The 287,735-nt window shown below is 52.1% G+C and overlaps 2 protein-coding genes and 1 non-coding gene across 8 annotated transcripts; 1 reads left to right on the plus strand and 2 right to left on the minus strand.

The window, feature by feature from the left end:
• Positions 1–27,113: 27,113 nt before the first annotated feature.
• Positions 27,114–222,359, minus strand: Rxra (retinoid X receptor alpha). 4 transcript variants are annotated; one of them, XM_052723429.1, is made up of 10 exons: positions 222,243–222,359; positions 53,285–53,550; positions 49,622–49,772; positions 48,859–49,038; positions 41,429–41,598; positions 37,787–37,916; positions 35,891–36,023; positions 33,917–34,008; positions 32,399–32,504; positions 27,114–30,589 (listed from the first exon to the last, which is right to left on the minus strand). In XM_052723429.1, exons 2-10 carry the CDS (start codon positions 53,492–53,494, stop codon positions 30,442–30,444), a joined length of 1,320 nt encoding a protein of 439 aa, XP_052579389.1. In that variant the 5' UTR covers positions 53,495–53,550; positions 222,243–222,359; the 3' UTR covers positions 27,114–30,441. The 4 variants fall into 4 exon arrangements, with proteins under 4 accessions (XP_052579389.1, XP_052579388.1, XP_052579390.1 ...); XM_052723428.1 differs by lacking the exon at positions 222,243–222,359 and adding an exon at positions 118,215–118,320; XM_052723430.1 differs by lacking the exons at positions 53,285–53,550; positions 222,243–222,359 and adding an exon at positions 50,607–50,735.
• Positions 222,360–256,038: 33,679 nt separating this feature from the next.
• Positions 256,039–256,164, plus strand: LOC128102774 (U6atac minor spliceosomal RNA). The gene has a single exon (XR_008215534.1). It is a non-coding gene; the product is annotated as a U6atac minor spliceosomal RNA (small nuclear RNA).
• A 4,295-nt stretch (positions 256,165–260,459) lies between these two features.
• Positions 260,460–283,658, minus strand: Wdr5 (WD repeat domain 5). 3 transcript variants are annotated; one of them, XM_052723068.1, is made up of 14 exons: positions 283,550–283,658; positions 280,030–280,114; positions 279,378–279,486; positions 279,001–279,074; positions 278,429–278,518; positions 278,193–278,282; positions 277,946–278,029; positions 272,640–272,695; positions 268,483–268,529; positions 265,050–265,125; positions 264,178–264,211; positions 263,775–263,849; positions 263,153–263,240; positions 260,460–262,225 (listed from the first exon to the last, which is right to left on the minus strand). In XM_052723068.1, exons 2-14 carry the CDS (start codon positions 280,108–280,110, stop codon positions 262,125–262,127), a joined length of 1,005 nt encoding a protein of 334 aa, XP_052579028.1. In that variant the 5' UTR covers positions 280,111–280,114; positions 283,550–283,658; the 3' UTR covers positions 260,460–262,124. The 3 variants fall into 3 exon arrangements, with proteins under 3 accessions (XP_052579028.1, XP_052579027.1, XP_052579029.1); XM_052723067.1 differs by having other exon boundaries at positions 280,030–280,198; positions 283,550–283,652; XM_052723069.1 differs by lacking the exon at positions 263,775–263,849 and having other exon boundaries at positions 280,030–280,198; positions 283,550–283,652.
• Between the last annotated feature and the right edge of the window lie 4,077 nt (positions 283,659–287,735).

Consider the following 287,735-nt stretch of genomic DNA (forward strand, 5'->3'; position numbering starts at 1 on the left):
TTCCCAGCACCCGCATTGGGTGATGGCTCACAACTATCCAAGAGTTCAGTTCCAGAGAATTTGACACCCTCTTCTGACCTCCGTAGGCATCTACACACATGTCATTCACACACACACACACACACACACACACACACACACACACACACACACACACTAATGGTGATTTTCAAGTGTCTTGAAATCCAGCTACAAATGTATAGGAAACACTAGACCACTGCTAATACCTGCTAGACTAACTATCACTCCACCCAAAGTCTGTTGTCTAACTATCCCCCACACATACACACCCAAACTAAAAGTTCAGATATAAAATTACTGCCACCAAGCTTGCCTAAGGACCTAAAGACATGACAAGGTCACACACCTGACAAGCTTTACAATAACGAGGATGTAAAATGTAGATGTAGAGGAACTCACACATGGTCTTTGGTTTTTGTTTTGTTTTGTATAATATTTTTATTTTCTGTCCATGGGATTTGCCTGTGTGCATGTCTATGCACCACTTGCAATCTTGATGTCCAAAAGGCCAGAAGAGGGTGTTGGATCCCCTGAATCTGAAGTTACAGATGCTTGTGACCTGCCATATGAGAGCTGGGAATTGAACCCAGGTCATCTGGAAGAGCAGCCTGTGCTCCTAACTGCTGAGCCATCTCTCCAGACCTTGAAATGGTCTTTCTTTGTTAAGAAACAGACAAACATGAGCAACAGAGGGAAAGAGAAAATCTAGATGATATGTAAGGTTGTGCCCTCCTGATTACTCAGCTAATGAGGAAGAGGAGGATGGACCTGCATTCATGGTTACAAAACTATTCTCTGCGCTCAGCCAGTGCCTTCCGTTCTGGGGTGACACCAGGCTTTGCAAAGCCATAAAACACATGAAACTCACTTCCACTGCGCTGAGTCTCCAGGACTCTCATGACAGAAAGCAAGTCTTCGTTCTCACAGTTAAGAAGCAGAGGGATGAATACTGGTGCTCAGCTCACCGTCTCCTTTTTTTATGCCGTCCAGGACCTCAGCACTGAATGATTTGAATGATGCCATCCACATGTAAGGAGGGTCTTCCCATCTCAGCTAAACTAGATAATTCTTTGCAGACACATGGGCGTAGTGGGGAACTGTCTTCTAGGTGATTCTAGATCTAGTCCAGTTGGCAGTCAATATTAACCCGCACAAGACTAGGCAGCTCTATCTGACCTGTTAGCTGTCAGTCCAAAGTGAAGTTGCGCCAGACCAAGCCAGAACAGCACAATCTCGTGCTTCCCTGGGGAATGTGGCAGGATCCTGTAAGATTTCCCTACATCTCCTGACACCCAGAGTCTAACTTTCCACTCGGCCTCACACAAAGAACAACACCCAGGGCAACAAGCAGGTGGGAACAGAAGTTCTACCTCCCTCACCGGCAGGCCACAGGAGCATGCTCCTTGTCCCCCCCTTCTGCATCAACCACAGGCTCTTCACAACTCTGCCAGTGATATCCAGCCCGAGGTCTGCAAGCCAAGTGACCTCTGCTGCCCTCATCCTCTCTCTGGGCCTCAGTATTTCTTCCCATGGGAGGAAAAATGGGCCTCTGGAATCTCCAAATGATTTATTTGATCCTCAGTGCATCTACTTGAGGATACCAGAGAGCTAGCAGGTAGAGGCTCCCAGGACCAAACCCAGCACTTAAAGGTCACATTGGCTAGATCCAGGGACAATCTAGGATCCGGATCTAGTCAGGAGCCCCTGGACCGTTACATAGAGAGGATTGTTCCTCAGGGCCCTCCAAGTGATGTAACCGCCCATCCTTGAGACAGATCACCAGATCCCGGGACCCTGCAGAGTCCCAAAGCTAAGAGACACCTGCTGCCATGTCCTGCCTGTGACTAAGGCTAAGTCACACCATGGCTGGTGAGAAAGAGGTAGCTGAACCCCAAAGCAGTGGGGGGACCTACATGACAGGGATAGTGGGTAACGGGGAGTCCACCTGGGTTGGGGCTGCAGTGTGCTGGGACCAGGGGGCTGGTCCTAACATTGTACAGGCTGAGCACGACTTAGGTCCACTTTCTTAGGCCACAGAACTTACGCCTGTCCAGAGAAGTGTCCAAGCCCCTTGGGAGAACCACATGAGGCCTCCTTGCCTTGCTGGTGTGCCACCCGCAGCAACGGTTGTATGGCTGAGCAAAGCAGCTCTGCAGAATGAGAGCCTGGCTAAGGGACTCCAGGCATCGAGGCCAGGGTCAGACACCCTTGCCACAATCCCTCACAGTGTGTGGTACCCCCTAGCTCCTGCATGGAGGTAGGGTGAACAGGACACAGGACAAGGCAGCTGCATGAGAAGATGCTCACCCCTCTGCGCTACTGAAGCCCACTCCTGGGTTCAGTGGGGGCCCACTCTCTGATGGACGGGGTCCCTCCAAGCTGGGCACTGTGTGGCTGGGCTTATCTGCAGGCATAGTTGAAAGTAAGCAGCATGGGCCCTCTGGGTGTACATGGGAGAGGCCTTGATTGACACCGCAGAAAAGTGGTCGCTAACCCTTGGACCCTGAGCCTCCAAGGAGGAGGATCTAGGTCCCATCTGCTCCCCCATCTTCTTTCAGAGAAGCTCGGGGAAGAGCCCAGAACTCTCCCAGACCTTGTCCTAGGGCCCCACCTTCCACTTTCCTTAAGCTCTGTCACCAAGGACTATGTTTCGCTTCCCTGGAAAGGAGCCCACAGAACTGCATTCAAAGCATTTTTAATGCACGTAGCAACCACCATAAAACCTACACGCAGCTAATTTTGTCTGCCTGGTTTATGTATTTCCTAAATAAATCTTCCCAGAGACCTAGAATTTTTTCCCATTCCTAAGTGAGCTCCAGAGCACATTTACCAGGGCGGAGTGAGTCAAACAGTGCCAGAGGGTGGAGGGGACAAGAGAGACCCAGAACAAGAACATGTGTCTGCCTCCAAGAGGAGGGGCCAGCCTGAAGAGCAAACTATTTCATCAGCTGCTCCTGCCCCAGATTCTGGGCTCCAGGACACCCAGACAACGCCAGGAGTGGGTGGGGTGGCTCTTCAGGCCCCAGTAGAGAAACTGCCCAGCCATCTTCCCCCAGCTGAGTCAGAGACATCCAGGCCACAGCTAGCCCTTTGGTGGCCAGGCTGGCAAGCATAGCCTACCTCAGGGCAACACCCAAGAAGGTGCATGGATGGCAGTGGGATGTGAGGGGGCATCTTTATCCATCCCCCTCCTTTGAGGAGCCCATGAGCATAAGTCCTCTGCCTGGCACCATACTCTGCCTATGGGGTGAGGGCTAGTACATTCTAAACAGGACCAGGGTGGACAGGACAGCAGCCACCAGCCCTTGAACATCTAACACAAGAAAGGCATGAGATTCCCTCTGTTCATGCAGGGAAACTGAAGCCCCAAGAGAAGAGTCACTTGCCTGAGGCTGGGAGCCAGGCCTCTGTGTGTCATCCACCAAGGCCTGTGCTCTGCCTTCACCTGCAGTCAGCCATCTCAGGACCATCTTGCTCACCACAGACAGACATTCGGGCCATCAAAGCACACACACACACACACACACACACACACACACACACACACACACACACACCGCTGCTCCCAGCCCTGCTCCTGCACACGGTGGGCCAAGTACTCTGCACCACAGATGCTCCCCCAAGGCACCCCAGTTCCAACCCATAGCAAACCCACACATGGTCTGGTTTGGGGGACAGCAGAGTAAGAGGACTGCCTGGCAAGGCTGGAGTCCAGTGGAGGACGGGGACGGGGGGGGGGGATGAGACAGGGAAGACACTCTGCCGAGCGACTTTCCACCAGTGTTGGCTATTCACACAGTTACAGCCTCCCCAGCAGCTGCCCAGGAAGAGGGAAACTCACCCAGAAAAAAAGGAGGAGGCGCCTTCCAGATGTGGCGTTTTTCATACCCTTCACCTTCTGCCCAGTGGCGATCCTAAGTGGATGGGCAAGACCTTCTTTATCTAACCTTCCTCTCGCCTTTCCCTCCTGCCATTCTGGACTTCGCCCTACTCCTGAAATAGAAAAAGGTGACAAGAGAGGATAGCTCCTCAGGTCCTTGATCCACAAAAATCTCTTGTCCTCATAGGCAAGAGTCTCTCTCCCCGTTAATTATGATGGATGGGTCTGGCCCTACTCCCTCACCTGACCACAAGGGACAAGCCTGCCAGGCACAACATAAAGCCAAGAGGTCTCCTGGGACAAACTGGCTTGCCATAGGATGTGGCACTAGTCTTCATCCACATATTATTAAAACCATAAAGAAAAGATACCTAAAAATAGCTACCATCCTGATATACCTATTCCAGGTTGGGTTTGCAGCTCATTCAAAGGGCTAAGGTAGGAGGATCATGAATTGGAAGCTAGCCTGGGATATGGAGTGGGTTCCAGGCTTCTGCCTGAGAGTCCACACTCGGTTTTTATCTCTACAATCAGGGTGAGTTCCAACCCCTCCCATATAATGTTTTTAAGGGGGAGGATGGGCACCTGGTGGCATGAGAATGAAGGGTATTTGTGAGGTACCATCAGAGAAGGGCCTACCCAAAGTGAACCTGAGGGCAAGGGTGGAGGTCTGGAGTACACTCTCAATGGAGGGTCTCCCTGAGCCCAGTACAAGGGACCAGGTCAGAGTAATACAGACCCCATCCAGGGCCTGACCCCTTGGATCTCCCTCCGCCTCCTATTCTGTGAGGGCCAAGAGAGCCTCGAGCTCACACAGGACTGCCAAGTGCCAGGGTAGAATGTCCTTTTGTCCGTGTGTCCTCTGAGTACACCAGTGGGAAGGCTTGATTCAGCAGACTAACGGTCTCAGTGGGGACAAATGAACCTGCCAAAGCCTCCTCCAGGGCATCTAGCAGGGAGAGATGAGAGATCACCAGACTTCCTTCTGAAGACTCACCAGGGCAGACTCAGGGGCCCTCCCCAGTGAGGCCACATCTCCAGCCGCCCAGCTTTGTTGCCAGGAGTGTGAAAGACAACAGTGTGGTGGTTAACCTTCATCATCAACTTAGTTGCATGTAGAATCACCCCAGAAATACATCTTCAGATGTGCCTAAGAGGACAGAGAAGTTCAGCTGAAGAGAGAAGATCCACACTGAATGTGGGCAGTACCGCCCTGTGGGCTGGGGTCCCGGACTGAATAAAAAGAAGAACATGCGCTGAGCACCAGCATCCATTTCCCTTTCTTCCTGACTGCAGATGCCACCTGACCAACCCATTCCCTGCCATAAAGACTTCTCCGTCATGATGGATCGTATACCCTCCAACTGTCGATCAAAATAAGCCCCTCCTTCCTTAAATTGCTCTTGTCAAGTATTTTGTCTCATCGATGGGACAATGTGGCCTTCAATAAATGGCTCTGCATGTCACATGTCATGATGGATCGTGTACCCTCCAACTGTCGATCAAAATAAGCCCCTCCTTCCTTAAATTGCTCTTGTCAAGTATTTTGTCTCATCGATGGGACAATGTGGCCTTCAATAAATGGCTCTGCATGTCACAGAATGTGTCTCTGCCCTGTCTGGCTCCCCTGCAGTTAGAGTGAGGTACACTCTGGGAAGCCGCATGACAGAGACCAGGAGGCAAGCCTCAAGGGACACTGGAGCATCTGACTGGGGCCTCCTACACCATGGTATCTGCAGATGCCTCCATGCAAGGCTGGCGGGCAGGCTCAGTTAGGGACTGGGCATGCAGGATGCTGTGGTTTGAGTGTGAAATGCTCCCTATCGGACTGTGCGTTTGGATACTTGGCCCTCAGCTACGGGCTCTGTTTGGAAGGTTGTGACTTCTAGGAGGCGGAGTCTCCCTGGAGGAAGTGGATCACTGGAGGTGGGCTTTCAGGATTTATGGCCTGGCTGCACTTCCTGTCTACTCTCTGCTTTCTGATGGCAGATGCAATGTGACCAACTGCCTCACGCTCCTGCCGCCATGTCTGCCCTGCCATGATGGACTACTGTACCCTCGTAAATCATGACCCAGAATCGGTCCCTCATCCTGTTTTTATTACAGCAACAAGGAAAGTAACTAAGACCTGGGGCCAATGGCAGTCCACGGAGTCAGTAGCTGCAAAGGAGGTGCCCTCTGCATCCCCGAGGACAGTGAGGACCTCCAGTGGCCACCTCAGGACAAGGCAGGGCAAAGAAAGCAGCCTCTCACTGGTCCCTGGTTCTCCTCCCGTACGCTCAGTGGTCACACTGGCCTGCTTGCTCGTTGCCCAAAATAAATTCAAACACGGTGGCTTCATTCGAGGGGTTGGCTTAGGCACCCAGCATCCTATGAGCGTGAAGTCACATCTCCAGAGAGATAGATACTCACCTTCAGGACCCTGCCTATCCCTCCCATCCAGGTATGAGCATGACTGACCCTCACACTTCCATTATGCCCTGCACTCAGAGTGAGCCACGTGGGCCCCTGGGGCTCCAAGAGGAAGACCACAGTGGGCCTATCCTGGGGCTCCACCCCACAGCCACCAGCTCCATAACCCACATCTCCCACAGGACAGAGTGTGTAGGCAGGGGCCAGGGCATCAGTGTGGCCACTGTCAGAGCAGGCTTATGGAACAGGTGTAGGTGCACCTCCAGTTGAGAAAGGAAAATGGATATAAAGAGGAGGAACATTGATTGCTCTGTGTGTCTGGGGCACATCGCCCAGTCTGCTCTGCCTCCTAACTGCCCTGCCAGCTTACTTGTGCTGCCCACCCAGTGGCTTCCCACAGACCCACAGACCCCACCAATCACCACCAAGACGAGACAATTATGCAACCAGAGCCATGAGGACTCAGGACAGACAGTACTCCCAGGTAAAAACATGACTCAGTTCTAGATCTAACATAAAGTTGGACCTCCTAACCAGGGAGATTGATGAGCAGCAGCAGCCCATGAGACTGCACCAGCCAATAGGAGCTTATTTCACTGGGGAGACTCAGGGCACACGGGGAGCCAGAACCCTGAGGCCATGAGGGTCTAATGCTCCCTCCATCATGGCCATTTAGACCCTCCACGATCTGTTTCCCTCCTGGCTGGGATGGTTGGCTTGTTCCCCACACAACCTCTCAGGAGGAACGCGAAAGCCAGAGTCCATACCCAAATGGTCCCTTCTTATGCCACTGAGGGTAGGACCTGACTTCAGGGGCCATGCCCAGAGAGGTTAGGTATATCTCAGCCAAGGGGGATAAAAGACAGACACAGAGTAAACATGAGACTCGGGGCCTATGAATACACAGTGGGCATCAGTCACTGTTGAAATGGACCTGAAAAATCACAGCCGTGGCCCTGACACAGTTCACACACTCAACCAGGGAAGTCCACAGACCTACGGCCACTCCTGCTTATAAGAAAGGCCAAAAAAGATGTGGGGCACACAGGGAAGGACCAGGTCCCCACAGCTGAGACTCCAGCTGCAGACGCTGGATGCGGTTTTATTCTGCGTTGAGTCCCTGAGCTATGGGCCCAGGACCTCCCTGAGCTGTAGATGATTGTTTGGTAGCAGCAGTTCGTGGATGGAACACCCATCGGAACATTGGAATAGGCTTACCCAGGACACCTCACTCCAAACAAGCTCCAGGCTCGACTCCACAACACTCAGGGGACTCACCATGGCTCAGATCTAGCCTAGCTCCTTCCCCAGGGATGGCCAGGCAAAAGAGAACCCGGGATGCAGTACACACACATATTCCCAGGCTGAGAGCTGGGCACAGTCATAGCCTTGGGGCTCATTGGCAGCCCCAACAGTATCGAAGACCATGCACAGGACAGTGGGCTCAGGAAGTGCAGGGGGCACTGAAACCTCAGCCTGTGAGCTTCACTGACCCTTAAGTGCTGTTTAGAAGACCTGTGCTTGGGCTCTATGCTCTGAGTGGCCTTTTCAGTGTTCTTGGTGAATTTTCCTTGGATTTGGGACCTGCATTTTAACTTTTTGCTGGGTTCCCCAAATTCCTCAGTGGGTCCAGCTCCCACCCTGGAGATGAGAACTATCCACTTCCCTGCCTCTGACCTTAGCTGCCTATCTGGGAAGTGGAATGGGGCCCTATTCCCAGGACACTAGGGGTGGGGTAGGGTCAGGGGGAGACAAAACCAGTGCTCCCAAGTCCTGGAAAGGTGGTAGGGCCCAGCAAAGAGGGGCAGAAGACAGGACAGGTTCACAATGGATCCTAGGCCTCCTCATCTTCCTAGACCCTCACCTCCCACAACAAGCCAGAACTGGGCCCGAATCTCATGGAAAATAGCACCGCACATTCTTTGGGATGTTTTCAGCCTTGTTTTGGCAAGGCTGCCTCTGCTCCATGGCTCAAGCCGTCCTGACACAAGACGAGCCTGACCCAGAGTCTTGGTCCCCAGCCTGCGGGCTGGCCAGCAGCCAGGGCCTCACCCCACCTACTAGCCAGCCCGTTCCCCCAACTGCCACCCACTCATTACCTCCCAGACTCACTGTCCCCCAGACGCAGGACACAGAGACAGACAGGCGAGACCAGTCACCCCTGTCAGTGGCTTTAGGAGCCTCCACAGCTGCTCGGCACCATCATATCATCCTGCACATGACAAGATGCCCAGGTTGATGACTTCATTCTCCAGTGATGTCGTGAGTCAGGAGAGGGCCCAGTCCAGTCGGTGAAGACTTTTCATCGTGCTGGGGAGAATTAAGTCCAGAGAGAACTTTCCAGGGTCAAGAAGTGACCAGCTGGAGGCAGCCTAACCATGATGACTCCAGCAAGCAGGTCACACTTGGGCAGCCTGGCACCCAGAATCCGTGTCACCTTTGCTTTTGTCCCTTTGTGTTAACCCCACGCTGAGAAGGCAATGTCACCTCATTTCACAGATTACAAGCTGAGGCTTGAGGAGGAGTCCTAGGTAGAGCTGGGATTCCATGGCATTGGTGTCAGGGCCAATCAAGCTGGACCTTGTGAGCAATCCCAGCAACTAATAGGCAGGCAGGCGGATGCGAGCAGGCACAACCTCAGCCTGTGGGGACGGGGGCCCGAGATGAGCATGAACAACCTGGCCTTAAATCCTGACGGGCAACTTGTTTTATTCCCTGGAGCCTTACCTGCCCAATACATAAATGAGAATATCAAACATTAACTTCATTTTCCGGTCCAGGACCCAATATACAGGGCAGCCCCAAACAGCAGCATGTTCTGAAAATGAGGTAGGGATGATGAAGTGCTTGGGTGAGCAGGAATATGTCAGGCTGACCAGCCAGAGGAGGGAACCCAAGGCCCTGGTATACAGGGAGGGAGGCCCCATCTGAGCAGGAAATGACAGTCTGAGGACAGGCTGAGGCCACTCTTGTCTTCACTCAGGGCTCCAAGCAGTGGCCTGTCCCTGCAGACTAGCCTGGGAAGGAGGGTGATAACAGAGGCGTGGTGGCCAGAAGGGAGACACGGGCAGTGCTGCCACCCGTGCTACTGCTGCTTCCTAGAGACTTTGGGGGAGGTGATCTTCAGGACAGACAGGAATGAGAGGTCTCAGGCAGTCTCACACATCCCTGTCAGAGGTCACGGGGCTTCGTCCTGAAGTCCAAGCTGAGCCTTCTTGCCTTTCTTTAAGTTTTTTTGTTTTTTGTTTTTTGTTTTTGTTTTTAATCTTAATGAAAAGAAGCCTTGAGTGGCGGGGTGTGTGAGTCCCTGCTATGGAGAGGTCAGGAGCAGGGACTTGTAGTCCACACTAACACAGACCCTTCTGGAAGGTGTGGCCTGCCACCAGGTGGCCCTGGGTGACCAGGGCCTGCCTTGTTTCATCATGCTATCTCTGTGGCCTCCTGACTACGGACACTATGTTGGTTTGTTTGTTTTTTTTTTTTTTTTTTAAATGGCTAAGTTGCTATAAAGGTTTATTTTTACCTTGCTCCAACAAAACTGATGTCCCAGCTCTTTTTCCTTAGGCAGAAAAAAAAAAGATGCAGCATGAAAACGTCTTGACTGTATAAGGGGACAGGAGTAACGAGCCAGAAGTGGCAGCGGGGGCCATCAGCTCCTCTGCCCTCCTCCCTCCCTTGGGTTCTCTCCAATACAAGGACATGGCTCTCCAAAGGCTGAGGCCAGAGCACAGATGTGCCACCGTCTGGCTGCTGGAATTATAAGGACCACACTGCGGGTGTTCTTGGCCAGATGTCCTTCTGATACCACATAGCTCTGGCGTCCGTGGCAGCTTCTGTCGCCCTGCTCAGCTTACAGATGAGGAGGCTGAGGACACTCAGCCAGGGTTGGGACATGCATCCCTCTTCTTGGGTATTCCTCAAGCCACAACATGTCCTGCAAAGGACCTTCAGGCCCACCTAGCTCTATGGCCCTGGATGGAAGGCACGTGGGAAGCCTGGGCTTCAAGCCAACTCAAACACACCTGGCTCTTCCTGCCAAAGAGGGGATCCAGGCACTCATTACATGGACCACATCCACAAAAGCCACCTTGGAGATGCCACTGCTGTGGCCTGGTTGAGCTCAAGAAGGAAATCTGAGGGGTCAGGTGACCACCAGAACCCTTTGGGATGACAGTGTATGACTTTCAAGGCTGACTCCTCAATGTCAGGAAGATCTATCTGCCTTGGATAGATGGTGGTCTTGAGCCAGGAAGGGTAACACCATATTGTGGGGACACATAAGCTGCTCCATGCATCTGTGGGAGGAGGAAGTGACTCCCAGGCACATGGTGACCACTTTGGAAGTATCCTGGTTACCTTCAGATGATGCAGGCCTGGTGGCATCTGGCTGCCGCCTTCTGGAAAGTCAGAAACCAGGCCCACCTGCCAACCACACTGCTCCTGAAACCTAGGGTGTGGAAGGGGCCCTATGTCATGTATAGGATAAGTGCTGGAACATTCTGGAAATATTGAACATAAAGCTTCAGAAAGGCTGGCTTTTAAGGACTCAGCTCCAGAAGGCTCCTTCTACACACATGCACACACACACACACACACACACACACACACACACACACGCTACACACACAACACACCTCTCTCTCTCTCTCTCTAAGAATCCAGAGGGACATCTGAGTTAGAGTCAAGATTCTGCCACCAACCAGCTGTGTGGCCCCCCAGCTGGCACCCCCTTCCATGGGCCTCTGCACCTCATGTGTTACTCAACAGGTCTATCAGATAGAACCCTGGGAGGTTCAGCGTGCACCCTCTTCTACTTCAGGAGTCATAGCTAATGCTTCTGAGATGGAGCTCATGACCTTCATGAAGAGCAAACAGGATCAGAGAGGCCAGAGATGGACAGACATCTGGCCCTCTTGCTCCTGGGGACCAAAATTAGGCTCTGAGTTCAGACTTGATTCTGATCTATGCCCCACTTTCTGAAGGATGTCCTCAAAAATGAGGTGAGTAGTGAGCCCCAAACCACTGCCAGAGACCCAAAGTGATGGTCAGAACTTCGAGGTCCACAGTGCACAGAGGGGCAGAACTCCATCCAGTGGGTGGTGCCAGGCACAGGGAACCTGTGTTAACAGGACACAGATGTCAGACCCAGGGGCCCATGTACTGAATTCGGCAGAATCCTGCAAAGGAGGAAGTTGGGCCTGACAGGGACAGCCTGGGTGGGCTTCCTGGAGGAGGGCTAGCCTTGGCAATAGCTGCAGAGCCCAACTCCCCTTAAAGTTTTCCTCTCCTGTGGCCATGGCTTCCATGGAGTACCTGAAGCCTGGAACAACCTCTTAGCTCACTCTTCCCTATAAGCCTTAGGAGTCACAATGGGGTGGGAATGTCTCTCAGTCCTCCTGCTGACACCTGGCCTTTGCAGGCCCCTGCCACAGACTCAGTGTCACTCAAAGTGAATCTGCAGGGCTGGGGAAGCACAGTCAGCTCTGGGAGATACCAATGCCTTCCAGAGCACCTTGGAGGCTCTGACTGGCCATTCAGGGCCTCCAGCAGAGAGCTGGTGGGGACACAAGCCAGTCAGGTGCCTCCCACAGCAACTGGCAACCAGGGCAAGGACTCCATTGGGAAGTTTCCAGAGCAGCTGCTCCCCTGTCCAGCAGTCATAGCATTAGGCAGCAGACATCGCTTCACAGCCTCAGAAGAACAAACACAATTGTCTAAGGCCTACTGGCTCTCCTCTGCTTGAGCAGGCCACAAGGGTCACCTTCAGCCAGGCTAATCCTCTTATAGGCCTGTCTAAGATGGCCACTGTGCTGCCTGCCCAGGAGCCTCCATCAGACAGGGACCAAAAAAGAGGCTTCAAGGAGAGGTCCTTGCTGAGGCATGACTAGGCCCAAGTCCAGCTGTCTGCCACCCACCTGGTGCTCTGGCTTCAACTCAGGGCGACTGAAAGGCCAACAAAGGTGATCAGCCCCACTAATGGTAAAGAGCAGCATAGCTCAACACCAGCCCCACCCCTGCCCCCAAGGCTGTGGGAGGGGTCAAGATCTCAGGAGCCCACAGCTATTTCCACAGGAAAAAATGCCTTCAGGCCTCCCAGGAGCTCCCGTCCCAGCTGTGACTCAGGGATCTCTGTGGCCAGATGGCTTCTTGTCAGACTTCTTGGGCCCTGGCTCCCGTAATAGCTGGGCTGCTCCAGGCAGGGCCCTGAGGTCAGCTCCACAGCCCCTCGGGCCTAAGCCCTTCATCCTGTCTGAGGCAGTAAGAAGTCAGTGGGACCCAGATAGTTTAAGACCTGTGACAAATGACTTGGCCACAGGGACTTCAGCTCCCCACCTATAAAATGCACCGTCAAGTTGTGCAGTGGCTCACAGGATCCTAATGATCCACAGGCTAGCTCAGCCCAGTGGAGCTATAGGGCCTGAACCCTGCAGGTCTAGGTCCACAGGCAAAGCCCTCAGCAAATACTCACTCTTGCTCTGTGCAGTGGGCATCTCCATCAGATTTAATTTTAGGCCACATTTTCAAGACCACTGTGGGGGAAGATGAGGCTGCACGTTAGGACCTTGTCTGTACCGTGCATGAGATGCAGCACCTGTGTCCCATGCATCCTCACCAGTGGCAGGCCTTTCCACTCTGTCGGAGCTTGGCTCTAATGGCAGAGGTTGAGGGGGCCTACAAGAACGGTTGTGGGCCCTTCCTGGAGGGCTGGGCCCTGTGGGATGTGCCAGTGTCCCTGGAAGGCCCTGGGATCTTAGCGATATCTCCTCACCACACCAACAAGGGCACCTGGCTCTCAGGCCTGTTCCGATCAGGAACCTCATTCCTCCCCATAGGACACAATGGCCAAGATCTGAGGACATCACGAGAGGCACTGACACTCAGCCCTATGAAACCACAGGACACCATGGAAAAGGTGGGGGAACTGAAGGACACGAAAGGACACCCTGAGGGCCACATGCCTTGGCAGGTCCTGGGGATGATGGAGGGATGGACAGAGCTTGCTGGATAAAGGACAGGATGCTTCTGTGCCCAGAACTAGCAGTGTGAAGATGGGGGTGAAGTAATGCACTCAGTCTCCTGTCACACGGAAGGCATGGATGAGAGAACCCAGTCGGTCCCTAGAGACAGACCCTGGACTCTCCACTTCCGGGGAAGCCCATCAGCCATCCCACCCCAAGCAAGGCTAGGAGAACTTGGGATGTAGTTCATGTTGTGTGTCACCAAACCATGGCGAGCTTCATATTTTCCCACTGACGTCAGCGGCGTGGTCTGAAGCGGCTGCAAAAGCCTCGGCAGCATAATTGCAGCTGTCTCCGCAAAGCGAAGTCAGATGGTTTTTCCGACCTCCAGCCCCCGCTCCTCCCCCAGGCCTCCTCTCCTTTTTATTATGTTCCTTGGGCCCTATCCAGATGTTCCCTGCAACAACAACCCTCCAAAAATTTACAAAAAGGGAGCGAGAGCGCGCAGCTTCCTGCCGGCTAGGGTGGAAGTGGCGACGTGGCGGGGTGGGGGCAGCCACGTCTGCAGGCCTGGCGGGGGAGCGGCCACATTCAAAGAATCAGACACCCTTTAAAGTCCATGTCTTCTCCACCCCATGCCTTGGGTCCAGGGGACATGCTGAGGAGCCTCAGGACACACAAACAGCCTCTGACCCAGATGGGGAGGCCCTGGCCAGGCTGTGGCTGAACAGAGACCAGGGCACTATGGCCAAGACCAGACCCTAGATTCAGAATGACCTGGGACCATGCCAGCTCCATATATAGATAGGGTCTCCATACTGCGGAGGTGGTGGCTGGAGCTTTAACTGAGATCGGTCTTCATCCTGAACTGGCATCAGGGATCATCTCCCCTGGACTAGAGCACCTGGAGGCAATCATAGTCCCTGACCAGGTGCTGGAGTGGAACAGAGCACTCCACAGCTCTGGGGGACAACACCTGAACCCCCAAGGCAGGTGAGGGCCACACAGAGGCATGCAGGAGCAGACCTTCCATATAGAAGAGGCAGCTGTCCCCAAGGCTCAGGGCTGGACCTGCAACTGCTAGGCCACAGGCATTTTGGGAGAGCTGTCCACAGGGTCACATGCTATGTCCCACCATTCTTGGATGCCAGTGAAGTCTTGTTGAGTGAAGTGGCCAATCTCTACTGTTCCCCAAAACAGAAAGCCCCAGTGCTGTCTTAGGGGACTCCGGCCCTACCCAGCACAACCTGTCCTAGAAGGCAGAGTGGAAAGAGGTAACTGAGGCCAGACAAGGGGTCAGCAAATGTCAACGGGTTTGAAAACTGTAAATGCAGGGCCTGTGAAACCCAGGCTATGATAGAATGGCCCTGTGACACCTCTCCTGCCTTCCCAACAAGTCACAGAAATGCTAGTCCTGGAGCTTGGAATCTCCAAGACTGCCTTAGACCCAGGAATATGCCGAGGGCCTTGGACCACCCAGAAGTTCCCATAATGGGAGCTTGGGGCTTGCTTAGAGACAGGATACATGTAAGCACCATCAGAGAGGGCAGGCAGCTCAGAGCCCGGGGACACCAGACCTGCTCTCTCACATATTCCCTTTATTGTGTGAGGAAGGCAGGTCAGCCTTTGTAGCCTCCATACCGGGGGTTTTTTTGTTTTTTTTTTTTTTTGCTTTTTTTATTTATTCATTATGTATACAGCATATATAACCGCAGGCCGGAAGAGGGAACCAGATCTCATTACAGATGGTTGTGAGCCACCATGTGGTTGCTGGGAATTGAACTCTGGACCTCTGGAAAGGCAGTCAGTGCTCTTAACCTCTGAGCCATCTCTCCAGCCCCATACCGGGGTTTTTATTGAAAGGGGGCTGCACTAACATGCCTGACCACCGTGTAGAACAGCAGTCTCAGGTCCACTGAGATCATGTGACATAGCATGACTCAGGCCCCACCATAAATCACCGCTGTCAGCATGGACCACTGAGGTGACCCGAGACCGCCAGACAAACACAGACACTCTATCAGGCCAGACTCTCCAAGTGGGTTGAGGTCAGAGGTCACCTACCAGGAGTTGGGTCAGAGCCATGCCTTCAGGGACTGGGCAGGGTGTGGCCAAACCAAGCCTACCAAGTTAACCCTTGTCTAGATAGTGACCACAACCCCGAGGCAAGGTGGGCAGGGAGGCCATCAGCTCTGCTCCTGTGAGCACTGTGGGGGCATCGGGAGAGGAAGGTGGTAAAGCCTGGAGAAAATCAGCAGTGCTACTAGAGGCAGGTGGGGTGTCCAGGGTCCGAGGCCACCTATGACAGAACCTAGATCTAACTGATCTCCCACTGCACACTCCTCCCACCCCTCAGCAGCCTCTGGAGCAGGGAGCAGCCACCTGGATCCAAGGCTCGTATGGCTGCAGGAGGTGTGGCCCCTCCCAAGAAGGACCCCAATTTCTTTCCTTCACTTAAGATGGACTTTGAACTTGAATATTAGTGTTACCACACCCACGGGGTCCCACTCATTCCCTCCCAGGACCCCCAGGCAGATGGAGATGGACCAGGAGACACAGTCAGTGAGCCAGCCAGAAGCCCGCTGCTCTTTCCAACATCCAGAAAGAAAGAGCTAGATCTGCCTCGTCAACCACATTGGGCAACTGGCTCTGTGGGGTCTCAAGGGCACCACCTGCAGGAGAGAGTGGAGTGAGTTTCTGCTTCACCCAGATGGCAGGGGCATGGGCAGAGGCAGCCAGGGACAGGTCATCGGGTCTCCCAGCACCAGCCAGGAGAGGTGGTTGAGCAGGGTCTCCTGGCTCCGTGCCCCACAGTGTGGGCACAGTGCTTGGCTAGGGCAGAGGACTGCACTTCATGGCTCCTTCACAGCATGGTTCCTTTCCCTGGTGGAAAAGTAACTGAACACTCCTGATTCCCTCAGGCTCTTGGTGATCTTCTTGAGACCTAACCAGAAATGACATTGGGAGGGTTTCTTTTGCCTGTTTTGTACTTGAAGAACTCCTATTCATCCTTCTGTACCAACCTCAAATTGGCATCTCAACTGGGAAGACTTGCCAGTCTCCTTACCCACCGGTGGGATCATTTCATTGTGATGGCCCATTCAGTCGGTACCTGTTTCCAGCAGGCAGATGTGAGCACACTGCAGATACTCATCAGACAATAGAGTGGGTCTTGGGAGCTTGAACTGTGGCAGGACCCAATGGAGATGTGCTGGCATGGTAAAGTATACACCAGGTCATGAGGCCTTGATACCAAAACATGAGTTTTTTAAAATAGCCTTATTTGGCCGGGCGGTGGTGGCGCACGCCTTTAATCCCAGCACTCGGGAGACAGAGGCAGGCGGATCTCTGTGAGTTCGAGGCCAGCCTGGTCTACGGCGCGAGATCCAGGAAAGGCGCAAAGCTACACAGAGAAACCCTGTCTCGAAAAACCAAAAAAAAAAAAAAAAAGCCTTATTTGTGTGTGACTCATATTGCATGTGGAAATGGGAAATGTTTCATATATCAGGTTAAATAAAATACAAAGTTCATTTCACCTGGTTTTAATGTGGCTAGCAGGAAGTTTTCCATTTTTAATTGCATATTCGGTTCCTGTGAGTTTTCTGCTGAATAAAAACCTGGCTCTCTCCTGGAATCACATACATGGCCTGGCTACATGGCTCCAACAGCATTTGCTGTGTGAATAAATGGGTGAGTGGATGAGCAGATGGAAGATGGATGAGTGGATGGATGGATGGGATGGATGGATGGATGCAGGAATGAGATGGGATGGATGGACGGGATGGATGCAGGGATGGGATGGGATGGATGGAGGGATGGGATGGGATGGAGGGATGGATGGATGGAGGGATGAGATGGGATGGAGGGATGGATGGATGCAGGGGTGAGATGGGATAAATGGATGGGATGGATGGATAGATGCAGGGATGAGATGGGATGGATGGAGGGATGGGATGAATGGAGAGATGGGATGAATGGAGGGATGGGATGAATGGAGAGATGGGATGGATGGAGGGATGGGATGAATGGAGAGATGGGATGGATGGAGGGATGGGATGAATGGAGGGATGGGATTGGATGGAGGGATGGATGGATGGATGGAAGATAGGTGGATATGTGAATGGGTGGGTGGGTGAGTGGGATATGGATGGGTGGAGAGCTAGATGAATAGATGGAGGATTTGGTAGAGGATGAGTGGATGGACTGATATACACTAGATGGATAGATAGATGGTTGAGTAAATGAGTGAATGAGTGGATGGGCAGATGCTTGAATGGGTGGGTGGGCAGATGGAAGTATGCATGGATGTATAGGTGGGCAAATAGCTGGATATACAGACAAATGGTGCCTGGAGTCACATGTCTCCCATTTCCTGAGGCCCTGACTAACTGCAACACAACTATGCCCTGGCCAAGAACAGACATCTAGTCAAGCCACTGGGCAGCAAGGGGCTATCAATGTTTGCAAGCACATTTCCAACCATGCTGAAGGACTGGTGCTCTGGGACACAGGGATAGAAAGTCTGCTAATGCCATCTTGCCCTGCATCCCTGCCTCTCCCACCTTCAGCCCCCTGTACAGCACCAAGGGGGCAGGCAGGGGCTCTGCTGGCCCTGAAGGCCTTCCCAGTCAGGGTCTTGCCCACCCACCCCTGTGCCTGGGGCAGCATAGGTGTTTTGTACTCAGCTGGACCTTGAAAGCAGGAGGGGCTGGGGGTGATTACTAGAAGATATGGGGCTGTGATTGATCCCCCACTTAGTGAGGTGATGCTGCCCTCTGGTGGTGGGTAAGGGTGCTGACAGCTGGTTTACAGCTGGTTCTTCAGGTTGCTAGTCCGTGGTTCCCAGGTGTATTTAAAAATACTCAGCTCACAAGGGACTCTCTGGGAGAGAAGCTGAGTAGATTAGGGTTGTGGTGAGTCTAGGAAGCATTCCGCCCCTAGTGACATCGAGGGAAAAAGCTGGTTTCAGGAGATAAAGGGTTTGTGAAGTCCTTCTTCAATTCAAAATGATTCCATTCAATGCAACCATCCACAGAAGTCTCCCCTTAAAAGCAGTCTTCAGTCCAGCTTGGCCTGAAAGACAGCGCAACCTGCTGTTGACTCCAAGAAATGCACCCCAGCTTGACAGGCTGTTAAAATTCTGGGGACAGAAAAGCCAGTCTCTGCCCTGGGAAAGGGCAGGGTAAGGACTTTGGAGTTTCTAGAGCTCCGCAATGGGCTGATATGACCAATAGGAAGCGGCTGCCTGAGCCAGGGTCGTGGAAGAGTCACATCTGAAACCTGGAATGTTTAGGCACTGCTCTCGGCTACGCTCATGTCTGCACTCAATCCTTGGACAGCGGCTGCTGGTTGGACTTGTTGGCTGCCAGATGCCCTCCACACTCCTGAAGTCATCTGCCTTCCATCTCCTGTGCCCAGGCAGGGTCTCTGATTGTCCTTCCCAACATGATGGCCACGGCTGCAGGCTGAAGCAGTGGACATTTGCCCTTTGCTCGCTTACTGTAGGAGGTCTCCGTTTGCTAACTGGAATGTCATGTGTGTGGCATTCAAAGCTCACCTGACTTGCGTTTACTGTCAGAATGTTTTTTGTTTGTTGGTTTTTTGTTTTTTGGGTTTTGGGGGGTGGTTTCTTTTTTGTTTGGTTTGGTTTGGTTTTGGTTTTGGTTTTGGTTTTTCGAGACAGGGTTTCTCTGTGTAGTTTTGGAGCCTGTCCTGGAACTCGCTCTGTAGACCAGGCTGGCCTTGAACTCACAGAGATCCACCTGCCTCTGCCTCCCGAGTGCTGGGATTAAAGGCATGAGCCACCACCGCCCGGCTTACGGTCAGAATCTTGATCCTTTCCTGCTGATTTGTCCCCATCCAGAGCCCCTGGCGGGTCATAGTCCTCCATGATAACCTGAACATCACCCCCCTAAGAAGCCACCACCTGCTTACCCCGGTACCCCTGAGCCCAGAGAGATGACTCCCACTCCACCTCCATCCTGTGCTGTTCTGCTCTGCAGTCCAGTATGCCCCGGACCCTGGACACCTCCTGGCCCCCTGCCACAGGACTTTGATTCCCAACACCCTCAGGTTCGTAATGGGTTCTGCATGTACCAACAATGTACCTAGAGAAAGGACGGAGTTATCAGGTGATGGGATGCCCCGCCCCCTGTTGCCACCTGCAAGCCAGCAGTCACTTTATAAAGCAGCTGCTGTCCCAGCACACCTGAGCAAAGGAGAGGCTGAGCAGAAGGGAAAGGAGAGCAGGGGTGAGCTACCCCAGGAAACTTACTCTTTTCTCACCACACCACAGGGTGTATGCTCTTGTCCCTTCCCTCCTCATGTCCCTCTTGGATAGGAACAAAGCCACGGGTACTCTTAGAAAACCCATGTTCTTACTTATAAGCCAAGGTATCTCACAGAAGGTCTCTGTCAACAGACTGTTCTTCGTAAGGAAATATCCAGACAGCAATTTATCTGGAACTCACCATGGAGACCGGGCTGGCCACAAACCCACAGAGCTCTGCCTGTCTGTGTCTCCCGAGTTCTGGAATTAACACTGTGTGCCACCACACCTGGCTGTAACCCATTATTATATAGAATTAATATGTGCTAATAAAAACATGAAATAAAAAACACCTGGCCTAGTGTGCACCCCAGTTTCCCTGTGGCTCCAACAGGGCGTGAAGTAGGTGTTATATAATGACCACACCCCATCGTGCATTTTTAAACTTTAGAATGCTTTTAAGTTTGCTGAGGAGTCACAGACAGCAAAGATTCTGCAGTTCCATAGCTTCCTTTTACCTGCCCTCCTTCTCTCCCTCCCTCCCCCAGTCTGCCCTTCCATCTTTTTGTTGTTGTTGTTGTTTTGTTTTTCAAGACAGGGTTTCTCTGTGTAGTTTTGGTGCCTGTCCTGGAACTCGCTCTGTAGAGCAGGCTGGCCCCGAACTCACAGAGATCCGCCTGGCTCTGCCTCCCGAGTGCTGGGATTAAAAGTATGCGCCACCGACACCTGACTTCTCTTCCATCTTTATCACATCCCTTGAGATAATCCTGATAGTTCATGATCATGTCACAGTGCTACATTTAGTCACACCTCCTTGGGCTTCCCCAGACCTCCCTTTTGATGGCCTTAAGGTGTCTGGAATGCCCTATGTGGGTGTCATCCAGTGTATTCCTCATGGTCAGTTTCTGCTGCGCCACTGCATGCTGGAAGCATCTTGTTTCCTTTCTGATTCCACAGGGGCCTATACTGAGGGAGCCTTGGGTTTTTTGTTTGTTTGTTTGTTTGTTTGTTTGTTTTGCTTTGCTTTTTTAAGAAAGCGTCTTGGAATATACAGCTCAGCCTATCCTCAAAATTGTGATGCTCCTGCCTCAGCCTTCTGAATGCTGGAATTCCAGGAGTAGTCCATCATGCCCATCTTGTACATGAACTTTTGAGCAACGCTGGACCTCTTCAGACTTCCAAGACTCGTAGAAATGGACTTACATGAGCCTTTGAGTGGAATGCTTTAGCTTATATATAAAGTATATCCCCCAAAAGCTCCTGTGTTAAAGGTTTGGTCCTCAGCTAGTAACACTACCAAGGAGTGACTGGATACTGAGGCCACTAACTTTGTGACTGGATTAACTCACTAGATGGGCAGTCGGGAGCTGGTGGCTGGCTGGAGCAAGTAGCTCACAGGGGACCTGAAGTGAAGGGCATGGCTTGCCCTGGACCATTTCTCTCCCACTCTCTGCTTCCCAGCTGACATGAGCTATGCAGCTCTGCCCCACAGCATGCTCTGCCCCACCTACCCCCACCCCTGTGATGTGTTACCCCGAGAGAACCCAGAAACAGCTCAGCCCAGGGACGATGACTGCAAACGTCAAAAAGTGAGTCCTCTCTCCGCGCTTCTCCAGGCACTGGTCAAGCGAGAAAGGCTAATACATAGGTAAGGGTGGATGTGAGGTCACAGCGTGGCCCTTGGTGACTGTCACTTTACTCTCCCTTGCACACCAGGCTCCTCCAGGGAAATCACTGTGCTGAGCCCACACTCAGGCACGAACGGAAGCTTCCACTCCATATCTGCTGAGAGCGGCAAAGTTTGTTTGGAATTCCCCTTCCTCTTCCCGACTCTTTGTTTATTTACTCAATCATTTATTTACATGAGCACAGCCTTGTGGATTTCAAACTTTTAGCTACAATCCAATTACTGCATTATTCATGCTGTCCCAGCTGGCACTGCTCCTGCTCTGGACACCGGGGACTCTTGGTGGGCTCCTGCATCCCTTTGATACATACTTGGTTTTTGGTCGTCTTTTAGCCTTTAATGTCTTTAATGGTTTTTTACTTTTATCTCCATCCCTGCAAAATACTCCAGGTTCAGCTTGTGCAGCCCCTGCTCCACTCCTAGACCCAGCTGTTTCTCCCAGAACCCCCAGACCTGGAGAACAGAACGAGTGCCAGACACCTGGGTGCAGGGACCCATTGCTCCTAGGACATTCTGGTTGCTACAGGTGTCTCTCAGCTGACAGTGAGAACGTGGGGTGTCATCTAGCCTGTGTGTGCACAAGTCTAATGCCCTGAGCTCGCACTCACATCTCCACTGAACCAGCACTACATCAGTGGCTCTGTTTCCCCTCGTTTGTCCCTCCATGGTGTGGTTTGAATGTGAACTGTCCCCCACAAGCTCACGGGTTTGAACATGTGGTCTCCAGCTGATGATGCTGTGTGAGGGGAGGGTAGAGCCTTTGGGTAGTGGGGGATGGTTGATGGAGATGCGTTGCTGGGGGCAGAACTTGGAGGTTATACCCCTTCCTGCTTCCAGCCTTCTGGCTATGATGAGAGGGAGAGCTGAAGGACACACTCCAGCCACCATGGAGCCACCATACTGCTTCAGCATAGCTCGGTTGACTTCTACTGGTTCAGCATCCACTGCTGCGGAGCCACCAGGCAGCTCTGCCCTGTCCTTCAGAGAAGGGCCCTACTCCTGTGACACGGCTAACCATGTCATCCTTCCACCCTGCATGCTGGGAGTCCCTGAACTCCTGTGTGCATAAGACTGTCTCATGTGCTAGAAAGCTCTGAGGTTCTGACAAGTGACCTCTGACCCTGGATGGCCCAGAATAACTTTACTACCCTCTAAAAGGCTCCTGGTTCCCCAACTCGTTTGCCTTCCTCCCAGTAGAGCTCCAAGCACACAAATGGAGTTACTCAATGGAGGCTGATCTTCTCATCATGTGATGCACTTAGGACATTTCCATGTATGTCCATAGGTAGCCCCCTGTACCCCCCCCCCCCACGTATCCATCCATTTATTGCTGAGCAGCATGCCAATGGTATGGGGGCATAATCAAAGGACATCTTGGTCACTTCCAGCTTGGAGTGATTAGAGGAAAGGTGTTACTAATGTTCCCTTACAGGTTTTGGGTGGATGTAAGTTTTCAGACCTGTAGGGGCGCATGCCTTGGACAGTGATTGCTGAACCATCTTCAATCCTTTTCAAAACCTGCTTGCTGATAGCTGCCCTTAGGCCTGCAGCCAGTGGGACTATGGGAAACCTCTGGATACAGCAGCCTCTCTTCTTTCTGAACCCTCAGATGGCATCTTGGGAATCTAGAGTGTGTAACACACACACACACACACACACACACACACACACACACACACACACACACACACCCCAGACCTGCAGCAACAGAAGGAAGGTGAGACCCACCCAAGGGCCTTTCAGCTGGCCCTCCTCACCCATCCTGAGGCCTCCAGCCCTCCTTCCTCCACATTTTACTGAGCAGAAGGCTGCAGGCCCTGACTGTGTAGCTCCGCCCCCCCACAGCTGTGAGGTCCTCCAAGACAGGCCTGCTCTCATCCCAGAGCACTGACCTGGGAGCAGAGGCCTGCTCAGCTGACCCAGAGTAGTGACCTTCTCTCCTGGACAATTTCTAGTCTGAGCTGTGAGCTAACCATCCTTGTAAGGATGTCATCCCACTCTTCGGTAATAGTTCATGCTGTGTGACCCTCCTGAGCCTTCAGGACACAATAACCATGGCAGTTCTAACACTACCCACACATGGGAGGCTGGAGCCAGGAAACAACATTGTCTGCTTTCTCTGAGCTGGACTTGAGCCCCACACCTGGCTTCCAGACCCCCACTGCCCCCAAGACAAGCTGGACCACACACTGACAGCAGGAAGATAGGTGATACCACCAGCCAGCCGCCCCAGAGGACAAAGCTCCCTCATCTCTCAGCACGTAGGATGTTGGAGTGGCTTTGAAGTGTGGGTCTCAGAGGGCACACAGCATCAGTGGCACCACTGGTGGGTGACAGGGCCAGGAAGAAAGGAGCCTACGGTCTCAGGGATTCAGGCCTGTGATGCTTTCCTAACCTGGAGGAACAAGACTAATGCTCCCCCAGAACAGGACCTGGGCCTAAGAAATGTCAGATGGATAGATGGAAAGATGGTTGGACAGATGTGTGGATCACTGAGTGAACATATGGAAGCGTAGAAGGATAGATGGGTAGATGGTGCGTGAATGGTTGTATAAACAGGATAGATGGATCGGAAAGTGGCAGAAGAATGCATGAAATGAACGAAAGAAGGAAGAAAAGATAGGGAAGGAGATGGGGAGATGGGGATAAGGAGGGAGGGGAGGGGAGTGAGAGATAGAAGGAGGGATAGAAGGGAAAGGCAAGGGGGAGGGGAAAGAGGGGGAGGAATGGATAGAGAGGGGAGCTACTAAGCTTCTCCACAGTCCCCAAGCTTCCTCTCACTTGACCTCCTCAGGCAGCTCTGATCTGTCCTTAGATTGCCAAGACTCACTGTTCACCTTCAAGAGTGCCATGGTGCCTCATTTGCATGATCCTTCTCCTGGTAGGGAAGAGCAATGGTGCCCTTTCCTGGGACCTGGGCCCATAGCCCCTAATTTTCTCCAAGGGGGAATCTCAAAGCTGGTATCTGAGTCCAAACTGTCCCAACTCCAGTGCCAACTTCAGAGCTCTTCTTTACACCAGCAGAAGAGCAAGTGGTCCCTGAAGACCATCTCCCAGGTGACTAGGACCCCTGTTACCAGGGCCCTGGGCATGGGGGACCCTGTCCTTATCAGAGATAACAGGCCCATGGTGGGCCCTGCGGCCAATCAAGCATCGATGGTACGATGAGCCCAGCCTTGCACACAGTCCACTCACCAGAGCCCTGTTGAACATTGCAGAGGCTACACCCCTGCGCAGCCCTGCTCTCACCAGTATGGTGAACTGCCTCAGGACTGGCCAGCACCCAGAGTACTCTAATAATGGGGGTGGAGTGCATTTCGTTGCACAAGGCCCTGGGGGACCAGAGAACCCAGGAGAGAATCAGCCTTGTCCAGACATTTTTCCAGCAGGGGGCAGTGCCACCTCACATTTGGGAACTAGCTGTGAAGCTGTCGGTCCTGAGCCACCCATCAGATCCTCCACAGCCTGGGCTTCTAACCCACCTTGGCATAGGCTCCAGGCAACCTCTTTGCCCTCAGGGGCTCTCAAAGAACTGGCAAGCTGGGCTCTCAGCTGTGACCCTCAGAGCCTCTCCTGGCATTTCTCCAGGCCTCTGTATCAGATGACCATCCACTCCTTCATTCTAAACTGAAGTGATAGTCAGCCAGCATGCACTTCCCTCTGGGAATCACCACATGTCCCCTGACTCCCTTCTCTGCCTTGACCCCTACCTTCCCAACTTTCCTGACATGCATTAGCATTGCATGGCACTGCTGTCCTCAGGCCCTGGAGGACAGGGCTAGCCCCATTTGATCCAAGATGCCTCCTCCTCCTCCTCCTCCTCCCTCCTCCTCCTCCTCCTCCTCCTCCTCCTCCTCCTCCTCCTCCTCCACCCCTCTTTTTACCATTATTTCTTGCTGATGGGAAAGTCTGTTCTTTCCTGTCCCTCAGCTCCTGGTTCTAGGCATAGGACCCGAGAAAGAAAATGGGGGTTTGGTGATATCCCAGCCAAACATCATGTGTCCCCAGACCTGAGACCCTGCCCCCACCCTGGCCTCTCATGTTACACAGCCCTAGAGGCTGGCTCAGCCTGCCACTGCCTGATTCTGCTGCTGATAAACTTATCAAGCCCAGCATCTCTGGTCCAGAGGGACTGCCCTGAGCAAGCATTGCCATGGCAACCAGAGGCAGCAAGGAGGCCTTAGACCAGGTTGCCAAGTGATGCCGGCAGGCAGCCTGGGTCTGCTCGGCTGGTAGGGCATTCTGTAGTACTATGTCCCTGGAGGTGGTCAGTCCCATGTACCACCCCAGGGGAGACCGGAGCTAGGGCCAGCCCTGCCCGGCCTGGACTCACTTGCCTTAGTCCCCTCTAATCCCGTCACCTGTGGGTCACTATAAACCAGCACCAAGGGCCCCGAGAACCTTCCTTTCTGCATTTGTGTTTCCTTTCCTAGTTGTCACCTCGCTCCCTGCCCCAACCTGAAGTCTCTTGCAGGGTCCCTTGTCCTCTCTGAGGACAGGCTTCTGTGGACGGGTACAGACCAACAGAAAACTGACCCAGCTTCTAATCCGTGGCGAGGTCAGACCAGAGAGCCTAAGGAGGCTGAGACAAGTCCCCCACTTCTCTCAGAGGTGACCCTCTTTCCAGACCAAGGAACGGACCAGCATGATCCTTGGGCAAAAGAATGTATCAGAAGACCAGAGTGGCCGGGCGGTGGTGGCGCACGCCTTTAATCCCAGCACTCGGGAGGCAGAGCCAGGCGGATCTCTGTGAGTTCGAGGCCAGCCTGGGCTACCAAGTGAGTTCCAGGAAAGGCGCAAAGCTACACAGAGAAACCCTGTCTCGAAAAAAAAAAAAAAAAAGAAGACCAGAGTGGGCTGGCAGATAGGGCTATACTCACCCCAAGGCATCAGGCTGCCAGTTCAGTGATTCAGGGACCCTCCAGGTCCCTTACCTCTGAACTGCCAGAGGTTCACGTTGATCCTGGGGGAATGGTACTGGCTCTAACCAGAAGACCTGGCTCAGGACAAAGTCCCTCTAGTCAGCAGCACCTCTTAGTCAAGAGGGGGAAGTGCATCTTACAAGGTCTCACTGACAATTAGGGACTTGGGGGAGGCTATTTCAGGGGCAGCAGTTTTTTTTTTTTGCAGGTCTAAGGAAGTGGGAAGGTCCCAAATCCCAATGTGTTGGGCCCAGCTTCCCACTGCCCTCCACGGCCAAGCGGGGGAACATTCGGGGTGTTGCAGCACGCGTGAATGAAAGTACACATGTGATGGTGTGCTCCTAGGAAGGAACTTCAAGGAGCCTGGATCTGCAGGCCAACAGCCAGCAGCTAGAGACAGGTGTCCAACATCACAAGGCCCCTCAGGTCCTGCTCCAAGCCTATAGGTACCCAGTGCCTCCCAGGAGTAAACTTATCTGGACAGAGGGGCATGAGATGACAGGGCAGTGTCACCAAACTTGGGGGCAGATGCAGCCCAACCTGCAGACAGCACGGAGACAAAGGGCATTTATCACATGAGATGGCACAGATGGGGGACTGTTAACCTGTAATTAATTGGGCAGTTAGATGACATCATGTATCTGGGGCCCTCCGTGTGAACCTCCTGCCCACTCCAGCCAGCAGAGGTAGGTGCAGGAAGGCCAGGGCTGGGCAGGCATCAACACACGGTCCTTGCAGGTGTCCACAAGCTGGTGCTCATGGATTGGGAAGAGGGCTTTGTAGAGGCCTCTGGCAGGCCCCAGGTCCCAGGGGAGAGCATCATAGCAGAGCAGACATTGGAAGAGAAGAACCCATCCAGAGGGTGTAGGCAGAAAGTTGGGGAATGGAGCTGACCACATGCCCTCCCACTCGCTGCCCCACGTGTCTGCAACTCCCAAGAGAGGACACCCCAACACAGGACAGATGAGAACCGAATGGAGATATATTTTGAAACGCTCATATTTGTCTCTCCTCTCAATGTTTTTCTGTTTCTTTTCTACAATCCTGAGACTGCTGTTCATCAACCCCCAGCGTCTGCGCCACAATGTCCCAGAGAGCAGTTACGCAGGGAAGTCATTTCACAGTCAGGCGAGTTGCAGCGAGGCCGGCAGGCAGGCACCGAGGAGAGAGCAAGGTTGTTCAAATCGCCAAGAAGGGGAAGGAAACCCTGCTGGTTGTGGCCCTCCCTCCCATCAAAGGAAGTGTCTGTCTAGGCTGTTCTCACGATGTTCAGCCTCCTTGTAAGGGCCTCCTCTGCTATCTCAGCGTCCAGGTGTCCCAACGCTTCTCGACACTCAAAGCAGAAACAAAACAGGTCCCCCGCCATGCCATCCAGTTTACATGAGGGATAAAATTACATTTGTACAAAAATAGATTCATTTACCCTTCCCGGTGCGTTAAACATTCCTCCATCTTTACTCCCTGCGGACGCGGCATCCTCCCCACAGTGGCCGCACATCCCAGCTAAGGCATGGCTAGAGATCAGGGCACTCCAGCCCTGCAGCATCTGAAAATAGATGCATCCCCTGCCTCCAGAGTCACCAGAGCCTGACTGCCCCGACAGAAGGGGACCTCAGGTCCTTGCTCACAAGAAGCAAATGTACAGGAAAACAGGAAAGTCTTGATTTAAGAGAACATAAAACATCGGTAACTGTGCCGTATCTCCTGTCACTGGTGTGCAATTTCTGCAGTCTCTGTACAGCACATCCGTGTTCACAACACACCTGTGTGTGTGGGGACCAGGTCACAAGCCCCAATCCTGTGATGGTGACAGCAACTGATTAGTCACTGGTTGCCTGCTCCGGCCAGGTCTTCTGGGGTCCCAGGGGAGGGGGCTCAGGTGTCCCTTGGCATTGTCACCAAACAGCCTAGCCTAGTATCCTCGGGGATGCTGGAATTTGGAAAACTGAGGGTGTGGGGGCCAAATCCCCTCAGTGACTGCGGTTTCCGGGTGACACAGGCCAGAGCGGCCACCGGCTCTGTGCTCATACTGCCTGCAGAGCCATAGGAGGCCAAATGAATCTCCAAGCAGGGAGGTGACAGATGAGGACGATGGCCCAGAAGCAGCAGTATGGATATCATATGACCACCGGTGGCAGCTGTTATCCAACCAGGCTGAGGTGGGGATGGGTGCGGGGTGGCCAATGAGCTGACATTAGTGCTATCTTTAGAAAATTAAAGATTGTCCCACCAAAATAATAACAACAATAATAATTACAATCACCTTAATTGAGCCAGATTGGTAACACAACTAAAGGTCTAGTTAAATGAACCCAATTCTCTCCTTAGTGACATCACGTCCACACCTCCCCTGCAAACAAACAGCACTGTACACACCATGATGGTGACAATGAGGCTAAAGGAACAGGAAGCCTGCCAGGGAGTCTACGATGACAAGCAGTGGCAGGTAAGGCTATGTGGGCCAGCGGGGCTAGGGGCCATGGCCCCAAGTGCCTGAGAGCCAGCCAAGCCCAGACATGGCAGCATTCCAGAGTCAGCCCCAGGACTTTCTCCACCGGAGCCACTGACCATCCTCAGTGGCACAGAACACAGAGCACAGCGTATAACGAGGCCGGCATGAACAATGGGAGCAGTGGTCTGCAGAAGGCACGGTGCTAGGTGTGGACAGGGGAATCTATACCCCTCTGCCTGGTTCTGCCATTCCCCAAAGGCTGCATAGCGTTTCTAGGAAAGCCTAGGAGAAGGGGCAGCTGGCTGGTCCTGGGAACTGCAAGACCTCCGGTGCACATCTCTCAGGCCACCACATGGAGAGAGGGGGTACAGGGAAGATGTTTCTGGAATCTTTTACAGGCGCCTCAGCTGGCTATGGTTGGGGACTTTGAAAAGGTCCTTCCTCATAGAGCCTATGAAACTGGCTCCTCCCATCCATTACCTCCAGGCCCAACCCCCTAGATGGCTGGTTCCATGAGGGCCTTCCCCTTCCACCGCTCTGCACCAATGGGAGACCAGCTGTTGGGGAGGCAATGTGGTCATCCCCACTAAGGCACCTGCTCCTGACAAACCTGGGTTCCTGGGTCTCAGACTAGATCATGAAGACTGGGACCCAGAGAGGCTCTAGGCTGTTCAATTGGAGAGGCACACTCAGAGCCTGAGGTGAGCCACATGGACAGAGCAGAAGCCTAAGTCCACAGCCTGCCACCTGAGCAGGTGTGACAGAGCCCTTGGGTAAGATTCTGGACACTGTCCACAGACAACACCATACCAAGAGGAGTCCCAGAAAGGCCTATCAGCATTCCTAACACAAGTGGCCAGGCCAAGAAGGGGCCCATGCGAGAATTCCACTCAGAGCCTGGCATGTCAACTACACCAGGACACAGTCACCTTTCATGTCTGCACCCCCAAGTCCCTCTGGCCCTCTTTCAGGAAACTAGACTACAACACTCCTCCCTTCCCTGAGCCTCAGGATGCCCAGTGTCCTACAAGAGGCCAGCAAAAGGATAGATTGCCCACATGTTGCCCATAGGACCACTGAGTTGGAAACCCCATTCTACTTGAGCCAAGGGTAGCCCTCCAGGATGATCCTTGGCAGACCACAAAGGAAGATCTGGAATAGGGGAAAAGCCAGGCCACCACAGTCGGATAACCTGGGTTGATGAGACATATGGTGGGGGACAGTGAGACAAGAAGGAACTGGGCGGACACAACAGGGGACCTCCAGCCCATGTAGCCTTGAGGTGGTCCCAGAATCCTGCACAGTGGCTGTGGTGACATCTCAGGATATCTTTGGAAACAGGCTTTACAGGTTAGCTATGACCCAGGGGGGTAGGACCTGCCCCTACCTGTTCCTTCTTGACCCTAGGTGTCTTCCCACCCTACCTAGGTACTAGGACTCTGAACAGGCAAAGATGGGCCACTCCAAGCAGAGGTGCCACATGGGCATGTCGAGAACCAGCGACAGCAAACAGCAACTAGAACAAGACCTTCTCCCAGCTCTTGTGGCTCTAGGTGACAAAGATCCCCAGAAGCACCCCAAGCCCCTCAGGGTGACAGCAGGGTAGCCTAAGAGCATGTTGTGGGGAAGGGGGCTGGCTCGGTCTCAACCAGCTCTGGCCATGGCCCTGGGCCAAAGGCAAGCAGTAATAAAGATGACGAGGATGGTGATGCATCTTTTGAGACCACAGGACACTGCACCCCAAAGGTCCACGTGGGCCAGCAGAAAGGGCAGGGGCAGGGCTGGAGCTGAGCAGCTGTGTCCAGGCAGGGCGCAGGACCGGCGCACGGGTGGCAGGGGCCTAGGTGGTTTGATGCGGGGCCTCCAGCATCTCCATGAGGAAGGTGTCAATGGGCGTGTCCCCGATGAGCTTGAAGAAGAACAGGTGCTCCAGGCACTTGAGCCCGATGGAGCGCAGTGCAGGCAGGCGGAGCAGCAGCTTGGCGAACCTGCAGGGTGGTAGAGAATAAGGACTGGCAAGGAGACCTGGCGGTGCTTCCCCCTTCTAGTGACCTGTAGCTTCCCTAGAGACCAGCTGAGTCCAGTGGCCTGGGACCTGAATCGGGTCTGCCGAGGAAGCCGCCCGAGGTGACCCTTGGGGAAGAAGATGGAGTGAGGTACTAGAGAAAGGAGGCTCCTTCGAGACAAAAGAGCACAGGAGCAGGGGTGGGGGAGGGGGAGGTGCATCAAGATGCACGGGGCCCTGGAATGAAAGGAGCCAGTGGGAAGACTCCTGTTGGCCCGGACGGGCCTGACGGGGTTTGGGAGAGAGGTTACAAGTGTGGGCTTGCTCCATGGGCGATGGGGAGCCATAGCAAAAACGTAAACAGGCAAGAGCATGAATGGAATTGTGCACCAGAGGGGCCTCTGCAGGAACAGCTGTCTTCTGGAAGCAGTGGGGCCTTCTTCCTGGGAGGAGGCAACAGAAGGATCTGTGGGCAGCCTCACGGGGAACACGATGGTACTCCGTGGGTGACTGAAAAAGCCACAAGGTGGGGACCTCCAGTGGAGGTGGGACCAGTAGTGAGCTGGGGGATTCTCTGCTCCAGCAGGAATGCCAGCCTCCCACGAGCATCCCCAGCATGGTGTGCAGGTCCCATCCCCCACCCCCACCCCACCCCCGATTCTGATGGGCTCCTAGGCCCTGGGGAGGCCCTTGGGTCCCTCTACTCCTGGAGTATCTCCCAGGCAAAAGACGGATAGGTACGGGAAAGGAGTCTAACAGCTCATGGAAGATGGACATCCAGGCCAACTGGCCATTGCAGACAGGAGAGGACAGTGTGGGGTGGGGACAGGACCTGGGGTACCGCATGTGACCTCTGTGTCTGCTCGGGGGTCCCCCTATACACTGGAAGGGGCTCTGGGCCTCATTAATTATTAACCATGTCTTTCACTTCCAGGGAGGAAGCCTTGTGGCTGGCTGCCCCACCATCCTCAGTTTAAAGGCACAAGCATAACTTGGAGGCTGGAGGGGAGCCAGAGAACAGGCTGTTTTCTGCTGAGCTGGCGAGATGGGCTAAGGCAGGAAGCCAGGAAAAACAAGCCGTTGCCACCCTCCTGTCCTCCTCCGGGAAGTTTCACTTTAAACCAAACCAGATGAGGGCTAAGCAGCAGTGTGGACAGTTAACTATGTGTGTGCCAGGCATCAGGATGGGTTAGTGTGCCCGTCTGCCCAGTCTTCCCACCCCCTCACACCCAGTCTGCAGGCTGGGAGGCTGCAAGATGCCCTACAAGGGAAGGAGCAGAATGAAACATCAGACTGAATCCTGGGAACGCACCATTGCTCCTGGACACCTACTGTGTGCCTAGCACTAGACTGCACAGCCAGCACTGTGGACCTGACCATGACCGTAGTTGCCAGTCCGCTTTAGGCACACTGAGAAAAGGTGTGTTCCAGCTTCAGCCATCTCCTCTGCACAATCGTAAAGCACCTACATTGTGCCAGTATTTCCAGGCCTCTTAACAGGTTCATTTAATGGGTGAAGAACAGAAGGCTTTGTATTCATGAACAGTGACAAGCACCTACTCTGCACCAGGAATTAGACCAGTTCTCTCAATGGGGTACAGGGGAAGGTGTGTTGTCCTCAGAGCCTGTGAGCCAGAGGGTGGCCTAGCTCCTGCTCAGAGCCTACAAAGCATCCCAAGCTGGACTTGTGGAGGACTCCACTGTCTTGTGGCACACAAAGGGCTTCAGAAACGGGTGTTTGAACCCAGGGGTGGAGGCAGGGGCCTGTCTGGGGTGGAGAGGCGCAGCTCACCTGCCGGGCTGCTCCGGATACTTGTGTTTGCAATATGCCTCTAGTGATGCGTACACCTTCTCCCTCAGCGCCTCCACCTCGGCAGGGTTTGAAAGCCCCTTGGAGTCTGCGGAGAGAAGTGGCCTCAGGTCAGAGCCCCCAGGCTGTCTCCTAGCCACATGTAAATACAGCGGAGAGTATGTGGCACACAGCCAGGTATGGCTGCCCTGCAGACTCGCAGCTCACAGCCCAGGGGGGGTGGACACTTTGGAGTCATGCCTCTGCTCTGCCACTTGAAAGCCAAGTGACCTCAAACCAGTGCCTTGACTTTTAGGGACTCAGTTTCCCTATTTTTTTCCAGGTGGCCATGAGAGATAACCAATGTTTTCACTGCCCTCGGGCCCCACCCCACTGACAAGAAGAAAGCTGTAAGCCCATCACTGAACCACACCCCATAAGCAGATGCCCTGGAAGCCCCTCTTCAGAGCCTAGACACTGGCCACAATCCAGGCTGCAGAAATGCCACAGTCATCAACATCATCAGGGCACAGTGTTCCAGTGCAAATACTGAGGGTGGCCTGGGTCTGGGGACTCCTTGGACTTTGTCAGGTTCCTCCAATTGACCTAGCTCCTGACAAGTCAATTCTCTGCCCCACAGCCCCAGGCCTAGATCTTTCTGGTTCCCCATGCCTCCAGCCAGGCCACACAGACTTAACCTGGGATCTATGAGGCTGGAATTACAGCCTGGTGAGCTATCATGGGTAGAAGCCTGTGTCCCTGCCCTACACACCTTCTATCCACCATGGGCAGGGTGGATGAGCCCCATCTGCCAAGCCTTAGCCCATATACCACCCCCTCTCCAGCAGACAAGGATGAACTTTCAAACCCAAAAGCCCATGCATACCCTGCTGTACCAAGGGCCCCAGTCTCAGCAGCTCCCTCCCTAAGGTCTAGTCAGATCCACCCCCAACCCTGTAGGCCATCCCCTGAATTCCTGAATCTCTTCCCAAGGATCCCACATTCTCAGCTATACTATGCGTCCATCACCAGGTAGAGTGGCCACTGGTGGCATCTGTCACCACCCAGAGCTGTGAGCACAGGCCTGGCCTACTGCATGGCACCGCACAGAAGACACTGTCTCAGCTGTGACAGAAACAGCTTGGAGGCCTTGAGTACTGTGGCTCCAGAACCACAGAAAGGACTTACTGCACTTAGGCGGCTGCTCTGTCCCAAACACCCTGGAAGCCAAGGCTCGAGACAGTATTGGCTGCCCTAAGGACACCTAACAGGATGGACTGATCACCAGCCCCATCCTGGGAGCTCACTGTGACAGAAGATCACTGTGGATAGCAGAGCCCACAAGGCTCAGCCGGAGACCAGGAATGCCAAGTGAGTGCCACCTGAGCCTCTCAGTTAAGTCTCGAGAGAAGTGGAGGCACAGGATTGCTGTCGTGACAGGAACATGGGGCCCTGAAGGTCAAAGCATGAACTGGGAAGATGCGGGTGCCCTTGGTCACACAGGAGGCAGGAGGGCCATACCGGGGTTGAAGAGGACGATGGCACGCAGGCAGCCCAGCTCCGTCTTGTCCATCTGCATGTCACGCATCTTAGACACCAGCTCTGTTAGCACCCTGCAGGAAAAAGCGGGTGCCAAGGTCCACATTAGACACATCCTTACCAGGGCTCCACCAAGGGAGACCCACAGCACTCCTATGATGCCTGGCGTACACAAGGGTAGCTGGAGGCACTGGGCCGGTCAGGGCCATAGGAAAGAATCATCACCATGAGCCCATGGTTCTTTGGAGGGTGGGGTCCTCCATCACCCCAGGGCTGTCTGGGAATCTGAGCCCGGAGGAGGCACCCCAAGATTGCTGAGCCAAGAAGTGCTGTGACGAGATCTCCTGCTCTGTGGCCATCCATGGTCACCCTGCATTCACAGCTGTTTCCCTTAGCTTCAGGTTAGACTTTCCTCTGAGACAAACCCTCTTGGTAGGAGTCACTTCTCATCACCAGACACCACACAGCCTCCCCAGCAAGACGGGGACCCCCTCCCAAGGGCCTTCAAGTGTCCTTAGTCCACTCGACACACATGGAGTCTGGAGGGATCCTAGGCCCCAGTCCCATGTCAGCCACCCTGAGCAAGAGTCTCTCTGACCTCATAGCAAGGAGGAGCCCTGCCACCAAGGGTCAGACTCCACACTCCACGCACTTTGACTGAAGATGAGCTAGGACCTCTCCAACCACCACCTGGGATCCCCAGAAAATACAAGCTTAAGCCCCCAGCACCGTCACTCCAGTGCTAGCTGGGCATGTGGCTAGGGCTACATTTCCCAAAACCAGACTCAAGAGGGCGAAAGGCCCAATACCTTCTTCCCCTGTGGAACGGCCACAGAGGTAAGCTTGTCAAAGGCCCTAGGAAGGTCTGCAGCACAGAGGCTGGCACTGAGCTGAGGTTAGCAGCTGCCCCATATGTGGTCATAAACCTTTCAATACTAATACACTCTGTCTGTGTGTTCTAATCGGCCTTTTCCTGGCAAGAGCTCCGTCTGTGTACTATCCCCTCTGCCCCAAAGAACGCTAGTGGGTGGCTTTGCTCACCTCCAACTTCAGGGCTCTAAAGCTCAGGGTTCACCTGCCCCACCCCCACCCTTCTCACTCCTATGGGCTTGCTCATTCCTACTCACTGTCCTATGTCCCCTGTGTCATCCTCAGCTTCTAAACTTCAGCTGACAGAAATTGACATCCAGGTCCCCAAAACACTGAAGTCTGGCATGGGCCCTCAACTTGTACATAAGGGCTGGCCATCCAGACAAAAGGGCAAGCAGCCGTAGACCCTCACCGGGTGGGCATAAGCAAGATAGGCATTTCAGGAGAGACACTGGGTAGAGCCAGGTGGCCCTCGGACGTGGCTGCACTCCAGCCAGCCTGCTCCTTTGAGCGTGCTTCTGAGAAGCAGTTAAGGCACTTTCAGAGGCATGCATCCATATCCTCTGGGGGTGTGAGGGGCAGCAGATCTGAAACACCAGTCACTCAGTGATAGTTCAGGGCACAGTTCACCCTGGGGCTACAACAGCACCACTGCTTACGGCTGAGACGTGCCAAATGTTGACACTTATAAAACCGTACCGGCAGCATAATCTGTTTTTGTTAACCAGGTGCAGCTGTCCTTGCAGATACGCGGATCACAAAGAAGGAAGGCTGCCTGTGGCCTCAACTCCCCTGACACTGGACTCCACAGACGGCAGTCCCCATATGTCTGGCCTGCATTTTCCACACTAATGTCTTTCCTAAGCAGAGGCTGAAGATGGCCCAACTACTGAAGAGGGCACCCACCCCACCTACCTGTGGAATACAATGCATACTTAGCCAACTGGTCAAAGATGGTCCCCAACCCATCTACCCATCAAAGATGATGCTACACCACTCATATGATGAAGATGGCATCCACTCCACCTACTTATCAAAGACGGTACCTACCCTGCCCACCTATCAAAGACAGTGCCACCCACCCACCTGTCAAAGATGGCGCCCACCCCAGCACTGTGAGCACTGTTCCGATGTACGTGCAGGCCAGTGGCAAGGAGGATCCCGTCTTTCACAGCTATGGAGCGGTGGGAGAAGGAGGCAATAAGCAACTCGTTCCAGCCTGCGGGGAGAAGACATATGGTCACTCTGCTGCTTCCATGACCCCCATCACTGTCCTTTCCCCTCACCTCTGGAAGCAGCATGTTCCAGACCCATCTCTCTCCACACCCACGTCAAGGCTTCCAAAGTGAGACCCCAGTAAGTGTTACCTAGAGAAAGGCTCCCAAGCACCTACGTCTGAGCAATGCCTCTTCCTTCTACCCAGTACACGGGCAATGTGTCAGCCCCAAAAAGTCCTGTACCAGGCACACCCTCTAACAAATTCAGGGCATGGAAGCTTGTGTCTCAGAGGAGTTGGGAGAACTCCCAAAGACTTCCCTTGGGATGGAAAACTCCCAAAGACTTCCCTTGGGATGGCTATGAAATGACGCTGCCAGTCTGGGCCATGTGGAATGCCACAAGAGCTGAGTACTGAGAAGGAAAGTCACCTTGGAGCCATGTATCCCAGGCTCCAGTGCTGACCAGCCAGAGCTGTTGTGTAAAACACTACAAAGGGGCCTGGGGGAGAGAGATAAGGAGAAGACTCCACACAAACAGCCGGGACTCCTTGACAGGGCAGCACACGAGCCTTCTCAACACTAGCTTTTCCAGAAAGTGCCTGTGTCCTGAGATCCCAGGCCCCGCAGTTCCCATCTCATGTCTGCAAGCTGATATGGACACACTGACCCATTTTACAAGGGGGAAACTGAGGCAGTCAGCACTTGAGAGGGGGTGTGATAAGCCTCTCGCCAAAGGTTCAACCAACTTGGATCCTGGAGATCACTCCCAGAAACATGACCTCAGGAACCCCACAAGAGCACATGGGGCAAAGTCTGTCCATCTCATATCTAGGCATCTGAGTCCTACACTGACCAGGTCACCTGAGGCCCCAACCTAGGGCTGTCCCTTCTACGTGGGTTAGCATGCCTCAGTGGCTAGGGCAAAGACCTGGACAGTTGTGTCCCTGCTGGACAGAATGCTTCCCATAGCCTCAGAGGAGCCTGTGTTCACAAAGTGGGTCACACACCTCATCCCGAAGGGAACAGGCCCACCCAGGCAGAGGCAAACATGGCAGGATCCATATTGCTCATCTCAGCAACCCATGCCCACCAACAGATCTTTACAGGGGGAAGGCAGGAAGGTTGGGGCCTGTGTGAGCCTCACCCTAAGCAAGCAGCTTCCAAAACACTCCGTGATGTACAGGGACTCATCTATGGCTCATTTTATCTACTGGGGTGGGCTGAGAGCCCTTGGTACAAGCAGAAAAAAAAAATCAAAGCAGTTAGGGTGCTCAGGCCCCTCAAGACAGCATGGTCTCCAGGGCCCTTCACGAGAGGTGAGGCAGGTGTCAACTGTCACCACAGCTCTGCAGAGAGCAAGAGCCACAGACGCCATTCCAAACATATCCCCATCTCTCCACAGGCAGGAACCTGAGCTAAGGATCCTAACCTTGGCACCCCTACTGGTCACTTGGTGGAATCTAAGCAACAGTCACCAATGCCCCTTTAACAAATAAGGAAGAATCGGGACAGCCTGCACAGCTAGCCCCATCCCAAGTTCCAAGGCTACACACTCCTACCCGGCAGAGTCCCCTTTGCTGAGTATGAGAGACAATGCTTATGCTCCATACACTTGCATCAAGACCTCTGCTCAGAAAAGGACCTGCAGCTCCCAAGGTGGCAAGGCCGCAGAGGTGACACAGACCTGGTGGACTCTCAGCAGGAGTGATGCTCACCCCACCACTTGTGGCCTCCCCTTCCAGCCTCACCCGGCCTGGCCACTCACCCGCCCGTAGCAGGATGACCTGGTCGTCCAGAGGCAGCTCAGAGAAGTGCGGGATCCTCTTGGCCCACTCCACAAGAGTGAAGAGCTGCTTGTCTGCCGCTTGACAGATGTTGGTAACAGGGTCATTTGGCTAGAGTGGAGGAAGGACACCAATCAAGCCTCATGCCACTGGTATACTGAAAGAACAACCCTGCCTGCCCCCAAACACCCATGGGGCGGAGTCCCAGAATCCATAATCCACATCCCAACCCCTGGCATCTGAGACCTGGCACAATGAAAAGATTCTGAAGAAGAGACCCGATTATAATACCAGAGCTGGACTAGTAACATGCCAGAGGTCATCAGAGGTAGGGGGCTCAGAGCCTGAAGGGAAGAAAAGCAGATTAGGGGACATGGCTGACCAGAAGCTGGCAGGAGTCCAAGCCAGGGAGCTAGAGACCTCCAAATGCAGGAAAGGCAGGAAGAGTCAGTCCTGCCAATGCCCTAACTGGTCCCCACCAGGACAATACAGGGTCCCAGAGCTCAATGGCTGAAGATAACAGACTGTACCCCAGAAGCCACTGGGTTTGTGGCAATTTGTTGGAGCAGCCCATACCCCTGAAGAAGAGAAACAGATGTGGGAAAGGGACCGTGTGACAGGCAGGTGAGGGAGCTGAGGTAGGGCCAGACTCCATCTCTCAAGGTAACAGTAGCCCACCCAGGAGGGACGTTTTAACAGATGTGCAAGTGGAAGCTTGGGGCCAGTCCATGCTTGGTCCAGATTCCAAGTCACAGGCAGAGGAGGCATGTCACTAGAAGCCTTCCGAAAGTTCTGCCCAGAAGAGGAGAACCCAGTCCTTCTGGGTGAGGAGGCTCAGCTGGGCCTTACAGTAGGCTGGGAAGCCTATCCCAGTACCTGGCAGGTGGGCTATGGTCATGGCTCTCTGATCTCCAAAGTGTGGTAGGTAATAGTACCCAAGAACAGGGTACAGGATCCCTGGCTTTGAAAACAGAAGAGGCGAGCATCAGAAGAGAGAATCGCCTGCCTCTGAAGGGCTTCAGCTGACAGAAACCATCTGGTCGGCAGTGACGTTCAGTCTAAACACCCAGCCCCGTGTGAAGGGCCTGTAGAGGGCTCAGTGAAGGAAGGGCAATGACAAATCGGTTTCCCACTACTGGCCTGGCAGGACTGGCTGCAGAGGATGTCAGTACAGGATCCCCAGGACAGGGTCAAAAGGGATGGGAGACATCGCCCAGCCACACGACCCTCAGCAAACCTCAGAGGCCATAGTGCCCCAGGACGACAGGCACTAGGCACTCTGCTTAGCACTCAGGCTGTCCACAGCCTGGCTCTGTCTGTCAGCCACAGGCGGGTTGCTCCACGGGTGTCTTCTTTGCCTGCCACCTGCCAGGAAGCAGCCCCAAAGTGGGAGACAGAAAGTGCAGGGCCCTAGGCCAGCTGTGGGAACACATGGACCAGACGACGACAAGCCTCACACTCAAGCTCTGTGATCTCTGCCTTGCCCCAGGAAACAGTTCTCCGGCTGCCCTCTTGAATCCTAGATGTTCACAACGCCACTGGGAAAAGGAGCTCAAAGCTCTGCCTGGGTTGACTGTGCCATCTGTCAGGACTGGACACAAGACGGGAGCAAAGGACCAGAGAGGGAAGGAGGGAGGCACTACACAGGTGGGAGGGCCCAAGTGGAGCAGGAGCTGACTGGAGGGCTGCCTGGGAGGGGGGGGCTGGGTGGGCCCTGGCTCTGCCCTGTTCTACCCTACTGCATAGCTTCACTCCTTTGAGCTGACTCCACAGCAGACATTTAATGAGCTACTGCCTGCCAGGGAGGTGTGGTCACAAGACCACCCAGGCAGGGCCCAGAGGAGCCAGCAGCCCATCTGCGAGGCTTAGGTGCTGCCTATGCAGCCTCCTTAGATTGCGTCTATGTACGGATCAGCTCGAGGCCAGGCACAGGTGGCTAGGAGGACAGTGACCTTCCACTGTGTGGCTCTGAAGCCCTGAACCCTACGGGAGGAGGGCAAAGGCAATGTCAGAGGACATCACCAAAGACAGCCTTACTTGACAAAAGAAAACCGTAGTCACCCTTCCCAGCCCAGACAACCACCCCTCAGATCCCATTCCACAAGGCAGAGTCCTGAGGCTGCCCTCCCCTCCCTTCCAGGATTGGTAAGAGGACTTAGGGGCAGGACCCCAACCAGGATACTGGGCAGGTTCAAGTAGGCAATGTTTTCTGTGGTCTTCATGGGGGAGCTGTCATAACATAGCCATGGTTGGGTCCCCAAAAGAAGACTACCTGCAAGACCCTACACCTTCTCCCCAGTAAGGCAGCCCTGGGCCTTAGACACAAGAGAAGTGGGTAATGGGGGTTGGGGGGTGAGGCGGTGATCCTGTCACGGGGCCTCATAAGTACACAAGAGGGGATCTCCACTCACAGACTACAGAGGGAAGAGACATGTCTGAGCCCCTGGGATAGCTCAGACACCACCCCACTGACTCCTGGGATAGCCCACTATGGCACTGCCCTGTGCCCACCTCACAGCAACAGGCTAAGGCTAGGCACTAAGGAGCAAGAGAAGACCAACATAACCCCGACTGAGAGAAACTGATGGGGCCGTCCTTGAGGTCTACCTGGACTGGGCGTCTGGTCCCAGCCCAGAGGCCCACACAAAGGTCCAGGTAGAGTCTGGACACGGGGCAGACGGGCCAAGAGCTTGAGACAACGTGAGGCCTGTGGGTTTGTCCAAGGTTCTGTTCTTGGATTTACACAAGAAATACTCCAATCCGGGACATGGCTGCAGCCACCTCCTCACTGGGACCTTGGGCAAATGGAGTCTCCCACCCAAATGAGCCTATCTAGACCAATGGCCCTTGAAGTGATGGCAGGGGTCGGGGCAAGGAGGGCCAGGGGGAGGCGTTCAGGTGAGAGTCCAAGAACAGGCATGGAAGCCAGAAAGTTCTGGAACCGAGACCCTGTAGGCAGCCCAGGCAGGGAGCTAGTGGGAACCATGGCCCTTCTGGTTTTGTCGGAGGCCTGCAGCAGCTAAAGGTGGCAGATGGTACAGGAAGACTGGGGAAGGTGGCTGTTGAGGCCATGTCTACAGGTGGCCAGTTCCAGGGTGACCAGCTGGAGGGCCAAAAGACACTTCTGCTTCAACAGCCGTCATGGCAGCTGCCACCCATAAGCACCTCCCTGCTGGCTCCTCACAGCAGTAGGTAAGGACAGAGAGGCTCCGGGAAGTCATCCTGTGGCCACACACCGGTGAGAGAGCCAGCCCGGAGCCTAGCAGCTGCCAGAGAGCTTTCTGCCCAGGCTCAGCTCCCTACACCTTCCCTGAAGGGTTCCCTTGCCCTGAGGTCAAGCCTTACCACTTGGCACATGAGCCAAGACCTCACAGTGACAGCTGGCCCTGGCCCTGACCCTGCTGAGTATTTGGATGGGGCGGTCAAAGCAAGGCCAGCACCGCAGGTAGGGAGGGCCAGTATATCCAGGCAGAGTAAGGGTCGCCCAGCAGGACGGAAGTCCCACTGTCGGGGACAAGAGACCACAGCAGCCACAGGACTCTGGTTCACTGGCTGTTCAAGCAGAGGGTAAGCAAGTAAGCAACCAGGGGGAAACTAAGGCAGGCAGACATCTTGAGACTCACTGAGCTGGGGTTCAGGCCCATGTTTGCCTCCACGTATGTCTCAGTCTTGGGCTCAACAGCAAGCTCGGCTTCCAGAATCTTCTCCACGGGCATGTCCTCATTGGCACTGCTGGTGGACTCCACCTCATTCTCATTCCGGTCCTTGCCTCTCTGCCGCTCCTCCTGCACAGCTATATACAGGAGACAGTCACCTGGGCTAGCCAGGCCCTCAGTTCCTGGAACATCCCCCCATGTTCAGGGCCAGGTAGGGCTAGCTCCACAACCCTGGAGTCCTCTCCAGGGCCTGCTGAGGGAGACATACTCAAAGCCCAGCCCCATACCTGCCTGTGCCCAGCCACTGAGTGGCTGTACACCCTGAACGCACTCAGTATTTGTACCAGGAGCCCATCTGAGGTCAAGCAGATGGCCTTTCCTGGAGCTGATGGGTCACTAATGTGGGTGTGAAAGGCTTTGGTGGGCTGAGGATGTAGAGAAACCCAGGAAGGCTTCCTGGAAGAAGTGGGAATGGGCCTGAAGTGGGAAGGAAATTGAGGAAACTAATTCGGCAGAAGAAATAAAAAGGCCCAGAGGAGTGCAGGGCATGCTCCTGATGAGGAACAGGAAGTGATGACAGAGATGAACAGGTGACCACTGAAGTGATAAGCCAGAGCAAGGGACAATCACATACTGGGCAAGTGTGAAGGCATGCATCCACTGCTCCCACGCTCTTCATGCTGGGCTCTACCGACGGGAGAGGCATCCCAGCCTCACACAGCCCGCACAGCTTTGCCTCCCTCCTCCAAGATGCCACAGGCCTTGGGACCGCCCACCCTGCTTCACACTAACCACACACCAGACAAAGGCTCCCGGACAGCTGTGAGCAGACCAACTTTCGGGGATGGTGGGAGGCAGCATGGAAAGAAAGAAGTTTGGTGGCATGGGCGGCTGACTCCAACAGCTGCCTGGCCTGCAACACCTCTGGAGAACAGGTCCAGTGAAGAGGCTCAGGCAGGAGCTGAAGAGTGAGCTTTTCCTCTACCTCTAATGGTTCCCCTGGACCTGCTCTACTCTGTGCCCGCCCCTGTTCAGACACCAGCAGGATTCTAACCCCTCCTTCCATTCTGTGTTCCTGCAGCAGACTGGGTAGAGACCCGATTGTCTCTTCTGCAGAGTGATGCCTACGACAGTGCCTTTCTAAGGGCCCAAGGATGTGGCCCAGGGGATCTTTCCGGGGCTGCCATCTCAGGACCTTGGTCAGAGCTCATCCAAACCTGTCTCCTGTTCCCTGGGTGACAGAGCACAGGTTGGCAGCATCAGGATCTCAAGGGCAGGGCGGCAGCAGCCTCCTCCTCAACAGTCAGACCCCTACCTCCTGACCCCAGGCTCTCTGGCCCACAGCCCCCTTAAACGGCTTTGGAAATAAAACACAAGGGTCAACAGGAGGGATGAAGACGGAAGGGGTTCTCATACTGCAGGGGGCCTCTTGGCCCACCACCCGGGGAACAGCCTTCTCTCGTGCCCACCTCCCCTCACTCCTCCAGGGCTCCCACTGTAATGCTCAGCTCTGTGACAGTCCTGGGTGACCATTTTTTAATCCCCTGGCTACTGCTCCTTGCTGGGCCCACCAACACCATTCGGTTGAGGTTCAGACTGAACCAATACATAGCTCTCCCACGTTGGGGCCATGCTCCCCAAGACTCAGTGGCCTGGCTGTAGCACAGACTCTCTAGCCACGAAAGAGCCAAGGATGGGAGGCTGGGACGGTGTCTGCAGAACACACCAGCTGGGCCGAGGGGCTGGGCAGAGGCCGGTGTTTTGCAAGCTTGGCTCTTTTGGAAAATCTGACAGCAGGTCGGGGCTGGTGTAGAGTTGAGCACTACGGGCAGATGGCGTCCAGCCTATAGGGGCTGCAGAAGGTTGCCAGGCTCCATCCCTCCCCAGCTGGGCTTCTAGGGCCCTCCATGTGGCGGCCGCGCATCTGGGTTAGGGTCACTCCACAAGTCACAGAGGACTCTGGCACAGGGCCTGGAGAAATCAGCCCACCAATACTAAGCAGTCCACTGACAAATATCTGAACAGGCCAATCACAGCAGAGCCAGAGCCAGGCAGTCCACATCCCAAGGCCAGAAGACAGAACTCTTCAGACTTGGGCTAGGACAATGTCAACTCAACCACCTCCCCTTCCCAGATGGACGAACAGACTCAGAGAGCCAAGTACCACAGCAAACTATGGGCTCTAGAAGGAGGTGGTCTACCTCGAGCAGCTGGGATGCTTCGGGCAACTCCTTTAGCATCTCTGTACCCCACTTCCTGTAAAATGTCAACGCAGAGCTTGCCTTCCAGAAGACCCTAAAGGAAACACCTGAGCAGGCTGGCCCCACCCTGCTCGCCCAATTTCACTCCCCAGGAAGAGACTTCTTGCTCTCAGAGACAATCTTGGAATGTGGGAAGCCCAGAGGAAGGCAACCCAGAGTGCAGGCCTTCACAGCAGCCAGCTATCCCTGAGAGCTTGGCCCTGGGTGGGTGAGGGGCTCCTCACACCTGCCTCCTCCTGTGCGGGGGCAGCTGAGAATTAATTAGCAAATGTTTTGTGAAGCACTTTGAAGCCTCCAAGGGCCCCAGCAGCTCAGGGCGGCATCGTTATAAATATTATCGTTTTATTTATAGACAGCGGAGGGGGCAGAGGGAGCGGGGGATTTATGTTTTGCCAGCTCAATCACCTTTTAGACGCACTCATGTTTGACTTATGCTCCACTGGCGCCGGGAAGCCTCGGGCGGGAGGCGTCTGTAAATACAGAGCCTGGTTATCCTTCCAAGCCTGCGCAGGCCTTGCGGGGGAGGTGGCTGCCTCAGAGACTAAGGTTCCCTCGCCTGCCTGTGGTGCCTGCGGCCTGTGGTTCAGTCCTCCCAAGATCCAGAAGCAGGCTGAGCAGAGGATGACCTTCCTCCAGCACACCTGGGTCCACTCGTGGGACACGCAATCAGAGTGGGGTGTTTTGAGACTGCTCCGAAACTGGGCCCAAGTAGAACTGAGGGGCTTCAGGGGGGTATGGTGTTCAGGAACAAAGACCCTAATGCCTCCCCTGTTTGGGGGTCTGCCAGAAACTGAGACCTTTTCTGCCCCTCAACAGCCCAGGCTGGGCCTGAGACAGGCAGGATCAGGTTCTACCAACATGTACTGGCCCAACTGCCCCTTCTTAAGACAGGCAGTGGAGGTCCAGAGTGGGAGGCTTCTTCCCAGAGGCCACACAGTGCATCTAGGTCCTTGCAGCTCAGGGGACAGCCTTCCCTCCCTCAAGAACAAGTCTGGGACAAGTCACAAGAAAACTGAAGACATGGACGGCCATGCCTACATGCACAAACCCAGACAAAAGCACAAAAACACACTGTGGCCACCATGCTCCAACCCCACTATCAGCTGGACTTGAGCTGTCATGTGCTCTGTTCCACCAACAAGCCTCAGTCAGGGGGCCTTGCTGAATCTCCACAGTTCAGATGGGGACACTAGGCTCAGAGAGGCAAAGTCATAAACCTGGAGAAACAACTAAGCCAGGGCCATTTCCCTACAGCGGAAATGGTGGGCTCATCATTGTCTGTGCACATGCATGTGCACGCATGCGCGCACGCGCACACACACACACACACACACACACACGGAGCAGAAATTGCCATTTCCGTACGCAAGTGCTCCCGAGCCGGAGGACAGGGTGCAGGAAGCTAAGAGAGTCAGGAAGGAAACGCAAAGAGGCCTCAGGGGAAGGGAGCTGAGGATGGGGTGTGCAGTGTGCAGCCTCTCCAGCCTGCAGATCAACGCACCTGCAGGCCCCCCAGCCCTACCACCACCTGCCCCAGCCAGCAGGCCCAGGCTCAGCCTGTGAAGGGCACTGCCCACCCCCAGCTGGGGAATGCTGCCAAACAAGTCCCCGTGGCTGCTTGCACATGCAGGCCTCTGCTATTGCCCAACATAGATGCTATCAGCCTGCAGTATCCTTCATCAGCCTGAAGCCAGGGTGCCTCTCCCAGGGTAGGGCCACCCTACAGGGAAACATAGCTTTCTTGTGGTCAGCTCCTTCCTCACAGCACTTCTGCTCAAGCCTCAGTTTCCAGGGCTACGTGTGATGAAGCCTGGAAGAGGGAGATCTTGAGATTCAGACTCCAGAGCTTATTAGCCGCAGGGTGGGTACTTTGGGGGCTGAGCCAGCATTGGAGCCAATGGTGTACCTCCTGCATTGTCAGGGCCAAAGGCCCTGGGTTGGCAACCTGGCCTCACAGCTTCTCCAAAGACTGTCAGGCCATCCAGCTCATGCAGCCAACAGCCCCACCCACTACTCACAGAACTCTCCTCCTAGAGGTTAGCCCAGGAGAGCAGAGGGAATCGAATATGAGTTAGTTCTGGGGACTGGTCCAGACCCCAGAATGGAGAGGGGGGCAGCGTCTACTACCTAAATAAATGCAAGTAGAGGTAGGGACAGGCCCTTTGGGATCCTCCCAGAGATCCCTGAAGGGTAGGCTCTCGGGCTATTCTAGGACCAACCACCTCAACAGTGAGGCTCTGGGACTAAGGGCCACAAGCCCTGGGAAATACAACAGGTCTCAAGCGGCCAAGCCAAAGTCCCTTTCCCCCACTCACGACCAGCCATTGGGTGGCAGGCCTGAGGGCCTCCAGACATCTTAGAGCTGCTACACAGATACTCTGTGCAGTCCAAGGGGCCAAGTTCCACGGCTGCTGTGTCTGGAGCAAGAGAGAGCTTCACAGGGCTTGTACTACACACTTATGGCTCATAAATCCAGCTGGAACAAAGAGGCACAGGGTGCGGTTGGGGTGCATCTCTCCACAGGAGTGGGTAAAGCATTTCTCAGGGCTCAAAACCCTGCCACAGCGTGGCCCAAGGAACAAAGCAGACTGCAGGCCTCTGCACAGGTAAATGGACAGCCTGGAGTTCTCTCCTCTGCACCCCACTTCCTCTTCTGTGCAGGGTGGGCAACATTAGCCACAGGCATGGGGGGGGGGTGAGCATGTTATGTGCAGGGGCTGGACAGGCGGTGCTCAGTGACCCACCCACAGGAAGTACAGAGTAAGACCTAGACTGTTGACTCCAGACTCCCCATCTCAAGACTATACCACTCGATTGGGATTCGAAGGCACCACCCACAATGCCCACACCTCTAGAAGCCCAGGCAGCTGGTCTCTGAACCCTAAGCACCTAAGGGCAACTATGGGGGCAGTGGAAGAAGGGGTCACATGATCTGGAGGGTTAGAACTCTAGTGTCTGCCACATGCCAGGTCTGCTGACAGCCTTGGCTTTCACAGACACTACTCCCTTTAGCTGGCACACAGTACCTATCTGTCCATGCTCAGGTGTTAGTCTGGACACACCACTGCACAGAACCATGCTCAGCACCCAAGTCTGGGTCAGGTACCAGCTCCCAAGCTCTTGCTGACCAAAGCTAGGGACTTAAAGCCACCTGCTTATCTGGTGGTCAGTTTTAAGGGACAGGAGCTCATACCCAGAGCCTGTTACCAGGAACAACAGTACTGAGAGAGTAGGCTCGGGGCTAAGCTCAGCTCCTAAGAGGCTCACACAGGCCCACTTCTTCCTTCTGGCCAGGCACACACCTGGCCATGGCTCACCCTAGCTCTATCTACTCAAGCACCTGTCCCCTAGAGAATGTGCTGTATTGGCTATTCCCAATAAGTGCTCCCTGAGGGCATGTGGCACCCCAAGGACGGGACAGAGTATCCTACCCTTGGCAGGGCACTCCCTCCGACTGCGGGGGGGTGGGGGTGGGGGTGGAGTCAGAAGCTGGAGTCTAGCTCAGCTAGACAAATGTGTTAAGACTTGGCCCCTAATGGCCATGGAAATCTCCCAGCACAGTCAAGGTCAGACCTAAAAGACTCTATACTCTGTATGAAACACGTGCCCAGTCAAAATGCCCTGGCTAGGGATGTTCACACACACATTCCAGCCCCACAGCACACAGTTCTGTATGCTGCCCCATCACCAGCCCTGGAAATGAGGTGTGCAGGTACCCCCTGCAGCCCCTGCTGACCTCACAGCATGGAAGAACCCCACAGGAGCACAGGGCTTCTCATGAGCAAGAGGACCAGAACATATGGAAAGAAGGACAATGTGAAGAGAAAAGCAAACCCCAGCACACTCAGGCTGGTCCTGGACAGGGGCAATTAAAGAGCTGGTGAGAAGTGGAAGGACACACACTAGCCATTGGATTGGCCCCGTGCACAAGCCAGGCAGAGGAAGCTGAGGGGCAGTGCTGGAGACAGAGTGGTAGACCTTGCCTCAGAGAGTGTCCAGCCCTGTAAGGCCTGGGACTAGGACTGATGGAAGAACCTCACCCAGGTGTGAGTGCAAACACATACACACACACACACACACACACACACACACACACACACACACACACACACACACACACACACCTAACCAGAGAACTAGTGTTCCAAATGCAGGGCTAGGAGGAAACAACGTAGCTGGGAACCTAAGTGTCTAGCTATATACAACGTGACATCTGGGACCTCTGGGGGATCTCCTGGCTTGTTACGCAGCCTCCTTACCCCATACATACACATCTTGCTAATAAAACAGGCTGACAGTCCTGCTGCTCAGAGGGCCTGTGGGTTAACAGGTAACCCTGCCAGGATGAAACTGGAAGTGGCCTTGAGAAGAAGGGAAGCCCAAGATGACCCTCACATTCAACAGGCTCTGGGAATATTTTAGTGGTCTCTCGAGGCCCCCTCCGCCACTCCAACCCAAATGTGCCTCAAACCATAGGCCTACCCGATCATCCCTCACTGGGCAGATGGAGAGATGGGCAGCCAGAGACTGTGGACACTCTCTCTCTCTCTCTCTCTCTCTCTCTCTCTCTCTCTCTCTCTCTCTCTCTCTCTCTCGCCCACCTTCCTCACCCCCATGTCTACCTCCAGCCTCCTCTGCCGTGCGTGCTTCCAGCCTAGTGCTTGGTCTCCATGGACCATCTCCCCAGCCGTGTGCTGGCTCAGTCCTGCCATACCTCAAGAGGGGACTGTCTGCTCAGCTCTTGTCCTTGGGGTCAAGTCAGCAGCGGGATGGTCCCGGTCTATCTTGTCTATTGTAAAACCCCAAGGCCTAGGCACACAGCAAGCACTCAGTGAAAACCTGGTTGGGGGAGGGGCTGGCATGAAGGCAGTCCCTTGACAGGCAAGTTATAAGGACAGCTGTCTGAACAGCACAGGCTAGGGGCTGCGCTGAGCACTGAAGGGAGGGAGCACCCCATCACTGAAGGCATACAAAGGAATCCGCCAGGCTATACCCGAGTCTGGCAAACTGCAAAATTCAGGCCTGGACTCTGCTCAGATCCCTCCACGCCGAAAGCGCTGGGGAAGGGAACGATGGAGGCCTCCTGGGTCTGAGAAGAAGAGCATGCTGGGCAGGAGGCCGGCACCCGAGGCCTACCTTCCCGCTTCATGCCCATGGCCAGGCACTTCTGATAGCGGCAGTACTGACACCGGTTCCTCTGCCTCTTGTCGATCAGGCAGTCCTTGTTGTCTCGGCAGGTGTAGGTCAGGTCTTTGCGGACTGTCCTCTTGAAGAAGCCCTTGCAGCCCTCGCAGCTGTAAACCCCATAGTGCTTGCCTGTAGGGTGTGGAGAGAGGGGTGGGTGAGCTGGATTGACAGGACCCTCACCCATGTCGTGCTGCAGGCCAGGGCTCTGCCTTCAGGTTTCAGGACCCCTGTCTGGGCTCAGGCTGGACCCTGCCTGCTCCCTGCTCATCAGAGACCAGGTCCACCTCTCTATCTGCCATGGCTCTGGGTCACCACCCCGAGGACCAGCATCACCAACACTGCTGCTCTTGTACCCTGGAAGAGGATGGGCGCTGTTCTTGGCTCTCAGGCTCCTGGGGTTCAGTAGCACAATGCAGGGGGGCCCTTCAACAGGCTTAGCCCAGAGAGGAAGCTAGCTCTCAGTGCACCTCAGCCATGCATGCCTGCATCTTCTCTTGGCATGCCTCCAAGCCGCCCTTCCCATCCTGGTGTCCACCTTACCTGTGGACAAAGCGAGGCCCCTGCCTGGAACTCTCAGCCCACCCCTTGCTCTACAGGGCACAGGAGGCACCCCTGGGCTCCTGCCTCCCTGTACCCAGCTCAATGGAAAAAGCTAGGGAGGCCCTGTGAGCTTTGTCTAGGTATCGTGCTCCTGCCCACCAGGCAGTCCTACCTGAGGAGCGGTCCCCACAGATAGCACAGATGTGCTTGGTGAAGGATGCCATATTTCCTGAGGGATGGGCAGGAACCTTGAGGACGCCATTGAGGCCCAATGGGGGCTTGATGTCCTCACTGCTGCTCACGGGGTTCATGGGTGAGTTGAGCTACAAGAGGATAGTCAGGATAGTCAGGATAGATAGTCAGGATAGATCAGCCTTGCAAGGCTGGTGATGGGCATTAATGAGTGCTGGGCTTCCTACAGCTCCCCTCTATACAGCCTCACTCAGGCCACATGGCTAAGGGACAGCAGGACCACCCTCTTTAGAACAGCCCTCAGAGTACGTACCCCTCCCAGCAAACCCAGGCCACTGCAGGGTACCAGAGACCTCACATAGCCGGGGATCTCATGTCTCTCAGTACCACACAGGAGGCCCACTTACACTCCACCACCCACCTAGGAGCTACCACTGTCACTTAACACCTGCCAGGGGCCCTGGACACATGAGAGCGCAGGTGCTCTGGGCTCCCCCACCACCCAGGCTCAGGGAGGAGATTGGACTGGGCCCCTCCAGAGTCACACATATCCCCACCACCCTGCATGGCAGTGGAATCTGGGGCAGGACAAGAGAGGAGAGCAAGTGGACATTCCAGACATCGAGCCAAAGGGCCAATACGGCCATCTTGGCCTCGGCACACCCCCTGCCTCTCCCCGCCCGCTGGCCACCAGGGGTAAGCGTGGGAAACTCACCCTGTCACCCAGGCAACAGCTGCAGCGTCGCAATGACACAGCAGTTTTGGTTCCGCAGCCTCCAGCCCAGCTCTGCAGTAAGCACAGGGCCCAGAGGCGCTTCCCTCTGCCTGCCTATCTGCCAGGGCGCCAGAGCCCAGCTGGGCAGTCCCCCCCCACTTCTGAAAACCCCTGACAAAGGCAAAAAGCCAGCTGTACAGCTGCACTGCCCTTGCATAGCCCCTGCTGCCCCCTGCAAGGGGAACCTCACCTCCTTCCTCAGGGCCTCCGGCCCCATCCCCCTCTTTCTCACGGGACAGGAGCAGCGCGGAAGCACCGGCCAGAAGCTTTCTATCAGGGGGCCTGGCACTCAGAATGATTCTGCAGCCCTCGCCGGCCAGGGCTGTGAGACAGACAATGAGGCTCTGCAAGGATACCTCACTCTGGCCAGCTTTAGGTGGGCTGCTGGGAAGCCTGGAGGTCCACACAGAACCCTGAGTGTGTCAGGGGGTTGTCAAACGTGGGAGTCCTTGGTGGCAGGTAGGACATCTCGCTGCAGAAGAGAGCAGTTCATATGCTAACTGGCTGAAGGCCCTATGTAGGAATCCTGGGGTAGCAGCGGGGAGACACCACTGGCTTCTGCTGGCAAGACTGCATACACCCTCCACCCTGCTCACTATACAGGAAGCCTAACCCTGAGGGTCCTGGAGGTCTTAGCTCTGGGCAGCATACACAGCTCAGAGTCCGGGGACGCCCTGATGTCATGGCAGAGCCAAGGCTGGGCTCTAGCACCCAACGTCACCACAGGTCCACAGACACCCACAAGGATGCTCAGGGCTCCACTAGCCTGGAATCCTAAGGCTTTTTTGCCCTTCCCAGATCTGAGCTGATGGACCAGGGCCGTTTCTATTCTCCCCTTCCTCAACCTCCTCCATGGACTATAACCCCCACCCCCAGGGACTTCTGTGCTCCCTACCCACCTCTCAAGAGACCCAGGACTGGACAGCCCTCTGCTGGAGCCCATAGCCTCCCTGGGTGGGGCCATCCCATTTCCCCTTTCATATCCTTGGCATTTATTTCAGTTCTGCCAAATTGGTGCCCCACCTGTGTCCCTGCCTACCTCTCAGGCATCCTCTCTTCCACCCCGACCTCATCCTGTCCAGGCCTAGGCGAGCCCTCCACTAGCCCCCCTGAGATGGGCTCTCCGGAGCAGACCTTGGGCCTCCATCTCAGGCTCTGTATGCTCCCCACAGCTTCATTCACCATCTGGCTGGCTGCAGGCATCATGAAACATCGTGCTTACAAAGTCACTGTGGCCCCCACATGGGAGATCCTCCCGGACACCAGGAGGATCAGAGGCCTCAATGCCTTACCAGCTCTGCATTGGGGCACTCAGAAGTGCTTCCCAATTGTGAATCACCCAGGGAGGCCAGCATGGCCAGACAGGCAGGCTTGGGAAGTAGTAGGGAACATCCCCTGGGGCCCTGCCCTACTAGAGCCCCAAGACCAAATGAGACACATGGACGGCTTGGGCACCAGGTGGCCATGGCCTGACATAGCTATATCCAGACCCAGTGAGGCACCTCATGGAGCTAAGAGCCAAGAGATGCCAACACTGGAGCCAGGGAACTGCAGAGATCAGTTCTTCATCTACCCTCTCTGCCCGTGGCAGCCAGAGCTAGCAAGGGGATAGAGAAGCTACGATAAAAATAACAGGGCCAGGCCAGGGGAGGTAGCTGGGTGGGTGGGCCTGCTTCATACCAGCAGCACCTCAAGCCTTCTGCCTGCTTCTGGAAAGCAAGGTGAGGAGTGGGAAGCAGGACAACAGACTGTCCATGAACAGGAACCCCAGCTCTTCTACACACATAGGCGCTGTGGGAGCGTGCACATGTACACACACACACACACACACACACACAGTCTGGGGCAAAGGGGCTTAGATAGGATCAGCCTAGAAAAACCAGCCAGATTGTCTGGAGCAGAGGCTTAAGAGGCTCAGGCCAGTCCCAACAGGCTACCTGGTCAGGCAGTGGTCTCCAGCATACCTAGCACCAGGAAGGGTGCACAGGAGATGGCATGATTTAAGGCACAGGCTGTGGGAACTTAAGTGGCACATAGGTGCCGTTAGCCCTGTGGTTCTAGGAAGGAGTCCCAGGTGTGCCACTGTGAGGTAGCACACCAAAGCTATTCGAGGGGAGATAAAACCCAAACTGAGAAACTCAGACCTGTTTCAGGAAAGGTTGAAGGAATCCCAAAGAGCAGGCTCTCCAGATGCACAGCTGTATATACACCAGAGACAGAAATCCCGGTAGAAACACACCAAAACCCTCAAGGAAGTAGAAGCAGAGCAGAGCTCTATCCAACAGGTATTCACAGCCTTGGGAAGAAGAGGCTGAACAAGGACCCCAGGGTACCACAGCAGGATGAGGGCCCTACTAGGCCCACAGAAAAGGAAGTCAAGCCTTGCGGATAGCCAACATCCACAAAGCCACTGAAAGCCAGAGCCCAGGCACAGGCTGCCACCAGGGGCCTCTGGGGCACCCAAGAATCAGCATCCCTGGGCCAGGATGTGCTTTCCTGTAGGCCCAGAGACACTAAGCCTAATGGCCTGGGTAGAGGAACCTATGAGACCTCAGGGATCCCTGGAAGACGGGCCTAAGCCTGAGAAAGCAGGTACCCCAGAGTTCCACAATCGTGGGGACAGGATCCAGTGGGAGATGAAGACCAACTGTAAGAAATTTCAATTGACAGAGCTACAGAGGCCAGTTGGGTCAGACAGGGTGAGTCTTAGCCCACTCACCACCAGCATGATGATGCTCTGAGGCTTGCTCTGCGGTCCACTTTCATAAAGAAAAGTCAAAATGACAGCTCTGACCCACAGGTTCACAGCCAACAGATCAAGTTCCCACTTGCTGTCCCATCTCCCCCAAAGCTCAGCCCAGCACTCACCTGGGGGCTACCAGTCCCGAAGCCCAGGGTGGGTGTGGTGGGTACCGACATGGAGTGCGGGCCCATAGGGGAGCTGATGACAGAGAAGGGTGGACCCATGCCATTGATGGGAGAGCTCAGGGTGCTGATAGGTGAGTGCAGCTGCCCAGGGGAGCCCAGTGGAGAGCCAATTCCTGGACCCAGGGACGGGTGCAGCGAGGGTGCAGCCATGGAGCCTCGACCCGTTGGAGAGCTGAGGGATGAAGAGTTCACCTGGGTGGAGAAGTCTGCAAGACAAGAATTGGCAAGGAGGAGGGTCAGAGCAGTCTCTAGGACCTGACAACTGCCTACTCCCACTCGCTCAAGCCACAGGCAACCCCTTGTGCTCAAGGTCAAGCCAGGGTGTCAGGACTTCTCTGCCATACTGCAAGAGCTAGACCATCTTTGGAGGCCCCCAGTAGGTACCATTGTTATCTTACACTCTCTGGGGTTCTCACAGCTACCTATGCAGAACCAGGCCCAGCACTGCAAGCTCTGACGTCTGTGACCCTACCCTCTAGGCCATATGACCTGGACTTGTGGGTACCACAGCAGGACAGCCCAGACTCCAGAGGAAGGGAAGGCACTAGCACTTCCCATGTGGGTGAGGAGCTTCCAGGTGGCCTTGTGGAGGGTCTGGGGGTATGCCAAGCATGAGACTGGCAACCCACAGAGCAGGGCTGGGTCTGGGACCTCCCACATGCCAACCTTTCATGCAGGGTTTCAAACATGAGAAAAATCTTAATCAGGCCTCCCCCACTCTAGAGGCTGGGGAGGTTCCCAGGTGTCCAATCTATTGCCCACAGACTTGGCAGGCCATGAAGAAGGCAGTGAGGAGCCTGCACAGGGCAGAGATGCATGCCATGTTGGGAGCTGCCTGCCCCTCCAAGGCGGATGCTCTGAGAAAGCCCCCCACACCCTCCCTTCCCTCCCTTCCCTCCCTCCCTCCTCTCCTCTCATTTGTAGAACAGTCCCGACCTTCCCTGCCACCTCACTGCCACGGCACTTGCTTCTCTAATAAGTCAAGAAGAACTGCGGACATGTGAAGTGAGTGACTAGCACATCCCAGGTAGGGGATACAGGCTGGTTGCACTCCTCGGCACCCTGGAAAGACCTCGCCATTCTGAACCTCACTCATCCTGGCCATGTCTTGGCATGTGAGCTAAGCAGACACTGGAGGATACCAGTCTTAAGACAACACTGGCACTCTGGATATGACTCTTAGACCAGACTTGACTCTGGCCAAAGCCCATGCTCCCATTCTGAACCTGATGACTAGCACAGTAAGGGTGATCCCAGTAGCTGTACCAATGCCAATTCCAAGCCAGGAGTGGTACAGAGGCCTTGCCAGCAGGACCAGCCCTTCAGAGAGAAGTCTAACCTATATCCATCCCAAAGACTCCAGGGACTTCTTCCCTGCTTCCCCTCAAGAGGAGGATGCAGTAAGAAGGCCCCACTGTGACCAGGTCCACTATGGGGAGGCAATCTGGCTACCATGACTACCCCAACTGACAAAAGGGACCAATTCCATCAGCAAATGACCAGCCAGAAACTCTTGTCATTCACAAAACTGGGAACAAACCAGCTCGTTGAACTAAAAAAAAAAAAAGCAAATTTAAGAAATCCAGAACTAGCTGTGTAGGGTGGTAATATGTCTTTAATCCCAGCACTAGGGAGGCATAGGCAGGAAGACCTCTGTGAGTTCGAGACAAGCCTGATCTACAAAGTGAGACCCTGTCTCAAAAACAAAAGGCTACAGAGATGGCTCAGTGTTAAGAGCACTTGCTGCTCTTCTAGAGAACAAGGGTTTGGTTCCCAGCACCCACATGGTGGCTTGCAACTGTCTGTAACTCCAGTTCCAGGGAATCTGATGCCTTCTACTGGCCTCCATGGGGACTGCATGATAGTACACACTTACACACACACAGGTAAAACACCCAGAACACAAAAAGTAAAAATAAAGGAAAAAACCTAATCCCAGAACCAGGAGGCAGTAGCATCTACTGACAAGATGGGAACTATGGACCGGCTCTATAGACCATTCAACTCCGTATGGAATGGGGAGGAGCTCCACGAGGAAGGGAGGCAGCCAAGCAGGAGAATGTGTCTAAAAGGAACAAATACAAAATCTAATTGCTTACACGAGCCTGGAATGCCTTTGTTCCTTTGACGTCAATTGAATCCTTGTGACCCTGTCAGAAAAGCCACCACCTCCTACCTATGACAGAAGAAGAACCTAAAAAGGTTCGTGGATAAGAACTGCCCAAAGGTAAACGTACTACAATCTGCAGCTGCCCCTAGGCCAGGCCACCATGACCATTTCCACACGCTGGGATACCTGGAGGCCACTGGGCTGGCCCATCACAGCCCGGCCTCTCCTCCCCTCCTCCAGATGAGGAAAGCAGGGCCAGCTCTCCCCTTCCCTGCCTGTTTTGTCTTCTGAGGTCCCTGGACTGTGAGACCTGCATACCACCAGGCTAAGCTCTCATTGGACCCCCTTTTAGCCCATTTGAGAGCTCCATCTTGCTGACTTTGAGCACAGCTACTTTCTGCAGACATCCCAGAGAAGACTGGATAATGCTGTGGGTACCCAGGGGGAGCTGGGCTGGACTAGGGAAGGCCCGCTTTTCCTGGCCTTTGAGAACAAGATGAGTGCATGACCAGAAGAGAAATCCCTCAGACTCCTCAAGGCTCTTTGCACCCCCTGTTCATGGGGAGGCCTTGGGCAACAGGTGTGATGAGGTCTGGGGCAGCTTGTCACACTACCCTGAGGGTGGCTCTTATGAGCCAGTTGTCCCCAGACACCAGGAAAAACTGGCCATGTTCACATGAGAGTGTTTCTGCCCAGGGGAGCCAAGGAGTGATCCTCGCAGCCACAGGGAACAGCTGGGGTGGGAGGCTCAGGCTACAACCAGAACCAGGTCTCTGTAAAATGCCATAGCCTGAGCTGCTCCTCTGGCTGTGGGTTTTGTTATGGGAGCAGCAGGAGAAAGCTTCAGCAGGAAGGCGAGAATGAAGGAAGGAGGGAGAGGGAGGCAGGCTGTAAGGCTGCCGGGCATCGGCTGTACCCCGAAGCTCCTCTGGCCCTTCAAGGTACCACCCATACCTGGCTCATGTTGGACACTGCCAAGGAGGCGAGCCACACCAATGGAGGAGAAAACCGGCCAAGGTGGCATATGGATAGACTTCAGGAAGAAGAGGAGACAAGTGCGAGCAAGAGCCAAGTCTCCAGTCTGGGAATGTGGCTGTCCCTGTGTGAAGGTTCCCTTAGGCACCCCTCCCCCCGCCCTTCCCCAGCCTGCAGGCTGATGGTCCCTGGCCACGAGTCCTGTCCTATAGTTGCTCCAAGCAGACCGTAAGTCCCTAGAGCTCCAGTGTGGAGGGGGCCGCCACCAGAGCAATGCCTACCTTGGCAGGTCCCCACTGCCCCAGGCCCCCACCCCAGGGCTTCCTGTTTACAAAGAATGTCCACTGTAGACACCTTCCCGGAGCCTGGGTGACAATGGACTGGGTGTGTTTTCTGGATCCTTCTGGAGGGAGAAACTTTCTAACCAGGAAGAGAATGAGCAAGAAACGCCCGCTCATCCTTGTATGTGTGCAAGCCATGTGCACATATGCCATGTATGTGTATATATGTTCGTGTGTGCTATGTGCGTGCTCTGCCTTGTCTGACACTTAGCGGTCACCACCCCGTTTAGCCATGGCCCCCATAAGGCACAATTCCGACAGCCTCCCTTTGGACTTGCAGGGATATTAGCACGGGTCAACTCCACTGCTTAGGAAAATCTCCACACCCCTCCAGCACCAAGGCTTGTGAGATGGGGTCTAGGGCTACAATATGTCCACTTCAGACCTGGGGATTACAGTACTTTCTGCCCATGAAGTCACAGAGAAGCCTTAGGAACATGACTGAGAGGAAGCTGAATCACAGAACCCCAAAACCTCAGATTCTGAGGCGCAAGGATCCCATACATAATCCCACATCCCAAGATACCTCTGCAGGACTACTACCAACACAGCCAGGGACCCTGGGGAAGGAGTGTAGCCAGGGGGCCCACATGTGCCTCAAGGACAGACAGAGTAGACAGGCTATCTTTGCAGGGAGGCTGCCCATCATCTCACACACATCCCGGGCAGCTGGCACTGCAATCCAGGAAGGGGCTGGGAAGAGGGAGCACAGAGCACTCCCCTGGTACACAACTGACCACAGTGTGAATGCTGGGAGGTTAAACAGCAAACCAACACAGAGCAGAGATGGACTATCCCCAGCCCAGAACCCAGGGCAGTTCCCTAGACCTCAGAATACTGAATGCCTGGCAACAGCTCTGGTGACTCCAAGACGCCGGGCACTAGTGAGGTCATATGCAAACTTTGAGGAGTACCACTCCCACCAGAGTTTCTATACCATACAGTGTCTGCAGGGTGCCTGCCAGCAGCAGGACCCCACAGCAGGAAGCCCAGGGAACCCCTCACCAACTCCCTTCCAGCCCCTGATTGGCAGGCAGGGTGCAGGAAATGCCAGCTCACTGCAGCTGGGGTGGGGTGAGCCCTACAGCCCCCCCCCAAGGTAGCCAGGGAACCCCAGCTCCTGGAGAGGGGAACTCAATCATCCACAGCCCTTTGGCACAGCAGGATCTAAGCAGGCCATGCGTCTGGGTAAACAGAAGTGGACCATGTGGTTGCTCCATCTAGAGCCGGGAAGGGAGGGCAGATGGGTCCAAAGGAGAGCATATGGGAAATGCATACTCTGGGGCCACCAAGGAGGGGCCTGAGGAGGATAGCCAGCATGCAGCCAACGTGCAGCCACACAGTGAACTAGCACCAGGACGGCTGTCACGTTCTAAGCACAGTGCCCTTGTCTCCGCCTGGGGACACCCCCCCGGAACTGAAACTTTGCAGTGGGTAGCTCATGGGTCCTCAGAGCTTCCTGGGCTGCCCACCTCCAGCCTCCACCTTCCGGAAGTACTACTTCCCTTGAAGCCCTGAGAGGAAGAAGTGGTGGCCCTGGAGGACAGCAATGGGAATGTGGCAGGGACCATGGCGCCAGGGTTTGAGGCAGGCCAAGGGTGGTCAGAGCAGGAGGGAGAAGGAAGGCAGCCACAGGCCCCAAAGGGTGGGAGGGGGCGGCTTCAGGCACTGGTAGGACAGGAAGATAAATGTCCCACTGGCCAATGCTAACCATGGTGAGAAAGGGCCCACACTTGAGGCCACAGGGACCCCTCAGTATTGTTGAATCTCAGTTCCTTTCTCTGTAAAATGGCTTGAGGCTTCTGTGCCAGCCCAGAGAGAATCCAGCAGCCCTGTTTATCCAGCTCAACTACAAGCCTGACTCCCACTCCCTGAGGAAGGACTCCTCGGTGGTCACCTCCAGCTGTGAGTTTGGCTCATTCACTATCTCCTCTCAGAGCACCAGCTTATTGAACTAGGGTCCTGTTCTGGGGTCACCCTGCCCTTCTCTCAAAAACCCCAGCCAATATCTCAGCCTCCTATGAGGAAGGCCCAGGCCGGCTAGACCCTCCTGGGTGGTCAGAAAAAGTGAGACTGATTACACCCATACTCCGCGATCCCAGAGGACCAGCATAGACAGGTCAAAACAGGGGCCTCTCAAGTAGAGAGCTCAACTGGTCAGGAGTGACCCAGTAGTTTTCAGAGACCTAGACCAAGAATGTCTGTCAGCCCACAGGGGCCAGAATGCAGCAGATCCCTGTTCTGAGGCCGCAATGGCCCTGGCCCACCAAACCCTGAGAGAAGCAGCCGCGAGGGGCGAACAAAGGCACAGTGAACCAGGCACGTGTCTCCTTCACCCCTACCACCCATGGGTAACCACAGGAAGTAACCATGGGCTGCAAACCCAGGGCACCATCTGGGCTTTATCCCTACATGTCCCAGAGAGAAGGGTTGACCAGTCCAAAGCTAACTTCCTGACCCTGCCCCATCTAACCTTCCTTAGCCCATTAGAGATGCCCTAGAGGCCCAGAGGGAGGGCTAGCCATGATCCCAAGAGACGAATATTTGTCCCTGCAGCTAAGCGCCAGGCCACGAGCAAAGAGGTAAGGATGGAGTGGGGAGGAGGGACACAGAAGGCTGTGCTCAGAAAGAGATGGACGATTCTCTGAGAGCCTGGAGTATACAGGCCTATAATCAGCTCAGGAGAACCAGACCAGTTTGCGGTATTGGATACATTACTCCTGTGAGCTCCACTCCAACCTCTAAGTTCACCTGACCCAGAGGGCCTCCGAGACTCTGGGCGTCAAAACCAACCTCTATGGTCACTAGCCATAAAAGTATCTTGTCTTAGGAGTTGTCACACACTGAGCTCTCCCTCCTTGACCTCACCTTCCACCACCGCCTACCCTCCTTGCCCAGGAGGCCTTGATGGTGGAGACTGCAGCTTCCCCAATGAACTAGCTCAGAACGCGGGGTAGTAAGGAGGTATGAAGAGAAGGTGAAGGCCTGGGGTATTATTCAAGGCCTCTGTCCCTAAGGGAGGCATGTGGAGAAGATTGGCTGTACAGTCTGTCATCAGGAATAGACACAAAGGCAAAGACAGGATCTACAAGCCAGATCTACAGAGCACTCAACAAGAGCCTCTAAAAGGACTTCAAGGAAGGGTTGTCCCCTCCCTTGACCTTCTCTGAACTTCAATCAGGTATATCAACCCAAGATCCCACTGTCCTGACCAAACTCTTAATCCCTAGGGTACAGTATACCACTGCAATGATCTTCACAGAGATGGGATCACCAAGGCCTAAAGGGTGTAAGCATGGGAAACAATATCCACTAAAGCTCAAGGAGGATGGCTGTGAAGGCCTCAAGATGCACCAATGATTGCCACCTCAGTATCATCACCATCATCAAAATTACCATCACCACCATCATTACTATCAGTTCATCAGCATTAATATAATCAACATCACCACCACCACCACCATCAACATCAATATTGCAATCACCATAACCAATGTCGGCATCAAACATCATCACCTTCAACATCAACATTGTCATCACCATCATCACCGCCACCATCACAATCAACATCAACATCACCAACAGTATCATCACCATCAATATCACAATCACCACCATCATTAACAACATCGCTACCATCACCACCACCACCACCACCATCATCATCACCATTATCAACACCAACACCACCATCATCACCATCAACTGCCATCATCATCATCATCAATATTATCATCATCATCATCATCACCATTACCACCAACACTTCCATCATCATCATCACCATCAACACCAAATAATCATCATCACCATCACCACCACCACCAATATGATCATCACTACACCATCAGCATCATTATCATCACTATCACCTGACGGGACATCTTGCTTTACACCTTGCTCTATTCCATTGTACAGATGTAGGTTAGAGCCCAAAGGGGCTGATGAATTCTGCAAGTGGCAAAGATAATGGTACTTTGGGTTCTCTTGACCATACCCAGCAAGTTTGGGGCTGGCCAGGGACGGGCACAGGAGGAATAGGAAATAGTACCTAGACTAACAGCTACTTCCCATACAGCCCTGGGTGGCACTATGGTTGGACCTGGTGGTGACAGTAAGGGAAGTGGGAAGCACAGCCAGAAAGACAAGGTGGTAAGGAGGAGCCACCCCTCCAATGTCCAGCCTGTGACTGTGCCAGGCAGCATTCAATTAAGTGTTGAGAAGTGAAGATACCAGTATACTCAGGCATGAGGGCCAAGGTGTTGACAGGAGGTTACCCTCCATGCCAACTCTTCCTGAAGCCCACAGCCACAGGGCTGTTGCACAAGGCTTCCCACCTCTGGCCCGATTCGTGCCAATCAGTATTATCACCCTCTGGGCCAACGATGGTGGTCACTGTCTAGGATGCCCAGTTGCTGAGATGCACATCACCCAGGGAAGTCCTGCCCAAACCACCAGGTCTGTCTCCATTCCCAAACTCTTCATGACTTAGAGATGTGCTCGTCCACCCTCCATGGAGTAGTGGGGAGGTGAAAGGAGGGTACACTGAGACCAGGTAGCTGGATGAGTATGGCTGGACTCCCTCCAGCCTCTGGCTGCATGACACTTTCCCTTCGCCTGAGTACAACTAGGGGGCAGCAGAGAGAAGACTCCTAGCTGCTCAAGCCTCAGGCTCATCAGGTACTAACTAGTGCCTGCTGCAGACACCTCCTGCCCGAGCATTGTACACAGACAGCCCCAATTTCTGGCTCCTTTGCTGTTACCTCCTCTTGTGAGTCCAAGGTGGCTCAGTTGAGGACAAGATAGTTTCTCTGGAAAAGCTAAATGAGCACTTGTAGAGGTGGTCTCTAGCGAGGGCCTTCAGGTGGGCTTGTCCTTAGAGGCCTGGGATGAGCTGCTACAGGGCCCTGGCATTAGCTATGGGTGAAGAGTACCATCCCAGGGTGCTTTGTCTGGCACCAGGCTCCTGCCCTTGGTACTGTCCTCTCACCTACTGAGGAGAGAAGAAGCCTTAATGGACGCTCGTCCCCGGAATGTAGGCCACATAACTATCATCACACAGGGTAACTATAGAATGTCCTGAGTCCATTAGCCAGGACCAGGACCCCAGACTGGAACTTGAGACAGCTCTGAGACACCTAATTGTACCGAAAAGTACCCTTCTTCCTCTACTCCAGAGATGGCTGTGGGGCAATATGGCCTGATTGCCCCAGCAAGTGCTCAAAGTCAGGAGAACACAGAAACAGGTAACATGCAGCTCCAGGGCCCCAGACAATCCTGTGAATTGGCTTCCAACCCCTAACAAGGGACCCATGAATGGCCAGCCCATCCCTGAGCACAGCGGGCAGTCTATCCCAGCCTGCTGCCCAAGAGCCAGGCCAAACCTCCTGTCCTGCAGCCCGAGAGGTGCTGCCGGGGGCAGGAACAGGCAAAGGGTGGGAGTCAAACCCACTCATGCCAGGCTGCTTCAGTGAGAGAAAAGCCACAGAAGGGTGTGACGAGAGGGACAGGGCCCCTGAGGAGCTGGCGGCAGAGGCTGACAGCTGTGTGATGCCCTCCCCACCCTGTAGTACCCAAGAAACTGATAACAGAAGTCTCTTCACATTCACACAGGGCAGGTGACTGTCAACACCTTAGAAACAGACTGCAGAGTGATGGAGACACATGTGGTGACAGTCACAGGCAGCTTGGGTCCCCATCCGGCAGCCTCTCTAAGCTGGCAGGGTGCCATGTGGGTTAGTGGAAACATCACGCCAGGAAGAACCTGCTGCCCTGTCCTGTGGCAAGGCCTCAGCTCTGGGAGGACAGGGGCTTCCCAAGCCCAGAGCAGGAGCTGCCAGCCAGACTGCGTTCAGTTTCCTGACAACTCAGCCCCACAGAAACTACCCTCAGCTTAGGCCCTGAAATCCCAATCGTGACGTCCTGGGCTGGGGAGGTAGGGGGGTGTCATGCCAACCTGGGAGCCTGGAAGAATGCTTACCTCTCAAAGACCAGGCAGGGCCTTCTTTCTGGACACTGAAGCCCCCCCTCCAGGCTGTCCCCTTGAACTGTTTGTTTGTCTGTCTACCCCCAATATTCTGTGGTGCCTGCCCAGACTTTAGAAAAGGGTAGGTGGGAGGAGAGGAGGGAGACTTCAAGAAAAACCCCAACCGCCCCACAGTAGCGGGGGCGAGGGGGCCCTGAGGCTGCAGACTCTCGAAGGCAGTTTCTATTTAACAGGAAGAGAAATGATTGTTTCAATTTGAGCCATGTCGCCCCTGGTGGCTCAGAGGTCCCATCACCCACCTGCCCGCAGCTCTGTCGTGGAACCCACGGAACCCCAGCTGGGCTTCCTGTCCTCCCCCACAGTCCTCATCTTCATTTACATTCCTGACTGGTTTCAAATCACACTTGGAGGGGACCTGGTCCATACCCACCCAGGTCCCACCCACCTACCATGAAGTGAAGTGGGCTCCATGGGACAGGGACACTGGGGACTCTGGAATGGTCAGGGCAGAGGAGATACTCCCAGGCAAAGAGTGCCTCTCTGGGGGCATCCCCAAATCCTCACACGCCCATTGAGCATCACTATTTTCCAGACATAACTATGATGTAGTGTAGTGGGCGGCTGTCCAATGCCACATGATAGACAAACAGGGCTGAGCCTGGAGGGTGGCGCATCTGTTGGGCACAGGGTCGGAAGTCAAGCTCCCCAAAGCCTCTCCAGAGGCCCCAGCCCACATCGGCACATGCATCCTCCCCTCAGCAGGGGCTCACCCATGCCCTTGTGACTCCTCAGCACACCACACCAGCACATTTATCTTCCCCTTGACAGGGGCTTGCCCATGCCCTCGTGACTGACCAGAGCATACAATGCAAGTACCCAACAAATACAGGGGCCTGGCTGCTGGAGTCTCTGTCAACGGGACAGGATTTCATCTGTGAGACAGGGTGGGAATAGAATTTCCCACTCACCACCCACAGACCTCCCTGCCTCTGACTCCACATTGGACAGAGCCTGCACTATAGCTCATGGAAACCAACAGAGACCCCCTTACCATGTTCATCCACAGGATGACAGGGCTGCCTCAATGGGAGATATGCCACTCACAGCCTGGGGCCCCAGGCTAAGCCCCAGAAACCTCCCTAGCTGCTGAGATCCCATGTCTGGGGCCTATAATGCCCATAAGGTTGAACCCTATCAAGAATGTTAATGTTAACACAGTGGCTCTCTACGCACAGGCTATATGGTCAAACTGTCTATACTTTCTCCTCAGCCCCCAGCAAGTGGGAGAGATTGGTGTCTAGGTGACAACAGGCAAGTGGGGGGACAGGATCTCCCACCCAGTCATCACTCACAAACTCCCTAAAGCTGAGAAAAGAGACCCTCACTAGCCTCGTATCCCAACCTTGCCAACTGGCACCTATCAGGGCTGCAGTGGCTCAAGAACGGATAAGAGACAAGCAGTGGGCTGGAGAGATGGCTCAGTGGTTAAGAGCACTGGCTGCTCTTCCAGAGGACCTGGGTTCAATTCCCAGCAACCACATGGTGGCTCAAAATTGTCTGTAACTCCAGTTCCAGGGGTTCCCACACCCTCAGACATATATTCAGGCAAAATACCAATGCACATAAAATAAAAATTAATAAATTCTTGAGAGAGAGAGGAGAGAGAGGGAGAGAGAGAGAGAGAGAGAGAGAGAGAGAGAGAGAGAGAGAGAGAGAGAGAGGAGAGAGAGAGAGAGCATTGTGTGCTGTAGCCCATGCCCCAGAACCTGAGAGGGGTGGGTGTGCAGTCAGCCACCAGCATAGAAGGGCCTCAGGGACAGGGGATGGAATGAATGACAGGCCGCAGGACAGCCACTCAGCACTCTGAGGACTAAAACCTCCATCCAGGTGGCACCTAGGATAGCTTTCTATCCCTTCTGTACAGGTGAGAGCCAGTGATGGCCACACGGCAGATCCAGCCCTAGCTAGGCTAAGCCCGGATCAGCATACCTTATCCACTACCACCTCTCCACTAGTTAACTAGAGAGGATGGCAATGGTCTACTCTGCTGCCACCAGAGCTACCCACGATGCTCCACAAACCCCAACACCAAAACCTTGGCCCCTCTGAGAAAGGGGGACTGACCCTGCCTAACCCCCTTCCTGGTCTGCTCCCCAAGGGACCCTCAGGGCGACTGAGGCTGGAGCCAGTGTCAGGGGAGGGGCACCGGAAGAAATGGCATTTCTACCACAAAGCATGGATACCATGCAGTAAGAATACCGGTGGCGCACGCCTTTAATCCCAGCACTTGGGAGGCAGAGCCAGGCGGATCTCTTTGAGTTTGAGGCCTGGACTACCAAGTGAGTTCCAGGAAAGGTGCAAAGCTACACAGAGAAACCCTGTCTCAAAAAACCGAAGAAAAAAAAAAAAGAATACCCAGAGGGAAAGGGAGGGGAGCAGGCTGGACCATGCACAATAGGCCCAGGGTACCAACATGGCACTCTCAAGGACGGGACAGGCCAAGACACCTGCGTGACCAAGTATCTTCTGAGGGCTGAGCTCGATGTGGAAAACCCAGTTTTATGAAATGGGGAGGGAGGCCACAGTTACAGCCTAGGAGCCAAAAGAGGCACCATCAGGCCCCACTTGGGCAGAATAGGGAACACCATTTTAGCACCTGGCAAGAAGGGAAAGGGTCCTGGAAACTGCCTTCTAAAGCTTCAAGGCCACTCATCCCCCAAGCCCACATGTGGGAAGATCACAGCCCACCCACCCCAGGAAGCCCTCGGCATCACTTGAATGTGACAGAGGACAATCAAGTGTCATCTCACTAGGCCAGGGGTGACATGCCCAAGCCCCTCCCCTACCCAGAAGCAGGAGAACAACATGAGTAAGTCAAGAATGCCAGACACACTGAGAGACTAAGAGGCCCTGGCTCAGAGCCTATTGACCCCCCTGCACACACAATGTTAACGCGCCACACTGGTCACCTTCCTAGAAGACAACTGACAAGAGGTAAGAACAAGCCAGAAACACACACAGGGCTGGAGAGAAAGCCTAGCAGTTAAAGTGCTCGCTGTTCTGTAGAGGACCAGGGTTCGGTTCCCAGCATCCACATCAGGGTGGCTCACAATTACCTGTAACTTTAGCTCCAGGGGATCCCATGCCTTCTTCCGGCCTCTGTGGGCACCTGCATGCATGTGGAAACCCACATTTGGTTCCCAGCACCCACACGGCATACATAGCCAGCTACAAATCCAGTTCCAGAGGATCCGATGCCCTCTTCGGGCCTCTGCAGGCACTGGGCATGCACGTGGAATACTTACATACTTTAGGGCGAACACTCATACACATAAAATTAAAAGAGAGCTTTAAAAAGAAAGGCAGCAGGAAGTGAGGAAGACTGAAACTCAGATGTCCAGCAGGCCAGCTCGGTTGACACAGGAATCCAAGGGGTCTGGGCTGTCTCTGCATGTAGCCCACACCATGTTCCTGGGCTGTCTCAACTACACATTACAAACCACAAAGGAGACTGCAAAAGCCCAGAAAGACAACATGGTCCAGTGAACACTGACTGAGCCTCCTACTGGCATTGGAAAAGTGACTTCACCTCCCTGAGCCTCAGTTTCCCCTCAAATGTGGGCAGAAGAGTGAGTCCGCAGGATATCTGAAGACCTGTGAACACCACATGCAGTCCGGGCACACTACACAAAGGGTGTCATTGCTACTGGAAAGAGGAAAGACCAAAGCCAGTCAGCCTGCCACCGAGACGGCAACTCTGGAGACTTACGATAGCCCCACTCCCGCTACCTCAAGTGGCAGCCACGGGCAGCCAGGACAGAGATCCAGGCTAGCTAGGGCTGAGGCCAATCACACATCACAGCATCAGGCAGGCCAGAGCTCCGCCGCCCATCAAGGGTATCTCAACGCCAGGCCCAGGAAGAGAGGGCCAGTCCTCCACATTCCTCCAGCAAGACAAACCTCCCACTGTTCTCCTGTCCTCAGTATTCTCACCTGTAAAATGGGAAGGAGGCAGACGCAGGAGAGAGAGGTCCCGCCTACAGCCTCAAGATAAGGAAAGCAACACCCCTGACTTATCGAGAGTCCAAAGCCTGTGCCTTTTGTCTAAAATTCCTGGGGAAGAGATCTTCTGTTCCCAATACCCAGGTGAGGCCCAGCTATGTGGGGCATGGTACTCTTGGGGCAAGCCTCATTTTGCTCATTGTGGGCTGAGCTGAGCAGCCTGGATGGGCCCAGTCATGATGGACTGGCATAACCAGACATCACTCAGGTATATGCCATGAAAAGGTTTGTACCCAGCCCCCTGAACCCAGACAGACTCCCTTCCCCTGTCGTCCCCAGGCCCTCTCCCTGGGCACAACTCCTACACCCTGCAACAAGATCCTCTATACCACACCAAACCCTACCCTCACCTGCCAGCCACCTGTGGTCCCCTGCCCGCCAGGCCAGGCCCCCTCCTGAGAGAGAGGCAAGAAGGCGCAGCCTCATGGTGAGGGCAGGTGACAGGTCCCACCATGGTGGTGGCCCCATCGGTCCCCGGCCAGGTGGCTCGGGATCCCACAGCCTCAGGCGATGCAGCTTGGTCAGTGAGCAGGAGCCTAGGAGGAAAAGGCAGCAAGCAGCGAGTGCCTCTGGAGGCAGCTGGGCTCTCAGGAACAAGTGGGGCTGGCACTGGCCCTGTAGCCCAGTTCCCCTTTCCCAGGGCCCGCCCTGCCCTCCACCCTCAGCCAGACACCTGTGACCACAGGCAGCTCCCAATGGCCGAAACCAAGGGCTTCTTGGAAGAACACTGGGAACCAGCCTCATTTCCTCAATCTAAAACAGACAGTGCATGCTGCAAACAGACCCCCACCTGACCAGGGCCCAGTTGCTCTGACCTGAGTTCAAATCCACCTCCACATCCAGCCAGGTGCCTGACTTGCAGCAGATCAGGTTACCTGGCTGGGCCTGCTCCCCATCTGCATGCTGGTGAGACAACAGAAGCCAGAGCCAGCTGGCACTCAAGTATGTTCCATGATCTGACAGTATGCCTATCCTCATCCTAGCCTGGGCCCTGGGGGAGAAACACCTGCACCTTGCCCATACCCTCACGTTACACTATGCCTCCATTCCCCAGCATGCAGCACACTCAATAGCAAGCCAGGCTTTCAAGTCCTGGGAAAGTCCTACAGAGCAGATGCAAGGCTAGGCCCAGAGGCCGGGAACCACCAGTGCTGGGAACTGGTAGGAGAACGCAGCAGGACCAACAGCTGGGGAGACCAGGCCAGAGCAGCCATGCCTGTGGAAGTGCCATGAGGGTGCAGCCTCTGCTGGTGGGGGAAGGAGGTACTTCAAGAAGCATGTCAGCAAAGAGGCTTCTGCACTCCCAACGGCCTCCTACCTACACAAGGGCTCAGCCTTCAGGGTACAGGGCGCCTTCTGTGTCTTTCCAGTCAAGGGCCAAACTCAGGCCCAGTGATGGGAGCTGGGCATGGGGACACAGCACAGTCTTCCACCCTGCCATCCCCTAAGGCTTTGTCACACTGGGCAGTCCTGCTCAAGCAGTGGGGTCTGCAACACAGAGTCCAGCTGCCAGGGGCAGCTCTGAGTGGCTAGCACTTGCAGCTGGCACACACACCATGTCCACCACAGCAGCACTGGGAACAGACAGACTACTAGGATGTCAGCAAGGCCAGGGGGGCACTGGAAGTCTTCCGTGGCACACACCGGTTCACACAGCCAACTGAAAAATCTTCTGTTGGGGTTTAGGGGTGGAGGAGGGGCTGGCTAGCCTGAGCATGTGGAAACCCCCAGTGGCCACAACCACCTGGGACACTGGGATGCAAGAGGGTTCCCTTCTTCTTGGTCTGATGACCAGAGGCAAGTCCTGCCCTCCCTCATCACTCAATACCCCCAAATGGCCACTAAGCTAATACCATCTGAGAACCTCACCTGCTACAGGGTTACAGCAGCTCTCCCCCTCCTGGCCTCACCACATAAAGGCCCACACTCTGGAATGCACTGAACTGCTTGCATGGCCCCCCTCCCCGGCCCGCTCCATCCTGCACTGCAAGTGACTCCCATCCCAGGTCCCTGACCTATGTTCCCTGACCCAGCTACCTGGATCAGGAACCCAGGGGCTGTACTTTGCAAGAGAGGATTCCTGAGATCTTAGCTCTAAGTCAGAGAAAACACAGCATATTTTTGTGCTTTTATTTGGCTTGGGTTTTGTGTTATTTTCATAATGACACAACACCCCAGACAGACAGACCCAGGCTACTGTCCTTCTGTATGCTAGCCAGACCCCTGTTAATTTGGTTCAAGACAGGATTACATCTAGATCAGCCACAGCCAACAGACCAAGCAGTCCTGTCTGGAGGGACTACCATAGCCAGCCTTTCTGACCCTTATCCTACCCAAGAGGCAAGCCATGCCACCTTGGCTGTGCCTACTGGACATTTATGAACCTCTGGATCCTCCTGCCTTGGGTCTGGCAGGTAAAAAAGACCTGTACTCCTAAGACAGAGTAGGGATGAGGTGGGGAGGCCCTTTACAGGGTCATCCTGGCCATCTGTGCCCACCAAACTTCAGGAAACTGAGCTGGTCTTGCCATCTTAGCAGCCATGGATGGCAACACTGAGTGTCACCCTTTCCACCAAGGCTCAACCTCGGCCCCGGAGCAAGTGGGGCCCAGAACTGCAGGGCTGCCTCTCAAAGCTCAACAGACTTGCCTCCAGCCTCAGTATGGTTCCACGCTAAGCTCTGAACACATCCCATCCACACTCTACACGACAACCCCACCCCATTGTCTTCCGCACTGTCAGAACTCATTGAGAACACCATGAACATACCGAGCAAGCCAGATGACTAGCCCCAGGCCCCTGTTCACCCACTGAGGGTGCTCATGGGAGGCGCAGGCATTTGCATGGCCCACCAGAGTGTGTCAACGGCTGGAGAAGGAATAGCTACTAAGTTATGTTCCCACCTCTATGATGCGCACGGCCATGTCTGCGTAGATCATACATGGCCTGAGATCTAACCAGAGTCCACATCTATGGCATAGCGGGGGGGGGGGGGGGGGGGGGGACCCGGCCCAGATCAGCCCAGCCCTACTACGCCTCTCAGCTGGGGTCTTATCTGTCAGGTGCTGCCTAGGCCAAGCCAAGTCAAAGGTCCTTTGACACTTGGCAGTATGGCATTGGAACAGATCTGTGAGTATTGCTGGCCACTCTGGGCAGGCAGAACAGCAGGACCAGTTCTTTGGTGGTCAGTCCTTCCTAATACAATGACATCAACATCACATAGGTGGCCTGGGGTCAGCCATGGTGGTGTTCACACCAACATGTAACACAAATTGCTAAACGGTCTTATTAATAAAAACCCAGAGCCAGATATTGGGGTGAAAATTGAGAGATCAGAGGAATAGAACAAGCCAAGCCAACCTCACCTCGCCCACTCCTCTGCTGATCCTGTTTCCACGAATCCTCAGACTGAAAGCCTCTGAGTCCTCGAGGGTCTCAGTTCAACTGCTTAAAAAGCCTCTAGTTCCGGGCGGTGGTGGCGCACGCCTTTAATCCCAGCACTCGGGAGGCAGAGGCAGGCGGATCTTTGTGAGTTCGAGGCCAGCCTGGTCTACAGAGCGAGATCCAGGAAAGGCCCAAAGCTACGCAGAGAAACCCTGTCTCAAAAAACAAAAAACAGCCGGGCGGTGGTGGCGCACGCCTTTAATCCCAGCACTCGGGAGGCAGAGCCAGGCGGATCTCTGTGAGTTCGAGGCCAGCCTGGGCTACCAAGTGAGTTCCAGGAGAGGCGCAAAGCTACACAGAGAAACCCTGTCTCGAAAAACCAAAAAAAAAAAAAAACAAAAAAAAACAAAAAACAGCCGGGCAGTGGTGGCGCATGCCTTTAATCCCAGCACTTGGGAGGCAGAGCCAGGAGGATCTCTGTGAGTTCGAGGCCAGCCTGGGCTACCAAGTGAGTTCCAGGAAAAGGCGCAAAGCTACACAGAGAAACCCTGTCTCGAAAAAAACCAAAACAAAAAAAAAAAAAAAAAAAAAAAAAAAAAACCAAAACAAAAAACAAAAAAAAGAAAGAAAGAAAGAAAGCAAGCCTCTAGTTCCTGGTCCTCATGCCTTGTATGCCTTTCTGCTTCCTGCCATCACTTCCTGGGATTAAGGGCGTGTGTCCTTCCCAAGCAAAGACAAGAGATCTCAATCCTGGGATTAAAGGTGTGTGCCACCACTACCTGGCTCTGTTTCCAATGTGGCCTTGAACTCACAGAGATCCAAACAGATCTCTGACTCCTGAGTGATAGGATTAAGGGTGTGTGCCACCACTATCTGGCCTCTATGTATAATCTAGTGGCTGGCTCTGTCCTCTGATCCCCAGATAAGTTTTATTTGTTAGAGCACAAATAAAATGTCACCACACTAACAGAACTACAAAATGCCAAGATCAGCCAGCCCCCATTGTCACCCAAGTAGGCTGCTGTACATTGACTAGAATAACACATTCATCACTAGGGGGTCAGCATGCAACCTAAAGGCCCCACCTCTCACCCCTCAAACAGACCCACGGTTCCAGTGGAGCACAGGGGTCCACTTGACCTCACTCCTGCCTCTCAGCTTCCTTTCAGTCCAATAAATCCAAGACGACACTGAAGCTCACCCCTGGGCGCTGGACCTCCCAGGACCCAGTTCTTGGCCCCTGAGAGGCCTTGTGAGAGACTTCACTGCCCTCCCCAGGCTTCATCCCTCTTAGTCTGGACACAGGCAGCCAAAGCCTGGGCCTCGGCAGTAGCCTCTGTGCCCAGTCAGAGTAAACAACCCCACACAGACCTCAGCTTCCTTCCTACCAAAGGCAGCCAGGCTGAGCACAAGTGGGCAGACTGGGAGGAGGGACCAAAGACAGACCTAGCTCCTGTAGGCTAAATTTAGCCCTAATGATGTGGTCACTAAGACTAGGTCCCTCTTCCTCCTCCTGACATACTGTCAGGCCCCTCCGCACAGAGACCAAAGGCCAACAAAAGCCAGCTAGCCTGGGTCTCAGGGCAGAAAGGAGAGAAGAGGACCTTGGAAGCACCCGCTAAGTACCGCATCTGACATCAGACAATTTCCTGGCTCCCTGGGTAGATTCACCCCGACCTGAGTAGTGTCTACCTAAGGGAGGAGATAGATTCAATGTCCCTGTGGGCCCCACATACAGAAGGTCCCATGACCATCAGCCATCAGGGCCCATTCTGGTCCTGCCTGGTTGACCCTGCATGGCCATTCTCTCTGAGTCTTTCCAAAAAAGATACCTCCTCTAAGAAGCCCTCCCTGTTCCTCTTGGAAAACCCAGCTGGCCTCTAGCCTGAAGACCATTTGGCAAACTGGGCCCAGTCATCAGTGAGTGGCCATGGTCTGGCCTTGTGGACACTGTCCCAAAGGAGGCCCCTTACTTCCTATGACCACTCTAGCGCTGCCCAACCACACAGCCCTGACCTCGTCCCAGGCAGGGCCCCTCCAGGCTCCATCAGGTAACTATCGGCAAGCCTTGGCCTGTCGGCCTCAGCCTCTCACTGCAGCCAGCCCTGCCACCCCCAACTCCAGGATCTAAATGACTCACCCAGCATCACTGCAGGCGGCCATGGAACACTCACCTGCCCAGGCTTGCTGCTGGCAGGCAGCAGCAGTGCCAAAGACAGGCTTGGTCCATTGAGAGGCAAGACAGGCCATGGGAACCAGGATGGCCTGAACTCCGCCAGGCCAGCCACTCACACAGCCAAGGAAGGGAAAGGGTTCCTGAAGGTCATGCTGGGGGGGTGGTGGTGAGGGGGACAGTGAGGGGGGCAGAGACAGGGACACAAGACATGACAGCACATACAGACCAACAGAGCTGTAGTCCTCACCCTGAAACTGAACAGTCCAAGAGAGCCCCGGGCCTTTTTGTCCCCAAGGGACACAGCCCCTGAGGTCAGATGGAGGCTACTCTGCATGCCTGTGGGCCTAGGGAAACTTCCAACCTAGATCAAGGGGGATGCTGGCCCTCCCCCTGTCAAAGTCCTGCAGGTTCTGAGCCTGGGGAAGCTCATATTGACTGCCACACCAGGGCAAAGCTGGCCTACAGTCTAGCACAGGCCACAGGCAGGGAGGGCCCAGCCAGAGTTCCACTTCTGACAAGCCAGGACCTGGTGTCTTTCCATTGAGAAACCAGGGTGTCCTGTACATATTCCAGGAATGAGGGAGGCTAGGGACATAGCCGTAAGGCCCCGGAGCTGCCAGAAACTGGAAATACCATCTGTAACCCAGAACCACAGACACTGGCTCAGAGCAGCTCACTGTCAAGTGGAGGCTGCTCCCAGCTCAGGTCCCAGACACAGACCCTATGGTCGGCAGAGTGAAACAGGCCTTCGTACAGTACTCCAGGAGCACCTCAGCCCTGGCCCGAGTACCCATCGGGCAGCCTGCTTCCCCTCACATCTGTCATTGCTCACAGCCCCATTTTACCCTCCAATACCATGCTTAAGGCAACTGTACTCTTGCCCAGGGCCATGGTCAGGTACAGCTAAGGGGGCAGGCTCAGGTTTCTACTCTCTGGGAGTCCCAGGGACATGGGACAGACTCCCGAGATGTGGGAGTCACTCTCATCCAGTGCCTATGAAAGGGGGGCAGGTGGGCTCTGAAGGAGAAATAAAAGGAAAAGAGTCAGAAGGAACACAACCAGGCAAAGACCAAGAAGGCCCACGGTGGACAACTTGACATCAGTCCGGCTGTGCAGAGGTGTGGCCAGGGTGGACTGAGGAATCTGGATGAGAGCCACAGAACTAAGCCAGCAGGCAGGTGACCGGCTGAGTTGCCTCTGCTAAGCAGTGGACAGACACAGAAAAGACAGACGAGGGACTCTGTCCTCACCTAAAGACAAAGCAGGGCCTCGCTATGGTCAGGGCGTGGACAGAGCAGGGCAATATGATTTGAGGAAACCAAGCAAAGTCACAGCCAGGATCCCTCCAGGCAGATGGCCGCAGCCAGGCTGGAGGGGCTCTGGAGGCCGGTGTAAGAAGGCAGCTTGGAGCTTAAGGCTTATGGAAGCCTCCTTATCAAACACCACATGGAGTCAACACCTCCTCTCCACCCGCAGCCATCTATTGGACTTATTGGTCTACCATCTGAGGACCAACTAGAATGTGAAGGGCTGCTTCCTTGGCTCTTGTTCCAAGACTGTCCCATAGGGACAGAGCCCTGCTTCTTGGATATGGGGGCCAAAGCCTATGCTCTTAGCCACACTGGAGTTTAGCTTTCATAAGTTAGCAAGCATTCATGTACCCTAAAAGCCATGGAGCCACAGGGCCAGGCCACTTCTCCCTGCTCCACTTCTGAACACAGGAAGTGTGGGTGGAGGGTCCTGGAGCAGGGCCCTGCACATATCACACCACAACACCACAGTTGTCTGGGCTTCCAGATACTGGTCTCAGGGAACAGGATGTGTCACTCTCCCTGAGATGACAGTACTCATCCCCAAACAAGTCCCCAGTGCTCCCTGGGATGGCCAGGCACCCCAGGCGCTCAGGGCCTCACAAACTCTCCTCCCTGGCCTGGCCCTGAACCAGGTTGTCAGCTTCCTGCTGGGCTTGCTTCTAATCCCATCAATGTCACTAAAAGCCTGCTCACCGCCCTCAGCCCCGCCCTGGCCCGTGCAGCCACTCCCTCAGGAGGATAGCGACCTGCAGAGGCCTAGCCTGTACCAACGCCAAGCTGCACACCAGGGCTTCAGTCTATCTGGGTGGCCAGTGCCACCTCTAGCTCAACTCAACCTGGCACCAGACCCTTCTCCCATACGGGAAGGCTCTCAGCTGGAGAGTATGTCAAAGTAGGGCACATCTGTGAAACACTCTGACACTTGACTAGACAGCCTCTGCCTTGCTCCATCTGGGAGGGCAGGGCAGGCTCCTGGGTGGAAGGGAGGTCTAACCAGTGACAACACAGAGGGCAAAGACGGAGACTCAGACATGGAGAGAGTTTCTGGGCTCCCCTCACTCTCAATCCAACAGTGGGTTGCCCAGGTCACAAAGGCCTGGTGTTCAGCTTTCAGTGCCTGAGCTCTCTTGGCCCTAGTACTAGGACTAGTGGCACCCACTGTGTAAGGTTCACCAGTGGACACAAGAACACCCTGGCAAAGGGGTGTGATCTGCTACCTCCAGGGAAAGCAACACCAAGCACATTCCAGCAATCACAACCCAGAATCATGTATTCAGAGAGTGGTCATCATGGCGTGGGTCCTGACAGCCCGTGGCCAGCAGCAGCTGGAAGGACAATTTAACTGGGCATATTCTTACAAGAAACATGAACAAGAGTGAAATCCAACCAAACAGATGCAGCTTGAAGGGGAGCAGTGGCTTCCGGTTACAAGAGGACTGAAAACACACTGCAGGGCAGAAGAATTCTGCCGGTGCTGTGGGGAAGGGGCTACTGCGGGAGCCGACGGAGGACCTCTAGCAGCCTCGCAGGGGAAAGTTTCATCAAGCTATCTGGGAAAGGTGTGAGCATCTCACAGTAACCCGGTGGTTCCTCCCATCAGGCTCCTTCTGAGCACAAATCAGCCCCCAGGTTTGCTCAACACCTCGGCAGCCCCTCCACAATCTCTTCACCCAGCACATATCAAAATCTCAAACCCCAGCCAGGACTCACCCTCAGGTCCCACCTCTTGCTCTACAGGATTCAACCATGCAGCAGACACATGCTGCCCTGGTATCACCTACTCCCTATCAGGAAGGATGACAAGACTATCATCACCTTCCACCCGAGGGATAGGGTGGTGGGATGTGAGGAAGGCACCCAGCTTAGCTGGTTCAACACAACCACCCTCAGTACTGCCCCGAGTTCCCTGAAGCAGAGGGTAAGGACTCGGGAAGTCAAATCTCACCCTGGTTGCCTATCTCTGAGGCAGGGAGGCTGGAGCTCTGTCCCCCTTGAGGTCTCAACACCTAAGTCTCCAGAGGTTGAGCGGAGTCTCTGTGCCCCAGTGGCAGCCCTGAGGCCAGCCTGGGTAGGAGTCAGTCATAACAGTGGAGAGCATGCCTGCACAGAGGGCATGGAGCCAGGACAGAAGAGGGCTGGATGACACACTACCCAGACCTCCTTCTGGCCTGCCCACTTGGCCAGCTGCCCAGGGAAGGAAATGCTTCTACCTCACTGGATGCTTCCTTCCCCAGACCCTGTGTTCACCTGGGCCACACAAGACTAGTTTTTCAGAGCCTAGACTCCTCACTGGACTCAGCTACAAGGGGCCAGGAGAGAACCCCAACTCTTGGCCTCCATAGGTGGACATGCCCAACACCTACCTTCTGTCTGTAGGTGGCAGCCAAGAAAGGCTGCTGCCCAAACTCCCCGATTATCCAGTATGCTCTGAGCAGCGCGGCTGACAACAGGGACCTCTCCGGCTCTCTCAAACCTCCATCAAGCCTGTCTTCTTTTTGCAGGAAGGATGGAGAGGCTCAGAAGTAAAGTACAACCTGCCCAAGGCCATGATGCTGGTCAGAGGCTAACTGGTCAGGAGCCCAAGGCCACCTGAGTACAAAGAGCAGGGGGTCAGAAGGGGTGAAGGAGGGAGTAGGGACAGAACTGCAGGAGGGAGGGGAGAGGTGTACAGGAAAAGAGAAAGGTACTATTGGGGGAGTGTGAGAGGGACAAAGGGCAGGGCAGGGAGCTGTGGAAGGGGACCAGGCGGAGGAAGGGTAACCACTTCTGGTCAGCAGAGACACAGTAGAGCTAAGACAGGGCATGGGCAAGCCCTGCCCCCAGAGGGATGAAAAAGATATATACAAAACACTCTGGCCTCCTAGGGATCCAGGGCTTCTAGAAGCCCACACAAGGCAGGGTCACTGGGTGGTAAGCTATGAAGGCACACACACACACACGCACACACACACACACACACACACACACACACACACACACACACACACACATTCATATCAGAAGGCATCCATTTGGGGCCTGGGACCCCTCTTACTCTGCTCCCAACACTGGTGGGGTCTGCCTCCCCCTGAAGCTCCTAGCACTGCGAGACGCCACACTGTGGCCTCTAGTGTTCTGACCGTGAACATACCAGACAAGCCACTGTCCACAGGCAAAGCCAAAGCCACCAAGTAGCTCTGCCCTAGGGGTAGGGGAAGAGGGTCCATGGAGGGTCTGTTTTCTCTCTGGCTTTGATGACAGTCTCAGCATGGCTGGAGCTTGTTTTATTTTACTCAACACAGACATCTGACATATATATATAATCACATCCCTTATACCACAGGGACCCTGGCTGCCCATAACCACTCAAGTTCCGTGGCCCCATAGACCATCCTGGGCATCCCAGCCACCACTTGCCCCTAGTCTGGTTCAGCCCTAACTCTAAGTTGGGCCCATCACTGAGATAACCCTGGAATGAACTAGTTGTCCTCTGGGCCAAGATCTGTCTAGAGCCAGCCTTCTTAGTCCACCTTGGGGGTACCAATCAAGTTCCAAGAAAGGATACAGGTCAAGCATCTAGCACCCTCTCCAAGGCTCATGGTCTTCCACTGAGGGTCTAGACCAAAGTTTCCCCAGGGGGCAGTCAACATTGGCTACCACAAAGGACAGGTTCACCCCTGTACAGGTACAGGTATACACACACACACACACACACACACACACACACACACACACACACACACACAATCAATCAATCACTCACTCAGTAAGTTAAGCACCCCGCCGCCTCGGCCCATGGTCATTCTAGTATCTCTGGACTCCTACTCTAGCCTTGAACATACTGTTCGTTGGACCTGAAACTGGCCCTAGATTGCTCCTACATAGCAACACAGCGCCCCCTGCAGGAAGCCCCGTTCTCCACCCCCACCCCACCCCCACTCCTCAAAAACATTCGCTGGAGCAGCAAGGTCAGCCAGCTCACCCACAGCTCTGATCAGGTCATCAGGCCTGGCCCAGTGAGACTGCCAAATAGACGCTTGCCGGAGAATGGGAAAACGAGGCCAGCAGGCACACTGGTCAGTGCCAGCTGCAGACCCACCAGAAGCTTAGGAATCAGACAAGCATGCTCTAAGTTCCAACTAGGGCCCGGACTGTAAACTAAGGTGCTGATGGCTATGTGACCCCACACAGGCTGACCAAACCCTCTGGGACTTATTTCCTCTTCTGCAAAGAGCTTCGGGCTAAGGAAGTGGCCCGACTGCAATGTCTCCCTCCTTTGCCCCCACTGGCAGAGCCTCGGAGGCAGCCGCTCTTCTGGCGCCAGCCCCTCTGGAACTGCTCCTAAGGCTAAATGTGTGTGTGGGAGAGCAGGGAGCAAGACCCACCCCACCACCACTGCGGCCAATACTTCCTTCAGTCCTTAGGAGGACAGCACCCCTAGGGCCTGCCCACCCACAGGAGGGCAGCCTGCTAGTCACTTGCTCTCTGTCCAGCTGGGGACCAGAGTTACTCTCCTGCAGACAGCCTGGAGCCACACTGGGGAAGTGGACTTGTGGCCACCGCAAAGCTGGCTTTGCTGCATCATCTATCACACAGTGCTGAGAACCAACGGGTGGCCCAGTTCTATCTAGGCACCTACCATCAGCAAGTCTGGGCTCAAGTTCTGACGGCACCACACACGGGTAACTAGAGCTGTGGGCATCTGACTCAATCTGTGTCCACAGGTCCTGGTCCTCAGGAACAGGAATGTGCACCCTATACACAGACGGGCACCAGAGAGCACTTGGTAATCAGACATCTTCATCCCCAATTGCCCAAGTCAGAAAGAGACAGATGGCAAAGTTGGCCCTCAGTGACTCCCGCCCAGTTAGACCAAAGATCTGTCCAGAGCCCCAACTCACCTAGCAGGGTTGCAGCCGGAAGCAGGTATCACAGAGGCTTCCTGACAGAAGCATTGCTCATCCCCCTCCAGCTACAGTACAACAGACTCCCACACTCCCAAGCCTGCCCTGGGCTATCTGCACAGCTGGCGGGGTGGACAGGACAAACCTGCATACACGTCATCATGAGAAGCTACCCCAGCACAGTCCCAGGGCCAGCAAACAGATACTGGGGGTCCCAGCAACAGGACACAGAAGGCCTCCGTCCAGGGCCAGAAAGTGATGTCACCTCCCTGGGCTGCCATATTCTCACTGGAAGGGTAGCCAAAAAAACCTGGGACTCAAGGCTACAGAATATGAGGAGGTGTGCAGAGCTCATACACCATAGCACAAGGCACAGACCCCCCCCACACCACAGGTACCCTGTAACTGGTGAAACCTCTGTGGTCACTGCTCTGCCTAGCTGTCGTGTCTGCCACCCAAACCACATGCATCCTCCTTCCCAGTCCTGAGCATCAAAAATTCCACCTTCCAGAAAGCAAGCTTCCAACTCCCCTCTACTGTAGCTCTGGTAATACAGCTGTCATGCTGTGTGGCCAGGCCCAGGCCCCTTGGCCTCTCTGAGGGCCTGTTTCCTCATCTGTACGGCCCCTTCCTACTGATGAGCACAGGGCAGACACCACAGTCTGGAAAGGTTCAACCACGAGATTCCTAGAACCAAGGTTACACACATACATACCTGGTGGCATCACTGGGTCATGCTGTGCCAGCTGGGAGAATGGGCTCAAGCCTTCCTGTACCCCAACCCTTCACTCAGAGAGCCAGAGTTCAGTTGGTCCCCAACCCTGGCCAGATCAGATAAAGGGCCGTCTGCCTGGGGCCACTGAGCCCACCAGGGCAGAGTCAGCATCTGCCCCAAGGACGTGTGAACCATTCCCAAATTAATGACTAGATCTTCATGCCCCAGCCCCTGGACATCTGATGATCTGCTCACAGGGCTGTGTGTGAACCAGGATGGCCATGGGGCCTCCCTGGGCCCATGTACTCTCTAAACATAAGCATAGGAACCTCCTGAGAGGTGGGGAAACCTTCCAGGTCAAGTGCCTGCACCATATTGATGGTCATCGGGCTCTTCAGCCTGCCTGGCCACAGGGTGTTGCAGGGCAGTGCTGGACAGAAGGACAGCACTGGGTGTTGCATAGGCTTCTACATCCCACACCCTCCAGCATCCATCAACAGAGAAAGGAGCCCACGTGGCCAGTCCAGACTTCTCTCAGGAGGGCGCACGCAGTGTGCCGAGGTTCTCGCTTGGCCCCTTGCCCTCCCCTCTCCAGACACACATGTCCACTACCCTTCGAAGGCACTCCACCTCCTTCTGCTGTCCACTCGCACAGGCCGCTCTGCTCAGGCACAGGCTCAAAGGCCTGACATCAAATCCCACAGCTCTGCTTTTCCTCAGTTTCCCCCCTATAAAGTGGGGAAGCTTTTAGGATTTCCTGAGCCTTGAGTATTGTCACCCTGCCCTGACATCGCAACGTCAGCTGGTGCCATCTGCAGAAAAGGAAGAGGGTGGCCTCTCCTCTGAGGAGGAAAATGAGTGAAGCCCAGGCACCCCATGAGGGAGACACAGGCCAGGCCTGGTACCAGGCACCTGACACCCAGTCCTGTGACGGGCTGGCAGGATATTGGGAAACTCACAAGAACTTATTTCAACATCTCGGCCACGTCAGAGATGGGTTTCAACACGCACAGCACCCAGGAAGGACGGTGGCCATCTTGGCCTGTTCGCCTGCCCAACACACAGAGAAGATTGTGCTCCCCATGACTGCCTTTCACAGGGACAGGCGGAGTTAAGAGAGAGCCATTCCCAAGGGGCAAAGCTATACTCCCCCGACAGTCCATTCCCCAGCATTTAGCTACATACCCCATTCTGTCCTCCCCTAAGCCTCAGATGCCCAGAAATAGGAGATTCTGCAATCTGCCAAGAGTAAGGCTTCATTCAGAAGACCACAATCTAGAAAGAGCAACCCTTGTGGCCCCCAGCTTAAACACCAAGAGCACCCAGTACCAAGGCCAGTGAGGTCCCTCCTTTGGCCTCTCCCTGAACATGCAGTGGTCCTGGCCCAGGTCCAGCTCATAGCCAGAGCTGCTGCAGTTATGGGCAGCCTGAATGCCTTAGCCGCATTTTTTTTTTTTTTTTTGGTTTTTTTCGAGACAGGGTTTCTCTGTGTAGCTTTGTGCCTTTCCTGGAACTCACTTGGTAGTCCAGGCTGGCCTCGAACTCACAGAGATCCGCCTGGCTCTGCCTCCCGAGTGCTGGGATTAAAGGCGTGCGCCACCACCGCCCGGCCTTAGCTGCATTTTGAACAAAGTTACAGCACCCTGAAGACAGCAGGAGCCACTCAGGTCCACCCCTTGAGTCCACATGACCACCCCAGCATACAACAGGGGAAACTGAGGCCTAGTGAGTTGGAGGAACCTTTCCCAGGCCACAGACCTAACAGGAGCTGAGCCTGACACGTAGAGGAAGTGAAGACTTCTAACGGGGTGGGAGTTAGATGATTGGCTTCGGACCCAAGTCTCTGGCTAAAGAACTCTACAGTATTGAGTCCCCAAGAGCAAGGACAGGACTCCACTAACAGCTGGCCCTGTGGCAGCCAACCTCACCCATGTTCCATCTTTAGCTCCAGAACTGACACCGAGTGTCAAGACCTGACCAGTTTCCAGGGCCCCCCACCTTCCAAGGCATTAGAGGTGGTGTCTCCCCTACTGCCAACCCCCACCCCAGATGGCAACAGCACTCTGTAATGCGGTTCCCAGTTCCACTGTGTCCACACTGCCACCACCCAGTCTTTGAGACCCAAAAGTGTTTATGGCCCAGTGACAGCATGCTCCAGTCCACACTTGCCCCAGGCCCTGCACCACCACAGGCTCCATCTGCAGGCACTCTACCCAGGTGTCCCCATTCCAGCAGCCAACCAGCACAGGGCTAATTCTCGGGAAGTAATGTGGTCACCTCCTTTCAGCTCCCTGAGGGCCTCTGCACAGCCAGGCTACACCCAGAAGTATAGAATCTCACAAGGATATGCCCAGTCCTCCATCACATGTGGATCTGGTACATGGCAGTGATGTGGGACGGCTCAGTTCTTGCCCTATGGAGGGGAAGTGCCACCCGGAGAGATATAGAGGAACCAGCGTGTAAGAAGAGAGCTGGGAACATAAGGATCAGAAAAGAAGGTTCAATCTGGACCCCGAGGCCAGGAGAGACCTGGCAGAGACCAGGAGAGTAAATCACTTCTAGTTTTCTCCTAGCTGCACACAGACAAGAGTCTCCTGTAGGTAGAGGGCCTGTCCCAGCTCACAATGCTCCCTTCACCCAATGCTGCCCAGAGCTACACAGCCAGTTTGGAGGTGGAGCAGGGCTCGTCTTAGGAAAACATCAAAGCCTGGGCTGCCCTACATGTCCCTCTGGGTTCCTCCAGAACCTCTTTCCATGGAGAGCACACCCTGCCGTGTCTCAAGGAATCATGCAATCTGGTACTCTCTTCATGTCCTGGGCCTTGCTCAGGCACTCCAGGGATACCCCACAGTGGGGAAGAATACAGCCTCATGTTTGCCTGGTACACAGAGTTCTGGGATTTGGCCAGGTTCACACATGTGAGTTCACACATCCACATGTCAAAATGGGTAAAAGACATCCCTAAAGCTTTCGGCCTTGAACTAGACAGCGAAGCCCCTACCCAGCTGCTGCTGTGTGTATGTAACTATGTGTACATGCTGGTCCCTCTGCTTGTGAAGCCTTCTTGTGCCCAGCATCCTGAACCTGGTGAGTCCCCCAGGACCTGGGACCTCCTCTGTCCTCCACCTCTATGGACCTAGGTCTTATGATCTCCCTGGGTTCCAGGTCAGTGCCAGAGTGGCTGGTTCTTCTCTGGCCAAGTGACCAGGAGACAGACAGTCCCTACCTTTCTCAGGACATCTACCCCAACGTTTTCTGGTTCCGCCACCTTCAGGGCCATGTTCTGGAGGTGTGAGGGCCACAGCAGCACCCACAGAGCGGATCCGGGATCCGGGTGCCCTTTGCAGGCAGCCCACGCCAGCAGGCTCCGCTGTACAAGCTGACCCCTCCAGACAGGAGCCTGGGCTTGTCAGCTCTACCTCCAGCAAGGCAGTCACCACAGGCACAGACCTGGAGCCCTGAGAGCTACTCGGTGAGCAGCATCTACAAGGTCAGTAAACACTGCTAGTTAAGGCAAGTTTGCACACAAGAAGACCCACTGAGGCACCGCCAACAGCTCCCTCCAAGGGAAAGCCAAAAACCTACAGGTGCCTCTGCACCTCTTGCTGAGCTGATGACCTCTGAACTGCCATCCATACAGCCTCCTATCCCCTACTGTCTGTACCCTAGGTGGGGTTTTGGAGGTTCTTTTCAATGACCCCAGCAGATGGAAAAGGAAAGGATTCTGTGGGCAGCCCGTGGGGCTCTTCTCACCCCACACTGTCTTTGGAGGACTAGCTCTGGAAGCAGGAAGCCAACCAAGGGGGATGGCTTCTCCAGCCCCACCCAGAGGAGCCCCAGAGTTTCCTGGGCCCCGCCCCTCTGAGCCCTGCCAGGCTGGCCCTGCTAGCTGCTCACATGGGGGCGGCCCAGGGAGGTAGCTTGTAGCGGGGCTGAGCGGGGGCGGGGTGGGGAACTAGAGAGGTCCACTCATGCCATGAAGGGACCGCTCTACAAGCTGACACCCTATGTAACTCATTCCAGATGTGTGCATGTGGAGGGGGTGGGGGGACAGGAGCAACAGGCGCCCTGCTGAGGAAGCTGGGAACAGACCATCACATGCAATTCCTGGGCCCATGCCAAGGCCTGATAGACCTGAAGGGGGTGTGGGGAGGCAGGGCAGCCAGCAGCAACAGAGGAAAAGGTGCCTCCCTCCCTCCCTCCCTCCCTCCCTCCCTCCCACTCTTCCCCTCAGCAATACTATGTCCAGACACTATCTGTGGGCCCAGGGTAAAGGAGCCTGGAGGGACCCTGAAGCCTATTCCTGGGAACTGTGACTCCTCGGGTCCACACTGAGGTACTGGGCTGGCCTGAGAGACGCTAATCAAATGCTGACCCTGACCCCCAAGAAGGGAGGGGTGAAAGTGGTTGGCAGATTAGGATGCAACCTGCATAGTTCTGAAAGGCAAGCGCCAAGGGTCATGCCCTCCGATCCCTGACCCCCGACAGAACACCCAGTGGGCTGCCCTGCCTCTTGGGCTCGCACTTGAGCCTGCTCCCATGGGCCTGTGCCTTCTTCACCAGGCCACCTTGGACAGTGTCTAATCTTCTCCAGCCTCTGTGGAAGAGGAAGGGAATGGAGATCACGTACAGTGATCACAAAGCCAAGGCCACAGCCAGGGTGGAGGCCACCCCAGCCTGGCCAGCAGCTCTCTCCTCCACCACCAAGACTGGGGGCCTGAGCTGCTTGCTGCAACCCATAGCTGTCACATACTGGCCTTGCCCTAGGTGTGGGTGAGGGGCTAGAGCTGTTCCACCTGTACCCACACCTCCAGCAGGAAGGGATTCAGAGAATCTGTAGGAAGTAGGGCCAGTCCAGGCAGGCAGAGCAGATCCCCAGTGAGGCCTCAGCCTGGCAATCTGGACCTCAGTTTCTGTAGCTGCAAAAGCCCCAGTGCTGAGCTTCAAGAAACTTCTTACATGCAGTCAGGGAGATGCTACTGAAATTACCTCCCCAAAGAAGACCTAGCCAGGCCCTGCCTGGAGTCTGCTTCATAGGGTTACCTGGCCTACCAGCAGCTGACCTCCCTTCAGATGCCAACATCCACTTTCCATGAAGCCCTCTGTCGGTGTGGCTGCCCTTCATCAGCAAACACCAGCCACGCTCTTCACTTTTTCCTTATGCAATACTTACAGTCAAAACAGCAAGGCCTTGACTACTTGGCTAAAAAGTGAGCTACTGTAATTGCCCTAGAAATGTTCAAGAAAGATCACCATCACCACCACTAGGGAAAGATCTACAAAAAAAGGCAGAACTGGAAAACCCATATGGATGACAAGGAAAGCTTCTAACCCGTTTCTTTCTTTTCCCCTTTGCCAGTTGTGAGGGTCATATGTGAGGATTCCCTGCAAAATCCTAAAAATGAGAGTTGACAAAATATAGGCACCCAGGCTCTCATGAGGAGGCCCATCAGGTACTTACCATCCTAGGTGGTCTTACGGGCCCCAAGCTTCAGGGTTGTGAAGGAGGCCTCCTGATTACTGCTACCTGAGGATGTTGGATATCTCTGGATGCTTAGGGCAAGGACACAGGCTGTGCCTGGGGTAGACAGCTTCTGATACTGGGCCAGTCACAGCAAAACCTGCACTTGGTCCCTAGCATAGCACATGGTTATCCTAATACACGATCCCAGCCCACCACCAGAGGCACCAGTGGGGGACTCCCTGAAGGACAGTGCTGGATAGGCACCCTAGTCACTAAGTGGCCCACAGGAGCAACTCAGGGTCCTATGAGGCCCAGGAGGGCTGGTACTCAGACATGAATCAGCCAGGGGTGAAAGTTGATGATCTACATGGACACCTCCCCTCAGAGAGGAATGAACGGGTATGCAGCTCCCTCAGCAGGGAGTGTGTATCTCAGAAGACCCAAGCAGCCCTGTGGCCCATCAGGCTGGGAAGGAACAGAGAGTGACTTTTTTTTTTTTTTTTTTTTTTTTGGTTTTTCGAGACAGGGTTTCTCTGTGTAGCTTTGCACCTTTTCCTGGAACTCACTTGGTAGCCCAGGCTGACCTTGAACTCACAGAGATCCACCTGGCTCTGCCTCCCAAGTGCTGGGATTAAAGGCGTGCGCCACCACCGCCCGACGAGAGTGACATTTTGATCATTACTTAGGCTACACTTGTTTCACAGTGGCCCCAGAAAGGCCCCCATTCTGCAGGGAAGATGGTGAAGGGCAGAGTGCTCATCTCCCCACCCCCAACCCCAACCCTGAGGTTGAGCCTACAGCTCTAGACTTGGCCCTAAGCCTGCCTAGAAGGATGAGTGAGAAGGGGGAAGGCAGCTTTGCAGACCTTCCACATCCTCTAATGTACAGAGAAGGATTTGCATAGGATAGAGGGTAGAGCATGAGACGGAGCCAGGATGACTGCTCTGACAGGGTACTTTGAGCCAGAGGAACGTTTGTAAGGAGGGAGGGAGGCTGCCACAGGCTCAGACATGAGGCCTCTGCCTGAAAACCTGTCCTGCATTCGCAGCAGCTAGAAGCCAGCCAGGAGCCAGCCATGGCAAGTAGAAGTGGGAGCTGGGTATACAGAAATGGGCTCCGCTACACCAGCAGGCAGCCCAGACTGAGCCAGGGGGCAGTGCCAAGCCAGAGGGTGAGTTCAGAAAGACAGAGAGCCAAACTTGCAGGACAGAGAGCAGAGAGCCCAGAGCCCAGGTCTCTGAATGGGGACAAAGTATCCCTGACCTTGTTCAACAGACAGGACACTGAGGACAGGTGGGAGGAACCCCTTACCGAGTAGGAACAGAAAACCAAAGCCTTCACTCCAGGTCACTATTCTGGAAACTTCCACCTGTGCCTGGTCACTTGGGCAGGCAGTAAGCAGCCTTTGGAATCCACATCCTGTTCCCAAATAAGGAGTCCCTCTGATTTTAATCAGAACCATTAGGCACTTGTTCGGTAATTAGGAGACACAAATTACAGTGTGAAAAAGCTCATTACCAACAAATGATGGGCGACAGCCACATAGGGGAGGACTTTACAGGCCCTGGCGAATCCCTAAGACTGGAAGCATCTGGTCTCCAGAACCATACTTGGGCGACTGCCCACAGCCTCCTCTGTCACCTGTGTCTCCAGGCCGCTGCTCTCGCTAGTCAGGACACCGGCCAGGCTGGACCGCAGAGGAAGAGGTGTCAGAGAGAGATGGGCAGGTTCTCTAAGCAGACCTCACAAGGCAAGATGTTCCCAGTATGGGGGGGGGGGGCACAGCAGGAGAATGGCAGGCTTGGCCACATGGGGGGCCTCAGTCACCTGCCTGTGACATGAGGAAATTAAAGAACATCTCCAGGGTCCACTGAGATGGCTCAGCAGTTAAGAGCACTGGCTGATCTTCCAGACGACCCAGGTTCAATTCCCAGCATCCACATGGCAGTTCACAACCATCTGTAACTCTATTCCCAGGAAATCCAACACCCTCTTCTGGCCTCCATGAGCACTGTATGTACATGGTACACATATATACAGGCAATTAATCACACACATAAAAATCAAAATTAGGGCTGGAGAAATGGTTCAGTGGTTAAGAGCATCTGGCTGCTCTTCCAGAGGTCCTTAGTTCAATCCCCAGCAACGACATGGTGGCTCACAACCATCTATAATGAGATCTGGTGCCCTTTCCTGGCCTGTATATACATAATAAATAATTTTTTTAAAAAAATTCAAAATTAAACACACACACACACACACACACACACACACACACACACACACAATCTCCAATCCAGGCACGGGGTGCACACTTGTAATCTCAGTATTCCAGAGGCTAAGTCAGGAGGATTACTGAGTTCAAGACCAAAGTGGGCTAAAATGAGACCCCGTCTCAGAAAACAAAACAAGAACAATAAAATGTCTCCAAGGAGTTGGAGTATGGCCAGGCGGTAGACCGTTTGCTTTGAGTGTGTCAGGAACTGTGTTCTATCCCCATCACTGACGGGGAGAGGGGGGATCTTTGCAAGTTTCCTTCTGGGTCCCAGGCCCAGCATCAACCAATAGCTGATGAATAAATTAGCAATACAGACACCATTTTAACTGTGAGTCAGATGGCAGGGGCACGTGAAAACGCCCAATCTGATAGCAAGGCAGGGCTGGTGAGGCAACAGGACAAGCACAGGCTGCTGACCCTTGCGGGCTTCCTGACGACCAGGGGAAATGGGAGCTCATCCAGGGATTGGGCTCTCCAGGACTCCCGCCCTCATTAGGCCTCCCAACCCTACTGGCAAACCTCAAGGGCTCTGCCTGCTCCAGAACCCAGCACCTGCAGGCCCAGCTGGCTACAGCCTACAACCACCCTCCAGTGCACATAGAACTCCAGAGTCTTAGCTACTTGGGACGGACAGACACACACACACACACACACACACACACACACACACACACACACACACACACACGAACCGCAGACTCAGAATAAGTTGTATCATCCTTGAGGTTCCATCCAGGATGCCTTCCTCTGTGGCCTCAGATCCTAGATTTACCTCTGAGCCAGGGGATTCTCAAGGCCAGTGTTCCCCATGACAGGCTCCCATCAAGAGGCTCAGAGTTTGGGACAGCACCTCTGCCTTCACACACCCTGAGCTGAGCGCAGCCGGTAACCCCAGCAGGAACAGTGATGGGATGGGGCCAGATGAAGAGCCCCGCGTGGCCAGCACTAGCCGCCCACTGTTCTCCCAAAACCAGCCTCTCAGAAAGGAGAACCGGGGGCTCAGGGATGGAGGAGGCTGTGCCTGCTTCTGCACTGAAGAGACCGAATTTGAACCCAGGACTCCACCATCTGTAAGTCTCTGGCAGCCAAGCCAGTGCTTGGGAGGGCTAGGGTACAGGAGTTGGGAGGTGGACAGGGGAGATGAATAGGGCAGCCATTTTCTGCTCAGTTTCTATGTTCTATGCCTCAGTTTCCAAACAAGCAGTAATCTGCAGCCTGTCACCTGAGCATACCAGTGCCCTACGGCCCCCACCCAGAGTACCAAAACAAGTGACGGTTCTCCACTCAGGGACTCTGGGTCACACTCGCTAAGACACCATGAAAGCAGAGCCTCCTATTAAAGACTTAGAAGCTCCTGAGACCATACACCCATGTTGAGGCTACCACTCAGCTCTAGAACCTTCCAACGAATCCCAGTGAAGTGCTAGTGGCCAGGGCTCACCACTACCATGGCTGCACAACAACAGAAAGGCAAACATAAAGAGCCCAGCTCACAGGAAGGTTGACGAGGCATCGGCTTTCAGGATTTGGCAGCTGGGACAGGGCCAGGGTAGCCCAAGACCTGATACAACCCACACTTGCCCTGGCCAGAGTGTACATATGTGGTTTTACTCTGGTCTCCAAGATCATGGGTCCCTGTTCTAACTGCAAGGCCTCCATGATGCCAAGGCTTGTTTTATTTATTGAGTAAAGTAACAGTACTCCAGAGTCACTAATGGAGGCAGACAGCCATCAGGGCCTCTGTAGCCCAGAATCTCACCTCCAGAAGAGACAACGCTACAGTCAACATCCCTTGAGAAGCCAGGAGCCTGAAGATCCGTTGAGTGGAATCTATTTTATTTTATAATTTGTGGGATCTATTTCCCACAGGGCTAGGGTTTAGCAACACAGGGCTACATGGATCTACTGAGGGGATGAAGACTGAGAAGCCAGGCATGGTAGTGCACCCCTCCAATGCCACACTTGGGAGATGGAGGCAGAAGGATCAGGAGTTTAAAGCCATCCTGCATTGTATAACATGTCTGAGCCAGTCTGAGCTACATGACACATTGTAAAAGGAAGAAAGGGAGGGAGGGAGGGAGGGAAGGAGGGAAGGAGGGGAAGAAGGGAGGAAGGGAGGAAGGAAGGAAGGAAGGAAGGAAGGAAGGAAGGAAGGAAGGAAGGAAAATGCCAGCATAGGAGGAAGAAGAGGTTCAGGCCCTCACACCTGCAACAATTAATTAATTACTTATTAACAGATAATTGCCGAAGAGTAAACTCTGGAGGGTCACGTGCATACATACGCACACATGTGCACACATGTACAAGCATAACTCACTCATGCATGTGCACACACATACACACACCAAGCTCAGGCCTGATGCAGTCTCCAAGACCAATGCCATCCCTTGAAAACCCAGCAGTGCCCAGGTCTGCAACAGACACTGCATGTCTTGGGCACATTCCTGCCCAGGCCTGCTGACATCTCAAGTAGAGGGTTAAATACCACTCTGTTGGAATAGCATCCAAATAGAAGTCTGGGAAGCAGGTCACTCAAATGTCTAGAGACCCCAAAACTGGACCCTGTTGCCCCTACAGCTCCCCAATACCACAGAACCAAGGTCAGACCTACATAAGACCTCTGGGAGCCAGTCGGCAGTGGCGCACACCTTTAATCCCAGCACTCAGGAGGCAGAGCCAGGCAGATCTCTGTGAGTTTGAGGCCAGCCTGGTCTACAGAGCAAGATCCAGGACAGGCACCAAAACTACACAGAGAAACTCTGTCTTGAAAAAAAAAAACACACACAACAACAACAAGAGAGAGAGAGAGAGAGAGAGAGAGAGAGAGAGAGAGAGAGAGAGAGAGAGAGAGAGAAAGACCGACCTCTGGGAACTTCCCAGCCTCTGGGCTATACCTTTCCATGGCTTCTCTTACATGTTGGGGCCTATGCACAAGCTGTTCCCATCTGTTCCCTTGTCTGGACTTGAACAGTGTCAGTTTCTCCAAGAAGCCCTCCTTCCAGCTCCATTCTATCCCAGCTTAAGGGAGGCCCTCTGCCCTGGACAACAGCTACCCACACCCTTCTCCTCACCCCAGGTCTATCATCCGGTCCCCATCCACATACCGTTTCAAAGGCTGGTGACAGCTGACCAGCCCAGTGCCTAGCTCACACCCATCAGCTAGGACATTCGCTCTACAGGTGAGGATGCTGTGACCTGAGCAGGCAGTTGCTCCTGGCCTCTCCCCAGCTGGTGACATGCCCACTGGCAGCCCCTCTCACTCTGAAGGAACTGGTATCAAAGTAGGAAAACCATTAGGGCCTCTGTGACCTGGGCTGCCACACCCCAAAAGAATTGTCTCCACCCAGAACTCAATCCCGGCCACTTCCCTGTGTTCTTGGGGACACTACAGGTAGCTGTGTGTCCTCAGGCCTGCACCCCAGACCACAAGCAGAACTCTGTACCTCCTCACCATGACTTCTCTCTCCCTCTGCCAGGGTCAGCCACAAACTGCACCTTCTGTCTACTCCAAGGACAAGGCAGGTTACATACAGGTTGTTATGAGTAAAGGGATAAACAGGCCCTTGAGGAAGCCATGATGCATACAATTTTCTAAGAACACAGGCTCCAAGCCGGGAGGTGGTGGCGCACGCCTTTAATCCCAGCACTCGGGAGGCAGAGCCAGGCGATCTCTGTGAGTTCGAGGCCAGCCTGGTCTACAGAGTGAGATCCAGGACAAGCACCAAAAACGACACAGAGAAACCCTGTCTCAGGGGAAAAAAAAACATAGGCTTCACCCTAAGGGGCTCTTTCTGCCCTAAAGGGCCCACTTCTGGTGTACACTATTGTTCTGGAAGATTCTAGCTAACAGAATCTGACTTCTGGTTAGGGAGGGCATGCATTCCCTACCTCAGAGCTGACCTTCCTGGTCAGGAACAGCACACACAGGCTACTACCTGGGACTCCACCCTGACACAACCCCACAGGTCACTTCCTTAGGGACATATTAGGGACAGTCCTTGTGAACACACAAAGCTGTTAACACACTGAACATTGTCGATGCCCATGTTGGGAAGAATGAGGAAACTGAGGAAGGGCCTGATTGACCCAGCCCTAGACCCCAGAGCTCCCTTTCCCAGGATCCAGGGCCTGGGCAGTAGGTAGAGGCTGTGTCCGCCTGAGGCTGCAGCCGCCTGCGCACTGCACAGTGAACTCTGGCCAGGTTTCTCCCTGGCTCTGGAATGGCTCTCACCGCAGGCAGGTACCAAACCTGCCCAACCGCCCTGACACCCAGCGGCTATCTGCTCATCACATTTCTCAACCATACAGAGCAGGCGATTGCCACAGGCCTGCAGACAGCAGATAAGGAGCAGCAGGGGCCGGTAGGGGCTGGGGGTGGGGGTGTGCTCGGGTGTGGCTGCCTCAGCTTTGCTTTGTTTCTACTCTGGCTGTGCCTTCATACTTCTCTGCCCACTCGGGGCCTCAAGCTTCCTGGGGGTGCTGTGCTCAGGGCAGAGAGAGAGGCAGGGTGCGAAGGCCCCGAGGAGATAGCCTATCAGAGCCTTGATCAAGGGTGGTAACTAAGTAGGACCCCAGGCAGGGTGAGACTGGGCAAGGCTGCCCCTACCTGGGAAAACCACCCACAAGGGCCACCAACCAGGCCATCAGACTCCCACCCTCCCTGTGTGACATGGCTAGCACACCATCAGAGCCCACTAAGCGAGACCATCACTGGGGAAGGCACAGTTCTGATCAAGTCATAGTTCTCACATCTTCCAACGTCAGTAAGCAGTGGCAGCTCTGGATATGCTGACCCAGAGGCACACACCACGCAGCCCAACTCCAGGACCTGGCTAGCAAGCCGACTCCCACCCAAGTCACATCCATGGTCTCATATATCTAAGATGTGAGCTAGTCAGTAAGGCCCTTCTTACAAAACCCAACTGGGTGAGAACAGTCTGCTGACTATCTCACTATTGAGAGATGGCTCAAGTGGTGAAGACCCTTGTCCGAACCCCTGAGCTCCCTCCTACCTAAGAGCCTAACACTGCCCCGTCCCATGCAGGCGTGGGGGCTAGGATGCCGAGCAGGCGGTCAGAGGAAGCAAGACTCAGGCTTCCTGCTTTTCCAGGTCACCAGGGCAAGGAGGCTGGACTGACCCAGGTTCCCATAAGGACAGCCCTACAGCGCAGCCTTGGATTCTACAGAAGGGGTTGGGGCCCTAACACCATCCAAGGGCAAAAGCTACCCCACCCCTGCCTGGGAGCAGCCCCCAGCCTCCTCTAAGCCTCTGCCCCATTGGAGGGTGGTGCCAGGATGGTTTCCAAAGAACGTAGACTCCAGGGCAGGGTGAGTCTAGCCCAGGAAGAGCTCCCCTGCCCAGCTGGAAGGTTGCACAATGGGGGGCAGGCTACCCGTCTCCCCAGCCCTGCTAGGCTGTGGAATACTTAGGGAGAGGACCTCCCCACCCTCAGCGGGGTCCCACAGCTCCACAGCCTCTGGGCCTTGAAAACCTTTGGGCACCCACCATGTCATCGATTTGGCCCCACCCCCTGCTGCCCCTTATTTTGGACCTAGGCAAGCCTTTCCCTTTTCAACTCAGTTCTGCAAAGTGGAGTCCAAAGGAGAAAAAAATGAACAAAAATAACGCCAGCAAGGCCAAGCTGGGCAAGCTCCCAGTGAGCACCATGTGGCTTTAATGCCTTCCCTTCCAGCTCCCTAGAGGGCACAGCAGATCAACAACCTGGGGCTACGATGGGCCCCAAAACTCCCTGACCTGCTGTGATGAGTGACCAGGAGGCAGCTGGAACTCAGGCTTCCCTCCAGAACAGTTCCACTAGCAGGCCCACTGTGGGAGGCCAGTCAGTGGGTGAGTTCAAATACACAAAGGCTGCTTGAACCTGGCCCTGGCCCACAGAGCAGTACTGGTGGACAGAGGACCCATAACAGAGATTCTATGTACTTGGGGCTGCATCTCCCCAGGTGGCTAGGGACCTGTGGGGAAAAGATGGAGACAGAGACAAATCTCTCACAACACAGGCCCTCTCTCCTCCTGCCTTCCAGCACGCCCCGCTCTCTGCAACCAGATGATGCCCACAAGATGCAGAGGGACGTTGAGCTCCTGTCTGCAGGGACAGAATGGCCCACCTCTGCTCTGCATCCCAAGGTCTGTCTGTAATCTCAGCCCTGGGAACCAAGCAGAGCCCTTTGATTTCCAGAATTCCAAGGCAAGACCCCTGTCTCCAACAAAGGTTTCTGGCAGCCTCTCAGCTCCTCTGTCCCCCACGTTCACCTTGAGCTGGAAGCCAATGGGTTCTCACTCCAGAAAAAAAAAAAAAAAAACAAAAAACTATGCATCTAGGCCCGTGGAATGGCAACCACTGTGGTCTGAGCAGTGTGAGGGAGATTTGACCCAGACTTGGGCCCCATGAGCAGCAATGGAGCAAGGTGTGTTCACGGCTGAGCTCAGCCCAGGGCTGCCGGTGACTGCACAGCAGGAACACCAGGAAGGGGGACAGGCTTGGTGCCAGGCTTTGCCCCAAGACTACTGCCCAGAAAGGCTAGACAGTGGCCTGGGTGCCAGAAGCCCAAAGCCACCTCATCTACTGCCGAAGACAGAGAAGGCAGGAAGAACGACTTAGCCAGACAAGCCATGCCACAGCCCTTGGGGCATGGGCATCATCTACTCAACAAGGCTTAACTGTGAAGAGGCATCAACGAGGCTGCAGACATGATGAAGAAGGAAAGCTGCATCCCGGAAATGGAAGACACCGGGAGAGCTGCTGAAGTATGACTGCAGCCTGTGCCCCCGCCTGGGCAGCTCTTCCACAGCCAACAGCATCAACGCAGCCTTCCACCATCAACGCTGAGCCCAGTGAACAGGCCTCCTGCACCCTGGTCCACAGCTCTCCATGGCAGCACCTCTCACACGCCCCAGGTCCCAATCTATAGCATCTCCGAGACACTTTCCATGTGTGTTCCCAGGGAGGCTCGTGGACGTGTTCTGAGCTATCTTGAATCTCTTGGCTTCTCACATAGGTGTAGCTTGGAATGAAGCACATTGCAAAGGCGCCCATGGGTGGTCCCCTCACACCCCCCAGATACCTGGCAACCCTACGCTGAAACATTCCGGTCCTCCTGTCCTGGGGAAGAGTAGAAAGGTGCAAACAAGTTTTAGCACCCTCTTCCCTACCTAGAAAAAGAGTGTTATACACAGACTACCATATTCAGAATGAACTCTGTGGTCCTGTTGAGCACATAGACACATGGGTACCAAGCACCTCTTCGAAGCAACTAATGATTTGGAGTGAGGAGCATTTGCGACGGGGCCACACAAGGCAAGAGCTTATGGTATACGGCAGTGCAGCACACACGCACACACACACATACAGCCCGAGCCACCTGGGTCTCCTCTCTCCTCCTCACTTGCCCACGGGGCTACCACCACCAAGAGCCATCAGAAATTCAAATTCTACTTTGGGAAGATTTCTGAGCAGGACTCAGCAGCCCTTCACATCTATTTAAGAAGATAAACACACATCCTCCTCCCCAGCCACGCTGTTCAATGCTGTGTCTGTTCTCACAAACTTAAATACTGTCTTTTTCTTCAGGCCAGAAACCCCAGCCACAGGCCTATCCCTCCTGTGGGTCACATGAGTACCCTGTGCCCCAACTCTCCAGACATAGGGAAGATCTAAGCTGCTCGTCCTCCACCTGCACTCCAGAAGCTAGTCCAATAGAGAACCTGAACAGGCGTCGAGAGCCTGCCATCCTGAGGAGCATCGAAGGGCTGAGTGTCCCCGAAGGGAAAGCATGACTGAGGGTTGACCTCCCCTTGCCAAGGAAGGTGGAAGGAAGAGCTAGGGTCTGCAACGCACTGCAGGCTAATCCAGCCCACCTCCACCCAGAGAGAGGCTGAGAGTCCTTCACGTTCCTGAAGGGGGCCAGGCTTACGAGTTCCCAGCTGACCACACAGGAACATGGGTACAAAAAGGCCAAGGCCACATTGTGTGCTGTGGGGTCTAGCCCACACACTCTCCCTCTCAGTCAGTCCTGGCAATCACCTACTGTATCACCAGGGAAGCCGACTCCAGAGTCAAGCCCAAGTCCTGGGAGCTGCAGGATACAGCCAGGGTGCGCCTGGCCCCACCAAAGCAAAACAAGCAGTGGCCAGCACGCAGCAGCTCTGAGCACGGAGCGGCAGGAGGCCTGGAAGCCCAGACACTTCCCCTCACACAGCCTGCTGCCTTGGCAGGTGGCCACTCTGCGGGCTGCTGGACAGGGGCTAGGCAAGGAAGACAAGGCAGTCCAGTCAGGTCCTGTGCCGCCATCTGGGGGCCTGGAGAAGAGCCCCTGCTCACAAGAGTTAGAACATATGACCGTCCCCCTTCACAGGGCTTTACAGGCACCCTGGGGCCCCAGGGCAGCCCTTTCCCATTCTTAACCGTCAGATCCCAGATCCCGAAAAGCCACCTAGAGGCCCACACCTCTCTTGTCCCTCTGTGACCTTCCCCCAAGGTTTCCCATACACCAGTGCAAACTCCTAAGCTCCTAAGAGCCACAGTCAGCTTGCCCTCCCCACCGGACTTACCAGTACCTGTCTCAATAGCACTTCTTACAGCCCCAGGCAGCCCCAGGAGCCACACTGTCCTGTCTACCACCTCAGACCCAGAACACCTTCCCCTTGCTGTGCCCCAGCCCTGCGCATCCTCTGGGACCCTCTAGCCTTGGCCGCACTGTTCCTTCCCATGGGGCTGCAGCGTCAGGACCGTGCACCCCACAGGCTGCAAACTAAAGTGGTCGCACACGCGCGCGCTCTCATGAGCACACGCACACTAGTGCAGCCCGCACCAGGCCACGGCCTCCATCCATCACCGAGGGCTCTGCACCCACTCCGTGACAAAGCCCGCTCCACGTCATCACCTCTCATTCTGATGTTTAAAATTTCATTCACGGCAACAGATTGGTTATTCCATCTTGGCCTTAATTAAAGAGGGCCCCAGAACGACATTTTAAACAGCAATGTCATTTTCTAATTGACACGGCTCCATTACCAAGAAAAATACGCAAACCCGCCTGAGACGGAGTACAAGCCCCTCCCCCGCCCTCCCAGAGGAGAGAGGGACGGCATAGCTTCAATTTTTAATCTGCTGATGAAATATTCAGGGGCCACGAAAGGATTGAATTTCTCCAAGGCATGGGATCACTGCCCTCTCCAGGCTCCCCATGTCAGTAAGATACCGAGGCAGGGTGATGGGTCAGGGCAATCTGGAAGACAGGGAGCCCACATGGGTAGGAGCTAAAAATTGGCCTGCTCAGCTACCACTACATACTTGTCCCCGCCCCCATGTTACTGTCCCACTGCTAGCTCAGGTCTTTCTGTGTTCCCCAACACCACCCACTTTGTGCAAGTAGGTTAAAATCATTCAGAGGTTTTTGTATTCTCCGAGGTACTTTAGCCAGAGGGACTACATGTCTGCCCAAGGCCCCAGTGATACTCACCAGGTCTCTTGGCCCATCTTGGTGCCTGTCTGGGCTACATATGTTAAGTCCTACTGGCAACAATCAGGTCCCTAGCATGTTAATTTCCCGAGCAAAGTGCTGAGGGCTCAGGGCCCGGCCCCCTAGTGCCAACACCTCTCCACAGCTGGTCACTTACACCTCAAGGCTACACAGCCTGCACAAAGCCCAGCAAGGCGGGTGCCCCAGCTTATAGGTAATGACCCTGAGGCAGTGGGGAGAAAGTTCTGTCTATCTTGCTGGGTTCAAGGGCCTGGTCAGATACATGTGAACAACATGCAGCCCCTGGAAGTGCCAGCCAAGCCAAGTCCAGCCCAAGCCTGTCAGCTTGGCTGGACACTGGCTCAGAGAGCCACCAGAGCCAAAGTACAGAGAGGGCCAAGGCACTCAAGCTCCCAGCTCAAGTCCTCAGCCTCTCCACTGCGTCTCCTCATGCAGGGCATGCTAGGAAAGCAGAGCCTACCTCCCAACTGCTCCCATTTCTGTCTCTCAACCAAGAATAAAAATGCCCTCATCAGACAACTCCAGGCCACAGCCAGACTGCTCCCAGAAATAATGGCTACTTGGCCAGGGAGCCCCACTCAGCAGGTGACTTCACCCCCACTCAGGTGGAGCACACAGTCTACACCCCACCCTCCATGTGGCCCTGGCTGGACCACTAGGTCCACTCAGGGGAAAACACTGCCAGAAACCATAGGAAGTCCTCTGGCAGTCCCACAGGACCTAGTCATCAAAACACCATCAGGGTTGCTGCTGTCTGATGTGTCAGACGCTAGGCTACCACCTCCATTCTCCCCTTACAGGAGAAACTGAGGCTCAAGGAGGTCAAGGGGTCCCCTAAGAGACACAGCTGAGGAGTAGGGGACCAGAGAGTGAAGCCAATGCTGTACTAGGTGCATCGCTCTGCCGCATCAGCCCAAGGGCTCCCTGAGGCCGGATCTTCCCTCCTCTGTGGTTTCCGCACCCAGTGTAGAGTGGGGGCTGATGTTGCCCAGCTGCCCAGCCAGCTCCAGACAGGCCAGTTAATCAAACACTCTCTAAATGATACAGCCGAATGCTGCTGGCCCAATGTGCTTGCACAGCCATCTGGTAGACCAGCTTTCCCCAACCCTGGAGCTGATCACACTCTGGACAGAAGCAATGAGTCTGGGGTCCAGGGAAGGGAGAACAGGACCTAGCTGGGGTCAGGATCCAGCAGGCCGGGTCTGGGGGGGGGGGGGCGGGTATTAAAGGCACAATCAGCAGTGCTCACTGTCCATACTACTTCCACTCCAGAATGGCCTGCATCTGCTCGACCCACCTCCCCAGCCAGGCTGTCCCTCCTCTGTGCAGCCTCCCAGAGGGACGTCACACTGCAGGCTCAGCACTAGGGGACTGAGACATAGAGCTTCAATTCTGAGAGAACAGAGCATGCATACAAAACTCAAGACCCTGGGCTGGGTATTTGGCTCAGTGGTAGAGCGCTTGCCTAGCAAGCCCAAGGCCCTGGATTCAATCCTCAGCTCCCAAAAAAAAAACTCAAGACCCTGAATCTCATGAGACAAGTGGCAGGTGCCCAGAGGGCCCAGACCAAAGCTGGATGTCACCGCACAGGGGAGCCACCCAAGAGAAGTCACCATGCCAAGGCAGCCCTACTCCCCAACCCCAAGATGATGGGCCCACATCCACATACACAGTACTAGCACTAGCAAGGAACTGGAGCCATCAACCTTCCCTGTCACCACTACAGCCACTGAGGTCTTCAACCAAGGGTACTGGTCACTGTATCCCATAGAAAGGGGCTATCGGCCTTGTCAAAGGTGCTGGCCAGGGTCAGCAGCTGGGCCTTCCTTCTCAACCTCTAGCCAGGCTTCCCACCACCCAGTATCTCCCTATCTACTCCCTCTAGGTCCCTCTGGATGTCAGCTTCCCTTCTACCAACACCAGCCAAGCCTCCCACCCAGACCAAAGTATCCCCGTCCAGAGCTACCCGAGGCTGGACCATTAGCAACACACAAGGGGCACTCAAAGACAAGGGCAGCTGGGGAAGAGGGAGGCAGTAGCTCTAGGTCAGCTGGGGAACTGGCGTCTTCATGGTCAGCCAGATCTTCTCCTCAGCAAAAACCTGCCTTCTCTGCTAGGGGACACAACTAAGCGGCATCTGCTCCTTCCAGAGCTTCACACAGAATTATAACCTCCACTCACACAATGTACAGCTAGGGGCCTGTGGAAGCCTGACTCCAGGCTGGGCAGGGTTCCAGGCTGGGAAGGCTGGGTGTTTGAGCTCTGCACTGAAACTCAGTTATCCTTGAGACTATGACCCTGGCCTAGCCGCTCTAGTCTCAGCATCCAGCATCTTTGTTTTTTCTTTTCTCCCCATGCCCCACCCCCACCCGAGACAGGGTTTCTCTGTGTAGCTCAGGCTCTCCTGGAACTCGCTCTGTAGAACAGCCTGGCCTTGAACTCACAGAGATCTGCCTGCCTCTGCCTCTGCCTCCCCAGTGCTGGGATTAAAGGCGTGCGCCGCCACCACCACCACCGCTGCCGCCCATGTACATCCAGCATCTTAACCTCTGACCTCTGCACCAGGCACAGGAGCACCCAGTGGCAACTGATGCAGATGTAGACATATCAGGCAGGAGCTAGAGAGCCACCTCAGTAGACAGTGAGGTGGCCACTTGGGTACAGCTGAACACAGTTAAAACCTCACCTATGTGTCAGCCACCAGACTGACCTTCTAAGTATGACAGTCCTCAAACCTGCAGCTGACACAAGTGGCCAGTGTCAGTCCCCAGGAACCTTTCTAGGGAATTGCTCATGGATACCAGGCACCTAGCATTCACAACCACACATCCAAGACTCACCATACTACAACGCCAGTGTCCACTTTAATCTCCCAGTCAGGTCACTAAAATGTCCCACCTGACCACAGACACCCAAGTTCTACCTCCCAGGAAACCTCCAAGTCTCCCTAAAAACTGTCAAAAATGCATTGCTCTCCCACTCAGAGCAGCCATGCTCCAGCCCGCACCCTTGACATCCTCCCATCCATGTCCCCATAAATGCACCATCAGCAGGCCCCAACTGTCTATAGTCTACACCCCAAGCACAAGACCTTACACATCACTGCAGTCCACCAGCCCCAAAACACAGTTGCCACACCCCCACACCCTCTGGACTCCTTCCTGTCATTGGGCCCTTTCTCACCAGGACCCACCAGATTCTACAGACAGAACCCATTTGGCACCCTGCAACACCCGACCTGGCTCTGCTGCCTACCAGCCCCTCATTCTCTGTCCTTTCCCCCAGGACCAGTGAGCCCCCACCTCAGGGCCTTTGCACACACTGCTGCTCAATCTGGAAGGCATTTCCTCTCCATCCCCACATGCCTACTCCTTCTCATCCTACACCCTCTGCTCAAATGTCACCCTGGGGTGACAGGTGAGGAAGACCTTCCCTGGCCCCAGTGGCCAGTGACCCCTCTACCTACCAGGACTTGACCAAGCTCAGTGCAGGCTCCAAGCCATGCCAGACTAGTCACTGCTCCTCCAGGAGGTGACGGACGGGTGACACAAAGGGTGGTCTGTCCAGCCAGGCCACCCAGAGCTCCTCTGCAGCCCTCCTCAACAGACACCCAGGTGTTCCTACTGCCCATTCGGCCCGGGAGGTGGAGGGAGGAATGTGTCTGTCCCTCAGTGTCCAGCCTCCTGGACAGCAGGAAGCACCAGTCTGCTGGGAGTGCAGAGACAAAGGCAGGCTGACCACTGAGCGCACGCAATTCATCTCGGTCAACACTGTGGCGGTGCGGCCGTCCACCCAGAGATTTACATTTTTATTAAATCACACGGGGAAATTAGAGACATTATTACTTGCCTGGGCTTCTTAACCCTTCCTCTGCCCATTCCCCACACTACTGACACACACTGTCGTGGGTACAGGCTAAAGATCCCCAGCACCCACCTGGCAGATCCATAATAGTGTGTGGCCTCCCTCGAGGCCGTGAGCAAAGCCTAGGTCACACAGTCAGGTCTCATACCACCTCCAGCTGCCCCTCTGTCCACTCGGCTAATCAAGCAAACAGGAAGGGTCAGACAGAAGGGTCTTAGCCAGGCCCAGCTGCCCCCTCCTCTACCCTTTGCTGTCCCGATTCAGCCTCCCCAGGCTCCTGAGGTCTCATGAGAACCCTCCTCAGGCAGGTTCCACAAGTGCCTGACGGTGAACACTGCCCACTACTGAGCGAACACCAGGGAGAGAGGCTAGGCAGCTGCCAGGTCAGTGGAACCAACCCACCAAACCTATGGCCTTGTCCAGCTCCACGCAGGCCCGGAGCTGGGCACAAAGTGTAGGCAGCCAGTCAGACACATCACTGCCAGCCAGCAAGGGAGGCATGAGCCCTACACAGCTGGGTTACTGGCATCATCCCAGCAATGCTCAGGATCACTAGAACTGTCCTCCCAAGCCGCTGTAACCTCACTGGAGACCTGTCTCCTGGAGATGTCAGACCGCACCAGCATCTGCCAGCTGAGGACACTAAGGCCCCACTAAGGTTACAGCCAGTGGGCACACCCACTCTGTCTTCTCAACCACCACTGGTCTAGAGCTCACCAGGAAGCAGTTCAAGAACAAGCCATCCAGGCAGCTATGCAGGCAGGGTCTCAAAATTCCAACCTCAACTCTCTCTAGGCACCTCTGTTCAGCTGAGACGCATCCACAAGGCCCAGACTCCCAGGAAGCAAAGACCACATCCACTCCCTCTGGCAGTCAGGGTTCATACCAGGCCTTGGCCCAACACCGAGCCCCTGAAAGCACAGGAGTCATGGGGGTGGGAGGCACCTAACCCAGCAGGGCTGCTTGGTGGAGGTGGTATACAAGTGGACACCTGTCAGACAGAGGCTGGAGGGCACCAAGGAGAGCGGCAGAGTCTGGCACACATCCACAGGGACCCAGGAGGAGTCTAAAACCTGGGATTTAGCCCTACCCCGTTCTTCTAGGAACCGAGGAGTCCACACCCACCTTCATAAGAGGAATCTGAGCTGTGGGAGGGAGCCTGGATTGGGGTTAGACAAGAAACCTCCGGTTTCCCCCACCCTGTGGCTGCTGAGTCAGGCACACGGGGCGGACCCCAATCACAGCCCCTTCCGGAGAGCGGCAGGCGTTGAGGCAGGAAGCTGAACCCCAAGAGAGAGCACGAAGCCTAGCTGATACCAGTCCACACAGGCTGTAAAAGCTAGCTCCCCTCCCCCTATAAACCCAGGATAGACACTCTCACACAGAAAGGGATAGGAAAACTGAGGCCTGGAGACGAGTAGGGGGGTTGACTTGTCCATATTTATGTTGTAGACTCCAGACAGGCTAGGTCTCCACTAATCCACATGCAATGAACTCATGAGGGTAGAGACGGGGCTCAGGCCAGGCAGCTTCCAAAGATACTGAATCTAAGCCCCTAGGGATGAGAGCACGAAGCACAAGGAACAGGGAAGCCACCAACCAGAGGGAGGGCATGAACAAAGGCCCAGAGATGGGAATGCTCAGGGCACAGGCATTAGGCACTTGGGCTCAGCAGCCAGCCTTGGCACAGAGGCGGTTCTACGTCTGTATGTCACACATTTGTGGGACACAAAGGCCAGAGAGCTTGAGGCACCAGATACATCACATCTGCTGAACTCACTCCTGGCTGCTACCTGAGGGAGGAAGCACTCTTTCCCACAGTCAGGAGGAAGAAACCCAGTGTGGAACACTCCAGCTCAAGGCTGTGCTCAGTACAGTGCTAGTGAGGATGGATCCTGAAGCATGAGGACCCTGCTGGACAAGTATCTCCTCCAGTCACTAAAAAGACCAGTAGGGCTGGGACAATGGATTTATTCCCAAGTCCCTGTTGGGGCTACAACCAGTAAGTCTCCCTTCGTAGCCCTGGGAACCCCTGCACTCGAGGATGGTTCTAAAAGCAGCCATCCCAGATGCCCCTTCCAGAGAAATATTTCTTCCCCAGAGGCAGATCAGCATATCTGACCACCTTCTCCAGTCCCATAGTGAATGTTCTCATCCCAGTCTGCTGGCCCATGAGCAACTCTCATCCCAACCCCTGGGACTAGGACTCTGCCATTCTGAGAGACCCTCATCCATCACTCCTTCAGGGCCAGAACCAAGCAATAAGCCCTACCTCAGTAACTCTTAGGACCACTCCAGAAGTGAGAGCCATGGCCCCACAAACAGAGAGATGAGAAAGCAGAGACTCAGAGAGGGAGATATGCTAGCTGGGTGTACAAACTGCCCAAGACACATAGTCTGCCCAGGGTTCCCATGCTGCTGATGGCTCCCATGATGCCCAGGGCTCACATACCACCTAGGACACACACACTGCCTAGGGGTAAATGCTGCCCAGCCCTAGGGGCGCCCTCAACTCCACAGGCCAAATGCCTGAGCCCTGGGCACTTTCCATGGGCAGCCACATGGAAATCTGTAAGCTGATGGGCCTAAGAAAGTACACACACACACACACACACACACACACACACACACACACACACACTGTGAGGTTCTGTTTCCTGGCCTCTAATCAAAGGATTACCTGAAAACCCCAGCACCCACACATGCAGGTCCTGGGAGCACCACCACAGCCCTGTCTCCCATGTGGTTCACACTGAAGAGAAGCTACTCCAACCACCTGCGCCAGCAGCAAGTCAGTCAGGGCAAGAGGACTAGAAGGGGAGCTAGAGGAGTCCTGCTCCTACCAGCCAAACCCCCCAAGCCTGAGGGGTGGCCTAGTGCACAGAGATAGTCAACTCCAGCCACCTTTCTGCGGAGGTCACCACCCTGGCCATAAGCTAAGCAGCTTCAGGGCTCAGGGACACCTCTCCGAGCCTGGTCCTCCAGTGAATGAGGCAACTCTCTCCCAGAACTCTTAAGAGGTGGGAAGGCTTAGCAGGCTGACACTGAGGGAACTCAGTGAACCCAGACATCCATGAAAACATAGCCCTGCCCAGGCCTGGGGGTCACGGTAGCCTGGCTGTCCCTAGCCTGAGCTAACTAAGTTCAGGATCCCATGTCCACCAGTCACCAATATAAGTCCTGGCTCTGCTGAAATGACAGCCAACAGGTGAGACCTCCCACCCCAGGATGAGCTTTGCAGACCTCTAACACAGAATACACACTGTGGGCTGGGCCAGGGCCAGGGCAGCAAAATCTACACAAGCCACAGCACAGCTCGATACCGCCCTCACTACACCCTGCTCAGCCGGGTCTCAGCAGGGCACACTGCCAATATATTTGCACCCAAAGTCCATGCCCCACCCTGCCAAGGGCATACACCTCTAGCAAGAGCCAAAGAGGTGAGCAGGGAAACTGAGTCAGACACTAAGGTATACACCTGCCACCACCCACTGCTGCTCCCAGATTATAAGAAGGGAAGGAGTCACCCCCTCCCCAGCACCAGGTGTGGACAAGCCAGAAGCAGGGGGTGCTGTTCCCAGGCTGCACAGACATGCATGTGAGCTCCTGTCCAGAGTTTGAGGCTTGGGCCAGGAAGCCGGGTGGAGACTGGAGGGTGGGGCCCATCTAACCCAGAGTTGCTGAAAAGAGCCCACGAGGAAGTAAAAATAGGAAATAAAAATAAAATTGCTCTGACCGGCCCCAGTTGTTTGTGAAGGAAACAGGGTATCTCCTTGGCTAGCAAGGCAGGCTGGCTCCAGTACCTCCCAGATGCAAGGCGTTCCCCCCCACCCCCCCTGCTGCTGACACCAGGCTAACCAGGCGCCAGAGACCCAGCAGGAAGTGTTGAAAAGGGGAGTTCTGAGGTCCTGGATTCAAATTCTAGCTCAGCAGCTAACCAGCTGCAGGACTTCTCTGTCTCCCCCTCTGGCTTCAGGCATGGGAAGGGAGGAGATATACCACACTGTACCCTACCCTGCTGGAACCCACTATGGCAGGAGCTGCAATCCAAGTCAGCCCTGCTCCGCTCCCCATCTGCAAATGTGCCCATTTTGCCTAAAGTGGACAGTTGAAAGCAAGGCACCGGAGAGCACAGGCCGCCTAGCCCTTGGCTCCCCCACCCGCCCAGGCTGCCTGCAGCTCTCAGACCTGATTTCCTCATCACACAATGAGAGGAAGCCTTCCTTCCTACCCTTCCCTGCTGAGCCTTGCCAGCATTCACGCCGGGCTCCTTTACACTAAAGTGTGCACAGCTGGCCCTGGCTTTAGGCCCTACTAACTACGTCCCCTGGGGCACAGACCTCCCTTGGAGACAAAGCTAGAAAGCAGAGACAGTCACTGGACCTTAGCTGGCACACTGCCCTCTCCCCGACAGCACCAAGCACCTCCTGGGTCAACACTCAGAGGCTGGTAGGAAGTGCCTAGGGTGCCTCAGAAAGGAAGTTTAAGTGCTGTGGATGACTAGTGATACCTGTTGTGGTCTGGGCCTGGGGACAGTGGAATATAAAACATGACAAGTCCCCATACATGGACACAGGTGTGCATACAGATATACACATGGACAATTCACGAACCTCATACGTGAACACAGTCACATATAGATACACACTCACGCATGGTCATGCACACTCACATGTGGGCACTACGCAGAATCTCACACATGGATGTGGGAATGCACATAGACACGCTCATATAGGGCCATATATACAGGCAATACATTAACTTCATACATGCACACAAGTGTGCACAGACACACATGCAGCCGTGCAGGCTCACACATGGCCAACAGACCAAACCTCATGTATAACACAGGTATGTACACAGACACAAGCTTACATATGGCCATGCACACTCTTCACATGGACAACACACAGAATGTCCCACATGAACAAGTATGCATACTCACAGGTGGATAACACACAGAAGCTCATGTACAGGCACAGTGTACAGACACATGCACACATGCCATGCACATTCACAGGTAGATATACACAGAATTTCATGCATAGACACAGAGATACAAGCTCACACATAGCCATGCACACTTACATGTGGACAATACCTAGAACCTCAGGCATGGACACACATATGCAGACACACACAACACACACACACATGGCTAGGCACACTTACATGTGGATAATACACAGAACCTCATACATGAACACAAGTGCACATACAGACACACATACATAGCCATCAATCACACTCACATGCGGCTAACAGACAGAACTTCACATATGGACACATCATGCATACTCACATATAGATGATACACAGAACTCCATTAATAGACACAAACGCATACACAGTCACACATGCATAGCCACATACACTCAATGTAGCTAATACACAGAACCTACACATGAACACAGGCAAACACACACGTGGCCATACATACTCATATGTGGATGACATGCAGCACCTCACACACACGCAGACATGGTGCACACAGGACCTTCACACCAGGACTCAGATGCACACAATAGCACAAGTCCATCCACCCGCATAGGTACACACATGAAGACTTCCTCGCTCACACTTTGCCAGCACCCAGTCACACAAACAAGCAGGAGCGCCTGTGCTCACAGTGGTCTGGGCTCTACGAGCCCAGGGGAAAGTCTGAGGTGGCCAGCGTGGCCTAGATCCAAGCAGGTCCAAGCTTTCTGCCAAGGGGGCTGCAGGCTGTAGACCCTACAAGCTGGCCAGGAGGCTGGCTAGGCACGTCCCCACGAGTGAGACAAGTGGGGACTGAGGACAAAAGGGCCTTCAGTCCTCCAGTCCCCCAGGTATCAAGGGCCAGCCTCATGTGCTTACTGCCAGCCCTGCTCGGATGCCCACTGGCCGACGACCTAGGTCCCTCAGTCCCCAGGTTCCCACACCAAGTGAAAAGGCCGCAGCAGGAGGCGGACCACAACAGTGACAACAATCACGGTGTTGTTCTCAGGAAGGCAGCCAGGGAAACCTGGGGTGGGGAGGTGGCCAGCAGGCCGGCAGCCAGGAGGGGCGGAGGGGTCTCCGGGAGAGAGGCCATTTCAAGAGTCCTGGTGGAACCTGAGCCCTAGGAGGGGATAAGGTCCCCCCAAAGACCAGCTCCCACACCACTTCACCCCCAAGTCCTGGCAGGTGCGTTGTCTCCCGGGGTCTCCGTCAGGCAAGGCTGGAATCATGGCCAAAGGTAAGGACTACGCAGCCCCCTCTGATAATGACGTCACAGCTTATCAGGCATGTCCAGGGCCACGTGGGCCCAGCAGCTGTCCTCTCCTCTGCCCCATGAGTGACTGCGTGTCCAGCCGCCTGGCACGGGAGACACAATAACTATCCACAAGTAGATAAGTTCCCAAGCCACTGCAGGCAGGGAGGCCATGACATCAGCATGCCAATACCAGCTGGCCAGCCGCAGCTTCAAGAACCAGATGCATAACGGGTACACACCACCCACCAGTGCGTTACCCAAGGGTGGCACAGTGACCTGTCCCATGACCCTATGACCTGGAAGGTGTCAGCCTGGGTCAGAGAAACCAAAGGTGTCAGCTGGGCCGGAGTCTGACCCAGGAGCCGGAAGTGGTCTTCATGTCCTGCAGCCAGGTGGACAGAGATTATATCGGACACAAGAAGGTCCTGAAACACTACAAAATTCTCCCTTATAAACCACAACACACACAGTCATGGGGAGCCGGAATGAGCCAACCAGGTCAGCAGCCTGGATGTAGCTATACCCCAAACATCTTCCCAGAGAGGCCTTGTGGATAACACTGGCCAGGCCAGCTAGGGAAGGTGCCAATGCCCACAGCTCTGCCTCTCAGACCAGACTGGCCTCATGGAGACTCATGAGGTATGGAGCAGGCCAGCCCTCCTCACCTGGGCCATCAGGGGCAGGAAGAACATGCAGTTAAAAAGAACATCCTGAGTCACAAAGTTTCTGTAGGCCATATCATCATGTGCATGCCTCATCCAGCCAGTCAAACTTCTCCAGCAGTCCAAACACCACAGGTAGTGCTGTGCAGATGAAGTAGCCAGAACCACAATTCCTGTTAATGGGTCCAGGCACCCAACAACACCCCAAGACAAAGCCGTGACCACCTCCCCTCTTACTCATGCCAGACCTGGGACCCACCTTGCTTGAGGTGGCTTAGCCTTGGTCCAAGCACTGCCTTGGAGCTATACAGAACCATCAAGGCAGAGTCCATGACACTCAGAAGGGAGCATAAGTCTAGGATACAGATGGGATAGAGTCCATCCAAAATCTGGCTCATGGTTCCTGCCGGGCGGTGGTGGCACACGCCTTTAATCCCAGCACTCGGGAGGCAGAGGCAGGCGGATCTCTGTGAGTTTGAGACCAGCCTGGTCTACAAAGCAAGTTCCAGGAAAGGTGCAAAGCTACACAGAGAAACCCTGTCTCGAAAAACAAAAAACAACAAAACAACAAAACAAAATCTGGCTCACAGCAGCATCCTCATCCCTCCTCAGTCCTTCCCTGGCCTCCCCTACTTCTTGTCTAGTAACCACCCCCCATCTACTAGTACCCGCCTTGGCAGTTGCCCCTTGTATTGGAGCAGATCCTTCACCACATATCCCCTCCACAGGCTCAAGAGATGCCGATCATTCAGACCCCAGTGACCTCTGACCTATCTCTGGCCTTCTGCCCTCACTCACTTAGACTTGACCACATGCTCTCCCTGGCCAACGCCCCTACACAGGTCTGTGACCACGCAGCTTGTCCCTGGCCTCTCCAGAGCTCCTCCTGAGCACATGCTCTCCCACTCTGCATCTCTATATCCTGCTGGAATCCCAGACTTTCCCAGGATGCCATGTGCCTGCACCTTCGTGTCTCCCCACAGCCTGGCAGCTAGAGGGAGGCCTTGCCTGTGCACCCCAGGGAGATCCTCTGTGGGCTCCCTAGTCCCTTGCAAGACTGGCACTCAGCAGGCTGAGCTACAAGAAAGCGGCCCATCTAAGTTCTCTCTGGGTTGAAGTTCTGAAACTGCACCCACTCGTGCTGTGGTCAGGAACATAACTGTTGGAGGCCAAGGGACACCCAGAAGTCTTAAAGCTGATCACGACAGGGCAAAGCACACTGCTGTCAGACTCAGGAATGACAACATCAAAGAAATCTGCCCCGGAAGCCAGGGAAGACACCGTGCTAACTCTGGGGTAGGGGCTCTGCAGAGGGCATTAACTCATTCCACAAACACCCTGAAGTGTTTGTGATACGTAGCACTGGAGATTCTGCTCAGGAACCACCTGCCCTGAAGGTCATGGCATGCAGAGCCAGCCTGTGCAGAAAGACTCAGGTACTGGGCCCTGGGGGAAAGGCTGAGCCCAATTCTGCCCGAAACTGCCAAGAATCCTGGAGGACAGCACAAGCATGTACTTCCCACCTCCATGAAAGCTGGGTGTCCACCCAAGGAAACCAACTAAGGAAGAGAGTTAGTCTTGAGTCAGAAAGTACATGCAGCTGGGAGTGAGGAATAGCAGCCCCCAAGAAGCTGCAGGGCCCGGAGACCACATCACCCAGCCTTTCTAGGCCAGGTCCCCAGGGTCCCAACACCAAGTGGTGGCATGTGCCCTGTCATCATGACCAGGGAGTCCAGGAGAGAAGGAAGCTCTGCCCCTCTTGGCCCTGGTATCCAGTGACTAAGGTCCCCACCTCCCCAACCCTCCTCAACCTTGATCCTAGGCAGAAAGTCCAGAGTAGGGTGAGTGGGAGTGGCCCTGCCACCTCCCCTGGACTCTGGTCCCAATCAGAACTGTCCTCCAGCCAGCAAAGAGGGACAGGGCCAGTACTTCTTGTAGTCTCCAGGGCAGATGACACCAAAATGCCCCCTGGGAACACGAATGGGGATGGACCGGAAATGTGAAGAATGACCGGGTGTAGGGGGAACCCCTACTGTTCCATCCAGGATGGGCCTGAAGAGGGCCACCAACCCTAAAGCTAGCATCCTCCAGTGGGCAACGACCCACAGTGGGCCAGCAGGGTCATATTCCACACCCAGGAAGTCTTGAGAATCAGAGGAGAGACTGAACATCGGGTCATCAGGGGAGCAGCTAAGAGGGCCTCTGTGGCCACCACATCCCCACCAGGCCTGGGCTCAGCCTCAACCCCACACAGTTAATCATTCCCACATGAGCCAGCCACCCCCCCCCCCCACACACACACACACATGGTTTCCACAGCACACACCTGTGACCCAGCTAGCAAGAGATAGGCCAGAGAGGCCTGGCTAGGCAGCTGGATCCTTTCGAAACCCTTCAGGGGAAGACCTATGGTCATAACCACCTGGGCATCCCATCCCTAGAGCCTCAGCTGGAGCCATCGCTCTCTGGAGAAGGTCTGCTTTAACTCCACAGTCTATCTAGCAAACCTGTAATTGTGATTCAAAACCTAACTGTCACACTTCCACGAAGCATCCTTGATTTCCCAGGCACCTTAAACTTATCAACGGTCGCTGACAAGGGACTGACCCATTCATCGGTAGGCCCCATGCCCCTGCCCTTCCCCACCCCTTTCTTAAGAACCACAATCTCTACAATGCATGTTCCTTACCCTCAAAGTGTCTTCTCTAACACTCCTAGTTGAAATCCAGAGCCAAGTCCAATTCCACCACCAATGGCTGCCTAAGAGCCCATGGCTTCCTGGGCCCCAGGGACACCCCAATCTGATTCCTGTCCCCTGAAGCTAGGGAAGGGAACACAGTCATTCCTGAGGACCTAGTCCCCAGATGTGCCACATGACTGAATGGCCACCAACCCAGAAGAGCAAAGCCAAGATGTCAGAAGGGAAAGGCAGAGGCCTCCAGCTGTCAGGGGCCTTAGGGAGGCCGAGGCCCAGAGGGAGAAAAGGAGCTGCTTAGGAAGACAGAGACAGCTGGGGAGAGAGAACCTGGGCAGGGCAGAATCAGACACTCAGGAGGACCCCCCAAAAACAAACAAACAAACAAACTAGGAGCAGTTGCAACATCTCTAAAAGCCCATTCTGCCACAGCTAGATGACAAAGGGCACGCAGCAGACATCAGGAGTCTGAAGGAAGGACACTCTACCGGGGTCCCTGCAGGGGCGCCTTCGGTGCGGAGCCCCACCTCTCTGTCTCGCCTCATGGCCCACCACGGGGACCCTGAGCTGATGGAATAGCTTATGCTGTCACTGACCCACGCTGCATGGTGCCTAGTGCTGTCTGGGGAGCACCTGTCCGGTAAAGCATCTAGACATCAGGCCCTTGGCTTTCCAAAGAATGAGGTTACATGGCCCTGCCAGCCCTTTCTAGAGCACTGGGCATCTTCCAACCCCAGCAAAGCCAGAGGCCAATTCCATCAGCCCAAGTTGGGCAATACACGCTTGGCCCTACCCTCGGGAAGTCTCAGAACGAGACACAGGATCAAAGCTGGCCACTCAGGAGTCACTCCGGCTAAGCATGCACTCTACCAGCCAGACCTGGAATCCCATCCCATAGCACCCCCCTCCCAAGGGAAGCAGAATGACGGCAGGCAAGAAGCAACTAGTTTGAAGTCAAATCTGAAACCCAGGGAGCTCGATGCCACCCTTTGCATGGTCCAAGGCAAAAACACAGAGGGTAGCCATGTGGGAAGCCAGCAAGCCTGTAGACAACGGGAAGGGGAGGCCACCAAGCTCCTGAAGCCCAGGTCAGCCACCTAGGGCTCCACTTCAGAGGCCCTGGACAAATGAAGCACCTCCTGAGCCTGCAAGCAGCTACTCCAGCCACCTGGACTGTCACCGCCTGACCTCTGCCCGGGGCCAGCACGGACACTTAAGCTAAATTGGTCAATTATGGGATACTTAGATCCCTCACGGGGCTTCCCAGCCTCCTGCGCTCTGGGCCACAGCACCAGGAAGCCAGTTGAATCAGTAACCTCATTACAGCCCGCGCACACCCAGTGGCTTTGAACTCCGCAGGGCTTATCCACGAGCACTGCAGGATTTACACACACACACACACACACACACACACACGGTCTAGACCCAGCCTAGCATACTCCCCTCCCCTCCTGCTCAGGATGCTATAGCCTCCGCTGACAGGCATCAGCACCAGCCCTGGGCTCCAGGATGCCGGCTGGGGAGACTTGGGTCTGGCCAATGGGCCAGCAGAGATGCAGGGAGGCTAGGGCAGGCTCTGGTCTCCACAGAAGACAGACATTGGGCCTTTAGCTCCCCAGAGTCTCTAACCTAGCTAACAGAACTTGCCTCTGGAACATGGCCGGTCATCATGAAGGGCAGACTTGAACTTGGGCAAGAAAGAGTAGGCACACCTAGGGCTTCAGTGCCGATCTCTCCCCCAGAGAGATCCCGGAGTCCCAGTGCCGGGCCCTGAAGCCTCTTCTTCACCATGGCCCTCAGGGTCCCTACTCTGATCCCACAGAGCAGTCTTGCCCAAAGCCGACCTGGTCCCTAGCATCAGCCATTACACCGGGCCTGCCTGTCCTCCCAGGCCAAGGCATAAATTTATGACCATCATACTGTTCACTCACCTTTCTGGAAGACCCTGAGGACACTCCCTGACATCACAAGCCCCAGGCCTTGGGATATATTGGTTAATGGGTTAAGGGACTTCCCCAAGAACAGGCCAAAGGCATAAATGCAGGAAGTGGGTAAACTACAAGGAATGGGCAAGAAGGGGGTCCTCTCCTCAATCATCCTAAGCAGGGCCACTGGCCAGGAAAGGTGAAGACCCCACAGGCCAGGCCAGGGGCCAGCCTAAGCCTCCAGGAAGTTCCTGGGAGGCCCCTCCCCAGCCGAGACACTGTGAGGAGGGGCCAAATCAAGGGCTCCATAGCCAGAGAGGAGATACTTAGCTTCACCTTAGCCCCAGCCCACCACCTCCAACGTACCCCTGCACACGCAGGCGGCCTGAGCTGGCTCTACATGTCCCCATGCTTGCTCCAACCTAAGCTCACATAGCACCACCTCTCACCATGACTCTCGCATTCAGTCCTGCCTTTGGGCCTTTGGTCTGGCTGTTCTTGTCATGCATCCCATCTCTGCCAGCCTCTCCATGTGCTAAAGGACAGGGAGGCTGTGCCCAGCAGGTACTCCCTACTTACATGGGGACAGAGGCCATCAGCAGGCCTGAGGCCTCCTCAGGAAGGACTCGGCACAATGCTGCTGGATTCCTAAAGGCCAGGTCACAGTGCACATGTGTGTGCATACATATGTGCATTCGTGTGTGTGTGTGTGTGTGTGTGTGTGTGTGTGCTCTAGACAGGGTCTGCAGATATAACCAAGTCCTTGCCCTGCCGTGAGGACACAGTGGAGCTGCCCTCCTCTGGTCCCCTGCCACAGGCCCCTATGGATCCTGCTGGCAGACAATTTGAGCCTGGCAAGGTGAGGCCGAGTAGCCAAGCCACTGGGTCTTCAGGTAGAAGGTATCTCTTGCTGCCTCCCACCCCCAGCCTTCACTAGCCCAGTGGAGTCTGGTAACTTCCAGATACTCTCAGAGAGGCAATCAAGGAGTCTCCACTCTCCAATAGGTCTTGAGGAAGGAGGGTAAGCCTCCCAAGGCTCAAGGATCCACAGCCATCACAGTGAGACCTCAGACCTGAGACCTCAGTCAAAAGCCAAAACAGCCACTCAGCGTAGAGGTGGAAACAGAGAGAGGAGCAGGGCCCCTGGGGAACCAGACTGGGCATGGACCCCACTCTTGCAGGCAGCTTCTTGAGATGCTGACGGAACAGGACCCGAACGAGTTTAAGAACAAGTTTTGGCCCAGCTGAAGATCAGGGCTGGGCCTGTCTGGGAAATCAATTTGCAGAGCCGAGAACCTCACAGAGACATGACGCTAAAGTACCAAGGCAAACAGACCTGGAGCTCCCATTCACTAAGTGAGGTTGCCCCTGATCCACCCACGAGGTCTGAATTAAGAACCAGTACACAGCAGGCACCCAGTGGATACCTATCAGCACCCTCTCCAGGTGGGCAGGTCCTGAACAGGACGGGAGAGATTTAAAAGTGCCGAGGCTGTGAGAAAGCAGCCAGGGCCCCCAGATCCGTGGGAAGTTTAGGAGGCCCTGGGAGGCCTGCAGCACCGGCTTGCTGCCTCATGGTGGGGTGGAAGGCAGCACCAGGTAAGTGTGAGGGGGTGTGTATGTATCTGTGCACACCCAGGCCGCTCCCCACACGTCCTGGGCCAATTTTATTTAGCTGCTTTCTGCTCCGTTTCACGCTCATTCAGCTGCTGAGCTAGACAATTGCTTTGTAACTCTAGGGTGCAATTTCCCTGTCTGTGAGGCGCTGGGGCACGACTGCTCAGAACATCTCGCGCACCAGACTCGGGTGGGTGTGCTCACGCGCAGTTCTTCGCTCCAGTAGACTCGCTGAGCCTTGGGGAGAGTCATGCAGCAGCTGGGGTCTGTCAAGGGAGTCTAGCAAGGGAATGGAAACCTAGGCAGAGGACTCCCAGCCAAGGGGCTGCATCTTGCATCTGTGTTCCCTTGGTGCCAACTTTTCACCTCTGTTCCCATACCCCACGGCACAGGGGAGTCTCAGGATGGTTTGGGCTCAACACTGGTGACCTGGCCCTATCCTGATCAAGGCAGAGGCCCTGGATACAGGCCTCACTTTAGGAAAGAAAGAGACACACCCCACAAAAAGAGCTCTGTGAACTCCCAACCAGCCTAGGACACAAAACAGGCTATGTGCCCAACAGCCTTGACAAACAAAGAATGCGTCCATTTTACAGATGCAGGTGGCTGGTATCAATTGTACAGATGCATCTGTCCTTCAGGGCTCTCTGTGTCTGTGAGGGAGGGCATGGCCATGGAAGAGAGTCTGAATGGAAAGGAGGAGGGTCAAGGAAGGAACAAGTATACCTTATAGCAAGGACATGCTCGGGCCCATGGGCAGGTGGACAGTCCATCTCCTCCACACCTTCCCCAGCATTGAAACCAACCAGCCTATTTTAAAAGCACTGGGGACTGGTGAGGTGACTTAGTGGGTAAGGTACTTGTTACCAAAGACTGAGTTCGATCCCTAAGACCTACATGGTGGTAAAAGGAAAGAAGCAACTCCCCAAAACTATCCTCTGACCTCCATACAAATGCTGTGCATGTGTGCCTGCAAGTGTACACACACACACACACACACACACACAGGCATACATACACACATAAATAAATGTAATTTTTAAATTTTGTTTAAAAATAACATTGGGATAAAGGTTTGGAAGGTGATCACACTCCCAGCCCACAATCCAGACACCTACACTCAAGAGCCAGGACTCCTGCCCTCCTCTCTGGCCCAGCTGATGGCCAGTTCCCATGAAAACTCACCGGCCAATCTGATACCTCCAGGCCCTGCCTGACCCACAAGCTTTAGGCGTAAGGAGCACGGAAGGAAGGCAGGTCTTGGCTTGTCCTGGCCCTAGGCCATCTATGAGGCCTACAGTCTTGAGACAGCTGAGCCAGGTCCACCAGCCCAATTCTCTGCAGAGCCAGGCCTCACTCACCACAAAGACCCTGGCCCTAACATGCTGCAACATAGTGAGACCCCATACCACTAAAGATAGGAAGCCCCAGGCAACCTCACTGACTGGTGGACCCAAGACTCTCTCATACCACATTCTATGCAGCTTGGTTCTGTCCACACATGTGGATACTGGAGCCCCTTTGGGTATGCATGGCTAGCCCTTGGGTGGAGGGACACAGGCCTGAGCACCCCTACAATGACCACAGAGTGACAAACCCTCTGGACCTCTTCCTTTCCTAAAGGAAGGCATGAGGGTGGGGCAGGGGTCCAAAACAGTCATGGCACAGATGGGACAGGGCACTAGCATGGCTATCAGAGGGTCCTCTCTGAGGAGGTGCACCCAGTCCTGGCCCTGAAAGGCATGCACAGCTGGAAGAACCGCCTGGGGCCTGGCAGCCCTGGACCTGGGAGGCAGCCCACAGCAGCTGGCCCATGTGACCGAGCTGCCGACTCAACTCTACACCCCGCACATCCCACAGACTCTGAGCAGTGCAGACCGGGGCTGTGTGGAGAGCTCCCCACCCTCAGTCAGTCTGTCCTGTGGGCCTAGCTTTCTGAGCCCACATCTGAGACAAACGCTGTGCCAGGCACAATAGTCAGTGCCAGCCCAAAGACGAACACAGGCAGGCAAGGCCACCCCCACAGTCAGACCACCGTCAAGGGGTCATTTTTTCTCGCCCTAACACTTCCTCAGTCAATATCAGGGTCCCCTCCAGAGTTTCCCAAAACAAATGCCCAAATCAGTAGGCTGCTGGGGGCCTCCTCAGGCCCAAGCTGGACTCCAAGCCCAGCCTCCTGAGAGTCATGTGACCCTGTTATTTCGGGACGCCCGGAATGTGCTCTATTTTGGGTCACAAGGGCTCTGATGTTACTAAAAGCCCCCTCAAGCAGACCGCAAGTTCACTAGGTCCCCAAGCACCCCACAACAGAGTGGTTGGAGGCCTAGAGCCCTGCTTCTGGAAACCTGTTACCCTCACAAACAAATGGGCCACTAACAGCTGAGAGGGTCAGTGCAGTCTTGGGACCTTTGGACTCTGCAGGCTCAGCCTTTCAGTCCCACCATCCAGGCTGAAGCCAGTCCTTACCCCACTCCCTGACCGGCATGGAGGAAGGCCAGCCCTGGGCAGCAAAGCCAGGAAACAGGGGCTGCCTGGGGCAAATTCCCCAGCTTCCCTTTCTTCTCAGATCTGTCCCATACGGATCAACTCAGTGGACAGAGGCTTGGAGGCTACCTGAACTACCAAACCCCACACAGTGCAGGCTGGGAAGAGCCCTCAGTCCCAGACCCCAAAAGTGGCAGGGCAGTTAAAATGATGGCCAAACCTTCCTAACCACTCCAAGTCAGACCGAAGCAGTCAGTGGGGACCCTGGATGAGCCAGATCCTCTGACACTCAGCCCCCAGGAGGGATTAGGCTGTGTTGACAAAAGGGCTTAGGCAAGTAGCCGCTTAAATGGACCTTCAACTGTACTGGACTTCAGAGCTGGTCACAAGCTTAGTAAAAAATAAAATGTAATCAGAGCCCAGGACTCACCACTCAGCCTTAGGGCATGGGCTGCCTGGGAGGCCACAAGCTGGTCCTCAGAGCCACCACTCTGTGAACCCAAGACTCCCGGGGTCTCCTTGTGGGGGGACAGCAGCTCTGAGACACAACTCCTCTTCATGGAGACTCCAGTCACCCTGCAACCTCCTTCCCAGTTCTGTATGTGTCAACTTCTAGAATGGGCTCTGTCTCTCCTGGGGTGTTGCTTCCCATCCCAAGACCTAGCCCAAGTACTGCCAGTCCCTAGCCATGTCAGGGGCTAGAGACTGAGCGAAGCATTCCTGTTCTGAAGGACCCTGCTCTGTGCACATGAAGGCCTGGGTGGAGGAGAAAGAGGTATCTCAGGAGCCCCATTAACCCCACATCAGACCCCACAGCAACAAGCTACAGTAACACAGCTTTCCTGTCGGTGGACTTTGGCAGGGGGCTCCAATGCCAAATCCATCATTTGTAGTCTTTAAGTGCCGCCTCTCCCAGCCAGTTTCTCAACTGCAACATGGACAGGAGTTACAGCCCGGAAGACAGACACTCAAGCTCAGCTGAGCCCACCATGGTCTCCATCACTACTCATAAGGACGGAGTGTCTGAGGCTTTAACAAACTTGGAACACTCTACCCAAGTCACTCTGCAGCAGACCTGTCTGTGAGCTGTAAGAAGACTGGGGTCAAAGGGGTGCCACCTCCCCAAATCACCAAAAGTCCTGTAAACCATACTGGGTTCTGATCACCCCTCAGGGTAGCCAATCTGCACCCCAAGCCTCATAGAGGATGCACAGGCAAAGAGGCAATGATCATCGGGGAGCTTCGTCCATAATCAGCTGTCCTGATTTCCATTCAGCACAAATTCTTCACCAGCCTGACAGCCTAGCTGCTGTCCTCACCACCAAATTAATATCCTTCCCAGAGCTCATTTATAAAGTCTCTCTACATTGCTTCCCTCTGGCTTCCAAAACCCCAGCGAGAGCAATGGGTGGGGGGCTCCGACCCAGCTTGGTTCTACTCCCGGAGTTGGCAGGCTGTCTGCAGCTGCGAGCTGCGGGCCGGAGGGCAGCAGGACAAGAAAACGGACTCTTCTGCCGATGGGCTGTCCTCCCCTTAAATACCACGGAGAACAACTAGAGGTGCCAAAGCGTGGGGCCCCAGTTCTGGATTTGATGCTCCTGACCAGAGGCCCCTGGGTGACCGTGCCCACCTAGGTTTGGGCTGCTGTCGGGGAACAGCAAGATCTCACGACTCGGTCCTGGGCAAAGAGACACCCAGGGGCAAGCGGCCTGCTCCAAACAGGGGCCCGACGAGCCCGGAGGAGCAGTGGCCTCCCGGAGCCCAGCGCGTCGCCCCCATCCCAGTGCCAGGGAGGCCCGGAGCCCTCCAGCGAGCGCAGAAGTTGCTCCTCCGGCGTGGTCCGGTTCCTGGGCGGCTGGGGCTGGGCGCCCCAGGGTTCCGCGGACGCGCCAGGCGCACTGTGAGGGACCCTCTCCACGTCCCGAGCGAACCTGCCGCTCGCCCCAGCCCCGCCGCCCACTCCCGCTCCCCGACAAGTCAAGAGGCCCGGCGCCCTCGTCCTCTCCCGCCGCGCGCCCGGGCCCGGGAAAAGTTGCCCTGTGCCCACTCGCCTCCCCCGGGCCCGGCGCGCCAACTCTCGGTACCGCCACGGCGCGGGGCCCAGCGGGCCGGGCCGGACCCCCCACGCGCGCTGCGCACGCGCCCCCGCCCCGCCGGCCCCGGCCCCCTCCCTCGCCCGCGCCGCCGCGGCCGGCACTCACCGAGCGGCAGGAAATGTTTGGTGTCCATGTCTGCGACTAACTCATGCCCGGCCGGCGGCGCAGCAGCGGGGCGGCAGCGCAGCGGCCCCCGGCGCGGCCGGCCCGGGCCCGGGCGGCGGGGAGCCGGCGGCGGCAGCGGCGGCGGCGGCGCGCGGAGGCCGCGGCGCGGCGAGTTGTTGCAAAAGTCGCCCAACAATGTAAACTACTTGTGCCTGCGCGCGCCTCGCGCGCGCGCCCGCCACCCGCGCCTCCGCCGCGCGCCCGCGACCCGCTCCGGCCCGGCCTGCAGCGGGGGGAGCGGCGGGGGGCCCGCGACGGGCGCGGACTCGGCGCAGCGCCGCCGCCGCCGCCACTCGCCCCGCCCGCAGCCGGTGCGCGCCCCGCCCGCCGCCGCCGCCGCCGCCGCCACCACCACCACCGCCGCCCGGCGCTCGCCTCCCGGCCCCGAGTTGTGAGCGTCCTGCAAACTTGCAAGTTTGCGTCTGCCAGGGGTTCCCGGGAGCCGTGGGGCGGCGGCGTGGGAGGAGGGCGGGGCGGCGGGCTGAAGCAGCCTTCCCTCCCCGGCTGCCCAAAATCCCCGCGGCCCAAGGTGGAGGAGGAGAGCGGGGCCGGGAGGAGAGCTCAGCGGCCGGGCCATTGTCTGCGCGGACACACAAAGAGGCCGGCCGTGGCCGCTCGGGGACCCTGGTCTGGCAGGACTCCCTATAGCAGAGCCAAGGCCCCAGTGCACCCCGACAGACACATAGGGAAACTGAGGCCGGGGTGGGGCGGTGAGCCAGAGGCAAGCAGCTAGGCAAGGGGACGCCCCAGTCCCTTCCCACTTACACGCGGGAGGCCCAAAGAGGACAGTGGTGTCCGACCAAACGCCAGACTGGGGGCGGGGGGAGGGGATAGTGGGGGCTCCGCATACCCCTGTTACCCCGACAGCCCCCGCCCTCCTCTGAGGTGCGGGGTTCGAGAGGCGCTGCTGTCGGCTTCGGACATCGCCCAGTGGCCCCACGCTATTTTTATACCTTGGGCAGCTCTCTGCCCTGACTTTTAAATTCATGATTTGTTTGTTTAAAAACGAAAGGAAGCACTCCTACCCAGGGAGAGCCTGGGCCTCCTCCGCAACCCGCCCGCCGTCTTGGGCGGCTGGAATTCGTATTTGGGTGTGAGCTACCTGAGCAGAGCCAAGCCAGCCTCCCTAAGCGCAGTGTGTCCCTGAGCCAAGCCAGGCAACCGGCAGTCCCGCCTCCCTCCACTCCCAGCTGGTGCCTGCCAGACCAACATCCAGCGTGGAGGCCCTGGCAGAGGGGCTTACCAAAGTCCACAGACTGCACAGAGTGGGTGCTGCCCAAAGAGAGCACCACCCCTCAAGACAAAAAGGAAAGCCCTGCCTGGGTGCACTACTGCCACCCTCCAGAACTGCACTTTCCCTTCTGTGTAAAGAGGAACGGTTGTGGGACCCTCCTAAACATGCTTCTTCACAGCATCCCAGAAGGCCCACAGACCTGTCCCAGAGCAAGGCCATCCCTGGTGCTCCTATGGAATCTGGGGAACCTGTCCATACAGGGCCGGAGAGAAGAAAGGGCCGAGTAAGGGCACTAAATGCCTTGGGTTGTGCTACAAACCAGGCCCCTTTCCCAGGCCTGTCCCATCAGGGTGGTTCCCTCAGTGTGGCACACAACTTGCGGTGCTTCTTCTGGTGGTGCACCTTGACCAGGGGGAAAAGCCCCCAGACTCCTTCCTTCATGGGGCCATTTTGAGAATCCTCTGGCAGGCTGTGAGTGGGTAGAGCTAACTCCCCAGCAAGGCCAGAGACCTGTTCTTAGAACCCCAGGGCCACACTTGGTGGTCAGCAATAAAGCACTGCCCTTCTACCATGGCCAGTGGAGTCTCTGGGCTGCAGACAGCCTGCCACACTGGGTCTCGGAACAGAGAGGGTGAGGAAAGGTGGGGGTGGGGATAGAGAAATTTTAGTGGTCCCTGTTCTCTAATATTGTGGACCCTTCATGCTGTCGACAAACGTCATCAGAGTCCACACTGAAGACTTGCCTCTGAGTTCTCAGGCAAGGTGTAGTCAAGACAGGGGAAGGCAAGGGCAGACCCCAGCTCTGCCTCCCAGCTATCTCAGCCTAGCCAAGCCACTCCGCTCTTGCCCTCCGTTCCCTGATCTGCAAAGTGCAGACAATCCCCCCCCCCCCACTGGGTCCATGGAATGACTAGCCAGGCAGTACAGAGACTATTAGGCCAGGAGGAGGGCTTGGCAAGTGACAGGTATTTTGTCACAAGATAGGGAAGACTCACAGGCAAGAGTGGCCACACCGTCGTTCAGGCTAGAGCAGTGCAGGCCAGAACCAAAGCACCATCAGTAGGGAAGGGAGGACAAGGCCCAGCCAGCCAGGGGCTCTGGTGCTTTCCTGATGGCTGGTCCTTGAGCTGTGCCATGAAGAAGGGACATGTTTGTCCGGTTGAGTCAGGATGACACACCCAGGTGGAAGGGCTGGCATGGCCGTGGCCTAGAGGTAGGAAGAGGCTAAAAGCCAGCCTGCCGTCAGTCCACACCACTCGGGTCAGTTGTGGGAAAGCTCAGCCAGAAGGCCCCAAGGCTGGCAATGGAATCTGAGGTCACCTCCTGATGATGGCCAGCCCGACTCATCCCAGCTCTCCCCCAGCCTTACCCCTTGCTGTGGAGAGCTGTGAGTGCTGGGAGACAGAGAGGCCTGAACAGGCAAGTTTCCATGTGGGGGACTTTAGTTGGGGACAGAGACAGTGGAAGGTTCCAGAGGTAGTACCTGCTTCTAAGAAGCCTGATCGCTCCAGGATATGGGTGGACAGTGGGTGGCGGGGTCCAAACCCTACTAATCCAGTCCAGTCTCACATCCAGCCTCAGCAGTCACAGAGGCTGAGCAGCTCTGAGCCTTATCTTTCCAGTACAGGACAGGGACACAGACGGGTCCCCAGAACAAAGGGCAGGTAGGTACTGGAGGGAGGCCCTACCTCAGACCCTCCAGCTCTGGGACGGAAACATAAGCAGGCTGCGTGTTCTTTCTGCAGCCACTGTACTCTGCCTTTCCCTCAACTCGGGGCTCTTCGGTGGGAGTGAACCCACACGAAACTGCCAGAGACAGTGGCTGTCTCAGGGTAGTCAGGACCAGGCTGACCATGGGAAAAACCACCCTGGCCCTTGTATCACGTGCTTCAGCAGCCCAGAGCTTCTGTGATAGCACCCCTCTGCTATGCCTACAACCTGAGAGCCCTTTGTTTGGTTTGTTTGAGGGTTTGTTTTTTTTTTTTTTTTAAACTCCATGAAGGATGCTTTTGAAGGTATCTTGGCCCTTTTCTCACACTGCTTCGGCTCAACCTTGTAAACAGTCTAGAGATTGCCTAGTGAATGGAGTTTTGAAAGGCCAGTGTTGCTGGGCACCCTGAGGCTACATCAGACAGACATCTGGGGCCCAGCAGTTCCTGGGACGCAAGGGGAACTGGCCTGTCCCCATCCCATTCCCAGTGGAATATTCTTGATCAGGAAGTTCAAATCCTGGACTAGTGGTAGATAGCAGGGGGCTGGGGTGCCCAACCCTCAACAAGGTAGACTAGGAGCTTAGCATTCTGCTGGACCCACTTCTGAACTCCCAACACCCTGACCTACAGAGTCCCTTGGTCACCTCCCCAGTGGCTCAGTTTGGAGTGACTGTGAGCCAAGCTGGATGATGTTAGGCGAAGCTCAGAGAGGCAAGGCCGTATGGAGCTGTGACTAGCCCAAGGGTCCAGACTCAACCCCCTCTCCAGGCCTGTCTTTCCAGAGGGTAAGAGGAAAAGCTGTTTGGCCCCACTTGGACTCCTGTCTGTCCTGATTGGTGGCCACAGAGGACAGTGGTGCCTCTGGATCAGGGCCTTGGGGGGGAAATGTCTTCAGTCCCAGAGGGACCCTTATGTCTGTCAGCAGCAGTGGAGAAGCACAGGGGGAGACAGATAAGGAATGCTTACAATCAGGACCTCTGTGCAGAGAACAGGATTAGGGGGCAGCTCTGAGCAAGAACATGTGAGATTCAGGAGCCTCCAGAGAATCCAAACCCAATGCCAAGTTAAGCAGTTTTAGGGGTGCTGGGGAAAAGTGGAGGGACAGGGGTAGATGAGAGAGCCCTATTTCGTAGGTAGAGACATTGATTGAGGCCGATGCAGCAGAAATTGACTCTGGGTCCCACAGTGGACCCAGTGCCATGGGCACCAGCCAGTGGCCAGATTTCCTGAAAAGTCTCCAGAAGACTGCTGGTCTCACACACCTCCATCCAGGGAACCACAGCACCTGCCGTCTCACAGGGTGTGGGTCAGAAAGACAGGGCAGGAGATCGCAGGGAAGACTGGAGACCAGAGAGAAAGGACAGTTGATGGACTTGGAGAACAGGGTCCCGGGGGAGGTACCAGGAGGAAGAGGCCAAAACCACCAACTCTACCGTAGCCCTGGGACAAAGACCCTGTGTGAACTTCGTTCTCTTCCTCTGTAAGATAAGAGGACATGATCAATGAATCACCGAGGACTTCTTGGCTGAAAATGAGCTGATGACCACGGACAGTAGATACTAACACATCACAGGAGCTGAGAATACCAAAGGAGACTCCCAGCCTAGGACAGGATCCCAACCTCACCTGAGTCCAGGCAGCATACTCTCCCTGCCTCCTGCACCCTACCCCTCTCCACATGTAACCCATCAAGCAAAGAGATAATGTGTTTTATCGGGGCATTTATTATCGACAATTGCTCCATAAATTTCCTGTTCACATACATATACATACGAACTGGATAAATATTCAGAGAAAAGACTCCCTGCCCAATCCCCTGATGTCGCCAACTTGCCCCCATAAAGATAACGGGAAATGATTCATAATATTTATTTGACAGACATGATATGAACCGTAATAGTCTGTTGGGATTAAAAATATCCGTCTGTCTCTGTCATCCACCAATGTGGTTTAAATATTATGTATGTGGCCACTGTGGCAGCAGGAGAGGCAAGCGGTTATTGATAGCGCCATAAAGAGGCGTTATTTTTGCATTGAAGAATGGGTAAAGTAACCCTGGAGTTTGCCGGGTGCTTTTCCTCGGGGCTTACAGCAGGAGAAACCGTACTTAAAATGCTGCTCTCCCTTGCCCAGCCCTCCAACCAACAAATGAGGCAAAGACACACCCCTGCACACATCATCCAGCCAGTGTTGGCTCATGTGGCCCAGGAGAGGAGTCCTGGCCGGGCTCCAGGCTGCAGCTCAGCCTAGGGAAGCTGCCATCCTGCCTCTGGAGGTCTGGGACCAACTGCAGGCCTCCAGAATAGGAATGAAGACCCTGACGGCCCACACTTTACCTCCTACTCGTCAGGCTGTTGCCAGCCTCTGCCCAGCCCAGAGCAAGCAGTACTTCTACCCCCACCCAGTTTACCCAGCTTTAACCCCCTTTCCAGTTCCCTTTGCCCTGGGGATGAAGTCCAGACTCCTAGCAAAACTCACGAGGCCTGCCCTCTCCCTCCCTCCCTGAGTCATCTTCCTCCTGCACACCAGCCCTACCCACAGCCAACCCTCCTCAGGCTAGCTGAGGAGGAAAGGCTGCCCCACACCTCATCTACACTGGCCACTCCACATTTTACCTGAAAGCCCAGCTTCCATTTGACACCCACAACAGTCTGCTGGCCACACCCACTCACCAATATACACATGCCTGTACACACACACACACACACACACACACACACACACACACACACATCCATGTTTTTAAACGCACTGTAGGCAGGCTTGCAATCCATAGCTCTCCATGTTCCCCACCAGACAATATCCCAGCACTTAGCTCATGGAGGGACACAGGGGCATTGTTTTGAAGGGGCCTGAGGGAGGCATTTCCAGTCCCTATATCACAGTCCTTCTCCACTTAGACCCCCCCCCCAAAAAAAAAAGATTTTCCACCCCTGGGCCTCAATTTATCTATCAGTACAGCCGTGCCCCATCCCCCAACCCCTGCCTCAAGATCTAGGTCCCTCTGAGACAAAGGTTCATTTACTCATAAAGACTTCAGGGGTTTGCTTTGGAGAGCAGCCAATGGCCTGCCACTGAGACAGTCTCTGAGAGAAGGTGGCTTTACCCCCATCCTACTTCATCCTGGGCCCCTAGACTAGCCCCTCATCTTGAGTCCCAAAAGACAAGACAGCCACAATCCCTGGGGGAGCCCAGTCCCTAGCTGATGAATTACCAGCTCATGGTGACAATTGGCCTTTGTTTGTCTCTCTAATAAGGGTCCCCTTCCCCCAAAAGAGCCTCTTCTGAACTGAGACACAAGAAGGGGCTGTCCTGGAAATGAGGTCACCCGGAGAAGGCCAGACAGATGCCTGCAGTCAGCAGGCCTGAAAGCTTAGCCCCAGGCCTCAGAGCCTCCCTGAAACAAGGAAATACCCCCAAGACGGGTCTGTACTGCCCAGAGCATCACTAAGAAGCTGAGGGGTAGCACTGGTCTTACGTCACGTCACACATGGGGCCCGTCACTACACCCTACCTGGTTGAGTCTGGCCTCCTAGGACGCCTGCTTCTCCTACTCCTAGCCTCTTGGAGTCCTTCCCCAGGGTGATAGAAGCCCAGAAAAGGCAAAGAGAGGGATACAGAAGGGAAATGGCCTTAGGCCTGTGGGCTGCTCAGGGGCTCAGCAACCAACACCATCCATAAGTGTCCTTGGTATGGAAGACATGAATCAGGCAGAGGGATCACACCCTGTTTGAAGCTGATTGGGAAGCCCAGACCTTGGTTAGTATGCACTTGCCTCAGAACCACCTGATGTACCCCTGTAGTAACAGATTTCGAAGGAATCTTGATCTAGAAGGAATCCTAACATTCCAGCTTCTTGGCCTATAGCTTTAACAACTGGAAGGCTCTGGACATTCAGGAATGGAAGCCAAGGCTCTCATCCCCCTTCCACAGCAGCAGAGCAGGGAAAGAGCCCAGCTCTGCCAGTGCTGTGCACCCTGACAGTTCTCCTCCCCTGGCTATGCACTGTTAGTGGTTGTTTGGAATTTTGTTGTTATTGGAGGGATGTTTAGCTTTTGAGACAGTATGGATGCTATTTTTTGGTTTTTTTGGTTTTTATTTTTTCTGAGTGTCTTAGTCACTGTTCTGTTCCTGTGAAGAGACATCATGACCAAAGAAAACATTTAATTGGGGGATTGCTTACAGTTTCAGAGGGTTAGTCCATTATCATCATGGCAGAGGCATGACAGAAGCATGGTGACATTCATGGCACTGGAGCAGTAGTTGAGAGTTACATCCTGATCTGCAGACAGAGATGCCTAGAGGGGCAGGGTACTGGGTCTTGGGGGCAGGGTACTGGGTCTGGGATCAGCTTTTAAAACCTTAGAGCCCATCTCTAGTGACACACTTCCTCCAACAAGACCACACCTTCTAATCCTTCTCAAATAGTGCCACTCCCTGGTGACTAAGCATTCAAATATATGAGCCTTGTTTCTAGGGGTCGTTCTTATTCAAACCACCACACCAAGTTAATCACATTCATGCTAAATCCAGACACAGTAGAGAGATGTTGGGATCTCAGGTCTTTGGGGTTTAGGGTCAGACCTATCTGAGCATGTACCTGTAGCTAAACTTTTCCTGCCTGGCCCACAGTCAGGGCAAATCTCTCTCACCTGCCAGTCCCACAGCCGCTCAAACCCGATCAAGTAAACACAGAGACTTATTTTGCTTACAAACTGTATGGCCGTGGCAGGCTTCTTGCTAACTGTTCTTATAGCTTAAATTAATCCATTTCTATTAATCTATACCTTGCCATGTGGCTCGTGGCTTACTGGCATCTTCACATGCTGTTTGTCATCATGGCGGCTGGCAGTGTCTCTCCCTCAGCCTTCCACTTCCCAGCTTTATTCTCCTCCTTGTCCCGCCTACACTTCCTGCCTGGCCACTGGCCAATCAGTGATTTATTTATTGACTAATCAGCAACAAATTTGCCATACAGACCATCCCACAGCACTTCCCCCCTTTTTTTTTTCCAAAAAGGAAGGTTTTAACCTTAACAAAGTAAAATTACATATAATTTGGGAATTTGGGCGTAGCTTCTCTTACTACTTCCTGCTGGAGGGGGGCGCTGTATCTTATGGGGATACAAAGAAAATTTTAGAATTATGGAATAGTCCATGAGGCTGTATTGTCTGAGCCAGTTGCCTTCAAACCATTCTGGATGTTGGGTCATCTGGGCCATGGTGTCATCAGAGACCTTTCAGAGGGTCTTGGCTGGTCAAACCTGATGTATCTTAATCTGGAACAAATCCATAGCCTCTGGCTTTCTGTGGGAACAAAAGAGACTCTTTTCCAAAGCAACATATTCTTATATCCAAATTTTGAAGTCAAGATATCTTTAAAATATACATATTGGTTTAACTCAACATCTTTTACAATCAAATGTTTTTCTGCAGTTAAAAATCCCAAAGACAACACAATCCAGATTCTCTGTGTAATATTCATCTTTACGTGGCTTATTTTTTATATTAATTTTACTGTCTCTTTAAAGACTTTATTTTTTAAAACTATGTATTTGTTTATATAACTGTATATATCACCATATATCACCTTTTTTGTCTCTTTCAAGCCTACGTATATTTTACACACATTGTAAACTATTACATCTGAATCTGTTTTATTGTGAATCTATTGTTTTAAACTGCAGCAGCTGTGGCTGCTGGCTCCACCCACCTCAGCTTCCCAACATGGCCATGGTAGTTTACTGCCAGCTCTGGGAGCTATCGTGGGTCTATGCTTTTATCCAAGCAGCGTGTAGCCCAGAAACCTCTTTTTTTGTTTTGTACTAGCAAAGGCTAAATCCACCATGCAGCTTAATATGCCACTTGCAGAGGCCTCATTCCCACCATACTGCAGGTCAAGCACGCATGCTAGAAACCCACCAGTAGCTCAAAACGGCAGCTACCACTCATTTGAGAGAGACAATTAGGAAGCTGCTTTTAGCTCCATTTTAGAATCTTTTTTCTCAGTTTTTAGGTGGAAACTCTTGCCACCACGTTGGGCACCATGTACCCCTCTCCGCTGACCAGTCAGGTTTCAGCTATCAGCTCTCTCCATCAAACAATGCAACGTCTCTGAACCTAGCCTGAACAAATGATCACACATGGCAGGGGCAGCAGGATCCTGAAATCAGGATGGGGAAGTTCTCTATGCTGCAAGGGCTGGCAGTTTTGTGACAAATTGGTTGGGGGCTGGGCCACATATAAATCATGTGTCTGGAAGCTTCAATATCACTCTAGTGATGATACCCTTGCCCCAAAATTCACAGCACCATGGCTGCCAGACAATGCACGTCCATGTGAGCTGAATCTATCCAAGGATGTAGCCCTTAAGGTTTGAGCTGTGCTTAGGAGGCCTCCCCATAGCTTGTTCAGCCTCTGGTCTCAACTTTTAAGAAGTTCTGCACTTGGAAAGCCAAGGGGGAACCAAGTGCCTCTCAGCAGATCTGGGAACCACTCAGAGATGCTGAATGGCTAGGAAGGTTCCTGCTGTCAGGTAGCCACAAGGACAACAGCAGAGAGGTGAACTCTGCTTTGCCGATCACACACAGATTCACAGCTCAGCTGGGAATGAGTGCCAGTACCTGGGACAGCTGGCTATCTCTCGCTGGACTGTGTAGACTGCCCCTGTGGCCAGCAGTGCAGGGGAGCTGGCCAGTCATGGGGCCCTGAGTATCCTCACATGAGCCTGAGCTAGAGCTGCTACACCACAATGCAAGGGGAAAGCAAAAGGCAGCTTAGCTGCACAGACAGTGGGATCCCAATCTCCAATACATAGGGTAAAGTTTGGAAAGAAATGCACCTCACCCTACTCACTGATGATAGTGAGGCTGCAGAGAAAGCCTGGGCTTGCACAGCCGCCTCTGTGCTATTCCTCGTCTTCCCCAATGAATTGTATTACTCTTATGATCTGATATAGTCTTGGACCCCCACCCCCTGTAAAGTCCAATATGAGCTCCAGTAGGACAGCGCCCTCCCCCGCCTCAGCTGCATTGTCCATTGCCCCACGTCCCTCGTGTAACATCGAGAAGCAGTGCTCAAACCCCAAGGACATTCTCCTTTCTTGATAAGTACCCCCAGTGCCACAGGCCTTCCTCAGCCCTGGTCAGCCCTCCCCAAGGGCCAGTTCCCCCTCAGAGAGCCTGCAGAAACCCCAGGGTCTTCCTTATACGATAAGAAGGCGTTCACCCTTCCCTCTCCGTGCCGCAAGGAGATTTATCTGATCTGCCTACCCTGTCACTGAGCCAGGCAAGATTAATAATGCACTTAATTTCACAAGCACAGAAGGTTGCATCTAAATGGCCAAAATATTTGGACCACAGCACGACAAGTGAGCTCATTTCAGTGGTTTTAAAAGCTGACGCAGACAGGGCTTGGCTTGGTGCACAGCTGTCTTGTGCCAGCACAAGTGAATGGCTCGCTCCTCCAGGAGGAGGGTGCCCTGGACCCCAGTGCTCCAGACTCCAGCAGTGAAACCCAATACCCTCAACACCAACATACTGGACCCAAGGATGCCATTCCCTAACACCCCAAATCTGAGCAATCTAGGCTCTAGTACCCCCAAACCAGCACCTTAACCCCAACATGCTGGACCCAAGATCTTACCCAGATCCCAGCACCTCTTACCACAGCACCCCAGACCTTCAAACTCACAATCTGAGACACCAGCAGTATGAACTCCAACACCTCAGATGCCAGCACCCTGAACTCAGTACCTCCAAGCCCAGGATGCCACAAACACTTCGCAGAAGAGAGCGTGGAGGGTCAAGGCTGCGTGCGACAGAGTGGCCACTGTGTGACATATCCCAGCGGACACACTGGTATTGGACACATGTTCTGTGGACCAGGTCCTATCCAGGACAGATAAGGAACCCAAAGCACAAGGAGATGAGGAGGAAGTGACGCCCAAGGGGGACACTGGGGCTTCCTGCCCAAACAAGACTTAGGGTACCCCACAAGTTCCCAGGCCCCTTGGAAGTCTGCTCTCCCTCAACCTCCAAATTTACACATTGGGACTGAGGCCCAAAGGATAAGAGGCTTTCCCAACGCTTTCCAGGGAGTAGTGTCCCCACCCTGCCAGGCCCCAGCAGCCCCAGCTGTCGCCCCTTTGCTGGGCTGCCTTGTCCTGTTGCTGTCCCCAGGAAGTCTTCGAACTGCTTTGTCTGGAGCCACTGGACGTGTGTCCTCCAGAGACACAAGCATAGCAGTAACAGGATTTGTGGCTCCGCCACGTCTGTGATCGTCCGTCTAAGGCTGGAGAGGAATTAGCACCGACCCCAGCCCCCTACACCACTCCACAAGCGTTTTTCTGTCTCAATCATTCTTCCTCTGGGAAGCTGCATACCCAGCAGTCAGGCGAGGGCTCTAGCTGGTTGTCTGCTCTCCTGTGAGTCCCACAGCCCTCTGTCCTATGACTAGGGTGTCCAGTCTGGCAAGGGCAGAGAGCGCTGGACTTCCCTGATGCTCTGTGGTTAAATCCCAAGTCCTGTGACTGCAAGGCCAAGGCCAACATCTTGGCTCTCAGACCCTTCCAGCATATTACAGAGCCTTCTGTGAAGGCAGTCATCTATCAGGAGAGGCAGTTTCAGAGAAGGTCATGGGTGCCGGAGAGCGTGGAGAACCCGCTGGGCACACTCCCAGATGGAAGGTGTTGCAGAAAATAACTGAGCCTAACATCTCATATAAGCGAATTTCTCCCGGACAATGACACTGGCTTTTCTTGGTCCCTTCATAAGAGGTACCCACTCTGCTATAACTGTCCCCAGGGTTCATCTGGGGCTACTGAGAAGTTCTAGGCAGGTGTCTAGGTTGTCACTATCTCAGGGGCTTTATGGTTGGCCCCAACTGGCCCTTGTAGCTGGATCACCACCCCAAGATAGGTTGGCACTCACACAAGTGAGGGGTCTGTGGCTTAGCTTGTGAGGACTGATGGGCCAGGACTCCACCACCTCTTGCCTGAATTCCCTAGGACACAGCCTCAGTTTCCTCTCCCATGCGGTGGACTCTAATAGTAGACAAGACACACAGCACAATGCCCATTAAGGGCAAATAATATTCAGCTTTTGTCATAGTTTGTTTTGTCCCTGCAGTGCCAGGCAAGGCATGGAACCTAGTGAGTGTCTCATGCTTGCTGGGCAAGCCTCTACCGCTGAGCCACGTTCCCCAAAACAAAAACATGTTTGCTTTAAAAACAAAATAGAGTTCACCTGTAAGATGGAAACACTAAAAAACTCAGTCAATTTCTTCTGTGTGACCAAGGAAGGAGGTGACACACCCCATCCCGATGGGTAGCCTCCCTGGCCCCTACCTTTAGGGTCTCATGAGGAGGAAATGTCCTTGGACCGTAGAAGGTGTGGCCCCTCCTCAGCTGGAGCAAGAGAGTATCAGGTGATATCTGCATCTGCATCGGTCAGAAGTCAGTGATGCAGATGACCAAGAGCCATCAGGGCACTGAGAAAGGCCATGGCTTTCACTGCAGTGAGACCTGGGTTGCACTGGCCTCTGGGCTCCAAGCCTGGACAAGATTCATAGTGCTTCTTCTCCATTGCTCTCTGCCCTCTACTGAGTGGGGGCAAAAAAGCAGGGCTTGGAGTGGAAATAGAGCAGCAGTGTGAATTGTGCCATATCATGGTTATCAGGCATCAGCCCAGAAAAGAAGTAAGATAAAGGTTTCTCCGTACATAGACGGATGAGATAGTGGCAGCCAGGCAGCAGCTATGTCTGAGGAAGCCAAGGTCTGTGAGAACACATGCTGGCACATGGGTCTGATCAGAGGCCCAGAGCAACGTGACAGGACAGTGCTAGTGACAACGGAGAGTGGATAGACATGGTGTCTGACTATAGTTCAGGGAAAAAGCTTCTGAGAGGAGAAAGATGGTGGGGTCTGAGATGGAAAGGGTGGGTTGCACCTATGTGGGAATCCACAAAATCCCTGTTCTTTCCACAGCCACCAGAAATTGCAAGAATTTATCCAACCAGGGGCCCATTTCTGCCCTAGTGCTTTGAAATAAAATCACACATATCCAGCCTGATCTCTCTAACTATAAGGATAAAGTGATATCAAGTCAAAGTGTGGAGGATGCAGCCAAAGCTGTGCTTAGAGGAAAACATATAATTTTCAAAGCTCATAGTAGAGACTCCTAAAATCAATGAGCTAAGGTCTACCTTTTATTTTAATAAAAGTTTATTTTTAATTCTTGTGTATGTGTCTATGTAAGTGTATGTACTCTGTGTGTGTGTGTGTGTGTGTGTGTGTGTGTGTGTGTGTGTGTGTGTGTGTGTGTGGTGCCCTTGGAGATCAGAAGACGGCATCAGATGCCTTAAAGGTGGAGTCATAGGCACTTGTGAGCCACACAGTTTTGGGTGACAGGATCCAAACTCTGGTCCTCCAGCAGAGCAGCAAATGCTCTTAACTGCTAAGGCATCACTCCAGCCCCACTAAGGTTTATCTTGAGATAATTTTTAAGAAGTAAAAGAGAGAAAAATCTAAAATAAGAAGGAAGTTTTGAAATAGTAACGATCCGAAGCAAAAGTCAAGGAAACAGGAACAGATCACGGGAAAACTGAAAGGCAAACATTCTTTGAAAACATCAACTGAACTGACAACCATCAGACTAATCAATAGAAAAGGGCACAGAAACATACAGAACTGAGGGTGAGAACACACCGTTGCAGATGATAAACACGGTGTGGAGATCACAGGTTAAACCTTCAGCCTCAGCAGTGGGTAAGAGCATGTGATGCTCTTGCAGAGGACCTGGGGTCTGTTCCCAACACCCATGTCAGGTGGCTCACAGCTACCTGTAACTCCAGCACTTGGGGATCCAATGCCCTCTTCTGGACCCTATGGGCACCTACACTCACATGCACATACCCCTTCACACACACCACACACACACACACCGCACACACACACACACACACACACACACACCACACACACCACACACACCACACACACCACACACACCACACACACCACACACACCACACACACCACACACACCACACACCACACACACACCACACACCACACACCACACACACACACACACACACACACCACACACACCACACACACCACACACACCACACACACCACACACCACACACACACCACACACCACACACCACACACACCACACACACCACACACACCACACACACCACACACACACACACACACACAATTTTAAAATAAATCCTAAGGAAAAAATCTTTAACCTCGAGATGTGGCAATCAGGCTAGCAAGCTGGCTCAGTAACGGAAGGTCTTGCTGCACAGGTCTGATGGCTGGAGTTAGGTTCCTGGAGCCCATTTAAAGGTGTAGAGAGAACTAACTCCAGGAAGTTGTCCTCTGACCCTTCTCACGCACTGGTACTTGCTTCCATGAACACACATCATACATGCACATACAAACACACTATAATAATTTAATATGTGGCAATGCAGCCAAAGACACAGGCTCTTGAGCAGTACAACATACTGAAATGAACAACTTGTTAAGGAACCAAGCTCTGATTGGCCCTGTAACTATTAGAGAGACTGAATTCATCAGAAAACTTCCCAGAGGATGACCCAGACCTCAGTGACTTCACTGGGAAACCTGACCAGTCATTCAAGCTTTTATCAAAACATTTCACAAAATCTTTACTGAAGCTTCAAATCAAACTCAGCAATGTGTGAAGAGAGAAACACCACAAAGCCACGTGAGGTTGCCACAGGGAGGCAATGCCCATTTCACACTTGGAAAAAAAATCAGGAGAGTTCACTGTATCAACAACTAAGGCACAAGAGTCATAGGAAAGTTTGATTGTTTCTTGGGGCTGGAGGGATGCTCACACATTAGGAGTGCTCATTGCTCTTCCAGAGGCGGGAAATTCCGTTACCAGTGCCCATCTCAACCAGCTCGCAACGGCCTGTAACTCCAGCTCCAGGGGGTCCCATGCCTACTTCTGAACTCCTTGGGCATCTGAGCACAGGTGGCATACACACATGCTTGCACTCACACACTGAGTGCACTCACGCACACACACAATTAAAAATGATAAAATAGCCGGGCGGTGGTGGCGCACGCCTTTAATCCCAGCACTCGGGAGGCAGAGCCAGGTGGATCTCTGTGAGTTCGAGGCCAGCCTGGGCTACCAAGCGAGTCCCAGGAAAGGCGCAAAGCTACACAGAGAAACCCTGTCTCGAAAAAAAAAAAAAAAAAAAATGATAAAATAGCTGGGTGTGGTGGCACACACCTTTAATCCCAGCACTCAGGGCACAGAGGCAAGTGGATCTCTGTGAGTTCAAGGCCAGCCTAGTCTACATAGTGAGACCCTGTTTCAAAAAAAGGCAAGTTACGGAGGGAGGAAAAAAAGGCTGTAAATAAATGATATACCATGTTCATGGATTAGAAACCTTGATATTAGATTTTGGAATTCCTAAATTGATTCTACACAATCCAATTGAAAATTCCTATGTGATTTTTTTGACAGAAGTTGACAACATAGCTGTAAAAATGTGAGTAAATTACCTAGAACAGTCCAAGCAATTTTTGAAAGAAAAATGAAATTGAAGAATTTACTCTACCTGATTTTAAGTGTGTCTACAAAAACTAGCACAAAGTAGTTTGGTGTTGGCTTAAAATAAATAAATGAAGGCTAGAGAGATGATTCAGCAGTTAAAAGCATACCGCTCTTGCAGAGGACCTGGGTTCAGGTCCCAACACCCGTATCAGTCAGTTCAAAATCACCTATAATTCTAGTTCCAGAGGATCCATAACTCTTTTGATTCTGCAGGTACCTGTACTCACACACATGCACATGCGCATACACACACACCACACTTTTTAAATAAAATATTAAAACAATATTTTACTTAAATTTTTTAATAATTTAAATTTTTAATTATTTTTAAAAATATTAAACAAATAAAAGATGATATGTATACTTTAGAACCCTGAAAAAAGACCTCATAACAATTGACACAAGAGCCTAGACAATCCAGTAGAGAACTTGTTACAAGAAGGCTTTCAGGAGGTGTATCCACTAGATACCATATAAAAAAATTAAGTATCAACTCCAACATCAAACACAGATGTTAACTTGAACTAGATCACAGAAAAGTAGATGGGAAATTAACATTAAAATGCCCCTAAAGGCCGGGTGGTGGTGGTGTACGCCTTTAATCCCAGGACTTGGGAAGCAGAGCCAGGTGGATCTCTGTGAGTTCAAGGCCAGCCTGGTCTACAAAGTGAGTTCCAGGACAGGCTCCAAAGCTACACATAGAAACCCTGTCTCAAAAAACAAAACAAAAACAAAGCAAAATGCCCCTAAAAAGAATAGATGAGATCTTTTCTTTTTTTGGTTTTTCGAGACAGGGTTTCACTGTGTAGTTTTTCCTGGATCTCATTCTGTAGCCCAGGCTGGCCTCAAACTCACAGAGATCCGCCTGGCTCTGCCTCCTGAGTGCTGGGATTAAAGAGTGTGCCACCACTGCCCAGCTGAATAGATGAGATCTTTAAAACCTGATGGTAGTAATGGAACACAAAAATCCTGAATTCTGCCGGGCGGTGGTGGCGCACGCCTTTAATCCCAGCACTCGGGAGGCAGAGGCAGGCGGATCTCTGTGAGTTCGAGGCCAGCCTGGTCTACAAAGCGAGTTCCAGGAAAGGCGCAAAGCTACACAGAGAAACCCTGTCTGGAAAAAACCAAAAAAAAAAAAAAAAAAAAATCCTGAATTCTTTTTTAAAGGTAAATTGAACTTTATCAAAATTAAAAGCCTTCATTCTGCAAAACATGTCATTCAAAACAGAAAATCCAAGACACCTATTGATAGAAAATATGTGCAAGGCATAGATCACAAAGATATGTGTGTGTATATAATATATAAAGAGAACATTCAGGCTGTCACAGTGAGGTAGGAGAGAGAGGGTAGCTTTGGGGGCCCTGGCGATTCAAACCTGCTCCTGCCATGTGTTAGCTGCATGACTTCATCAGGCCACTGCTTCCTCAGCAATAAGAGGGGGAGAAGAGCTGTCACAGGAGGCACACCAGCTCCATCTCCATGAGCAGCAGGTTCCAGAGGAGAGATAGGGGTCTCAGTGGCTACCAACAGCGCAGGTCCTTATGTTCACAGTGTACATACATGGCAAGTGTGTGCTCTGCGGGTGTCCAGAGTATGCACACCCAAGTGTGGGTATGTACTCATAGTGTGCCTGTCCATAGTGTGGTGTCCATTTTGTGGTTACCACGGAATACATACGGAGTGAAAACAGGGCCAATGATAAGCAGCCAGACAGAGGGACAAAGTAACCCAGAAGGTGTGATGTGTATCAGACCTCAAACCTCAGAGGATACAGTGACTGCAGAAAGAGCTGTCAGATTGGGACATCTGGGGCAGAAACGGCAGATACCCGGAGAGCTTAGGAGGTTGTGGTAGGAGTCCCTTGGTGGTGAAGGAGCATTATGTCAAAGACACTTAGGGCCTGGGTTTGTAGCTCAGTTGATAAATTGCTTGCCTAGCACGCGTGAAACCCTGAGTTCAATTCCCAATACCACATAAACCTGGTGTGGTGGCAATTCCTGTAACCCTAGCAGCCAGGAGGTGGATGTGAGAGGATGAGGAGGAGCTCAAGATCATGCTCTGCTACACAGTGAGTTCAAAGCCAGGCTGAACTATGTAAAACCCTGTCTCAAAAACAAAAAAAGGAAAGTGTCCCATACACATCCTTACCCTCCTGGGTGTGACTGTGGAGTTACCCTGTCCCTCTGTCTGTCTGCTTATCCTAGGCCTGGTGTCTGCATGACCCTTGATGTCCCCTGAACCCTGGCTCCATATTGTGCCCCATAGTGTCTAGAGCCCTCCACACAAGGGCATACAAAAGATGGCCCTAACCTTGCTGGATACAGCAAGCAAAGAGCTTTCTCCTGGCCCCCACATCCACAGCTTAATATTTTACTGCATTCTCCTTCCAAGCCCCCAAATAAAATGTAAGGATCTATTGCACTGGGTGTGTCCAATCAGAGAAGACTTTGAGCTTTGCCCTGTTGGGAGGTGTTACCATCTGCAGAGGAGGAGCCTGTTCCAAGGAAACAACACGTGTTTCTCTAAGGGAGGGGAGCTTTTCAGAAAGGTGCCCCTCATCCTTAACTAGAGCTCACTCGATTTCTACAGTCAGCCCCGTGACACGGCAAGGAACAGTCTCAGGGCTCCTGCAGACCTTGTAACAAATTCCAGCCTAGCACTGACACTTCAGTCCCGTCCCTGAAGCTTAAAGACCCCAAGTCCTCATTTGTGTCAAGTCTCTTCCCCCAGGTAAGTTCTGAGACTCATCTGAGAAAACAGAATGGCAAATCAGTACTGACACCTTCCTCTCTGGCTGGTACCAAAGGGAGCAGGCACTGCTCCCCTACTCCCTGAGGGCAGCTTTGGGCAACAAGCCAGAGCCTCCAAGGGCTCCTCGTTCTCAAGGATCAGCAGAGCAAAGCTCTAGTCAGTATCAGGACCCCAGAATGATATGGGTGACACCCTCATGTCAGTCTCCTCCTTGTGAATGCCCTGCTTGGTACCACTATGGTATCCCTGGTTATAATTCTTGGCTTACACTGGATTTTTCTATGGGGATGTTTTATAGTTCTATGAGTGCTGGCCTCAAAGTATATTGCCTTCTCACATGGAGGAACCCAGAGATCAAAGCATTCTTTGTGCAAAGGAGCCCCCATGGCAAGGCAAGGCCAGGCTGGGCTTAGGCCTGAGATACTGAGCTGAACTGCCACTCACAGATGCCATGCGCATCCAGAACATGGCTCAGAACCTGAAGCAGGCAAACATACTACCTCAGTGTCTGCTGCTATGTAACATGGGGCCTCTACGTTTAGGAGCTCACAAAGACTGTATTCCAAGACTGTGTGGGTCAGGAGTCCCACAGGGGTCCAGTGAAAGGGTCTTGACATGGTGTTCTGGATGCGTGTTCACAGGAATTCAGATGGTAGCAAGCTGCTCTGGAGGGTTGACTGTGGCTTTCTTTACAGTGTGATCAGATGGGTACTATCACCTGGCAGAGCCATCTCAGTATCTTCTCAGGGAAAATGGACTTCTGAGGTCTTGGCTAGGAGCTCACAGAATCTTGAAAGGCCCAGGCAGGGAGCTTCAAGGCTTCCTCTCACCTGGAAGTCAGGTGGCATCATTTCCATTGTAGTTTATTGGTTCAGCAAGCAGCAGAGTCACTCAGAACTAATGGGAAAGTATTAGACCCCAGCTCTAATAGCAGAAGAATGTCTGTGAAAGAGCTCTGTGCAGGGCTGTTTCCTTCATTGGCTGTACAGTGAACCCAAAGAAAGGTGATTCAGCTTATTACCATCAAAACCATCCTTTTCTTCACCATTGTCCCTACCATCATCATCACTATCACAGTACCATCCACACCTGAGCAGTAAAACCACCACCACCATCGGCATCATCAGCACCATCTGTGTCATCAACACTGTTAGCATCCTCACTGCTGTCAAAATTAGTATTACATCATCACCCACGTCTCATCATTTCCAGCAATCACCATTAACACTGTCAGCAGTATCACCACCATCAATATCACTACTAAATCAGTATCTACTCCTAAGCATTTACCAATAATCACCACCAGCATCCCCCTCTTTAGCAGCAGCAACACCATCATTATCATCACCAGTAAACATCACCATCAAAATCAGCAGCAGCATTGATACCATCAACATCACATAACCACCACTCACCATCATCACCACCAACACTACCCAAACCATCACCACCATTATTATCATCATCGCCATCAGCACCATCATAACCATCATTGTCATCAACTCTAACACTACCACCATCAACACCACCATGTCATCACCATCAATATCATTACCAACAATAAACATCATCAGTATCAATAACAATAATACCACCACCACAAACACAGCCATCGTCACGGTCATTTCCACCATTGGCAATAAAACTCCCATCACTGTCCTGGTGGCCATTTGCTGTGGGATGGTCTGTATGTCAAGTGTGTTGCTGATTGGTCAATAAATAAAACACTGATCGGCCATTGGCCAGGCAGGAAGTATAGGCGGGACAAGGAGGAGAATAAAGCTGGGAAGTGGAAGGCTGAGTCAGAGAGACACTGCCAGCCACCACCATGACAAACAGCATGTGAAGATGCCGGTAAGCCACGAGCCATGTGGCAAGGTATAGATTAATGGAAATGGATTAATATAAGCTGTAAGAACAGTTAGCAAGAAGCCTGCCACGGCCATACAGTTTGTAACCAATGTAAGTCTCTGTGTTTACTTGGTCGGGTCTGAGCGGCTGTGGGACTGGCAGGTGAGAGAGATTTGCCCTGACTGTGGGCCAGGCAGGAAAACTCTAGCTACAGCCATTTGTCTTGTGCAACACCAGCCTGTTTTGTGTACTCTGGGATCATGAAAATACAGGCATGAAGTTGTGTTTGTACGCACATCTGCCCTAGGAGACGCTCCTGGCTGCAGTTTGGTCTATCCCATGCCCCTCCTCTAGTGCTTTTTCTTCACGCACCCACTCCTCTGGTCCCCTCAGAGTTTCCCACTGGGGTTAGCCTATGAATCATAATAGACTTATCATGGCCACAAGGTCATTATCTCCAAACAAGAGTCAGAGGAATCAGGCACAGAGAGGGGCAGGCTGGAGTCTCTGGAGGCCCAGCCTCTCACTCCCAGTGTCCTCTCTGCTGAGCAGCTGATGGAGCTCATGAAGTGGGAGGCAGGGGGATGCAGAGCAGACGTTGTTAGTGCAGTCTACACTAATCACGTTAATTGGATAATTGCCACTTCATGGTGTTTGGTGTTAACACAACCTTGAACTTGGCTTTCTTTCAGAAGCTTTTATCCAAACCTCTAGAGGAGGCAGCTCTGGCTGGTAAAAAAAGCTTCCTGCTCCCCACAGCCAGGAGCCTCGAGATCTCCTTTTCTAGCTGGGAAACATGTGGTAGTGGAGAAAGGCTAAATGACCCTCCCAGGTCACCAAGTGACCCGTGGATGAGGTGACATGAGGAGCCGGGTGACTGCCCACTGCCTTAGGCTCTGACAAGTAAATCACCCCAAAGAGACCAGCGTGATTTCATTTCTATTCTATCTGCAGGAGGGGGGAAAAATCAATGTTTGCTAAATGAAAAGGAAAAAGATCGGCAGGAGGAAAATACATTTTCAACTCTTAATAGGATATCATCGACAGTGATGAGTCAGAAGTGGAGTGACAAAGTCCAATTGGCTGGGCTGGGAGGGGGGACTTGACAGTAAGGAGAGGGACATGACTTCACAGACCAGGGGCAATGAGGAGAAAGCACAGGCTGAAGCCAGCAGACACCCCCCTGCCTAACTGGGGTGGCCAACACCTCCAGGCAGGTCCCAAATGGCTGTTCCCAGTGGACAGAAGGGAGACCAGGAGAGATGGTGCAGTGATTAAGTTATGGTGCATGTACTTGCTCATGCAGAAGACTCAGGTTCAATGCCCAGCACCCATATGGTGGCTCACAACAATCCATAATTCCAGTTCCAGGGGATCCAACATCTTCTAGCCTCCAGGGCACACTGCATTCATGTGGTGCACAGCCATACATGTACACAAAACACCCACCTGTAAAACAATAAAATCAAATAAAGAAGGGGTACTGGGGGCATCCACAAAAAGATGGAAGTAAGAAAGCAGTAAGGACATAGGCTCCCTGGTAGGAGGAGGGTAGATGACTCCTGGATGGGGATCCCTGTGACAAGAAGTTTGCATCTTCCTGTGCTCTCAGTATATTTCCAAGAATAACCTGGTTGGATGATGTAAGTCGGGGTTTTTCTCTCTTCCCTGGGTGACCACAGCAGAGCTATTCCTGTCCTGGAGCAATGGGGGAATCACGGCTGATAGGTGGTCAGTTCAACTTCTGATCCCTTTCTTCCTTCTAGAAAAGATCCTGACTTTAGGGGTCAGAGGTGTGACAGGAAAGGGGATCAAATCCGGACTAGGCAGTCAGAAGAGGCCTCCAGAGGAAGGAGGCAGCATGAGTCTCTGGTTGGCCAAGGAAAGAGATGGAGAGGTTGCCATTGGAGAAAGCCACAGACATGAAGGCTGGGAGCCAAGAGAGTCTAGGAAGGCAAAGGATAAATGGGGCTTTCTTTGGGATCATTCTGAGGCAGGAGGTAGCAGGGACTGGGGTATTCTGTGTGGACCTGCCTGGGACAAGGATATGTGGCTTTCTCAACAAAGGGCAGCCCCTACCCTTGCACACAACTTCACGTCCTCACCAAATCTCTCTAAAGCCCTTGCCCTCACACACTTCTGGATCACAATCATGGGACTTTTATCTTACCATTATTGTCCCTAACACCCAGCTCCTCCTTGTTGACTTCATCGTGAGTGTGAGAATGTGTGTGTGTATATATATATACACAGGTGTGCATGTGCATGTGTGAGTGAATGTGTGTATGTGGAGGTCAACCTCAGGTGTCAATCCTCGACCCCATCCGCTTTATTTTTTGAGACAGGGTCCCTCACAGGAACCTGGGATTTGTACATTAGACCTTCCTGGCTGGGCAGCAAACCCCAGGGGTCTGCTTATCGTCCCTGTTCCAGCTCTGAACTACAGACCCATCAGCACTCTGCTTTTTCACAGGGATGCTGAGAATGGAGCTTGGGTCCTTGTGCCTACATGGGAAACACTGGACCAACTGAGACACACACCCCCCCCAGTCTGTTGGCCTCATCTTGATTTCTCCATTTTGATTCAGCTTCTTTTTCCTTCTGGGTTTGTTTGTTCGTTTCTTTTATCCTGACTCTGGGTGCTCAGGAATCAACATTTCTTGGGGACTGCCATTCTGCTTAGAAGAGTCCAGGCCCTTTGAGGTGATACGCTCTCCTTGACCTGGTGCGGATGTCTCCTATACAGAACTTAAGAGAACAGTGGGTGGAGGGTGAGCCTTGAGGAGGTATCTGACACATGGGAGGAGAAAACCTGACCCAGGGGCATTGACGGGGTTGTCCAGGTTCAGAGTAGCCTGAGCCAGGCAACAGATGCCCAAATATCTCAAGCTTGTTCCTGTCTTCCTCACTAAAACACCTTTATAAGCGGTAAAACAGTGTTTCTCAACCTGTGGGTCACGACCCCTTGAGGGGGTCAAACAACCTTTTCATAAGGGTCACCTAAGACCATCAGAAAACAGATCTTTACATTATGATTCCTAATGATGGTAAAATTACAGTTCGAAAGTAGCAATGAAAATAATTTTATGGTTGGGGGGTCACCACAACATGAGGAACTGTATTAAAGGGTCGCAGCGTTAGGAAGGTTGAGAACCACTGCTGTAAAGTGTTGTTCATGGGCATGCTAGAGGTTGTCAGCATGCTATGACCTTAAAGATGAGTCCTAAAAGAGGGACTAGCAGCCACAGTGATTGCAGGGTGGAGTTGGGGAAATCAGCCCTTGACCATGCTTTGCAGGTTTCTCCTGATACTGGAGGGCAGGGAACTGTCAGCTCCACCCCTAGGACCAGCCTCTGAAGACCCTGAGACATCTACAGTCATCAGCAGCATTCTCTTTATGACCGTGGACTACTCACCTTGGGACACCTTCAGCACAGATCACTCTCATTGCCACTGTCCCATGTGAGCCATGCACAGGGACATTTCTGCTATCAGCACTCAGGTTTGTCAGCCTTGTAGCCCACTAAGCAGACAAGACAGGTTTAAAAACATCGCCTCTGGCACAGAGATGCTCCTGAGTTCAGTGCAGCATGGGTAATCATGGTGAATTACCATCAATCTATCCCAAAGTTCTAGAAACTGTAGTGTCAAGGGCTCAAAGGGGCAGCACACGTGAGCTCTGAAAAGTGCTTTTCAGTGTCAACATCAAGAGTTCCTGCCTGTGAAATGGCAGACACCAGGTAGTCCCTGTTGAGACAGTTTCCATCTATAATGTTCCCCAAAAGACACAAGTGTTGAGAGTTGGGTCCTGCGTGCAGCAGTGTTCCGAGGTGACTGGGTGCTCTGACTTTATCCTTAGATGGGTTCCGAATTGAATGGACCAATGGGAAACTGGAGGAGGAGGGGCCTAGTTGGAGGAAGTGGGTCACTGGGCATGTGCATTTGAAGACTAGGTAGAGATACTGCTCTCTCTCTCTTTCAGCATTTGCTCCAGGGAACATAGGTGCCCTAGAATTAGGACATTGGAGCCCCCATGGAGAGGTGATGGCACGGAAGAGCAGAGGTATCCCACTCCAGCCATATGAGTGAGCCCTGAAAAGAGGGTCTTCCATCGGTCAAGCCATGGCAGTCCAGTGGACATCTTACTGAATATTCCTTAGTGGCCAAATGAGACCTGTCCAGTCACACCGCCCCCAGACTCCTGACCCACAGAGACCCAGAAATAATGAAGAGTCACTGCTGTTTGGAGCCACTGTGTTGAAAGGAATAGTTTCTACACCATCATAGATAGCTGCCATGAGACTTAACAGTACAGTTTGAGACCAAGGGGTCAAAGTCCAGCTTCTGGGTATTAGGGTGAACCCATTAGAAACACCACAACTCAGGGCTGCCCGGGAAGTTTCTATGATACAATCCCTAAGAATAGGCTCAACTGAATATGAGAAACTGACACCTCTCCACGGGAGCTGAGACAGCCGTTCCTTTATGAGGATCCATTCTTGAGAGAACTAATTGAGTCCCAGTAGACCTGCCCCACCCCAGTGAGAAGTCATTAGTTCCTTCTGAGGCTGGAATCCCAATGATCTGAAATCAACTCACTTGAGTCCGCTTCCTAATGGTCCACCATCTCTCAAAAGCCTTACAGTAGGGACCACACATCCAACATACAAGCCTCTGGATGGTGAACACCCAAACCACATCACCCTTCCTTCACTTTTTTGTTCTGTTCAGGCCCTGGGATTGTGTGATGTCACCCCACGTGGGTGGACATTGCTTTATTTATTAAACAGTGGTTTATCCATTCTAATGCTATTCTCATCCAGAAATGATGTTTCACTGGGTAACTGCACAAGCCAGCTGAACAGACACATAAAAATGGTCATGGCATCCCACTTAGGCCATTTGAATGAAATGGAGATAGAACACACACACATACACACACACACATACACACACACACACACACACACACACACACACACACACACACACACAAGAGTCCATCATTCAAGGTGCAGCTTGGGGCAGGGGTGTCCAGAATATTCACAGAATTGTACAACTGTCTTCACTACCTAATTCAAGAACAGTTTTACCACCCCCCAAAAGAAGTCCCCTATATCTGGCCACCGCTCCCATCCTGTCCTTCCCCTGGTCTCTGAGAACTGTTACTCCACTCTGTGGATCTGCTTGTCCTGAATGCTTCCTAAGAACAGGATGACATTGTGTGCAGGCTTGAGGTTTGTGTCCTTTTTATGGCTGAACACTGAACAATGGCCACATGTTGGCCATTGGTTATTGTTACTAGAGGTGTCCCGCCCTCAGGGCCAGAGAAGCTGTAGAACCATCATCTGATCGAGATATTATGGATGTAAACTTACATTTTGATCAAGTTTAATCTGAGAGCTGTGCCTCGGGAGGGGAGGTGTGCCCTGTGGGTGTTTAAAGGCACTTGTCTTATTGAGTAAAAGACAGAATGGGCTGCAGCTTGAGCCTGTTTCTTGATGTTAAATACCCCTGTTAGCTTGGGATGGAGTGACACCAAGAGGTCAGGGGTCAGGAAGGGCTCTTGCCAAGACAAAGCCTCTCTTGACCCCAGCACTTGACCCAGTCACTGAGCCCCTGAGTCCCAGAGCCCCAGGGACCAGGCCGGGTGCTTCCCTGCCCCTGCCCGGCAGACACTTGGGGCTGTGGTTCAGGCTCCGACTTTTCTCAGTTCCTCACTTGCCCTACAGAACAGTGGACATGGCTGCCACACCGGAAGCTGTCCGGGACACTAGGGAGCCTCAGCTTTGTGTCTCTCCACAAGGAGTCTGGTGCTGGGAACTGAACTTAAGGACTTGCGCATGCTGCTATCCTCAGCCCCAAGCGATAGGATCAAGGAAGAGGAGCAAAAGCCGCACTGGGTGCGTGATCCAGGTGGGGGTTGGGCAGGTGTCCTCTCTGCCTCCCCCCACCCAACACACACACACACACACAAAGGCTGGGCACAGGATGGGCCTCTCCCTCCGAAAATGGCCTTCTCCTGTTGGAGCAGGAGGAAGCAGAAAACAGAGAGACTTGGAATAACTGGGGAGCCATAGACCAGGTCCTGGGAAGGAGTCCCCAGGAGACAAGTCAGCAGGCACCCTGCTGTCAGTCATTATGGACCTCATCCACTTGGCAGGGCAGAGCACACCAGAGCTCCAAAGCTGGGCTGGGTAAAGGCAAGGCCTTTCCCATCCCAGCTTAGGCCATCTATCTTGGTCTGTTCCTATTAAAATACATAATAAAAGGAAGAAAAGGCTGGGCCAGAGGGTGAAGGGGAGAAAAATGATGTGGCTGCTGGGCCTTTGTTTGGCCCTTCCCCCGCACACACACAAGACCTCGGGCAGGGAGGAGAGAAGGAGAGAAGGGGCCCTAGGCTGCTGCAATCTGGGCAGGGGTGGAGCTCTGGGCTGACCCTGTGGGGAAGAGAAGCTCCTGGGGTGCAGGCTGCTTCTGCCCGGGCCTGTTCCACCATGAGCAGCCTCAAATACACAGCTGCCTGGATGCCCAGAGGAAGACATCAGCTCCATCCCTCTGCAGAAGCAGCTGTGCAGCCTCAGGCCAGCCACTCTGAAGGCCCGGGGCAAAGCCACAGGCTCTGACAGCCTCCGTAGGGCATGGAAACTACACACTAGTTGGATAAAAAAAAAAAAAAAAAAAAAATGGTTCGGTAAATGCTCCCGCCCCAGGGGCTACATTCCGGCTCCCATTGCAGGTCCTGAAGAGGCCTTGGTGACACTCACTCACCTGCACATCCTGCCACAGGGTGGTAGCTTTAGGAGGTGGGGGTCTAGCTGGAGGAAGTAGGTTACTAAGGACAGGCCTTTGAAGGTTCTACACCGCTTACTTCTTATCTGCTATGAAATGAGCATGTTGCAGCCCCAACCCACTAAGTTTCCACGTCATGCCATGGAGGATGAACCCCCTCTGAAATCATGACAAAGCCACCCTCCTTTAAGTTCTTCAGTCAAAGGTGACAACAGTTAACTAACACAGCCCTAAAGGTACAACACATGGCCTGTGGGAAAAGCCAAGCCCCCTAACAGACCCAGCTCCCCCTCAGTCCCTGCCTGTAACAAGCATCACCTCTGGGCACCTCAAAACCATCATTATGTCTCCAAGTGGTATGTCCAAGTTCTAAACCTAAAGATCCCAGGCTGTGACATCATTTAACGGAAGGGTTATTATAGGCATAATTGGTTGAAACAAGATGGCAATGGTTAAGATGAATGGACTGAGGCTGGAGAGGCTGTTCAGTGGATAAAGGACTTGTCATACAAGGATGAACATCAAAGTTTAGAGTTTGGATACCTAGCACCCGTTAAAAGCCAGGCAGATATGGTACCTGCTTGTAATCCAAGCATTAACAGGCACAGACAGGGCCTAGGGAAAGCTGGCAGGCTAGATTAATCAGAATTGGTAAGCCCCAGGTTCAGCAAGAGACCGTGTGCCTCAATAAATAAAGTGGACAGTGATTGACACCCAATGTCCACTTCAGGCCTCCACATAGATGTGTGCACACAAGCACCGCCACACATGCACCATACATATATACACATTTTAAAAAATGAGTGGATTCCCAATCCAGGGCGACCAGGGTCCTCATAAGACAGCATGTGAGGAGAGAGGGAGGGGGACGTGCACACACAGAGTTAGAGGCTGGAGGGAGGCAATCATTAGCCAAACGACTCCAGGGTTTGCAATCCCACCAGAAGCTGGGAGGAACAGGAAGAGCTCTCCTCCAGTGTCTAGACACAGAGCGCCCTGTGCCACCTGGCTTCTGGCCTGCCTTCTGGCTTCTAGAACTGGGAGATGGGATGTTTCTGCAGTTTTGTTGTTGGTTATGTGTCTATGTGTGTGCATGTATGTTCAGGTGTGTGTGTTTGTATGTGGGGGTGGGGGTGGGAGAGAGAATATGTGTGTGTGTGTGTGTGTGTGTGTGTGTGTGTGTGTGTGTGAGAGAGAGAGAGAGAGAGAGAGACAGAGACAGAGACAGAGAGAGAGAGAGAGAGAGTCATGTACAGTATGGTGGTGTTTTTTTGTTTTGTTTTGTTTTTTGGAGCTGAGGACTGAACCCAGGGCCTTGTGCTTGCTAGGCAAGTGCTCCACCACTGAGCTAAATCCCCAACCTAAATAATCTGTCTTTTTTTTTTTTTTTTTTTTACAGGGTTTCTCTGTGTAGCTTTGCACCTTTCCTGGAACTCACTTGGTAGCCCAGGCCGGCCTCGAACTCACAGAGATCCGCCTGCCTCTGCCTCCCGAGTGCTGGGATTAAAGGCGTGCACCACCACCACCTGCAGTATGGTGGTTTAAATGCATCTGTCCTGCAAGCCTTAGGGATCTTCCTGTCTCTGGCTGTTGGGAGGCGGGATTACAAGCATACAGCACTGTGTTTGGCTCTCTTACATAGGCTCCAAGGTTTGAACTCTTGTCTTGATACATGCTCTGCAAGGGTTTGCTGACTGGCCCGTCTCCTCAACCCTGCATCTGCTGTTTTAGGATGCCTGGCTTTTGGACTTTGTTGACAATATGAGAAACCCATGCACCTAGAACCTGGGACCCTGAAGATCCCTGGGCCTCCAGGCTGGCTCTGGCAGGGTCAGGGTTTGTCCACCCTGAGCTACTCTTCAGAGTCCAGAGGGGTCCAGGGCCACAGTCTGCAGAGCTGGCTCCTAGGTGCACCGGCCACACTGGGACCCTCACTCAGGAGGAGGAGAGGTGACCCCGACTCATCCCCAGCCCCTGAGTGTGTCAGGGATAACAGATTTTTCACACAGCAGGAAGGGTTGCGGCTCAGTGCAAGAGTGAACCACTGCAGCTTGGAAAGAAGGTGCAAATTGGCTGTCCCACTCACGGAGCTGGCCAACCTTTATGCAGTCAGAGAGCTTTGGGCTGGCGGCTAGGTGGGTACTGCCACTCCTTCTCTGAAGAGAAAATCCCACAATTCTGAGGCCAAGGATTGCTACAACGTAAAGGCCACAGTGACAACCCACACTGCCTCCTCAGGTACCGACAGAGCCCCTTCTTCATTCTGTTGGCTGCATCTCCAAACTGTTGGCTCTGACTTGGAGTTGGCATGGCTGGCGGTTGTGCACACCAAAGCCTGCAAAGCTAACCCTCTCACCCCTGGGTGGTGGCTGCACCCACCCAGGAAGGTCAGGTCCTCAGGGATCAGGTGTCTGTGAAAGCTATCCCTGAGAATCATCTGGAAGTTCCACGTTTAGCAGGATAGGGTTCCTGAGGTTGACCCAAGTTTGTTATCAACACCATGTATCGAATGACCCCCTGCCCCTCCGATCTCCCCTCTGAGGGGTCAGGGCTCTCTGTGGGGCCTGCTTGTCTACTCAGCTGATTCCCATCATGAGCTCATGGGGGTGAAAGAGATACTGAGACAACCCATCCACTTTTGCAGAGTCTACCGGGAGACAGTCCTGGCTGCCCTTCATGCTTGTGATGGCGTCACAGTCCCGGAAGCAGGTCTGGGAAGAAGTCACCAGGGCAATTAGAGTGTTAGTAGAAAGATGTCAGTGCCAGGCCTTACCTGTCACCTGTGCCCATCAGCTCAGGTGAGACCCAAGGCCCCATAAGGCATGTGTCCACACCAGTATACTTCCAGCTCCCAGCCTACATCCCTGACAGGGGGGCCTTGGGAAGGAGTCCCCCATACCCATCTCTTTAGCATCTGATAACTTGGGAGTCAGCTCACTGGACAGGGAAAACCAGTGAGGAATCTGAGCTTCCACTAGATCCTGGGACAGAGGTGGCCTCAGCCCCTGTTAGAAATAAGACAATAGTAACAAATTCAGGAGAATCGTGAAAATGGAGCAGTCTTGAACATACAACTTTACAGAGTGGGACACCAATATGGAGAAAAGGCACAGAAGGTTGGGGTGCTGATTTGGTGCAAGACAAACGTTTATTTCTGTTTTGTTCTAACTCTTGTTTTTAGACATTCATTGTATATGTATGAATGTTTTGCCTGTATGTGTTTATGTGTACTGCATGTGTGGCTGGTGCCTTTGGAGGTCTGTTCCCCTGGAATTGGAATTATGGACAGTCTGAGCCACCATGTGGGTGCTATACAAAAGCAGCAAATGCTCTTAACCACTGAGCATCTCTCCAATCCAAGACAATGACTTTTAAATTCCCCACATCTTGAGAAATCTCTGTTCTTGTTTCCCATGGGCCAGGACTTGTCCCCTTCCCAAATCCCCTATCTCATTATCCTAGGACACAGAGTCTTATCTAATGAACAATTTGGGTCTTGAGATTGCTGTTTTTTTCTGATCGTGGGCTCAGTCACATGGCAGACTGCCTGTACCTTTCCAACTCTCAAGAGTTCTGAGACAAACAGGGGCCAGCTGCCAGCTAGGGGAGAGAGGGGCTGGTGCCTCTGGCTTCTCTGTAACTCTGGCACTCTAAGTACACCTCATATTGAAAAATGGACAATCCACTTTTTACAGCTTCTGCCAGGAATAGCACCCATGCCCCACATCCAGGGCCCAGGATAGCACATAGACACCAACAAGAAAAGACCCTTCCAGGCCTGGGGAGATGGCTCGGTTGGTAAAATGCTTACTGTGCAAACATGAGAGCTTAGATTCAGACCCTTTGCATTACATAAAAGCCAGGCATGGCAACATGCCTGCAACCCCAGAGCTGGGGGCAGAGATGAGTGTATCTCTGGGGCTTATTGGCCAGCCTGTCTAGCCAATCAGTGAGCTCCAGGTTCAGTGAGAGACCCTGCCTCCAAAAACAAGAGAGAGAGAGAGATTAAGGAAGACATCAACATCAACCTCTGGCCCAACTCATGGACATACATATACACCACATAGGGACAAAAGAGAGGAAAAAGCCCCCCTGCTCCCCTGCAACATCACCAAAGACTTCTCTGCCCCCTCCCAGACTACACCAAGGAACAGCTCTCTGTCCCCTCCCTGGCTTGCTTGTGTTCCACTGTCTCCCAGCTGCAAAACTCCCCGGGGCTTGCTAGAGTGCCAACTACTTCGCTCGTTTGAAATGGAAATTCCCCTCCTCTTACACTCATTGTCACTCATATTTTTCTCTCTAGAAGCAGGATGTGGACTTGATGGCAGCTCACGGTGGCTGGGGCGCAGAGGAACTCGCACAGCTGTTCCCACTTGGGATCTGGGTCGGCGCAGAGTACGGGCTTCGATCTGATCCTGAGTGGAGATGGGAGATGAGCCAGCCAGCAGAGCCCAAGTCAGGGCTCCCTGTTAGACAGCTGTGCAAAATCTAGGTCCCAAGGGCCTCTGCCCCTTCCTGTGGCCTTGGAGACCACGGGACTCTGTGTCTTTGCCCTGTGCACCCCTACCCAGGAGTGAGCACCCTGTGTTCACACCCCTACCCAGGAGTGAACACTCTGTGTTCACACCCCTACCCAGGAGTGAGCATTCTGTGTTCAGGGTCTACAGCATGCTGGCCAGGAGTACCCCAACCTTCCAATCCTAACTTGACTATTTCTGCTCCAGAATTGGCACTGACCAGTGCTCATAGGGCTAGTGGCAACAGGGCTTGGGTACTCTCCAGCCTGAGCAAGGCCTGGAGTCACACAACTTTTTTTGCGGGGGGGAGGGGTGGTTTCGAGACAGGGTTTCTCTATGTAGTTTTGGTGCCTGTCCTGGATCTCGCTCTGTAGACGAGGCTGGCCTCGAACTCACAGAGATCCGCCAGGCTCTGCCTCCCGAGTGCTGGGATTAAAGGCGTGCGCCACCGCCGCCCGGCAGTCACACAGCTTTGAACTACTTCCTTGGCTTGCTCTCTATCTGGCTGTGTCACCTCTTGAGCTAGATGAAATTGAGATGATAACAAAGGTGACCTCCAAGATGGTGGTCGACCCCAGGAGTCCCCATCCATCCTCCCCAAAGAACAAGGCTGCCTTGTATAGGTGTGACAGAAGTGAACTGAGTAGTCATTGGCACTCCCATTGGAGCCACAACCCCTGAGCTCATCTCCAGGGTCTATGCAGCATCACTTGACCACAAAGAAGATCAAGCCACCAGCAAACCTTCTTAGGACAGAGCAGGTATCAACTCACAATGACATCCAGAGGTCAGTAGAGACATGGTATGTCTGCATTGGGGCCCACATGTGAGCAGGCCTTGCACACATAGCCCTGCACACAGGCATGGGCCTATACACACAATATGCAAACGTGTCCCCCCAGAGCAGATCACAGACTCTCATAAATTTGTGCAAACATGTATGCATAAGCATGCAGACCATGTAGTAGAATATGCATCCATCCCCCAGGGAAACTGAGGAATTCACTCCGACCGACAAAGAGCAAGGGCACACAAGTAGATGTGAATTTGTGCTCAAGGTCTGGGGTGCCCGGAGAGCAGGCTAAGCACCCCTTCTTTGTGAGTGAGGGTGGGTCCTGAGGAGACACAAATTGGCTCTGTACACTACATGAAATCTACAGGGGGAAGTTGGCCTCATGAATCCATGGGGGTTGGGGATAGAACAAAAGGCCAGAGAAGATGGACCCACTCTCTCTGCCTGCCTGCTGGAGTGCAGATATGGTCTTCTTGGAGGCATTGGCTTCCCTGGGTCTAGGATCTCCAGCCCCAACTCAGCAGCACCTCAGATTCCCCTGGAAGCCAGAGAAGAGTTCCATAGTCACGTGAACCAGGTCACGTATAAAATCCTTTGACCCTGTCTCCCTGGAGAACCCTGGCCAAGATGCTGCCCCAGCAAACAGCTCACAAGCAATACCACTCTTCACACAATCATACAGTAACCACACAGGCTTGGAGCATGGGGGACTGTGCCCATAACTTTCTACTGCAGGGCTCAACTCTATCTCAACAAGCATGTGACATCACTACACCTTCTTCTCGGCCCTCAGATGAGAAGATAGAAGCTCACTCAGCTAGCAGTAAAGGGTGGAAATGGGTCCCCTGTGTGACTCCATCTGTTCCTATGCCCCATCCTCCCAGTCTATGCCACACATGCCAATCTTCTAACCCAAGGAACCCGGAACATCCTAGGGGCCTGAGTAGGCAGACACAGGACCCAGAGTGTACCTCAAGACCTATGCCAACTCACATCTGGGGTGCAGGAGGCTGTAACACAGGCCAGTGTGCCCACAAATCCATGCATGAACCCCACATACATTCACCTTAGGGCTGAATCACAGTGTTGCCCCACCCCCACATAACAACTGTCCAACTCCTACCCGGAATGGGTAGAAGAGGAGACCCATTCGCTCCCTCCCTGTTCCCAAAGCAATGACAACATTTTCTCTCCTTCCATTAACTGAGGCTGATAGATTGCCCCCTGTGATGATTTAGCAGCCACTTGCCAGCCTATGAAGTCACAGTCATCCTGCCAGGGCTGTGGGGTGGCCCCAGCACAGTCCATTAAACACTGGCAATTGTGGCCACTCTCCAGCCTTTGACAAAGGGTGAAGGAGATGCCCAAACAGACTCCATTGTATATCCTGAGTCACTAGCCAGAACCAGGCAGCCCTTGTGTCAAAGCCCCTCTAAGATCCACATTCTCTACTACAATGAAGGATCCAGGCAGAGAAGACCTATGTCAAGAAAGGGCCCAGCAAAAGTCAAGAGAGCCCATGGGCCTGACACCACCTGAAATCATGAGAGTCACAGTGCTTACCAAGGATCCCAGCCAAAGTACTCACTAAAGCACTCAGGGTTCATACACTGAAGGATATAGGAAGCCACTACCACCCCTCTACCTGCTGTAGAGCCACACCAGAATGTTAGATAGGGAAGAGGAACAAAGAAAAACATTTCAAGACAGGCAGTGGTGGTACACGCCAGGAGGTAGAAGTAGCCTGGTCTACAGAGTGAGTTCTAGGACAGCCAGGGCTACACAGAGAAACCTTATCTCGGGAAAAAACCAACAGCAACAAGAAAAAAAGAAAGAGAGAGAGAGAGACAGACAGAGAGAGAGACAGAGACAGAGAGAGAGAAGAGAGAGACAGAGAGAGAGAGAGAGAGAGAGAGAGAGAGAGAGAGAGAGAGAGAGAGAGAGAGGAATGCCATTTCAGAAAAGAGCAGGACAAGCCGGAGAGATGATGTAGTGGATAAAAGTGCTTGCTGCTCTTCCAGAGGACCAGGGTTTGATTCCCATCATCCACGTAATAGCTCACCACTATCTATAACTACAGTTCCAGAGATCTGATGCCCTCTTCTGTCTTTCACATGGTGCATAGACATGCAGGCAAAATACTCACATGCATAAGATAAAACAAATAAATCCCTTTTTTTTTTTTTCAGAAAAAGAGGTGATTTTTAGACCTTTGTTCTCTGACGGGTCTGCTGTGCTCCGGGGGTGGTGTGCACAGGAGCCCACTTTCCCCACTTCCTGCTTTGCTCCATTCCACAGACCAATCAAAAAGTCGTCTAGGCTCCAAACCCCAGCCCCTGAACCAGACACTATTGCTCCGTGGCCGGCCATGACGGGAGAGATGCTGTCAGGGGAGAGAGAGTCCTGTCTCTGGGAGTCTGGTCAAAGCCAGCTTGCTGCTCTTGAGTTTCCTAGTCGGCCTGGACAGACCCATGTGACCACCGCCCCATTCTGATGAATCCATCCTCCTGCGGAGGCTCCTTTGTACCCCAACCTGGCAGAGGGGAGGGAACAGCTCGGGTCTTGCTCTGGGCAGGGGCAGGAGAGGTCTCTGCTTTATAAATCCCCTGGGGTGAGCTCCCCCATCCCCTCTGCCCAAGCCTAGCCTATCTCTGGCGGCCAGGGCCTCGATCCCAGGTGTGAGACTGTCACCAAGATAAAAGAGACGTAATTAAATTCCAATCAGCTGAGTGATTTGTTATCATAATGTAATATTTCCCTCCAGCCCCTGACTCCCACAGATCTGTCTCCGTCAGGCTTTCCAGGTGGGGGGTCCCTGCCTGTTACCCTGGGCCCAGCTGCTGGAGAAGCCCCTGGAGGTGATGTCCACCCGCTTGTTCCTCCCAGCCACACACACACACATGTCCCTCCCCCAGTGCCAGGCCTTGAAGGTGATAATGAAATCATTTTTCTGAGGAACAGTCACCTGGAAGACAGCCTTGTCTGGCTAATCGAGCTGGGAAGGCAGACCCAAGGGACAGAAGAGGAGGGAAGGGAGGGCTGAGCACAGAGGGCAAGGTGAGCAAGGCAGCTGGGGGCGGTGTGATGGGCTGCAAGCTTGCCCTGTGGCCGCATGGGGTGACCTATGCAGGAGCCTCTGCCTGCGCCCTGCCCGACGCAACGGTGGCTAGTGGCAGGGCCATGAGAAAATGGAAATGCGGGTGGAATGCTATCTTTGGGGACTGTGATAACCTGGGGAACCACCATGGAAAGTCTCACTTGGGCCCCACGTGGCTTCTGACAGCATTTACTCACAGATTCCCCACAAGGACCTTTAAGGAACCTTTAAGGAATGCTTGCCTTCTGGCCTCACTTTATGAGTGTCGAGACTATGATCCACACTCGACTTTTACTTGTGGCCTCACAGAACTCTTCCAGGATACAAACACAAGGGACTATGTCATTTCTTAGCATGAAGATCCCTGCAGAGAGCTGGAGGCTGAGATTCCTCCGTCACTCACTGGTCTAGCACTTTGGTTTCCTCTTGCCTGCCCGGATAGTTGGGGTCAGAGGCCCATGGTATACTATCTGCAGCCCTAGGCTGGTCGGTCACCTTCCTGGTCCTCAGTTTCCTCATCTATGAAATGACTGTCATCTTCATAGGTTGTCTGAGGACAGAGGCCCTGGTGTGTCTAGCGCAAAGCTGGCTGGGCTCAGCACTCTCGTTGACCATGAGCAGCAGCAGTGGGAAGAAATGATCTGGAAGAGGCAGCGGTGGGAACAGCAGCTTGTTTACACCTTTCTGCTTCTGCGGCTTCTACATTTGCTAAAACGGGTCTGTTGACTTTTCAGGGGTGGGAGGTGCAGGCTGTGTGTGGCCAGCTTGGCAGGCAGAGTGGTGAGTGGGCAGCCACGAGGCAGTGGGCCCAATGTAGGCAAGTCTACTCCAGGTCTTACACTCACTCATGGAGGGAGGAGCTGATGGCAGAGGGCACCACCAGCACCCATCCTAGACCTGAACTGGGCAGGTGTGGCCTGGTTCCAACTCAAGATTACCTCTCAGAGTCAAACTGTCTCTACACGGTGAGGCACACGGACGAAGAACCTGTGACTCTTCCCAAACTCCAAGAAGGAAGGCAGTCCCAAGAGTTGTGGGAAGTTTCTGAACTAAGAACTGAGGCTCAGACAAAGTGTACCAGCCAGAGGGCTCTTCTGTAACTAGGGGGCTTCTGTCTGGGCTGGGTCAAACCCTGGTGACGCATCATGGATGCTGGAGGCCAAGCCACTTCTGAAGAAACAGAGGGAAAGATTGATATTTGGAGTCATGATAGGTCACAGAGGAGTGCTCATGACTTTCCTTCACCCAAATGATTTTTTTTTTGAGACAGGGTCTCATGTACCCCCAGGCTGGCCTCAAACTCACTATATATAGGCAAGGACAACCTTGAGTTGATCCTCCTGCTTCCACCTCCTGAGCACTGTGATGACAAGCATACACTGCCATAACTGGTTTGTTTGGTGCTGTGGATGGACTCCAGAGCTTCCTGCATGCTTCTCACTGAGTTGCATCCCCAGCCCAAAAATGTGACATTTTTTAAAACAATAAATAAGAGACGCAACGTGCAGATGTTTAGGGTGTTGCTATCAGAGCTTCTTAGCTAGGGAGAGATTAGTATCTAGAAGCATTTTACCTAGTTCCTCCTTGAGAAGATTCTGAGATGGGACTGGACTGTGCACAAGTGTGTGTACACACACACACATACACACACACACACACACACACACACACACACACACACACACACATACACACACACACACACACACACGGTCCAAGCAGGCAGGCACAAGCTCTTAGAAGAATGGAAGCAGGTGGAATCTCAGGAGGATGGGGCTTCCCCAAGGGCTACTGAGGTCCAACCACTGCAGGCAGCTGCCCAAAGGAGTGGGTTGTTACGTGCCCTCCCTGAAACATATCCTAGAACCAATGAAGCTGTGACCATCAGGTGAGGACGAGCTGGAGGAGATAGGGAGGATTCTGGGCTATACATCTGTGGCCAGATCATGAGCCATTCCTCTGAAGGGCAAAACACAACCACCCAGCAAGCCATACAGACCAGAACAGCCAGAGCTGTGCCCCAGACCCCTGAATCTGCTGGTAAAAGTGCAATTCCAGGCCTGTCTGGGCCACTAGCAAACCCAAGCAAATTTGAGCCCCTCTGCTGGTACATATAGTCCCAGTGTGAGGCCCAGGTGCAGGTAGGCCCCTGTATAAAGCCTAGCACTTCAGATCTGGCTCCCCGAGATCTGTCCTATAAGTAAAGCAGGCAGGTATGGAGGAGACCCCTGAGGGAAGCCAGGGAAACTTGGGTCTCCAATGGTAACAGCTGAGATAGTGATGTAGTGTGGCTCCGGTGTGCCACCTGCAATCTATTGCTCTTGGCTGACTGGGAGTGTTGGGAACTAGTCTGTGGGAGAAATGGCCCTGGTTGATTAGTCATGTCTGTCACAGGTGCAGGAGCGGGTCTGACAGCTGGAGAACCGGCTTGCCATGTAGAAGACTGACTGTATCCCAACACTGCTTCTTCCTGCTTGCTGGAGTGTGGGCCCAAAGCAGCCCTGCTCTCCCATCAGAAGTGTCTGTTTCCCTCTGAGGCTTCTGTGACAGCCTGTCACCCTAAGCCAGCCACACACCTGTTGGACTGCCTCTGCATCTGTCCACTTCATATCTGGCCATCCATCTGTCCCTTCATCAGCTGGCTGGGTCATTCAAGAAGCTCTAGGAGAGGTCTAGAGGGCAAAGGTACCAGAAGGTGACCAGTGGCCTCCGGGTGTTCCCTGTCCTTAGGGATCTTTCAATCCTTGCCTGAAAATACCACCCTAGAGCTGGTGGGATGGACTGAACCCACAGGATGTCCCAGAAGACCAGTCAGGACTTGGTTGTATGAGGACCCTGAACCCTGGGTAGGAACTTCAGGGGGAGGGGTCTTCTTCCTGGAGGACACCCTTTCGGGGAGGGGCAGCAAGGAGAGTATGTACAGGAGGTACGTGGAACCAATGTGTGTGCAGAAGGGCCTAGGGGATGGTCTTCGTATAGGATGCTGACCTCCAATCAGCCTGGCTTAGACCAAGTTCACCTCCCTCCTGCCACCTCAGGGCCGTTGCTAAACATCTCTAGGTTTCACCTTCCTTATCTGAAAAACGGGGGATCATCCTCACCTCGTGGAAGCAAGAAGGCCCAGGCTGAGACACAAGCACTGGACAAGAGGGCAGAGTCCCTGGCCTGGACAGACTCACTATAGTAAGAGGCAGAAGCCAAGACCCCAGGTGGCTCCCAGCACAGCCCAGAAATTTTCCTGCCCGTCCTGTCTACGAACGAACGAGTCAGGAAAGGGCCCAAAGCCTCGCAAGAGGGAAGGAACACGCTGGGGAGAGGGAAGAGGCAGCTTGTGCCAAGATGGTTATAACAACCCAGTTCATGCTGCAAAGAACTGGAAAACACCCAGGCGCCCAACAATAGTGTGTGGGGTGTGGGGAATCAGCGGCCACAGAGGCAGCTGCATGGACCCTGTGGGCACAAAGGGTTTGGCAGGATCTGCATCAGGGTGGGAGTTGGTAGGATGGATGGAGAAGGTGTAGGCACACTGTGGAGGGTCTGGGTGAGCATGCTCAGGGGTGGTGATTTGAGTCTTCCGTGCCCTTGGCTGCAGGGGCCCCTAAGACTCACTGCACTCCTTACAGTCTAGGGAAGGGACTTCAGTATCTGGTGCTTGAGGACCAGCTCCAGCCTGTCACTATTGAAAGTGTCATCCCCCTGTCTTCCCCTCGCTATGCCTCAGTTTCCCCCACTATAAACTGGGTGGCCATAGCTCCTCTAGCCTGAGAATGGGAGCATGGCTCCTGGGTATTCAGAAAGGGACAGCTGCTGCCTCTTTGGATAGAACTTGCCAGAAGAGGGGGTTCCTGCGGACAAAAGTAACTTCGGCACTCACCCCACCACCACACACACAGTGATGCTCATTACACCTGAGGCTGAGCTCTGCGGGCCTTTAGCATATTTCCCAGCCTGGATCTCCATCAGCAGAGGAGCAGTGGGTGAGAGGGAGGGGAGCCATGCTTCCCCAGCCCCAGCACCGGTCAGAGCCCAGACCTGGGCACCATAGGACCTGGGTAGCAACATGAGGACTCCCCCAGCTGGGGCATAAGCCATTGGGCAGAGTCAGGAGCCTAAAGGTGCAGACAGGGCTGGGACCACAGCAGTCATGTGGTCAAGGTGAGGAATAGTGGGGTTTCTGCTCCAGCCTCCCTCACTGGGGCTGCTGTAGCAACCTTGGCCCTAGAAGAGCAGGCATGTGGAGGCAGCAGGAGCTTTGGGGACCCAAAGGAAAGCCTCCATAATTGTGAGAGGATCCATAGCTCCTAGGGAACCAAGGCAAGAGCTATGCACTTGGACCTCAGACCTAGCTAGGGCTCAGCCCTAATGTGGGTCTTTCCTGGATCCTTCAAGGAAGACCCAGACATGGTCAAGACCATATGTTTTACAAAGGCTTTTCTTGCTATCATTTCATTTAGCTCATAGCTATCACTATCATTTTGATTTTTATATACTTTTTATTTAGCGCACGCATGCATGCATGAGTGCATGCACGCGTGTGAGTGTGTGCGCGCACACGCACGCTTGTGCATGCACACATGTGTACCTGTTATGGCTTGCAAGTGGGGGTTGGAGGACAACTGTTGGAGTCAGTTCCTCTTCCCACTGTGTAGATCCAAGGGACTGAACTCAGACTGCCAGGCTTGGCAGCAGGTGTCTTTACCTGCTGAGCCATCTCGGCAAACCTAGACCCGTCATTTCACAGATCAGGAATGGAGCCTCTACACAACGGCAGATTCGGAATTCAAACACGGTCCCCGGTGGACCCTCATTCCCTCTCATTGAATCACTTTACCCCTGCCTTCTGAAAGGGAAGGGCAGTCGCCCTGTGCTCCTGCGTGCCGCTGCCCTGCACTGGGACAGGACATGGCACCCACCTGACCACTGTGTCCTGCCGCGGGCCGGGGAAGAGGACACAGCTGCTACGTCTCTCCCTCTCTCCTCTGGCCTGGTGGCTGGACCTGGGGCGGCTCCTCGGGAAGCCACCAGAGAGCTGAGCACGTCCCAGCTATTTTCTCGGATGAGTTATAATTTTCCTTCATTTCCCCTTCAAAACACGCTAATTAAACGGACATTGTTGAAACAGCCGATTGAGATTCAAAAGCGCATCCCTTTTCTAAAGCACGTCCTTTCTCTAAAGAACATCCTCATTTCTGTGGAGGCAATTGCATGCATTGTGTGAGCTGGGCAGGGACACACACGTGCACATACACGTGCACTTGTGTGCACGCCTGTGCACTTACACATGCTCTTGCTCTCTCACTCACACACACACACACACACACACACACACACACACACACAAATTCGAGTATGTGCAAGCCTGATGCAGGCACACTCAGGCTCACCTCACATCCGGGACTTTTTTTTTTTTTTTTTTTTGTACATGTATTGATTTAGTGTGTGCCAGGGTACATGTATGATTTTTGCCTTTTCTTTCTTTCTCTTTTTCTTTCTTTCTTTTTAACATTATGTAGTAGGATGGTCTCAAACTTAAAATCCTTCTGACTCATGGCCAATGCAGAATGGTCTACCTATCTTTCCTTCCTTCCTTCTTTCCTTCCCCCTCCCTCCCTCCCTTTCTATTTTTAATCCCTTCCCACCCTGACCCACCATCATCTCATTGTGAGCTTAGGGAATCGACAGCCCTGCCCTCTGCCTGTGGGCCCTCAACCCTCTAGTGCTGAAGACCTACTTGGTAGCATGAGTTCTTCCTTGGAGTTGGGCTGGCAGACAGCCCAGGAACAGCCAGGCTGACCTATACTTTAACTCATCTGCAGCACAAGCAAAAGGCTAGTAGAGGTTCCGGTGATCATCTGGGGGCGATCCGAGGCCCTGTAATCTGGATCAGCCATGGTCAGGAGCCCCACCTGCCTCCAAGTCAGAGATCATGTAGTGGTGCTTACACTCCTCTAGAGATGGGCATCTCACTTCTACCATGGCAGTGGGTAGGAGCTCCTCATTTGACCCGAGCAGGGCCTGGGGTCCTACTTCTGCCTCCACAGGGCAGATCCTCAGCAAACCAAAGCACAGCCGGAAGCGCATGTCTTAAGTACCTGCTGGATTTGGTGTGTGGCTGATAGTCCACCACATTTCACCGAAAACTGCTGCCCAGTTCCCCAACCCTGGGAACTCAGAGGAGCCTGGGCTGAAGCACAAGAGCTGAAGAGCTGCACCCTGCCTTGGTGGCCCTGCCTACCCCACTTCGGCCTCGTCAGCAGCAGGGGGCCCCTCCCATAGCTAGTTATATCCCTGGGCCTGAGCAGTCACCCTGCCGGGGTGCTTTGCCCACATCCCAGATCCCGGGGTGATGTGGGGAGACGAAGAGGCAGGGAGAGGAAGAAGGACAGAGTGAGAGGGACAGAGGGACAGGAAATGGCAGAGGCCACCCTCTGCACCAGACATCGTCCTCCTTAGCACCACTTAGCCCAACTGTTTAGAGATCAGAGGTGGCCAGGCTCAGGGGAAGCCATAAATCTCAATTAGCCATCAGCCCCACTTTGCTGGCCTCCTTGAGTCAACAGACATAATTTCATTGGTTGGGCCCAGACTCCCAGAGGGCACACTGATAAAAAGCCACTTCTTCCCATCATCGAGCCAAGTTCCTCTGCCTCCCCACTACCTGGGGTCAGATTTCTGAAAGAGGCAGGGCCTGTGTCAGGGCAGCAGGGCACAACCTGGGAGGGCCTTTGGAGCCTAGGGGCAGGTGGCCTTTGAGGCCAGAAGGTCAACACTATGGCTGAAGGCTCTAAGGTCACTCTGTGGCCCCTTTGCCCGTGACCTGACACCCCGGAGAGAGGCTGTATAGGTTCCCACCATGCTAAGAGCTTCCTCCTCCTCCAAGAGTGCTCTGGAGATTCCTATGAACACTGTTCAGCTGCCCAGAACCATACAGAGAAAGCATAGCCCAAGTAGGGACTGAGCACAGGGATACCTGGATCCTAGGCCTGGATTAGAGGCATTGCATTCCACCACAAAGACCATCTTTTATGGAAGGAGAGGAGCCCTTGGTGCTCACCACTGTCCCACCCCCACCTCCCATGCAGTAGGCAGGAGCCACATGTCGAACTTGGCCAAGTGTCTCTGCTTGTCCTTAGTGACTCTGGGACCAAGTAGCCTTCGCCCTCCTTAGCTCTCTGGTCTCTCTTGCAGTCCAACCAGCATAAAGGAAGCTCCCAGCAGCTCCAGGGCAACTGGGGGTCTTCCCAGGAAGGGTGGGGACTTCTGTGCTCATTCCAGCCTGTGTACCCACTTAAGGATGACTCCCTCAATATCACTGCCCAGTGCTTTGGCTCCTCCAACGGTGGTTGGAAGTGCCTTCATCTCCTCTGAACCCTTTCTTCCATATGCTGAGACCCAGCACCTCTTCTTCCAGGGAGCCTCCCTATCTGTATCCCTCTTCAGCCACCCTGCAGTTGGCTTGCTCTAACATCCTATGGGTCCCATTTTGTCCACTTCCTGCTGCCATCCAAGTTTCCAGGACTCACTAGCCCAAGGACCGTCCTTTTGGCCCAGCTGCCCACAGTGCCCAATACAGGCACCACTTAGTGATGATCAGGCTGGCAGAGGTGGCCACTTCATACCGAGGCTCTAGGGGGCAGCTGGCTAGGAACGTCGTTGAGCATTATTCTGATGCACACCCCAGTTCAGCAGGAAGCCCACAGAGCTGCACCCCTGCCCCAAGCTGGACTGGGAAGTAGAGACCAGCACTGTGCTGTTCCCACCCCTGGCTCCCGATCTGAAGTCATCAGCTGTTTGCTGATGTGAAAAGCCACTGCAGTAGCAAACGGTTTAGAGCTGGCTTGGTGCGGGTGGACTCATTTTAGGCCTTTGCCCGGAGCTGTCCAGTTCTACCTGTATGTGGCAGTATGCATCCCAGGGAGCCACAGCCCTAAGGAGGTCTGGATATACAAGGTATGACAGTATAAGCTCAGAATCTGAAGCTTAAAAGCCCCATGCTTGAATTCCCCTTCTGCAGGCCAGGAGCCCAGGAATGGTTTGGCTGGGACTGGGTTCTGTGTCTCCCATTACCCATCAGGTGGCTAAGGCAGTGTGGTTAGCTACATCCTCAGCAGGAGACTCCTTTAGAAAAGGAACCCTCCCCAAGCTCCCTCAGGTGGGTAGAAAATGCACTTCCTTGTGTTTATAGAATTGATGCATGCTTGCTTCTTTGAAGTCAACGGGAAAAGAGGAGGAGGGAAGGGAATGGGGAGGGGGTCCAGGAGAAAGTTGTGGGGAGGATAGAAGGATGAGGATGGAGAGAAGGAGGACCAGGAGGAGGAGGGAGAGGGGAAGGATGGGGAGGAGGTGGGGGAGTCTGCTACTACTTTAAATCTCTAATTTCTAGACTCTTTCCAAAAGCTTGCCTGATTAGAGCAAGCCCACCTGAAATTTTCCTTTTGATCATTTAAATTCACTGAGTTAGAAACTTTATCTGTTAACCACAGATTTTGCCAACAGACGTTACCCTATCATGGAGGTCACCAAGGTCAGGGGTTGCCTTAGAGTCTGCCACCAAATCTTGCTTGCACACCGCCTGGTGTGCTGGCGTGTTTATGAAATACAATACATTTCTTTTAGGACAAAAGTAGGGGCCTGAGATTCATGTGTGGCAGCTTAGGCTGAACTTCCAGCCAGGTCATCCTCCTCAACTCACTCTTCCCTGTCCCAGGGAGAGTCTTTGGATTCCTCCCATACTTGACACCCTTTTCTGCCTCAGGGCCTTTGCACAAGTTGGTCTTGCCTTTTAGAACACACCCTCAACCGCACCTGCACAACCTTACCTTTTCATCTCTCAGGACTCAGCTTGAATGTCACTCTCCTGGTGATGACAGACCTGGCAGACCATATGAGGGCTGTCCCCATCCCACTGCCATGGCTCCAGGCACCCAGCTCTTCATTTTATATGCACGAAAGATCCCTGAGAGATCTTTCACATCAAGCTATACAAGCGGGCTATGTGATCTGTGTCCAGAAAGAATTTTCTATCCATCATCACAAGTTCTGTGGCTGCCACACAGAAGGCAGAGTTCTAAAGGCACTGTCCCCCAGATGTGGGGATTCTGTGAGAAGCCAGACAGGCCTCACAGACATGCAGGGGGCCAGTGGATGGGACAGAGGGCCCTAAGCGGCTGGCACTGAGACAGCCTAAGGTAGCTGAGATCCACATGATGGGGTGGAGGGAGGCACAGGCAAAGCAAGAGCGCTCTGGCATGGCAGGAGCGGCCCTGGGCGGGAGGCCCGCAAGGAGGGGCCGCTGAGTCACAGAAGCAAAGATGTCATCTTGTCACCTTCTGCCAGGAAGCAGCTCCCTCCCAACCTGAGCATTCAGGTGAGAAACCAGCCCAGTCAACACCCTGAGGCCACCTGCTCAGACACCTACTGACTCAGAGACCTCCAGGACTGACTGAGGTGGTATTGTTGTTTTGTTTGTTTGTGTTTTCTTTATAGAGACAGGGTCTCACTCTAGCCTAAGCTGGCCTGGAACTCACTTTGTAGCACAGGCTGGCCTCCAACTCACAACAATCTCCTGCCTCAGCCTCTCAAATGCTAAGATTACAAGGGATGAGCTACCACACCCAGTGATGAGTTCTTTTAAGCCTCTGAATTTGTGGGAACTTGTCACCCAGCCACGCCCCCTCAACTCATCCTCACCCTGAGCCAGAATCCAATTCAGCTGAGTTAGGGATTTCCTCTTCACAAATGAGAAGTTAAGCTCAGAGATGTTGGTAACCTGCCTAGGGACACACAGCCAGTAAATATGCCAAGGCAGAACCTTCTGCTAACCATGGCCATGTCGAGCCAAAGGAGCTACCCAACGTGGTACTGGGTGCTTAGTGGAGCAACTCAAAACGTGTGCCACATCCTCAGCATCTACCCATCTACCCCTCATGTCACTCAACTAATCTGGGAGTAAATAAACTGTTTATTTTTTAAAAAGTACACCTTTAATCCCAGCAGAGGCAGGCAGACTTCTATGAGTCTGACATTAGTCTGGCCTACATATCTAGTTCAAGGCCAGCCAAAGCTACACAGTGAGACCCTGACTCAAAACAAACAACAACAGAGAAGATGGAGGCCTAGGAGGTGGCTCGGTGGGTAAAGGCTTGCCACCCAGTGTGGTGAGCTGAGTTCCGTCTCCGGGACCCACATGATGAAGGAGAGAACCAACTCCTGCAAGTTGCCCTTTGATCTCCACACATGTACTGTATGTGCATACAGACACAATAAACACATGCATGTGTAAGTGGTCTGAAGGAGAAAGAGAGGAAGAGAGAGAGAGGAAGGGAGAGAGGGAACTGAGCTCTCAGGCCCCTAGACTGTAGGGCAGAGCAGGCCTGAGGCTGTGGCTGGCCTAGCCCACGAGCCTACTTCTACCCCTCTAGATTCCAGACCTGAGCAAACTGTGCTGACTCAAGTCACTCCTGGAGCCCTGAATCCCAGGCTGGGCCAAGCGCAGGGGTCACATGGGATCGTCAAACGCTCAGCTCTACATAGACATCTGTGGAGACCTTTGGCCTCATGTTCCTACCTGGCTGCAATTCAGAGCCCAGTGCCCCACACTGCAAGGCTGCCCACCTCCCTTCATTCCTAGCCCACTACCCACAGCCTCATTAGACCCTGGCCCAAAACTCTTCCCTGTCTGAAGGGCAGAGTCACCCAGAGACCCGCTGTAATATCTAGCCACTCTCCATTCCTATTGCTAGACCAACACCAGCAGGCCTCAATGTTTCCTGAACTGTTATTCACATTGACTGAGGCTGAGTGGTCCCAGTATTGACACTGACCTTTGGCTGCAGAGCTGGTGCACTACAAGAGACAGTATTATGAGATGGCAAGATGGCTCAGCGGGTACAGGTGTCTACTACCAAGCCAGACCACCTGACTTGCATCCATCCTAGAGACCCATGTGATGGAGGGAGAAAACTGCCTCTTCACAAGATGTCATCTGATCTCTTCACGTGTGTCCACATACATAAACATGCACAGACTCAACACTAAACATCCCACAAGTTGCCTAAGGAGGCTCCGCCATCTCTGCTTCTGGTTGAGGATGCGGACACCTACTGTCTTCATACGGACCACCATGAAGGGCAGGGAAACCCCTGGAAATTGTCTAGCCTGGTGTCAGTTGGTGAGCACCCCAAGAGCCTGAAAGATATCTGCCCCAAAGAAATGGCCACCGAGGAAGATCCTGGGGCAGGGGAGGGGCTATGCCGTGAGACAGACCAGGATGGTTCCCATCTGGGAAGAACCTTACCAGACCTCTACAGAGTACCTGCTATCCAACCTCAGAACTCTGCCCTGGGCTCCTTCATGGTCTCCACTCCTGAGAGGCTGCCTTTTTTGGCTTCCCAAAGTTCTGCCAACAAAAACATGGATGCTGTGCTAAGGATGTGCACTGGCTGGTTTTATGTCGACTTGACACAAGCTAGAGTCATCAGAGAGGAAGGAGCCTCAGCTGAGGAAACGCCTCCATGAGAGCCAGCTGTAGGGCACAGTGCATTGTGGGTGGTGGCATCCCTGGGGTTCTATAAGAAAGCAGGCTGAGCAAGCCATGGAGAGCAAGCCAATGAGCAGCACCCCTCTATGACCCTCTGCAACAGCTCCTGCCTCCAGCTCCTGACCTGCTTGAGTTCCTGTCCTGACTTCCTTCAGTGATGAACATGTGAAAGTGTAAGCCAAATAAACCCTTTCCTCCCCAACTTGCTTTTTGGTCATGGTGTTTCATTACAGCAATAGAAACCCTGACTAAGACAATTTAGAAGGCAGGCACACCAGGGAATTGCTCCCAGTAGCCCATAGCCTAAGGGATGGTTCAGGCCAGTGCTCCTCTCTCTCTCTCTCTCTCTCTCTCTCTCTCTCTCTCTCTCTCTCTCTCTCTCTCTCTCTCTCTCTCCTTGTGTGCGTGTGTTCTTCAACCAACCAATGAACTCCTCAAAAAAGGATTCTTAGAGTACCTCCAGATCCTCCTTCACACCTGGTTTAAAAAACTGCACTCTGGCCGGGCGGTGGTGGCGCATGCCTTTAATCCCAGCACTCGGGAGGCAGAGCCAGGCAGATCTCTGTGAGTTCGAGGCCAGCCTGGGCTGCCAAGTGAGTTCCAGGAAAGGCGCAAAGCTACACAGAGAAACCCTGTCTCGAAAAACCAAAAAAAAAAAAAAAAAAAAAACTGCACTCTGGCCAGACTATGGTACCAGACACCTTTAATCCAAGCACTTGGGAGGCAAAGGCAGGTGTATCTCTGAGTTCAAGGCCAGCCTGGTCTACAGAGTGAGTTCCAGGACAGCCAGAGCTACACAGAGAAACCCTGTCTTAAAAACAAACAAACAAAACAAAACAACACCTGCACTCTGAGAAGTGACTCCTCCTTTCAGTGAGGGGGACCTGTGGACTGCAGCATCCTGCCCAGCACCACCAGAGACTTTACCCTTATTTAAGGTAATAGGATATTTGTTTCAAGTCAGGCAGAGCATCTCTACCCTCAGAGAGACTCAGTGGCTCCTATGAAAGTCTAAAATGTTAGATCTAAGCTAAATTCATTCATTCACCCAGCTATCCACCCTCTTATCCATCATCTACTCTGCCATCCAGCCTCCCTCTCATCCATCCATCCATCCGTCCACCCATCACTCACCGATCCATCTACCCATGTATCTACCCATCCAGCAAGCCATCTGTAGTTCATCCAACTAACCTACTACACATTCACACATCCATCCATCCACTCTTCTATATTCCCATCCATGCATCTACCATCCACCTTTTCACCCATCTGTCCATCCATCCACCTACCCACCTGTCCTCCATCCATCTACCCAGCTGTTACCTATCCACTCACCCATCCATCCATCTATCATCCATCACTCAGCTAGGATACATTCAGCACCTATCACTTGTCTTAACCTTGGGCAGTCTCAGAACTCACAAATTCATCCCCTGGTTACTGCCCTTGAGGACAGACATGGGCCCAGAGAAAAACATACAAAACATGTCCAGGAACATTTGTTGGGGTGCCCTGGAAATGCATTGTCGTGGTGTCATCTCACCTGGGGCTTCTTATTGAGCCTTTCCAGCCTTCCCTGGGACTAAATTTTGTGTGTTTAGAATGTGGAAGGGATGGTCATAGCCTCTTTTCAGGGTTGCCACTGGGTCCTCCTGAGCCTGGCAGTTATTTCCTTTGCCTTTGTAGATCTGGTGGGAGACCTGGTACCTGCTTGTGGATGATTACTAGGCCATGCTGTCCTAGGCCCACTGGGTCCCTGTGCCTGGAAGAGTTGAGTTCTTGGGAGAGGAGGCTTTCTACTCTGCCTCCAGGACCCTGAGGGGGCTTTGGAAAGCCCTACCCCATCCTGCTCAACAGCCAAGGGTACTTGAGAGTTTCTTCAAGACTGGTCCATTCCTGGGCCTGTTGGAGCTTCTGGTTCCTTGTCTTTCCATGGTAGTCACTTAGAAAGCCTGTGTGCTAGAGAAGCCCCAGCCAAGGCCGAGGGCCACAGCCTTGACCAGTGGCCCTGGCACAGGAGAACACATTTCCCAGCACATACTGCTTAATGTTTAACCTCCTATGGGGCTTTCAACTGCTAATGACATGACATTAACTCTACACAAATAAGACGGATCAGAGGAGCCAACCCCAGTCCACAGGGCATAGGCCAAACACTACCTCCCTCTTGCCTTTGAATTCCTCAAACCAGGCCTGGGAACAGGGGTCTTGGTTTACTATGTCATGCAGTAGGGGTCTCAGGGGATACAATGGGCTCTCAAGGGATGCAATGGGGGCCTCCAGGAATGCAATAGGGGAGGTCTCAGAGGATGCAGTGGGGGCTCTCGGGAGCAACTTCCTCTCTGATTGTTGCTTCAAGTCTATCAAAAAGCTGCCTTTGCCTCCACCTCTGCTGGACTCAGCCAGAGCTGGGCCATAGCTGGTTTTCCTATTTTCTGTGCCCTCCTGGTGCCTAGGGAATAAACCATAACTGTCTTTCTTAGGCTGGATAAGGATTAGGTGCTGGAGTAATACCTGGAAACACATTGCTGGTGTAGGGAAGACAGCCAGTGCTCTCCCAAGTGGGCTTCGGCTACAGCAGGGATGACACCCTGTCTTACATTGTCCCAGGGGCAGGGCAGTCCGACTGGGCCCTTGTTGAAGGTTCTTCATGAGGCATTGACTCCCCTGCCAAAGAACTGCAGAAAGTCAAGGAGTATAGGGCAGGGCTTGGGGTGTCCTGAACCTCAAAGGAGCAGCATGAGATGGACTCCCCCTACCTCTGGAAGCATCCTCCAGGTGTCTTGGGTCTCCTGTTCCCAACACTAACAGCACTCACTCAGGGGAAGACTTCAGACTCCACTGGATCCAGAACTCAGTCCAAATCTTTCTCCAGCTCAGCACCTAACTTGTCCCCTAGACATCTTAGGAAGAAGAAAGCTGGGGCAGAAGGGCAAGGACCCTTCAGCTACCTCAGGCCCCGAGAGTTCCCTCTGAACCTCCAGCTTGGCACAGTTTCTGTGAATTTGCAAATGAAGGCAGTGGTGGGGTGAACTGAATGTGTAGGGAGTTGCAGAAAGGAGTAAGTTTGGGCTGGACACCAAGCCTCACGGGTATTTAAGTTTTCTGTCCTGTGTGTGGTCAGTTCCCTGACGGCAGGGAGCCTCTCCCCTGTTCTCAGCATACCATGGACAAACCCCTCCCGCTTGTCCCAAACCTGCCTAGAGAGGGCTCTACCCCCAGGGGTTGTCTCTAGTGTTATCCCACTTCTGGGCACTGTTAGCTGCTAAAGTCTCTTTAGATTTGGAGACCAACAAGGCTTGCTCTGAAGAGTTTAGACTCCAGAGCTGATGATGGGAACCAAAGTCCTAACCCAGCACTTCCACAAAAAGTATCCCCACAGTGGACAGCCTGGGCCCCCTGAGCCCACAGAATTCCAGAAACCAGGTGTCAGGCCTCCATCCACTTTGGTGGTTTGAGCCTGGGTGTGGCAGGGGGAGGCAGATAAACACTTGGGGACAGTAAATAAACCCACAGGGCAGGTGAGGTGAGAGCCCCTTCACCTTTGGCACCCATTAGCCAAGTCTTATCGACTCTCTGTCTCTCTCTCTCTCTCTGCTTGTCCTGTCCTCTGTCTATTTGCTTAGGTGGGGACAGATGGACAGCAAAGTAAACAGGGACCCAGTGGGTAGCTGGCCAAAGGCACATGGGCAGGGGACAGCCTTAGCAGGAGCCACGTTGAACCCCAGATCAGAATGGGTCTACAGCACAGCCACAGTCACATTGAGTGACTGTGACCAGAACCAAGGAGTCACACATACTCTTAGGCTATCCCTACAGTCCCAGGCTAGACCACAGTCCCCAGTAACCATGCCACAGATGTAACACTGAGACATAGAAACAAAGACACTCCCATGTTGTAGCATGTGGCACCTCATGGAACCAGTCAGAAGCAGAATCAGAGCCTGGCTTCAAGTCTCCTACCCTCTGGTTCCCCAGCACATGTTCATTAGGGCCCAAGGCATGGGATTCTGGAAAGTGGGGTGCTCTGCTGTCCTCTATACCCTACTACCTATCACAGCCACACAACTCAGGGACAAGCTGTGCTTGAGTGTAGGGTTCAGATCCATAGCCTAATGGCTGGCTGTGAATTTTCTCTCTACCAAGCCTCCAGAAATTTCGGAGAAAACCAAGACCCAGGGCTGGTCCTCTGGTCACCACAGTGCGTGAGTGTCAGAGTAGGAGACACAAGGCTCACAAATGGCTCACTCAAAGGACACGTCCATGGCTTGTGGTAGGGGTGTCTAGCGGTAAGAACCCTTGCTTCTCCTACAGCCCACCCACAGTCCTCTCCATGGCCCACCTGCTCAAAATGGAACTCTGGCCAGCGTGAGCCACAGTGTGTGAGGTGGGAAAGCTGGAGCAGCCCAAGTCCACCTGCCTGTCAGATGGTGTTTACAACAGGATCAGAGCTGTCACCACACATCTGCAGCCCACCTGTCACCTCAGTTGGCCATAGCTACTGCATACAGGTCTCTGCTCTGTACTGCATCAGCCCCACTCCCTGCCTGGCAGGAGCTCTGCCTTCTGACCCTGGCTAAGAACCTGCCTGGGGACACAGGCCAGCTCTTATTCATCCTGAGTCCCCACCCTGTAGCACCCCAGTGGGGCTGTGGCCCCTACCCTCACCCCCATGATTCCTCGAGAAAGTCAGAGGGGACAACCCACATCCTCTGATGCATGAATTCATGTGACAGTGGCAGCCAGGGCACCCAATGCCTCGGTCGATAGGTTGGCTTGAGGATGTTATGGAAAGCAAGGTGGCGGGGTCCCATCCTATAGAGCCTGCTTTGTGGGGGAACTCCACCCAGGATTCGCTGTCAGAAGGGTACATGTCTGCTCAGCCAGCTCTGCATTCAGCCAGCTGCCTAACAAACATCCAGACGAACTTCAGCTGAGGGCCCGTGAAGGAAACACACCCAACAGAAGACTCTCTTCTTTTTGTAAGGAAATATATAATAAATTAGTCTGGGTCTTTCACACCAGAAAAGTTAGTCCTCCAGCGAACCAGAACCCTTCCATTTATAGGCAAACACCACAAAACCTCATTGTTCTATTCTTTCTTAAGTGGCTGAAATGATTAGCAGTGTCAGCTTGACAGAACCTAGAATCACCTGTGTTGCAGGTCTCAGCGCATGCCTGTGAGGGATCATCTTGATGGGGTTCATCGAGGTGGGAGGACCTGCCCACCATGGGCGACACCATTCCCCTGCTCTGTGTAAGCAGAGAAAGGGAGGTGAGCAGCCACCTGCATTTACATCTTTCTGCTTCCTGGCTGTGGGTGTGATAAGAGCAGCTGCTTCAGGTGCTGCCTTGATTTCCACACTGTGCTGGACTGTACCCTGGAACTGTGGGCCAGGACAAACCCTTCCTCCCAGAAAATGTTTTTGTCAGAGTTTCATCACAGCAATGGGGAAAGAAATTAAGACAGTGACCAATGACAAGCATCGACTCCTCCCTGGCTCAAAGGTCATTCTCTCTTACCCTCTGTCTACACAGCATTCCTTGGCTTTTTCTTCCATTTCCATGTTCCAGCTCTGTTGGGGTATGTTTTTAGTTTGAGAGTTATTTGTTTGGTTGGTTTTTGAGACAAAGTCTGACTGCGTAGCTCTGACTGCCCTGAAACACACTATGTAGACCAAGCTAGCCTCCAATTTACAGAGGTCTGCCTATCTCTACCTCCCTAGTGCTGGGATTAAGTGTGCCTCACCATGCCAAGCTTTGATGTGTTTATTTTTTCAAACTGCCAAATGTATCCAGAAGGGGTCTAAGTTTGTGGCCATGCATGTAACATTGTATAAGATTTTCCAGCTATAGTCTGGAATAGTGGTCCATACCTGAAACTGAGCACCCAGGAGACAAAGGTAAGTGGGTCTCTGAATTTGAAGGCAGATTGAGCTTCATAGTAAGTTCCAGGCCTGCCAGAGCTACCCAGTGAGACCCTGTCTCAACAATAACAACAAATTCCCACTTGGTTCTTGCCTTCCCCTACCACCACCCCTGGCCCCCTGTGTTGTGTTGGTGACAGAGCAGAGGGCCTCAAGCATGCTAGGCAAGCACCTGATCACTTCACTGCCCGGAGACTTCCAACTTACTCTTAAAATGCTCATTGAGAAAACACATTGCCCTTCTATAGACCTTGTGAATAGACAGCTGGAGGCTTTCTCTGGGCCCCCTAGGGTCTGACACGTGGCTTTGGGTGCACAGTGAACTGCTGGGGCTGTGGGAGGCAAACAGGCATCTTCGAGTCTCCTGCCTGTGTATCCTAAACGCCTAGCCTGGGGAAAGCCCTGTAAAGCCCTCCCCACAACCTCCTGTCATATTGTACACCTGAAAAATGAGAATGCGCCATTACTCTGGTTGGAGAGGAGAGGAGATTCCCTGGTGGAAAGGTCCGATATCCAGACATCCTCTTTCTGCCTCTGGGCTCCTGTCCCCACAAACTCAGACAAAAGCCCAGGCCAGCCCCAGCCTTCCAAATCCCAGGCCAGACACAGAGTGCTAGGCAGAACTGGGTGCACACCTCCTGTGGGATAGTCTCCCTTGGCCCAGTCCCTGTTCCTGCCCTAGGTCACTGCCCACATTCCCCCCTGGCCAAACCCAACACCTAGACTTTGCTGGCCTGGGGACATCACAACCGCCCTTCCCAGTACCTGCTCTTGGGAGGCTGAGGTTGCAAGCACAGAGCTGTGGCCCAATGCCCAGTCTCCAGCACCTGTACAGGGTATGAACCCTGCCATCTGGGGATCTAGGTGGGAAACCAGACCTTGAAATTAAAAAAACAAAAAAAAACAAAAACAAAACAAACAAAAAAACTCACCCAAGTGGGAGGAGAAAGCCATGAACCAGGTGTAGCCAGGCAAAACTACCAGTGTCTCCCGGCTTCACCAGGCTGCAGGTTCCCCCTGCCCTGCCAGGCTGCAGGGGTGTCCCCCACCCCCCCGCCGCCAGTCTCAGAAACAATCCCTGCCCAGCAGCACAGAGCAATGCAGCAGGGTCATCAGTATTAATATTAGTTATTGCTATTGATTTCAGCTTTAGGAAATTGATTTTCAGTCTAGGCCCTTTTATCAGGCTCTCTGCAGAAGACACAATGGGCACAGTCCCTCTAGATTCTAGAGTCTAGAGGCTGCCTGCACACAGGCAGGGTTGCCAAACTCACCCCATGGGAAGTGTGGGCCAGAAGCAGCCCAGAGGGATAGACTCTGTAAAACAAACCTCTCTGACTCAGGTCAAGCCCTGGGAGGATCCTGGTTCACCACAGCCCTCAGCAGCCTCCCTCACTCCAGCTCTCAGACTTCTGCTGCTTCTCCTGACCTTTCCTCCTCCTCATGCCCCTGCGTCCTCACCCTTCCTCTAAAGGCCTAGGTTCGGTACAGCCCAACCCTGGTCTCTGGGGCTTCTACTCATCTGAACCTAGCTGGGGCCACTGACAGCTCAGTCAGTAAAGAACTTGCGTCCAAGCACAGGAACCTGAATTGGGCCTTTAGAACCCACATTTAAAAAAGCCAGGCATGGTGGTGAGCATTTACAGTCCTAGTGGTAGGGAGGCAGAGGCAGGAGGATTATTGGAGCTCACTGGCCACCCAGCCTAGCCTAACCTGCAAGCTCTAGGCAAGGGACAGACTATGTCTCAGAAAACAAGGTGAGGGACTGACGAGATGGCTCAGTGGATAGAGGTGCTTGTCGGACCTGATGGCCTGAGTTTGATCCCTGGGACCCACATGGCAGAGGGAGAGAAGTAACCCCCAAGGTTGTCCTCAAGGGCTGTGGCACACATGCATATACATATGTACAATAAAGTGTATTTTTTCAAAGTGGACAGCACCTGGGGAATGACACCCCAGGTCCTCTGGCTTCCACACATATTTATACACATGAATAGACAAATATACACACTGTCGAGTACACACAGTCACCTCCTTCTTCCACACCCACCCTCCTGAATTCCACTTAATGTACATATCCAGCATCAGCCGTAGGGTAACAGAGTAGAAGAACGAGGAGGAGGAGATGATGATGATGGTGATGATGGTGATGGTGATGATGGTGATGATCTCAGCTCAGCAGCTCCAGCCTCTGGTCCCTCAGCCTTCTGAGTACCCTGCTACACGCTGCTCTGCTGCAGTAAGGAACCAGTGAGCTTGCCTCTGCCTCCTGCAGGCAAGGCCAGTGTGTCCCTTGTTGCTACTGCTCTAGGGCCACTAGAAGCCCGGTGCATCTGGCAACAAGTAAGGAGAGTCCAGGAGCTGGGGATGCCGGCAGGCTGTGAAATGGATCTTTCCAGAGTTGCATCCTCAAGCTCCCCTTAAAAGTGACATGGGGCCAAATTACTTTAAATATTGTTTTAGCCAATTACCGGCCTACAAATTAATTGTTCACAGCATGCAGGAGGCAGTGTAAGGGGGTGGCGAGGAGACCGCCGAGAAGTAATTACACAGCAGCAGAAGAGGCGGGTTTTACCCTTAAATTATAATTAAAGTTAGAGACATTCCCTTCCACCCAGTGCACAAACATAATCCACATCAGTGTCCCTGAGCACTGCACTCTAATTGATTTATTATCCGCCATGGAAGACTTGAAGCTGGGGTCCACAGCCCCACTGACTGTTGGCACAGCACACAGGAGAGAGACCTACAGAAGCCCTGGCAGCAGTCCTCAAGCTAGTTCTGTGGATATTAAACCTGAGGACCCAAAGACGACCAAGAGAAACTGACATGAAACACAGTGTGCCTCCAAGACAGGGGTCCCTGGGCCAGAGGCCAGAGTGAGCGATGGGACATTCCAGTACAGTGCTAGGACTAACAGAAGCTCCCTCCATCTCCCAGCAGGTGACACTCTGGGCTGGGTGGGTCTGGGTGGCAGTGGCCAGCCACACTCAGATGAAGGACACACTTGTGTCTCCAGGGAGCTAGAATCTTTTACTTTAATCAATCAGTTTATTTAAAAGTAAAGATGCCAGGGACTGGGGTGATGGCTCAGTGGTTAAGAGCACTTACTGTTCTTGCAGAGGACCAGGGTTCAGTTCCCAGTCACCCACACAGAGGCTCACAACCATCCGTAACTCCAGGAAATATGATACCCTCTTCTGACCTCCACAGGCACCAGGCACACAAATAGCGCACATACAGACAAACAGACAAGACATTCATGCACGTAAAAATAAATCTAAAACAAAAGATTTTTTTCTTTTTTGATTTTTTGTTCTTGACAGGTTTTCTCTGTGTAACAGCCCTGGCTATCCTGGTACTCGCTCTGTAGACCAGGCTAGCCTTGAACTCAGAAATCCACCTGCCTCTGCCTCCCAAGTGCTAGGATTAAAGGTGCATGCCACCACCACCACCTGGCTAAAAAAAAATTTAAATAAATAAAAAAGTGAATTAAGGAGTCGAGCAACCACGGAAGATGCCAAGGGTCCACATATGGCCTAGAGACACTAACTAATGACTCTATAATCACAATCCAGGGGAGCAAGAAGGGGTCTGCCTCCCCCCTGCTCCTTTCCCAAAACTGTTTTCATTCCCTCCCCAAAGAAGTGGATTCTACAACAGACAGAGAGGTGGAAGGTAGAGCAAGCGCCAGCCTCATAACCTCCAACTGGACCACTGCTCACTTCCTCTCACCGCACAGAGTGGTGCTCCCCAAAGCCCATCGACTCAGCCAGCCTTTTCCAACCCAGATCAATAGATAAAGCCAGTCCTGGGCCACCCTCCCCCATCAGCTGCCCCCTTAGATGAGGCTGTGTCTAAGGATCGGTGCATGGGGTTCGCATGTGTGTGCTTGCTTGGGTAGTACTGACCCTCAGCCCACTGGGGTGAGCAAACCCACACTGCCACCCACTACAGTGAGCTGACAGCACTCGGGCAGATGTTTCCAGTTCCACACTTGCGCTGCTAGTAGTGGGAAGGTGTGGTTCCTAGTTCCCACTGCAGCTAAAGAGACCCTTGGGTGTCCCTCCAGCAGATCCAGGCCACAGTTCTGTTGTGTCTTCACATCGAGGGACAGTGGGAGGCCAGACCTTGGGAAATCCACTTTTCCTCCTTTATAAATAACACTAACCAGTTTTCCAAGGTGGCCAACCAGTTGAGTGCTCTCAGCATCCAAGAAGCGAGGTTGCCCTGTCCCCTCAGGATACCAAGGACTGCCAGGGTCTGAAGCCTTCCCACAAAAGTGATGATGTGCCCCTGGGGTTCAAGTGGCAATACCCTCACAGCTCCCTCAACAGAACAAATATCCCAATACTTACTCTAAAATCCTATTTGTAAAGTCCCCAGGTGAGGCGTCTGTTCACTTCTCGCTGGCTAGTTACTACCAGTTTGCAGGAGGTCCTTATACAGATATCACGTTGGCAGATGTCCAGACATCAAAGACATCCTGAGGACTTCATCTCTCCTGACACCTCCCTGCTGGGATAAACGTTCCACGGAGCCCCATGCACAGCTGCCCCTGATTTCCCCACAATCTGGCCTACACAGAATGCTCTCACTTCAGGCAATCCTCTCAAGGTTTTGCTCTGATGGTTGGTACCCAGGCCAATGGCACTGGTTCCATGGAATCCCCTGTCTGGGCTCCTTTCCTAGCTTAGCCCTCTCCACTAGCCCAATCAGCTTCCTGCTGGCTAGGCCATTGCCTGCCTTAGGTTGGGAGCCTTGAGTCTCCATGTGCTTGCTTCTCTGGCGGTGGCTGCTACTTTACGTACTATGATTGTCACCTTGACAGGCTTTGGAATCATCTAGGAGTCACACACCTCTGGGCGTGTCTTTAGGGTGTTTCTGGAGAGCCTTAACTAAAGAGGGAAGATCTACCCTAGACTTGAGTGACATCATGCAATGGTCTTGGATCCTGGAATGAGTAAGAAGAAAGTGAGATGAACTCTGGCTACAGTGTGACTAACTGCCTTACCTTCCTGCCACTGTGACCTTCCCACTGTGAACTGTGCTCTCAATCTGTGAGCCAAAATGAACTGCTCCTTCTTAAGTTCCCTTGGTTGGGTATTCTGTCCCAAGGACAAGGAAAATAATATCACTGCCGACATCACAGCTGGGCAGGCACACAGCAAGAGACGCCTCCACGGGCCACCTGGGTGCTAAGGCTATTCTTTGCTACCCAGCAGTGTGACACTAGCCACCCAATGTCTTTGGCTGAGGGTTCCTCCGAGGATGGCTGCTCGGGCTGACATTCAGTGGGTCTCTTGTGCTGTCCCCCCGGAAGAACATGTTCCCCTACGGAGACATGCTGCCTGGACCACCAAGCCAGGAGCTGTGAAGAAGGAGATGCCCGTTTCCACCTTGGCTTCTGGGCTGAGGACTGCCTACGGAGCACAGCATCTCCTCAAACTGCCCTAGGGAAGATGGCCCAGCTTTATTTAAGCAATGTTGCCTTAGCGGCTGGTAGCTGGGCCTCCTCTGCGCGGCTGCCTGTCCCTTGCAAAGCCTGAAGCTGCTGGGCATGTGCAGGACATGCCCACTGACAATGACTTTCTTACAGAGTTTGTTCTTTTTCCAGTGTCTTAAGGTGAGAAGTTAGGTGATTGGCATGTGTCATACGTGTGTGGTGTGTGTGCAGAGGCCAGAGGCAAACATAAACTGTCCTGCTATTTCACTGTCCACCTTCTTCCCTCGAGACAGGTCTCTCACTGAACCTGGAGCCAGGCTGGTGGCCAGCAAGCCCCCCGATCCTCCTTCCTCCTGTCTCCACCCCAACTCCGCAGCACTGGGTTGCAGGACTGTACTACCACTACTACCTTTTCACACGGGTGCTGGAGATTTGAATTTAGGTCCTCACGGTTGCACAGCAAGCCTTCTTATCCACTGAGCCGGCTCCCCCCGGCTCTGTTCTTCCTTCTCAAGGCAGAACGTGCATCAGAGCACTGCCTTTTCTGCATCCTTTAAGATTTGGCTTGTCATGTCTTTGTTTCCATTCTTCTCAAAGCATTTTCTTATTCTCCACTGGTTGCTTAAGGGGGCATTTCATTTCTGCAGATCAGCGAGTTTTCCAAATTAAGCTGGGGCTATTAGCTTCTGACACAGGCACGGATATGTATATCCCACTATGATCAGAGAATGGGCCTTTAAAATTCCAGTCTTTTTTAATCTACTGAGACTTGGTCTGTGCCCTAACATCTGTCTGTCCTGAGACTGTTCCATGTACTGGAAAAGAACGTGAGCTCTTCTGTGGGTGCAGGGATGTGCTGGCTGGTTTGTTGACGTAACACAAGCTGGAGTCATCTGGGAAGAGGGAACCTGAGAAACTGCCCCCACCAGAATGGCTCGTGGGCAAATCTGTGGGCCATTTTCTTAATTAACGACTGATGTAAGAGAACCCAGCCCACTGTGGGCTGCGCCATTCCTGGGCAGGTGGTCCTGGGTGCTATAAGAAAGCAAGCTGAGCGAGCCAGTAAGCAGCATTCGTCCAAGGCCTCTGATGCAGCTCCTGTCCTGATTTCCCTGATGATGGACTGTGATGTGGACATACAAGCCAAATAAACCCTTTCCTCCACAGGATTCTGGTCAGTGTCTTATCACAGCAGCAGAGAAAAAACCAGGACAAGCACTCTTCAGGATCGAAAGGTTGTGGAGATTTTTATTTCCTTGTCAGCTTTCTTTCCAGTTGTTACAGCTGTTCCATTAAATTTAAGTTTCCCCTACTCTAATGGAATTACTTATTTTCTCTCTGGTTTTGACTTATTATTTTAGGGCTCTATCAGGCGCATACATGTTTATGATAAGTATTAATTCATGTGGGATCAATCCTCTTATCATTATATATTTCCCTTCTTTGTCTATAATTATAACTCTCCTACTAAAGTCTGTTTTGACCAATTTAATGTTGCCACACCATCTCTCTGTTGGATAATGTTTGCATTAACTATCTTTCTTTAAATACGTATTTATGCCGGGCGGCGGTGGCACATTCCTTTAATCCCAGCACTTGGGAGGCAGAACCAGGAGGATCTCTGTGAGTTCGAGGCCAGCCTGGTCTACAGAGCAAGCTCCAGAATAGGCACCAAAACTACACAAAGAAACCCTGTCTTGAAAAACCAACAACAAAAAAATATTTATTTTACTTTATATGTGTGTATGAATACTTGAGCTTATGCATGTGGAACACAAGCATGTAGGAACCTGAGGAGATCTGTCAGAGCCTCTGGAACTTGAATTACAGATGGTTGTGGGCCAACAGATGAGTGCTAGCCACCAAACCCAGGTCCTCTCCAAGAACAGTAACCTCTTCACCACTGACCCATCTCTCCAGCCCCAGGAATATCTCCCCCGCCTCCATTTTTTTGCCAGGTAGGCTTCAGACACGTTAGGCAGTCCAGGCTGGTCTGAAATGTGCAAGCCTCTTATTTAGATTCCCAAGGGCCGAGATTTCAGGTGTGCACCACAGCACCTGGCAGAAATACATTGTTTTATTCTGTTACCTTCGACCTATTTAGGCCTACGGTTGTAAAATGAGTCAGTCTTACAGCAGCATGTAATTGTGTCATGTTGTTTCCCTCAGTCTGCTAGTCGCTGCCTTTTAATTGAAGGTTTAATCTGTTACATTAATATACTCATAAAAAAGAACGAACTCCTATCATCACTTCCTTACCAGTCGTTGTCTGCAGACCTTGCTCGCTGCTCAGAGCCTTCGTTGTTTCATACTTTGCATGAAGTAGGACCGTCTAGTGTGCCATTTGGTGTGATTTCTCTTATATATGTATTTTGGTTCTTTCTTGTGGTGCTGCTTTAGGGGTTACACTGTACATTCGGTAACAATCCAGTCGCAAACTAACTCCAACCTAATTTAAGTAGTGTCCACAGCCTCTGCTCCTAGATCTCCCAAATCACACTTTCATATACACTGGAATCCCATCAACCTAGACTTGTCACTTTAAAAATGTCTTTTAAATAAGACACATGAGAGAGAGAGAGACAGAGACAGAGACAGACAGAGAGAGACAGACAGATAGACAGAGAGACAGACAGACAGACAGAGAGAGACAGAGAGAGAGAGAGAGATCCAAACTAAAAGGCATCCTGCTGTCCTGTCCACTTCCCATGTTGTGACTGTTTCCCGAGTTCCTTACCTCCTCACTCTAGCTGAGTTTCTGCCTCAGGTCTTTACTTTCTGAAATTTTTGTTTGCAGAGCAAGTCTGGCAACAGCTAATGTCCTCCTTCATTTTTCTTAATGGGGTGTGTTTGTGAGAGAGAGAGAGAGACAGACAGACAGACAGACAGAGGGAGAGAGTGCAGAAGCATGTGGGCATGTGGAGGCTAAAAGAGGAAGCGGGGTGACCCGCTCCATCACTCTCCACTTGTCTCCTTGAGTCCAGACTTCACATGAATCTGGAGCTAGACAGCCCAGCAAGCCCTCGGGGGCCTGCTGTCTCCTCCCTCACAGAACTGAGGCTCCAGGGACACATAGCCACACGCAACTTCTTACTTGGGTTCTGGGGGTTCCAACTTTCTTACCTGCTGATCTATCTCTCCAACCTCTCTATCTTATCTAAGAAAATCTTAAATTCTTTATTTTTGTTTTGCTTTGTGTTTTTTGTTTGTTGAATGTTGTTTGAGACCGGGTCTCACTATGTAGCCCAAGCTGGCTGAGAACTCCCAGAGACCCACCACCACTAAATGCTTCCCTTTTGAAGTACGGTTTTTGTTAGCTACCAAGTTCGTTTGGCAGGCTTTTCTTTCAGCCTTTGATGATGTCACCCATGGCTGAAGAGACACCCATGGCTTCTACTGAGAAGTTGGCTGTCGGCTGTACTGAGGGTCCCTTATTGCTTCTCTCACCACTTTAAAAAACACTTTTTTTTTTTTTTGCTCTTCCACAGGACCTAAATTTGGTTCCTAGCAGCCAGATAAGGAAGGTCACAATGGCCTACAACTCCAGCTCCAGGCACACACACACACACACACACACACACACACACACACATATACACACACACACATATACACACACACACACACACACACACACACACACACACACACATACACACACACACACATACACACACACACACACACACACGGGGGGGGGCGATTAAATGTTTTAAAAAGTTGTTACATTTTATATTGGGAGGGGGCATATGCCATTGAATGTATCTGGAGGTCAGAGGACAATTGACGAACAAGACGGGTCTGTCCCTCTGCCATGTGGGTCCCGGGGATTGAACTCGGGTCGTCAGGCTTGGCGGCGGTACCCACCTTTACCTCCGGAGCTATTTTGCCACCTCTCTTTAACCACTTTCAAAAAAATTTTTTTTGTTTTGTTTTGGTTTTGATTTTAGATTTTTCCAAGGTTTCTCTGTGTAGCCCTGCCTGTCCTGGAACTCACTCTGTAGCCCAGGCTGGCCTCGAACTCACAGAGATCCGCCTGCCTCTGCCTCCCGAGGGCTGGGATTAAAGGCGTGCGCCAGCGCCACCCTGGCCACTTGCAACATTCCTTGCCTCGGGAGCTAAAGAGATGGGTCAGCAGTTAAAGCACTTGCTGATTGTTTGATCAGAGGACCAGAGTTCAGATCACAGCACCCACATCGGGTGTAACTCCAAGGGACCCAGTGCTCACTTCTTCTTTCCATGGACAGCTGCTCGTACATGTGCACACACACACACAAATGAAATGATTATTTGAAGTACATCCTGTGTCTTCAGCTTGCTGCAGTTTGATTACAGTGTGTCTTGAGCAGGTCTGTTAGAGTTTCATCACTCCTGGCCTCTTGTAATTGGTCACCCATCCTCTGAGCACAGCCACAGCTCTCCAATTCCTAGACCTTGTAATTGCCAGTTCTACCCAAACTCTAAAATACACAAGCATTTGTACCCACCACTGGTCTCTTCCACCGGTGTATGGTGCACATACATGCATGCAGGCAAAACACTCATGCACATAAAATTTAAATAATAATAAAGAAATAATATTCTTGGGGCTGGAGAGATGGCTTAGTCGTTAAGAGCACTTGCTGCTCTTGTAGAGAACCCAGCACCAAGGAGACAGAGGTAGGCCGAACTCTGTAAGTTCAAGGCTATCCTCAGCTAAGTAGCACATTCTAGGCCAACCAGGGCTACATAGTGAAAACCTGTCTAAGAGAAAAGGTGTGGGGACTGGAGAGATGGCTCGGTGGTTAGGATTACTGGCTCCTCTTCCAGAGGACCCAGGTTCAATTCCCAATGCCCACATGGCAGTTCACATATGGTTTGCCTTAGACCCGAGACCATTCCTCTTCCTCCTCTATAACTTCAGTTCCAAGAGATCCGACACCCTCACACGGACATACACGTAGGCAAAACACTCTTACACATAAAATAAAAAATAAGTAAATCATTAAAAAAAGAAAGCCACCCCTCACCACAGACAAGAATGATCCAACCCTGAGGGCATGGGCATAGGGGAGCTGACTCTGACCCCAGTGGCCCAGACTGACCAGCTCGGCTACCACCCAGGCCCACAGCCAGGCCTTGGGTTGGCCCACCCTAAGATCTACACCATCTAGGACCTGCTGGAGCTTGTGAAGGGACTGATCCTGTGAAACAATATCTGCAGGATCTCCATGACTCTGGTGGCCGCAGGATATCCCAGAGGAGTTCCGGTAAGGATCCAGTGATGATGGTGTACCAGAAACCAGAGGCCTTGAACCAGACCAGTGACTCATTGTAGTGAATGTTTGCTAGTAAAGCTGATCGGACAAAAGGGTACACTGTGTGACACGTTCCGATGCCACCCGGGACAAGTGAGGAGGTGTTGGAGAGGCGGGAAAGAGGGAGAAGGGAAGAGGTGGGGGGTGTTGGTTTTTTTGGTTTTTTGTTTTATTCTTGTTTTTGTTTGTTTGCTTGCTTGCTTTGTTTTGGTTTGGTTTGATTTTTTTTTAATTTTCTTTTGTGGGGGGTGCTACAGGGGTGAGGGGAAGATATGGGGGGCCGAGGAGGTGAATGGAATTGGGGTGCATGATGTGAAACTCCCAAAGAATCAATAAAGAAGTTAAATTTAAAAAGAAAGAAAGGAAGAAAAAAATGTGTGTGCATGTGCATGTGTGTATGTGTGCATGTGCATGTGCATGTGCATTCGCGTGTGTGTGTGTGTGTGTGTGTGTGTGTGTGTGTGTGTGTGTGTGTGTGTATGTGCTTCATCACCTCTCCCTCATCTTGATCACCCTTGCTGGCCTTCTTGTTAGTTCCCTGAATCCTTTCCCCTCTCCACAGCCCATCCAGTGCTGCTGCTGCTGCACACGGCCTGAGTGGTGCCATCACCCCCGACTCCACTCCCCTTTCCACGGTAAAAATGTTCTCTGGCCTGCTATTAAGCCTGTTCTCTGGCCTGCTATTAAGCCTGTTCCGTGTTTTCATTTCAGTATTCACACTTATCAGTTGTAAGCTTTCTACTTGTAGATTCCAGGCATCTCTTGGAATTCTCGGCTGTATCATGGATGGGTTCACTGGCGTGGTTACTTTGCAGGTCCCTCTGCAGTAACTCCCACAGCTGCACAGCTGATAGGTCTGTCCACTGCTGTCCTGATCCTCCCCTCAGCATATCTTGCAATAGTTTCTGAGGTCTGGTTATACCTGGTTCCACTTCCTGGTGAATCCCCTCAAGCATTCCAGCAGAGAACATAGCGAGCCCTAAACTATGACTTTTGTCTGTGCTGCGTTGTATGACTTCTGGTAAAATAGCAGCTTTCCTGGGCTGGCCTAGCTTCCTGCTCAAGGGGAATGTTGACTTTCCTTCTTGTAATGATTTTTGATGTTCCATTTGGGCCACCCTGACGGATCTAAAACTCAGTTTTAACCTGTGTTGGTTACTCTCCTTGTTGCTTCAGCAAAATACCTGACCAAAGCAAGTTAAGAAAGGAAAATTTTATCCTGGCTCACACTGAGGGGTTCATCTGTTATAGTAACCTTGCTCAGGGTTCTGTTGAAACCCATTAAGAAATCCTTTTGGTAAAGAGACTGTTGTAGAGAACTTACATTCCAAGCCACCCAAAGTGTACGAGATGACCCAGTTGTGTGGTCACCACCTCAGGATCGTCCCTCAGGGAGCCAGATTCACCTAACATCATGCTAAAGAGATGGGAGGAATAATTATCCTTTTGGCAAGGCAATGTATGTTTCCTTTGAAGGTTCCCCACTCTCTACAGTTGTTTCAGAACCACCATGAGGTCCTAGTAGGTCTATCCACCTTTCTGAGTCCTGGTTCAAAACTTTTTCTTCTTCTTTTCTGTCTCTTTCTTTTTATATGTCAGCCTAATTATGCTTTCAGTGGTGCTTTGGGGTAGATGTCACTCTCTCTGAAGTCCTTCTCTTTACCTTGTAGCTGCCTCTGAACCTCCATGCCTCAGACATCTGGCTTCCTTTTCTCTTCCTCTTCTCCATCTTTCTCCTCTGAGCAGCTACCAAGGTTTACAGATTTTCTGCCTTGCGGTGGTTTTTTCTTCTAAACTCTAATAGAACTCTCCTAGAGCTTCCTTCCAAGTCTGTTCTTACATTCTTTTACGGCTAAGAGTCCAAATGGGGGACCCCAATTTCCCTGGAAATTCATGGCGCCCAACATGGGGCTTCCCTAAATTGCCAATAATCGTTCTATCATGGCAAGGAAGGCACAATAGCAACTCAGGAAGATACCACCACAGAATCAGGAGGCTGGACACATGGTATCAGTAGTCAGAAAGCAGAGAATAAATGGGAAATGAGGCCATGCTATCAAACTTCAAGGCCAGCCCCCAGTGACTCACTTCTTCCAGCAAGACTTCATCTCCTAAAGGTCTTACAACTTTTCCAAACAGCACCACCAACCAGGACCAAGTGTCCAGACATACAGCCATCCAAGGGCCAGTTCACATTCAAACCACGACACAGCACCATGAAATTCATCCCATGTGATGTTTGCTTGTTTGTTTGTTTGTTTGTTTGTTTGAGACAGGGCTATGTAGCTCCAGCTGTCCTGGAACTCACAGAGATCCAGTTGCCTCTGTCTCCCCAGTGATGGGATTAAAGACATGGGCCACCATGTCTAGCCTGGTGACATCTTTCAGACCTCTCTATCTCTAGCTTTGATTGACAGCTTCATATCTACATCTGAAAGCTTCCCCATCACCATTCGGAGCAATAGTCACTGACTGGTGTTGTGTTGTATTTTATCTACATTATCTTTTATTTATTCTTGCTGATGTATATTTTAAGGATTTATTTATATATTTATTTTTGGTTTTGTTTTTTGTTTTTGAGGCAGAGTTTCTCTCTGTAACCCTGGCTGCCCTGGAACTCTCTTCATAAACCTCAGAACTCAGAGATCTGTCTGTCAGGATTAAAGGTGTGTGCCACCACTGCCCAGCTAAGAATTTATTTTTAAAAGATTTTTTATACATATAAGTGCTTGCCTGAATGTATCTATGTGTACCACATACATACCTAGTGCCCACAGAGGCAAAAAGAGGGCGTCCAACCCCCTGAAATAGGAGTTACAGACAATTGTAAGCTGTCATGTGGATGCTGGGAATCAAACTCAGGTCCTCTGCAAGAGTGGTATGCACTTTTAGCAGCTGAGCCATCTCTCCAGCCCCAACCCACACATACTTTAAATCAACTCTAGATTACACATAACACAAAGCAGTTGAGTGCAATGTGAGTAACTGCTAGGCTGTGTTGTTTAGGAAATGAAAACATGAAACTTAGTCTGTGCATGTTTAACACACATATGCAGTTTTGTTTTTTTTTTTTTCAAATCCTTCTGATTTGTGGTCACTTCAGTCCCCAACACAGAATCTACCAATGCAGAGAAATGGCTGCAAGAAGACCTGTGGCTTTCATTAGATTCTCGAAGGGGTCTGTGACCAAACACAAAAATAAAAAAGTCAGATTCTCTAGGCTAGAGGAGGCATGGTCACTGGGCTAAAATCTCAGGTCCATCTCTAATGGGCTATGGAACTTTGATTTCTCTTTCCCTCTCTTAGCCTCAATGTCCACCTCTGTCTTAGGAGGACCCTGGTCACTGAGCATGCCTGTATGATCTCATATCTGTCTGTGCCCTTTTCCTACTCTGCTTAAGTGTCGTGGGGTCCCCACTTCCAGGCCCTGTTTACATTCTGTCACAAGGCCAGGGTGGAAGGCGGGAGGAGGGAGGAAGTGGTCTTCCCCCAGTTCCTCTCTGCCATGGGTTTCTTCTGTGATTCTACTCCAATAGGTGGTCCGTCTTCCCAGAGCACAGCAATACCCTGAGCTGTGATTCCCCTCACCCTTCCTACTCTCCCATCATCTTTGGGACCAGCTCCCAGCACAAATCCTCTCAACTGGACACCCAGCACAAGCTTTGATGTCCTTCCTGCATCCTACTGGTGAATAGATGATCCCTGAGTCCCTTGACACTGCAGTCCTCTCCAGGGTTCCCACTGAGTTTACAGCAGAGTAGAGATTCAAGCCAAGGATGCTTGCTGCCCAGTCCAGTGTTCTGGGTCTAACTTTGGCTGGACCTCTGGGTGCAAACTAATGAAGCTTCATGCTATCAGTGGGCCACTTGGTGAAATTTGAAGATCTCCAGGACAGGACAGTTATGAGCATCAGGCTCCTGGGAGAGTAAACTCACAGAATTAGTGCAGCTGCCCCACTGGAGTGGACATTAAGGACTGAACCTCTCCTGCCCTCACTCCCAGATCACCCTCTTAGGCGCACACAGGAGGACAAAGATGCCCTTCTTGGTTGCAAGCTTCCTCCAGAGGACAGAACTTCCAGGAAACAGGCCATGACACTTTTGAGCATGGAGGGGAGGCATCTCCACGGGATCCCCAAGGGCTCTCTCTCCTCCACTACCTTGGGCCAAGGCAGACTTTTCGCTTTCTATGACAGGCCTTTTCTGAGGACAGAGGAAAAGGGTGAAAGCAAGACCCAAAACTGCGCCCAGGCACAGGTGCTAGTTGACTTTTCATCACGGTGATAAAACACACAAGGAGCAATTGGAGGGTGGAAAGGTTTATGTGACTCCATCATGGTAGGCAAGGTATGGCTGCGGGAGCCAGAAGCTGCCTGCTCACATCTGGGCAGGGCAGAAGGCAGAGAAAGGGACTGCGGCTCCTAGCTGGCTTTTGTAAGGATGTAATGTATGTAATGTCAGAATCCAGCAGCTCTGGCGACAATACCTGCAGCAGCCACCCTCCTTTCACACACACACACACACACACACACACACACACACACACACACACACGCCCACAGGCACCGTACTGGGACAGCCTCAGTGAGTCCCCAGCTCACAGACTTCCTGGCGCCAGGGGCTCTCACCTGGGAAGTGAGTTTACACTCTCCTTGGAGCCCCCGCCATGTTGTTGCCCCTTGCCTGTCTGTCCACCGCACTGAGAGAGCTTCTGAAAAAAATTCCCCAGTGCCCAGTAATCTCCCTCAGGGTCCTTCTTGAGCCCCTAGTCCCACACTAAACCTTTCAGCTTTCTCTCTGTTCTTAAGATTTGTTTTAACTCTATTACATATCTTTGTGTATGTAAGCACATGTGAATCCTCGAGCTGGAGTTACAGATAATTGCGGGCTGTCATGTGGGTGCTGGGAACTGAACTGTGGTCCTCTGCAAGAGCAAGAAGCTCTCTTAACCGCTGAGCCGTCTCTCTCTCCAGCCCTCTAGAGTTCCTATTTTCCAACGCTATTCATCATCCCAGGATTCCAGTGGCTGGGGAGGTCTGGCCCACATTCAGGCAGGGTGGTCCTTTCTCAGCTAATCCAATCTAGAAGTGCTCACAGACAGGCCCAGATGTACACCCCACTAATGCTGCAGGTGTTTTTTAATCCAGTCTAGTTGGTGATGATTAATCCTCACATCCCAGAACCCCCTTTTTGCTCAAAAACTTAATATTATTGAATTGTTAAGGATTATATCAAGCTGAGCAGTGGTGGTGCACGCCTGTAATCTCAGCACTCGGGAGGCAGAGGCAGGTGGATCCCTGTGAGTTCGAGGCCAGCCTGGTCTACAGAGCTAGTCCAGGACAGGCTCCAAAGCTACAGAGAAACCCTGTCTCGGAAAAAAAAAAAAAAAAAAAAAAAAAAAAAAAAAAAGGATTGTGTCAAAATAGAGGACATAGTAGTGACAGAGCCCTCCCCTTCCCAACAGCCTCCATCCAGTCGTTCCTTACATTCTCACGGCTCCTTTGTCACAGTGACCATCAATGTTGTCAGGAACCCCAGTCTGTACTGGACTCAGAGGACCTTGGTTTTTACCAGTGTCATTTCTTGCCTTGGCACAGTTGGCTGTCTGATCTTGAGGGCTCCCCCCGTGGCTGTGAAGTTTCTCAGACTTTCCATTTCTGTGATGACCTTGACCATTTTCAACCAGATGTTTTGTAGAACATTCTCAGGGGGGCTTCATCTGCCACGTCTCTGGCTAACCCAGAGTCCTCTTGGGAAGAGGACCAAAGAGGAGACACCTCCTTCTTGTCCCATCACATCGGGGGTACACATCATCGACGGTTAACCTCTGTGCTAGCCAAGAACGTTCAAGGTAAATGCCTCCTCTCCTTCCCTTCCATCAATCAGGTCCCCAGGGAAGCTTAGGACCTGGGCATTTCAGAAACACCGAGTCAGTTCAAGCTGAGCACACAGTGGATGCCTAATCCATTTTCTCCACACAGTAGGGCCTGGTTAACCCCTCTGAAGAGGGTACCCTAGGACTCAGACCCTGCTGCTTGTCTCATTGAGAAGCTCCATTCCCCTGGGGAATGACTCCAGCTTCTGCCAACCCTGAGGGAGCACACGGGAACCTGAGCAAATCCTCACCAGTGATACCCCAGCCCAAGGGACCTTTACTGCCTCACCAAACACTCTGCTTCCAACAACACAAATATCGGGACCTCAGCACAGGAAAATCCACAGACACTTAGACAGGCAGTGTCTTAAATGCAGCTGTGTTCATGGAGACAGATATTCCTCTGAGGCTCCAAGCCCCTCACAAGCATGAATGCTACCCACACTCCCACTATAGGAAGGGACCTGTAATATCCTGAGGTGACAGAGGGCAGGCACAAAGCCCAAGCCAAGAAAACATGGGTCAGGTGGGTCACTGATGGTAAGGGACAGACAGGGCTGGGGAACCCACTCATATCCCTCACAGCCTGACTCAGACTGGCTAACACCACCTGGGTTATCCTGAGGGGGACAGTAGCCTGCCTCATGGATAGGCCCAGCTCCACAGACACAGGCTCTGTTTTCTCCCTGTTTTGATTTAAGGCAGTGGTTCTCAACCTGTGGGTTGTGACCCATTTGGGAAGGTCCCATATCAGATCTTTACATGACAATTCGTAACAGTAACTAAACTACAATTTAAAGTAGCAGCAAAAATAATTTTATGTTTGGGGGGGTCACCACAACATGAGGAACAGTATTAAAGGGTCTTAGCATTAGGAAGGTTGAGAGCCACTGTTTTAGGGAAGGAAGGGAGAGAAGACCTTGCCCTAAGGCCCACAGCTAGAAAATGTCAGGGTGCTTCCTCTGGCCCCTCTGATTCCCCTCCACCTCCAGGCTGTCTGTGGAGAAGGGAGCAGGAAGTGCCTGCAACGTTTTGGCTTCAGGAAGTGCCGGCAAAGTTTTGGCTTCACACCTGAGGGTCAAAGACACAGAGCAGCCTGCAAGTCCTGGGGGAAGGGAGCACAGTCCAACGCAGTTCCAGAGAAAGCCTCCCCCCTCACACCCTGGGGCTGTCTCATCAGGCCTGGACAAGAGAGTCCTGGCCTGCCCAAGGCTGCTTTGCTGGCTGTGTGCTGGCAACGGCTTCATTCACCCAAATCCTCCTGATTCGAGAGCAGCAAAAGCAGAAAGAAGCCAGAGTGGGGTTCCTACTTACTTCTTAGAAATGGCACAACAGAAGTGCTTATTATGTGAGTGCCCATCTCCTGCCAGTCCCAAGCTCAGGTGGCCTTGGGGTGGCCAGAATGGGACTGGGAAGTTCCCTTGGCTTCCTCTGGCCTGGTGTTCAGCTTTCTGCCTTTTGGAAAGACTTGGGAGGCCCATCAGGCCTGGACAAATCCTGTCATTGAGTTTTGTGATCAATTTGAAAAGTATTGAAGAGGGCTGGGGATGTGGCTCAGTCAGGAGAGTGCTCCCCCAAGGTGCACAAACCCTAGGTTTCACCTCCAGTAGTGCACACACTGGGTGTAGGGATGTAAGTCTGTAATCCCAGCGCTTGGGGTGTGGAGGTGACAGGATCACAAGTCCCAGTCCACCCTCAGCTACACAGCTCACAGCTTGAAATACCCAAGACCCCGTCTCAAAGAGAAGAGAGAAGAGAGGGGAGCGGAGGAGATGAGGAGAGGGGAGGAGAGAAACACTGCCTGCTGCCATCTCTCATGAATGTGAAAATTCAGGGGAAATGTGCCGAGGAAAAGAAATATAGACGCCAACTCCAGTTCCCAGACAGAGCTCCGAGGGGACCCCCAGGCCCTGAGTGTGTTCTGGATATCTGACAGCCTCTGGGCAGAGCCACAGCCAGGAAGTGTGCAGCCAAGTTGGCCGAAGGTGCTGGAAAGTGACTCAAGCCCAGAGCCTGCGCCCTCTCTGGAGTCAGCCGGGGTATTTGATTTTGCCTCTGTCCTGCCTTCCTGGTCTTGGTTTACCCATCTATCCAATGGCCACAATAACCTTGTTACCTAAGGTCTAAACGTGAGACTGGCCTTAAAGTGGGGATACATCAGACTATTAGAAAGGTCACAAGGATCCTTTGTCCTTGATGGCCTCAACCGGATCACCACATACCCCAACTGCCCCATCACAGAGACCTGGTGTCTCAGAGGCCAAATAAACTGGCAGCTGTCTCTGCTGGCATCACAAAGATGCCCCTCAGACCTTCTGATATCTGCTTTTACATCCACTGCACCCCTGGGGAGAGCCAAAGTCAGCTAGAAGGCTCACAGCCTCCTTGAGACAGGCCAAGACTGCTGCCCACCTTCTAGATCAGTCACTGATCCCACTACACTGCTGTACAGACTTCATGGGAGGCTTCCAGAGCTCCAGACAATGCATTGGGTGGGTGGGGTTGAGGGGATATCTCTGCTTCATTCATTTCTATTGCTGTGATTAAAAAATACCCCGACAAAAGCAACTTAAGGGAGAAAGGGTTTGCTTTAGCACACAATTCCAGGTTACAGTCCATCGTAGCAGGGGAGTCACAGCCTCAGGAGCTTGAAAGAGCGGGTTGGTCACATTCCATCCAGAATTATCAAGAGCAGCAAGCTGTGAGTAAAGCATGCATCAGCTCACTTCCTCCACATTCATACAGTTAACCTAGGGAATGTTGCCGCCCACCGTAGGCAGGTCTTCCAGTTTCAGTTTATTTAAGAAATCCCCAACAGATGCAACAGGCCAATCTGATCTGAAAAATCCCTCACTGAGATTTGTTTCCCAGTTGATTCTAGATTCTGTCAAGTTGACAAAACTATCTTGGGGAGGGAGCACTTCCAACACCCTAGTCAAGTGCTGGGCAAGGGGCAAGTTCTAGAGCTGTGATGCAGGGCTCAGAGCTACAGTCAAGTGCTTGCAGGGGGCTTTCAGAAACCAAGCAAGGGCAGTTTGATGTTAGGGAGAGTTGGGCTGTCAGCCAGGTTGTGGAGATAGAGGAAAGAACAGTGCTCGCACTGTTTCCTTGGGGAACTTGGGCAGCCCCTGACTCAAGCCCAAGCCTATGCACAAAAGAGGGTGGTGGGGCAATGAGAAGAGGGCCCCAGAGAGGAAAGTTACAACTCAGAAGTGTGGAGCCAAGGCTGCCAGGGAGCACCCCACCCATGGCACTGCCATAGGAACAGAAACAAACAGGCCTGAAAAGGCCATTGAGCAGGCCCTGTGTAATCCCCAGACACTGGAAAGATGGGCATCCATCCTGGCCACAGCACAGTCACAGTGCCAGGCATGACGACCAGCCCCAAGAGTCCTGTGACCACAGACCTGCTAAGGCCCAGACTTAAGAGGTCACAGCACAAAGGAGGGGCCAAAGCTGGATCCCAAGTCCATGCCTAGAGGAAGAAAGACCACCCCTCTGAGGATGGGACTGGGGGATTCTGGGGCCATGATACCTGAGCTGGACCTGGTGCTGAAGGCAGAGTGGACTGAACAGGCAGGAAACAGGAATACAGAGGAAGGGTAGGCGTTAGTTACAGGGCTCAAGGTCTTAGTAACCAAGCTTCCAGGGCCCATCTGGAGCAAGTATGCAAGAGAAAAGGGATGAGGAGGGGGCCTGCCTAGTACAGGAGCCTCACCTTCTCTAGGAGTGTGGGAAGGTGAGGAAGACTGCCCAGCATCTGTCCTCTGATGCTGTGAGGTCAGGAGGCAGGAGACTAGAAAAGGGACAGCCAGAGGTGGGTAATCCAAGGAAGCCAAGAAGGATGAGGGAGGTACATAGGCTCTGTGAAGGAGTCAGTGTCCGACCACTGTCTCCCTGTCCATCCTTCAGGGAACCAGCACCTTGCCCTGTGGCCCCTGGACACTCTCACAGGGCAGGCCAGACAGAGAAGACTCTAAACAGCCCTTGCCTTGGACGTTACCCCATTCCTCACAGGGCCGGCAGAGCAGAGTGGGAACCTCTTCCTTCTCTGCTGTCCTCTAGGCTCCACAAGAACCCCACTTGCCAGCTCTGAAGCTTGGCCACTATCCAGAACCCTGTGTCCTCAGAAGGTGCCCAGATAGCTCTAGAGAAAGCCCGGGTCAAGTGGCAGCAAACGAGCCTCTAAGCTGTGCAGGAGTGAAGACTGTTAAGGGGGAGTGGTCTGTGTGGGTCAGCGCTGTCCCATCAGGGGTCCCCTGGTGCAGCAGCTCCTGTCCCTCCCAGGTTGCCAGGAGCCAGACTGTTCCCTTGGGGAAACCGAGGCAGACACTACCCTCTCAGGTGCACTTTGCCTGTCCATCTCTCACTCCCTCCTGTGGACAGAGACAGGCACCGGTTTCTCCATCCCTGAATAAGAACCATGATGGCAGTTGTCAATGTATACATATACGACCGTCACCCTGGGAGCCTCTGTCTCCACTTTCATGGTTCAAGAAAGAGGCCATAGGTATAACTTCACATAGCCACTGACTCAAAGCTCATGGCTGATCTGTGTCCACACTATGCTGTGTCCATGGCCAAAGTCAGAGCAGCAGCCCCAGCAGCAGCAGGAACAATGTGGGCAGGAGAGGAGGGTATCCAGGTTGGTCCCAAAAGACCTTGATCCCTCATGCCAGCATTCCACCATGAAGTCAAACTTGAATTTTTTTTTTTTTTTTTTGGTTTTTCGAGACAGGGTTTCTCTGTGAAGCTTTGCGCCTTTCCTGGATCTCGCTCTGTAGACCAGGCTGGCCTCGAACTCACAGAGATCCACCTGGCTCTGCCTCCCGAGTGCTGGGATTAAAGGCGTGCGCCACCACTGCCCGGCTTTTTTTTTTTTTTTTTTTTTTTTTTGAGACAGGGTCTTGTGAAGCCGAGGCTAACCTCAGATCTCCTATGTAACCAGGAATGACGTTGAATGCCCTATCCTCCTGTTTCCACCTCCCCTGGGCTGGGATTACAGACATGCCGCCACTCCGTTTTATGTGGTGCTGGACATCAAAGCCCAGAGTTTTGAGCATGCTAGTTAAGCACTCTACCTCCTACCACATCCCCAGCCTCTACCGAGACTAATGAGCACTGAAGGCTTCAAGATACAGGTCCAGCAACTGGCCTGTTCTCAGGCTGGTCAGGCAAGGTAGGGAGGCCAGAGAGAGCTGGCCCATGCTGAAGGTTGGGGCTAGGCCAGTGAATGGAGATAGAGTTCTGCCAAGCTCACCTAAGACCAGAGACTACAACCCAGGAAGCAAGAGGCTCCATTCAGCCCAGAACTTGGCCTGAACCTGGGGCGAAAGGAAGGGCTTGGATGTCCTGTGCTTTTCTAGACTATAGGGTACCTGACAGCTGCAGCCATCCTTGGAGGAGCCATGGGATGAAGGAAAGACATGCTGATGATGCTCTGTGTGTGAAGGGGAGGCAGATGTTATGGGGCCAAGGCCAGCTGGCCAGATGAAAGACTCAGAGCGTCAGGGCTGGAAGAGCTAGGGGACAAAGTGGGCAAGAAACACTGCTGTTTGGAGAACCTTTCTGAGGCCCTGGGTGGAAAGAGTAGGGCCTTTGTCCCTAAGGCCATGGCCAGCATCTATATGACACAGGGAGGCCACCAGGCTGAGGGTTACAGGTGGGACCCATCAGGACAAAGCCCATTCAACTGCCAGGGTGGGCTGCTGTGTTGTAGGCATGGATTAGAGTCCAGAGGGCACCTGCTGAGCCTCCACCGAGATTTCCAGGGTCTTTTGTCCCAGAACAAAGAATTGAACCAGGGATATAATGGACAGTCGCAGAAATAGTTTATTACAAAAGAGAAAGGTGTTTTTAAGAATAAAAGTGAGCTGAAGAGCTGGATAAGGTCTGAGGCTCAAAAGCCCCCAACCACAAGAGCCCTGATCCTTCACACGTCCTTCGTGGCACCCACCTCCCCCAGCATTTGAAGAGTGCAAGCCATTCTTGAACATGTTCTGTCCATTGCATGCAGCCCTGGTGAGGTGTTGTGGAATATTAGTTGAAGATGTGTTACATTTGCTTATGCTGTGGAATATTTGTTTGATGATGCAAAGATGTGTTACATTCTTTTATGTTGCATTTATTTAACTCTGTGAAGTTGTGTTACTGTGCCTGTCTAAAACACCTGATTGGTCTAATAAGGAGCTGAACGGCCAATAGCTAGACAGGAGAGAGAAATAGGTGGGGCTGGCAGGCAGAGAGAATAAATAGGAGGAGAAATCTAGGCTTGAGAGAAGAGCGAGGAGTGAGAAAAGGAGGAGAAGAGGACACGAGGGGCCAGCCACCCAGCCACACAGCCAGCCATGAAGTAAGAAGGAAAGAAAGATATACACAATAAAAAGGGTAAAAGGCCCAGAGGCAGAATGTAGTTAAAGAGAAACAGGATAATTTAGAAAAGCTGGGTAGAAACAAGCCAAGCTAAGGCCGGGCATTTATAAGTAAGAATAAGTTTCCATGTATTTATTTGGGAGCTGAGTAGCAGGCCCCGAAAGAGTTAAAAAACAAAAAAACCAACAATCGTGAGGTGTTTCCTGCTTTTTAGCCCTCTGGCTTTTTCTATACTTTGTCAGTCTTGGTGCTCTGGAACCTTCCTCTCACCTCACTGGGGCCTCCTGTTTGGTGGGCATGGCCTTCCTGCTTCCAAGTTTGGCCACAGCCCAGTCTGGTGTCTAGGCCTTGCTTCCCAGTAGAAACCGAGCAGGAGGCGGCTAGGACACCAGCACCCACCAGTTGCTTTGCATTTCTGTCACAGGACCAAGTCTCTCGACAACCCATCAGGCCAGTCAGCCTGTAGAGAGGCTTCAGCAGAAGGAGAGGAACAGAGGGAGGCTCTTGGACAGGCTAGGCCCCGTTCTCAAGTCCCATGCACTCTTATTTAAGTGGGGCACTGAAGCATCTCCCACAACCGCAGACATCACCCCCAGGCCCAACTGACTTTGTGGAAGGGACTGAACCAGTCTCTACCTCCTAACTCACTGCATAACTCAAAAGCTCACACTTTCTCCCCTTCTTTTTCAGAAGGGGACAGAGGCTTAGAAGCACCTCCCTAACCTGGAACCAGGGCTGGGTAGAACCCAGGGGTCTAGAACGAAAGCAAGACCCTCCCCCTTCCCAGAGGCTGAGGCTGAGAAAGGGCCACTGAGTACCCTCACCTTGAAGAGCCGTTGGCCTATAGGACTCTGGCGCAAACTCCATGGCCTATGAGCAGGCACCACCCACCTTCAGAGTGCACTTCTTGAGGGGCTGGGTATTCAGGGTACCTGTCATCCCCCACAAAGCCATGGGGACACCTTCAAACTGCTCAAACATCCAGGTCCAAGGCTCTGGGGCTTCAGGAACCTTAGTGCCATCTGCCTCAAATCTGTCACAGCCTCCAATCCTTACTCTGCCACAGAGGTACCCCACAGCCTCCTGCTCAGAATGGCAGGTCCTCAGCAGGCCCCTCACATGGATACTTTAGGCAAGAGTTCTAGCAGGAGTCTTAGCTGCATTTTACCCTGCCCTGAGAGCCTGGGTTCAAGGACCCTCTCACACACAGCATAAAAGATTTCTTTTCTTAACAGGAAGAATCTCTCTTTGGTCACATATCCGTTGTTGTCCTGGCTACCAGGCTACTCAACACTACACTGGGAGCCAAGCACAGAGTCCCTGTGCATGCTTTCCCACTTGACCTTGACCTCCAGGACTAGCTTTGCTTTTCCGTCTCCCATCTGAGTCCCTGGCATACCCCAGGCTGGGAGGATGTGGGTGCTCCAGGCAGGCTGAGGCCAGGAGCTAGGCAAATGGCAGACTGGGCAAGAACAGGGAGTGGAGTGGACAGAAAAGGTTGGGGACACTCATCAGCCTTGTCACAGAGGGCATCGCATATCTAAGAACAGTGTCTATAATGGCTGGGACCTGGAGGGCCACCTGGGCAGAGGGTGAGGCTTGGGAAGAGGTCAGAAGAGAAGCAAGGCAAAGATCACTGCCCAAGAACACCAGTCAAGGGAAACTTCTGGCAGCACCCTGACTCCACAGGGTGGCTGGCCTTCCCAGCAAATGCCTGGACCCTACTGCCAGGCTGGCATGACCAGGCCGTCCTCTATGATACTCTGTCTACCACCAACTCTAGAGCCTGGAGGGCATAACTGGCATACTATGCCTCTGGCGCAATCCATACCTCACCCCGACAGGAGCGTGACTCTTGCCTCACTGCAATCAATAACTCGCCAGCGATCCCCTCCACAGCCCACCCCCATGAACGGCTCTCAGGCTGGTTCCCGGGCTCGGGCCCTTTAATGTTTCACCTCACAAGGGACCTGGCGTGAGGAGCCAGTAGCCACTGGGAGGGCAAGAGCTGGCCAGCTGGCCTCTGTCCAGGCCCCACTGTCCTCTTCTGAGGTGTGCCCAGCTGGCCCTTTAAGAGGCCAGGGGCGCTGTTGGCAAATGCACAGCTGGCCCAGCACTGGGCCGGGCACGTTCCTGCTCCTTGTGGAAGGCCTAGCTGGAGAAGAGACAAAATGTTCTTGCACAGCTTGGTAAACAAGCCTGGAGTGTTTTGAAAGCTTCTGCCTATACAAAGGACTGCGTTGGAAATGCAAGAGTTGCAAAAGACGACTCTGGGCTGCAGGAGGGGGCTGTGCTGCAACAGAACTGCCCTGGGTGTGCATGTACGTGCACGCCAGACAGCTGTGGCCTCTGCCTGCGTGGGGGAGGGGTCTGTACACACCTGTGTACAACTGTTGGAGCTACCTGTGTGGATGGAGGGGTGTGTGTACATGTGGATATGTTAGCTGGCAGGGAGGTGTGCAACCACCTACACACACACACACACACACACACACACACACACACACACACACACACACAGTAGATGAAAACCCATGGCTGTACGTGAGTGCAGGGCTGGTCAGGAGCATGTGAACACATGTAAGTATAGCTTCACACAGCTCTCCCTGGAACATGTCTTAGTTAGGGTTACTATTGCTGTGATAAAACACCATGACCAAAGCAAGTTGTGGAGGAAAGGGTTTATTTGGCTTACACTTCCACAGCACTGTTCATCACTGAAGGAAGTCAGGACAGGAACTCACACAGGGCAGGAACCTGGAGCCAGGAGCTGATGTAGAGACCATGGAGAGGCGCTGCTCATTGGCTTTCTCCTCATGCTTACTCAGTCTGCTTTCTTTTTTTTTGGTTTTTCGAGACAGGGTTTCTCTGTGCAGCTTTGCGCCTTTCCTGGGACTCACTTGGTAGCCCAGGCTGGCCTCGAACTCACAGAGATCTGCCTGGCTCTGCCTCCCGAGTGCTGGGATTAAAGGCGTGCGCCACCACCGCCCGGCTCAGTCTGCTTTCTTGTAGAACCCAAGACCACCAGCCCAGGGATGGCACCACCCACAATGGACCCTCCCCCATTGATCAATAATTAAGAAAATGCCTTTCAGCTGGATCTTATGGAGGCATTTTCTCAATTGAGGTTCTCTCCTTTCAGATGACTCTAGTTTGTATCAAGTTGACAGACTAGCCAGCAGAGGCAGGTGGATCTCTGAGTCTATAGAGTGAGTTCCAGGACAGCCAGAGCTACACGGAGAAAACCTGTCTTGAAAAACCAAGGACCAAAAAAAAAAAAAAAAAAAAGACTAGGCAGGACACCAGCCCTACAGTTGTCCTTTGCCCAGGCTTTAGGGTCCCTAGACCAGCATGGGAAGGGTGCCAGGAGCCTTGTTCCCCTGTCAGCTAATTAGGGTCAGGAGCATGGCGACCTGGTGACTGAAGAAAAGGAATCTGAAGAGCCATGAAGCCAAAGGAGCCAGGTGAGCAGCCCTCAGGGGCAAGTACTTGTCAGAAGGCCAGACTCAACTCATCCGGGACTGATCTTGGCTGTAATGATGGTGCCAAGGGCTTTGGCACCCCACTGGGGACTTGCCCAGTGCTAGCAGATACCAGAGGCTGGCCTTAGCTACAAAGATCTATCCTCACACCAGCTCAGCTACCTGGACCGTGTCAATCCTGGGCATGTCAGAGCATGCCCTCCAAGGCCGCCTTGCTATGTGGAATGAGCAAACAGCAGTGTGCAATTGGATTAAAGCCAAACAAGGTGCCTGGCACTAGGAATCAATCCTCATGGCACATGTCTGTGTCGGTGACAGGAGCTGGCCAGGTCCTCGGCTTATCCTCTGGCTTTGGCCATCCTGCAGAGGAGGCAGGGTTTTCTCTGCGTCATCCCACATAGAGCCTGCAGACATCCCTCAAGCTCCTTTGTGCAAAAACTTAAGGGTAGGGTGAGGCGCTGGGATATCAGCACAGGACAGCCTATGTGCCAGGTTAGGCGAGAGACACACACAGTAGTCGGAGCAAAATGAGGCATCGAACCAGTCTAGGCTGTAAGGACAGGGAAGGTTCCAAAGAGTAGAAGTGTGAGAAAGGTCTGAAGGAAGAAGGCTGGGCCCATGAGAATTAAGATTAGAACAGGACTGGGTCTACAGTAGTTATTCAGTCAATGCTTGCCCCGCGGGTGGCTGACCCCAGTGAGACAGAACCCTAAAAGACAGACAGGACATAAAAGTGGCAGAGCCCTGCCATCCTGGTGCCAAACTGACCTGAGCTCAACCCCACCTGGCCCTGACAGAGAGAAGGTTGGTGCTCACAATGGCCCATTCCTCCTCATGCAGCGCAGATGCTTCCCAGAGCCAGCGGTGGACTCTGTCCTTACAGTGGCTGGCGAGCCGGGCAGGATGGAATAGTCAAGTCCCTGGCCACCTGCCCAGCCCATTGGGGGCGGCCTTGGGAGGTACATCCACCTCTTGGCTACCGCAGGAGGCAGCATAGCCAGGAGAACCATTTGGGAAATGCGTATCAGCAGAGTTTGCAACAGAGCCAGCCAATGCCAGGACAGCCAGGGTGTCCACCCCTTCAGCTCTCACAGTGAGCGTAGGGATGGGGTCTCCTGGCGAGGCTGAGCCTCTGGCTACCTGTGAGCCAAAGCCAGTCAAAACACACAGGCTATGAATCCTCTCCTGAGGTATCCCATAGGAAGGAGCGAGGTGGGGATCCAGCAGCCCTCGACCAGCAAATGGTGATAAAGGAGTCAGCAGGGAGTAGGGATGGCATGTCTTGAGCTGTCCCCCCAAATCCTCAGCCAGGCAAACACACAATGAGGACTCTTCTAAATGGCCTATGCTGGCACTGGTCCTATAAAGCCTTCTTAGCCTGATGCCCTTCCCAGGAAAGCAGAGAGGCCTCAAGGCCAGTAGGAGTAAGGGAAGGGCCCAGGAGGCCACTGACAGCTGAGGGGTGCCATCTGAGATCAGGCCTGTGTATCCTCCCATGGCAGTGCTGGGACCCCTGTAGATACAATGCCATGTTGAAGGGGGTCAGACAGAAGATCCCAAGGTCACATGGTCAGAGAAAGATAAGGCTTCAACCCAGAATCCTGTACAAGGACTGAAGCCAGACTGGGCTGCCAAACCCTCTAGGTCCTAGGAAGATGGGAGGACAGGGACAGGAGTCCAGCCTGGAGGGTGGAGCTGGGCAGGTGGGCGGAGCCATGGAGAACAGAGAGACTGCCTAGGGAGGCAGGGCCCTCCTTCCCAGTGGGCCAGAGTCACGGGAGCCAGTGGAACTGGCACAGGACAGGAGGAGGGAGAGAAAAGGTGGCCAGATCTGCCTCCAGTCCCTTCCGCCACAAGTCGAGGCCCAGGGATGCAAGGGCAGGTCGTGAGGGGAAGTCTGGGTTAGTCCTTCAGGAAAGCAAAGAGAACCATGCCTATCTGCTCTCCAAAGGTCAAGATAGGTGGATCCTCTGCCTCCCAAGACCAGAAAGACAGGAATGTCCCCCATGAGATTAGATCATTGTCTCCCAGAGACCCCAAAGACACAGCAGCAGTAAAGTCCATTAAGGAAAAACTATTTCATGTGGTCAAGAGGATGATGGAATCTCTGACCTGGGTGGAGACCTAACATTCCAGATTGGTCTGGCTAAGGGCCCCCCCCCCCCCCACTAGGAAGTCAGGCTCTTCTTCAGCCGTGCTACAGAGATAGGTGGAATAATTATCCCTTTAATGGGAGACGGTAATTTTCCTTCTCAGGGTCCCACCCTGGAGCATGATGGCTTACAGGGACACAGCCACGAGTCTATCCACTTTTCTGAATTGCTCAGAAAAATGTAAAGTTTCCTATTTTAATTTCTTTGTTCTAAACATGACTCGTCTTACTCTTTAGGCTTCCCTACTCTTTTCCTAAAGCTCTCTTCCCCACCATGTCTGTCATGTGGCTGGCTGACCTCCGTGCCAGCTTAACTCACACAGCGTGTGTTTTTCCTCCCCTCCTCCAGTCTCCTCGGGGCAGCTACTGAGATTTACTGCCCGTCCACCCGGTGGGGGGGGGGCTTCTTATAAACTCTAATAAAATTACTCCTGGAGCTTCTGTTTGAGTCCATTCTTTTTTTTTTTTTTTTTTTTTTTTTTTTTTTTTTTTTAGGTTTTTCGAGACAGGGTTTACTCTGTGTAGCTTTGGGCCTTTCCTGGAACTCACTTGGTAGCCCAGGCTGGCCTCGAACTCGCAGAGATCCGCCTGCCTCTGCCTCCCAAGTGCTGGGATTAAAGGCGTGCGCCACCACCGCCCGGCGTATTCTTGAGTTCCTTTATTAGTGAGACCAATAAAACCAAGAGAGGTCCTCAGTTTCCATAACATCACCAGAGAAGTCCCTTGTCCCCTGCTGTATGCTGGGCTGGACCTGCAGGGTAGGAGGTGCTCAGACACCAGGACCTGCACAATACAGTGCACAGGGATCCTCCAGGGGGCTGTGGGGAGAGAGGAAGGAGAGAGTCCACCAAGAGGGAGGTGCCAGAGATGAGGCAGTGTCATCAGAAGGGTTCTCCCTCCCCTCTAGAGCAGAAGTGTGCAGGGATTCCCAGGCCACGAGAGCATAAGGCCTCGAGGGGACGGGTGTAGAAGGGGCTACAGTAATCTGGTAGAGACTGGCTGCTTTGGGCCAGGGCCACACCCTGAGTCTGAGCACTGTGCTCTGTGGGCTAAGGAAGCTCCTGGCCCACCTCACAAGGTCACCATGAGAATATACATGGGCATTCCACCCAAAGGGACCCCATGTTTCTCCAACCAACCAGCATCCCTTTAAGACCCAGGGACGACGAGGGTAGCTGCTCCTCTGCTGCCCAGTTTGTAAGCGTAGGCGGGCTACCCCAAGGAAGCCTACATGAAGTCCTACCCCCAGTAGAGTCCTGGGTCATCCTTCTCTCCAGAAAACATCATTCAGCAGGCTTGGGGGGCCAGTGGGCACTGCCAAGTTGAGAGGTCCCTCAGTAAAGATGGGGAGAACTTGGCTCCCAGTGTTTTTTCCACAGGAACCTCCGAGGACCAGCACCCCACAGAGGCATCACCCAGGATCTCTGGAAGGTTGCTGAGCTCCCCATTATCCAGGAATGGAGGTTCTGAGGCTGCTTTCATCATTCTTCCTTCACAGATTCTGTCACCTGCCCTGCCACCCTTTCCCAACATGGCTCCCCACATTGAGGTCACACCTCCTCCTCCTCCGGGCCACCTTCCCAGGGATCCCAGCTATGCAGCCCCTGCACCCCTAAACAGTTCATCCCAGCTCTGCCCCTCCACACCCCATGTGCAAGAAAGCCTGGGTGATTTTTCTTTGGACTTGCACCCCGATTTAAATGGAGTTTTGAAGCAGCTCCTGCAGCCACAGGCATGAAGCTTCAGAGCATAGACACATACACACCCTTGAGAGGGGACTAAGCTAAACTCAGCCTTGGAATTCAGTTCTTAACTCAGTATTCCAATTTCCTTTCTGTTACTGTGACAAATACCAGGACCAAAAGTGGCCTAGGGGAGGAAAGCGTTTATTTAAACTTCCGGGTTATAGCTCATCCTTGAGGGAAGTAGGGTAGGTCTATAAAGCAGAAACCGTGAAGGAAAGCGTGGATTGCTCACAGACCCATGTTCAGCTAGCTTTTTTATACAGCCTAGGCCTACCTGTCTAAGGAATAGTGCTGCCCACAGTGGACCAGGCCCTCCTCCATCAGTTAACAATCAAGACGGTTCCCCACAAACATGCCCAAAGGCTAATCCTTCCTTCACTTGGGACTCCCTTCTCAGGTGGATCTGGGCTATGTCAAGTTGACAGTTAAAGCTAATTAGGATACTCAGTTTCCCCTCCCTTCTCAGAGGGGGACAGTGACTCAAGAGTACATGGGTTACCTAGAGACAGGGCTGGAGTAGATGTCAGGAATCTAGAATGAAGGCCAGACCCTCCCCTTCCCAAAGGCTGAGGTTGAGAAAGGGCCACCAACACCCTGAAGTGCCCCTGAGTTATCCAACTCTGGGGCAAAGAGGGGCCTTGGGGTGGATCACACAGCCTACAGCCAAGCAGACAGAGGCTTGTGTCACACAGGCTAACTGGCGTCTGACAGACCAAGCTCCACACAGCAGGATGACACCCCAAGTGCCCCCCAAATCCAAACTGACCTGCCCCTACCCTGTTAGGCACTAGGCAGCCTGGAGCCACATGCCCAGGGGAAATAGGGCTCAGTGTTATGAGGAAGCCAGCCAGGGGGACACACACGCTCCAGGAGCTTGGGAGATTAAAGCCAGCCACATAAACATGACCAGGAAGTGTCTCCACTACAGCGCTCCCGGCAGACAGCGTCCCCACAGGAATTGCCCAATGGGTCTGTTGCAATGGTTTTAAATTTCGGCGCCAGGCTGCAGATACATGGCTGTCAGATCCAGGCCTCCTGGTCCCCCTCCACCCTGGATGCCCCAGCTACAAGCCAGAGCTCCTGGGGTCTGGGCACAGGACGGTTGTAGAGCAGAGTCTAACAGGAGGGAGATTTGTATTCAGGATTGGCTCCAAGCTGAATCTGTCATCACTCCAAGACAGTACCAGGGTGTTACTGGCTTGTCCCCAGGAAAGGGGAGAACCCACCCCAAACCTGTACTCCTCTTCACTCCCAGCCCCCTGTGGGCAGTTTGACTCGCCATTTTCTTTATGTGGAAGCTTGTCCTGGGGCAGGAGGGTCTGACCTACCCCTCACGTGCGTATCTGGTCTAAGGACCTTCCCTTTGCTCCAAGCCCGATTGGCCTTGGATGTCCTGGCCTCCCTGATTTCTCCCCCACTCCTCCCTCCCCCCACAAGAAGGCAAAACTGTGCTGGCCACTCCCTGTCAGTTGCCACACCTCCCCACTAAGGGTCTTCTGTGATTTTTCCATCACACACTTCTTGTTGAACGCAAACTTCCAGAGGGCCTCCACACACCTATGCCCTGGATCCTGCCTAGAAATGGGTCCTGTTACTCACTTTACACGTGAGAAAACTCAGGGTGAGGACGCAGAGGCCCACACCCCAAGCCTCAGATGTGTTCCTTCTCATGTCCATCCTTCTTGGTCTGCACAAAAGCCAGACTACTCCCCCATGTTCCCCATAGCCCAGCAGGGTACCTCTCCCCTACCTCAGCTGTGTTCTGACCTGCACAGCCCAAGTCGCCCAGCTCCACTGGGACGTGGATCAGGCCCAGCCCCGGAGCCCTGGGGACAGCCACAGCTGCCAGGACCTCCCCAGCCTCTTCAGAGGAGAAGACCCTGGGAAACCTGGGATTGTCAAATTATCAGGGAACCACCCTCAAAAGGAGGGCTTTCCATCATCAGTCCTCTGGCTGGGGTCTGCCTCAGAGCAGGACTCTTAAAGGCCCTTGTCTCCCACCTTGGCATCCCTTGGCCCCATGTCTCAGAACACTTCAACTCAAAATAGTTCAAGTTAGCCAAGCACCCACCTGGCCCAGATGGGACAGGAGAGCCCAGCCTGGAGGCCAAGCTCCTCTCAAGCCTGGGCCCTGTCTGTGAACACTGGTGAGTATTTTACCCCCTTCATGGGCAGCCAAGCTCAGCTATGGAGAGGATGCAACTCCCTCCAGCCCAGGGTCTCCTCAGCCCACCTCTCAGAGCCAACCCTGATTTTCCCACATACACTCCAACTTCCCGGGCCCTCAGGAGCATGTGGCCCTCTTGCTGTGGTGCTGCTAGGCAGTGCTGGCCTGGGCTCCACGTTCACCTCACTGCCACCAAACCATGATGCGAAGCACACGCTTCTGCAAGGTTCAGAGGTGAGCCACTGCTCAGCCACAATCAAACCCAAGGCTATGGCCAAGGCAATGTGTGTGTGTCTGCTCCCCACCCCCCCGTCGGCCACCAAAGCAGGTTCAAAGTTTCATTGACTGAACCCGTTGGGGTGGAATGTGAGCCTTCTCCCACGGAACCTGCTTTTCTTAATGGGTAATCACAGACACTCAGGTTTATATGTTAAAGGAGGTTTAGGACCATTTAATAGCTCATAAAATTTTATAGTCCCAGCTGAAACCAGTGATAACTGGCCTGCACAGTGGCTATCCTCTCCCCCAACACCCTACCCCATTTATTGAAAAGTGCACATTTTCTCTACAGGGGGGCCGGAAAAAAGAGAAATGATCCATCTTTCCAGAAGGGGTGTCTCGGCCATGCTCTCCCCTCCACACACATGCTCCTTTCCACTCCCACGCAGACACGCAGTTCACCCAGCTGCACCGTGGGCACCACTGCCCACCTCCCCGCCCCCCTAGCTGTGGACCCGCCTCCCTCCAAGTCACAGCCGAATCTTGGGATCCACTAGAACCTGGTGACTGAATGAGCACCATATACATGAAGATGTGCTCATTCATACAGTACCTACTGTGTACCCCGTTGGAGCCACAGGGAATGAGGACACATGCCAAGCCAGGTGTTTTTCATTTAATGTTTTATTAGTATACATTAATTATACATAGTACGGGGTTTCAGGCAGATGTGGTGGTGCATGCCTCTAATCCCAGCACTCAGAAAGCAAAGGCAGGTGGGTCTCTGAAAGTTGGAGGTGGGTCTTGTCAACACAGGGAGCTCCAGGACAGCCAGGACTGCATAGTGAGACATTGTCTCCAACAACAGCAACAACAACAAACAAACAAACGAACAAAAACAATGGGTTTCATTACAGCATCTTTCTTTTAAAATAATACTTATTTTTATGTGTATGTGCACCACATGTGTACCTGGTGCCTGGAAGAGGGCTGGAGCTGGCATTAAGGACGTCTGTTAGTCATCATGTGGGTGCTGGAAACTGAATCTGAATCCTCTGCAAAAGCAGTTTAAGTGTTCTTACCCACCAAACCATTGCTCCAGCTCCATAACATTTTCATACATGTACATGATGTGGTTTTGTTTACGTTTATAAAAGAAGAAGTTGGGTGTTGCAGCACATGCCTTTGATCGCAGCACACTGGGGAGGCAGAAGCAAGCAGATCTCTGTGAGTTCAATCCCAGCCTTGTAAATCCTGGGACTCTGGGCATATACCACCATATCTGGCTTAGGCCCAGTGTCTGCCAGGAGCTAGCACACCAGGTTAGAGTTCTGTGCCCAGAAAATGGCCCTTCTGAAGATTTCTGGAAGGAAAGAAACAGGTCCTAGGGCTTCAAGGACAGACAGGATTAGTGTAAGATGTAAGTGAGGAAAAGCCTGTGTCCTGGAGGGAACAATCACCAGCATGCTACCTGGCCTCAGAGAGCCTCAGTTTCTCCAACTTTCAAACAGAAACCACATCAACATCAGCATCATGGGGTCAGCGTATGGATAAAATATAGTAGAGCACTCATTAACAAATGAAAAACAGTGTGGTCTACCCACACACTGGAATATTACTTATCCACAAAAATTAGTGTGGTGGTTTGAATGATAATAACCCCCACAGACTCATAGATTTGAATGCTTGGTCACCAGAGAGTGGCGCTATTTGAAAGGGTTAGGAGGTGTGGCCTTGTTGAAGTATGTCACTGGGGGTGGGCTTTGAGGTTGAAGCCCACACCAGGCCCAGTGGTACTCTTTCTTCCTGCTGCCTGCTGATCCAGATGGAGCACCAGGTCTACCTGCGCCATGCTCCCTGCCATAATGATACTGGACTAAACCTCTAAAACTGTAAGCAAGCCCCAATTAAATGCTTTCTTTTAAATAAGAGCTGCCATAGTCATGGTGTCTCTTCACAGCAATAGAACACTGACTAAGACAGGTAGTGATACTCTAACTTCTACCACAGCATAGGTAAACCTTAAAAATATGATGCTTAGTGATATGAGCCAGACACAAGAGGCCACCTAGTAAGTGGTTCCATGTACATGGGAAAAGCAGAATAAGCTAGTCCACACATACAGCATGGTGGGGGACTCCAGGCACTGAGAGAAGACATACACAGGAGTGACTGGATTCCCACGCATGGCTTTCTTTCATTCTTTCTTTTGCTTTTGTTTTTGTGTTTGTTCCTTTTTTGACAGGGTGTCTTGTAGTCTAAGCTAGCCTCAAACTTTCTGTATAGCCTAAGATGACCTCTTCTGATCATCCTACCTTTGCTTCTGGAATGCTGGGGTTACAGTCACATGCCCAACTGATATAATATATAATACTAGGTGTGGAACCCAGGACTTTGTGCAGGCTAGGAAGCAATCTGCTAAGTTAGTCATATCCCAGGTATGACTTTCTTTCAGAGTGTTGAAAATGCACTAGAACTAGATGGAGGTGCTGGCCACACCACCCTGTGTACCTACTACTGTGTGCTACTGAATCCCACTGAACGGCACACTTGATGAGAGCTCATTTGGGTCACACAGATTCCATCTCCACCAGAAGAGACTTTAATGAGGAAAGTACAATCAGATAAACATGATCCAGGAGAAGCACTCAGCAGGCCTTGGCCTTCTTATGCTCGCTGCATGCTGGCCAGGGCATGATTGGGTCTGAACTTGAGGCTCCAGGGTAAGTAGATACAGCAAGGGGGGGTGGTAGCTTGGTACTCTGGGCAGTGACTGGTGGATCCTCCCTCCTAGGCTATGGGTAAAATTCGGTCAAATTAAGGTCACTCATTTGCAGGAGGACAAGTTCTAGACAGCTATGGTCAGCTTGAACTTGAAGCTCTCGGGTATGCTGGCTGTGGCTATCAGACAGCGACTTCTCCAGGTAATCCAACCCACGGGAAGAGGGTAGAGCAGGGGAGCCCCTTCCCTCCAGCCACTCCCCTGCCTTTCCTCGACACCCCCAGACTTCCAATCCCTCATCCCCACCCAGAGAGGGGGGGACTCAGAGTGTATTGCTACCTGCCTAAAGGGAAGGCCTGCACAGCCAGTGGCCACCATGGAGACGACTGCCACACAGGAGTGTGGTCCCTAGCTTGCTTTCTCAGCATCCTTCATACCCACTCCCAAGGGTCTGCTGACCAGTCACGTGCTGGCCTAGCCTCCTGGGCTTTTGTCCATTGGGGGAAAGATTGTTTTCAAAGCCGCAGCCCCTTCATCTCTTGCTACATGGACGCACCCGCGCCTGCACAGCGAGGCTGAATGCCAACATCGGCCTCAGACACCAGGGAGCAAAGCAAGAGGGAAGCCAGTTAGACAATGGGGCACTGACCCCGAGACTGATGGGCAGCCAGGCCTGGGGGTTCTGGGCTCAGAGGAGCCGTACCATGCTGGGCTCCTGTGCCTGTGTCTCAGACCTCCTAGGTCTTTGGGACCTGCAGAGGTTAGAACCCACACTTGGCTGGCAAGAAGCATGGCTCCCTGGAGTCTGAGGTTCAGACACACCACAGTGCAGCCAACGTGGAAATGTGAGGACGCACACCCCAGTAGTGACGTTACCCCACTGCACTCGGGATCAGAGCAGGGGTCTGCCGAGCGCCCTCCTCCCATTTCCCCAGGGAAAGTTTAGGGTGGTTTTTGCTTTCTTTTGATCTGTTTCTTGGCCCACAGCAACACTGAGAGGGAGACACCCATGTGCTGCAAGGGGCCAGCGTTCCTGAGGATGGATCCTGGACAGGAATCTGGTGGATGAAGGACAGATGCTGAAGAGAGGCCACCTCACAGGGCCATCGGAGCCACACTCCAGCTCCTGGCAGCCAGTGCCAGGCCACAGCTCAAAGCATGAAGCAGGAATTTGTTTCCTGCTGCCTGTCATTTCAGAAGCCAATGAGCAGAGATGGAAATCAACTCTTTAAACTGTTCTTTATTCTGGGAGCTGGTGATCTGAGAAGACAGCTAGACGGCTCAGCAGGTAGAAGCTTGCACCCAAGCTTGACCACCTACCTGACTTCAGTGCGTGGAGCTCATACAGCAGAAGGAGAGAACTGACTTCCACAAGTTGTCTTCTGGTCTCTACACAGACACATTATGGCGGATGCAGCTGTGCTCAATCAATCAATCAGTCAAGAAAATGTTTTTAAAACAAAATCTGTCTTCCGTCTTCAGGCAGCAGGCAAAGGGGATGGATGTGGGAGCAGTCTATCAGTCCAGCATTCCCTAGCCCCTCTGATCAGGTGGCCAGCCACATTTCTAAGACCCTTGATGTCTTTGCCTCTCTCATGATCATCCCCTGCTCTCTCCCCTTATCCTGTGGTTATTTAGGCTCAGGTCCAGCTTATTTTTGTTGTTGTTGTTGTTTGTTTGTTTTGTATTATTATTTGCTTTGAGGCAGGGTCTCACCATGTAGCTCAGGCTGGCCTAGAACTCATTAGATAGACCAAGTCTGCTTGGAACTCACTCTGTAGACCAGGCTGGCCTCAAACTGGCAGAAATGACTTGCCTCTGCCTCCCCAGTGCTGGGATTAATGGTGTGTGCTGATACCAACAAACCTTGAACTCCTCCAGGATATCGGGACTGGAAGGATTAACTCAGAACAAGCTAACCATTACCGGCGTGTATGCGCTAAGCTGAGAATCAAACTCTTTCTCCAAAACAGAATTTAGGTGGTGCCTTTAGAATACAGAATACAAGCCAGGCGGTGGTGGTGCACGCCTTTAATCCCAGTACTCGGGAGGCAGAGGCAGGCGGATCTCTGTGAGTTCAAGGCCATACAAGGTATACAAAGCGAGTTCCAGGAAAGGCGCAAAGCTACACAGAGAAACCTTGTCTCGAAAAAAAAAAAAAAAAAAGAATACAGAATACAAAAGTGAGCCTATCCATCCCTCTGCCTCCACCCAAGCTGTGCTGTCCTTGAGAAAACTCTAGAGACACCAATGGCTAAGCTTGTTCTCATCTTCACAGAGCAGAGGTCCTTTACCACCCTCCTCAATGCCATCAACTGCCCACAGCAGGGTCCCCAGACCTCTTTCCTTAGTAGCATTTAAGTGGTGTGGTCTTTGATTTTGTGTTCTTTCTCTTTTGGTCTCTCCCCACCAGAACTCTGCTCCAGGCCCCAATTTCTTGTTGCCCGCTAGATCCGTGTGCCTCAAGTGTCTGTGGATGGTGACCAGATGTTGGATTGTAAACACACTGAAGTTTAGATCTGAGTGTGAGTCTCAGTCCTGCTCCGGGGTTGCTTGTGACCCTGCAGGCTAACCCAAATACTGCCTCCCTCCCCAACCCCAGCCCTCCCTACCCCACTAGAAAGCGAGGCCTAGGACGCCCTGGGCTCTCTTGGGAGAGGCTCGGGTGTTACACAAGTGTGTTGTAGGCTCTGAAATGATCCAATTTCAGAAGAGGAGAGAGAGGGAAAAAGAAGAGGGTGGGTCCTGCACCACCCCTGCCGCAGTTCTGCCCTTGGGGATGCTGCCTGGCCACCACAGGGACATGACTGAATGCCAGAGGGAGCTTTCCTCAAGACAGCCATTTCATCCTTCTTCCTCCTTTTTGTGTTCTAAGAGATCCCCAAAATAAAAGAGGCCTATTATTTTCTGTCCCATAGATACTCCAGTTATAGCATGTCGCAGCTAAATGACACAGGCATGGAACGGCTCCGATGTGCGGAGAAGAACGCTGTAAGCAGGCTCCCTCTCCCAGCAGCAGGCTTTAGCTGTGGTATCCTGCCATGGCATTCTGTCCATGGGGCCACAAGCTCCGTTCTCCTCTGTCCGGGTCCCTTAGCCCCTGCAGGTTGGCAGGCACTCACACCCGCCCAACCCTCTTCCATCATGGTTAGGCACCACGAGACTTTTCATTTCCAAGTCTGGTTACCAGAGATGCAGAGTGAAAAATGACCCAATAACCCAGTAAATCCAAGCATCTCAGCACGAAACACAATAACCACGGCTGGGACTGCCAGTTTCAGCCAGATAGATTAGGCCAGCTTCGGCGGCCCTGTGTGACTAGGAAAGGACACTGGAAGGGCTCACTCACCCTGCCAGTCACCAAGTGAGCCATGTTGGAGCTGGAGTAAGTGCTGGGGACTGGGCTGCAGCCACCCCTCCAATCCTGGCAAGGGCTGAGACGGCAGTGAAGCTGCTCTGTCCCTTGGCCTGGGGTCTGGGGTCTGTAAAGCCAGGGAACCAATGAAGACTGGCAAAAGGTGCAGGCCGAACACATTCACATGGTCCCCTATTTCCTGGAATATGCATTTGTCTGTCACTCTTGAACGTCAGGCTCGGGGGAGAATCACGGAGGTGAGGAAGGCGTGGGATATGGGGTAGGAGCACAGGGATCTCAAAGGTGACATCACATTGGGGATTTAGCTCAGTGGTAGAGCGCTTGCCTAGCAATCACAAGGCCCTGGGTTCGGTCCTCAGCTCAAAAAAAAAAAAAAATTAGTTTGAGCCAGGCAGTAGTGGTGCACATCTTAGCCCTCGGGAGGCAGAGTCAGGCGTATCTTTGTGAGTTCGAGGCCAGCCTGGGCTACAGAACGAATTCCAGGAAAGGCACAAAGCTACACAGAGAAACCCTATCTCGAAAAACCAAAAAAAAAAAAAAAAAAAAAGTGACATCACATGGACACAGAAGTGAGCAGGGCCCGGTAAGCCCCAGTGGCTCCTGATCCTGCTGCACAGAAGAGTCAGGGTACCCAGGCCCCACCTGCCCTCAGACACTTGGGCTTCCCAGTCTGCACTGAACTTGGATAGGGGACTCTAAGCTGCTCTGGGAAGTCCAGGTAGCTAAGACCCATCCCTAGGACAACTGAGGCTTAGGCCTTATCATGCATCCCAGCTGGGTTCCTGACTTCCGGGACCCCTTGGAGAGGACTTGAAGCTACAAAGGAGCCAAGAAAATCAGCCACTGGTACCTCAAGAGGGGCCCAAAGCCAGAGCCAGACAGCTGTTTTCGTGACCCTCCCTACTGAGACACACACACACACACACACACACACACACACACACACACACACACACGTCAGGTCAGGTTAGTCTTTCCCCAGCTAAGCACGGCCCTCAACAAGGTGTCTGGGCTCTGGGTCTGCCAGACACTGATACCACAGATAGCCTGGAAGGGCCACACCTTAACCCGGATACAAGGAGTCGTGACAGGCCTGGAGTGTCTGATACTCAGCATCCTTCCACCAGAAGAGAACTCTGTGTTTGCCAGGTGAATTAGTCAGGGTTCTCTAGATGAACAGAACTCTGTACTCTGTGTGTGTGTGTGTGTGTGTGTGTGTGTGTGTGTGTGTGTGTGTGTGTGTGTGTAATTTATTAGGGTGGCTTACAAATAGTGGTCCAGCTAGTTCAACAATGACTGTCTACCAATGGAAAGTCCAAGAATCCAGTAATTGTTCAGTTCATGAGTCTGGATGTCTCAGCTGGTCTTCAGTATATGCTGGAATCCAGTGAAGGAAAGGAATGGACTTGCCAGCCAGAGAAAGCAGCAAAGAGCAAAAGCTTCCTTCTTTCATGTCCTTATATAGGCTACTACCAGCATTATGGCCCAGATTAAAGGTGGCTCTTCCCACCTCAAAAGATCCAGATTAAAGGTGGGTCTTCCCACTTCAGATGATTTAATTAAAACAATCCCTCATAGATGTAACCAGCCACTTGGGTTTTAGTTAATTCCAGATGTTGTCAAGTTGACAACCAAGAATAGCCATCACACAGGGACTTCAGAGAGGCCCTACCCAGCCCACAGAGCCTGAGAACTGTGACTAGGCATCTAGCTTGCATTCATATTAACTTAACTTTGCTTATTAAAGGGATCATATTCAAATAACTCAAATATCATCACTCTTGACTGTAGACCCTTTTGGATCTGGGACTTCTTGGCCCAGCCAGGGCTCTTTGATGGATATACCTTCAACCTTGCCCATTCCCCAGTTCTCCAGGCATGGCTAGCCTAAGCTTTACATGATGGCCTGTCAGGCCCCAAGCAGATAGTCTCCTTGTAGGCTGTGTGTCCCCTAGAGTGTGTATTATTACCTAACACCAAGGAACACCAGGATGGTTCCACCCTTAGTGTCTTCTCTCCAAGGGACATTTTGGAAATCAGCAAAGGTAGTTGCGGGTTTTCATGATGTTAAAGCATCCCTGTTAGCAACACCACCCAGCCCCGCCCAGGGAAGTGGTAAGATGCTCTCACTACTTGAGCTAGGACTTTACAAAACTACCCTGGGCTTCGTTTTTATTTTTTAATATTTATTTTTTATCTTTTACCTCTGTCTCTGTCTGTCTGTCTCTCTCTCTCTCTGTCTCTGTCTGTCTGTCTGTCTCTGTGTGTGTGTGTGTGTGTGTGTGTGTGTGTGTGTGTGTGTGTGTGTGTGTTGGGAGTATGTACACATGAGTGCAGAGCCCTTGGAGGCCAAAAGAGGGAGTCAGATCTCAAGGAGCTGAAGTTACAGGCTGTTATGAATACCCAGCAAGGGTCCTGGAACAGAATTCAGGGCCTCTGCAAGAGCAGTAAGTACCTTTAAGCACTGAGCCATCTCTCCAACAATACATCTCCTGCAAGCTTCTTTCAGATTAATCCACCATTAGGGGATTTCAGGGATCCAAGGCCTAGCCAAACTTAGAAGGTTCTGGGATCCTGCAGGAAGCAGGTCAGGCATTTGCACATAGAGATCCACGTGAGTTTATCACTAGGGATCCTCTTTAATTACTCCTTCCTGTTACAGCCGGGATGCTGTACTGATTGTCTTCAGAGTCTTATGAGCTTGGAGGATGGTCTATAGCTTCCATCCCAGACACTGAGGGATCAACCAGCCTGAGAGGTGAGAACTTCAGCTCAACCAGAAAGACACCTCCCCACCTCCGCCGCTGCCAAATCACCACAGGGCCACAACATTCCAGTGCCAGGCTACACCCAGGATGCTGGTGTGCCTGATTCAGATTACCTGTGTGGGTGAGGTGGGTCAAGTGCCAGGGTCAAAACAACCTCTAACAGGACACCACCAAGCCTAACTGGGTTAGCTGTAGAAATGAGGTCGTTCCTCAGTTTCCTCGGCAGGAAAATAAAAGCATTCCCTTGGAGAGCCCAGGGCCAATCTAATGTAGGTGATTGAATGAGACACTTTGAGGACACGTGGTCTATGCAGTTGTATATTTTAGACACTGCAAGGCTCCGGGTTCATTGGAAAGAGGGAGAGTTACTTATAAAAAACAAAAATTCCACTGCTGGGCGGCAGTGGCGCACACCTTTAATCCCAGCACTCAGGAGGCAGAGCCTGGCGGATCTCTGTGAGTTCGAGGCTAGTCTATAGAGTGGGATCCAGGACAGGCTCCAAACCTACACAGAGAAACCCTGTCTTGAAAAAAAAAAATCTATCTCACTGCACATGTCACTATAGAGGGTCTCTCCAGTGGTGAGAGGGTGGGGAATGTAGGGGACATGCCTGCCTCCCAGCTTTCTTGAGGACTCCAGCACAGCTGTGGTGGGGCTTGAGACCCTGCCCCTGGAGATCCTGGTCTTCATCCGCCCCTTCTTTGAGCATCTGCTGCCCCATAAGAAAGAACGCCATGCTGCATGGCCCTGCAGTCCCAGCTCCAATCCAATGCTGTGTCCCCCACCACCATCCCTATGGGTTTAATCTTGGTGTTGGTTTGTTTACAGTGTAGCGGAAATCACAGGGGAACATGTGGCAAGGGCAGCACACTCCTAACAGAACCCTGCCTTCCAGCTGGAGCAGAAAGCCAACCCCTGCAGGCTGCTCTCCCAAGCCAGAGGAAACCGGAAGGTGGCCTAGGGTAATGAGGACCCCACGTTGCACATTGGCAGCTAAAGCTGTGGAAGGAGATTCCTGCCCCAAGGTCCCTGCCTGGGCTTCAGGACCAGTAGCAAGTCCAGGTCTAGCAAAGGGCAAAGAGATATGGGGACAGGTGGCCCGAGGTCCCATTCTGCCTTTGGCAGCATCTCAGCCAGTGGCCACCTGATTGTCATCTGTGCCCACTGCCCAAGAAGCAGCCCTGTGAAATTGTCCCAAGCAGAACTTGCCCTTTTCCACGTACGGTTCAGAGTTTGTAAATGTATACTCGAGATAAGCACACTCACTCTGTCCACCCCTCTCCCATCCCCTGTTGTCTCTGAGGCCAGCAGCTCACCCTGTGAGCACTGTCTACCTAGGCTCTATTTCAATGCTATGGTCCGGAGTATAGCCACAGCCACTTCCAAGTCAGCACCAGGCGGCTAAGGGGCCCCACACTACATTCTCCTCTGTCGATTGCTGATGACTCTGTCTAGGGATGGCCACAGCCTGTCTCTTCCTCCCCCAGGACAGACACTTGCATTTTTTGCCATTTTTTTGTTGAGACAGATTCTAATAAAAAGTTTCCCAGCCCAGAGCAAGCGTCACAGCCACCACGTCCTTGGGCCATGTGTAGCAAGTGGACCATCACAAAAACTTATAAATGATGGGGATCAGAGATCCAGAGTTACCAACTCATTCTCTACCCTGGTCCATCTCACCCCAGATCCTGCCCTTGGCAGGGGGGTGGGGGGCGCGGGCGGGGTCAACATAGGGCTCAGCAGAAGCCAATATCCCCAGACCGCAGGCCTTTCACAAAGGAATACTGGTGACAGAAGTCTGGGGCCTGAGACTTTCTGAGGGTAGCCAGTATCCCCCTCACTACACAGCCAGTGTAACTCCTCACCCACACATCCCGTGCAGCCCAGCTAGAGCCTAGCATCCCAGCCCTCCCAGCCAGCCAGACTGATGGGCAGTGAGTGGTGCTCCTGGCCAGCCAGCAGCTGAACTGAGCCTGAACTCTTACAGGGCAAGGGTGAGGCGCAGGGAGACAGCCTGCCAGCCATTTCTCAGCCAATGGTCTCAGCTGGTGCCTCCCTTTGTTCCCAAGGGAGAGGATGGGTGGACTCAGAAGGTGGCCGAGTAGGGGGACAGCCAGCTTGCTGCCACAGCATCTCTACTGCCCGCCGGCAAGGAGATCACTCAGGCCCTGATACGATCACCTCAGGACAGGCGGAAATTGGAGTGTCCCGGGTGCTTGATCGAGGCAGCTAGCGAGCTGAGGCCGCAGGGACATTAGAGGCTGGTGTAATGGCCTCATTCTGCTCCTCTCGCAGCTCTGTGACCTTGGGCAGCTCGGCGCCTGTGTGCTGCTGTAATGAAAAATCAGGAGTCAGGGAAACGGCCCCGGTGAAAGAGGGTAGGGCTGGCTGCTGAAGGTGCAGAGAGCCCTGCATGCCCCTCTCTGTCAACATTGGCTACAGACCACTTGCCATACCACAGGCCCCTTGCAGTAGGGTCTGGGGACCCCCGAGGAGACACCCCCAGCTGTAAACTGTAGTGAAAGGAGGTAAAAGACCTCAGAGAGGGCATCAGAGGAAGATGTAGGTAACAACTGAGGCGGGGGAGGCTCATGGAAGAAAAAACAAAAAGACGCCGTACCAAAGCTGTGTTGAACACAGAGTGAGCGGCTGCATTCCTAGGTAACAGGCCAGCTTGACTACCTCTTCATGGGCCTCAGTTTCCCATCCTTGGCCTCCCCAGGAGGAACTGAGAACATCAATGGAGTACTCACTCATCCTCATAGTAGGCATTTGGCCCATCTGCAGAGGGCTGAACTAACTCATAGGACAAGGCTATAAAAAAGGGAGACGTCTTCCTGACCCTGACCAGCCCGTTCTTGAGGCTCTTTCTATGAAGCAGTCTTGAATACCACTTCCCAAGAGTCCACAAGCACTCTCTCAAGACTTTGTCCAGTTGTGTGTGATGATCTTCACACAGTTGGGACCCCCATGGCGACCCTCACCTGCCAAGGGCGGGAAGTGGAGGTTAGACAGGCCAGAGTGGAGGATAAGCTGGTGACTCTGGGCTCCTGACCCTCATCTAATAAAAGTTTTCATAATGGCCCCTGTGTCACACACATGGCTCCTTTGCAAGGGGCTGGGATAGCTGGAGGTGGAGACAGGAGGTTCTGAAGTTCAAGGCCAGCTTAGGCTGTCTCAAAAAAAAAAAAAAAGACCCCATGCTCTTGCTAAGCTCCTCTGTCCAACCAACCAGAGACTCTGGGACTCTTTCCTGAACTTTTCTTCTCTCTTTCCTTTCGCATCTATTAGCCAATCACATCAATGAAGAAGACACAGTCACCACCTACATCCGGGATAAAAGGCTGGAGACATGTTGGCCCCAGCGTGTTGCTAGCCCAGTTTGGGTTCTAGACACCCTCCTTTTGCAAAAAGAATTTGCTTGACAAGATTTGCTTCTGTGTCCCCGTGTGGGACACTGATGTTACACCAGCCCCCGCCCCACCCCTGAGGTCTGCAGTACAAACCCAGAGGCAGACAGCTCTGGTGTACAGAGAAGAGATCTGTCCATCAAAAACCAAAGTCAAGGGCAAGTGCAACTCTGTGCTAGGAACGTCCCCATCTTCCTTCCTTCCTGGGGCCTGGCAGGAAGGCCAAGTGGGGTTCTGTGGCCTGGTGAAAGGTCCACCATGCAGACCTCCCTCACACACATGTGAAGTCGGCAGCCCTAGGCTGACCTCAGCCTTCAACCAGGAACCTGACCGTCTCTGCCCCACCACAACCTGACAGGTGCAAGTCAGAGGCACACCACACTACAGGCTTGGGACGAGGTCTCCTCACACCTCACACTTTCCCCAGGGTGTGACAGGCATCACTGGTGAAATAAGGCACAGGGCTTGGGATGGGGAGGGTGAGCTATGGGGGTCTCTGGAGTCCTACCTCCACTCAGTTCCCATCCAGCTTCCCTGGGCTGAGGCCCTTCCCTGGAGGTCCTCCTCCACAGTGGAGTCATCCTTCCTGAGTGGCTGGTGCTCAGTGAGCTTCCTGTAAGAAATCACCTCAAATGGTCCCGGCTTTGTCCTCTGCTCCCTCCTCCTTGCCTTCCTTGGAGCTCAAGAAGAGTGTGCTAACAGTGTGATCCTCACCACAGCCCAGGATGCTGGGGCTGTCATCATGCCCATTGTCCACAGCAGATCACATAAGCACAGAGAAGTGGATAACTTTCCCAAAGGCACACAGCAACCAGGGAGTAGAGCAAACCCAGATTCCGTACATTTCAGAATCCAGATAATGGAACTGCTGCCACATCCTGGTTTCCTGGGACACCCCACTCCTTTTAGAAAGCTATGAGAAGTCCCCTTCTCCCACTGGGGATAATGAGGCAGGGGGGTCATGTCCAAGGACACCCACCCCACTCTACAACTCCTTGCATCTCACATGATTACAGAGACCTTAGACAGCTCGATGTGGTTCCCACTTCTACATGAAGGCTGGGATGATTCAACCTCTGCCTCCAAGAGGGCAGCCTGGAGCAATTATCTTTGGTCCCCTCTAATCTTACACTCTCAGCACATAGCACAGCAGACTGCATGCAGCTTAGGATGTCCCTCTAGATCCCTTCTGGAGTCACAGCAAGAACACCCTACATCAGAGAAGTGACCTGGTGCACACAGTTTAGTGGGGCCTGGAGGAGAACAGCTGGGGAGATAAGGCATCAGCCTGTGCCACTGACTCTGCTTTCCAGATACACTCCATCTGTATGTCACACAGTTCCCATTTACAGATTAGAAAAGAAAGACTCCTAGGTACCTTTGCTTGGACAAGGTCACTTTTGAGCATGGGCAAAGCTGAATTTGAATGTAGGTCTTGACACTACAGTACCCTGGCTCCAGATTATATAGAGTAGGTGCTTAGCAAACACCCCAAAGCCATTTAGACTATTCCCACTGCCCATATGCCATGCCCTCTACCAACCTACAAGGAACCTTCTCACTCTCTACTACAGATGATGACATGAAGCCCACTGGGGCTCTTAATAACCCCACACTAGCCGGGCGGTGGTGGCGCACGCCTTTAATCCTAGCACTCGGGAGGCAGAGGCAGGCGGATCTCTGTGAGTTCGAGGCCAGCCTGGTCTACAGCGCGAGATCCAGGAAAGGCGCAAAGCTACACAGAGAAACCCTGTCTCGAAAAAACCAAAAAAAAAAAAAAAAAATAACCCCACACTAGTGAGCATCTCGGGCATGGTTTATAAAATGGGTCTCTGGATGTCGATGTTTCCCTCCACTAAGCAAATCAGCTCAGGATATTGGCAGCATCACTGGGCTGTGCTGAGTGCCAGATGAATCAGCCTTCATGCTTCTTGCCACTGGGCACCCACAGCCACCACAGTGGCTGCTACTTATCACCTTTACAGGATGAGATGCCACACTCTCCCTGGAGAAACTTGAACCACATCAGAGCCTGAGAGCAGTGGGACCAAGGTCTTCAGGAGAGAAAGGAAGGCCAGCTGTTTCTGCTGATTAGGACAGCTGTCCCTAGGCACTAGCCACTACCTCCACCAACACAACCTACCAGCAGCTCCTGGGTAGGAAGCCAAGGAGGCTGAGAAAGAAAGAATGAGCCTATGTGAGGCAATTGTTCCCCCATTGTGAGCAGATACTTCCCATTCCAGGCCCAGAGGACAGGGACAGGAGCCCTGTCTCTGGTCCACTTCCTGCTTCCTGTGTCCCCACGTGAGGAGTGGACCCAGAGGCCAACTCTGCTAATGGCCGGCTCTCGGGTGATGTCATCTATCTGAGCCTCAGCATCTTCATCTTTACAGTATCTGCCTGTGCCGCAGGGTGTGCTGTGACTTGCAAAGAGAGACAGGCAGAGCAACAGGTTCGAGCCAGCCAGGAGGCACCCCAAGAGGAGTTGTAGCTAACTAGCATGTGCCAGTAGCCACGCCCACTCGGGGCCTCAACCTTGACCAGCTATTTGCTTCTTCAGCCCCAGCCCCAGTTTACCACCTCTGGGCACTGAGCATGGAGCACTCTCTCTGAACAAGTGTGTGTAGCAGGAGATTGTGTGTGGTGCATGCATGTCAGTGCATGTGCACGTGTGGAGAACAGAGCAGGACGCTGGGTATCATCTTCTATTGCTTGCTGCCTCATTGTCTGGAGTCAGGGTCTCTCTGAACTGGACGTTCACCTCCTCTGCTAGGCTGACTGGCCACCGAGCTGTCAGGGTCTACTTATCTTCTTCTCCTCAATACTGGGGTTATAAGCATGCACAACCATGCCCAGTTTTTTACATGGGTGCCAAGGATTCAAATGCAGGTCCTTAAGCTTACAGAACAGGCACTCTTACCCACTGAGTCATTTTCCCAACCCCATTAGAACTTTTGTTTTTTTAGAAAAAATTTCCGATAGCCCAGGCTAGCCTCAGACTCACTATGTATTCAAAGCTGACTTGAACTCCTCATCCGCTCATCTCTGTCTCTTGGGAGTTGGGAGTATAGGTCTGTGCTACTATGCCTGGCTAGAATTCCAGAACTTTCTGGGTTTCTCTCTGTCTCCCAATTTGAGTTTCATTGCTTCCTTTGGCCCTGGAGGTCTGCTAAGAACCGGCTCCAGCAAGTTGTTATCATTCAACTATGGGGGGTCCCAAAGACCTAGCCCTGCCAATACTGAGCAGTACCAGCATAGCACACTGTAAGTCAGCCTCCATGGGCTGTGGCCTACTTGGCCACACATTGGCTACAGGGTTGGGTTGGCTTGTAGCAGAAAGGAGGAGGATCCAGATCACAGGATGGACCTGGAACCCTCCAAAAAATATCATGGAATGGCTCAGATGTGGTGAGTATGGGCTTGGCGGGGACCCCTCGCTGCTGGAAGCAAGAGCATGTGTGTCAGAGGGTCTGGGCTGAGGAGCGTTGGCAGTGGCTACAAATCTGGGAGCTGAGGCCGAGAAGATCTTTGCCCTGCTTACAGCCAGCATGTGCCAAATCCTCCCTGCCAGAGCATTTCCCAAGCAGGTTCTGGGAGCATGTTGGCACTGTTCGGGCTTCACAGGAGGAGAGAAAGGCAAGTGGGAAGTCAGCATGCCTTCCCAGGCTTTGCTCTTAACCCCTGTAGAGCATTTCATCCCCACGAATGGAATTGGAAAGCACTCACGGATAACATGATGAAAAAACTGGGCCTCAGTTTCCAAATCTAGCAGGTATGCTAGATCTGGCAGAAAGGAGAGCTGGCAGAATGTCATCACACACAACCATGGGAAATATGCAGCCGGGCATGCCTAGCCCTCAGGCCCTTGTCATGGGTCAGCCTGGGGCCTAGTAGCTCCCAGAGTCTCTGCCAGGGCCTCGTGAGCCCCCGTACCCTGGCTGAGTGCAGTTATTGACAGGATTCTAGTTGAGTCCTCACTGTTGTCATTCTTGGTGTATAAATGACATGTCTGGCGAGATCCTGGCAGTAGACCATGGGCCGATGTGTATAAGAAGTATGCAGCTCACGTCAGCCCCATGGCCCTCGCCATTCTCTCTGGCCTGAGTGCTGAGGACTCACTTGGACTGTTGGGAACTTGGACTCACCAAGGAAGTGGGGGACAGAACACTCTCTCCACATGGGGAGCCCATGAGCCCACTGCCTTGGTGTCAGTGATGGCCATCATCTAAAGTCACTGCATAGTGTACACACACACACACACACACACACACACACACACACTCCAGGCCAGGCTATCCCCACACCTGCCTTGTCCCCACCTTGCCCTTCCTATATAAAGCACTTCATCTGAAGGTATGACTCTAAGCTGGGTGCACAGCTGCTGGGCAGCCCTGTCTACTCAGGAGGCTAAGGCAGGAGGATTGCTTGAGCCCAGGAGTAAAAGACCAATCTAGACAACTTAAAGAGATCCTAATTGAGAGAGAAAGAGGGGGGGTGGAGACAGAGAGAGTGAGCATTTAGTGGTGGAGCACCTGCCTGCAGAAGCTGGGCCTGGTCTGCATGCCCAGCATGCAGAAACAGCCAAATACAAGTGTGGTCCTAAATTATGACCAAGAGCCCTGGGTACTCATGCAAGGTGGCCTGTCATTCGGGGGGACAGAGCTTCCATTAGGATGGCCCAGAAGTCCCTCCATTATTTACCTCAAAACTCACCCCTTCTAAGCCACTCTCTGAGGGATCCTAGGAACCCTCTACTTTCCCATTCCAAGCCTGCAGCTTTGGACCAGCCCCAGCCCCACAAGCCAACCATGCGTCCCACCCCACTGAAAGAATATACACTCGGACAATCCTCAATCTCCATGCTGAACTCTCAGCCAGAAGCCATAGTTGTCTTTTCCCTGAAGGACATCCCCAAATCAGTATTCTCTGGGGACCCTCAGGCAGCCCTGTGGTGGCTCTCCCCTGAAAGCTTTCTACACAGTGGCCAGTATCACACGTTTCTCAAGACAAGTGGCAGCTTCTAGTATGCCTGTGTTCTTCCCTCTCTGGTTCCCTTGTGACACCACACCAAGGAAAGAGTACCACTGAGTCACACATGGCCTTGGGCTACCTCCCAGGGACTGGAGACAGAGAGCCATTGTCCTGCTTTGAGCTGAGGACAGTGCTGGGGAGGTGTCCATTCCCTGCATGTCCTGAAGCCATCTGAGTGTCTACCTGTCATCAGCTCCATTGTGTTACTAAGCTGACAACGGCATGCTGAACACGGACATGGAGATGGAACTTTCCACTGCTTTCATGGACTCCGAGTTCGTGATGGAACTCAGCACACTCATAAGCAGAGAACTCAGTTTCTGATATATGTGTCACACAGAGAATCAAGCTAGGAGTGGATGGAGCTGGGGGAAGCCAGACCCCGAGGATGGGCACCAGAGCTGAGAGCCCAGAAAGTCAGAGAGTGAGCTGGAGGGCTGGAGAACATCTGGGGAGGATTCGACGGGGTGGTGGGTGCAAAGGCTGTGGGATAGGAATGACCTATATGGTCTGGCAGATTGAGCCCCAGAGAGGAGTGTCACACAGCCTCCAGGAGGGTGTCACAGGATCAGCAGGGCCAGTGGTGAGTGGTGGGCTAAAGAAGGGGCCGATGAGAGTCTACCCAAGACAGGCCAGTCAGGTGACCTCTGGCCTCCTAGCCTCCTTTGCTCTCTGCTCTGGCCATACAGCTTCCCTTCGGTTGCCCCCCGTAACACAGCTCAGCACCATTCCTGGTCCTCTGCGCTGATGTTTCCTCCCTGACATTCCAGGTGAAACAGGAGTCAGACCCTAGTGGTGCGGGACAGGAGACTTTCCCCTGCTCAGGCTGTGGAGCTCCTTTGCCAGTGGCCCACTCACAGGCAGGAAGAGGGTGGGCTTGTCTGAGCAGGTTTTCAGACCCCCTCATCTAGGCACACACCTTCCCATGTGCACACATCAGCATCACCCGTGGAGCATCCGTCGCACCCCCAGTGCGTCACACAGGTATTCCCAAACCTTTCCTCCTCAGCCCTCAGAGGCCTGCCAGCCGTTTATACCCATCACTCAGGGGGAAATAATGTCATTTCTATAACACTCACCCTCTCCACAGAAGTGCTGTAACCGTGCAGAGATGACATTGCGGGCAGCTCAGCTTGTGTGAGTGATGTAATCTTGGGGCGTTGCCTAGCAACCCCAACAACGTTTGGGAGACTCTGATTCTTGAGTGGGGTAAAGTCACATTTACACAGCTCAGTTAATCAGCTTCCTGGCAACTCCGCCAGGATGATCTCATTTTATTCATGATTATTTTATGTGAAACGCGCTTTTAGCTCTAAGAGAACACAAAGATTTAATTCAACACCCGCTATTGCTCTATGTTTCCAGGGTGTCGTTAACACGGCGTCCATGCAGATAACCATGGCAACACATGGGTAATTAGTGTATATGACGGGAGGTATTAATACAGAGCCGGCAGGCTCCCAATCAGCCCGATTACCACGTGTCATTACTGCAGTAATTACCTGCACTAACACGCAAATTGAACTAAATGGTCAATTGAAGTAAAGTGAATGGCTTTTTATTCTAGTCCCTAAATAATGTGTCTGCTTGGCTGAGTAGTTCAAGGTAAATAAAACTCTTAAATTGATGGCCTCGTTGCCACCCCTCCCTGGGTGGGAGAACTAGGCTCTGAGGGTCCCCAAGGGTCCTCACAGTTTTAGCAGGAGGTAATGTTCCCCTCCCCCAGGCTCTGTACCACCTCCCCACGAGAGGAAAACTGCCTCCGCTGTCCATACAGAGCTCTGATCCTCATTAACTATCCTCAGCCATCCCGCAAGGGTATCTCAGTCACCCCCAAGGGAGGGCATGGAACTTTCCAGAATGAGGGTGGAGGGCAAAAGGCAATGGCCTTCCTCCCAGGGATGTTTCCTTGCTCCCCTCGGGTAGGTGGGGCAGAAGTGAATCTCTGGCTTCCTGTTACAGGATGTTGGGGGGGAAAGGTCAAAGGTCACCCTGCCTTTATTAACAGAGCGTTTCTGAAATTCCATAAACTTAGAAGATCTTCAAACAGGAAGTCACACTGGACCTCTCAGAGAAGCACGCACATTCCAAGTCTGAACGCTGATCCCTTCAGAGGGGACAGAGGGAGGGGGTGGGGACATCAGCCGGGGGCCCTGGTGAGGAGACAATGAAGTCAACCTTGTCCCCCTTGTGATACAGCAATGGGGTCTGAACACGGCAGTTCAGTCCAAAGCTCGGAGTCTTTAGGTCTCTTCCAATGGGCCCGTCCCTGGGGGCATCTTCAGGGCTGGCCTAGAGGCCTAGGCAAAAGGATACCTTGAAGGCAAAGACAGGGTACAGGCCTCCCTGAGGAACCCTGCTTAAGCTGGAACAGGGAGGGTGAGGGCGGATAAAGAACAGAAGAGGGCTAGAGGAATGGGTCTCTGTGGGGGAGGGGGGAAGGGGGGAGGCAGCGGCGATGACCGGATGTCCTGCCACACGGAGTGTGCAAACTCCACCACAGCCCTGTTGCTTCCCAGGGTTGCAGTGTAGAGGTCAGGTAGGGAAGGTGCTGTCTCTACAAAGCACACTAAGGTCCTCAGCTCTCAGATTGAGGGCCCATCTGTCAGAACTGAGGTGACAGAGGACCAGAAGTGAAAGTCACTCCATTGCAAAGGGGGTCTGTGGCTGTCCGTGCATAATTCTCACCTCATGGTCCCTGCACAAGGCATTGTGCACGTACAGATCCGTGACACCCCAGAGATTACAAGGGCACTTACAGCAGTACCATCCTCCCCACAAACCTCTCTAGAGTGGTAGGGACATTAGCCTACAGGCTTCAGGTTAAGATGAAAGTGAGGCTGGACCTAGGACAAGCCCTGTGATCGGTGGGGACTGTGACTAGGGAGACATACAACATAGGCTTATAAAAGAAGAGAACAGAAAAGCCAGCAGCTCTGACTCTGCATGTGACATCTGGGGACACTGCAGCCTGAGTGAGTAGCCACATAGAGGCAGAAGAAGACTGATACCACCTCCAAGCAAGAGGCCTGTGCCCATGGGTCAGGTCCACTCTGCGCCCAGTACACAGCACTGCAGAACGCAGTGGCTGCTGATGCCAGATGAGGGGCCCAGGAACTAGGCTGGTGTTACTGAATAAATGTCCCCCCAGGCCCATGTGTTGAACTCTTGTTCCCCAGACAGTGACAGTGTTTAGGGAGATCTGAGAGGTTACTAATGGGTATCATGTCTCTGGTGCCTCCCTGTCTCTCCACTTTCTGGCTGTGCTCAGCTGAACAACTCTGCTCCACATGTCCCCACCGCCACAGTGTCCCGGCCAACAGCACGGGGCCAGGTGACCAGGGAGCAAGCACTTGAAACTGTCAGTCCACATAAACCATCCTCCCTCTGGTTGTTTCTAGCAAGGATTTAGGTCACATGACCTGGAAGCCAATTAATAACAGTCTGGGAACACCGAACTCACTAGGGCTAGGCAGGGCAGGACACATAAAGCAGGTAGAGCCAGCCCCAATTCCTCCAAACCAGAAAGAGAAAGAAAGATTTTAAAACTGGAGAACACCAGGAGCTGGTAAGATGGCTCACTTGGGGGCGCTAGAGAGATGGCTCAGAGGTTAAGAGCACTGGCTGCTCTTCCAGAGGTCCTGAGTTCAATTCCCAGCAACCACATGGTGGCTCACAACCATCTATAATGAGATCTGGCTCCCTCTTCTGGCCTGCAGGGATACATACAAACAGAACACTGTATACATAATAAATAAATCTTTAAAAAAAAAAAAAAAGATGGTTCACTTGGTAAAGCAACTGCCACATAAGCATGAAGACCTGAGTTCAGATCCCCTGCATCCGTGTTAAATTGGGTATGATGGTGTGTGTCTATAGATCCAGTTCTGGGGCATAGAGACAGGCTGATTCCTGCAGCTCATTGACCAGCCAGCCTAGCCAAATTGATGAGCTCTTAAAAAATAAGGCTGAAAGGGTTACAAAGAGCTCAGCAGTTAAGGGCACTGACAGTTATTTTATAGAGGACCCAGTTTAATTCCCACGGCAAGGCTCTAAACCACCTTACTCCAGTTCCAGGGGATCCAACACCATCTTCTGGCCTCTGTGAGCACTAGCACACACGTGGTGCACACACACACATATGTATGAAATCTTTAAAAAATAAATCTCTCTTTAAAAAATAAAATAAGGGGACTAGAAAGATGGCTCAGTGGTTAAGAGCACTGGCTTCTCTTCCAGAGCACTCAAGTTCAATTCCCAGCACCCACACGGCAGCTTGCAACCATTTATAACTCCAGTTCGAGGGAATCAGACACCCTCTTCTGACCTCCTAAGACACTACACATATGTGGTGCATACAAAGACATGCAAGAGAGAGAGAGACAGAGAGAGAGAGAGAGAGAGAGAGAGAGAGAGAATCCTTAACACAGGACCTGAGGGCCATATTACTTACCTGTAAACTCTACTTGTGGAAAGCTGGCCACAATTCTAATCTTGTCCTGACTTTTCCAGAACACAGATCAGACATACTCTTTGACTGTATTGTAAGAATGACATAGTCTTAAAATTAAACTAAAAATAAATGAGAATGTTTAAGCCAGAAGGTAAGCAAGGGGCCAACGACTCAACATTTAGTGATGAGGTCAGGAACACAGCACAGACAACACACACTTTGTGCCCCAGGGACTTTGTGTTCGCAGCCCTAGAAAAAAAAGAGTATCTCATGTATAGAGATGTGAACATACATATCAAAAGATTAGAGTGGAATTCAGCAGTGAAAAGAGCAGCCATGAAGAGCTGGTTTTATATTAGAGGTACAGATTTTATTATTATTATTATTATTTTATTATTATTATTATTATTATTATTATAATTAAAAAAGAGATTGGTGTAAACAGCGCAGGAATAGAACAAGAATCTTATCTCAAAGGTGCTGGGGCACATGCCTTTGACCCCAGCACCCAGGAGGCAGGGGCAGTCGGATGTCTGTGAGTTCAAGGCCAGCCTGGTCTACACAATGAGAGCCTGTTGTTGTTGATGATGATGATGTTGTTGCTGGTTTTAAGTAAGATTTAGAGGATGAGAAGGATGCCCCCAAGTGCAGTCTTCTGGCCATGAACTCACTGAGGCTGTACTTACCTCCACCAAACCTACCCAAGATGATGCCAACAGGATCGGTCAACATGCCAACAGGCAGCACTAGCTGGACTCTGGGAGGGAAAAACAAAAGCAAGGAGAGGACTTAAAGAGGGGAGGGAGCCTGTTGGGGGGGTCTGGTTGTTTAGGAGGAGTAAGGGGAAAAAGGGGTGGGACTAATTAATATCCACTGTTTACATGTATAAAATTCTCAGGGCTGGAGAGATGGCTGAGTGGTAAGAGTACTTGCTACTCTTTCAGAGGACCTGGATTCTGTTCTCAGCACCCTCAGGGCAGCTGACATCCATCCCTCACTCTGGTTCTAGGTGGTCTAATACCCACATCTGGCCTTGGCAGGGACCAGGCATTCACGCAGTACACTTACATACATGCAGGCAAGATATTCAGGCACATAAATAATTTTTTTGTATCTTTAAAGAATCAATAAAAGATACTCTATTTAAAAAGAAAGATCTGAAGAAGCAGTTTTTGGTGGGAGGATTTGAAAGCTTCCCCTCTGACCCCAGAAAGGAAGTATTTCACCTCGTACTGTGTCCCTTCAGCACTGCAGGAGCAGCTGTGGCCAGTGCAATAAGATAAGAAAAACAAATAAAAGGTGGAAAGACTCCCAGAAAGGCAGGGACAAAACTGTCATTTTCACAGGTGGCAGGATTGTACACATAGACCTGAAATAACCTACTGATCAACTATCAGAAATACTGAGTATAGCAGAATGTTGAATGCAAAATCAATGCACAATGTCATATTTGTACATAACAGGACTCAACAGTGAGCTGGAGAGAGGGTTCAGTAGTCCAGAGTGCTTGCTGTTCCTTCAGGTAACTGAAGTTTGGTTCCTAGCACCCATGTTGGGTGGCTCACAACCACCTGTAACACCAATTCCAGGGGATCTGATGCCCTGTTCTGGCTTCCAAAGTCCCTACACATATGCAGCATACACTCACACAGACAAACATATGTAAAATAAATAATAAAGTAAGTCTTTAAAATATAGAACTAAGCAAATAGACTTTTTTTCAAGGTTAGGGCTAGGGGTGTCAATGGAGAAATGATTGTTAGCAGGCTTGGAGCCTTGGATTCGATCCTCGACATAAAAATATATATTAAAATGATACAACTTAGCACAATATCAAGATAGCGCAGCTTCCTAGAAATAAATCTGATTGAAGACTTAGGAAAAGGTATGGAACTTTATTGATCAATGCCAATGAACACATGAGTAAATGGGGAACGTGCATCATACTCACACTGCAAGAAGTTAAACACTATGTACATGTTTTTCCTAAGGTTTTTTTTTTCATTATTATTTCATGTGTATAGTTGTTTTGCCTGCATGTATGTCTGTGCACGATGTGCATGCCTGGTGCCCAAGAAGGCCAAAAGAGAGGGCGTCAGATCTCCTGGAACTAGAGTTACAATGATGATCCTCCATGTGGGTGCTGAGAGTCAAATCCAGGTCCTTTGGAAGAGCAGCCAGCGCTTTTAACTCCTGAGCCATCTCTCCAGCCCCACCCCCTTTTTTTTAGACAAGGTCTTATATAGCCCAAGCTGGCCTCAAAATCACTATGTGGCCAAAGATGACCCTGAACTCTTTATTTTATTATGAGGTGAGGGGAGGTATGGACACCACTATGTCTCTGTGGAGGTCAGAGGACAGCTTTTGGGAACAGGTTCTCCTTCCACAGTGGGCTCCGGAGAGCAAACCTTAGCCTGCTAAGCCACATCGACGGCCCAGCCTTGAACTTCTGACTCTCCTACCTTCACCTCTCAGGCGCTGGCATTACAGGCATGCACCACCAGACCCACTTTACAAGGTGCTGGGAAAAGAACGGAGGACTCTGCGCATGCACAGCAGCTGCTCTGTCCACTTAGCTACAGCCCCAGTTAGCTCCCTTCCCCCCACTTCTTAAGGTGGCCATTAGGATCATTGGTCTCTTTTTAATACAATTGTTTCCTGCTACGAACTTGCCTTCTTTTTTTTTTTTTTTTTTTTTTTTTTTTGTGCCACCAAAACATCACACATTATTAGACCTTAGTTTTCATTAGTGTGGAGTGTTTTGTCAATCTCCTGCTCTTAACCATTTCCCTCTACAAGGTGTGTTGGTCTTAGGCAAATAAGATGGAGGGCTGTCTGGAGCCTCAAGCTGACTGAGGATACACACTGCCCTAGGCCAGTCAGCTCAGAGGAAAGCTGAAGCCCACTTCATCAGACCACCCTGATGTCCTCCTCAGTTCAGCCTTTCTCACAACATCCCACCAAGCATGGTATTAGGACCCCAAACTTCCTGCTTCTGAACCTGCTTCTTAGTGACCAAGAGCCCAAAGAAAGGAACTTTTTCCTCTGTGGCTGTGTCCACTGGCCCAAGAAAACAATGGTGAAAATGACAGGAAGCTTCCAACGTCCATCAGTGACCAGGAGCTGGGACTTGCTAGTCACCACCAGACCGCATTAGGCAAGATCACCCAGCCAAAAAGGTCGTGGGTGAGAGTGGATGTGCAGGGCTCACGTGCCTGGTTGACTCACAGGGGTGCCCAGAGCTCAGAAAATGCTTGTTGAAGGATGAAGTTAAATGAGGGGACCTAGGAGTGGGGGTGAGCTGTGGCTCTGGGGCATAGCTCAGAACCATCTCCCTGCAGATTCCCTACCCAGTTCCTTCGGCCTAGAACGAAGGTTGGCTTTGTGCTGCTGAACCAAGATGCAAGGAGGCTTTTATACAGGAATGTCAAGTCCTGACTCCCAGTTTCACCCTGCCACCTGCTGTGACCTGGCCACGGGGGCTGGCTTCTATGCCAAGCTCACCCCAGGGCCTCCTGTTCTTCCTGGTGCAGGGGATGAAAGTACCAGGGGACAAGCAAACAGAGGGACTTAGCACTCATGATGACATAAATAGACACAGTCACTACCCTCAGCCTCTACCCAGGCCCATTGCTTCAACAAGCTAGGACCGGGTTTGCCTTTCCCACAAACCCCCAGGGGTGCCAGGCAGCAGAGCCAGGCAGATCTCTGTGAGTTCGAGGCCAGCCTGGTTTACAGAGTGAGATCCAGGACAGGCACCAAAACTACACAGAGAAACCCTGTCTTGAAAAAAACAAACCTTGGGGCTGCAGGTGCCATGCCAGGGTCCTGGCTTCAGGAAGTGGCTGGCAGATTCCAATCCCTTCCACGCCTGTACCAAGCCCTTTGTCCATTGCTCTCTCCTGCCCCCCTTCCTGCTACATCTGAAACAGGCCTTGTACTGTCTCTTATTGTCTCCAAAATGCAAAATTACTGGTGGCATCGTGTTCTTGTACCAAATTAGCCACACTTAACTCAAGTGCCTGCCACAGGCAGCTACTGCGAGTCTGGGCACGCCTGAACGCACTGCAGAAGCTGACTCACTTGATTCCACTTGAAACCCCAGGCAGCAGCATCTCATCTTGGCTCTGCCCTGGCTCATCCCTGGCCCATCATCCTGAGCCCCAAGCTCTGCAATGTCTCACAGGGGCAGCAGTTCAGATTAAGGGAGTCTAAACACATCAGCGGGGCTCCGGGATCTCCACAGTCTCTTAAATGCCAGGTAACCTGGTACCATAAAAAATAAAAATAAAAAAAAGCAGACTCCCAAGGAAGGGGTAGGCACTCAAAGTCTGTCTAATGAGAATGGGGCTCCAAGAGAAACAGGGGGAAACAGGGACGGGGCTACTCCGGCTTCCTCAGCTCACTTTCTCAGGAACGTGTTTCTGGTGACATGGTGACATGCTGAAGGGGAAGGACAAGGGGAATCTCTCCAGGGATGTCCAGAAAAGGAGAGCACCAGCCCCATGCCTTCCCTTGGCCATCCCTTTGCCTCCACGCATCTCTGCAACTCACCTGCCTCCTGCCTCTAGATTATTCAGGCTCTGGCCTCCATGGCTCTCCACCCAGAGAGCCCTGGGAATCTCTCCAAAATCTGTCTGACCAGAACCCTCTGGTTCCCACTCCTCCTGCGAACCTTTGAGTCTCTGCATAGGCATCTACTCTCTCTCCGTCTGCAGGGCTACCTCCCCTGGAAGCAAGCCTGGATGCCTGACACTAGGAGGCACCTCTGTATGCTTCATCAGTTCTTCAAGACCTCTCTCATTCAGTCATACCTTTGTGGGTTTTCTCATCTCTCTGGCAGGGACCATGCCTGTCCTCCCTGGCTCAGGACATGGCTGGTCAGTGAGTGTGTTATAACGCAGCTCCCCACTCCCCACATTGCCCATTCTTGGACAGCTAAGCCCCACAACCCTGCTGAAGAGCCCAGGGATGTAGAAGCATCTGGTACACAGGACACAAGCTAGGAAGGAGCTAGGGCTCAGCCATATGTTCTGAAGGGTACTCCAAGGTGAGGCACCTCTCCTGCTGTATGCTAGGCTCACACACCCCTGAGCGCAGGAAAAGCCCTGTCTCTAGAAGAAAAGCAAGACCCTGAACTGCAAGCTTGGGAGTCACAATCGTGCTGGGCATGCCTGGCACCCAACACACACTAGGTCCTTGATCATCACTTGCCCTGTCAGAAACCACATCCTGAGGGACTGGAGTCAGCCTTGGGAAGGGTGCTAGAGAAGCCCTGAAGGGATCACCAGGTTCAGATGTAAGATCATGAAGGGAGCGTGCTGCAGGTTTCCGGGAGACCAGGTGAGGCTCTTGTAGCTTGAGTTTGAGGGTACTGGAGAGCAGTGGAAGACTTGAGGCATGGGAAGTAAAGGGCAAGTCAGATAGCTTCTGCAAACCCGCTTCCCACCACCTAACCATCCTCAATACAGGAGACCCTCACCTGGAGAGTCCAGCTCCAATTGAACCGACAGGTGGCTTCAGGAGCAGCAGTGGCTCTGATTCTAGACATTCCAAGAACTGGACAAGACCATACCACAGTTATAACTAGCCTTCCCTCCAGGACCCAGCTCCATCAGGCTGCCCAATATGAGTCAACAGAGGGACCCAGGATTCTGCCCAGAGCTGAGCTGGCGACTAAGATGATAATTTCCCATTGTCTGGTTGCCCAGGTAAAAAGTCAGTTCCTTGGAGTCTGCTGACCTCTCCAGTTGGGGTACAGGATAAAAAATATGAAGCTTAGAACTCATTAGAATTGTGAGTTCTTCCTCTTCTTGAAGTCACCCCCAGTCCCAACTGTGCTAGCGCCTGAACTGTAAATAAGATACTTTCCCAGTGTGACAGGTGTGCCATCAGATCTGAACAAAGGCTGAGCCCGGAGAGACCTGGACCTTTACTGCAGAGACAAAGCTTGGTAGCAGAGCCACATCACCTGCCGATCATCCTCAAGCACCAGCAGGGGCCAGCCATGTGCAGAAGCTGTAGTCACAGACTTGACAGGAACCCCTGCAGAAGGTGGTTCCTCATTGTCTCAGGCTGGGTGGCCACAGTGGGGAATTCAAGATGTTTGAACTCTATTACTGACACCAGCCTCACCCATTTCTTGTTTGTTTGTTGTGAGATGTATCAGCTGTTCACATATTCTAGGCTGTGAGAAGTCTTGTGAGACTTCTCAACGGTTCACATGCTCTAGGCTGGGGTCCTGTGAAGATTACTGTTGCCTGTCAGATGGAAGGAATCTAGAATCACCAGGGATGATGGGCTTCTGAGCAGGCTTGCGGGGATTCTCTTGATTACATTAATTGATATGGGAAGGACCCATCTTCACCATAGGTGGCGCCATTCCCTAGGCTGGGGTTCAGAGAAAGGGCTCAGAGCAGCAGCGTGCATTCATCACGGTCTGCTTCCTGATCGTGGATTCAACATGACCAGCTACAATAAGTTCCTACAGCCTTGGCTTCCTCACTGCAATGGACTGTTCCTTGAACTGTAATCTCAAATAAACCCGTTCTCCTTTAAGTTGCTTTTGTCAGAGCGTTTTAATACAGTAACAGAAAAAAAAAACCAACAAATTTTTTCAGTGTCCCCATGGCCCAGGTGAAATGTTTAGGGGTGTGGAGGTAGCTGGGCTTCAGGATAAGGAGACAGGCAGCAGGGTTCAGGGACACATCCTGAAGGCACAAAGCCAAGCAGGGCAGGGTGTGGCCTCAGTGAAGATCCTCCAGACCATGGTCAGTCCCTGTGTGCATCTCTACCTTGACAAACTCTCCTGCTCTGGTTCTCCCGGGCCCTGTGCCCACGAGGTGCCTGGTCTGAGCCTGCTTGATCATGCCTTGCTTTGTGCTGGAGAGGGAGAGAGAGGGAGGGGCAAAGCCAAAGGAGCCTCATGCAGCCTCAGGGCCAGAAGCCAAGCTATCCCACAGCTGCTGCAGGGCCAGTAGTGACACCTGCCCCTCTGCTGACACCCTCCAGACAGCCAGAGAAAATAAAGAGCCAATTAGCACGAATCTTCCAGAGATCCTGCTACAGATCTGCTGTGCCATAGTTGTGACTTTTCACACCCCCTGGCTCTCCTCCACCTCTCTGTCCGTCGGTCAGTCTTGGCAGGGCGTCAGGGGATGCCGCATATGCTCCCCTCTCTTCCTCTGCCCTCTGTCTCCCTGTCACCGGTCTAGCAGCACCAGCTGAGAGGGCAGCCACAGCACACAGTCACAAATCTTCCGTGTTATTCCCTCTCCTTTATTTACACCGGGCGCACAGTAGCAATTCAATCTGAAAAAGCACCGTGTTTTCAGAGGCGTGCGGCCCAAGAAATTGATGTTTGTGTTAATCAATCTTGTAGGAGCCTGCAGGGCTCAGAGAGGTGCCACGTGAAAGATTTCCTCTATTGATTGATTGGAGCCCAAGTAGGGAGGGATGGGGAGAAATCAACGCTCCCAGAGCCTGAAAGCTGGAGAGCTGGGTCAGAGTACCCTGAGAGCTCGGCCACACTCTGGGGGCCCCATAGTTTGTCCTCACCCAAAGTTGGGGCAGGTTGGCAGACAGGATTTCTGACTCCAAAGGTAGGTCTCTATGTCACCTGTCTCCCATCTAAGAGGCCTGGGGACATCCCTACCTTGTGTCATAATCCTCCTGCTGCCCACCTGGGTGGGTCTATGGCCTCCCGATGTTCCAAGCTCAGTCCTGAAAGGATCCTGCACCCAGGCAGCTGGAGATTGAGCTGTGGACAGAACAGCTGTGGGGCCTCGGTTGGGCTCCTCCACCACGGAAAGTCCCTGGGCACTGGCCGAGAGCCTGTCTGCTGGCTCTGCTGTCAGTGGGGGTGGCACACAGGCAATGAAGCCAACTTGGTCACCTCTGTAGTGGCAGCAAACCCAGAGACCTGGTCCCTTACAGCAGGAGGCCTAGACTGGGACTCCATGGTTGGCTTTAGGAGTTTTTAATGACTCCTGCCTGGGTCCTGGGAAAAAGCAAAGTGGGGACAAGGAGGGCAAGGGAGAGTTGACAGTGACACTGAAAGGCTAGACCATGCACCCATGCACTGATGCTCCATGCACCAATGTTCCATGCACCCATGCTCCCATGCACCCATGCTCCCATGCCAAATACTCGGCATTGTGTGTGTGTGTGTGTGTGTGTGTGTGTGTGTGTGTGTATAGGGGGGTGGTATACACCATGAGTGACCACAAAATCTAGCTGTACTCCATGATGGTCCCTGACTTATGAGGGGACCCCAGTGTGCTCCCTAGACCCATGGTAGGGAGAGGAACCCAGAGCTCCCATTGGTGGCCACTCACCTACAGAAGGCCAGATCCAGGGCCTAAAACTAGAGCCCAGAGCCCAGGGCCAACCCATCTGTTTCCAAAAACTGGGTTGGTGCCTGGGCACAAGGCTTGGCACTGAGCAGGTGAACTGACTTCAGGGTGCCTAAGAGGCCAGCAGTATGACCACTTGTCAGACAGACAGCTGGAGCATTACATCTTGCAGGGGTGGGGAAGGCCAGTGTCCAGAGCTTACAAGCAGTCCTCCCCTAGCTAGAGCATCTGCTCCACACCCCCTCCGCCCGCCACCAGAACACTGTGACAATCACAGCACACAAATGAGGCCCATGCCCACCATACCCTGGTCATCACTGACTAAACACCTACTGTGTGCCAAGGCCTGAGTTCTCAGTAGCTAATATAATGTAGGAAACAAGGACCATGTCCCAGGAGCAATGTCCCATCTCACAGGCCAAAAGCTGGAGACCAGAAGGGCCGTGAGTCTCCTCAGTGGGAAGCTGAGTCCACAGGAGGGACACCCTCCGTAGGACCCTGTCCCCAGAGATCTGACAGCAGCCCTAGAATGCCTTTGCGGGCCTGTGAGGCATCCCAGGCAGGAGAGGCACCAACAGGGTGATCTTGGGTGGTTAGTGCCAGTCTGCCTTGCTACTCTACCCAGAATGCTGAGGCAGAGGATCCCTTGGGCTCCAGGAGTTTGAGACCAACCTGAGCACAGAGCCCAGCTCAAAAGAAGAAGCCTGCACAGGTGAGCTGGGGTCCTGCTCCCTCGGATATCTGTGAGCTGCCTAAGCTAATCCTTCACACTTACTGAGGCCCCTCCCAGAGGGCCCCTCATGATGCCCGTGTTCTGAGCACTCAGCAAAGGCACTCCACCACTCAGCAGACACTAGAGGAAATAGATTCTTGGGAATGGTCAAAGGCTATATTGAGCCTGCTAATTGGGTGACTTTTGCCCCATTTCCTCACACACATACATATACACACTGTCATATCTTGTTGATTTTCCAACAAACAAACACGATTTCTGATTCTGTAACAGAATGTCCTGTTTAGGTCCACAGGAGCCAAAGGGGTGACCCTGAACCATCCACCACAGAACTCACTTCCAGGAAGAGTTCACTAGAGCCGGCGGAAGCCCCAAAGCACAGAGCTGTCTCTAAGGGCAGCTGCATTCACTGCGGCGCAATCACTGTGCCTTGCCCAGGCCTCCGCCTCCAACCTAGGCCACACACAACACAACCACCAGACAAGAAAGAAGCCTTGACTGTGTAAATATAAAGATTGACCTGTGGAGCTGGAAAGATGGGTTGAGTAGGCACCAGCATTGCTCATGCAGGTCATGAGAGGACACGCCTGTGATCCTGACACTCAGAAGTCAGAGGCAAGAGAGTTCCAGGCCAGCCTGGTCTACATAGTAAGTTCCAAGACAGCCAGGGCTACAACATAGTGACACCTTGGCTCCAAAAGACAAAAACAAACAAATGAAAAAATTAAAAAGAGTGAGGACTGCTCTTGTCAAGGACCCAAGTTAAGTTCCCAGGACCCACATTAGGTGGCTTCACTACTGCCTGTAACTCTAGGGGACCCAACACATTCTTATGGGCTCCACAGGCAGCTGCACTTGAGGGCACATACACACACAGTACACACATAATTGAAAACAAATCTAAAACAAACCTTGACATGTGGGGCTGGAGAGACGGCTCAGTAGTTAAGAACACTTGTTCTTGCAGAGGACCTAGGTTCCATTCCCAGCACTCACATGGTGGCTCACAACCATCTGTAACTCCAGTTCGGGAAATTCAACAGCTTCTTCTTACTTCTCCAGGCACCAGGCATGCATGTAGCTCACATACATACATAAAGGCAAAATACTCAGACGTATAAAATAAAATAAATCTTTTTTTTATTTTAATGTGAGGGTGCTGGAGAGATAGTTCAGCAGTTAAGAATAACCTGCTCTTCCAGAGGACCCACGTTTGGTTTCCAGCACCCATGTCGGACAGCCGACAACCACCTGCAACTCCTGCCCTGGGGGATTCAACACCCTTTTCTGGCACCTACAGGCATGTGTACATACTTACAAATGTACACAGAATTTTTTTAAAAAAGTAAATCTTAAAATGTAAAATAAAATATTTAATAAAAGTTGCCGTGGGCTGGAAAGATAGTTTAGTTGTAAAAGTGCCCGCTGTGCGAGCATAAGGACCTCCAGTGCCCACATAAAGAACGGATGGTGCACAGGAAGGCATGATGGTGCACACTGCAGACCTGGGACTAGGGAACTGGAAAGAGAGGGACCCTTGGAGCCTGGTGGCCAGCAAGGCCAGCCCAGTGAGTAAGTGAGGAGCTCCCAGGCCCCAGCGAGAGACCCTGTCTCAGAGATCAAGGTGGGCAACTGCTGAAGAATGACACCTCACATTAAAAAAAAATTGACATGAAAAACAAAAAATATAAATCAAGAAGTTAAGCCAACAAAGGAAAAGTAAACTGGAGGAAAGGAAAACAAAGATTTCACAAGAGACAACAGAAAGAGATTTTATTGACATACCCGGAATTCCAACAAACACACACAGGAGGAGGCTCTCCTGCTGGAGGGAAAGCCCATCACAGGCAGAGCCGCCCACAGCCTGTTTGTAATATTTATCATCTCAAAGTGCAAAATGTAAAAAATGAGAGGACAAAGCTTGGGGCGGGGGGGTGGAGCGCGTGCCTACGGTCCCAGCACTCAGGAGGCTGAGGCAGGAGGATCTGAGAGTCTGAGCCCAGTCTTGGCAGCACAGTGAAAACAAAAACGTATCAAAGGGGCTGATACCTCTTTACCCCTGCCCAGCTGGCAATGCCTTTAGTCAGTCTATAAAATCAGCAGGAAATGGTGTCCAGTGTTGTGTCTGGGGAAAGCGCTGTAGTCCTTACTGCTATTACCAAACACTGACAAGAAGCAACTTGAGGGAGGAAAGACATACTTTGACTCACAAGTCAGAGCATACAGTGCCTCATGGTGGTGAGGGCATGGTGGTGGCGGGGGGGCGGGGGCTGCTTGCTCACGCCTTGGTAGATCAGGAGGCATAGAAAGGACATGCTAGCACTAAGTTGGTTTTTTCCTTCTCCTTTTTTATTCAGTCTGGGACTCTAGCCCCATGGATGGTGCCACCCACACTCACAGTGGGTCTTCCTTCCTCTGTTAAGCCTCTCTGGAAACACATCACAGACACATACAGAGGTGTGTCTCCTAGGTGATTCCAAATCCCGTTCAGCTGACAATGAAGTCCACCCCTTGTTGACACCCAATCGTATCACTCTTAAACAGTAACAGTCCAATTTTGGTTCCCACACAAAACAAGTTCAGTCCAACTTCAAAAGTCCCTAGTTTGAGGGTGCCAATTTGCTTAAAAGTGCAGTTTCTTCTGGTACTCAAATTCTTAACTAAGAACTCAAATTAATTATTTTTTAATTTTTTAATATGTATGAATGTTTTGTCTGCATACATGTCTGCGCACTTCATACATGCCTGGTACCTTTGGAGGCCAAAGAAGGCACCATATTTTCTGGAACTGGAGTTAGAACATACAATAGAGTTACAATTGGTTCTGAGCCATCACATCAGTGCTAGAAATTGAACCTGGGTCCTCTGCATGAGCTGCCAGTGCTCTTAACCACTGAGCCATATCTGCAGCCCAACTTATTGATTTTTATCTTATAAGGTTTGAGTGTTTTACCTTCATGTATGTATGTGTACATGCCTGGTGTCCATGGAGGTCAGAAGAGGGCATCTGATTCCCTGGATCAGATAGTTGTGAGGCACCATGTGAATGCTAGGAATCCAACTTGGTTCTCTGCAGAAGTAACAAGTGCTCTACAGCCCTAAATTAAATTTTTGAAAAAATGAGTTCTGGTTTTATTTGTTGGTTTGTTTTTAACTTTTTATTGATTGTTTTCAGATTTCACATTATGCATCCTGATCCCACCCATCTCCCCATCATCAATGCCCCATCTGCCCTCTGCCCTTGCAACCTCCCCCTCAAAACAAAATTTAAAAATAAAACCAAAAACCAAACCAAACCAAACAACAAACACAAAAGGAGAAGGATCTCGTTGTGGAAGCTGTAGTGTGGTCCGTACAGTCACACGGTCAACCCTTTAGACCACTCATCTTTACTTGCAAATGTTCATTGTCATGAGTCATTGGTCTGGCTCGAGGCCTCTGGTTTCTACACCATCCATAATGGGCTCTCACTGGGGCTCCCCTTGGATATCCTGTTGTCCTGTGTCATGGGGATCCTGCAGTTTTGGATCTGTAGGTTTGTCCCCTTCACGTGTTCCAACAGTTCATAGATGAGGTGGATGTTGGGGTGGGCCAACTCATAGGCCTGGTTCTGGGCCTGGGTGGTCAGCCCGCCACCCCCCCCCACTCCCCCACCCCCCCACCCCCCCACCCCACCCCACCCCCGTTGTCACCACCCAGGTGAGCTCTCCAGCACTCCCTCGGCAGCCTGCAGTGAGGAGCGGAGCGGGCCAGGTCTCCTGCTCTCAGGCCCTGGGATCTGGCTTATCCACACACCAGCAGAGCCAGCTCCACTGTCTGGCACAGGCAAGGTGCAGCATCCTCCCTCCACCGCCCCTCTCTCTCTCTCTCTCTCTTTCTCTCTCTCTCTCTTGCTGGGGCTGGGGGCTGGGAGGGGGAGTCAGCTCTCCCCCCCCCACACGTCCTCAGTGCCGTCTCATCTGCGGCCCCTAACAATAGGATCAGCTCTAGTGTGCTGTCCAGGTGGGGTGCAGGGCCCGCTCTTCCATGTGCTTCAGCGGGTGAGGGACAAGGCTAGTTCTCCATCTCTCGAGATCCTGGGGCCAGCCCTCTCACCCACCTCAGGTAGCAGGGGGTGGGAGAGAGAGAGGGCATCTTTCCTTCACCATGCCACTACATGTGAGGAAGTGATAAGGAAGGCCCTGGGGTCAGCTCTGCTGTTCTCGCGTCCTTGGGGATTGCTCATCTGTGTCCCGACAGCAGGCTCAGCTCTAGTGTGCTCCCCAGGTGAGGTGCACGCCATGGTGAGGGGTGTGACCATCTTTCCTGATTGGGGGGGCAGCTCTTCTGCTGCAGTATCTATCGAGGGGCAGGACCAGCTATCCCAGGGCCAGTGAGGGGAGGGACCAGCTCAGCATGGCCCTTGGATTTCAACACACTTGGTTCCTATGACCCCCTGTGGTAACACGTGCCGTGGACATCAACACAGACCCCAACCACAGCAGGACCACGGACCCAGACATGGCCCTCAACAACAGCCCAGGCCTGGGTGTCACACAGTCCAGGTGGCAGCACAGGCCACCCAGATCAGTGTGGCCCTGGTAGCATCATGGCCCTCTGACACCAGCATGTTCTCAGGTGGCAGACCAGACCCGGGTATCCGCACAGCCCTTGGAGGTAACAGGGGCCATGAACATCAACTCAGACCCTGGCTGTTATAGAGCCTCGAACCCAGACATGGCCCTCAGCAGCATCCCTGGCTCAGATGACACCATGGCCCCCGGGTGACAGGGCAGGCCACTCAGAACAGCATGGCCCTGATGACAGCACAGCCCCCGGACACCCACATGTCCACAGGTTATGACCTAGACCCTGAGCATCCATGTGACTTTTGGTGGCAATGTGGACCACAGCATCAATGCAGGCCCTAGCTGTGGTAGGATCACATTTGTTTATTTGTTAATGGCACAAAGTGAACATTCCCATTCCGAAGGGGAAGAATGAAAAATAACAAGAAAAAAAATCAGACCAAAGCCAGACCAAAACTCAAAGGGGCAAGTATACTCCATGTCCAGCATCTGAGGCTTGTGGTGGCCCCACCTACACTCCAACACCCTTGACTAACCCCATCCCTCCAACTCTACCCCCTGCAGCACATTCAGCCTCTCCCAGGTCAACTCCACTATGTGTCTGCAGCTTTCCTCAGCGGATGCTCCACAGTCCTGCCGTCTCCAACACTCTGGGGTCTCCACTGCAACTTAAGTTTTCACCTTCAAGCTTCCCGCAGTGGTCTCTCAGGGCCCCCTTGAAGGGACTCCAACCCTGCCACAGAGTACTGCCACAGGGACTTTCTGGAACTTTGATGCAAACCTCCATGACCCTGTAGTACTTGGAATCTTCATGCCTGCAAAACTGGCACCTCAAAGAAGATTTGAGTCATCCTGAGGCCAGCCGGGAGCCTCTTGCCACAGCTGTGTGTTTTGGGAGCTGAACCCAGGAAAACGCTTCCCCGGGTAGTTGTTGTTGTTTGTTTGTTCGTTTGTTTGTTTGCTTGTTAAGCGGAACATTCTCAGTTCAGTCTCTCTCCTTTCAAGTGATTTTGCACTTTTACCACATAGAGCTTTGGGGTCTTGCTTTCAGGAAACCTTTCGTATTGTTTACCCAGTGTCAAGTGTAGGGTTTCTTAATTGTGATAATCTCCTTGGCAATCACAGCTGCTTTTTGTGCACCCTGCTTGTCTGTAACTTTAAACCCCCCTTGCCAAATCGTACATCTTTTGTGTCTTTTTGCTCCCCTTGATGCTCTCTACCACTGCCGACCTGGGTAAGAGCAGTGAGCAGAAACCATGCTGCAGCCTAACTGCTGTCTTGGATTGTAATTTCCTCCACCAAACCAATTAGTCCAGTACTTCCAGAACTTTTTATTTATTTTTTTTTATTTTACAGTTATTCATTTTTATGTGTATGACTGTTTTGCCCTCATATGTGTATATGCACCATGTGCATAAGAAAGTCAGAGGAGGGTATTGAATCCCCTGAAATTGGAGTTATAGATGGTTATGCACCACCATGAGGGTGCTGGAAGTTGAACCCAGGTCTTCTGCAAGAGCAACAAGTGCTCTTAACCACTGAGTCATCTCTCCAGCCCCGCCTCATTACTTTAGAGTTGAATTCCCCTCAAATGCTTATGACTTGGCCAGATTCTCTACCAGAATGTAACATGAAATGGCCTCCAGTCCAATTCCCAATAGCATCCTCTTTTCCCATTGAAAACCCTTGGGCCACACTTTCCTGTCCATGTTTCTGTATTGATAGCTTTTCTCACTGCTGTGACCTACAGCAGATGATCAGGCTCAGGGCCAGGGAATGAGCCCCTCAGTCCCATCCTACATAGAGACTCCAGAATCCCAAGACCATGGCAAGTGTGGGCTCCCACTAAGTAGAGGCAGCTGCAAGGACTATTCCTGGAAGGCTAAGAGCTCGCACAGAAGGACAAAGGAAACAGAGTCTCTGTGAGCCACACGGTGGCTGACCCTGCTAGGAGCCTTGGCAGTACCTAGGACAGAGGCTGGTCCTGTGCTGAAGAGAAAGGCTCACAGACAGAAACTCTGGGCTCAGGTGTTCCAGAGGACAGTCTCTACCGTCCCGGACTAGCCTGGGCTCTCTACACTGCAGAGGAGCCTGAGACCAAGTCTTACTAGTGGATCCTGGGCTGGTGGCTTTGCCTCTTTAAGACATTGTCTGTCATAAAATGAGCCCCCTGGTGCTCAGCCGCAAGGAGAAGGAGGAGAACAGGCTGTCGTGTTCACCCCACTTGAGGCTTTTGGCTCAGGAAGTGAGACCATTTCAACCTCCCTAGAGACCGATGTGCAGTGGGACTGCAAAGGGACGGCCTGGAAATGGGGCTTTGTCCTCTGCACCCTCAGCCCATGCTCTAGTGGGCATGGCTCCTCAGGGGGCAACCCTGCAGTTCATGGGCAGCCCCCATGCAAGCCCAGCCAGGCCTCCATCTGTTACCTTGGTTCCCAACTGCTGCCACCACCATTCCAGTTGTGGTCCTCATGTCCCTTGGATCCTGTATTTGCCAAAAGGCCTCTGCGATGATGCCTACTGGAGGCACACACAGGGAACAGGGGCAGAGCGAGTCAGTGGTGCGGCTGAGGGACCAGCTCAGAGGACATTCTGAAGGGGGAGGGAACCTCAGGAACAGGGGCCCTGAGTGGGGAAAGCGGAACATTCTAGCACAGAAGGAAGGGTGGGGCCAAGGATGGGCTGTGCAGGGCTGGTGGTCTGCCAGGCTGGCTACCTCAGTGTTCCACTTGGGTCAATGGACAACTCACAGCACACACATCTGAAACATGGAATGAACTCAGAGCCCCTGGGGTCACGTATGGTCACAGCTGTACTCTTCCAGGGATGCGGACACCCCAGACTGGAAAAGGCAGACCCTAGCAAGTATCTCCTGCATTTCACAACCGGAGCTGGTCACAGAGAGAAACCAACCCTGGGTCCTGGCTCGTGGGGAGGAGCTGCTTCACCTGGAGGGACAGACCTAGAGGAAGGGACATGGAATTGTAGTCCTGTCACTGACGGCACACCACCTGTGACCTCATGACACCCCACTTTACAGAGAAGAAATGTGTGAAATGGAAGCATAGAGAGTAGTAGACTGAATGTCACCCCCCACACCCCCCAAAGAGATATCCTGTGAAACCTACGTCTGTCCTTGTTTGGGAAAAGGGACTTTGTAATGTGAATGGGTACAGGATCATGGAAAGAGATCAGTGTGGACTGAAGGCCCTAACTCAAAGGACAAGTGCCATTAGAGGAGACACACAGCACACAGGGAAGCAAGAAGAAGCCTTAAGAGGAGGGAAAAGAAACTTATTCACATTCTCAACCCCAGGAGTGCAGGAGAGACAGGAAAGACCATCCCTCCAGGAGCCTTGGGGAGGGCCAAACCCCCCACCCCCAAGCCTTGATAGTGAACTCCGACCTTCAGAACAGGAAGAGAATATATTTGTTGTGAACTGCTCAGCGGCAGTTTGTGGACCTTCAATGATGCAGTATCAGGATGCTCAGAGACCTGTATCTGCTCCAGGTAAAACAGGAACCCAACCTGGATGTGGTGTCCCGAACACGGGGCCTGGGCTCCGAGCTCCAGACGTCACTATCTGCTGACCCCCGCCCCCAAAATGGGAAGTTTAGGTGAGCAAAGCCAGGCACAGTTTGCCTTCAGTTCAGGTTTCTGAGCACCCCAAGTGTCCAGCTGTTCCAGTAGGTGTCCTGGGACCCCTGTAGCCTGCAGCACATATAGTCTGATGCTGGCTCTTCCCCTGTGGCTCAGGGAGGGTGGAGCTAGCAGGGAGCAGACACAAACAGGCAGTTTATGCCCCAGTTCAACAGAATGGGACATAGCGGAGGCTGCCAGAGACCATAGGACAAAGTCACCGCCACCTTGGGAGAACCTAGGTGACAAGGATTGGGGCACTTGGGAGAACCCAAAAGGAACAGGGTGGCTGAGGGGCCCTCTTGGAGAGCTTCAGCTGAGAACTGCACGTGACTCTAGAGCAGTGGTTCTCAACATGTGGGTCATGACTCCTTTGGGGGTGACCAACCCTTTCACAGGGGTCTCCCAAGACCATTGGAAAACACTGATATTTGCACTACACTTCATAACAGGAGCAAAATTACAGTTATGAAGTAACAACGAAAATAATTTTATGGTGGGGGGTCACCACATGCGGAACTGTATTAAAGGGTTGCAGCATCAGGAAGGTTGAGAACCACTGCTGTAAATAGATAATAGAAATCTGATCCCTCCCCTGGATCTCAGCCTTCCTGCCTCTCCAGCACAGCTAGGTCTCCAGAGCTAGAAGGAAGTTGTCTCCCTTTCTGTTCCCAGCCAATAGCCACTAACTCCACAAAAACAACTGAATGAGAGAGAAACAGAGCAAGCCCCCTCATCCAGGCTGCCTCTGGGTTCCACAAACAGAGCAGGACACCAGGGTAGCCCAAGAAGGTTCTGGAAGAGCCTGGAGGGCAGATGACTTGCATCTGAGTCATGCCTGGTCTCAAGGGCCTGGGGCTCTGTTCCTCCCTCCTTCAGGCCCTTAGGACTCTCCCAGGGAGCTGGTAGTGGGATATTTATATATTGGAGGAAGGGCAGCCCCAGCTTGGTCCATGCAGAACTTCCGGTCCTTCAGTCAAGGGGCCAGAGCAGGATGGGAGCACTCCAGAGGCGGCTGGGTCAGGCACGAAAGGTCTCTGGACAAACGCCGACCCTGGGAATGCTGTGTTCCCTCATCTGCCTGCACGTCCGGGGGTCAGTGGTTGTTTTATTAATAGAGGGCCCCAAGGAGAAGCCTCACCCCGCTGGATGGTCATTCACCTCCCTGTAGAAGCAGAAAAGCATCCAGGGCAGGCTGGACCAGAGACACAGGGGCATCCCCTGGAGGGAGCACAGGCTCACTCCTATGGGGGGCATCTCCCAGAGAGAGCTTGGCCTCGGTCACTCTCTGCTCTGAGAAACAAAAAGCTAATTTGCCAAATCTCTGGCTCCCTCAGACAGCAGCTACCCCCAAATCGACACCAATCTCATTGAGACACAGGACAAAAAACACATAACCTGCAGAGTCACACAGAAACACACAGTCAGCACAGCCTGGGCAATGGCCTATCTACAGGACACTGGTATAGTCACAGGTGTCCACAGACAAGGTCCTGTTAAGCCACCTCAGCTGGTCATTCACACAAAAATCTCTAGCCTAGCCCTTTGTCCCCTGCAGGGACTCAGCTGAGCCTTCAAAGCCACTGGTTGGTTGTATCTTTCCAGAGCCACTCACAAGAAACAGACGACCAGGTTTACAGAGATACAAACTGTGTCCCTCAGAAAAATCTGGTGACTGGACTGGGCTCTTTGGTTCACATCTCTTTGGTTTCCATCTGTCTCCTGGGTGGCACGAAAAACATATGGTGTATCCGTTATTTTCCTTGTTGCTATATAACCAAACACCTGACAAATGCAGTTTAAGGAAGGAAGTGTTTGGGGGGCTCACAGTTTGAGGGTGCAGTCCACCACAGTGGGGAAGACGTGGCAATGGGAGCATGAGGCAGCTGGTCACGTGGCATCCACACTGAGGAAGCAGAGAGAGGCGGATGCTGGTGCTCAGCTCACTTTTCTCTTTTTATTCAGTCTGAGACCCCAGCCCATGAGACAGTGCTGACCACTTTCAGGGTGGGTCTTCCTACCTGGATTAACATCATCTAGAAGATTCCTCGCTGACATGCCTAGAGGTTTGTGTCATAGGTGACACTAGATCCTGTCAAGCTGACAGTCAATCATCATACATGGGAATTGCATGCATGCACAATACAGATGCAATGGGATGTGACTGGCCCATGACAGCACTTACTGGGGACCCAAGCCACAAGCCCAGGGCATCTCCTGACATCGCAGGGACCTCTGGGGCTGTAGACCCCAGTTTGGGTCATGCGTGTCAGCCAAAGTGCTAGAAAAGGATCAGAAGACTTCAAAAGTGGCAGGTGTCACTTCCCCACCAGCCTGTGAGCATTCCAAGCCTTGGTTTCTCCATCTAGAAAATAGGACAGCCATAGCTGGCCCTCCTGAGCCTGCCCTAGAGCCAAGCCCTAAGGTCCACCTTATGTAGTTTATGTAGCTCTCTGATCAAGTCCCTTTGGGAAAGAAACTGAAGCATAGTCCGAGTAAGCAACTTGTCCCAGGCAGAGAGAAGAGAGAGTCAAAAAATGCAGCCCTGCCCAAGGCCAGACTGAGGCTCGGAGGTTGGGAGCAAAAGTTCCTTTGCCCAGGATGCAGGCAGGACCCAGGACCAGGTTGGCTTTTCCAGAGTCTCTGCACCCTGAGTGATGCAAGCCCGCCCCCAAGTGGAGACTGTTGGAATTTCTGGGTCTGAAGCCCCAGGAAGGACAGTTCTGTCTCCACCAATAGAAGGGTAAGGCAGCCCACCAGCCACCACCAGCCAGGGGTGACCCGATTCTGAAAGCCACTGTTCAGTGTGACAGCCTTGCAATGGCCTTGAAGCTGACCCTCTGGACTCCAGTGGTCATCCTGAAAGGCTGTGACAGCACAAGGAGGGACTCAGATAATCAAGGCCTTCCATTTGGAGAGGCAGTGAGTGGGTCCTTAGGCTCTGTCCCTGGGACATGTCCCTGGGAATGTCATTCTGGCTCTGAGCCTCTCAGGAGCTCTGGAAAGTCCTGAGGCTGGCTGGTGGTAGAGGGCTGTGAGGCGGAGGCTGGGCTCTCCTCTCTCTGCTTCACCTGTGCAACCCACAGACACTGCCAGGAATCTCGTCTCCCGGAGATTAGCCCCACCAGCAGCCTCTCCTCGAGCAGGATGACTCCCACTGCTCCTGCCTTGGGACCCAGCCTCCTTGGTAGGTGCACAGAGCTTCAAGTTAAGAGGAGCAGGTACACCTAAGCCATCTGCACAGCCTGGAGAGGGAGGTGGTCTCAACTACCTCCTCCAGGCCCACATTGGCTTCAAATTTCCCTCCAGTCACCTGAGTCCTGATTCACTGACCTTCATCCAGATCAAGAGCAGAAATTGCATTTGAGATCTGGGAAAGTCAAACTCTCTAAAGTATGGAGGTAAGTGTTATAATAGTCTGAAAGAGCTTTCTCGTCTGAAAGATCCAAGCTCCGTGTGCTGGTTTGAAAGAAAATGGCCCCCAAGGGGAGTGGCACTATTAGATGTAGCTTCTTTGTTGGAATAAGTATGGCCTTGTCAGAGGAAGTGTGTTACTGTCTGGGCTTTGAGGTCTCATATAAGCTCAAGCCACGCCCAGTGTCTCAGTTCACTTCCTGTTGCTTGTGGATCAAGATGCAGAACTCTCAGCTCCTTCTCCAGCACCATGTCTGCCTGCATGCCACCATGTCCCACCAGGATGATAATGAACTAACCTCTGAAACTGTAAGTCAGCCTCAATTAAATGCTCTCCTTTATAAGAGTTGTTGTGGTCATGTCTCTTCACAGCAATAGAAACCCTAAGACATCCCATCTATAACTTGAATCCAATGCACTATAAATATGTGGGATAACTGTCAGAGGAATCAAACTGGATAGATTGGATTTGTTGGTTGATAAAAATAAGCAGAGATTATAGACTCAGCTTCGTAGCTCCGGGGCCATAGAGTGGTTAAAGATGATCAAACAGTTTGACTGGTTGGCTGAAATGTGGCCCAGAAGGTGGGTGACACTAAAATGGAAGCCCAGGACTGCTCTGGTGACCAAGTGTAGTAGTTTGAATGTAACTGGCCCCCATAAACTCATAGGGAATGGCACTCTTGGGAGGTGTGGCTTTGTTGGAGTAGGTGTGTCACTGTGGAAGTAGACTTTGAGGTCTCACATATGCTCAAGCCACGCCCAATGTCCCAGATAACTTCCTGTTGCCTGTGGGATCAAGATGTAGATCCTTCTCCACTCTCAGCTCCTTCACCAGCACCATGTCTGCCTGCATGCCGCCATGTCCCACCATGATGACAACAGACTAAACCTCTGAAACTGTAAGCCACCCAATTAAATATTTTCTTTTATAAGAGTTGCCATATGCCAGGCAGTGGTGATGCATGCCTTTAATCCCAGCACTCAGAAAGCAGAGGCAGGCGGATCTCTGTGAGTTTGAGGCCAGCCTCATCTACACAGTGAGATCCAGGACATGCACCAAAACTATACTGAGAAACTCTGTCTCGAAAAGCCAAAAAAAAAAAGAGTTGCTGTAGTCATGGTGTCTCTTCACAGCAATAGAAATTCTGACTAAGATACAGAGGAAAGTGTCCAGGGGCTCAGTGATATTGGAATGTTGCACTAAATTTATCCCAGCAGGACTGTTCACCCATGCTGGGTGGTCCAGAGGACACTGCTCTTACCATGACTGTGAGAAGTCATTTTTCCAGGGGATCTCTAGCATCAGTGGTGAACACTGTGGTCTCTCCCCATATGTCAAAATCACAATGTGAACCATTGCCATGCTGGGGCCCATTGCTGCAATAGGGATAATTGGATGGGCATAGGGATCAATAACAATATAACATGGGTATGGTGACAATAAGGACAGCAAAATCAAACAGTAGTAAAAATGATCTGACTCTGGGAGATTTGGGGTTAATTGACAGAAGTGTCCCGAGAGGAGAAATAGATGGGCAGTCTACATGTTATTTGATTGTATGAGAAAAAGCTTCAAAGTCAAGTGAACAGAAGTCTAACTCAGTTAGCTAAGAGAGTTGTAACTTCTCAACTAACTGCCTAACTTGAACTGATCTATAAGCCCAGAGGTCTTGATGGCACTAATGTCTTAAATTCCTTTTGAGCTTTTTTTTTTTAAAAACAAATCTTTAAAAACATTTTTCACATTTATTTTTTGGGGGGTGGGCCATACATATGCCGTGGCCTGCATTCATGTGGAAGTCAGACAACAACTGGTGGGAGTCATTTTTCTCTTCCCAACATGCTGGGCCCAAGGATCCAGCTCAGGTCAAGTTCAGAGGCAAGAACCTTTATCCAGAGTCATCTTGCTAGGTGTGGGGGTTTGAATGAAAATGGCCCCAACAGGCTCATAGGGAGTGGCATTATTTGAAAGGACTGGGAGGTGTGGCCTTGTTGGAGGAAATGTGTCACGTGGGGGGGGGGTGGACTTTGAGGTTTCGAAAGCCCCAAACTAGGCCCACTGGCTTTCTTTCTCTTTCTGATGCCTGCAGATCCAGATGTAGAACTCTCAACTGCTCCAGCACCATGTCTGCCTGCATGCCACCATGCTTCCCACAATAATAATGGAATAAACTTCTGAAACTGTATGCAAGCCCCAATTAAATGTTTTCCTTTATAAGAGTTGCTATGGTTGTGGGGTCTCTTCACAGCAATAGAACACTAAGACAGAAGCTGGGGCCAAGGAGTGGGATATTGCTGTGACAGGCCATGCTGCTTGTTGGTGGAATGTTGTGGACTTTTGAGACTTTGGATTAGGAAAGTAGATGAATGCTTTAAGTAGAGCTTAATGAGCCATGCTAGGAGGAGCATGAAAGATAGTGGTGCTGAGAGCAATGTAAATTATAGTGACGCAGCTCAAGAGGTTTTAGAGAAGAAGAATATTATTTAGTGGCATGGGACCATTTTTGTGATATTTTGGCAAAGAATGTGGCTGCTTTTTTGCCCTTGTCCTTAAAAATCTGACTGAAGCTAAACTGAAGAGTTTTGGATTAATGGTGTGGGTTGGCAGTGGAGATTTCAAGACAGCCAAGTATTTGACTGTGCCACTTGATTATTAATGGTCTTATGCAGATCTATAATGAAAAGGAGCAAACTGAGTAAGGAAAAATACAAAATGTACAATTTAAGGAGAAAAGGAACACTAGGAAATGAAATAGAGCTAAGTCCAGTGTTCAAGGAGATAAAAAGTATAAAGAAAAGTCTGATGCTAAATGGACTAAAGGGAGTGGTGACCTCAGAGTAAGACTCTACCTAGCTAAGCTTCCAACCTGTGTAAAGGAGTTAAAGAAAAGCTTAAGTGTCAGGCAGTGGTGGAGCATACCTTTAATCCCAGCACTTGGAGGCAGAGGTAGGTGGATCTATGTGAATTTGAGGCCAGCTTGGTATACAAAGGGAGTTCCAGAGCAGCTAGAACTGTTAAGCAGAGAAACCCTGTTAAAAAAAAAAAAAAAAAGGAATAAAGAAAGAAAAGCTTAAGCATAGAGGAAAACATTGAAAACAGACAGAAAGCTTATGCACATGTCATTGAATGAGGGGGCCAAGTTCCAGCCCCAGCAAGCAGCAGAATTTGGAGGCTTCAGCCACATAGTTCTGGCTTTAGAGTCAAGGATACAAGAAAGGGGTTGTGGAATCTCCCTCTATAGCTAAAGAAAGCTGCTGTGTGTTAGGGCATTCCCTACAAGGAAGACCAGAGAAATCACTGCATGAAACTGTGGAGGTAAAGCCTAGATTCATTAGAGACCCCAAGATGTTAGTCACCAGAGTCATGGGATATCTTCTGAGGAGAGCTACAGACTGGGTGTGGAACCAGGACAAGAAAGAAAAGTGTGTTGAAGTCAATAAAGCTGAAAAGAGTTAGAAATCTGAAGAGCACTTTGACATCAGACATGAAGATGCAAAATTTGGAGTTTGCCCAACTGGTTTTCAGTCTTGCTTTCGTCCAGCATTTCCTCACTATGTTTCATTTCCTCCCTTTTGGAATGGTAATGTATATTCTGTGCCATGGTATGTTGGAAGCATGTGATCTGCTTTTTATTTTGATTTTGCAGGGGGTTACAGTTAAGGGATTTCCTTTAGTCTCAGAAGAGACTTTGGACTTTGAAACAGTCTTGAGACTGAAAGACTATGGGGACTTTAGAAGTTGGACTGAATGTATTTTGCATTATTATATGGCTACAAGCCTAAGGGATCCAGGGAGTGGATGTGGTATTTTAAATTTAAATGACTCCCATAGGTCTATATATTTGAATGCTTGATCATCAAGGAGTGACACTACTTGAGACAGATTAGAAGGTGTGGCCTTGTTGGAGGAAGTGTGTCACTGGGGATGGGCTTTGAGGTTTCAAAAGCTCAAGCCAGGGCCAGTGTTTCCTTCTCTGCTGCCTAGGATCCAAATGTAGTACTCTTAGCTACTTCTCTAGCACCATGTCTGCCTGTGTGCTACCATGCTTCCCACCATCATGATAATGGACTAACCCTTTGAAACTGTAAGCCAGCCCCAGCCCCAATTAAATATTTTCCTTTAAAAAGGTGCCATGGTCCCTTGGCGGTTCATGTTCCTAGAGTTGTATCCATGCCAGTGGATGTCCACACACTCCAGAAGAGAATTTGACATTGCTGCTGCCATTGTTGCTGTTATAGCAGTGGCGGCCACCACTGCTACTGTTTCTGGGATTACCATTTCATAATTGGTTACTACAGCTAGCACAGTGGAGACCCTGGCAGCAAAAGTAGCTACCACAGTTAGTTAATCTTTCATTCTATTGGGCATGATAAATTTAATTCAATAGTTATATACATTTCGATTGGCTTTGAAAATTATAAATCTATAAACTCAAATTCCATTTGCTTTTGGGATACCATCTTACAAGGACTCCAATTTGCAGTAAGGCTCATTAAGGAAGGGAATGGCTCAGTTGCCTTTAGCCTACTGGCTATGGGTGGGATAGGACCTCTGTTGGTCTTTTCTGTGTCGAACACACAGATTGCAAGCCCAGCGCCACTTTGGGATCTTTGGCAGCAGTTAACTCTGCAGCTCACACACGATTGAGCCTGTATGATAATGAGTATTCAGAGACAGGTAATTCCTGGGGGGCACTCACCAACCTAAGACAGAGCGCCTGTGTGGCCTGGGCAGGCATCTCCATGACGGGTAAGGTGACCTGCTGACATCCCACGCAACCCAAGTCAGAAGTTCAGTTTTTAGTAAAAGGGGGACCTGTAGGTCCCTGGCCCCCGTTTTGGGTAACTGTTGCCTTGCTTGCTGACCTTGACCTTGATATCCTCCCTATGCTAATTCCCTGCCGGGTTCTACCGTCCTGAATGCTTAAGGGAAGTTTCTTGTCTGTGTATCCTGCATAATGGGCGTTAACAGCTTAGATGCAAGATTGTAAAACATCTGTAGCGAACTTCTGCCCTCCGGGGTTCTCCCATTGTGCTGTAAGCCTGTATTTAAGACCTCCTCCCTCCTTCAATAAACGGCATTCAGCATTATAAAAAAAAAAAAAAAAAAAGTTGCCATGGTCATGGTGTCTCTTCATAGAAATAGAACACTGACAAAACAGGTGGTTTCCCACTCCATGAAATATTCTTCCACAGAAGGGGATGTAATGGAAATCACATTTGTTCAGATTCTTAAGCCTCCCAGAGGCTCACAAACACAGACTTTGGCTTCCTGTCATTTTTCCCCCTGAGAACTTCAAGAGGAATCTCACATTTGCTTTACTTAAAAAATTGTGGCCAGGCGGTGGTGGCACACACCTTTAATCCCAGCACTCAGGAGGCAGAGGTAGGCGGATCTCTGTGAGTTCAAGGCCAGCCTCTTCTACAGAGTGAGTTCCAGGACATCCATAAACAAAGAAACCGTCTCAAAAAAAAAAAAAAATGCGTATGGTGCATGTGTATGAGTATGTTTGCCTGTGCATGTATGTACGGAGGCCAGTGGCTGACACTGAATGTCTTCCTCAATCACTCTACACTTTTATTTTTTGAGACAGGGTCTCTTACTGAACCTGGTAATCACTATTTCAGCTAGGGTATCTGGACAATGAGTTACAGGGACCTGCCTGTCTCTACTAAAACCCCACTTCCACTGTCTCCAGCTCTGGGGTTACACATGTGCCACAAGACCTGGTTTTCATGTGGGTGCTAGGGATCCAAACCTGTTCCTCATGTTTGCACAGCACCTTACCACTGAGCATCTCCAGTTTGCTTTTGAGTGACTCTCTTTATCTGTTTTTCTTTTTCTCTCCAGATCTTAATTGCTTTAGCACTTTACAAACTCACTTTGTATACTGACTTATGTCACTTAGGTCCACAAGGGCCTCTTCTATCGTCTAACAATCATAACCACCAGGGGCTCAGCAAAGCCACAAAAGCGTAACACCAATACCAAGGTTCCTGATGAATTCACTTCCTTCACAACTGGGCTACTGAACAGGGCATCGCACCACGCTCAGGCCCACCTTGTTCTCCCCAGGAGTCCAAGTCTTGGATCCTAGGAGGAGCTCTGTAGCACAGATGGAATTTCCATTCTCTTTCCCTCATGCACAAGCTGAACTTAGATGGTGCCCTGGTTTGCTTTCTGTTGCTGCGATAACACATCCTGACCAAAAGCAACTGAAGGGAGAAAGGGTTTACTTCAGCCGGTAGTTCCAGGTTACGGTCCATCATCAAGGGGAAATCACATGACATCCATACACGAATTTGGATAAATGAATGTACCCATGCTGCCTGCTTGCTGCTTATACCCAGCTAGCTTTCTTCATTTATAGACAGTTTGTGTGTGTGTGTGTGTGTGTGTGTGTGTGTGTGTGTGTGTGTGTGTGTTTGCATGTGTTTGCTGCTCCTGCAAAGGAGCCTGGTTCAATACCTAGCATCCACACAGCACCTCAGAAGAATTTTAACTCAAGTTCCAAAGGATCAGACACTGTCTTCTGGTCTTTGCATGTACTTCATACATATACATACATGAAGGCAAAACACTCATATACATAAAATTAAAAAATAATAGTAAAATTTGAAAATACACGACATTCCATTAACTGTGAATCTCAGGTAAACAGTTTAGTTTTAGTGAAATGTGTCCTGTGAAATGTTTAGGACATACACTTGTCTTACTGTTGTGGGATATTTGTACACTGTGTGAAAATGTATTGCTGTGATTGGTGTAATTAAATGCTGAATGGCCAACAGCTAGGCAGGAGATATAGGCAGAACTTCCAGGCACAGAGAGAAGAAGTAGGAAGTATTCGAGGCACAGGCAGACGCCAACAAGACATGGAAGGAGTTGGACATAGAGAATGAAAGAAAGGTAAAAAGCCATGAGGCAAAATGTAGATTAATGTAAATGGATTAATTGAAGTTATAAGAGCCAGTGGGACAAGCCTAAGCTAAGGCTAAGCTTTCATAATTAATAAGAAGTCTCCATGTCATTATTTGTGAGCTGTAGGGCTAAAGAAAAATCCATCTACATCTGACATTCCAGTTTAGTTGTGTATGTTGTATTCCATCTAGCAATTGCACCATGATACCAAGTAGGAAAGAACTCAGGCCTGGATCAGCACCACAGCTGGAAGGGAACCCACACTAACTCCTCTGTCCCTAGTACCTGGGAGTGGGTTAGCTTAGTCCCATCAAACCACTTTAGTGACAATTTTCAAGGTGCCTGAGTTGCATATAACAAGTTCCCCCATCCTTCAGCTTCTGGTCAGTGAGGTAACCTGAACATTCTTGGCTTCTAGAACTTTCTCTGTATGCAGTCCCTGACGTACTCAGGAACCACCAATCCAGAAATGATCTCTCTAATTGTCCATCTTCCTGCCCCAGACTCTAGGCATATGGAAAAAAAAGAAAAAGAAAAAAAAGAAAAGCCGGCTCAACCTGTATCCCAGCCCAGGCTGCTGGCCTCAAGCGCTTTCTCACTGTTTCTAACGCCCTAGGAATCAGAGAAGATTCGTCATGGCATAGTTCACAGCAAGGACCTCCGTGACCTATGCTGGCCAGACGTATATTAAACAAGCACTTTGAGCCTTCCTGTGAGTAGGTGCTAGGTTTAGCCCTGCAGTATGGTAGACAACAGGACAGAGGAGTTTTATCACAGCTCAAGGCCCAGAGGTTCCAGCAAAGCGCCCTCTATTAATGAAGTCAACCAAGAGCCTCCTTGTTTCTCTCAGGTTCTGCAGGTTGTCCAAGAAAGAACTCTGGCCTAGTAGGCCCTCCCAGCTTGGTCTCGACCCTGTGAAGCCCCTCTAGCCATCTTCCCTTACCCTGAGTCACTATAGCTTTGTCCTCAGATGAGGAAATGACCTCCACCTGCACCAGATGCGGAGTCAGGCCACGATGGTAGGAAGCACAGAGAGCTGGCAAGAGGAATCAGTGGGTAGAGGCATCTGGTGACCTACATGATAGAACTGACTCTGAAAAGGTGTCCCCTGACCTCTACAGGTATGCATGGCACATGAACACACATGCATGCACACACACAAAGTAAATGTCTTTGTTTTTGCTTTGTTTTAAAGCTTAAGAAGCCTGGTCTGGTGTTCCTGTGGAGCCAGATGCTCAATGAACTTGAAAACCCACAAGGTGGATGGAGCCTTGCTGGTGCCAAACCAAACTTGCCAGTTCATTCTCCCAGCTCCAGGCAATACCCAGGCCTTCCAATGCCCTGCAAACTTAGCCAAGATCATCCAAAATGCCACTTCTGCCTCAGATCCCACCTCCGGGAAGTTGACCCAGCCTTCTCCCAGATCCTGGGCCATGGTCTCATACAGACAATCTGCAGGGTGACTTGCTCTTCCCTTCTGTGATCAGTTTTCCATCTGTAACCAACGAGCTTGTCCTGCAGCTTCTCAGTAGACGCTAGACTGTGGGACATGGTGGTGCAGGCCTTTCATTCCAGCACTGGGGAGGCAGAGACAGAGGGATCTCCGAGTTCAAGCCCAGCCTGGTCTATATAGCAAGTTCCAGAACAGTCAGGGCGTAGAGACCCTCTCTAAATAAGTAAGGCTACTTATCCAGACGCGATATGCACAACACTCCCTGGCCCCCTTCCCCCCCCAATACCTAGCTGAACTGATTCCTCCAGTGCCTGGACACGAACCTGCCTTAACAAATTAATTCCTGTTTGTTTCTGAGACCCGTCTCCTTTACCTGGACTAGGCTGACCTAGAACTCAGTCCTCTTACCTGCACTTCCCAGCTACTACGAGCGGCGTGCACCACACACGCCCAGTTAACTACTTAAGGCTGTGACCAACAAGCTCACCTGGGAACACACACAGCCCGAAAAACGCAAAGTAAGCATAGCAGATACATACAGCAGGGTCCTTCACTGTTTGTGCACTTATGTGCACACGTGTGCACTAGGCCATGCGTTTGTAAAACTGTGCATGACACTCGTGCACGCGTGGATATGCCTGTCCCTGTATAGACACGTGTACATTCGTACCACGGTGTTTTTACGAAAGAGGGCTGGTGCCACCAGGCTGCTCTGGCTCGATGGATTCTTCTATGGAAGGGACTTAACCAAGGACCCATGGGCGTGGGCACAAAAGCAGGGAACGCCACCATGGCAAAGGTGAACCATTCCCTTCCTCCTACACAGGGCGCCGGCAGACAGGGAGCCAGCCATCACTACGCATGCGCAGATGGCGGCAGAGCCGCGGAGCATGCGCAGACACGGTGCACCGCTTCCCCGCCGCCTATGCGCCCACCGCCCGGCCTACGGAAATCCGTGGAGGATCATCCGACGCTCGTCTTCTGATTCGTTCAGACCACTCCACTTCCTGCCGTCGGCGAGCGTGTCCCCGTTGGATTCGCGCCAGGCCTGTTTTGTTTCCGGGGGAATCTGTTTTTCTGAAGAACCCTCACAACTTCCGGTGTTCCCTTCGGCCTCTGATTGGCTAGTTTTATGAATTAATTAAAGCATAGTCGGGATAAAATGGATAATTTTTTTTCTACCATTTGGATAAGTGCTTAAATTATCAAGAAGATTAATAGAATTAGAGTACCTTTCCACTAACACGTCTTTTTGGACTATAAACAAAAATCACCATTACCAAAAAGTATAAGAACTATTGGCCTATAAATACTCCTGGGCTCAGGCAGCAAGCTGTGTTGTATGAAAGGAGAGAAGGTTAGCACTCCCCTTGACAAGGATGGAAGAGGCCCTTGGGCCTAACAACACACATACGGTTAAGGCATTGCCACCTACTTCGTGGCATCTAACCACTGTTTTTTTTGTTTGTTTTGTCTGTCCGTGTGTAAGATTTGGAGAAGCTCAAGGCTGCAGAGGACATACTTTTGTACATCCTAGAGTCTCGCTCAAAACTTCTGAGCACCATCCTGGCTCTCTGAACCGTGTATGTGTGCCGAGGCACCTGGGACAGGTGTATACTACTTCAAAGAGGCTGTTTCAGTCCGAAGCCTAGAGGACTGCCAGGTTTGGTAACTCAACTTCCCATCTGCTGAGAGCATTTTGCTCATCACCTTCAGATACTGGGACTTTCCTGATAGAATTCTTGCACTTAATGCTCGAACAGCAAATAGACCCCAAGTGCTGCTCCAGACATGGAGGTAGCTTGGCTGTGCCTGGGAGCTCCTGGGGCTCTCCCAGAGCAGGCTGAACCAGGAGGTGGTATCCACACTGGCTTCCTTAAATTGACTGTGGCACATAACTTGCGCATTCTGTGTATTTAATAACAGTGTGTACATGTCTATGTGTGCTGAGGTGCATACCCATTTGTACTGTATACCGCCTGTGCTCAGGTGAACAAATGTGTTCTGTGTTCATATGATGTGTACACACAGCACAAAATTTTAAAGTATTAAGACATGAAAAATAAAATCACATACTTGTCTTGATCTCAAAAACAAATTTGAGAAAGACCTGTGACATTTATGAAAGAGGAACAGGAAGGTGCAAAATGCTGCTCTCTCCACTCACTCTACACGGTTGAAAGCTTCTAATAGTCATGTCTTGTCTCTGCTAGGCAAGGTCACATGTAGCCCAGGATGATCTTGAACTCATTATTGTGCTGAGGGTGGTCTTGAACTCCTGACCCTCCTACCTCCAATTCCTAAATGCTGGAATTGCAGGTTTAACACCACCACATCCAGTGATTCCTGGTTTTTGGTTTCTTTAAGAGGGGAGGGGGTGTGTGAGTGAAAACCAGTGCTTATCAAGATAAAGTCTACCACTAATCTCCATGTGCACTCCTAAGATGCTCTGGCTCTGCGTTCCAGGCAGGCCTTGAACTTTACACCCCTCCTGCCTCAGTGACTGGAGTAAGTTGATTACAGCCCTGCACCACACCTGCCTCTCACTTGTTTGTAAAGGATATACTTCGGGGCTGGAGAGATGGCTCAGAGGTTGAGAGCACTGGCTGCTCTTCCAGAGGTCCTGAGTTCAATTCCCAGCACCCACATGGTGGCTCACAACCATCTGAAATGAGATTTGGCGCCCTCTTCTGGCCTGCAAGCATGCATGTAGGCAGAACACTGTATACATAATAAATAAATAAAAATTTAAAAAAAAAAAAAAAAAAAAAAAGGATATACTTCAAAACATTTCTCAAGATGCTAGTGTAGAACATCATCTTTGCATACATTACTTTGAAATTAACATAAATATGCAAACTTTGAGGTTATTTTTTTAGCTTTTAAAATATAATTTTTATTTTTATCTTTTATTTTGTCTGATAGTCTTTTTTGTGTTTTATAAAATCTTTATTGACAAATAATTCACATAGTATACAATTTGCCTGTTTGCACAATTTGATAGTCTTTAGTCCAGCATCCTCATAGGCCCATGACACCATCACCACTTTCTATTTTAGAACATCACTGTCTTCAATTTCATACACACATATAATGTAAAGTGATTACATTCCACCTTATTTTTTTAAATGAACATAATATTTGCAATTGTAACCATTTTTTAAACATAAAAGCAGGTTATAATTCAAAAGTCCAGGGTTATTTGAAACAGGAAAATTATTTTCTCTGTAGAAAATAGTAAAAATGATAACATTTCCCAATAAGCCCTTTTAAGCCAAATGATAGCTGAATTATACATATAAATATTGATTAGATTCTGGAATAAAGAAGAAACCTATCTTCATCTATTCAGAGAGCTATGTTTTACTTAAGTTATATAAGTGAGATTCCTATTCATCTTCCCCTTCAGTGTTTGATTTATGGCAGACATTTTTCTATAGGCTAATCCATAATCTAAAAAGATTTTAACCTCCCCTCCTGAAAGTACAGCCAGCATTTTCTTTCATCAGCTTGATACAGTACAAATTCTTATCCTAATAGTGAAATGTTTCACTAAAGCTTGCCTAGTGATTGGGCAAAGCCAAAACTTATAAGCTACAGTCATCCTAGGGTCCCCCCTGCTAGGTAGCCTCCCTGGATCTGTGGGTTGCAGTGTGATAGACAAAAACAAAAAACAAAACAAAACAACCAACCCACAATTTTCAAAGCACAGATACACCCTGGGGATGACTGGCCCACCCACAAGGTAAAATGGTGAGATCAGCAGCCCTCCTTGCAAAGGTAGGACATTTGGCCTTCTCAGGGCCATAGCACCTGCTGGGGGTAGAATGGACAGACAGACATATGGGAAATTGGACTCAGGGCCACATTTGCTCTAAATGGCATTGCTGGAACCAAAGGAAGAACACAGCTCTTCTCCAAATGGAGGGTGGAAACCTTTAAGGCATTGGGCCATGGAGCAACACATTTCTCTTGGGGGTGCTTGCAGAGGGTGGAGGGACTACAGAATGGATAGTAGAGGAAGGTAGTTCCAAATACCATCTAAGGCCATGTGACCAGTTGCAGAAATGAGGATTATAACTGACGTGAGTGCCTCTGTTCTATTTTGTTAAGAATGTGTTTTCTCTTTCAATTTCTGTATCAAATGTTGTAACACCAATTAAGAGAATATCAGTGGCTATCATACGTAAGTATGAGATAATAAAAGGATGCTCCCCCAAAGACATTACCACTATTCTAAATTTATAATGTTTGGGTTGTGCGAGGGTTATATCATGTTAGGTGTAATTATGACCTGGTTAGATATATAATGTGTCTGCAATTGTGCATGGGAGTTATATTTAGGCATTATGACCGGGTTATTGTTTTCATTTAAAAATTAATCATAAGGAGATGGTTGTGTGTCAAGATGACAAGGGGTGGATTGTGATGGCTATTCTTAGTTGTCAACTTGACCATAATCCAGAAATGTTGGGCACACTTGTGATCCAGATTTTGAGGCAAGACATGACTTTGGTTCGGATCTTGACACTTGAAGACACATACTTTTAATTCAGACCTTGAGGTGGGAAGGCACACCTTTAATCTGGGCCACACTTTCTGCTGGAAGCCTAAGGACAATGGAAGGTGGCTTTGGTCTTTGCCTGCTTGCCCTTGCCTTGTCAGCACATCCATCCCTTCACTTGTGGGGTATTTGTACACTGTATGAATATGTACTGCTGTGATTGCCGTAATAAAAAAAACAGTCAATAGCTAGGCAGGAGGTATAGGTGGGATTTCCAGGGAGAGAAAGGAAGAGAAGGAGTCAAGGTATGCAGGAGACACCAGGAGACAGAAGAAAGAGGAGGTGCAAGATGTAAGAGGTAAGGCCATGTGATAGAATATAGACTAATATAAATGGGTTAAGTTATAAGAGCTAGTTAGGAACCAGCCTAGGCTATAGGCCAAGCTTTCATAATAAGTCTGTTTCATTATTTGGGAGCTGGCTGGTGGGACATTCACTGGCACTGGAACCTACTTCTTCAGGATTCCAGCATATACAGAAGACCAGCTGAGACACCCAGCTTCGTGGGACTAAGCAGCTACTAGATTCTTGGACTTTCCTTTCACAACTAGCCATTGTTGGACTGTAGCCTGTCATTCCAATAAATTTCCATGTATTTGTGTGTAGAGAGAGATTCATTCCCTAAGTTCTGTGACTAGAGAAGCCTGACTAATACAGACTGTTTTTGAGACTGATCTTGACTCTATCTGGTGTTGGGATTACAGGACCATTACTGCAGACCTCCAGAGTTCATTATCTAAATGCTTACCACAAACATTGTGCATTCCCAGCAGCGTCCTGCTTCCTTCTCTCGGTGATCTTTGAAACTCATTAACTTAATAAAGCATGCATCACCTTGCCTGGTTAAAAATTTAAGAAATTCTCTTTTTTTTCAAGACAGGGTTTCTCTGTGTAGCTCTGGCTGTCCTGGAACTCGCTCTGCAAACCAAGCTGACCTCAAACTCAGAGATCCGCCTGCCTCTGCCTCCCAAGTGCTGGGATTAAAGGTGTGTGCCACCACCGCCTGGCTAAGAAATTCTTATAGACGTGTCAGCAAAGTGGCTCAACAAGTAACAGGACTTGGCACCAAGCCTAGTGAAGCGTCTCCTCCCCAGGTGGGAAGAGGAAGCAAAAGCTTGTCCTCTGACCTCCAGCACGCAACGTATCTATACACACAAAATGAATCCCTTTAAAAGAAGTTATATGGGACAAATTACAAGACATGAAAATCTTTTATTTCCAAAAAGAGAATGTATTTTTACATAAATCTACAACAGAGTTCAACTGTAGAAAAAATAAACTATAATTGGGGATACTGCGCTCAGCATGGCAAGCAAGCTCCCTCCTGAGGGAGGGGGCTGCACACCAGGCCACAGTTGGAAGGACCTCAACACCCCTCCAGAAACCCCACAGCAACATGCCCACAATGCTGACCAGAACCCAGGCACATCTATCCAATAGATGCCACAGGCCCCAGGACCCATGTCAGTGACAAGCCACCCTCTTTAATCCCATGTGCACATCGTCTCCCAAAAGCAGGGGACAGGAGTGTATAGGAAGTACCTTTTCCAACATCTTTTAGGATTCTTGCCAGGACGGAGTGGCCAACAAAGGGCTGTCTGGACCATGGGCTGAGGACAGGCCCTCAGCAAAGTCAAAGCAGAGCAACCACAGACCAGAACAACCTGGGTTCATAGAGACCTGTTGGTTATGCAGGCTGCGGCAGCCAGAGCAAACCCAGAACCTCTCCAGAGCCATGCCTGTGCCTAGCAGCCTCACCCAACCATCTGGACCAGAAATATCCATAGAGCCTCTGTGCTCTGTTCATGGTAGGCCACCCTGGGTACAGCCAGCAGTTGTTAAAATGCTGTGCAGCTCTGAGCCTGGCCATCACCTCCTCCTAGTCTTGGTCACGCAGAAGCCAGGGAACAGAGGATCCATTTGGGGCAGGGACTGTGTGGCTGGTAGGTTTAGTGGCCAAGGGAGGAGGCTGTACTTGCTGGGATAAGCACCACAATGAACCCCTCCCTCCTTCAGAGGTGACCCTGAGCCTCACCCAGAATGGAGAGGACCAGAACCACCCCACATGATGCCTGTCCAAGATTTCCACTCTTTTTCAACTGAAGGTCTTCCTCTCAAACACTCAGTGCCCACAGCAGCCATTGGGAAAGAAGAGGCACAGCAAGGATCCATGTTCCCAGAGACCTTTCCAACCCCTGCCCTGGGGGAACTTTCTAAAAGCCAGGTGCGGATGAGCTCCCGTCTGAACTCAGGGCCACAGAGGGTCCAAACCCACCTTTTATTACAGTGTGTATAGCTTACTGAGTGACACCAGTGAGACAAGAGGACACTGTGCAACCACTGAGAGGTCAGTGTTGACCTATGAACTCCAAAAGTACAAAGGGACTTGACACAGATACAACTTACAACCTTTCTATGTTTCCAGAAAGTCCTGGAAACATACTGGGTACTATTACAGGAAGGGAACGTGAACAAGCAGGCCAAGGCTGAAGGCAGGGAACGGGAATGGGGCTACAGGTCCTGCTCCAGTGTGCACTGAGCAATACAATACCAAAAAGATACAGAACAATTACTGGGGAAAACAACCCATGACGAGTTGAACTCACTCTTGTAATAAAAAATTAAAAATCTGCTGCCTCTGAGCACAGAACAGACCAGGAACTCCCCAGGCAGGGACAGAATTGGCAAGAAATGTCACAGTGGCTATCAAGACTCGGTAGTGTGCACTCCCCTGACCCGACATCTTCAGAGAGGAGGTGCACCAGGCCTGTCACCCTAGCCTGGCCCCACACCTCTGCCCCACGTGTGTTTCTTGCCAATCCAGGCGGCTTCCTGAAGTCGGTTATGGAGCCAGGACTTAGCAGTCACTCTTCCACAGTTTGATGGTTTTGTCATTCTCTAACGCTGCCGAGGCAATGATGTTCTCCGTCGGGTGACAAGCCGTGGAAATTACAACATCTGAAAAAGAGTGAGTCAGGTGCTACTTCAGGAGCAGCAGTAGCAACACATGCCTGCTGGCCTCAGGAGCACAGGGAACACCTCAGGGTTTTCGGGGAGTGCTCACAATGCCAGGAATACTAACACACACCACAGCCTTCGTCTGCTGGGCACAGAGAACTTAGTGGGTATCCAGCGGGGTCCTCATTCCTGTCTACTGCCCTCCTCACTGGTCCCAGGGCTGACTACTCCCATCGCCTCCTACCACCAACACTAACTTCATGAGGTTGCTCTCCCTGAGCAAGAGGTAACCATACACCTGGGCTGGGCACTGAGGGCCACTAACTCTGCCTGTTCCCTGGGTGCTCAGGAACCACAGCAAATGTAACCAAGCTACTCCCAGATGAGAGCAACTGCTCTGTCAGAAAGAAGAGCTGCAGAGGGGCACATGCTATCCCGGCCCCCACACAGAGAGTAGACAGGCAGGAACAGTTAGAACAAGTGAGTGAGGTTACTCCAGAACTACACCTCAGAATCAGGTGCTGAACTCAAAGCTGAGCTATGCCTAGGAAATGGAAAACCAGCATCCCTGAAAGGGGATGGAGCCTCCAGGAAACGCAGCTCACCGTTTAGGTTAGACACTTTCCATATTCACTTTTGGGTCGAGTGCCAGCAGCTGTCAGGCTCCACACGCCTGGTCTCCAGTGAGGAAAACAAGCTACATTCCCAGGAGGCCTGGATCTGAGTCAACATCTATAACCAACCAGGCCCAGGACCCCAGATGAGAGCCCTTGATGCTGCTTCCAAGCTACCTAAATGCCTTCTCAGGCCTGCAGGGCTGGGATGGCAGGCAGAACAGAGTAGCAGTGCCTGCCTGTGTGCCCCTAAATTGCAGAGACAACCAAGCATTCGGAGGACTGAGAGACTCCCCTGGGTGGCTCCACCCACCTGTGTGACCCTGCAACTTCTGCACAATCTCCTTGGTTTGCAGATTCCAGATATACACCAGGTTATCTTCAGAACCAGACACGATCCACTGCAGCAGCACAGCAGGCAGCCAGCAAGGACAGGCAAGACACCAGTAAGTTATGTGCTGAGTAGGTAGCAACAGGCAAGCTGCCTGGCACCACTCTGACCCCTCGTTCCTTCAACTTGGGGACATGCCAAATGCCTCCCATGCCACCCCTCGGTGAGTCTGAGTTTCTATCCAGTCACCACTTGCTCCTAGATCTTCCACCAGATTCAAGTGCAAGACACCACAGTTCCATCCAGGAGGGGATGTATGGGGTTTACGCCATAGGCTCAGGGAAGCTTCATAAAGACATGAAGCCAGGCTGGAGAGATGGCTCAGAGGTTAAGAGCACTGATTGCTCTTCCAGAGGTCCTGAGTTCAATTCCCAGCAACCACATGGTGGCTCAGAACCATCTGTAATGATCTGGTGCCCTCTTCTGGCCCGCAGTCATACGTAATAAATAAATAAATCTTTAAAAACAGATATGAAGCCACCTGTGATAGGTGGCTTCTCAGGAGAGAGCTGGCAGGGGAAGAGCAGCTCAGTGGAAGACTCACCTTCCCACCTGTCACGGAGAAGTTGGCAAATATGCAGTACTTCTCATTCTTGTGGCCAGTGTACGTCTTCAGGCACTGAAAAGGTGGGTGTGCACTGTTAGCTCTGTGGTCCTCTTTCATTCCAGAGGATTCCAAGTTCTAGGCACACATATCCGACTACTGCCTAAATATATTCTGAAAATATTCTAGACACATACAGTGACAAAGCCATAGGCCCCAACTTTGACCTGCAGACTAGCTATTCATACAACACTATGTCTTTAAAGGCAGTTGTACCAAACTTGCTTAAAAAGAAGACGGCTCTTAGTCTCTTCTGCTTCAACTCCTGGGTCTGCTGCACCACCCTCAACCTGTTACCTGGGGCTGGTACACAGGCCAGGCCATCCGAGTGCCTGAAGCTCACCTTCCCCTTGCTGTAGTCCCACAGCTTCAGTGTGCTGAAAGAGAGAGAGCGGGAGTGAGGGGCAGCCCATCTTTGGCCATTCCCAGCCTCTGATGCCCCCATTTCCCAACAACCATGGGTGTCAGGACATTCAGCCACTCCATGACACACAAGAGTAAACATAAGGAACCTAGTACTTGTAGTTTCAAAGACAGACTGAAGAGGTTGCGGGCTATCTTCCCAAAACCAGTGGCTGGCCACAAGCAGAATGTGGAAAACCTCGTTGGCTCCAGAAACATCCAGGACAAACTTCATGGTAAGCATCTTCTGCTCGTCCTTGGGACAGAGGTTCATGCCGACCACGGGGAGAAGTGGTAGGCTAACCAGGATAATGCCAATCAAGCAGCTCTCAGAAGGGGTGACCAGGCAGGGTTCCTTTAAGACTTTATACAGTTTGCCAGCTTAAATGAGCACCTAGAAAGGGGTCAGCATGTGTGACAGTGAGATTCTGCTACATGAAGGTGCTCGGAGACTGAGAACTGCCTTAAAGCCAGCCTCACCTGTGTGAGGACATGGGCTCCAGCCCTGCACTGAAGGCAAACAAACCAAAAGTGAAGATCTCAGAGGTCCAGGAAGGCCTTCAGAGGTCACCTGTCCTGCGTCACCTCTGTGTAGGAAATCTTTGGCCTGCCTTGCAGAAACAGCCTAGCCCTCAAATCCTTCTCATATTAGAACTAGCTGGAGTGGACAGTTAGCCTTTCTTTGGCCCCTCAGCCCACAGTCCAGGGCCGAGCTCTAATGCGAAAATGTCAAAGCCCTTAACTAGGCTACTGGAAGAATACAACACAACAGGAGAGGAGCTCCACCAATGAAGGCTGTGTTAAAGCACTCACTTGTCCAAAGTTGCAGCCAGGATGTATTTGCCATTTGGAGAGAACTTCACGAAGGACACTGGAGGATTGTCATCATCTACACAGAACAAAGACAAGCTGAGTCTTGGCAGAGTAGAGAGGCAGGACAGCTCCCTGTCACCCATGCAGGACATCTGTGTGAGGCCCCTGCCACCTGTACTATTACCATTACCTTGAAGGCCCTCCAAGAACCTGACATTCCATCTCCCATCACCTTCCTGGTCACTCACATTAAGGCTTCATTCACCCCAGTGCCCTGCCAATACAAGGCTTCACCACTTGTGAAAGGAGACCCAAAGCTCCCCAGCAGAGCTGAACAACTGACCCCCCTGGAGAAAGCCGCCTGGCCTAGGGTAGTCCTATAGACACATTTCCATTCTGCAGTCAAGCAAGCCCTCCTTTCATGATGGTCACACCTCTGCCTGCTGAAGACCAGGCTGCTGACTTTAGCTTCAGCATTTGGTAAGGAGAGGTAGGGGGACTGCTGCACTGCTGAAGAGCCAGGCCTCCTAGAATTGCCCACATAAGAGCTGCTTTCCAGGGCACAACGATGCCCTATCCTCCTTCACAGTGGAAGGGTGAGAAGGTTGTGTCCTGGGGTGTGGCTGCCTGGCCAGCCAAGGAAGCCTACCAGGCCCTAAGGTGTGCATACAAAGACTGCTGCATCCTGACACACGCATTACCACAGGGGGTTCGCAGGGGGACTGGTTCCTTGGGACTGGTCACACACACTGAAAGGGACACGAGAGAGTAAGGCCAGATAAGGCCATTAATTCAGTCTCAGTCAACATGGAACAGTACCTGTGCTCCTTACCCAGGTCACCTCTGAAACAGATCCCTGGAGAAACATCACTGACCTGTGCTGAGTAAGTCCTAATCATAATCTTAATTTCTAGCCAAGTGGTGGTGGCACACGCCTTTAATCCCAGCACTGGGGAGGTAGAGGCAGGCGTATCTCTGAGTTTGAGGCCAGCCTGGACTACAGAATAAGTTCCAGGACAGCCAGGGCTAAACAGAAAAACAGTCTTGAAATATACACCCTGCTAAAAAAAAAGAACCAGTTTCCAAACCTGAAGAGACATGGGGAAAAGAAACAGACCTTGGGCCAAATAGGCCTGTCTATCTCAGTTTAGGGCTTACCGCCCAGCTTTAAATCCTGGCCCTGTACCTGGCTGCCCACCACAGACCAAAGTTTAGCCAACAAGTGATATAAAACAAAGCAGTCTACAAGTTTCAAAACCCAGGGCTGCTAATACATGGAGAGGTGCTCAGTCTTACTGCAACTTGATATGCCATGTTTTACTGATACTCATAGGAGACCTGTCCTTTCCTGGATGGAGACAGAAAGGGGGGAGGTGGAGAATAGAAGAGAGGGACTGGGAGGAGGGGAGAGGCTGCAGCCAGGATGTAAAATAAATAAAAAAATTAAAAAAAAATCTTGGAAAACAAAAACAAAAACCCAGGGCTGGTGATACAGCTCACACACTTGCTGCACAGGCCTGACAACCTGAGTTCAGAACCCACAGTAAGAAAAGAGATCGAACTCCTGAAAGCTGTCCCCTGACCTCCACATATGTGCCACGAAACACACAGAAACACACACGTGTTGCAGGTGTGTACTGGGGGGTGCAGGGGTTGTGGGCACACAATACAGGTTTTTTTGTTTGTTTTTTTAAAGCACAGAATTTGCTGGGCATAGTATTGCACACCTTTAATCCCAGCACTCCAGAAGCAGGTGGATCTCTATGAGTTCACAACCAGCTTGGTCTACAAAGCAAGCTCTAGGCCAGCCAGAGCTACACAGTTGAGACTCTGTTATAAAAACAAACAAACAAACAAGCCCACAACCCCGCAAAACCAAACAGAATTTGACTGTTCCCTAGGACAACTGCTGAAAGTAAGTGAGTGCAGTAACTCTAGCATTCTCCACCCTGGGGCAACCTCTTCAAGCTGCCTATGATGGCTGCACTTTCTAAACTGGACGCGTACCTGCCTACCCTACCATCATCCCAACAGTGCAGTACAGCAACCGCCTCCTGGCATGTTACATTCATACACCCAGTATTTTAAACCACCTCAAGATTTAAACCACAGGAAGAAGTGCACAAGTCACATGCAAACGCTGCATCATCTCAAATAAAGGACCTGAGCATCTGAGGACCTTGGGATCTATAAGGGCCCTCTCCCACAGATACCGAAGGATGACTGGGCTTGCTATGCAGCTTTCCAGCTAGCTGACCTCTGTACCTAAGATGCTACCCTGTGAACCAAGGATGATACCCTTGCCCACAGGGTAGCAGACAGTTACACAAGCACTAGGTATTTGTTGCAGTATCTGCTGCATGACTTAGCACCAGAGAGGTCCCTGGTAGATGGCTGGGAGTGGCAGGGACAGGACAACCTTACTACCTGACATCTGTGACTGCTCTGAGAAATCAGGAAGCCAAGGGTGGCCCCAAACAGCAAGAAAAGCATAAAAGTCATTATCCCAGGTGAACTGTGTCCTCAAACTCATGAAGCCCACCTAGAGGTACAGCAAAGGGCTGTTTTGGAGAGAACATCACACATGTGATGGTAGTGGTGGGGTGTTAAATGTGAGCATGTCATTAAGAAGTTGAGCACAGAGAAACACAAGGGTGTACATGGCATCTGCAGGCCAGAGATGTCAGGAGAAGCCGTCCTGCCCATGCTTGTTGCTTGGCCACCTAAACTCCAACTGAGAATGAGCTCCTGTCTTCTCTGCCAATTCAGGCATTCTATCCTAGCAATCCGGCAGGCCAGAATGGCCGAATGGCCACATTAGTTTTCCTAACAGCCTAGGGAGGTAGCAACTCATCACAACAGCCTAGCTACCCCCAAAGCCAGACTGGCAAAGAATGGCCTGCCAACCCTTCACATTGCTGACCTAAAGTTCTGAACTCCAGCCCAGCCAAGTAACACCCTTCCAACACCCCACCCACCCACCCACCTGTGAGCTCAGACCTGTCCTGCTCCCAACACTCTGCCCACCCTGCAGTACCCTAGTAGGTGAGCATGTATCCCCAACTCCAGGGAGGAAGGGGCCAGGGGCAGGCTGAAGCTGAGGCTGATGAGAACAGGTGGAAAGTGCAGGGCCCCAAATAGCTACGAAGGACATTATTCAACAATGTAAAGCACTCCTAGGATCCCATGTGAGCATGAGAGATTTGGTGGGGGGAGGCAAGTTCCATGGGCAGCTTTATTAGTCAGTAAGGACGACAGGGTGGACATACCATGAGCCCTCCAGAGCAAGGAGGCGCAGGACAGAAAGGAAAGATGACTTCTTGAAAACAGATACTCTATAAGGAACACCAGGACATAGCAGGCCGGGGAAAGCCTGCCCCTCCCCTCCTCTACCCACCTCCACATCCCCCACTAGACAGAACGGAGCACTCACCTATGAGCGTCTTCAGACACTGGCCAGAGGCAGTGTCCCAGATGCGGCTGTCAAGCAAGAATATAATGTGTGAGAATGCAGACTGCTGTGAGTGCTGTCACCAATCCCACTGAGCTCTGGGAGGGCACTTCTCCCAGTTCCCACAGCACCGCACTGCACACAACAGTTATCTCTGTCTCTAGAGACTGAGTAAAAACTACGTGTGCACACATGGGGAGGCTTCACCTGACCCAGAATGTCTCCCAACCTGGCATAAAGGACACCTGTCCTCCAGGCAGGATTACAGAGAAACCCTGTTTAAAAAAAAAAAAAAAAAAAAAAAAGCCAAGCAGTAGTGGTGCACTCCTTTAATCCCAGCACTCTGGAGGCAGAGGCAGGTAGATATTTGAGGCCAACCTGGTCTACAGAATGAATTCTGGGACAGCCAGGGCTACACCGAGAAACCCTGTCTTGAAAAACCAAAACCAAACAAAAAAAGATGCCTGTCCTTTCTACATTCTAATTTAAGGGCCACCAATTGCCAGTATGTCCCACAGAGGGCTGAGCTATTACAAAATAAAGACTGTAGCATTACCTGGATATCCCCACAGGTTTATGACAAGAACTTGTTCAGAGACCACCATCCCAGAGAGGATATGCCAGGCTTTGACATGGTTGCAGATACAAAGTTCTATGACTTTTGCTAACAATTCACACACTTCTTCAGCAGCCTCCTGAAGCAGGGACACTGGCTCTTTGCTAGGCTTCTTCCCAATCAGATCCCCAATGCTCTCACTGAATCTAAATCTTACCCAGGCCAGGCCCCATATACCATTCCCCAAAGTGAGGCAATACCCAACACACCCACATCCAGCCTCTCCACATCTCCTCAAGGTTTCCACTCTTGGGACAAGCTGGTCTGATCTAGAAGCAACAGCCCTTTCTTCCTCTCTGCTCAGTCCTCTCAGCACATGCCCGGTGACACTTCTCTGCAGGCACTTTTTTTATCTTTTGATCCTCATCCCCAGATGACAGACATAAGCTGCCACGACTGGAATCTTCATGTGGATTTCTTTTCTTTTTTGACAGTCTCACTATGTACCTCTAGCTGGCCTTGAACTCACGAAGATCTGCCTCCTCAGTGCTGGGATTAAAGGCTCAAAGGCATGCACTACCCGCTGACCTCTTTTAAATTCACTTTTGTACAATAGCAAAAACATTCTAAGGGACTGAAGCCCAACCACCTACTGGCACACAGGCTCAGAGTGACTGATGGTGACTTGTAACTCCATCCTGAACTCCCCAGGGTGTGTGCTCGAGCAGTCTCATTCTCCACGGCTCCTCCCCTCTCCTATCAAAGCATTCCTAAATGTCCTAGAATTGTCAACAGAGCTCTTTTCCTATCATCTTCCTGGTTAACTCCAGGAAAAAAAAAAAACAAAAAAAACCAGTCACCTTAAAACCCGGCAAATGTGTGATAATCCCACACACCAGACAGCAAGTGCCAAGGTTCCGAAGAGGCTGGGCAGCGCAGCTGACTCACAAGGGGGATCCTGGTCTGTCACTTACTAAGCTGAGGGACAACTGTCAAGTATTTATGCTTACCTACACTTCCCAAGTGACAAATGAGGGTGGCAAAAATTTGATACGGCAAGGGAAGAAGGACCACATAGGTGGCTTTTTAGTTTTTATTTGTGAGTATCTGCATTTGAGTCCCAGGGCTACAAAAGGAGACCCTGTCTCTAATAAACTAACTAACTAATTAATTTTAAGATCCCAGGACTCCAAGAGTAATCTCAGACTATTAACCAGTTCCTCCGGCTCTCTTTAGGGTGGCTGCCTCCATCACACATCTCCAGGGTCCACTTAGGAAAAGAGGGGTCAAGCGCAGTGCACTGCTGCTGCTCCTGTCCTCTCCGAACTCAGGGCACCACCTCCCTATTGCTCATCTTGCTCATCTTTACTTCTGAGTCCTAAGTTTTAGCTCTTTACCTATCAAACATGCCTTTCTCAAGTGGCTCCTACTTCTCTGCACTACACCATTTTCTGTCTTCCTTTCTGACAGGGTCTCACCATACAGCCCTAACTGTCTTCAAATCCTCAACTGTGCCGCTTCTGCTCCAGAGTGCTGGGATGAGGGTATGCTCCTTTCAACTTTCCAAGCTCCTTCTTGCCAGCTTCTTCAATAAACTGTTTCTAGGGCTGGAGAGATGGCTCAGAGGTTAAGAGCACTGACTGTTCTTCCAGAGGTCCCGAGTTCAATTCCCAGCAACCACATGGTGACTCACAACCATCTGAAATGAGATCTGGCGCCCTCTTCTGGCCTGCAAGCATGCATGTAGGCAGAACACTGTATACATAATAAATAAATAAATCTTTAAAAAAAAAAAAAAACCGTTTCTAACTTTTTGGAAAGTTTCTTAAAGCCAAGTCTACACATGGTCTGAAGTCTATCCCAGGTTCTAGGTCACTGTCGAGCACCAAAGGCTGGTCAACATACTCAGGTGCCAGGAGGGCAGGACACTTGGGGGTACAGGGGCTCTGTGCCCCCAGACTTCTCTCCAGCATCGCTGCCACCTGGTATTATTCTCTGTGGCAAACAGAAGAATGGTCTCAAGTGGATTATGGCTTTTACTTTGGCCACTAGTGACAAGCACAGGGCCCAGGACGGGGGACTTCGTGCTATAGCACACCAAGTAACCACAGCCCCAAATGCTATTTCCACCTGGGCAGAGTAAGGTGCACCCTGCCAGACAACAGCCGGGGCTCAGGTATTCATCTCCCACCAGCATAGCCAGCCCCATGATGAGGCTGTGTGCTGGTTGCAGACCAGCCTCTGGGGCTCCAGCCAACCCACTCTCACAGACCTGTGGTTCTCCTGTTACCGTCTCTCCAACCCCCTGTGCTCTGGACTCATTCTGGAAAACTCAAGTTTCAAGTGTGCTTCCACCTGAGGTCTCTGGGGCCGCTCTGCCAATGAGTGACAGCAGACTGACACACACTGGACTGACAAAACTGAAACACGTCGTAATGAACTGACCTTTCTTTGGAAAGAACTGTCTTTGTGCTACAGTTTGTGCCACCCCAAAGAGAAAGAAAATGTTTAATTTACATCACTCGATACTCTGTATGTGCACGGTAAACAAATAATATTGCCAAGTGGCTTCACTAAGTCCCAGCCCAGCCCTGTTCAGTCAACGTGACGAAACTCAGGCTGAGCAACTGCAAGGCTCAGTTCCACCTGCAGCTCCACAAAAAAACAAGTAAAATTTAAGTCACCTTCTCTGTTATGTCTAGATATTACTCTCTGCTTTTTGGTCACAGTACTGCTTGGGGACTCACAGGTTTCTAGTTCCTTTGGTTCACTCCAGGCCACAGTGTCCTGTCCTATCTTCAAATCAGTTCTTGGCTGCACAGATGTCAGTCACCCGCCCTGCTCAAACACTTCATTTTAGGTATCTTTAATTTTAGGTATATTTAAATGCATCCAAGGTCTTTTTAACCTCAAAGCCATGGATAGCCTTTAGTGAGAGTATTCAGCCAGCCCACCAACCCTGCCAGGCACCAACAGCATGCTTCACTCACCCACACAAGACTCACTCTGTTCTCTATCAGCCTCTATTTCTGCTCAACACAGAACCTCAACACAGTTATGATCTCCAAGCTCAGGGTACAACTAGCACTTTACTCCTAAGCAAGCCTCTTGTGACCTACACTCTCCCTTGTCTCCTAAAGAACCGTGAGCACTTCTATCCAGCAGTCAGGTCTACACTGCCATCCACTGCTGGAAGCTCTGCAGACCACGCCTCGGGCTTTTCCTCTCTTTCACACAATGGGATCTGGTGGTTCACCTGCTCAGAATTCATGGGGATCTGTGGACAGGGCCACTTTACTTCCTCTCCACAACTGTGAAATGGCACCCTCAGGGTATGCAAAGCTCACAGCTCTCACTCTGCCCTGGGTGGTCTCACCTCTCAGTCATCTCTACCACCTCCTTATAAAAGCTTTTCACCCCCTGAACTATGTAACACACGTCTGTCAATGACCTGCAACCAGAGGGGCACAGACTTCTAGAAGGTGAGGCACATGTCCCCTCTTTCTGCTGTACCGCAGAGCTGGAACAACAGCACAATAGGCCATAAACAATTGTTCACTACATGAAGAAGACTCTCACTTACCAGAGGCCATCGTAGCTACTGGAAACGATCAACGATCCATCACGGTTAAAATGAACCTACAAATCAGAGGAGGAAAAGAAGCTGACTTCCTAATCAGTAGCATGTGGCTCTGGATCCGAGTGGTATCCTGCCCACAGAACTCATCACATACCTTCCCTTTGGGCGCCCAACAAGGCCAATACAACTGGGAGTAGGAGGGGGGACCACAACACCTTTCCCATCAGCAAAAAGTGAGACCTTGAAGTCAGGAGAGACACCCGGTTTTCTGGAATGGTCCACAGGTGCTCTGGTGCTCACTCATTAAGTCTGAGTCTCTGATACCTAGATCACTGCCATACCAGATGCTCAATGGGACAGACCAGCCATGAGACTCAGGTTACTATGCAAATTTCACTGTGAGCCCCTGGTGCCCTTAGAAGACTTTAGGCCCTCTTGTAAATGACTTCAGTGTTTCCTTTTTATTTTTTGAGACAGGGTCTTGTGCAGCTGTGGTTGACTCTGAACTCACTACGTAGCTGTAGCTTTTATCCCCTAATCCTCCTGCCTCTGCCAAAGTGCTGGGATTATAGGCGTGTATCACCGTGCCTATGCGCCTATGCTTTTGCAATACTGGTGATGAACCCAAGGACTGTGGTGCAGGCTGGGCAAACACTACCAACTGGGCTAAAGCTCTAGCCCTGCTTAAATCTTCGTGTCAGGAGTTAAGTCTATCTCTGGAATTTCTGTAACTTTCACCGAGTCTCTGGCAGGTGTGGCCAAAGACAAACCTTTTTACAGATGAACTCTCAGTGTATGGTGTGGTGATAAGCTTAAGAAATACTCCAACTCAGCTTCCTAAGGGCTAGGTTCACAGGCATGTACAAAAACTTACAAACAACCTTCAGATTTCAGGGACTCTTGCCATCAAGGACCTGATGGACCAAGCAGGACTCTACAGCACTGGAGCCACAGAGGTCACTTCTTACTGTTGACAAGTATGTGCCAGATCCTAAACAGTCATTCAAACGTAACTGTCAACCACTTAGAGCTCCTTCCTTAATTCAAGATAATCCAACTACCCACATTCATTCCTATCTTTAATACACAAAACAAATTCTTTTTTTTTTTTTTTTGGTTTTTTGAGACAGGGTTTCTCTGTAGCTTTGCACCTTTCCTGGAACTCACTTGGTAGTCCAGGCTGGCCTCGAACTCACAGAGATCCTCCTGGCTCTGCCTCCCAAGTGCTGGGATTAAAGGCGTGCACCACCACCGCCTGGCCAACAAATTCTTAAGGCATTAACGGGGTAAGGAATTGATATAGGCACCTGACATTTATTTCCACACAGCTAATATGCAGCTAACACCCTGGAGAAGCAAGTTAGCAAGTCCACATGGTACCCAGACCCACCCTGGACCAATTAACAGGACTATGCTAGAGGTGAGACACAGCCAATAGTTAAGGGTCCCATCAATACAGTGACAACACACAGGCCAAGGCTGTAGCTAGGGAGAGAGTACAGGAAGAAGCTCCAGTTGAGGCTAGGCCTAGACCAAGGTGGTGAAATCCGTGAGCATCCAAAGGGCATTAATTAAATCTCCATTACCAGACCCACCAGCTCAAGTATCCCATGAGTGTGAAAAGCTGTGCCAACAGACCCTCTCTTTGATATAAGTGCTAAAAAAAAGCTTTGAGGGTACCCAGACAAGTGTTGGCCCAAAGTGGATCCCAGGAATACAGATGTACATAGATACCCAAGAGGCTCTTCTGAACCAGATAGTAACAATCAGACAGCAGTTAGGCAGTCCCAGGATCACTTAAAAGCAAAGCATGAGGAAGGGTAGGTTTTTCGAGACATGGTTTCTCTGTGTAGTTTTAGTGCCTGTCCTGGATCTCACTCTGTAGACCAGGCTGGCCTCGAACTCACAGAGATCCACCTGCCTCTGCCTCCTGAGTGCTAGGATTAAAGGTGTGCACCACCACTGCCCAGCAAAGGGTGGGTATTTAAACTGAAGGCCAAAGCTGAGTATGGAGGCCTATACCTTTAATCCCAGTAATGGGAAGGCAGGGGCTGGCAGCTATCTGAGTTTGAGGCCAGCCTGGTCTATCTATACAGCCAGTTCCGGCCCAGCCTAAGCTACATACTGAGACTCCATCTCTAAATTACTTAACTAATTTTTTAAAGGGTGAGGAGGATGGCACTGCAGAGATGGCTCGGTAGACAAGAACCTTTGCGGCCCTTTCAGAAGACCCCGGTTTGGTTCAGCATACCCACATGTCGGTTCACAACCACCCAAAACTCCAGAGCAGAGGATCTGATGTCCTCTGACATTTGTGGGCACCAGGCACACATGGTTCATATAAATGCAGAAGGAAACATTCATACACATCAAATTTAAAAATCTAGCCCCCCACACACACAAAAAAAACCAGAAGACCCCAGAGGGGCAGAGACCAGCTGACCCAGGGGCTGTTGGTCTGCTTCCTACACCTGCTGCCTTCCTGAGTTCAACTTGCACTTAGCTCCTATAGGAGACCAGATGGGAACCTTCTTCCTGTCTCTTATAGCCATTCCTGACCCATATCCACACAGCTCTCTTTACTCACACCCCTCAGTCAAACTTACTTTCCTAGTAGTGTTCAGCTAACCCTCAGTATGGAAATGAGTTCAACCTCACTGTGCCCTATGTAACCCCAAAGGGCAGCCAGCCAGCAGTCAAGCTGGGCCTATGTGACAACACTGGTTACAGTAGCGGTGGCTATAAGCCACGGAAGCTACGTGCACACCAGGACTGCATGATATGGGTGGTCTTGCTGAGCCAAAGGATAAAAGGCTTAAGACCCTAAACTAACAGGGCTTTAGTAAGCAATTGTCAATCCAGCCAGTCAACAGAATGCTGACACATGCTTATTCTGCCATCAGGCAGCTATGACACAGGACCCTTTGAGCCCTTGCTTTCTTGGGGATTGGAGAGTTAAGTCCAGGGCCTCAAGAATCCTAGGTGAATATTCTACAATGGAAGCTTTTGTCTCTCTATAACACAAGTTGGCATCTAACTGAGCCATGTCTATAATCGGCACAATTTGGGCTGGGGATACAGCTCAATGGTAGAACACTTGCCTAGTGTGCACCAGTCCTGGGTTCAATACCCAGCACCAAAGCAAACAAACAAATAAATAAATAGAAATCAATGAATGGTAGAACACTTGCCTAGTGTGCACCAGTCCTGGGTTCAATACCCAGCACCTAAATAAATAAATAAATAAATAGAAATCAATGAACCAATCAGGTGTGATGGCACACACCTATAATTCCAGCCTTCTGAAGATGGAGGCAAGAGGCGCTCAAGGTTAAGGTCATCCTCAGCAAGACTCCAAGAGACCAGCTGGGCGGTGGGTGGTACTCATCAATATCAATGAAAGTATAGTTTGACACTTGTCACTTGTTTTGTCCAGAACAGCAGCTGGCTAACACAAGAGCACAGACACCGTGCAGGCTAGATTAGAGGGCCCTGGCATCAGCAGCTCACAGCTGTTTTATGCCACCTGTGCTGGTTGGTTTTTGTCAATTTGACACAAACCCAGATATATCTGGAAAGAGGGATCTTAATTGAGAACATGCCTCCATTAAGACTAGACTGCAGAAAGTCTGCAGGATGTTTTTGTTTTGTTTTGGTTTTTTTTTTTTTTTTTTGGTTTTTCAAGACAGGGTTTCTCTGTGTAGCTTTGGAGCCTGTCCTGGATCTCACTCTGTAGACCAGGCTGGCCTCGAACTCATCGAGATTGAACTCACAGAGATCCGCCTGCCTCTGCCTCCCTAGTGCTGGGATTGAAGGCGTGCGCCACCACCGCCCGGCTGGGTGTTTTCTTGATTAATGATTGTAGGGCCTTAAGTGTAAGTGATGCCACCTTTATGCAGGTAGACCTGGCTTGTATAAAAACGTAAAATGACCAAGCCACAAGAGCAAGACAGTAAGCAATGTTCCTCTATGGCCTACGCAACAGTTCCTGTGTCCAGGTTCCTGCTCTAACTTCCTTCAATGATGGAACTGTGATAAATATACCCCCGGGCAGGGGTGGGGCATGCCTTTAATTCCAGCACTCTGGAGGCAAAGTGTGGTGGTTTGAATGAAAATAGTACCCATAGGCTCAGGGGGTGGCACTACGAGGTGTGACCTTGTTGGAGGAAGTGTGTCACTGGGGGTGGGCTTTGAGGTTTCCAATGCTCAAGCCAACCCCAGTGTCACTCTCTTCCAGCTGCCTGCCCATCCAGATATAGATTTTTCTGCTCCTTCTCCAGCACATCTGCCTGTATGCCACTATCCTTCCTGCTATGACAAACTTCTAAACTGTCAGCCAGCCAGGCCCAACTAAATGTTTTCCTTATAAGAGCTGAGTTGGTCATGGTGCCTCTTCACAGCAATAGAAACCTTAACTAAGACGCAGAGACAGATGGATCTTTATGAGTTCTATGATAGCCAGAGCTACACAGAGAAACCCTGTGCAAAAAAAAAACAAAACAAAGACGAAATAACCTTTCTCTTCCTGTACTGGCTAGTTTTATGTCAACTTGACACAAGCTAGAGTCAGAGAGGAGGGATCCTCAACTGAGAAAATACCTCCATAACACTGAGCTGTAGGCAAACCTGTAGGGCATTTTTCTTAGTGACTAATGATGGAGGAACCATTCCTGGGCTGGTGGTCCTGGGTTCTCTAAGAAAACAGACTGAGCAAGCCATGAAAAGCAAGCCAGTTAGCAGCACTCACTCTTTTGTGGCCTCTGCATCAGCCAGCTCCTGCCACCAGATTCCAGCTCTGCTTGAGTTCCTGTCCTGATTTCCATCAATGGTAGACTATGATGTGAAAGTGTATGCAAAATAAACCCTTTCCTCCCCAACTTGCTTTTGGTCATGGTGTTTCATTATAGCAATAGTAAACCAAAACTTAGACACTCCCAGGTTGCTTTTGGTCACTGTTTTTATCACAGCAACAGAAACCCTAGGATGCTACCACACCCACTAATTAAAGCTACTCTACTCAAAATTCTCTTGACCTGTGTTTAGTGCCCACTGCATGGCTCCCTGTTGTCCAAACACATTCCTTTACACTTAGCTACCCCTATCCTGTGAAAGCCCACTCCCTAACACCCCCTTGAAAATCCCTGGCCATGTACCTTCCAGCCCACCAAGTGTCCTATGGTGCTCCCCACTGTACCCTACCCACCCACCACAACACACAGGACCAAGAGATGTCTTGGCTTCTGGTCATCCGGATGCTATATGTGAGCAAATAAGTTCACTCATGTAGGGTACGTGTCAGGAGGACTTACGGCTGAGACTGGGTCCGAATGGGCAGGCAAAGTCTTGAGGCACTTCCCTGTCTTCACGTCCCATATCCTCACACTTTCATCAAACTAAAGATGAGACAGGACGTTAAAGTAACTCTACAGGAACAGAGGAGCAGCAATAGTGTGGTTCCTGAGACCCAAAACCTGTCCCCACCCTGCCTACCCCACACCGAGCTCCAGTATGTGACACCACACACATCACCCTCAGAGGAGGGACCCACGCACTTACAGACCCTGAGACGATGAGGTTGGACTGGGGGTTAAAATTGCAGCAGAAGACATAGTTACTGTGGCCCTTCAGGGTCTTCAGACACTTCCCCTAGAGCAATCACAGCACAGCAAGCTCTGAGTCCCAGGGCTATATCCCCAGATATAAGCCCTGGACTTCCCAGCACATCTGAAGACCTCCCCCAAACCAACTCATCTCAACTACTGGTAACCCCTGGGAAGACCAGTGTCACTTACAGAACTCACGTCCCATATCTTCAAAGTTTTATCATCAGAGGCAGACACGAGGAGGTTAGAATCTGATGACCAAGCTACATCAGATATTCCCTTGGGAAAGAAAAAACAGTTGGTTACCACCATGTGGATCAAAATCCAAATGACCAGTTAAAAGATCAGCCCTACCTAACTATGCACCATGCCCTCAGGAAATCTTCTAGCCAGCATTAGCAAAAGGCCACTACTCTCAGCTCTGCCAGGCTTCCTAGACTCCCTCACCTATGGAGGCCCAAAGTGCCTGCACTAAAAATATAAAGCAGCCAGGTATGGTAGTGCAAGCCTGATTCTGAGGCAGGATGACTGCAGTTCCAGATCAGCCTGGACTACATAGTAAGACTCTGTACCCATCAGCCTTGAAGACAGGCCTGACAAGCTGGGTCATGGTGGTGCACACCTGTAGTCCCTGCACTCATAAGGCCAAAACAGGCCGATCTCTGAGTTCAAAGCCAGCCTGGTCTACAGAGTAAGTTTCAGGACGGACAGGTCAACCAGCCTTCCGGCTTAACAGCCAGTGCACCTCACAGGAAACCTACCAGCTTGTGACCAGATATGGTTTTCTCGAACTTTCCGTCATATGCTCCCCATATTTTAATGAGTTTATCAGCAGCTGAAAGAATTGAAAAGGAGCTGGAGTTAGAAAAGGTAGCTATTCCCCTAAAATACAGGGGCTAGGTCACTCAGTGAACTAAGTGTGGAAGTGTGGGTCCCACCTCCTCCCACCCCTTCACTGTAGAGTGGCAATGGCATATGAATAAGCAATTACATTCTGAATGCTAACAAACCTATACACCTATGGGAGCAGTAAGAAGTAACAGCCTCCCCACCCCACCACCCCACCCCATCCCCATTCCCTTCCTCAGCTAAAGCTCAGACAGCCGTTCCATCAGCCAGAGGACTGAAGGATACTCACATGAACTTGCCAGCCATTCCCCATTGGGGCTGAACTTTACAGAGGACACAGCTTTTGTGTGGCCAGCCAGGGTGAACTTCAGAGCATAGTTTGGCTTAACAGGTGTGGGCTGTGGGAGACAGTACAACTTAGCCAGAGGCAACTACCATCACCCAATTAACTCACTTGATGCCCAAAGAGTAATTAAGTATTAGCTGGTTCCAAAGTCACACACTAGAACTTACTACCTTATCTGATGTCACCCTTCAAACTGTCAGTGTGCGCCTATCACTCTCTTCAAAGCCCCTACTTCCTCTGGAGTCCCCACCTCAGCACACCAAGAATTTGTAATTTTCTGGCCAAGTGTGGTGAGGGGAGAGGGAGGCAGAGGCAAGCATATCTGTATGAGTTCAAGACTAGCCTGCCTGGTCTGCATGTTAAGTTCCTCACCAGCCTCAAAACAAACTGTACTTTTTGTTAAACCCCACCCCCACCACCTTAGGTCTGGGAATCTCTAAATGGCACCTAATAGCTGGCTCTGTGTGACCACTGCTGTGTGATCAGAACGCACACTGGCGGCATACCTTACTGGGCAGAGCAGCCTGGACAAATGAAATAACATCCCTGAGAACTTCTCCAGCCTGTCTGCCACAGTGGTCCCTGTGGTACATACCTTGCTCTGTGTGGCTGATGAGGAAGGGGTGGGCTGTGCTCTTGCAGCCTCTGTCTCTGGCTTCTTCTCCTCCGTGGCCATGGCTCTGAAGCCCACCAAGCAGGACACAGTGAAGGGGAAGTCACAGTGGAAGAGGCTGTCAGCTAAATCGTATTCTACAGTATGGGGCCTATAAATAAATCCTCTCTTTAAAAAAGGTTACTGGGAGGAGACTGGATGCTGTTCCAGAGGACCTGAGTTTGATTCTCACTTGAGGGCTTACAACCATCTCTAAGTCCAGTTCAGAGGATCTGATGCCCTCTTCTGGCCTCTGTAGGGACTACATGCATGTGGTATGCAGACATACACGCAGGTAAAAAGACAAAACATACACACACATAAAATAAATTTGGCTAGGCATGGTGGTGCATGCCTTTAATCCCAGCACTTGGAAGGCAGAGGCAGGTGGATCTCTGAGTTTGAGGCCAGCCTGGTCTACAGAGTAATTCCAGGACAGCTCGGGCTATACAGAGAAACCCCGTTTCAAAACAACGAAAAGGTTGTTGAGGCTGAGCTGCAATAACTCATTGAGAGAGCATTCACCTAACATGCATAAGACCACCACCCCCAAATAACAAAAAGCAGTAATTCTCAGGAAAAAGGGTAAAAGGGAGAAACATGAGCACTACATTGAACCCTGCCTTGCAGCAAATTAGCTGCTCCAAGCTGGGGATCATAGTTGTCACCCTATCCCAAGGCAGAAACTTCAGATGCTCTGCATGATGACCTGCTCTTGATCCCTTTGTGAGCCTAAGAAAAAAATGTGACCCTCAAAAAGCCTTCCCACTGCAGTATCCAGATGTGAGCTTTACTTCAAAGTGTCTTGGACAGTTTTAAACAGGCTTTCTTTTTTTTTTTTTTTTTTTTTTTTTTTTGGTTTTTCGAGACAGGGTTTCTCTGTGTAGCTTTGCGCCTTTCCTGGAACTCGCTTTGGAGACCAGGCTGGCCTCGAACTCACAGAGATCCGCCTGGCTCTGCCTCCCGAGTGCAGGGATTAAAGGCGTGCGCCACCACCGCCCGGCTAAACAGGCTTTCTGACAGAAACTGATAGGCCAAGTGACAGGAGGTGGACCTTCTGTGCGGAAGTTTGGGGGCTTATCCTAAAATACACCCACGGAATTTGATCATGAAAACACAGGAGTATGACCCCAGTGGCCACCAACTCATCAGCGGCTCCCTGAGACCTCACAGGCTGCAGGTACAAAGCTGCCTTCTAGAATGCTAAGAGCTAACAGAGCTCAAAGACTCAGTGCACACAATACTACAAAAGAGGTCAAGAGTACACCAGAATGGCCACTGCCTCCACAGGTGTCCTCTGGAGGAGCAGCAGGACAAGCAGCAGTGAAACTGCAAACTGCATACATGCTGCAGCGCAGCGGAAAGCAATTATCCCAGTCAGCTTGACAGCACTCAGCCTGAAACGGGTGTGCCTGCAACAGTTAATTCCATCGCAGCAATAGGTCCCATCACCTGAATGCGTCGCACAAAGCAAACCACGTGACTGGGAAATGAGTACTCCTCAAAGGAGAGCTACTGACACATGCTTACAAATGTCACTGGCCGTGGATTCCTCAGTAATCAATGTAAGGAGGAAGCAGGATGTAAATTCCAGCTTTGAGATTAAACCTGAAACCTCACACAGACCTCATGTAAGACTAAGACAAATGAAAGATTAAAAAAAGAAACCACATCTCAAAGTCTTCAATCCTAGAGGAAGGAACAGTAACACCACCCACCACACAGGGCACAGGTGCAGCCAAGCTGTTTTACCTGCAGCCAGCTCCATCAAGGTCATATCCTGCTGTAGCTCAAGTCCAGGTGCAAGGATTGGAGGAGAGTAGGTCCCATAGGCCTCTCCAGGGAACAAAGCCCTAGTGCCCAGGAAATACCAGCTGCTTGGTGTTCTTAGCTTTTCGGAGAGAGGCTCTAGCTATGTACCTGATATTCAAAAACCTCCTGTGTTAGCCTCTGAATACAGTTGGTCTAACAAGCATATATCAACCACCAGGCCTGACCTGGAGCTTATTCTTAATGCAAATTTGGCCATACCATGGGTTCCCATAGCCACCACTTTTGTTGACCATACAGGTACCAGGAGGAGCTGAGGAGGCTGGTCCCTTTCAAAGACCAGCACATCTCCCTACCCAAGTTAAAGGAGAGGGCAACAGTGTAGGGCAAGTCTCTCGGGTGGGAAGGCTCTGGAACTAAGCAGCTTCTTTTAGCTTATAAGAAGATTCACCTAACAGTGAATGGATGACCTTGCAAACAAGTGTGCACCAGCACCACCCTCCCCACCCCGGAATGCCCCAGGGACAGGGTCTTCAAGATGCCAAATATTAACATATGAAAGCATCAAGCTGGGCATGGTGGCGCACCCTTTAGCCCACATTTGGGAGGCAGAGGCAGGAGGATCTCTGAGTTCAAGGCCAGCCTGGTCTACAGAGTGGGTTCCAGAACAGCCAGGGTTACACAAAGAAACCCTGCCTTGGGGGTGGGAGGGAGCCCCCACCCCCCACATCAACTTTAGCCAGTCAGCCTCACAGCATTCAGGAGGCAGAAGCTCAGGAGTTCAAAGCAGTTACAAGTGAAGCCAGCATCTACATGAGAAATCACCAATTTCCGATTCCACTGGGTGGAGTCTAGACAGAGAGTGTCCAGGTGTTCAGGTTTTAAGCCTACAGGAAAGCTGGATCGAGGGAGGACAGCTGAGAGGGAGGGAAGTATGTTAAACAGGATACTCAGCAGGAGGTTTAGGGCTACCCTCCAAGGCCCACAAAGGAGGTGGTCAACTGACACAGGCACAGCTTTATACTAGAGTGAGCCTAACCACGGAAGGGCAGAGGCCACCACTCTCCCTCCAATCAAACGCAGATTCCTGGATGCCACCCCAGACACTGAGTGCACAAGTGTGGAGAGACACAATGTTTCAGTCACTCAGGTGATTGCAGTTGGTCAACCCAACAAAGAGCTCCAACCCATCCTCTCTGGGTTCCTGGATACCCTGGTCCTAATAGCCCAGCTTCACACCACTGTGTGCTCACCTGCCTGGCTGATCCAGACAATGCTTACAAAGCCCTTGACCAGAGTGAGGCCTAGTCAGGTAGAAACTTGCACTGGAACTCACTCAGGTGAAGGTTGTGCTGGCAACACAAGAGAGGCGCCAAGTGGCCAAGGAAACCTGGGAAATACTGGCTGGTTGTCCGCGACGAGAGACCGTGAATCCCACGCCCAAATGACGCCAGCCCGAGGTGGGCTTCGAGGAGCTCGCACAACTAAGGGTCAGGAAGCTCAGCTGGGGGTGCCGTGGGAGGAGCGGGCCGTGACGACCACAAGGGGCGGTGGGGTCGGGGCGCGGACGCAGAGGCGGCGCCGGGCCCGGCCCGAGGCCCATGGAACACGTGCGGCGCTGTGGATCCCGGAGCCCGCGGTCCCTCGTGGCCACCGCCCGCCTCGCGCCCACAGGGCCGGGTCACCCTCTTACCTGCCGGGGCCGCGGCGGCGGGGCCGGGCGCTCTGGCGTCGCGTCGGCTGGCCCTGCGCGCGAGAGCAGACGAGCTCCTGGACTAGGCGGCAGCAGCGCGGTAGGCGGGCGGGAGTGCGCGTGCGCGAGGGGGCAGGGCAACGGGCGGCGACGAGGGTCAGAAAAATTAGAGGAGGCGGAGTGCCTTAAAGGGGCCGCCTGTGGCTCTCGCTTCCTGTTTGACAGCTACGGGGATTCAGTGGCTGCGGACTCACGGCTGCAGTGAAGGATGGGAGAGAATGTGCTTATGTGCCTCTCCTGTTGTCCCAGGCTCTGTCGCCAAGCTGATGGTTACAGCTTGGCCGTCCTGGCCTACTGCCTGCGCTGGGGTCTTGGGAACCCTCTCGGTGCCACTGGTGGACGTCCACGAGGTGCGGAAGTCCGTAGCTCCTGCAGGCTCCCCAACTTACCGCAGGGCGGGAGATTCCTGCCGCTGCCAGCCACAGCTCAAGTTGGACACGCTTGCCTCTCCTCTGAGCTGGGCGACAAGGAGCCTGTGCTGAGCAGTCCCATACTCAGAAAAAGGTCTTAGAAACTATCGCGGCGGGGAGAGCTCTGCAGTAGTGTCCAGGGAAGGAAGGAAGGAAAAGGGGAAACTTACATGCTGACAAGAGATAAGCTACATAGAAGATAAACAAGAATGTAGTCACAAAAGGCAAGTGTCCCTAACACAGGGACTCTACGTCCTCTGGCTATGCATGAATCTGGAACCACTGCACCATTCAGTTGCCCCTTAGCTTAGGTGCCCGAGCCCACATTCCAGGCAGCCGCAGCACCCACTACAATCTGGCTCCCATTTAAAGACTCTTGTCTTCACTTGGGAGGCAGAGGCAGGCAGATCTTTGTGAGTTCGAGGCCAGCCTGGTCTACAGAGCGAGATCCAGGAAAGGCGCAAAGCTACACAGAGAAGCCCTGTCTCGAAGAAAAAAAAAAAAAAAAAAAGACTCTATCTTCACCATAATTCTCATTTTCACAAGACAGCTCCTGGCAGGAAGGCTGCCCTGAAGTAAGCAAAGTATTCACAGCCCTTTCTCCTGTAGGCCACCTCTACTCCTGTCACAAATGGAGGAAAGACCCAGAAAGGACACAGGGACATAAGGAGAACCTGGAGCTAGGCTGCACCTTCTCACCTCACTGTCTAACACACATAGTCTTAGAATCTTGGAGGTGTCCATGGCCTGTGCAGCCTTTTATCTTTTAATATGGGAATATCAAGTATAATATAGGAACCTGTGCAAAGGGACTGAGCCTTTGAAGCTGAGAATGTGCGTGGTTGCCATATAGCTATAGAAGTGAGAGAAGACTGGCAATTGGCCTAGAATCCCCTTCCAAAGAGGGCACAGAAACAGCTCACGTGGAACTGTGTGTCTAAGAGGCACACAGCCTTTAATCCCAGCACTGGGAAGCCAGAGGCAAGCAGAACTCTGTGAGTTCGAGGTCAGCTTGATCTACATGGTGAGTTCCAGGACAGCCAAGTCTACATAGAGAAACTCTGTCTCAAAAACCTAAAAAACAGGGAGGGAAAAAGTACTGTAAGCTAAGGCTGGGGAGATAACCCAGCTGGTAGAGTGCTTGCCTAGCATTTGAAAAATCGCCATGTTCAATCCCTAGCACCACATAAAGTGGGAGTAGTGGTGTATACCTGTCTCCCAGCACTCAGAGGTGGGGACAAGCAGATCAGAAGTTCAAGGTCAGCCTTGACTACACAGAGAGTTCAGGACCAATCTGGGCTACATGAAATCGTGTCTCCAACATCATCCTCTCTGCTTTGCTGAGTGAGAATGAGGACCACAGAAGAGGGAAAATATTAGAGACTGTTGATTCACAATAACTAGGCTTTGACCAGGGATGAATTGGTAAAACTGCTTCAGGAAGCAACCCTTTTTTTTAAATTTATTTATTACGTATTATTTTTATATGCTGGTGTGTGTACCTGCATGAGTTTATATGCATCACTTGTCTACACGAGCCAGCAGAGGCCAGAAGAGAGTGATGGGTCCCCTGGAATGGGAGTTGCATGTTGTTCCCAACCTGAAATGTGGGTGCTGGGAATAGAACCAATTCTTCTACAAGAGCAGCAAGTGTTCCTAACTGCTGATCCATCTCCTTAGCCCCCTAGCAATTCTTATAAATACACCATTTCTAGGAAGTTCCTCTCCCCTCCCACTCAAAGCTCTCCTACCAGCCAAGCAAACTCCCAACAGCCAATATCCACTTGGACTTGCCATCTTGATCCCCAGATAAATGAGTGTTGCAGCTGTGTCTCCACAGCGGCTAGCTCCTTCTGCCCAGTAACATCTTCTTTCACTGCAGGTCCTGGCTCAGTGTCCCCTGGGCCTGGCTGTGATGGGTCAGAAGTCTCACATAGCAGTCTTGGCAGTTGGCAAGGAAAAGGAGATGGAGGGGTGACATCTAGTAAATACTGAATACTTCTATCCCCCTCCTATAAATGGATGGGTGAGTGTACGATGGATATCTACACAGATGATTATGTGTATGGGTGTGTGATTAATAGCTGGATAGATGGCAGATAAGTGTTTGATGGATGGATTAGTGGACAAATAGGAGCCTAGATGGATAGATGGGAAGATGGATGAATGGGCATCTGGATAGATGGGTAAGTAGATAGACAAATGAGCATATGAGTGAATATGTAGAGATAGGTGAGTGAATGGGTATAGAGGGCACAAGGTTCTTGCACTCACAGATAAGTACTAGGGAAACCAAAAATGTTATACATGCAGGGGTGTCTCCTCAAATGGAGGAAATAAAATACAGCTTTCCTCCCAGAAAGCTGGGAGTGGATGTTTTTAATGACCTGGTGACCTTTGTTATCTATAGTGCCAGACCCAAATCCCCAGAATGTTTATCACAGACTCTCCTTTCCTAGACCTTTATCTTTAGCTCTTAGTTAATGGGATCCATCCTTAGGGGAAATGTCATATGTAGACGAATTTCTAAGCGGTCTTATTAAATAAAATACATGGAGCCAGATACAGGGATGAAAACCTGAGAGATCAGGGAAATAGGGAAAGCCACCGCTAACCTCACCTCACCCACTCGGCAGCTTCCAAAGGCGAGCTACTTCCTGTCTGCCCACACCAATGTGCCTTTTTGTTCTGTTCCCTCATTTGCTCTCTCAGCCCAGCGACATCATTTCCTTTTCCTGCCCAGCTCTGTCACTTCCTGTCTGTCTGTACAGACCTCCAGACCTCCATAGTTAACAAGTGTTGGAATTTAAGGCATGTGCCACCACGCCTGGCTCTGTTCCCAGTATGGCCTTGAACTCGCAGAGATCTAGACAGATCCCTGCCTGCCAAGTGATAGGATTAAAAGGCCTGACTTCTATATAGTGGCTGGCCTTTTCCTTTGATCTCCAGGCAAGTTTTATTTTATTGGGAGACACAGTATATTGGGGACACAATACATCACCACAGTCATATGTACTTTATAGCCTGCTGACCTCTATGCTACCTCAGTCAGTGACCACACCAGATCCCAGGCCTTTAAGCTATAGAACCTACGTTCAAGGTCACATGTACTTAGCAAAGAAGTTTCTATGTCGTCATGCCTTAAGCTTTATTATGGACTTAGAATTGGAATGATTGTTGCATAGAAACCCTTTTCCAAATTCTACTGTGTTTAAATATACCTACAATAAACCACCTGGCATCAGACTCCTAAAGTTTGGTTCAGCCTGACTTTGTCTTTTTTTATTCTCACCTCTTTGTGTTTCCATTTCCCTGCCTGCCAAGACACTTGCAGGGATCCTTGCAGGTGGGTGGGGAAGAAGTAGGTGGGTGGGTGGATGGATAAGTGATAAGAAACTGTTTGGCTCTTCAAGGAAGAGAGCATCCCATGTGAACAGGCATAGAGCTGGGGAGTCTAGCTGTGACAGAGCTGAAATTAAAACCATCACCTGCTACAGAACTTAAATTTTTTAGGGAAACCTCATTTTGTTCCCTAGTGAAGACTATTTCCTCAGCAACAGTGGACCACCCAAACTCAGAGAGGATGTGCTGTGCAGGGGCTGAGGAGCATCCCAGTGGTGGGAACGCTGTGCCCTGCAACAGGGACAGAGGAACCTCTGGCCCTTTAACTGAGCCCAGAGCTCTGAGGCAGGGTAGATTCCGATGGATGGCAGTTG

Source organism: Peromyscus californicus, unplaced genomic scaffold (assembly GCF_007827085.1).
Source record: "Peromyscus californicus insignis strain IS unplaced genomic scaffold, ASM782708v3 Scaffold_7__1_contigs__length_154581171, whole genome shotgun sequence".
In the NCBI taxonomy this organism is placed as follows: domain Eukaryota; kingdom Metazoa; phylum Chordata; class Mammalia; order Rodentia; family Cricetidae; genus Peromyscus; species Peromyscus californicus.

What these genes read in the sequence shown, in the direction of transcription:
- Rxra (XM_052723428.1), bottom strand. Translation starts at nt 118,242, where the DNA reads ATGGACACCAAACATTTCCTGCCGCTCG. An exon ending in TCGGGACTGGTAGCCCCCAG is followed by an intron (nt 49,773 to 53,284) that starts GTGAGTGCTGGG and finishes ATCCTCTTGTAG; the next exon opens with CTCAACTCACCCATGAACCC. An exon ending in TGGGCCTGAACCCCAGCTCA is followed by an intron (nt 37,917 to 41,428) that starts GTGAGTCTCAAG and finishes CCTCCACTCTAG; the next exon opens with CCAAATGACCCTGTTACCAA.
- Wdr5 (XM_052723068.1), bottom strand. Translation starts at nt 280,110, where the DNA reads ATGGCCACGGAGGAGAAGAAGCCAGAGACAGAGGCTGCAAGAGCACAG. An exon ending in TCTCCGTGACAGGTGGGAAG is followed by an intron (nt 263,241 to 263,774) that starts GTGAGTCTTCCA and finishes GTGCTGCTGCAG; the next exon opens with TGGATCGTGTCTGGTTCTGA. An exon ending in GAAGTTGCAGGGTCACACAG is followed by an intron (nt 262,226 to 263,152) that starts GTGGGTGGAGCC and finishes ACTCTTTTTCAG; the next exon opens with ATGTTGTAATTTCCACGGCT.